Raw genomic sequence first — 235928 nt, 5'->3', positions numbered from 1 at the left:
CAGGGCCTGTGTTGAAAAAAAACTAGGGGTATATTTACTAAATGTTGGTTTATCAAAACTGCTGATCATCGACAGATGTGACGGATGGTTTAAAAAAGAGAATAGGAATGAATGGTAAGCGTGCCTCAATTCCGATTGTCGCTTTTACAACTATCGTTCACAGTGGTCAGTGATCAGTAGCTATGATAAACCAATGTTGAGTAAATCTACCACTAGGGCTTATTCCACATCCATAGGGCAGTGGATGTGGAGTAATAAACCGTTCATTAAGACAAATGTTGGTGTGGTTGGAGTACTACTGGTCCCAGCAATCGTAAACTGCTTGGGTATGCTAGCACTTGTCCAGTTACTCAAGCAATCTATGCCATGCAAACTGGCGTACGTGTAGTACTCTGTCTGCCCTCGGCGTGTAGAGGGACTAATTCAGAGTTGTACGCAAATTTTATGGTTTTGCGTACAACGCCGATGTTGGAGGATCTGTACTGTGCATGTACACCGTCCCAGAAAACAGGGGGCATGTCGGCGTTATCTTGGTCACAGCTTCACTGGCTTCAGCTGCGTTAAACCACCGGCCTACTCAGATGACCGATGGTCATGCAGAGTAGTCTGATGGTTGCGTCCTCGGACTCTGCTGCGAATCGCAAGAGAGGCGTCTATTGACATAACTCTGAATCAGGCCCTGTGTCTTTTTTGTCATACAATGAGGTCAACTTGCCTTGCCTCTATCAAATAGACTTGTTTCCTAAATACTTTGGACCAGTGGTTCCCGAACTCGGTCCTCAAGGCATCCTAACTCTGTAGCGCACGCAGGGGGGGTTTCTGAGTACCCCCACAAAAAAACCTGACAGCCTTGAGTGCAGACACCATGTTATTAAGCCCCGCCCCCTCTCTTTGCAAAATTACGTGATACGTGGGTTAATAAGGAGGAGGAGACAATATGATACGATTCTATTAGAACGTCATTTGCCCCGCCCCCTCTCTATTGACCCGGGAATCGCTGAATTTAGCCGCTAGGGAGAGGAGCCTAGTGACACGGTGCCAGCCTGTCAGGTCCCATCCCCGCAGCTGCTGCAAGGCAAGTGTAATGTATGTGTGACACGTGTGTGTATGTATGTATGTATATGTGTGTGTATGTGTGTGTGTATGTATGTATATATATATATATATATATATATATATGTGTGTGTGTGGAAACTCCCCTGGAAAAATGCTGCGTTTGCCCCTGTAACTGTCTGGGTTTTAAGAATATCCATGCTTGTACACAGGTACAGTAGTATAATCACACTGAGTAATTAAGTCACCTATTAAGCTTGGATACCATTAAAACTGTTTCGGTGCTTTGAGGACCGAGTTTGGGAACCGCTGCTTTGGACTAATCTGTCGCATCAGCAGACCTCACAACCCCTGCCTCTGTGATGTCACCAGTTCCCACAGCATAAACTGTATTCCCAAAAACAGCGCTTCCTTTGTGTTCCGGCGACAGGCCCACTTTAAAGCTTTTACCAGGAAGGTTTACGCAAGGCTGTAACCTTTGTTCTTTTATGGTGCTGAAAAAGAATCAATATATTGTTATTTATTACCAGCCGGGACAGATTAGTGGCCCTTGATACTCGGCAGAGGTCGGCAATGGCAATCGAAAGGCTTCACTTATTACTTAATGAACGTTTCAAATTCATACTGAAATAATTAAGATTTATAGCCTGATGCAAAATGACTTCTGGCATCTCAGCCTAAAGCCAACTGATTTTCTACACATAATCCCAAGCCATAAACTATAATGTCATTTACTAAGTGTCTGAGATTGCATTATGTTTTCTTATCAATAATAAGATATCAATTAATGTAAAAGCCAGCACTAATTTAATTGCTATAAATATATAGGCAATAGGGCAGAGGGCTAATTTCGGGCATTGGCAAATCAGTTTAGAAATAAATTAAAAGTATATTGGCGAATAAAGCCTTAGTGTTAGTATAACAGTAGGATGTGCCAGCACAGTGCCAATAGTTCTGCTTTTTTTCGGAAAGTGTAAAAGACAAGAAAAAGGGATAATATAGATAGATTAGATATATAATAATGTCCTAAGGTCTGTCCTGTCTCAGCGTGTCTGCAGTGGAAGCTAAAGAGCGCGCTGCGCCTCCAACAGCTCCTACATGTGACGGGGATGGGACAGGCTTAGTGCCGCAGGACAGGGATGGGACAAGTATATAGCGGGGGGGGCATGCAGAATGTGTGGGGAACAGTAAGCAGACATATGGGGGGGGGATTGGTGGAAGGTGAGCGAAATAGGGCAGGGGGATGGGCGGGGGAGCAGGTTGGGGTTATGGGATCAGCAGCAGTCAGGGCTGGGGGCAGACTGAGGTGTCCCTTTACTAGGATGGATGGATAGATAGAGTACTGTAGTGTATCGTATAGATATACTATATATCATATAGATGGTGTGCCTTAATGACTGCATCCCCTAGAGAAGAGGCAGATCTAAGAAGTAAAATAAATAATAAGAAATATTTTAACCCTGGGGCATGGCATGGCTGTCCAATGGAGAGATGCGATCTTTGCACTCAGGAGCCTACAACCTCCCATTGGGCTTATTTTGACCTTGAAGCACTTCACAACAAAACTATTTGTCTTGCCAACAGCTTGTGGGCCTCTTTCCCGGCTTCAACACCCTCTGGGAATGGAGGCAGAGTTGAGGTCCTTCACCATCCTGAGCCTTTGGGGACTACGTACAGATATTATATTCGTCACCCGGTGCTCAAATGTTAGATTCTCTACAGATTTCCTCCCCCCCCCCCCCTCCGTCTTACACATGCCATAGCCTAGCAGCCAGTGCTGGACAGCCAGAGTGTGCAATGTCAGGCCTGTATCAATGACATTCCAACCTATATCTGCCTACCCTCCAACATGACCCATTCCATTAGGTACAAAATGCTCTGCCCCTGGACTTCCCACCTAATGTATGATTGTAGTCACCTGTGTTGAACTAGGTAATTGATGAGACAGGTGTTTCAAAACAGGTGGCTGCAATCATAAATTAAGAGGGAAGTCCAGGAGCAGAGTGTTTTGTACCTAATGGAATGGGTCATGTTGGAGGGTCTGTATCTGTGCTTCCAGGCAGTTCATCTCCTGAAGGGGAGTGCTCTCACAAACGCAGCTGTCAACGGCAGTCTAAAGCTGGCCACACACTAGACCAACTTACATCCAACCAGCCAACTTGTTGATTGGTTGGAATGAAAATCTGGTAACGTATGGGACTAAATGATGATCAGCAATTTGCTCCTAAATGCCAGAAAACAGATGAAAATGGTCGTTCAGACAAGTTTGTTAAATGTTTGATCTAAACTATTTGTTCAAACAACAGTTTTGGTCCATTTTCCAGCGTTTGGGAGCAAATTGCTGATTGTATGCCTTACCAGATTTTCATTCCAACCAATCAACTAGTTGGCTGGTTGGACAGATAATCTTTACATGTGTGGCCAGCTTTAGATGTCCAGCTGTCACTCGCACCTTCTGAAAGTGACCGATGTGTCACCCTTCCTCTGTAAGTTGGACTTTGATCTGCCAGGACATTGTGGGGTCTTTCCTTGTCCCATGTATCCAAAATGGGACTTGGGTTAGCAAGTCCAAGTCCCTGTCTTTTTTATTTTTTGGACCTCCATCTGGATCCTGTGGTGTTCACTCAACACAGCCTATTCCCTATGTTAAGGACTGACCTAATGTCTTCAATCAGCCCATATGACTGTTGGGTACAGGTTGCTCCAGCAAGCTTCCACTATGCCTATATTTATATACTCTTCAATCCAGTGGCCCAGACTCAGCTTGTGCTTGGGTAAAGATCAGCTCTTTGTAAATGTAGCTACCAATTTTATGACATAGCTGCACCACCTCGTGGCTGTTGGAACTTCTTACCTATCACTTTTCAATGTGTAACGCATAAACGTAATCAACTCTGCCACCGAGAACTTTAATTTATGGTAGAGCGGCGCCATCTGGTGGCTTGGTTGTAGATTTCTGAGATAGGTGCAGAGCTGTAACTGTTTGGGTTCTTTTTCTGCTGCCTTCTCAAACTAAAAATCTACAAATACTTTTAAATACTTGTTGCCTATTTGCTACTCTTTCTGTCCACCTGGAGCTTCTTTTTGTTATACAGCCGCAAAGCTGGATTAAGGGGAGGACGCGTACGCCATCTCGCATGGAGGGTCCCGGAACAGGCGCTACCATTCTCATTGGTAGAATGAGACCTTTCCCAGCCACAGTAGAAGAGGTGGAGTCCCCGCACTAGACAGGACCACGTGATGTGGCGACTCTTAAGCTGGGTACACACTAGACAATATGTTGTCCATTCCCACGGATCGGCATTTTGGTTACATTGTATAGTGTGTACCCATGATACGTGCACTCCCGCGGATTGCTAGCGACATTGCCCCGATGCCATGCTGCAGAATGCAGCATGACACATAACCCCACCTTTCCCTCATCGGCCTTGGCATGAGCTTGCCGCATGCTGGGCCCCGTCGATGTGGTGCTGGGTATACATTGTGTAGTGTGTACCCAGCATTAGTCACTGATAGGCACTTACATTTGGAAACTACATGTTTCAATATCATCTTTACCTATAAGGCCCATATTCAATTGGTTTCGCACCCGCGATAATTTTTCGCATACCGGACTTTTCGCCTACATCGCGTATTTTAGCTGCGAAAACTTAACGTGCACCCCCCCGCTATTCGCCGTATTCAATTCCAAAACACGCAAAAACGCAACCCGGAGAATGCAAACCTGGCGAAAAGTGCTGTCAGAATTGGGGAAATCAGCCTGACACCCCCTAAAAGATGCACTAACATTGGGGATCAATGTACATGCCCCCGAATAGCCTTAATATAGCTATTTGGGGTACTTAAAGTGTATCCATTTTTTCTAATTAGCGTATTTGCACTAGTGGTGAAGAATTGCATTAAGCTGGGTTTTTTTGGATAAAATAAGTAGTCCTGTCAAATTTGGGGTACTTGAAAATGGGTGCAAGCAAGTCTCTAAAATAAAGTTTAAAGAAACTTAAAAAAACGCACCTGCAAACCAAAAAACACCTCACCCATACTTGCAGAACCCCCAAAAGTCTATTTCGCTAGTTATTAAGTTTGTACCCCCACTTTGCACTTTTTCGCCCCCATTTTCTAAGTCATTTTTTGGGGTGTTCCTCTAATTTTTATAGTTTTTTTTTTTTTTAACACGGTTACCCTATGGGGGGCTGTCCCAAGGGTGCAGAGTGTTTTTTCCACCTTTCATCTCACACACATTGGCGTAGCGTGTAGCCATGGCGCCTGGAGCATGTGGGTGCTATTGCGCCCCCCCCCCTCAGTGTGTCAGGTATCCAGCATGTAGGGGCAAATTAAAGGGAAATAAAAATAAACATTAGTGCCCCTTCTTGGCATGTGGCACCAGAGCAGTCAGGCGTGACCTCACCAAACTCGCCACTCAGGCTCCACCCAGTCACAGGTGCCGCGACCCAGGGTCTCAGCAGCAGCCCCCGGCTCAGGCTTTCCCACAGCAGCATGGACACAGTTGCCATGTTCTCTCCTACGTGCGAACCAGGCAGGCTGACTTAAGGGCCAGGGTGGTAGGTGGGACCCACTACAAAAGTGGAAAAGAGGAGAAGCTGAAGGTGATGATGGGAGGGGACCGCCACCTCCTCCTCCCTCTTTATTATTGCCCATGGCTCCACCCCTCCTCCCTTCTACTCAATCCCAGAGCCAGATTAAGACCCCACAGAGTCCTACACAAAATACTGCCTTGTGGTTCCATATTAATGTATATATAAATACATATTACATACATTTCTCACATAGCTCTCCCTCCCCACACAGCTTTCCCACTCACACACATCCCCCCACACACACAATGCTCCCCCTCACTCAGACTACCCAACACACACAGTGTTCCCCTTCACTGAGATCTCCCCCCCACACATACTCTAGCTCTCCCTCCTCACTCAGATCTCCCCCCTCACATACACAATGCTCCCCCTCACTCAGACTACCCCACACACACAGCTTTCACCCTCACTCAAATCTCCCCCCCCACACACACACACACACACACACACACACACACACACACACACACAATGCTCCCCCTCACTCAGACTACACCACACACACAGCTTTCCCCCTCACTCAAATCTCCCCCCTCACACACATCCCCCCCACACACACCACACAATGCTCCCCCTCACTCAGACTACACCACACACACAATGCTCCCCCATCGCTCATCTACTCCTCACTGGGAACCTACCCTCACACAGCTCTTCCCCCTCACACATACATAGCTTCCCCCACTAACTCAGGGATCCCCTCACACACCGCTTTCCCCATTCACTGAGATCCCCACCACTCTTCACACACACATCTCACCCTCCTCACACAGACCAACACACACTAATACACACACAGCTCTTCCCCCTAATATAGCTCCCCTCCCTTCACATGCACAGATATCCCACCTTACCTCTCTCTTCCCCCCTCTTGACTGTTGCAGGGCGCCTGAGATCAGCCACCCGATCGGGTAGGGGGAAGGGAGGGGGCAGATCATCTGCTGCCGAGCTTAGCCTGAAACACATAAATAGATTAGTGCCTCTATACAGGGGGCATGGTGTGGGTGGAGCCACAAACACCGCTCCACCCACACCATACCCCCTTGTCTGGAGGCACTGATCTCTTTATGTGCTTTAGGGCGGCTCAGCTCAGCAGTAGGTGATCCACACCCCAGTTGGGTGGCTGCTCTCCAGCACCCTGGCCAGAGCAGGCGCCTGGAGCAGAAGCTCCACTGGAACCACCCTCACTACACCCCTGCTCACACATAAATAACCTTTCAGTGCATTTATCTTTGGACTCTATTTCCTGGACTTGGATTCTTTGGTAAATTACTCCAGGCTATCCCAGCCTAACAACGTAACACAATGGGTTTCCAAACTTTTTGCCGTGGCAGCCACTTGCAGGGGTGCCACGGTTGGTGGTCCATGACCGGCATTCGGTAAGTACTGTCCTTAGAGGATAGTACTGTGTCCGTTGGGTTCCGCGTTTCTGATTTTTTACTTTTTAAATACCATCGATGCCTACAAAGAACGAAGAGCACCTGAACCAAGGGGTGGGTGAGTATGTTTTTTGTTGAGTCTACTGGGCAAGGTAACAGACTAGCACAAGGGACAAGGTATGTAGGGTGAGTGTGAATGAGTGTATGTTCAATAAATATATACAACCTACAGTGTTTGTGTCTTGTCATTATTTTAATATTTCTTTTGCAGGGGAACTAGAGGTACCAGCGGGCCCTTAATGCCCCGCATGCTGGTACTTGTGGTTCTCCAAGTACCCACATGCGGGGAGGCTTACTGGGACCTCTAGTCCTCCAGTAAAAGATAATATTCGTTTATTTCTATATTTTTACACAATCAACCACGCATCCACTGGCCGGGGATATGGGAGATAGCCCCGGGCTTCAGCCCTGTCCTGGGCTACCCTGGAGAGAGGGGACCCCTTTATTTGGGCTGGGCTGACTAGTGTGGGGTGCTGAAAACTTTGGCCGGGGAACCCCTTAAAGTATGTCCCCTGGCTGCGGCATTACACCCCTGAAAGTTAGAACCCGGTGCTGGTTGTGGATAATAGGGGGGACCCTTACTCATTTTGTCCCCCATATTTCCACAACCAAGACCAGCTCACAGAGCCCGGTGTTAGTTGATGACATCTACATCTCCCCCCCCCCCCCCCAATCCCAATGTAATTTCACAACCAGGATCGGCTCACACAGCCCAGTGCTAGTTGTGCTTTTGGGGGGGGGGGGGGACTTCACGTAATATTTACGTTTATTATTGTAACACTTTAATTCCTTTTTACACACAGAAGTCTTCATGGATCTCACTGATCGGTGTACGCTGCTGCTCAGGGTACTCGCTAGCTGAAACAGGTCTATTATTTTGAATTTTACATGTTTTGTGTAAGTTTACAACGCGCACCCTATTACACTGTGTGAGTTGCATGTTTTAAATGGGAAAACATCTGGATGCGAGTTTGGGCCATGCGAGTGGTGGAAATGCGAGTTACATGCGAGTTTGCATGTTCTCGCAGCCTATTACATGTGTGAGTTTGCAGATTTTGTGAGTTTATCGCTAAACCCCCATCTTTCAGAACTCGCACCCTATTAAATTTCGCCCAAAATATCCTCCATCCGGGCTGGAATGAATGCCAAGGTTCCAAACCTGCGAATGAAAGCCACCTGTCTTTGTGGACCAACTTTGACCCAATGGAAATACTGTAGAACACATTGCTGAAATTACCCGAAGGTTGCATCCCACCACCTGTGACCTCGACCCTGCCTCAACCAAGTTTCTAATGGTGTATATGGACATACTGCAATTGGCCCTGTATTTGCAAAAATAGTACAATGCTCTTTGCAGACAGAAATTGTTTTTGCAACCACAAAGGAAGCAATTGTTAGACCTCTTCTTAAAAAAAACTTATTTAGATCCGGCTACATACAGTAGCTAATTATATACAGGTATCAAACCTTCCTTTTCTAGGAAAGGTTAGCGAGAAAGTGGCTGGAAGCCCATCTGTCAACACATGATATTTAAGATCCATTCAAGTCAGGGTATACTTAGCACTGAACCAACCCTATGGGGTCTGTTTACTAAGCAGTGTTAGGAGGCCGAGTGAAAAGTGATAAGAAAGTGATAAGGTGCCAGCCAATCAGCTCCCAACTGTTTTCAAACACAGCCTGCGAGATGGCATTTAGGAGCTGATTGGCTTGCACCTTATCACTTTTCACTCTGTCTCCTAACACTTCTTCTTAGTAAATAGACCCCTATGTGTGCTCAGTGAACAAGAGACAGAGTGAAAAGTGATGAGAGTGATAAGGTGCCAGCCAATCATCTCCCAACTGTCATCTAACAGGCTGTGTTTGAAAAATGACAGTTGGGAGATGATTGGCTGGCACCTTATCACTTTCTTATCACTTTTCACTCTGTCTCCTAACACTGCTTAGTAAATAGACCCCTTAATCAGTGACAGATTTTACCTAGGGACTGCAGCCCCCCCAGTGAAAATCTGCCAATGCTTGTCACCCCAGTGATCGCCGGTTCCAGTCCCGCTCCCCTCATATCCCTGCCCCGGTGTGCAATCCTGACCGAGTACTTATTAGAGGCGCAGGGTAGGCACAGCAGGGAGATGAGACAGGCACAGACCCTGTGTAGATCTGCCCTGCATATGAGGGGGGAGCTGGCTGTGCAGTGGCTTCCTATTGTAAATTTTGCCTGCTAATCTCACACAGCAATCTCAGGGGGAGGAAACTGCCAGTCCGGAGTGTGATCAGCACTAAGGCTGGGTACACACTGGAGCGACGGGCGGTCATTTCGACATCGGAACGAATGCCTGTGAACAGTGATTGTGCGTCCAAACTGGACGACTTTAATGAACGACAGAACGATCACCATTACGTCATTCATTAACAATGCACTGGCCACTAGCGACATCGCTAGGTTTGATGTGCAGCACATCAAACCTTGTAACCGCCACTAGCGACCGCGGGAGCGCGCAAATGTCGATACATACTGAGCAATGTAGGGGATATGTTGTTCCAGTGTGTACCTAGCTTAAGCAGGAAGCCCCACACTGTGTTAATTGCTAAGTACAGATGTGTTCACAACATACAACTTAATGCTACAAGCCGCATTAAACATAACGTGTAGCGCCGGGCGTATTATCGTGCATCCTTTTACCGTCCAGTACATCTTATTCGCAAAGTGATATGAATAGGACGTACAAGCAGCCTCTGCTGATTAAAATGATAAGCTGCATGCCTATATTCTGTGTGCCACTGCAGCTGTATCTGCATGCGTAGTGCTACGTCACAGTGTCAGCAGCATATAAGCGCAGTGTCACACAGAATATAGGAATGTAACATATTAGGTTAGGTGCTATTGAGTCACGCTACGGCATGGCGCGACTAGAAGGGCTGTTTGACGCGCAAGTAAGATGTACTGTATGTGGACACATCTGTAGGCTATCAGTATGTGCTGTACTAGCAGTAGCTAGGCAATTGCAGCCCCCTTAAGTCTAAAGGGGATCCAGTTAAGATGCCGGTGGTCAGGATACCAAGGCCAGAATCCTGGCGTCCGTCAGAATGAGATCAAGATATTGATGTCGGCATCCCGAAGTTAAGTATGCGGGTTAGCCCGTGGATGGGGGGGTTAGGCACCACCGGGGGGAGATTAGGGTTAATCTACTTACCGGCCCATCGGTCTTCTGACCACCGGCATCCCGTCCATCGGTCATTCATAGATACCGTCTACCGCCACTGGTTTTAATCATTTTGGATCTCTCTGCAGCATTTGATACAGTGGACCATGGGATTCTAAATGACCACCTGAAAACTGTCCATGAACTGGACGCCACACTCCTTAGCTGGTTTACATTGTTTCTCAGCAGCATGTCACAGAGACCTTCTTCTGGAGTATATTCATTGTCACCATTGCCAATGCCTGCAGTGTTCCACAAGGTGCTATCCTATCTCTTAATGGTTTTTGCTGTATACCTGCTACTACTGGGTGAAATACATTAGACATCATGGCCTGGTCTACCACAGCTGTACCTGTCTATTGCTCCGGGTACTGAGAACCAGATACCAATCCTTTATGACTGTCTAGCTGATCTCCATGAGTGGATGATGCCACTTGGCTGCAACTGAATCCAGATAAAACAGAGGTCCTTATGATAGGAGGACAAGAATGGACAAGAATACAGCATAGCCAACCAACAGAACTTAAGGCCCCCATACATCAGCAATTGATTGCAGCAATCGTGCAATTTGCAATCGATTGAAAAAGGGAAAGAATTTTATGCACAATCGATTGCAAATTGCACGATTGCTGCAATCAATTGCTGATTTATGGGAGCCTTTACATTCGGGGGGTTCAGAATTGCAAAAGATTGAACACGTGTGGAATCTTGGAGGTGTTCTGGATTGCGGCTTAACACTTTATTCCCTCACAGGTTCTGCCTACAGTCATACATGTATTTTTATCATCACGTTTTGACTACTGCAGTGGTTTTCAAACTCTGTCTTCAAGACCCCAAAGAGGTCACCAAGCAGGTGCACAGGTGTATTCATTACTTACTAAAACATCTATAAAGATCCACAGGTGGAGCTAATTATTTTACTTGTGATTCTGTGAGGAGACCTTTAAACAATGCACTGTTTGGTGTCCTTAGGACTGTGGGCCTGATTCAGACCCGCTCGCAAGCGGGTCGATGATGCCCTAGTGCGCATGGCGGAGGGAGCTCCGTCGTGCGCATGCGCGAGACCCGGAGAGCGACGGGGAAGCCGTCACTCCAGGTCTCGTACCAAAGGGGGTGTGCTGTTGATGTTGATTGACAGCAAGCCCTCTTTGGTGGGTGTGCCGGGGGCGTGGCTGCCAGACGGAGGCGTTCCCATGGGAACGCCTACTGTCTGGGTCCGGCCCCACTGACATCACTAGTGATGTCAGTGGGAGTGATTTTGATTTTGGCTCTGATAGAGCCAAAATCACTCCAGGGCTTGCGGTCACCGAGACCCTACCGCAGGATCTCGTCACACGCCCGATGGTCGCGATGGTCTTGACCATCGCGACCATCATCATGGACGCTCGCATAAGCTGTGGGTGGTAACCCACAGCTATGTGAGTGTCCAAGAGGCCGCTCCAAGTTTAGGTAGGAGGGCCCTGATTCAGAGCGAGCGCTCTGGTCAGAGCGTCCGGCTCTGAATCAGGCCCTGAGTTTGAGAACCTGTGCACTACTGCAATGCCCTACACTCATGTATGCATTTGCCTTTGTGTGCTGGGCTGGGAATACTGACAGGTAACAGGGAGGGGGCTGGGCGGTGGACACGGGTCCCCCCCCTGGCCCTCTCCAATAAGACCAGGCCCGGGTGATTAGTACCTGCAACCCTCCAATCCTCTCAACACCCTTTTGTGTAGATCTCCTTCCTAACAGTCCAAAAACATACTGGTAGGGTTAATGGCTTCAGATAAAATTGTCCCCAGTGTGAGTGTTTTTGTGCGGTAGAAAATTTATAGAGCTAGATATATTAAAGGGCAAAAAGCCTTAAAAGGAGTGTCTTCTCTAGTGATTGGCCCATACTTGCCTACTTTTTTTTTCTCCCAGGGAGAAGCAGGTGGGTTGCGACGGGAGCGGGGCCTGACGGTACACTTCAAAAGCCCCGCCTCCTTTGCGGTAAATTTACGTGATTGGCTCAAATTTAAATAGGGGGTGGGGCTAAATGAGACGATTCTAGAAGAATTGCGTCAATATGCCCTGCCCCCTACACAGGGACCAGCGATCGCCGCGGAATTCTCCCCACTTCACTAGGAAGTGGGCAGAATGCGGGAGAAATGCCTACTCTACCGGGGTGTGGGTGGTTACCCGAAAAATCGGGAGCCTCCTGCGACTTCCTGGAGTAGGCATTTATGGGTTGGCCTCCCCTCTATTCATCAAGTCGTCACCACAGGACTGCTACCACATTTGTCAATTGTTTATTCTACATACTTACTGTTTATTCTCTATACTGTATTATATGTATGTATATATATTAAATCCATGCTTGCCGACATTGTGGCTGCCCCCTCCGGGAGCGAGCAGCCAAGTCGGCACAGCGGGGGAGCGTGGTGTGCCATAGCAGGGGTTTGTGTAGTAGTTGTGGGGAGGTCCAGGAGACTTGCCTCCTTTTCCGTAGGGCCGGGAGTAGCACCTATTTTTCGGGTGGCTCCCGGCTGGATTGGGAGAGTAGGCAAGTATGATTAAATCTCAGTCTTCTGAGGTTTGTTCCGTATCCGACATGCATGCCCAGTGGGAGCTGAGGCGCACGCAGCCTCTCCAACAGCTCGCAGTGCTGTGAGTGATGGGATAGATCTTAACTGGAGGACCCGTCTGCTCTGGACGGTGTAAGAATATACAGCAGGCAAAGGGTGGTGAACCGAGGTGTCCCTTTACTACTATACATCCATCTACTTCAGGGGCGTATGTATAATGGCTGCAGGGTGTGCGGTGCACACGGGAACCTGGGTCCAGGGCTCCTGACTGCCGAGGTGGGCCTGTGAAAGGGGGCGGGGCCTAATCACGGGAGGCGTGGCAACGCCCCCTTAGGACATTTTTTTCTTAATTGATCTTTTGTGGCGCTGCGCGTTGGGGAGGGGGGGCACTGTGAGCCCCACAGCCCGGCGCAAAGCCAGGAGGGGGCGTGGTCAGTGTGATCACTCCCCCCTACAGGCATAGACAGAAAAGACAAAATTAATTTCCAGCACCAGTTTAACCACATATTTTCTATTATTGATCCAAGTGATATTTCAGGGGTATTAATCCCTTTTATTTGTAAATAGCTCTATACTCGGATATTTACCATTAAACATATCCTGTCATGGACAGGAGTGCTACTGATGCCCCTTATGATAGACTAATTAGAAGGAAAAAAGAAAAAGAAGGGGTTTCTTCCTCAGTGCACTTACCCCTGAACAAACACACAGGGGTAAATTTACTAAAGTGAGAGTTTTTAGAAGTGAGCTTTAAAAGTGATGTTGCCCATAGCAACCAATCAGATTCTACTTAAAATTTAACTAGCACCTTCTAGAAGATAATAGCTACAATCTGATTGGTTGCTATGGGCAACATCACTTTTAAAACTCACTTCTAAGAACTCTCACTTTAGTAAATTTACCCGACAATATTTTATTCTATAGGTTGATTAATCAATTTAAAACATAACTTTTATTGTTTGTTATTCCTAAAATATATAGAAATGATAGCAGCGAAAAATTTGTATTAAAATAATTAGTAGTGTATAGAAAGTTAGAAAAGGTGATTAAAATCTTTTCACTTAAAAAGAATGTCTTTCGGTACTCAGTTTTATACTTTAGCTCCTATGAATGTTGGTTAGTATACTAATATTAAAGCTGCATACACACACAACGATTTTGTTACCAACGATTTTATGAACGATTTTCGGTCAGATTATCTGTCAGATTTTTTAAAGTGTAATGAACGATTTTTTTGAACTACAAACGATTTTTGCATATTCCCTTAATGAAAATCGTTGAGTTGACAAGTCTGACTGAACTACAAACTACAGACTACAAACGTGAACGTGCATGAACGATAATCATTCATCGTTTGACTCAGAAAGTGAACAATTTTTGCAAACGATTATCGTTAAACAATATCGTTTAACGTTAATCGTTCAAAAAATCGTTGTATGTGTATGCAGCTTTAGTGTTAGTTTGTTGTACAGCTAATTTATTTTCCCCTTAGTGTATTAATGTTTAATGAGGGATCTGTTATTCATCCCTAATCTGAGATGTGTTATTTGTTATATGTATTACTATATCAGTCAGATCCGAATGGGGATCTTTTATCAGTTTGTGTCCAGAAAGTGCTAATCTTACCTTACATTAATATTATGTTTTATATTTCAGTTATCGATGGTATATAGTAATGATGTGGCTTATATTGTATTTATTCTGCGTATTAGGTAGGAAGTTAACATTCCATTTATCCTATATTATTCAAAAATTGTTAATCATGGCATTATCCACATCAATTAACCGTTGTTGTTACATATTTAATCATATGCTGCTCAGAGAATTATTCAGTTACTAAGTGCATCTCATTTGCTTTGCTCTCTGTGTGTTTATATACACTACTAATTATTTTAATACAAATATTTTGCTGCTATCATTTCTATATATTTTAGGAATAACAAACAATAAAAGTTATGTTTTAAATGGAATAATCACCCCATAGAATATAATATTGTGTGTAATGCTGGCCACACCAGGGCCGCAACTAGGTGGGGCTGGAGGTGCACGTGCACCGGGTTAGCCGATGTACCCGGTGCCAGTGACGTCCAGCCCGGCGCTGCAGAGAGGCTCCAAGGCGCCTGGCTCCTTCTCTGCAGCGATGCAGTGTAGCCGGAGGCTGGAATACTGTCCCGAACTCCAGCTTCCGGCTCTCCCCACGGGCACTATGGGGGAGACGTCATGACGTCTCCCCCATAGTTCCGAGGAGCAGCCGGTGGACCGGACGCGACTCTGGATGCATGAGCAGGGTTCAAGGTAAGTATTTTTTTTTAATAAGCTGCACTACAGGGGCATTATGGGGGCATGGGCATTATCACATGGGCATTACTATTGGGGCATGGGCATTACCACAGGGGCATTACTATGGGGGCATGGGCATTACCACAGGGGCATTACTATGGGGGCATGGGCATTACTACAGGGGCATTACTATGGGGGCATGGGCATTACCACAGGGCCATTATTATGGGGGCATGGGCAATAAGGGGCATTACTAATGGGGCATGAGCACTACAGGGGCATTATTATAGGGGCATGGAAATTACCACAGGGGCATTACTATGGGGGCATGGGCATTACCACAGGGGAATTACTATGGGGGCATGGGCACTACATGGGCATGAGCACTACAGGAGTATTACTATTGAGGCATGAGCACTACAGGGGCATTACTACTGGGGCATGGGTACTACAGAGGCATTACCACAGGGGCATTATTATGGGGGCATGGGCATTACCACAAGGGCATTAATATGGGAGCATGGGCTCTACAGGGGCATTACTATGGGGGTATTAACATATGGGCATTACTATGGAGGCATTACAATATGGGCACTACTACAGGGGCATTGCTATGGGGACTACTACAGGGGCATTACCTCAGGGGACATTACTATAGGGGCACTGCTGCAGGGGGAATTACCAGGGGGGGCGCCAAATTACTGTCTTGCCCCTTGTGACAAAAATCCTAGTTTCAACCCTGGCCACACACATAGCGATATTTTAAAAACAAAATGAAAAAACAAATTAACCCCTAGTATTCTGACAATCTAGGAGGCGATGCACTGTGACAGTCTGACTGAAGGAGACATCGTTTGAAGATTGGACACCAAATTGTGTGCAGATCATTTGCAGAGCTGCCGGGGAGAGTTTCAAGGGAAATCGTACACATATCGTACACATCGGCTGATCGTGTGCAGATTGCGTTGTGTGTAGGCACCTTTAGTTCAGGGGTATGTGCACTGAAGAAGAAACCTTTTCTTTTTTCCTTCCAATTAGGGATAGGTAGAAGACCGCAGCAGCCGCTAGCAGTCTCCCACTGCAGCCCAGCACACAATAGCATGGACCCGGGCCTCTCCAGCAAGCCTGGGTAATTAGTACCCCCCCTCTCTGCGCCCCTGCCAGGGGGCCCACACCGCACACCCTGCATGCTGAGCCAGAGCAGTAAAAATGGCGGTGGCCATTTTCCCGGAGACCCGCGCATACGCAGTAGATTCTGGCACTAAGCCAGAATCTACTGTTGCACCCACTGGCCGCCGCGCCAGTGGCACCACTAGAGAGAGATGGGGGCCCGCACTGGGTCTGTAAATGGGCCTCCTCCTCTCTTAAAACTCCCCTGATCTACATACAGTCAGGTCCATAAATATTGGGACATTGACAGAATTTTCATATTTTGGCCTCTATTCATCACCACAATGGCTTTGAAATGAAACAAACAAGATGTGCTTTAACTGCAGACTTTCAGATTTAATTTGAGGGTAATTACATTCAAATCAGGTGAACGGTGTAGGAATTACAACAGTTTCTATATGTGCCTCCCACTTTTTAAGGGGACAAAAGTAATGGGACTATCAACTCAAAAGCTATTTCATGGACAGGTGTGGGCTATTCCCTCGTTATTTCATTATCAATTAAGCAGGTAAAAGGTCTGGAGTTGATTCTAGGTGTGACATTTGCATTTGGAATCAGTTGCTGTCGACTCTCAATATGAGATCCAAAGAGCTGTCACTATCAGTGAAGCAAGCCATCATTAGGCTGAAAAATCAAAACAAACCCATCAGAGAGATAGCAAAAACATTAGGTGTGGCCAAATCAACTGTTTGGAACATTCTTAAAAAGAAAGAACGCACCGGAGAGCTCAGCAACACCAAAAGACCCGGAAGACAACTGTGGTGGATGACAGAAGAATTATTTCCCTGGTGAAGAAAAACCCCTTCACAACAGTTGGCCAAATCAAGAACACTCTCCAGGAGGTAGGTGTATATGTGTCAAAGTCAACAATCAAGAGAAGACTTCACAAGAGTGAATATAGAGGGTTCACCACAAGATGTAAACCATTGGTGAGCCACAAAAACAGGAAGACCAGATTAGAGTTTGCCAAACAACATCTAAAAAAGCCATTACAGTTCTGGAACAACATCCTATGGACAGATGAGACAAAGATCAACTTGTACCAGAGTGATGGGAAGAGAAGAGTATGGAGAAGGAAAGGAACTGCTCATGATCAAAAACATACCACCTCTTCAGTGAAGCATGGTGGTGGTAGTGTCATGGCGTGGGCATTTATGGCTGCCAATGGAACTGGTTCCCTTGTATTTACTGATGATGTGACTGCTGGCAAAAGCAGCAGAATGAATTCTGAAGTGTTTCGGGAAATATTATATGCTCATATTCAGTCAAATGCTTCAGAACTCATTGGACGGCGCTTCACAGTGCAGATGGACAATGACCCCAAGCACACTGCAAAAGTAACCAAAGAGTTTTTTAAGGCTAAAAAGTGGAATGTTATGCAATGGCCAAGTCAAACCCCTGACCTGAATCCGATTGAGCATACATTTCACTTAATGAAGACAAAACTGAAGGGAAAATTCCCCAAGAACAAGCCGGAACTGAAGACATTTGCAGTAGAGGCCTGGCAGAGCATCACCAGGGATGAAACCCAGCCTCTGGTGATGTCTATGCGTTCCAGACTTCAGGCTGTAATTGCCTGCAAAGGTTTTGCAACAAAGTATTAAAAAGTGAAAGTTAGATTTAGGATTGTTTAGTTTGTCCCATTACTGTTGGCCCCTTAAAAAGTGGGAGGCACTTACAGAAACGTTGTAATTCCTACACCGTTCACCTGATTTGGATGTAATTACCCTCAAATTAAATCTGAAAGTCTGCAGTTAAAGCACATCTTGTTTGTTTAATTTCAAAGCCATTGTGGTGGTGAATAAAGGCCAAAATCTGAAAATTCTGTCAATGTCCCAATATTTATGGACCTGACTGTATATACCGAGAGTCTTATTAAGTAATGTCAACATAGAGCATTAGGGCATGATAGATCTGAATGGTTAGAATATAAGGTGAAGGATAAAACGCAGTAAAGAAATATAGTTTCATTTATTACGAATTATATTATAAAAAATAAAGAAATAGAGAGTATCCTAGAAAAGCATTGGAGCATTTCGAGCTTAGACCCCTTGTTAAGAGATTTAGGACCTTATTCAGAGGCGGCCGTACGGTCTACGACCGCACGGCCGGACGGATGTTTGGCCAGTGCGCATGCGCACGAGGGAGCCGGCTCCCTCGTGCGCATGCGTGAGACCCGCTACGACCGACAGCGCTGGTCGTAGCGGGTCTCTTTCCAAAGGGGGCGAGCTGTCGATGTTGATTGACAGCTCGCCCCATTTGGAAGGCGGGCCGGGGGGGTGGCAGCCCAAACGGAGGCGTTCCCATCACCCGAGCGGTCGTTAGAGCTGTGGGTGTAAACCCACAGCCTAACAACCGCAACAGAGGCGGGCGGTCAGGATGCAAGTGGCCGCCCAGTTTCTGAGTGACCGCTTGCATCCTCCGACCGCCTCTGAATGAGGTCCTTAATTCCATCTAAACCCAGAGTAGTATATAGAAAATTGTGTAATCTAAAAAACAAATTAACCCCTAGTAACCTAAAAATGATAAAGGAAGAAAATTGGCTGAATAAAATTGAAGGCTTTTTCCCTTGTAACAAATGTAAACTATGTCAGTATGCAATTAGGGATAATAAGAGACTTTGGAATTCAACAAATGATAAATCGTGGAAGATTAAAGGGAAAATGAATTGTTTGAGTACCGATGTTTTCTGGGCTGCACAGAGCCCTGTCCTCATTGACATATTATTATCCTGAGGACAGCCCAGAAACATCTATGTACATGATATAAACTTTTCTGCAAAACGCTGGAGTGACTGGTTGGTTTGTACTTCGGTGCATTACCTTTAAGGATCATATAAAAAAAAATATATATAGATATATATATACACACACACACACACACACACATATTTTGAGTCTCTTTTTTTATTTTACTTCTAAGTGTAGGGCTGTGACTAGGTTTGTACAGGAAGGACAGCCGCCTGCTGTGCAGAGCTGAAGGGAAGAGCTTGGGATAATATTCTAGGTTAATTTGTTTATACTTGAGGTCTAGGAGGCATCAAATGTATTTCTAGCTGCAGACGCCAAGATTTCAAGTTACGGCTGTGACTAATGGGATACATTCACCTGCGATTGTTTGCCCCAATTCCAGATTCTGCCGACGCCGGGGAATCATAGAAATCCAACATGTTGGAAATCTTCAATTCGCCGATCTCGATCAAAAAATGTTCAGAATTGGAGAGTTGGGGACTGTCAACATTTGTTTTTCCCTGACCGGCCCATGGTCAGCGATTGAGATCGGCAGAATGGGAAATCTTGCCGTAGATGTAAGTCCTGCATACAGCAAGTATAACTGAAAGCCCTGGCCACGCACACTCAGATTTACTGTCCTGGCAAAGCGTTAAGGCCAGCATCTCTCAGCTGACTCTGATTTTAAAGACATATTGTGACGATTGTTGATTTTTTTTTTACATCTTATATAAAACCAACCCCAAGATCATTGGCATATCTATAACGGGTGTACATCCATATAGTTATACTTACCTTTCCGGAGTCCCGCTGCATCGGCCGACAGAAATCACGGTGAAAAATTGCGCGGCTGTCATTTTCCCGGATATTTGCACATGCGCAGTAGAGAAGTCTTTGGGAACATAACACAGACACCAAGTCCCCGGAGTCCTGCGTATGCACAGTACACTCTGGCACAAAGACCTCCTCAAACCGCACCTGCCAAAGATAGTAAGCTACACTGGCAGAAGGGACTGATATGAATGTCTAAAAGATTTGGGGGTCTATTTACTAAGCCTTTGATGGAGATAAATTACCAGCCAACGAGCTTCTGTCATTTTTCAAACACAGCCTGTGACATGACAGTTAGGAGCTGATTGGCTGGTACTTTATCTCCATCCACAGCTTAGTAAATAGATCCCTCTATGCGTAAAGTGCTACGTCCCACGATGGCACTATGGGCCCGATTCAGCTTGGGTCGCCACTGCAAATACGCACGCAATCAGCCGTGCGTGAGCCGACCACTGCGATCGGAACTGCGATCGCAATGACCACGCAGACCCATCGTAGAGTGATTGACAGGAAGTGCCATTTATGGGTGGTGAGTGACAGGGGCTTGGTCGGCTACGTTTGAACGCCGTTGCAGGGGCATGCATAAATTATCCACTACAATGCCCTACGCAGCCTGATAGCGTGCACTGAAGTTAACAATTTCTGAGTAAGGTCAGAGCTTGTGCAAGTGTGCGTGAGGCTGCGATGGTACTCGATTGTACCGATGGTTACGCAGTCTTGCTAAACATTACGGATGTGTGTAAGATAAAGTGGGCGTCCTTATGTTATACTGTCAGCGGTATAGCGATTGCAATGAATCATACTATCGCAGTGAGACTGCGTGCGTAATCGCTATTGCAATCGCAGTTGCAAGCCTTACTGAATCAGGCCCTATGTATATAAATGATAAATAAAAAATGCTGGATTACACTTCCCTAAATGTCACCTCAATTGTCAATTGCAGCAGGTCTGTTTGAGGTGACAGCAACACATGTATATCTATCTATATATATACATACACACACATATAGATCTACCTCTCACTCTATAGAATGCATGATATGCATAAATGTAATAACATCCGGAATGACTATGCAGCAGGGGATGGATGATTGTGTGTGAGGGATATTTTGGAGTGAGAAGAACACTCCCAGCCACTGTTACCATACCAACCCCCTTCCCATGGCAACCGGGCCTAAACAGGGCCTAGTACTGGGGCCTCGCATGATGAAAAACCCGGTCGGCAACACACAGTGACCGGCCTACCTTCTTCACACCATCATGGACGACAGCTTCGTAGAAGCCGCCGCCTCCTCTGTGTTGAGAGAGTTCCTCAGCAGGAAGGTACGTACGGGTCATACATGACACATGCGTGTGTGCATCAGATACGGATCTTACGTGACCCATGGGTGCATTGTATGTGCGGGTGCTGGTGGGCAGTGTGGGATAGGCTGACACTATGGATTGTCAGCTCTTGTGCTCGTTACATTCCCTACAATGCTATTAATAACGCTCCAGAACGCACAGGACATAGCCCAGGGCAGCCTCTGGCTCTCCTGCTGCTCTGATACTAGAACTCACAGTTTGGCAGGGCACGATGGGACTTGTAGTCCCACAGCACCTTGGTCAACACCTGTTCTAAATGGCATTTATTTCTTCTCATAATGTATCTAATACAGGCTCTGGAAAAGACAGTAGCAAAAAGCATATATAATAATAATACATTGTTATTAACAACAACTCATGTATGCAATGTACTTTTTTACTTGAACTATTAAAAGTTTATATTTTATTTAAATGTTTTTTTTTTTCCCTGTGGAACCAGTAACAGAACAGGACATAGATGCTATTAGCAGGATTGTCCTATATGTGCAATACAGGATAAAAGACAGAGCAGCTACACAGCTGTATAATGCAGTGTAAATGGGATCCATCATTTATGTTTGGGTTGATGAAACGTGCAAACGGGCAGAAGTATGGGAGACAATGGAGGCGCCTGTTGCCGGGCGCCAGCACTGAAGGGGAACCTCCTCCATTGTCCACAATATATTCACTCCACTTATGGCTGTAAATATATACCCGGAGTGTACTGTCACAGCCGCCCAATACATGGCACTTCTTCCCTAGATAGATAGATATGCAACATATTTATTTTCCTTTTTTGGGGGGGGGCAAAAATTATAACTTGCCTTCGGGCACCTGGCATGAACTTACGCCACTGCGTGGAAAACTGTCATGCAATAACATACTCATAATAATTAAATACTGCATATGTTGTGCGCAGGATCCCAGTGCTTATGTCTTCCTTCTGTCTGTAAATGTTTCCGTCACGCAGACTGTTCGTTATACAGGACGACTTTGTAAATTAATATGATGACCAAAAATTGGCTAATTTTAACATGTCATTTTAAAATAAAGTTGTCAATCCTGTAAACCAAGAAATATTTATCACCATCATCATCTACGTACTGTAAATGCTGCTTTGGTTCCTGCGGCTGATGGGGCACAGTACAGATCAAACAGTCAGGGCCCCGGGCTTCCCACCCGCTGGATGCAGAGGTGTATAATGGAGCACTGGCAACCACAGCAGGCACACGCCATGACACCCCCCACAGTACTGACATACTGGAGCAAGGTTATAGATAACCTTTTAAAGGGAGAAAAAGTCAGAATAATTTATTAAAGAAAAAATTGCCCTTGTCTGTCATTTATAGGTTTATGTGGCGATGAACGTGGTCTGGCCTCCGTTCGTCTGCGCTGCTTCTGATTGCAGCCAGTAGCCATGGGAGGGGGAAAAGACACATTTGGGAATAAGGTGATAGCAGGGTCGGAAAAGGGGCGAGGGAGCAGAGGCAAACTTGGGGAAGGGAGCAGGGGCACACTTGGGGAGGCATGGGGTCATGCCATACTTGCCTACTTTTGAAAAAGCATTTCAGGGAGATTGTGAAAGCAACACCTATGAGCGCACGGTAAGTGGGCGTGTGCTGCTACATGTGAGAGGCATGTCATACATGTGATAGGCGTGTACTGCTACATCTGAGAGGCGTGTCATATAATTGACTCACATCCAAATGTAAATGAGCCCCAAAGCAGTCAGTAAGATCTGTTTGTTGATGAAAATACACTAAGGGGTATATTTACCAAAGTGATAGTTTTTAGAAGTGGAGATGTTGCCCATAGCAACCAGATCTAGCTATTATGGTGCATACACACGGGACGATCGACAACGATAACGATAATGCTGAACGATCTCCCTGCACCTTCCCAGTGTGCTGGATGATCGATATCAATCATCCATCACACCCCCAACCCAAAGACAGCCAGTTGATCTCGGGTCCCTATAGTAACCTGGTCGATATCTATACCAGGTTGGCCCGCATGCACGGTCGATGGATGATAACGAAACCGAAAAAGGCACGATATGAACGATAACGATATGATCGATATCGTTATCTTTCATATCGTGCATTTCTATCGTACCGTGTGTACGCACCATTATCTTTTAGAAGGTGCTAGTTGGGGCAAGGGCACACTTAAGGAGGGGATAGAGCATAGGGATGCCAGATCATTAGGATCATTTTTTGAAAAAAAGTTTTTATTATAGAACTGCATAGAGTACATTAACAGTGAATATACAGATAATATCCAGAAGATATATGATTTTATGTAAAAATTTTAAATAACAGGGTGTTCTCTAAAGTGCAAACACATTATTCGGGAACGAGAGGACCACACATAAATCCACAAGAACATGGAAGGCAAATTTGAGGGTATCAAAATAAAATAATATTGTTTTCCCTAATGAGTGTAACCACATGCTATTACATAATAATCTTACAGTGGAGGTTTTCCTAATGTTAAGGACTCTAGATTGTACCATGAGGTTAACTGAACTGCTGAGCAAAGAGAGTTTTTCACAGAAGAGTAAATGGTATGTATATATGGGATCCAAATGTTAAATAATGTTCCCACTCTATTGTCTTTATGAATGGACATTTCTAGGCAATCCATATGGAACAGATGTTCTATTCTAGGCAGTGACAGTGCCAGAGTATATCCACTATGATCACACAGGCATCTTTGCAACTGCGATCCTTGCTATTATGCTTTATTTGCCGTCCCAGCACTGTAACACAGGGCCTGATTCAGACCCGGTCGCAAGCGCTGAGCGCTCACAACCGGGTCGTTGGTGGCCAAGAGAGCATGCGCACGATTGGGCGCGAGACCATCTTGACCATCGCGACCATCATCCTGGCTGCTCGCATTAGCTGTGGGTGGCAACTCGCAGCAATGCGAGCGGCCAGGAGGCCGCTCCATGAAAATAAAAAGGCGCCCTGATTCTGAGTGAGCGCTCTGTCAGAGCATCCGGCTCTGAATCAGGGCCACAGTTCCTGGGCTAGCCACTCCCGGAAAGCGAGATGGACACTCCCCTGTTTCCAGGAACACCAGCCTCTCCTGCACCGTCCCTTAAATGCCTCTGCCTGTCAATCAGGCAGAGGCTTTGAAGGGTCTGCGTGCGACTACGCAGGACCCATTCTGCACACTTGCAAAATGGGTCCTGCGCACACTTATATTCCCAATAATGTGGAATCTGTGATCTTGCGTGCACTGCTGAATCAGGCCCTAAGCTGCAGGTGAGACAGAGGGGGCAGGAGAGTGATAGGGAAGACAGCAGGACAAGAGGGAGAGGGGGTATTTAGGGACAGAGTAAAGCAGGGATGGCTCGAGGGCTGTTCAGGCGGAGGGGCTGCACATGGGCGTCACTCCTTCCACTGCCTGTACCGATGAGGGCACTGTTTATAAAAGTAGATAACCCTAATGCCAACAAGGGATCTCTGGCAGTAAGCCCCTGTGGCTCAGACAGGAGGGGGGGTCGCAACAACCCACATGCCTATCCAGCATTGTCTCTGCCACTCTGCATCCGATTGCATCCCCGGCCCTCATTACAGGGGAACCCAACAACTGACAGCACCAGGGATAGCCAGGCAAACATGACTAGACCCTGTCCTGGCTCCCTATAGCTCACGGCGGGCACGTACACATAGGAGTCCAGCTGCAGTACTGCTGCTCCAGCAGCCCCTCCATGAACCCATCCCGCCTGGGGGAATCTAGCGCCGCCTCACTGCACTGAACTGGCGAGTCGCCTATCTCGGGTGCAGTGGCGGCGTGCTGAGCACACTTACTGCCCACAGGGCACAACCACAATATATACACAGGTGGTTCCCCTAACAGGCCCCCCTACCTTCCCACCACCACCACACACTGCTTCTCATACTTATTTTCCCAATGCAGAAATCAGGATTAAAGGGCTAATGTTATAAATGTCTGTAACTTTGTTCCTTGAAGAAGGATCCCACCTAACTATAAATCCATAATAGGGTGGAGTTTACCTAATCTGCCCCTGCCCCATTTATAATATGCCCATCCCACCCATTTATAATAAACCCCCTTTATAATCTGCCCCCACCCCTGAGTAAGGAAATCTCAATTTACTCTTCCTAAGAAATCTTTAGGGAAAAGTGAATTTGTGATGGGTACACATTGGCCGATATATCATTCATACACCTGACAATTATATATAACATCTCAGCCGTCCCGTCGTCCAGCTTGTTCTACAGTATCTGTGAATGACACCGCTCACATATATATCATGTTGACCGTTCAGCGCGGCAGATGTGATGTATCTTTCAGATATATCGTGTTCAGATGATGACAGACCCACTATGCTGGCCACGGGAACCGCCGTCAATTACTTCACTACCATTTCATATGGCCACACATGTTGGTCGGTCGGTAAGTGTGTATGCACACCTGCATACACACCAAATATTTCTGCCCGATGGCTGATTCGTCGGCCAAGTGTGTACCTGGCAGTAGATTTCCTGTTGGAAGATGACGGAGTGACAGAGAAATAGTAAGTAAAATAACCCAGCTCAGGACCCATCTACCCTAGGATTCTAATAGCTTTTAGAATACACAATCTTGCCACATGAACACTTTTGCCCCTGTGGGGACCCATGTGTGTTTTTTGTTACTATGGGGGGCAATGAGTGTGTTATTTGTTACTATGGGGGGCAATGTGTGTGTATTTGTTTCTATGGGGGCAATGTGTGTGTTATTTGTTACTATGGGGGGCAATGTGTGTGTTATTTGTTACTATGGGGGCAATGTGTGTGTTTTTTGTTACTATGGGGGGCAATGTGTGTGTATTTGTTTCTATGGGGGCAATGTGTGTGTTATTTGTTACTATGGGGGGCAATGTGTGTGTTTTTTGTTACTACGGGGGGCAGTGTGTGTGTTATTTGTTACTATGGGGGGTAATGTGTGTGTTATTTGTTACTATGGGGGGCAATGTGTGTGTTATTTGTTACTATGGAGGGCAATGTGTGTGTTTTTGTTACTATGGGGGACAATGTGTGTGTTTTATTACTATGGGGGCAAAGGGTGTGTTTTTTGTCACTATGGGGGGTAATGTGTGTGTTATTTGTTACTATGGGGGTAATGTGTGTGTGTTATTTGTTACTATGGGGGGCAATGAGTGTGTTATTTGTTACTACGGGGGGTAATGTGTGTGTTATTTGTTACTATGGGGGCAATGTGTGTGTTTTTTGGTACTATGGTGTCTGCACTCAAGGCTATCAAGTTTTTTGTGAGAGGTACTCAGACCCCCCCTGCGTGCGCTACAGAGTTAGGATGCCTTGAGGACCGAGTTCGGGAACTACTGGTCCAAAGTATTTAGGAAATAAGTCTATTTGAAAGAGGCAAAGCAAGTTGACCTTATTATATGACAAAAAAGACACAGGGTCTGATTCAGACTTCAGATGTCAATAGATGCTTCCTGTGATTGGCAGCTGAGTCCGAGGCTATGTGTGTATTATTTGTTACTATGGGGGGCAATGTGTGTATTATTTGTTACTATGGGAGGCAATGTGTGTATTATTTGTTACTATGGGGGGCAATGTGTGTATTATTTGTTACTATGGGGGGCAATGTGTGTATTATTTGTTACTATGGGGGGCAATGTGTGTATTATTTGTTACTATGGGGGGGCATTGTGTGTATTATTTGTTACTATGGGAGGCAATGTGTGTATTATTTGTTACTATGGGGGGCAATGTGTGTAGTTTTTGTTACTATGGATGGCAATGTTTTTTTTTTCTTTTTCCCGTGTTACTGTGTGGGCCAATGCATGTCAGTGGGGGAGGGGAGGCTCCAAAAATTCTAATACAGGGTACTAGTAGACCTGGGGCTGGCCCTGAAATAAAGGGACAGAAATAAAGAAGGGGATGGAAAAAGGGGGAACAGTGGGCCTGATTCAGACCTGGACGCTATTTGCGGCCGCTCGCTCTCAAAAAGGGGCCAGAAATTTAAATTGAGCGCTCGCTCTTTGCGGTGTGAGGACGCCTCTATGTCTGTGCGAGCGTCCACTAAATGCGCTCGCTATTTTTTCAAGACGCCCCTTTGCCGTTCGCAAATCATGTCATCTCCTGTTTTTATTAGATTAATCGGGAACATCGAACGGCATCTGAACTGCTCGCAGCGCTTGAGGTAGGAATTATTTCCGTAATCACTGCGAGCAGTTCAGGCTAAAAGACAACCAAGTGACGTGATCGATGACGCTCCTTAACTAATTATGCACTCCCATTAAACGCCGTTTTGACTGTTGGGCACGCCTGCGTTCGCACAACCACTCCCCCGTTTTCAAGCACCTTCCCCTGTTACCACCCACAAACGGTACATTCTGTCAATCACATTAGCAGCCCCTCTGTGTTTTACGAGCACAAGATTTCCGACCGCAATGACTGGTTTGCGCACGCACATTGCGAACCATACGCATGCGCAGTTGTGCGACCATCACTCAGAGCGAGCATGCGGACGCTTACGAGCGGGTCTGAATCAGGCCCAGTGTCCGAGGAACAAAAATAAACAGACAAAAGGGGTAAAAGAAAGCAAAGGGAGATAGAGGAAGGGGGGGGGGGGGGTGGAGAGATACAGGATGGAATAGAGAGGAATGAAATACCCAGGCAATGCTGGCCAAAAATCTTGTTGAAGTTTTCCAGCGGTCACAATTTATTGTCCGAAGTGTTAATACCAGAATCCTGTCTATTTAACTACACTATACACTATTTTCTGCTGTATCACCATTTTATATCATCCTCTTCCTAAGGGATTGAAAAAGACAAGTCTAATTCTGGAAGAGGAATATCCTCGCCCCCCGCAAAGCATCAATAACAGGAACGAATTGAGGAACATTTTACATTTGGACTCTTTATATAAAGAAAACAAGGTAGATACATTTTCTTTGAATTGTCTTGAACACTGAATATTTATACCTCATGTCTCCCGGCATTCCTCCTTCTTACAGTCTATAGTTCAGGACATGGGGGTAGATGTACTAAGCCGTAGGGAGAGATAAAGTACTAACCAATCAGCTCCTGTCATTTCTCAAATGCAGCCTGTAACATGACAGAAGTTAATTGGTTGGTACTTTATCTCTTTCCACTTTATCTCTCTCTAAGGTTTAATACATCTCCCCAATGGAGCTCTATGCATTTTGTTTAGTCTGTTTATGTTCTTCGTCTTCCGTTCTGTGCCCAGGACTGCGGAATATGTTGTCACTTTTGGAATGTGTTGTTTGTGTGAAATCTTACGACCTTTAATTTATTCACTGTGTATATAAAGTACAGTTCTACCTGTGATCTATATTTGGTCAACAACTCTTCATTAGTAGAACTGCTGGTATTCATACGCAGGAGATTCAAATACCTCTAATGGTCACTTAATGCAGATAGTCAGCTCCAGAGAAGAGACCGTGCCTTTGTCACATGCAGGCCTGTCCTCACTAACACATTACTCATCTCCTGATATTCTGTGTGCTGCTGGGGACCATGCTCCTCCCACTTCATTACACCTCTGCATACCTGTCGCACATCATTTACACCTCCACATACCTGTACCACATTATTTACTCCTCCACATACCTGTCCCACATAATTTACACCTCCACATACCTGTCCCACATAATTTACACCTCCACATACCTGTCCCACATCATTTACACCTCCACATACCTGTCCCACGTTATTTACTCCTCCACATACCTGTCCCACATCATTTACACCTTCACATACCTGTCCCACATTATTTACTCCTCCACATACCTGTCCCACATTATTTACATCTCTACATACCTGTCCCACATCATTTACAACTCTACATACCTGCCCCACATCATTTGCACCTCTACATAGCTGTCCCACATTATTTATACCTTCACTTACCTGTCCCACATCATTTACACCTCTACATACCTGTCCCATCAATATACCTCTACATACCTGTCCCACATCATTTGCACCTCCACATACCTGTCCCACATCATTTGCACCTACACATACCTGTCCCACATCATTTACACCCCCACATACCTGTCCCACATCATTTACACCCCCACATACCTGTCCCACATCATTTACACCCCCACATACCTGTCCCACATCATTTACACCTCCACATACCTGTCCCACATCATTTACGCCTCCACATACCTGTCCCACATCATTTACTCCTCCACATACCTGTCCCACATCATTTACGCCTCCACATACCTGTCCCACATCATTTACTCCTCCACATACCTGTCCCACATCATTTACGCCTCCACATACCTGTCCCACATCATTTACGCCTCCACATACCTGTCCCACATCATTTACGCCTCCACATACCTGTCCCACATCATTTACGCCTCCACTTACCTGTCCCACATCATTTACACCTCCACATACCTGTCCCACATCACTTACACCTCCACATACCTGTCCCACATCACTTACACCTCCACATACCTGTCCCACATCACTTACACCTCCACATACCTGTCCCACATCATTTACACCTCCACATACCTGTCCCATATCATTACACTTCTACCCATTATTGAGCTTTTTAGAAAAATTCACCTGAAAACTGACACATTTGGCCAAATTTAGCTATTTAAACCCCTCCAAGTGTACAATTATTCATTGGGAGGGGTGTACCAGAGGTCCTGCACTGTCCCCCAACATTTTTATCTTAAAATAAAGATTTCCCCTCCTTGTCTCCTGCTCAGGGGGGGTGCGCACACAATAACACAAATATCCTTAGTAAAATAAATGCCAGTGTGGAATTGGATTGCAAATGTAATTGTCAGTGAGAGTCCCCTGTGGGAAGGGGTCGCTGGACCCAACTTGCACCTAGCTGGAATGGCTCCATACACTGCATAGGACAGACTATGATGATTCCCCCACTCAGCAGGTGTTTTTTTTTGTGTTTTTTCTCGTATTTTAATAGTTGGCAGAAAAACCATTAAAAACTCTTCTGGAGCTCATGACAAAGTACTTTCTGGAGAGTTTTGGGAAAAACAAAAAGTTAAAAATGACCGGAGACCAGGATGCAGATGTTTCGAAGATAATCAGCCGAGGACATCAGAGAAATGAACCAAGGACCTCATTTCTGGACGTTTATGACATCTCTGATAGTGAAGCCGGGGAGAGCACGGCTGTGTCTGAGACCAGCAGAATCCAAATCCACAGGTATCATCTTCATGGCATGTAGCGCCACCTAGAGGCTCTTTCATACATTACTTTTTTGATTATGTTTGAATATGAACTTGCAGTAGAAAAGTCTAATCTGTGGTAAGATTTTTACTTCCTACTCAGGGGCAGAACTATGGGAGACAATGGAGGCATCTGCCGCCGGGCTTCAGCACTGAAGGGGCACCTCCTCCATTGTCCACAATATTTTAAATATTCATGTAAACATGTACAGGAGGTCTACGCCTGATAACACGATACGTTATGAGTGAGTGTAGAACGAGGTGAAATAAAGCCAACAAATATAATAGTAACGAAATCCCTTTTATTTGAGTCACAATGCTCAGGGAATATAGATTACGCACATGCTTGAATTAATCTATTTGATCTGCTTGTGTGGTTGAATGAAATAGTACGGGGACACGGGGCGGGGAGGGTCTTTATAGAAAGGTGATTAAGAATAAAGTGATAATATTCAAATAAATGGCTACTGCAGGGTTTGCAATGGCCAACTGAAATATGAGGTGTCTGTATGGAGATCGGGGGATGGTGAGACGTCCCTCACCCCTACCGCAGAGCGTCACTGCGGTATCTCAAGTCCGTAGCCTGGCCGACATGTACAGTCTCTGTTGAGGCCTCACCTGTCCGATGTCTTCTTGCTTCTCTGCGATCGTCCGGGCCGTATTCCATTGTGCGTGCTTCAGTTGCGCACCGGCGTGGTCCCCGCAGTGTCCTCCGGAGCAGCGTCCATCGGCCAGTACAGTGCTGTCGGGTGAATATATTCACCCCACTTAGGGCTGTAACTATATACCCAGAGTGTACCGTTACGGCCGCCCAATACATGAGACCTCTTCCTGGCACCTGAGAAGCCACCATACGCTAGTGGAGAGCTCTGTGTCAGACCATCAGCTGCCGCCTCTGTCTATCTATAGTCTGTCCCTACTCATTGGTTGTTCTTTTGTCAGTGTGACAGGTCCGGCGACCCCCTCACCCACAACTCCCTGTCTCACTCCTCCGTGGCATGCCTATATTCTGTGTGCAACTGTAGGTGTATCTGCTTGTGAAATGCTACATTACAGTGTCAGCAACTGTTACAGGGGGGGCACCAAATTATAACTTGCCTCCGGGCGTCTGGGATGAACTTTCGCTACTGTTCCTACTACATGCAGTTCCCTAACGTGCACCTGTCCCGGATATCTCATTTTGTGGACAATGCAGCCTATAAAGTAACTAATGGCCAGTGGCCTAATTGAGACAGTGATGTTTATTCACTAAGCGTAGGATTAAAAAACCCGTCCCATCGTATTTGAAATTGAAAAGGGCAATGATTTTACTTGCAAGACATGGCTAGTAAAAACATTGGCCTTTTATATTTCTGGCATAAACACGATTGGAAGCGCCGGGTTTTACAACCTGACACTTAGTGCATAAGCCCCAGTGTCTCAGACACCACCGATGATTATCGCTAATATCATTAATATCGGTTCAGGCCCACGCAATGTCTGCCTCTGTTTTTTGTGTGGATACCGGTGAAGTGATGCTTAATATGAATTGCTTTTACACGAGCACGTATCATATATAATGGTATTTTTATTTACAAAGTGCTGAAGGCGCTTTACAGAAATAATGACCTTAGGGCCTGATTCAGGTTGGATTGCAATGTTGCGTTTGCACGCAGCCGGACGATGAACCAGACTCAACGATCGCGAATGCGATCGCAGGCAGTACGCAGAACCATCACTAAGTGATTGACAGGAAGTGCCGTTTGTGGGTGGTGACGGTGGGGTGGTCATGGGAACGTAGACGTGTCAGTGCGTCCGAACGCCGCTGCAGGGGCGTGCATAAATTATTCTCAGCGAACCCATACGCAGCCTGAGTACACGCTCCGTGCAGGAAGTTTAGCAACTTCTGCGGCAGGATAATGTCAACCACAAGTGTGCGTGCAGCCCCGATGTTACTCGATGTTACAGATGATTTTGCATACTTGCACATTAGTACTGATGTGAGAACCCTTTAGCCACTTATATACCTGGTGGTTCGTATAGTCATAATTAACAATACTTCCTTTTTTCCGTTGAAGGTGATAAGGTCCTGTTGGAAAACATTAATCTGTTCACTTATTTTGTCACACCAATTATTGGATTTATCAACAGAAAGTAATGGTAATGAACTCTCAAACACGGCAATTTCCTAGGGTTTCCAAGGGGTCTTAATGAGTCCAATCCATACAACATTTTTCTGAAATAGTTTATTTTTTTGAACAATTATTATTCTCTTTTTTGGAATGACCTGCAACAATATTTTTTCTACTTTATTATATTTATTTTTTTCACTTTTTTATTAGAATTTTTTGTTTTGGTTTATTTATTTATTTTTTTGTGTTTGAGTATGTATGTAATTGTTTACTTTGTTGATTATTCACTAATTGGGTGATTTATGTGATGCTGACTTATTACCCACAATTGATGCTGTATATCCCAATATGGATAGCATTATGGGGGTCATTCAGACCCGGCCGTTAGCGCCGATGCGCTCTGACCGGGTCAATGGCCCCCCCACAGAGCATGCGCACGACGGCGCCGGCGTGCGCATGCGTGAGACCCGCTACGACCGACAGCGCCGGTCGTAGCGGGTGTCGATCCAAAGGGGGCGAGCTGTCGATGTTGATTGACAGCTCGTCCCGTTTGGAAGGCGGGCCGGGGGGGTGGCAGCCCAAACGGAGGCGTTCCCATGGGAACGCCTACCGTTTGGGGGAGGCCCCACTGACATCACTAGTGATGTCAGTGGAGTGCTTCCGGCTCAGACAGAGCCAGAAGCTCTCTGGGGCTTACGACAAGTGAGACCCTACCCATGGGTCTCGTCGTAAGCCCCGATGGTCGCGATGGTCTCTGACCATCGCGACCATCACCGGAGCGGTCGTTAGAGCTGTGGGTGTTAACCCACAGCCTAACGACCGCAACAGAGGCGGGCGGTCAGGATGCAAGCGGCCGCCCAGTTTCTGAGCGACCGCTTGCATCCTCCGACCGCCTCTGAATGAGGCCCAATATCTTTTTTTTTTTTATATTTCTTAGTCATACTGCTACAGCACTATTTATCTTGGTTGCGTTCGCACGCAGCCGGACGATGAACCAGACTCAACGATCGTGAATGCGATCTCAGGCAGTACGCAGAACCATCACTAAGTGATTGACAGGCAGTGCCGTTTGTGGGTGGTGACAGTGGCGTGGTCATGCGAACGCAGGCGTGTCAGTGCGTCCGAACGCCGTTGCAGGGGCGTGCATAAATTCTCAGCGAACCCATACGCAGCCTGAGTACACGCTGCATGCAGGAAGTTTAGCAACTTCTGCGGCATGGTCATGTCAACCACAAGTGTGCGTGCAGGTCCGATGTTACCGATGATTTTGCATACTTGCACATTAGTACTGATGTGAGAAGAGGGTAAGGGGCGGCATTATGTAGTGCTGGGCGTCTACATCTTGTGCTGTGATGGCAGTATGAATGCATTCATTAGCATATTTTCGCAGCTAGTGGGTTCGCGCAAACACAGCCGTGTGATCCGTACTGAATCAGGCCCTTAATACAGAGGTTTAGATATGCAGAAAATATAGCCACGAGCCACCATATACACAATACAGAAGCGCGGCAGCCATTTGGGGTCATCAGTTCCAAGGAGTTTTCCTCCTACCCACAAAGGCATCAGACGAGGCAGCCATCTTGGGTGCACTATTTTGTTTTACACTGGGCAGACCATGGAATGTCTGGAAGAGATGATACATAATGAGGGGGAAGCCTAAAACTAAAACGAGATACAAAATCTTACATCGGAACCATGCATTGTTCATCCTTCCTACAAGAATACCAGACGAGGCAGCCATCTTGGGTGCACTATTTTGTTTTACACTGGGCAGACCATGGAATGTCTGGAAGAGATGATACATAATGAGGGGGAAGCCTAACACTAAAACGAGATACAAAATCTTACATCGGAACCATGCATTGTTCATCCTTCCTACAAGAATACCAGGCGAGGCAGCCATCTTGGGTGCACTTCATAGATTACAAAGTGTGAGATACAGTAAGCGGCACATGGAAATAGACGTACAAGAGTAAAAGTGTACATTGACCAACAAGATTCCCACTGAATAAATTATTCCAAACGCTGTTCATCCTGCTCATAGAACTACCAGGTGTGGCAGACATCTTGGGCACACTACATACGTTACAGTGGGGGGGATGTACAAATCGTAGAAATTTAATGCACAGTGGGGAATTTCAGAACAAATTATATTTCTAACAATTAGCACAGTGTTTACAACAAAAGTACAGTGAATTCAAAAACTTTTTTGTAAAAAGGCCACAAAATCCAAACAAATATGTATGTGCATAGGAAAATCCAAGTAGAGGACAGCCAAGCTCCTTGTCTGGATGCACACCACCTCCTCCAATCTGAAATACAATAAATGACAAAGGCGCCTCCTAGTGCAATATGTTACAAGTGTGAGCTGAGTAAATTTTAGAAGTGAACCTGTACCTTTATGGATAAAGTAAATAGGCTTATCTCAAGGTTCCACATAAAGTCATCCTCAGTATGGTTTTTCATACTTTTAATAGAACTCCAAAAACACATTCAAGATAAAAACAAACACACATAGTGCAAGATGGTGTTTCAAAATGAGAGAACAATTGTGTACATAAATTCCCGTACAATAGATAGAGAGAAAAAAACTGCTTATCTGAAGAAACGCGTTTCGTCTGGATGGAACTATGGACCTGATTCAGACCTGCTCGCTAAGCTGCGGCCGCTCGCACTGACCGATAGTCACCCGTCTACGCATGCGCATAATTCACAATGCGCGTGCGCAAGCCAGTCTTAGCGATGGGGAATCGTGTGTTCGTAGTACATAGACTGGACGCTACTTTGAGTGACTGACAGTGCCGTTTGTGGGTGGTAACAGGGGCAGGTGCTTGTGAACGGGGGAGTGGATGTTTGAACGCAGGCGTGTCTGGCCGTCAGAACGGAGTTTAATGGGTGTGCATAATTAGTAAAGTAGCTTCACTGAACATGTCACTTGGTTGTTTTTTAGCCTGAACTGCTCGCAGTGCTTACGGGAGGATAGAGTCAGCCACAAGCGCCTCTTCCGATGGTCCTCGATGTACCAATGTTTTAAGACACTTCCTGGAGATGACGTGCGCTAATGGGCGTCTACATTGACAAAGTGGTCGCTCACCAAGACATAGTGGGCGTGCTTATGCTTTGCTGAGCGAGCGGCTGCCTTGACGTCACTTTGCAAAATTTAAATACGCTGGGAGCGAGCGGCCGCAATTAGCGAACTGGTCTGAATGAGCTCCAATGTCTCATCTCCTAGATTTCCTCAGGGGTAATGGTTGCTGGTTGCTCTGCCTAAAAAAGAACCACTATGTTGCCTAGGGTCACTGGAAACCCTAAGACTAGAGTCTGTGTTTTCACTCTCAGAGAGGGATTAGGATGAAGAGGAATAAATATGTCGGGGTGCACGAGGGTAAGACCTTTGTGAACATCTAAATTTGTTGGGACCTAAATCACACTTTAGCCACTTATATACCTGGTGGTTCGTATAGTCATAATTAACAGTATTTCGTGTTTTCCGTTTGAAGGTGATAAGGTCCTGTTGGGAAACATTAATCTGTTCACTTATTTTGTCACACCAATTATTGGATTTATCAACAGAAAGTAATGGTAATGAACTCTCATTAAACACTGCAATTTCCTATGGTTTCTGAGGGGTCTTAATGAGTCCAATCCATACAACATTTTTCTGAAATAGTTTATTTTTTTGAACAATTATTATTCTCTTTTTTTGGAATGACCTGCAACAATATTTTTCTACTTTATTTTATTTATTTTTTTATTATTTTTGTTTTGGTTTATTTATTTTTTTTGCGTGTTTTGAGTATATAATTGTTTACTTTGTTGATTATTCACTAATTAGGTGATTTTATGTGATGCTGACTTATTACCCATAATTGATGCTGTATATCCCAATATGGATAGCATTATAGCTTTTTTTTATATTTCTTAGTCATATTGCTACAGCACTATTTATCTTGTTTGCATCCCATGGTTGTGGAGCACACCAGGTCCTATTGATTTATATGCCCTATGGTTTGAGAACCTATTACTTTTGACTGCTATGGGCTTCAGTTATTTGTGCAGCATACTGTAGTGCTTCCGGTTTGCCACATGCATTCCACAGTGGTGCAGCGCATGCTACTTCCGGGTTCAGCGCCGTGGTTGCCAATAAGATGGTTTGTCATTGTTTATTCAGTTTATGCCTAACGGTTTTATTTTCCAGCGGCCATGTAGTATCTTATGCTTATGCTGTTGTGTTTTAGTAGTGGTATTTGACATGTGTCTGCCGCTATGGTTCTTGATGGTCTTGACGCCCCAGAAGGCTTTGTGGCCAGGGGGCGGACTTGGGGATAATCAGTGTGGGTATTTATGTCGGCGACTGGTGATGGTGTTCACTCGTCATTTGGTTGCCTACCTGTTTCCATTTGCTGCTGTGCCCTGAGGAACGTCCTTTTAGGACCGAAACGTCGATTTCATGCACTTTATCTTTGCCAATGAGTGGTAATTAAACTTTTTAAAATTTTGTAAAAAACCTGGCGAGTGCCGATCTTACTTTTGATATTTTATGGGCTATATATATATATATATATATATATATATATATATTATATATACAATCAGGTCCATAAATATTGGGACATTGACAGCATTTTCAGATTTTGGCCTCTATTCACCACCACAATGGTTTTGAAATGAAACAAACAAGATGTGCTTTAACTGCAGACTTTCAGATTTAATTTGACGGTAATTACATCCAAATCAGGTGAACGGTGTAGGAATTACAACAGTTTCAATATATGCCTCCCACTTTTTAAGGGGCCAAAAGTAATGGGACTATCAACTCAAAAGCTATTTCATGGACAGGTGTGGGCTATTCCCTCATTATTTCATTATCAATTAAGCAGGTAAAAGGTCTGTAGTTGATTCTAGGTGTGACATTTGTCAACTCTCAATATGAGATCCAAAGAGCTGTCACTATCAGTGAAGCAAGCCATCATTAGGATCAAACAAAACCATCGGAGAGATAGCAATAACATTAGGTGTGGCCAAATCAACTGTTTGGAACATTCTTAAAAAGAAAGAACGCACCGGAGAGCTCAGCAACACCAAAAGACCCGGAAGACCACGGAAAACAATTGTGGTGGATGACAAAAGAATTATTTCCCTGGTGAAGAAAAACCCCTTCACAACAGTTGGCCAAATCAAGAACACTCTCCAGGAGGTAGATGTATATGTGTCAAAGTCAACAATCAAGAGAAGACTTCACAAGAGTGAATATAGAGGGTTCACCACAAGATGTAAACCATTGGTAAGCCACAAAAACAGGAAGACCAGATTAGAGTTTGCCAAACAACATCTAAAAAAGCCATTACAGTTCTGGAACAACATCCTATGGACAGATGAGACAAAGATCAACTTGTACCAGAGTGATGGGAAGAGAAGAGAAGGAAAGGAACTGCTCATGATCCAAAACATACCACCTCATCAGTGAAGCATGGTGGTGGTAGTGTCATTGCGTGGGCATGTATGGCTGCCAATGGAACTGGTTCCCTTGTATTTATTGATGATGTGACTGCTGACAAAAGCAGCAGAATGAATTCTGAAGTGTTTCACACAATATTATATGCTCATATTTAGTCAAATGCTTCAGAACTCATTGGACGGCGCTTCACAGTGCAGATGGACAATGACCCGAAGCATACTGCAAAAGCAACCAAAGAGTTTTTTAAGGCTAAAAAGTGGAATGTTATGCAATGACCAAGTCAAGCCCCTGACCTGAATCCGATTGAGCATGCATTTCACTTGATGAAGACAAAACTAAAGGGAAAATGCCCCAAGAACAAGCAGGAACTGAAGACATTTGCAGTAGAGGCCTGGCAGAGCATCACCAGGGATGAAACCCAGCGTCTGGTGATGTCTATGAGTTCCAGACTTCAGGCTGTAATTTGCTGCAAAGGATTTGCAACAAAGTATTAAAAAGTGAAAGTTAGATTTAGGATTGTTTAGTTTGTCCCATTACTTTTGGCCCCTTAAAAAGTGGGAGGCACATATAGAAACCGTTGTAATTCCTACACCGTTCACCTGATTTGGATGTAATTACCCTCAAATTAAATCTGAAAGTCTGCAGTTAAATCACATATTATTTGTTTCATTTCAAAATCATTGTGGTGGTGAATAGAGGCCAAAATATGAAAATTCTGTCAATGTCCCAATATTTATGGACCTGACTGTATATATATATATATATATATATATATATATATATATATATTATATATAGGAAATATTAAAGCCCAAAAAGGGGGCCCCACATGGTGCATCAAATATAGACAAAAGTTTTATTACATAAAAAACAAAGACTCCAGGTTAGCGTGCGTACCAAAGTAGGCGGTCTAAAACCACCGCAAGCATAAACAGTGAAATAACAATAAGGCTGGTGTTTCACCCGAACGTCTCCAGGATCTATTCCAGCCAGTCAAGCAGTAACAGAGGGTCACGCCAGGCCAATTGTTATTTCACTGTTTATGCTTGCGGTGGTTTTAGACCGCCTACTTTGGTACGCACGCTGACCTGGAGCCTTTGGTTTTTATGTAATAAAACTTTTGTCTATATTTGATGCACGATGTGGCGCCCCCTTTTTGTGCTCTAATATTTCAGATTTCTACCCATTGGGATCTGGGTCTGTGTGAGGGGAAGACGCCGGCTGATTGCTGCGGCTGCCGGCCTGTGCACTATTAAGATTTCAATTGAAACCAAAAAGACACAGTCCAGTGTGTCTCTGTGAAATCACTTCAGGACTGTGGTATCCTGTCCTATTTCATTGACTATTTTGTACTAGCGCACTGACTTTTTTTGTTGTTTTTTTTATATATATATATATATATATATATATGACATATACCTGAAGGAACGTGTTTGTGCTGTGAAGATAGAAGATCGTTATCATCTGCAACAACATATTGTTGATGCTTGTGCTCAGATTCAGCCAGACATGTTGGTGAAGGTTCATCAGAAATGGGAAAAGAGATTCGAGCACTTCGAACGTATCCTATAATCTTTATGTTAAAACTGGAAAATGAATAAAGACACGTCAAAGCACAGAACACCATTGTTTTTCGTATGAAATTCTGCATCTGTTTGATATGTCACATGACTACCTTCCCAATTTAAAAGTTAGAGTTGCATCCAAGATGGCCGACTTCAAGATGGCCGCCATACTGCTGACTTACCCTAAAAAGTTTCCCCCACTCCCATATCATATTTGTAGACACTGAATTAATATTTCCTTACTCATTTCCTTTTTATAAGGGTGTTACCACATTTATGGTCCAGCCTATATAGTGTGTGTGTGTGTGTGTGTAATATTTCTTTACCATATATGTTTTCATGCTGTAGAGGCCAAGATAAAAGAAAAAAAGTAGGTTAAAGTGGGAAAGGATATTAGACAAGTGGGGTTGGAAAGATGAGTGGTAGGGACCATGATGGGGTAGTACGGGGAGAAATGGAAAGCAGCTAGTGTATTGCAGGTAGAAGTACATGGTAAAACGATTGAGACATATTGCAAAATAAGTGAGGATAAATTGATAAATTGCAGTAATACATGTTAATATATAAATGTTGCTCTTATTACAGTTTTATCATTGCTTCCTTAAATGTAAATTAAGTATGTGATGTATATTTACTTTAGTCACAAAGTGATTATCTCTAGTATACATGGCCAATCTCAATAATGACCCAAAACTCAAACTATTTAGCATTTTTTATGATTACAACAGACATGTATTTTACATATTCTAACAAGATCTAATTGTTTATAGAAATATAATAAGACTGGTTATAAAGCTGAGACTGCAGTCAGTTAAGCTGCTGAAACATCTGTCTGACATTTGCTGTTTACTGGCTCAGATAGAGAAGCACCTCCACATGGCAAGTAATGAGAGAGAGGTAAACAAAAACAATTAGGACATCTTTAATGAAGTATATATACTTTAACCATTGTAGGCATATTTTTTTAGCTCAGTAATTCACATCTGGGTCCAGAACAGTCATATAGAAAACAGCTACACTTTTTGTTGAATGACAAACTTTGGTTAAGTAGCATTCAGTGATTAAATAACACTTCTGGAACTCTACCAACAAATGATTTTTCAGCTCTTTGGTGGAATCTTGTTCACTCTGGCTGTATACAATTTTTATTTTATCATTTTTATTTGTTTCTTTGTTTTATTGTCACCTTTACTCAATTGGACAGTGGGGCAGTTGTTTTATTATCATATTTATTTTAGTATTATTATTGTTTCTTTATTGTATTCCTAGTTTTATCCATATTGTCGCTTCTATTTATTATTTGTTATTTTATATATTGTATTGCTGTTAGTTTTATGCATATTGCCACTTCTCTTTATTATTTATTTATACTACTCAATGGCCATCTTGCCATGTCCATCCCTAGGCGTAGCCACGCCACGTTCAACGTAGGCGCAGTAAAAGCCTGAATGGGGCTTGGCGGTACAGATGCCAGACCAGTGCATGCTCTGAAGAGGCCTCCAGTATAGATGCATTGGGGGAGCGAGGGCATTGGCGGAGCAGGGGCGCCAAGAGGGGGGAAGCGGGTACTAAGTACCAGGGCCTGGGCTTGTTGGCAGGACCCGGGTCCGACGCCGCACCCCCCTCCATCTTACATGTCAGCAGCCCTAGGGATAGACAGCAGATAGCACTAAAAGGCTGACAACAGATAGCAGTAGCTTGTACTAAGCTGCACAGACATTGTGACTACAATGCCCATATCTAGTACATTTTTGCATATACTGTATATTTGTGAATGTTATGAGAGACTCTTTTTCCATAAAAGCAATCCTACTGTATGTTTTAGATTTACATATAAATGGTGCAGTAATACAGAGGTCCACCTGGCAATGTACAGAACCATCTGGCAAAACTAGTTATTGCCAGAACATCATTTGTGTGGCACGTGCCATGTGTTTTACCTGCGATTGTCCTACAGGTCTGAAACCAGCACGACAAGAGCCCCAGGCGGGAAGTGTAAGAACACAGAAAATGGCCCAAGAAGCAGCAGCTCTTCCACTGAAACTAAAGTGAGCAACACAAAGGAGGATACAATGGGAATACCAACGATACCAGAGTCTCCAGCAGAGGCCAAAAGTGTCACATCTGAGGCCCAGAGGCCTAAGTCCAGTAGGATTGTACGAGGGATGATGTCTGGTCCTATTGCCAGCTCTCAGGAGGTGTGTTCCTATTGCTTCCTCAGTTAGATTGATTAGCCAGTACTGATTGGAGAACGCCTTCCTTTTTGAATCATCCGTCTTGTATGAGGCCATTTCTTGTTATTTTTATTTGATTGCTTCGGCTGATCTACTGCAACATCCAATGACCTCTAGCTTGATGGGTGTCATTTCTTTTCAGAGTGTTATAGCCACCATAGGTTATGTGGTCTTCATTTCTGTAACATATCCTAACAGTGTAATATATATAGAAGATACGTCTAGCTCTACATATGGGCGAATGTAAATTTATTCCCGTGGACACAGGGCCTGATTCAGAGCCGGACGCTCATTAAGAGCACTCGCTCTGAATCAGGGCGTTTTTTTGTTGTTGTTGCGGAGCAGGAAACTCTCCACTGACATCACTGGTGATGTCAGAGGTGCCTCCCACAAACGGCAGGCGTTTTGTGTAGCCACCCGCCGTCCCCGCCTACAAAACGGGGTGAGCTGTCGATCAACATCGATAGCCGCCCCTTTTGTAGTGAGTCCCCGAGCGAGAGAATTTCTCTCTTGCTCCGGGGCTTGCACATGCGCGCGGCGTGCGCACTACCCCACCATCGACCCGCTTGCAATAGCTATACGCTCGCGAGCGGGTCTGAATCAGGCCACAGTACGGGAGCACATACAGACGATTTCCATTCAACTCTGAACCAGGCCCTAAATTTATAGCGGTGGATAAGAGGCGCTCTGATGGTAAAGCTGGGTAATATTGAGTACACTGTCAGCCATGCCGGTGGTAGGGGTTGCTCACTGGAGGACGTTTTCATGCTTACCGCCCCTGCACTGTGCTCAGGGCCTGATTCAGATTGGTTCGCAAGGCTGCGTTCGCACGCAGCCAGATAATGTTTCCATTCTGCGCATGCGTATAAGACGCAGTGCGCGTGTGCGAACCGGCCACATCGATCGGGAAGGGATCACAGTGAGCACGCAGAATCTTCACACAGTGGTTGACAGGAAGTGACCGTTTGAGGGTGGTGATGGGGGGTGGTCAGAGAAACGCTGGCGTGCCTGTGCGTTTGAACGCCGTTACAGGGGCGTGCATAATTAAGCCTCTGCAATATCATACGCTGGCAGAAGTGTAGATGGTGACAGGAAGTTTAGCAGTTTGTGCGGTAGGGTCAGGTCATCCACAACTGTGCGGATGGTTCCGATGTTACTCGACGGTACCGATGTTTTTGCTGACTTGTGAATGCATGTCATGGGAAGTGGCCAGGCTTTATACAGCGGTTGGCGTCTTCGTATAGTGCTGCGGTCGCCGTGCGATTGCATTCATTATCATATTTTCGCAGCGAGCGGGGTTCGTGCGATCGCTTCCAGGCCCTCAGTTCTACATGTATAATAGAAAACCCAATTCCAACACTTCTCATATATTTCCCGATCGCTTTTGCCAGTTGTGATTTACCCATGAAGAATCCCCATCTATAGGATAAGGCCACCTTCTTTGTGGACTCTCTTCCTCTTCCAATGTGCACAGTTAAAGTAAAGGGGTCTCTTTTGTAAATAGGATGCCAGGATGATTTTTAATCGTTGCTTAGAGGCACTCTGTAGCAGGTATATGTTGTTATGCCAGATCTCTGTTGGGCAGCGTGCAGTCCCCTGTGTACACTCTAGTCCCCCATCCTCATCGTCAGCCTGATGTCAGCAGGTTTGAGTTCCATCAGTGTGATTAGCTGCTGGAGAGTGCATCTAACTAATGATCACATGTAGATGAGGCATTCTGTTCATTCCACAACATTTCAACTATAACCAGATCTTAGTATTGCATACATACTGTGCAGTAATTACTAAAAGAGCAACAAGCCAAAGCCATAGTTCTATCAGAGAATACGTGTGACTTTAACAACTGCTGATCATTCGGAATGCTCTTTCTCCTTCAGGACTCACTGAAAAAGCGAGGGCAGAGGCGTTCTTCTGCAGTTTACCAGCCCATTCAACCTAAAGATGAATCCCAGACTAATGGCCACCTGGGAAACGCAGGAGAGCTCCAGAGCGAGTCTCCAAACCCTGCACTGCAACTCGGCAAAGAGTTCTCTGCTAAATTACTGAGTGGCTCGCCCCCCAATGCATCACTCAGGAGCCCATCTCGGGTTTCCGTCACCAAGCAGGAGAAGCAGCCTCACCCCACAGCAGAGAAGGAGAGCAGTACAGACGCCTACAACAATTTTAAAATGAAATTCTTCTTAGGAGCTGAACAGGAAAAGCACCAAAGATCATCCAAAAAGAATGAAAATTCCTCCGGTTCAAAAAGGTCAGTATACATGGAGCAAACTATAGGTATAATAAATGCAAAATACTGTTTAAACATGGCGCAAACTAAAGGTTCAGTATACATAAAATAAACATGTATGTGGCACAGATACACAGGTGAACAATCTCAAAATGGTCTGGAAAGGTCAATTTAGATTTGGACAAAGTGAAGGTTAGAATAGAATCTTTACCACTAGATGCATGCATGCATACATACATACTGTCCATACATACATACATACTGTGCCGTACAGCTGTGTGCATATGAAATGCTTCAATTCTGCACCAAGGTGCATGTTTACGTCTTGCAATGCACTCACATGCACATCTAGATTGTGGGCCTGATTCAGAGCGAGCGAGTGTCTTTAGAGTAGACGTCAGTCATTAATGTGGACTTTGCAAATGAACACCAGATGGCAGCACTTGCTCACAAATAAGATTACTAGGCTTTAGCTGATATTGGTGACAAAACTGCAAATTACAGATGAACACCAGAACACCACAGTTTTGGGAGATATTTTTTTTTTATACAGTATTTACACACTATTTATTGAAGGTCTGTAGTGCTTTTTACTGTTTAGATTTAGTGTAAGATTGCTAAAGTTTGTAAATTTCAATCAGTGATGAGAGAAAAAGGTTTGTTTTGTTAGACTGTATTTAGAAATAGCTTTTGTGTTCCTCCGACTTCTGTTTTTAAGATATTTTAATTGCAAAGTTTGCAGTTTCAGGATTCACTAAATAATTGAATGCAAATAGATGGCTTTGTAATTCCTTGTTTTAAATCTGCTTTCAAGCTCATGAAATATCTCTATTTTCTTACTAAATAACACTGCTATCATTGAGAATACAGCCTGGCCTCTCACTATAAACCAGTGACATTACTGCAACTACAGTCATCCATTCCCTATAAACCAGTGACATCACTGCAACTGCAGCCATCCATTCCCTATAGACTAGTGACATCACTGCAACTACTGCCATCCATTCCCTATAGACTAGTGACATCACTGCAACTACAGCCATCCATTCCCTATAGACTAGTGACATCACTGCAACTACAGCCATCCATTCCCTATAAACCAGTGACATCACTGCAACTACAGCCATCCATTCCCTATAAACCAGTGACATCACTGCAACTGCAGCCATCCATTCCCTATAAACCAGTGACATCACTAAGAATATAGCCAATGAGTGCACTAGATTGTTAGGGCTGTTTCTGAGTTAGATGCAACGCAGCTGTGTTTGCATGATGGTGCAGAAGCTTGATGTACTACCTTATGCTGATGTTAGTTTCCGCAGGACTAATGCGAGGATCCATTTGGCTTCAAGTAGGAATTCGCTCCACTCGCTGTTTTTCCGTCCATAGCGCAACCGTCCTCATTAGTATCTGCATGTACACCAGCCCCATGCTGTGTCCAAGAGGTCTGTCTGAAACAGGCTTCCCTTTTCTGTACACACGGCTCAGAATCGCATGGAGCTTTAGCTAAACGCCTATGACTTTCCCATGACGCCCAGTTTCAGCCAATTTCACGCAAAGCGAGATGCGGCAGAGAATCACATTGAAATCCAGCTACACACCCAGGACACTCCCATGATATGCCCAAAGAACAGTCATGTGCGATCGCATTGTCACTGCCCAGTTCCCGCCCTGTAACACCCATTTCACACAGACCGATCTGGGCAAGATCTGTCCGACTCTGAATCGGACAGAAATATGCAAAAATGCGTAAATTCGTTTCTGCTATGCGCTATATACTAAAACTCGCTATTTGCATCCATGCAAAGAGATCCATTCATCTCAGTATGAGCCCCTCAGTGACATCACTGGGACTACAGGCTATCCATTAATTCAACATCAGTGACATCACTGGGACTACAGGCTTTCCATTCAACATCAGTGACATCACTGGGACTACAGGCTTTCCATTCAACATCAGTGACAACGTTGCGAATGTACAGATGTGTCCACATACAGTACATCTAGCCTCCTTGCGCGTTAAACAGCCTTTCTAGTCGTGCCATGCAGCAGCGCGACTCGGTAGCGCAGAGCATTTTTTTGTGCAACCTTCACCATTAAAATGAGTCTTATTCGCAAAGCGGCTCCTGCTGATTAAAATGATATGCGGCATGCTTATATTCTGTGTGTGACTGCGGGTGTATGTTGACACATCTGTAGCTTATCCATTCAGTAAAATTCAGTGATGTCCCTGGGAATGTAGATTATTCATACTTGACTACGATTGGGCAATTGGTATTTAGGGCCTGATTCAGAGCCGCTCGTAAGCGGCCGCTCGTTCGCTCCGAGCGATGTTTGCCCAACTGCGCATGCGTACGGATCGTTATACGCATGCGCGAACCAGTCAGTGCGGTCGAAATTCATGTGCTCGCAAAATAGCGAATGCCTGACAATTTGAGTGACAGAAAGAGGCGTATGTGGGTGGTAACAGGGGAAGGTGCTTGAAAACGGGGAGTGGAAATCCGATCGCAGGCGTGCTTAAAGGTCAAAACGGGCGTTTTATGCGTGTGCATAATTAAAACAGCAGCGTCATTGACCACGTCACTGGGTTATTTTATAGCCCGAACTGCTTGCAAAATTGTGGTAGCAAAAACCAACCACAAGAATAGCGAGCAGTTCATACGCTGGTCGATGTACTCGATTAATCTAATAAATAGCAGACATGATGTAGGATGCGAGCGGCCAGGGGGCGTAGTTTCCCAAAAAACGACCGCAAGTTTTGTTCGCTCGTTCAGACCTAGAGGCGTGAACAGAACGCAAAGAGCGAACGGTTCATTTGAATAGCCACCCCTATTTTCTGGACGAGCGAGCGCTAATTGCGTCCGGCTCTGAATCAGGCCCTTAGTCACTAGTCCATAGTAGAAGTGAAGAAACCATCTCCCACGCTAAATAGTAGAAATGAAAGATGAATAGCAGCCCAAATACTTAAAGAATGTCCAGTCTGGAATATTGTACTGTAGCTATAGGGAAAAAGGATTTGTACTGAAAACAAAAAGTGTATAAATGTCTAGGGTGTTGGTTAATATAAATAGTGATACATAGGGGATATAGATATAGCAATGTGTGAAGAAAGGGTTCTAGTGTGACTTGTACTTAAAGTCAATGCAGCTATAAATATATATAGTGTTAGGTTCAGTACAGCAGGTGGTACCAAAGCAGAATGCGGTAAGACCATTACAAGGAGCAGTTGCCGGGGAGAACACTCTCATATTTGTCTGGCAGTAAGATCAAAGGTAGGAAGGTTCATGTAAGGCTCTGTACACTCAGCTCACTCAGGTTAGAGTTCCAGTGATAAATAAATAAAATACATAAAATTAAATAAATGGATAATGAGGATAAAAGTCAGGGCTGTAACCATAGGTGTGCGACCGATGCCGCTGCGCAGGATTCTGTGGTCGGCACCATCGCTGCACCGTGGCCCCTGCTTCTGGCTAGTAGGGAACGGCACCCTGCAGCCAGTCAGTATGGAAGTACAAGTGCAGAGTAGTTTGTACAGCCATGGCCAAAAGTTTTGAGAATGACACAAGTATTGGTTTGCACAAAGTTTGCTGCTTCAGTGTTTTTAGACCTATTTGTCAGATATTACTATGGTATACTGAAGTAAAATTACAAGCATTTCATAAGTGTCAAAGGCTTTTATTGACAATTACATTAAGTTTATGCAAAGAGTCAATATTTGCAGCGTTGACCCTTCTTTTTCAAGACCTCTGCAATTTTCCCTGGCATGCTGTCAATCATCTTCTGGGCCACATACTGACTGATGGCCGCCCATTGTTACCTAATCAATGCTTGGAGTTTGTCAGAATTTGTGGGGGTTTTGTTTGTCCACCCGCCTCTTGAGTACTGACCACAAGTTCTCAATGGGATTAAGGTAGTGGTTCCAAACTGTGTGCCGTGGCACCCTGGGGTGCCTCGGGACACTTACAGGGGTGCCTCAGGTTCGTGGTCCAGCACCAAATCAAATTATTTATGGTCAATGTAATGTAAATATGTGGACAAACAGAAGCATAAACCTGTCACCCACTACATGGCTGAACCTAAGGATGAAAGGTAAGCACAATTTACTTCCTTTACTACATTATTTTTCAGAATTTCTCAATATCAAACTTTTGGCTTAGGGGTGTCGTGCAAACAATGCTGATACTCTAGGGCGCCGTGATTCAAAAAAGTTTTGGAACCACTGGATTAAATCTGGGGAGTTTCCTGGCCATGGACCCAAAATTTTGATGTTTTATTCCCCAAGCCACTTATCACTTTTGCCTTATGGCAAGGTGCTACATCATGCTGGGCATTGTTCGTCACCAAACTATTCTTGGATGGTTGGGAGAAGTTGCTCTTGGAGAATGTTTTGGTACCATTCTTTATTCATGGCTGTGTTCACAGGTAAAATTGTGAGTGAGCCCACTCCCTTGGCTGAGAAGCAACCCCACACATGAATGGTCTATGGATGCTTTACTGTTGGCATGACACAGGACTGATGGTAGCGCTCACCTTTCCTTCTCCGGGCAAGCGTTTTCCAGATGACCCAAACAATCTGAAAGGGGATTCATCAGAGAAAATAACTTTACCCTAGTCCTCAGCAGTCCAATACTTTTTGAAGAAAATCAGTCTGTCCCTGATGTTTTTCCTGGAGAGAATTGGCTTCTTTGTTACCCTTCTTGACACCAGGCCTTCCTCCAAAAGTCTTCGTCCTGTGTCATGCCAACAGTAAAGCATCACATTATACACACATTATAATATATTACCTTATCCTATAGTGTGTATAACACACTAAATGCATGCTTACATCACTTTGTAATACTGTTTAAAGCCTGGAAGTAGACACTTGCAGAGGTGGTGGAACCCATCTTGTGGGCTGAACCATTGTTCATCCAAGTAGTGGCATCCTGTTACATCACTGAGGCATAAAGTACGAGTAATGATGTCACTAGGTCCTATTGATTTGGTAGGCTGCCTCTGTTATGTGTGGACGATGGGAGCTCTTTAACTGCTGCCCTACAGGACAAGCCCTATGAATTGGTGACCGTGTCTACAGTATATAGGACAGGCTCCTTCCTTGCATTTGTGGTTCCTTATACCAGCTTTTACTCGTCCCTATCATGGCTATGTTCTCATCCTTTTTCAAAATTTGTCTGAAGCCACTTTTTCCTGTGGCTTGAAAGGTCCTCCTAAATACACTTACCCATACAATAGTCTCCTTACTGGTCCTCCCCCAAACAGGCTTTCACTCCTACAATCTATTTTGCATGCAGTCAGGCTGATCTTCCTCGCACAATGGCCCTGATTCAGACCCACTCACAAGCGGCTGTCCGCTCGCAAGTGGGTCGATGGTCTGCACTGAGCATGCGCACGACAGAGGGAGCTCCGTCGTGCGCATGCGCCAGACGCGACGAGCGAAGGAAAGTCCTTCGCTCGTTGTGTCTGATCAAAGGGGGCGTGCTGTCGATGTTGATTGACAGCACGCCCCCTTTGGTGGGCGTGCCGGGGGCGTGCCTCCCTGACGGGGGCGTTCCCAAGGGAACGCCTACCGTCAGAAGCCGGCCCACTGACATCACTAGTGATGTCAGTGGGAGTGATTTTGGCTCTGATAGAGCCAAAATCACTCCGGGCCTTGTGGTTGAAAACCTCAACCGCAGGCTCCGGCTCGCAGTTTCGATGGTCGCGATGGTCACGACCATCGCGGCCATCAAACTGCACGCTCGTATAGGCTGTGGGTGGTGACCCACAGCTATACGAGCGTCCAGGGGGACGCTCCATAGTTATGGAGGACGGCCCTCATTCAGAGCGTGCGCTCTGCTCAGAGCGTACGGCTCTGAATGAGGGCCAATGTTCATCCCCTGATCCTCCGCTCTGTCAGTGCCTACGTTGGTTACCTGGATTCTACCAAAGTCAATATAAAATACTTCTACTTATAGATTAAATTCACACGTAGTCCACTTGACTGATCCCGACCAAGGGCCGTATTCAATTAGAGTCGAAAACAAAGTTTCGCCTATTGCCGCTTTTCTCCTGGTCGGAACTTATCTCCAAATTCAATTCCAGGTAGTTTACGCGGAAACTCAATGCAATGTAATAGGCGAAAAAGATTTGCCTATGAATAGCAGGTGAAAAGAAGTGCAAAATCTTTATTTAGGGGTGCAAACGTTGGGAAATGACCCAGAACCCTTGGGACACTCCCCCAAAGGACAAAAGTAGCAAAAAAAAAAAAACCCAGAGGAACACCCCAAAAATGTAGTTTCATTTTTGTGGTGAAAAAGTAAAAAGTGGGGTAACAAGCATAAAAACTAGCGAAATAGACTTTTTGGGGGTCTGCAAGGATGGGTCAGGTGTTTTTGGGATTGCAGATGCATGCCACAGGTGCGTTTTTGAAGTTTTTTAAAAGGTCACTTTAGAAACATAAAAAATTCAAGTACCCCAAATTTGACTGGACTACTTAATTTCACCCAAAAATACTGCTTTATGCCATTCTTCACCAGTTTTGCAAAGACGCTAATAACAAGCAATTTAAACAACTTAAGTACCCCAAACACTTTTATTAGGGCTATTAGTACACATCTACCGTACATTGATTCCCTATGTTAGTGCATCTTTTTTTAGCCTTGTGTATTACATTAATAAGCTTAAAATGCCAGCTTTGCTGCTGTCACTAGATGCAGAGAAGGCCTTTGACCGCCTATCTTTTATGTTTCAGACTTTGCAGTTCTATGGCTTTAAAGGTGGCTTCTTGTCGGCAATATAGACATTATATCATGGTGCCACAACCTCAATCTCTACTAATGGACTTTTCTCACCGACTTTCGGCCTGGGCAATGGAACCCGACAGGGGTGCCCTCTTTCACACCTGCTTTACGCCTTATGCCAGTGGTTCCCAAACTGTGCCATTCCACCCTGGGGTGCCTCGGGACACTTGCAGGGGTGCCTCAGCTTGGTGGACCAGCATCAAATCAAATTATTTATGGTCAATGTAATGTAAATATGTGGCTAAAACAGAAGCTCAAACCTGTCCACCACCACATAACTGTACCTAAGGATGACAGGTAAGCACAATTTACTTCACTTTTGGCTTAGGGGTGCCTTGAAAACAAATATGATACTCTTTTTTGAATCGTGATTCAAAAAAGTTTGGGAACCACTGCCTTATGCATTGAACCATTGGCGTCTAAAATTAGGTCATACCCTGACATTAAAGGTGTCTCAGTCCAGGGGACGATGTGTTATTGAAACTAACATCTCCATTGACCTTGCTTCCTAGTTTGCAGGCTTAATTATCCGCTTATGGTGAGCTTTCACTAAACAAGGTTAACAGTACTAAATCGGAAGCCCTGGTACTACATCTCCCTCGCTCTACATCGACACTTTTGGAACTTCGGGTCTCATTCAGACCCGGTCGCAAGCACCGATGTGCTCGGAACCCTGGTTGATAGTTAGCCCTGCGTGCGCAAGCCCCGGAGCGACAGAGAAACTCTCTCACTCCGGAGCTCTCTACAAAAGGGGCGGCTGTCGATACTGATCAACAGCTCGCCCCGTTTTGTAGGCGGTCCGGGGGGGTGGTTTCCAAAGCGGAGGCGTTTTGTGGGCGGCCGCACTGACATCATCAGTGATGTCAGTGGGGAGTTTCCTGCTCTTTCAGAGCAGGAAGCTCCCTGGGTCTTGCGGCTGTCAAGACAAAACCTTATGGTCTCGTCGCAAGCCCCGATGGTCACGATGGTGTTCACCATCGCGACCATCAACCTGGTCGGTCGTTAAGCTGTGGGTGGTAACCCACAGCTTACCTAACGACCAGGAGGCCACACTTCGAAAATGAAGCGGCCGCCCTCGTTCAGAATGAGCGCTCGCTTCTTGCGAGCGCCTCTGAATGAGGGCCTTAATTTTGATTTCATTTGGCCTCCACAATCCTTCAGATACCTGGGAATTCAAATCACGAAACCGTACGATCAATTATATACAGCTAATTTCACTCCTATACTACGGTGTATAAAGGAGGATTTGGCACGATGGGCTCCCCTCTATATATCCTGGACTGGTAGAATTTAATTCAGTCAAAATGAATATACTGCCAAACAGTTACTATAGTTGTTCCAGTCTCCTTCTTTTGCACGGTTCAGTCTGTGTGGTGTATTCATTTGGTCAAATAAAAAGCGTAGAGTTAGATTAGCTGAATCGACTGTTAATGGGGGACTGGGCCTTTCTACTTTTGAGCGTTATTTTATTGCCACTCAACTAAGCCACATATTATCCTGGCACATGGCTGTAGGATGTAAAAAATGGGTGTCCTTCGAGAACGACTGTCACAATCCTGGCTAGTTTTTACCTTTTGTGACTTACCTCTGCCAGCTGCTCCATGGATCTGTGTTTGTAGTTCCCCTGGGAGATCTGCTCTTGCTGAATCATGCTGGCTGTGACAACCCTGTGTGTGCAGACTGCTCTCCTCCCCACACTGATTAATCACCTGGACTCTGCCCTGTCTGTGAGCATTGCTAGTCTTAATTGGAATCACAGGTGTGTTCCTGATTCTCAAGGGCTGCTGAGATGATTATTCCCTCTGCATGTTGTGCCTTGCTCCACTCTGAATACCACTGCCAGACCACCTGTCTGTATCCACCAATCGCTGCCAGACTCTAGGTATATAGATCCTCCTCTAATAGCACTCAGTGCTTGAACATCTCGTTACGTCCCGTGCTATAGCTGTACCTCTGAGTACCAGTATGTCCCAGGCTCCTGCTGGTTCCTAGACCAGTACTATCCGTAAGCCTACTGCGTTCAGCTATCCATGCTACCAGCTTCTCCACACGGTTCCAAGGCCGCACCAAGTAGCTTCCACGCTACCATCTCTCACCTACGGCTCCCAGGCCGCACCAAGTAGCTTCCACGCTACCATCTCTCACCTACGGCTCCCAGGCCGCTCAACGTAGCTTCCACTCTACCATCTCTCACCCACGGCTCCCAGGCCGCACCAAGTAGCTTCCACGCTACCATCTCTCACCAACGGCTCCCAAGCCGCTCCAAGTAGCCACCCAGCTACCAGCGTCTACCCACGGCTATCCAGCCGCTCCACGTAGCTACCCAGCTACCAGCGTCTACCCTCGGTATCCAGCTGCTCCACGTAGCCACCCAGCTACCAGCATCTACCCACGGCTATCCGGCCGCTCCACGTAGCCACCCAGCTACCAGCGTCTACCCACTGATATCCAGCCGCTCCACGTAGCTATCCAGCTACCAGCGTCTACGCATGGCTATCCAGCCGCTCCACGTAGCTACCCAGCTACCATCGTCTACCCACGGCTATCCAGCCGCTCCACGTAGCTACCCAGCTACCAGCGTCTACCCACGGCTATCCAGCCGCTCCACATAGCCACCCAGCTACCAGCGTCCACCCACGGCTATCCAGCCGCTCCACGTAGCTATCCAGCTAGCAGCGTCTACCCACGGCTATCCAGCCGTTCCACGTAGCCACCTAGCTACCAACGTCTACCCACGGCTTCCCAAGCCACAACAAGTAGCTTTCACGCTACCGTCCATCTGCAAGCTCATCTGCTGGTACCCCGACCAGCTCAGTCAGCCTACCTGCCGGTCCCAGTCCAGTCCCTCCAAGTTCCTTCTGGTCTCATTCCAACGTCTCAAGTTTCCAGTTCCAGTCAGTCATCACCAAAGGCAGTTCTCACTGCTACCCACTTCTTACATTAAAAGAGCTATTCATGTTACCCATGGTTCCAGTCCAGCCAACCTCCAGTGATTCCAGTTCATCACCTGATACAGGTAACTCACTAGCACCAACTGTGACAACGACCTAGTCGACACTCAGTCAGTGAGATTCCTCCTGTGGCTTCTTCAGCATATGAGACCAGCCTCGGTATGAGAAGTTCCCTGTGTTAGTTCTGTCCTAATGATTTGGGACAGAGTTAACAAAAAACTAGATATAGCACTCTACCCCTCCCCATTGAATCCTCTCTGGAGGTACTGTCATTTCTCATTGGGATGTATGGCTTCTTACATTCTCGATTGGGCCGCGGTTGGTATAACCAGGTTTTTACACATTTCTGGTGACATTTCTCCCCCCCGACTTTGAGGCACTGTGTGAAAAATTTGCTTCTTAGTACCATCAAATCACCAACTTTATACAGATGTGTCCACATATATCTTTCCTCCGTGCGCTACAAGTTGCCCCACACATAACTCTGTGTGGCTCAGTAGCGCCGAGTGTTTTTTCGTGCAACTTTTTACCTTCAAATGCGTCTTATTTGCACAGTGTCACAATTATTTAGCACTAGCAGCTTCTGCAGATTAAAATGATATGCAGCATGCCTATATTCGGTGTGCAACTGCAAGGGTATCTGCATGCAAAATGCTACGTTAGTGCTACAGCCGCTAACGCTGTAATGTAGCAGTTACACCCGCAGTCGCTCACAGAATATAGGCATATCATTTTAATCAGCAGAAGCTTTTGCTAACTATTCGCATCGCTATGCACATTTGAAGGTAAAAAGTCACATGAAAAGACACTTGGCGCTACCGAGTCACACCACGGCATGGCGCGACTAGAAGGGCTGTTTAGCGCGCAAGGAGGCTAGGTGTATGTGGACTCATCTATACAGTAAGAGAGCAAGATGAGTAAACTAAAGGTGGGTATCCACTAGATGATATGCTCCATGAGCGATATCGTCTAGTGTTTCCCTGGAATTGATGTGCTCAATGTTATTAACGACATTGAGCACCCACACTGTGACATCACCCTTCCTCATCCCATTACTTGCAGAACCTGATGATATCAGGTTGCCCTGCAAGTACGGGCGATGAAGGATGCACGCATTTATGCATCTACGATCCGGGTCGCAGGGGTACCATTTCGATTTTATACTCCCTCTTAGACACCCCACCTAGCAACTTTAAAGAACCTTTTGAACAGGTCTGGGAACAAGATTTGGGGATTACTCTAGAAGAATCAGGATGGTTAAATATTAGGCAATGGGGTATCTAAAGCTTCAATCAATACAGGTTGAGTCTCCCATATCCAAAATGCTTGGGACCAGGGGTATTTTGGAATATTTGCATACCATAATGAGATATCTTGAGAATGGGACCTAAATCTAAACACAGAATTCATTTATGTGTTATATGCACCTTATACACGCAGGGCTTGATTCAGAGCCGGACGCTCTGACAGAGCGCTCGCTCTGAATCAGGGCCGGCCTTCTTGTTTTTTAGAGCGGCCTCCTGGCCGCTCGCATAGCTGTGGGTGACCACCCACAGCTATAGCGAGCGGCCAGGAAGATGGTCGCGATGGTCAAGACCATCGCGACCATCGGGCATGCGACGAGACCCTTGTGGTAGGGTCTCGTTGCTGCAAGCCCCAGAGAGCTTTCGGCCCGCCCCCGTCCCGCCCAAAAAAGGGGGCGTGCTGTCACTCAACACCGACAGCACGCCCACTTTGGTACGAGACCCGGAGCGAAGGAATGCCCGTCGCTATCCGGGTCTCGCGCATGCGCATGACGGAGCCGGCTCCGTCGTGCGCATGCGCACTGGCCTACCATCGATCCGGTTGCGAGTGGACAGCGCTTGCCACTGGGTCTGAATCAGGCCCACAGCCTGCAGGTCATTTTATACAATATTTTTTATAATTTTGTGCATAAAAATAAAAAAGTTTGTGTACATACATGAAATTCATTTGTTTCATATACACCTTATACACAGAGCCTGAAGGTTATTTTATACTGTATTTTAATAATGTTGTGCTTTTACCAAAGTTTGTGTACATTGAACCATCAGAAAGCAAAGGTTTCACTATCTCAGTCATGCTAAAAATATTCCGTATTTCGTGAATATTTGGATATGGGAGACTCAACCTGTATCAACATTAAGGACAATTCCTATAAAATTTACACACAATGGTATTTGGTCCCTGAATAATGGCACCATATACTGTATACCCTATGTCCCCAGATCTTTGTTGGAGGCAATGCGGTCCTAATGGGATTGTCCCTTGATATCGGCATACTAGAATGGAGAGCTCTCCTTTATCAACAGGGTGACTGCTTACTCTCCCTGTAGAGACCCATTACACATTCTCTGGTGTAAAGCTTTAAAAGGGGCCTCCAAACCTACGAATAATCTCAGTATATATATACATACAAGGTCTGCGCTAGTCTTGTTTTATTTATGTTTTGCGATTGGTGAATATGTGCGCCTTCTATGAAATCGTGGGATGGTATTAGTTGTACTAATGGTAGGACCCCTTTCAATGAATAATCAGTGCTGGCAACAACATTTCCAATGTGATGTTTGGTTTATTTAGACATAAAAAATCTGTACTTGGAGTCTCAAAAGGCTCCTATATGTGGCCGTGTGCTGAGTGCACTTAAAAGTACAGAAATACACTTCTTGGGTTGAATGAAAACTTTTCACTCCAGTGATTAATTGTTTACATGGATATATTTCTTAATTGAACTTTAGTCTCACAGTATATGTATGTGAATAATGTTGGGGGGAGTGTCCTGGTGGGGCAGCGTCCCGTACCCCCAGTTGCACAACTTACCCTTCTTTTTCTGACGTGCTTACCTCCAGGTAAGCGGTACACCGCTGTCCCGTTATCCCGCTGCTGCCTGCTCCTCTATGCTGTCAGTGTGTGAAGATCGTCACACTGACGGGAAGCAGTGTTCTGACCAGCACTCTGTTCCCTAGCGAAGCGCAGGTTCCCATCCCCCTTTTAAGTTCACGGAATAATCTCAGTAGCCATATTTTTAATGCTGCCAAACTTTATAATTGCTGCTCATTGGAAGCTTCCTGCAGCCCCTTCAACACAGACTCTGATTAATAAAATATGGTGCATCGCCTCGATGGAATATATCTCCCTTCTACATGACAAAGTGGATATATGTCACCATACTTGGGAGCCTTGGTATTCTTATTTTCATAGACAGATCCCTGGTATTATTTATGATAGCTTCTACTAATATCGGAAAACACAAGCTTTGTTCAGCCTACCTAGTTCTGGGATGAAGTCAGGAAGCCGACGGTCGAAATGCCGACAGCTGGCTTCCCGATTGTGCAATCCCGACGGGACTAATGATAGGCGTCAAAATCCCAACGCCTATCATTATCCCTACGCCGGGTGCCCGACGCCTGGCATACAGAACGAAGGTAAGCCGGGCGGCGGGTGCGGACAGCCAAGGGGGGAGGCTTAGGTTTGGGGCTCCCGGGAGGGACTTAGGGTTAGGCCCCCCTGGGATGGTTAGGGTTAGGCTAGGGGAAGGGGGGGTTAGGGTTAAACATCCCCGGGGGGAAGGTTAGGGTTAGGCACCCCCCCACGGAGGGTTAGGTTTAGGCCGCGGGGACGGAGGGGTTAGGTTTAGGCACTTACGGGGGGGGAGTTAGGCACTAGGGGGGAGGTTAGGGTTAGGCGCCCCTAAGGCAGTGTTAGGTAGGGGAGAGAGTTACTTATACTTACCTTAATTACCTGAGGATGTTTACTTCCGGTGTTACTTCCGGTCTTCCGGTGTCGGGATTTGGGATTATCAGGATGTTCACTGCTGCCGGTCTTCCGGCGTCGGGGTCATTCATACCGATCCCCTAATTCTATGAGTAATAGTTCTTTTTGTAGTAGATGCCTTTATCCCCCCCTTTTCTTTTTCTTCTTCCTCTGTTTTTTCCTTTCTTCACCCCCCCTCGGACCTATAGTTACCAAGTATGGTTTGATAGTCTCATATTGTATTTTTACAATGTATGGTATGTTGGATCTTTTGCTCCTTAAGGTATGTTCAGTTTGTTATTGAAATTGTAGTATGTATGTTTCCACATTCATAAATAAAGAGATATAAACAAAAAAATACTTCTACTTACACATTAAGCTATCAACCTAACTACACCAACATACATCACTTCGCTTATCTCAGCATATCTCCCAGCTCGACCCTCACGCTTTACGTCTCTCATCCACACTCATCACCCGCTACCAGTCACAGTTCCAGGAATTTTCTGCACCCACTCTGTGGAATGCCTTCCCACGCACAGCAAGTCTTTCCTATAGTCTCCAAACCTTCAAGTGTTCCCTGAAAAGTCACCTCTTCAGGCAGCTTATCACATTCCAGAACCACCCACATAACCTCCATAAGCTACTCTGCCTAATTACTTCGACTCTACACCAAACTTACATAAGTTATTTTTCAACACTCCTACATCCCGCTGACCCCAGGCTGACATTGCTGTGTCACTGTATAAAATACAGATGCGTTCTCATATACCTGTCCCATTTACACATATGGAGCGATTCCCGTGCTGCCTACTTTCGCCTCAATTTTGCTACTTTTCCATTTATTGTGTTTTTTCCTCAAGTTTGTATTTGATTCAGCAGAGGACGGAATAACAAAGCCACACACAAGCAGCTTTGCAATTCTATCCATGCTATAATACAAATGTTGCAGGAGGTGTCTGACACTGGCCCTGATTCAGAGCCAGACGCTCTGACAGAGCGCTCACTCTGAATCAGGGCCGTCCCTCCTCCTTTTTGGAGTGGCCTCCTGGCCGCTCGCATAACTGTGGGTGACCACCCACAGCTATAGCGAGTGGCCAAAATGATGGTCGCGATGGTCAAGACCATCGCGACCATCGGGCTTGCGACGAGACCCTTGCGGTAGGGTCTCGCTGCCGCAAGCCCTGGAGTGCTTTTGGCTCTATCAGAGCCAAAAGCACTCCCACTGACATCACTAGTGATGTCAGTGGGGCCGGCCCCAGACGGTAAGCGTTCCCATGGGAGCGCCTCCGTCTGGGCAACCACGCCCCCGGCACGCCTACCAAAGGGGGCGTGCTGTCAACCACCATCGACAGCACGCCCCCTTTGTTTTGAGACCCATAACGACGGCTTGGCCGTCGTTATTCGGGTCTCGCGCATGCGCACGTCGGAGCCGCCTCCGTCGTGCGCATGCGTACTTGGGCAACATCGACCTGCTTGCGAGCGCTCAGCGCTCACGAGCGGGTCTGATTTAGGCCCACTGTCTGCTACATCGGCGATCCCAGCCCAGCCTGGGATCACCATCAAGACCATCGGGCGGCGCAGCCAGCTGAGTAAGCCTCAGCTTACGCAGGCCATCCGGCATGCGAGGCTAGGTACATGCGTTCATGGCCGCAGATTCTGGCCTTGCCACTCCCGGAAAATGAGGGCGACGAGCCTCCGTTTCTGGAAACGCAGGCCGTCCCCGCCCCTGTGCCGCCCTGTGAACACCTCTGCCTGCCAATCAGGCAGAGACATACGGGTGCCTGCATATGCCTCTGCCTGATCACGCAAAACCCGATCACGCAAAACCCGTTCTGCACATGCACAGAATAGGTCCTGTGCATGCGCAGACTCACGATAATCAGGAATTTGCGTTCAGCGGTGTACTTGCGTATCACATTAGCGAACATATGTTAATGTCTTGTACAACTTGCCCGGGCATAGGGCATCAGCGTAAACATCGGGATCATGGACGTAGATCGGGCAGCCAGGCAATTTCTGAGTTAGGTCTGTCCGGTCTCAAACACTGCATCTCTCCTGACACGTTGAGAGCTCTCATGCTACAAAGAAGATGGCAAAGGCTAATTTATGCACGCCCATGAAACGGAGTGTAAATGGTCCGAAGCGCCTGCGTTTGCATAGCCAGCCCGCATCACCTTCCCCAAACACTGACTACCTGTCACTCACTTTGCAAATGAGTTCTCTGGGCCTGATTCAGACCTGGTCGCAACCGCTGAGCGCTCGCAACCGGGTCGATGGTGGCCCTGAGCGCATGCGCACGACGTAGCCGGCTCCGGCATGCGCGATACCCGGATAGCGACGGGCAATCCGTCGCTCCGAGTCTCGCACCAAAGGGGGCGTGCTGTCGATGTTGAGTGACAGCACGTCCCCTTTGGTGGGCGGGCTGGGGGGGTGACTGCCCAGACGGAGGCGTTCCCATGAGAACGCCTACCGTCTGGGGGCGGCCCCACTGACGTCACAAGGATCTCGTCGCAAGCCCGATGGTCGCGATGGTCTTGACCATCGCGACCATCATCCTGGCCGCTCGCATTAGCTGTGGGTGGTAACCCACAGCAATGCGAGCGGCCGGTAGGCCGCTCCATAAAAAAAACCAGACGCCCTGATTCAGAGCGAGCGCTCTGTCTAAGCGTCCGGCTCTGAATCAGAGCCTCTGTGTGAGCGTAATCGCAAACCAATCGCTGCGCGTGCACAGTGCGGTTTTCACGCATATGCATTGGCTAACAGTTGCTCAATCTGCGTAAATATCGGCATTGCGTACATCTCTGAATGTCAAATATAAAGATAGCGTGCCGCGCTTGAAATTTGTATGCAACAGATCAGTGATTAACATTAAATTGAAAACGCCACAGCCTTCCAGCTATGGACTGAGCGCTAAACACACACACGCACGCTGTCCGTCTATCCCCAGCTTTTTTTTTTTTTTTAAATAGTCATTTTATTTTCAAAAACTTCCCCAAAATGGTAATTTTTTTTATCATCACATTATGTAATTAATAGCTATTTAAACTTGATTTAACATTTTTGTTAAAAAAAATTATATTGAATCAGGTTGAAATAGCTTTTATTTACATAATTTGAAATAATAATAATAATTAAAAAAAAAATATTGGGAATGTTTTTTGAAAAAATATTAGCCAGTTAAGTTAGAGAGTGACGTGTATCTAATATTAGTATGTAAGCAACAATATATGCTGATTAGGTGATTCATTAAAAACATTATATCCTTAAGGTTTAACCTATTCAAGTATTTTTTTAATTTTTTATGTAGAGCTAACCTTCACATTTGCTACTGTATACAAAATGGTGGACATTATTGCACATTTTGGAACCATACCCATAGTTTTAGAAGCCAATGAAATAGTTTTTCCATGTAGTTCTGTACATCAGACCTTAAAGAAGGACATTTTATTTTAAAGGAAATATGGACTCTAAGTACGGAACTATTGGTATGTATTCCAAAACGGGTCTCTTCCTTGCAGAATGAGCCCAGGCGGACGTCTTCCATCCTCCATAAACCTTCCCAGTCTTCCTCTTACAAGATGTGCGGTTGAGGAACAAGCGGTGAGGGCCGATGGCGGACAGATGGCTGCCGCAGTTTATATGACACATGGAGGATGTTTTGCAGCAAAGGATGTGTGAGTGACATTGAGACGAAGGAGGAAATAGTTTTATGGCGGAGATAGGGAAGAATAAGAGGAGGAAGCGACTTGAGGAGAAGTTAGTTTTATGGTAACGTGGAGGCAGGTTATTTATTTACATCACAGATGGGAGATGTTTGTGGCCCGTAGTACAGTACAATTTATCTTAATAGCTGTCGGCTTGGTAACCTCCTTTTAGTTTCATGTTGAGGAGTTTAGACTTGCTCTACATGGAGAGACGTGTGTACTGCAGTTAATTATTTTCATGTATACAAAATTGCATTGCCATTGAATCAATGGCGGTACTCCAATGCCCCTGGTGCCCTCTGATATAAGTAAAAAAAAAATCTGCATACATTTTAGTTAAACCCCCATAAGACCCTAGTGGGCAAAGTGAAACGTTTCTGAATTGATTATTAGTTTGATCCACAAACCAAATATCCAGGGAACCATGATAAATAATGACCTGTCGCTGCAGACTCCACACTAAAATCATGATGGTCCTGTACAGATATATAGTGTTCCCTCTAACTCCGGCGGCAGGCAGGGCGCCGGAGCTAGAGAGGGCAATCTTGTGCGCGCGCTGAAGGCGCGTGCGAAAAGGGGGCGTGGCTATGGAAAGGGAAGGGGGCGTGTCTATATGACGCGTCCCCTTTTCGTCATACTTGGGGGCGTGCCCGGCACTTACGGACATGCCGGGCAGCCCCCAAGCGCTGCAGAAAGGGAGAATAGATGCCGGGCGCATGCGCCCGGCGTCTATTCTCCGGCGGTGACCGGGTCACCGCATGTTTGTCCACCCGCGGGACACTGCGTCCCGCGGGTAAGAATGGCTCCCGCAGGCTGTTATGGCAGGGTGCTTTTTGCCCTCCAGAAGGAGGGCAGGGCGCCGTGCCCCGCTAAAACAGCCTAGCGGGAACGCTAGATATATCCTCATACATCCAGCCTCAATACGCCCTGCTGCACGACTTGCCTGACGTGAGTGAGCCGCAAGGTCCCATGCTGTTCTGCTAACGTCGGGCGTCTTTTCTGTCTTATATGCGTCTAAGGGCCGTATTCAATTAGAGGCGAAAAGGGCCGTTTGGCGAAAAGTTTTTGCGGATTTGGACTTTCCGCCTGTTTTCAAAATATCTCCATGTTGAATTCCAGGACGATTTCGCCTAAGCGGAAACTCAATGCATTGTAGTAGGCGGAAAAGTAGAAATAAAGTGCAAAATTGTTACTTTGGGGTGCAAACGTGGGGAAACAACTCAGAATTCTTGGGACAGTCCCCCAAAGGACAAATCAACCAAAACATGTTTAAAAAATGACTTTCATTTTGGGAGCAAAAAAGTAAAAAGTGGGGGGACAAGCATAAAAACAGGTGATTTAGGGATTGCAGGTGCGTTTTTGACGTTTTATAAAAGTTCACTTTAGAGACATAAAAATATACTAGCACCCATTTTCAAGTACCCCAAATCTGACTTGACTACTTATTTCCACAAAAAAATACAGCTTTATGCCATTCTTCACCACTTTTACAAAGACGCTTATAAGAAGCAATTTAAGTACCCCAAACACTTTTATTAGGGCTATTAGTACACATCTACATTGATTCCTTATGTTAGTGCATCCTTTTTTGGGGTACAGACTGATTCCCCACTTCTGACAGTACTTTCCGCCTGTTGCGCATTCGCCGGTTTGCGTTTTCGCCTGTTTTGGACTTGAATAGGACGAAAAGTGGGGACGTCCGGGTAAAGTTTCCGGCTCTGAAAACAGGCGAAGGAGGTGGAAAGTCGGACAGGCGAAACTTTTCGCCTCTAATTGAATACGGGCCTAAGTCGACTAGGACGCACCAGCAGACTGTGCTGATTAATGTGACATGCGACACTTGTATATCTATATGCATTTGCACCTGAGTCTGTATATGAGCACAATGGAACTTGGAATGAAAAAAGCTGCGGCTGCTACATGTTATCACATTGTATACAGATTCCGAGACTCAAGCTGGGTACACACCTTACAGATATATCTGCAGATCGAGTGATCTGTAGATATATACGCTATGTAGACAAAAATTATTGGACAACCCCAATGCAAGCGAAATGCATACCATGCCTACCATGCATACCATTGCACACGAGTTCCACTAATGTGCTGGTTTTGACAAGAACACTTGGTAGGGAGGCCCATGCACTTGCAGTTCTGCGCAAACAATGAACGTTTTTATCAGGACGACAATGCCACCTGTCATGTTTCCAGTCGACGCCGGACTGGTCTACAGAAAATTCGGTAATCGGGATGGACTGGCTAGCTCAGGGTCCAGGGGGTAAATGTGCACCTCACTCCGCGGCCTCCGCAGCAAGTGTACGGGCGATCGGCTGACCGCCCGTACACCCAGCACAATGCCCCAGTATATCTGCAGATATATTGGGCATCGGCTGTGCAGCACAGCTGACGCGATATGTCTAAAAACAACGTTGTTCACAGGCATATCGCTGGTACACACTGGCCGATGCACAGTGTATCTGCCAGTGTGTAGCCAGCATCAGTCGCACACAAATATAGTGTCGCATATGAAATTAATCAGCACAGTCTGCTGGTGCGTCCTAGTCTCCCCCCATTGCGACTTATACCAGCAATGCGGTGCGACTAGGAGGGGCTTTTTAGCGCGACTGCAGCAAAGATGTATAAGGAGTAATTACACATCTGTATGTACTTGTAAGGTCTATACGATTAAACTAGGTGCCCTGTTTCCTAATCCTGTGTCCTAATTCGGGCCTGACCCAGAGTTGTACGCTAATACCGCCGCCGCAGCTGCAAATTTGTACGCAGCGGCTGTGCGAAAAATGCAAATGTCTCAGCCGTCTGGATTTGTATTGAAACGCCTATTGCAAACCCAAGTAACTGCGTACACAGATGCAGCATCGATCGCAGATCACTCTATTATCGGACCCTATGGTAGCGCCAGAGTTATTTTTACTGCATACTGGATCGCAGTCGCAGGCTTAGACACTTACTGAAAAAGGTCACAACACGTTTTTGTTGCCACCCCCAATTCCCCCGTTGCTGCCCAAAAACAGCCCCTGTCTGTCAGTCAATTTGCAAACAGATCCTCACTGCAAGAGACAACGAAAGGGAAACTTGACTTATGCACAATGCAACTCACACGCAGATTGCCGATAATCGCTCAACTGAGCAAACATCGGTATTGAGTCCATCTCTAAATCAGGCCCTTAATCTGAGAGGACCAAGCAAGCTTTGCTAGCTATTGTTATGTATTAATATGCAGAAAACTATTCATCATGTAGTGACGCAGCCCCTCTCTCCTGTACTCATCATGTAGTGACGCAGCCCCTCTCTCCTGTACTCATCATGTAGTGACCCAGCCCCTCTCTCCTGTACTTATCATGTAGTGACCCAGCCCCTCTCTTCTGTACTCATCATGTAGTGACGCAGCCCCTCTCTCCTGTACTTATCATGTAGTGACGCAGCCCCTCTCTCCTGTACTCATCATGTAGTAACGCAGCCCCCTCTCTCCTGTACTCATCATGTAGTGACGCAGCCCCCTCTCTCCTGTACTCATCATGTAGTGACGCAGCCCCCTCTCTCCTGTACTCATCATGTAGTGACGCAGCCCCTCTCTCCTGTACTCATCATGTAGTGACGCAGCCCCTCTCTCCTGTACTCATCATGTAGTGACGCAGCCCCCTCTCTCCTGTACTCATCATGTAGTGACCCAGCCCCTCTCTCCTGTACTCATCATGTAGTGACGCAGCCCCTCTCTCCTGTACTTATCATGTAGTGACGCAGCCCCTCTCTTCTGTACTCATCATGTAGTGACGCAGCCCCTCTCTCCTGTACTCATCATGTAGTGACCCAGCCCCTCTCTCCTGTACTTATCATGTAGTGACGCAGCCCCCTCTCTCCTGTACTCATCATGTAGTGACGCAGCCCCCTCTCTCCTGTACTCATCATGTAGTGACGCAGCCCCCTCTCTCCTGTACTCATCATGTAGTGACGCAGCCCCTCTCTCCTGTACTCATCATGTAGTGACGCAGCCCCTCTCTCCTGTACTCATCATGTAGTGACGCAGCCCCCTCTCTCCTGTACTCATCATGTAGTGACGCAGCCCCTCTCTCCTGTACTCATCATGTAGTGACGCAGCCCCTCACTACTGCAGAAATACAGCATACAATAATTGGAAGGGCCTGGGAACGAATCCTTAAATAACCCAGGAATACCATACATTGGAAATAATGAAGAATCTGCTCCTTTACTACTTCCCTGTCTTCTTCCTACCAATGTGCCAGCGTTACATCCTCTAAGCCTTGTATCCCTAATAAAGCAGAGCATGTGTTTCCAGCCTGCACTGACGCCAATACCCCAGTGTGTTGGCAGACAGGAAGCCCTGTAAGAATAGTGCAGCCAGCTCTCTGCTCCAGAGCCTAAACACATCACCTCTGCAGCATGCTCAGCCTCGAGCCTGGGAATTCTCTGCTGATTGACAGGCAGAGGCATTTAAGGGACGGTGCGGGGGCTGCCGTTGTTCCTGGAAACTGGGCATGTCCGCCCCTTTTTCAGGGAGTGGCCTGCCTAGGGACTGCGTGGACGTAAGCAGTCTGCTGGGCTCGCAAGCTGGCCAGCCTGAGTAAGCTGAGGCGAAGCCCACCATTGCGACCAACGACCACGGATGGTCGCAATGGTAATCCCAGCTTGCAACCTCCGTCACAGTGCAGGGATCGCAAATGCAGCAGAGGGTGTCATGCACCTCCTGCTGCATTTGCATTATTGCAAGGATCACAATTGCAAAGCTGCCTGCATGCATACATCATATCTATAGCCTGCGTGCATACATCATATCTATAGCCTGCGTGCATACATCATATCTATAGCCTGCATGCATACATCATATCTATAGCCTGCGTGCGTACATCATATCTATAGCCTGCATGCAGCTTTGCAATTTTGGTCCTTGCTGAATCAGGCCCTATGACCATTAAAAGATGTACTCAATTTAATGCACAGATGAGGTATTTTATTTATTACCAGTTTATATAGCGCACACATATTCTACAGTGCTTTACAGAGAATAAGTTGCTCATTCACATCAGTCCCTGCCCCAGTGGAGCTTACAATATATGGGCCTGATTCAGACCCGCTCGCAAGCGGGTCGATGGTGGCCCAGTGCGCATGCGCGAGACCCGGATAGTGACGGGCAAACCGTCGCTACGGATCTCGTACAAAAGGGGGCGTGCTGTCGATGTTGATTGACAGCACGCCCCTTTTGGTGGGCGGGCCGGGGGTGTTTCTGCCCAAACGGAGGTGTTCCCATGTGAGAGCCGAAATCTCTCTGGGGCTTGCGGCAACGAGACCCTACCACAAGGGTCTCGTCGCAAGCCCGATGGTCGCGATGGTCTTGACCATCGCGACCATCTTCCTGGCCGCTCGCTATAGCTGTGGGTGGTCACCCACAGCTATGCGAGCGGACAGGAGGCCGCTCTAAAAAACAAGAAGGCCGGCCCTGATTCAGAGCGAGCTCTGAATCAGGGCCTATGTTCCCTACCACATGTACACACACATATACACTAGGGTTATTTTTTTTTGTCAGATTCCAAATACCCTACCAGTATGTTTTTGGAGTGTGGGAGGAAACCTACGCAAACATGGAGAGAACATGCAAACTCCACACCGCTTGGGTCTTGATGGGAAGACCTCAGTGCTGTGAGGCAGTAATGCTAAGCATTGCATCAACCATGCTACCCATGATGGTGAAACAAAACTTTTTTTGAGGAACATACAGGAACAGAGCCCCGGTATTGGCAGGTTGTGTCCAAACACCATTGGGGGTCCTATGTAGAAGTCCTTGAGGGGATGTGGTAATGCCATCTTACCTTGTGAGGCCCAAATACTTTGTACTGCCACTCTCCTCTCAGCACCCCTGCCGGGAATTCACATAATGAAATTGTTTAATCAAAACCCAATCTTGGAGTAAACTACTCCTTACATTAACTGGTAGACCCAACCTGGTTAAGATGGAGTCCCCTATATATCTTCTAATATCATTATTCCGCAAAGTGGAGGGCTTGGTTTCTTCTCTGGTCTGGGTGGATAAACGAGCTCGAATTAGTTACAATACTCTTATTAGAGCCAAATCCGATGTAGGTCTGGCATTGCCGCATTTTCAGTTTTACTACTTTCAGCTCAACTTTCACACTTGAGGCTTTGGCTGCAAGATACCTCAGTAAATGCCCTTCACACTTTGCTGGTAGCTCAGGCAACACCGAGACATACATCCTTGCAGGCCCTTATTGGCAAATAAGGAATATACAATTGGCCCCCAGCTACTTTTACAAGCTGTTAAAAAATGGGTACTGGCTAATAAACTCCTGGGTTTCACAGCATTGCCAGAACTACTGTCATCCTTAGAGGCGGAAGCAGTATGGGGTAGCGGAGGAATACCTGTGTTGAGACTAGGGGTGAGCGGGTTCGGATTTCTGAAATCCGAACCCCCCCGAGCCCCCCCGATCCGAGTCCGATCCGAATCAGGCTCGACTTTTCCCGCCTGACTCGGATCTGAAATCGAGGCAAAACGTCATCATCCCGCCTTCCGAGTCTCGCGGGTTTTGGATCCTATATAAGGTACCCGCGTCGGCGCCATTTTCTCACTCGGCTGTGGACAGTGAAGAGGGAGGGTGGGAGTTAGGGCTGTGTAGTGTAGTGTAGTGTAGTGTAGTGCTGCTGTTGTCCACTACTTCAAAGTCCATAGGGGCTGGCTGTGTTGTGCTGTGCTGCTGTTGTTAATAGGGGCTGTGTCCACTACTTCAAAGTCCATAGGGGCTGGCTGGACTGTGTTGTGCAGTCAGTTCTCCATAGGGGCTGTGTCCACTCCAAAGTCCTGTGCAGTGTCCCAGTCCTAAAGGAGTGCTGTAGTGTTGTCCAGGGGGTGCTCTGTCCATCAGGGGTGCTCCCCCCAAGTGCTAAAAAAATAATATATTTTCTGTGTTTGTGAATTGTGTGCGCAGTAGCCGCACGTGCATCAACAAAGTAGTGCCAAGCGTGCGCCTGTGTCATAAGTAAAGGGCCGGCTGGCTTGACCGTTAAAGGGTGCTGTAACCCCCGAAAGTACACTCCAGTCCAAACCAAAAAAAAATTATTTTCTGTGTTTGTGAATTGTGTGCGCAGTAGCCGCACGTGCATCAACAAAGTAGTGCCAAGCGTGCGCCTGTGTCATAAGTAAAGGGCCGGCTGGCTTGACCGTTAAGGGTGCTGTAACCCCCGAAAGTACACTCCAGTCCAATTGTGTGCACTGTGGCTGCACGTGCATCAACAAAGGAGCAGCGCCAAGCGTGCGCCTGTGTCCCATAAGTAAAGAGCCGGCTGGCTCATTTCTTAAAGGGTGGTGTAACCCACAAAGTGCACTACTCTCCAGCAAAAATAAAATAATATTTTCTGTGTTTGTGTGCGCTTTAGCCACACGTATATATATCAATATAACATAAATGGAGGACCAAACTTTCTCCGATAAAAATAAAATAGGGAAAGATCAAGAACCTCTTCCTCCTAGTGCTGTTGCTGCTGCTGGGAGTTGTTCATCATCCCAGAGAGGAAGTAGGAACATCACTACTTTTACTAAACAATTGACCCTCCAACAGTCCCTAGCGATGAGGATGAAGTACGACAGCAGTCATCCTGAAGCAAAACGTATAACTGAGGCCTTGACTGCTATGTTGGTGTTAGACGTGCGTCCGGTATCCGACATTAGTGCAGTGGGATTTAGACAATTGATGGAGGTAGTGTGTCCTCGGTTCCAAATCCCGTCTAGATTCCACCTGCATCCTCAAAGCAGCAGCGACAAGCGTGCGTCTGTCTGTTAAAGGGTGGTGACACCCTCAAAGTGTGCTACACAAACAATTAAAATATTGTTCTTTTTTTTTTGGTCTTTGTGAAATGTGTGGGCTGTAGCCACACCTGCATCCTTAAAGCAGCAGCGACAAGCGTGCGTCTGTCTGTTAAAGGGTGGTGACACCCTCAAAGTGTGCTACACAAACAATTAAAATATTGTTCTTTTTTCTGTCTTTGTGAATTGTGTGGGCTGTAGCCGCACCTGCATCCTTAAAGCAGCAGCGACAAGCGTGCGTCTGTCTGTTAAAGGGTGGTGACACCCTCAAAGTGTGCTACACAAACAATTAAAATATTGTTCTTTTTTTTTTGGTCTTTGTGAAATGTGTGGGCTGTAGCCGCACCTGCATCCTTAAAGCAGCAGCGACAAGCGTGCGTCTGTCTGTTAAAGGGTGGTGACACCCTCAAAGTGTTCTACACAAACAATTAAAATATTGTTCTTTTTTTCGGTCTTTGTGAAATGTGTGGGCTGTAGCCGCACCTGCATCCTTAAAGCAGCAGCGACAAGCGTGCGTCTGTCTGTTAAAGGGTGGTGTAACTCTCAAAGTGTTCCAAAAAATAAAAAACTATTTTTTTAATGTGTTTGTGACTTGTGTGCGATGTAGCCACACTTGCATCCTCAAAGCAGCAGCGACAAGCGTGCGTCTGTCTGTTAAAGGGTGGTGACACCCTCAAAGTGTGCTACAGAAACAATTAAAATATTGTTCTTTTTTTTCGGTCTTTGTGAAATGTGTGGGCTGTAGCCGCACCTGCATCCTTAAAGCAGCAGCGACAAGCGTGCGTCTGTCTGTTAAAGGGTGGTGACACCTCAAAGTGTTCTACACAAACAATTAAAATATTCTTCTTCTTTTTTCTGTCTTTGTGAATTGTGTGGGCTGTAGCCGCACTTGCATCCTCAAAGCAGCAGCGACAAGCGTGCGTCTGTCTGTTAAAGGGTGGTGTAACCCTCAAAGTGTGCTCCACAAACAATAAAAATATTATTTTTTTTTTTCTGTCTTTGTGAATTGTGTGGGCTGTAGCCGCACTTGAATCCTCAAAGCAGCAGCGACAAGCGTGCGTCTGTCTGTTAAAGGATTACATCGGTGACAGCATCCAAGTAGGCATGTCAGACAGTCCGTACCTGTACTGGCAGGAAAAAGAAGCAATTTGGAGGTCCCTGTACAAACTGGCTCTATTTTACCTGAGTTGCCCCCCCTCCAGTGTGTACTCCGAAAGAGTGTTTAGTGCAGCCGGGAACCTTGTCAGCGAAAGGCGTAGGAGGTTGCTTCCACAAAATGTGGAGAAGATGATGTTCATAAAATGAATTATCAACTCTTCCAGGGAGACCAGCCTCCAGAACGTACAGAGGGACCTGTGGTTCCAGCAGGGACGAATTAATACTCTGTGAGGATGAGGATGTACACACTGAAGAGGGTGAGGAATCGGTGGATGAGGAGGATGAGGATGACATCTTGCCTCCGTAGAGCCAGTTTGTGCAGGGACACATTAATTGCCAGCTTGTTTTGTGGGGGCCCAAACGAACCAATCATTTCAGCCACAGTTGTGTGGCAGACCCTGGCGCTGAAATGATTGATTTGTTAAAGTGTGCATGTCCTGTTTATACAACATAAGGGTGGGTGGGAGGGCCCAAGGACAATTCCATCTTGCACTTCTTTTTTTTCTTTGCATTATGTACAGTTTGGGGCCTAGTTTTTCTAACTGCCATCCTGTCTGCCACTGCAGTGTCACTCCTAGATGGGTCACGTGTTTGTGCCGCCCACTCGTGTCGCTTAGCATAGTCATCCAGCTACCTCGGTGCAACCTTTTGGACATGAAAACACTATTGTGAGGTGTGAGGTGTTCAGAATAGACTGGAAATGAGTGGAAATTAAGGTTATTGAGGTTAATAATAGCATAGGAGCAGAGAAACCAACAAATTCTGTGATTTTAGCTGTTTTTATGCTTTTTTAAAAAAAAATACAGATCCAAAACACAAAACCCAGAACCCAAAACACGGAAGGGTGGTTTTGGCAAAACCAATCCAGCTCCAAAACACGAAGAAAGATCCAGATCCAAAACCAAAACACAAAACACGAAAAGTGGCCGGTGCACACCCCTAGTTGAGACAGGTCTATGACGATAAAGTTCTAAAACCATTTACCCAATTATGTAGTGAATTCAATCTTCCCCATACACTATTCTTCAGATATTTACAGCTTAGACTGGGTACACACGTAAAGGTTTTCTATCCAACCATCCAACTAGTTGATTGGTTGGAATGACAATCTGGTAAGGTATGAAAGCAAATGACAATCAGCAATTTGCTCCCAAATGCCGGTAAAGTGAAAAAAACTGTTGTTTGAACAAATTGTTTAGATCAAACATTTAACAAACTTGTCTGACGACCATTTTCATCTGTTTTCTGGCATTTAGGAGCAAATTGCTGATCATCAGTTACTCCCATTCATTACCAGATTTTCATTCCAACCAATCAACAAGTTGGATGGAAGGACAGAAAATCTTCACGTGTGTACCCAGCTTTAGACCCGCTTTAGATGCACAATTTGCGGTGCACCTCTGATGTTACAGGATTCTGGACCTCATTCAGAGTCGGTCGAAGTGGTCGCACGGTCGTACGGGAAAAGGGGCCGGATATGCAAATTACTCCCTCACAAGTTGCGTCCCTAAGTTCGGATCGGTAGCTGGCCGACCAAGGGGAGGAAGCGGCCGGAAGACAAAAAATACACCCCCTTCTTGTACGCATTACACGTCATCTCCGGGCATATAAGGATTAATCGAGACCATCGGAACTGGTCGTAGAGCTTAAGGTTGACCATACCCTCTCTTAAGCTCTACGATCATGTCAGTGTAAACACCTCCCATGTCACGTGTGCCATGACACTACTTTGTTAATTATGCACTCCCATAAAACGCCGTTCGCATAATTAGGCACGCCTGCGTTCGGATCTCCACTCCCCCGTTTTCAAGCACCTTCCCCTGTTACCTCCCACAAACGCCTCAATCTGTCACTCAAACTACCGACCTGGCTGTGTCATAGCGGCTAGTTTGCGCATTGCAAACTTTACGCATGCGCAGTTAAGCGAACATCAGTGGCGTACGACCGTGCGGCCGCTTCGACCGACTCTGAATGAGGCTCTGTGCTCAAGTTGTTCCTATTGTCCCTAAACGCTCGTAGAGCTCTCTCATGTCTTCACTCCTTTTATTATGAATGCTCACCATTCATCTAACCTTCCAAGTCTTAAACAAAAGTGGGAGGTGGAGGTTGACCCAATGTGTAATGAATACTGGTCTCTGGCCCTTGGAAGTCCAAGAGAATCCACGACGGGTATTAGATTCCCGCAAATTAAATTATTTACACTACACAGGACTTACCTCACCCCTGTACCTCTCCTTCAATTTGGGGGCGTGCTGATGATATTTGTCTTAAATGTAGGTGTTCCCAAGAGACCTTTTGACATCTCCTTTGGTCCTGCCCAAAGGTGCACAGTTTCTGGGGCCAGGGATTGCATCATCAAATATACCCCAATCTGCTTTTACTCCGGCAGTTTGTACTCTTGGTACTTGGCTGAGGATGTTTTTGATAGGTACACTAGACAATACATTCTTCATTTATGTAACTTGGGCAAAATATGTATAGCAAGAGCATGGATGGCTACTACTGAGTTTCAAACGTGGGTAGCTCTAGTTAATACCACAATATCTCATGAGCAGTATTTATATACTACCAGTAAAGCTGAATCTAAGTTTGACCGAATTTGGTAAAGATGGTTACAATCTACACATGCTAAGTTGCTGCCGGATCAGCATACTTTACCTAGACTCTAAATATTATGTTATGTTTATTGATCGGGAGTCAGACTATGGTTGGATCTTGCTCAATGCTGTTTATATATGATTATCTAATGCATATTGGGAATGGAGGTTTCTACATTATGTGCCCTAGCATTTAAGCGTTAATGCTCTAGCGTGATATATATTCTATATTCTGTACTAGATGTTTTTGATACTATTCTGCACTGAGGGCCTGATTCAGCAAGGATCGCTGGTGCGATGGCGGCAGCAAGCTAGTACGCAGTTCTGCTGCACAATTATGCAAATGACTGCAATTGCAATGCCGCCACAGCCCACTTCCCGATACTCACATCCGTAATACCTTGCAAGTCTGCGAAAACATCGGTACCATCGGAGCCTCACGCACAATTAAGGCAGGTCAGACCTCACTCACAAACTGCTAAACTTCCTGACGGTATCTAGATTTCAGGCTGCGTATGACGTTGCAGGGGCTTAATTATACACGCCCCTGTAACAGCGTTGAGACGCACTGACACACCTGCGTTCGGTCAACCACCCCCCCCCTCACCACCCACAAACGGTACTTCCTGTCATTCACTCTACAACAGTGCCAGATTAAGGGCCACGTGGGCCTGGAGCTGAAATTTGCGAAGGGCCTATTTTATGCCACTGCAGGAGATGTGACTAAAGCTGAGGCAGTGGAGCGATTAAAAAAAAAAAATGTTTTTTTTATGTGAAAGTGTGTGTACTGTATAGTCTGCCTTTCCTTGAGTGTAAAAAAAATTAAAATTGTTCACTGATTATTGCCATATTTCTTTAAGTGTTCATCCCAGATACCCGGGTTGGGTACGGGATGCCAGGCGCTCGTGTTCCCGGCAGTCAGAATCCCAACGCCGGCATCCTGACAGGGTTAGGAAACCGACACCTGTCGGCCAGTATCCTAACCCTCCCCCACTCCCTCCCCCCGGAACCATAAACCTATCCCTCCCCCATTTAGCTTAAACCAAATCCTCCCTCCCCCCACAGCCTGAAACTAATCCTACCTCACCACAGCCTAAACCTAACCCACCCTGCAGCCTAACCCTCCCCCAAACCCCAATATCAGAGTAGTGGGTAGAGAGAAAGTGGGACAGAGCAGAGAGTGGGATGGGTGGACGGTGGGAAGAGGTGCCAGGATCCTTTATTCGTGCGGATGTATGTATGCACATACCTACATTAACACACACATGCATGCTTACCTGCTTTCTTCAACTCCTTTAATTTGCAGCTGCTGGCCACTGTGGGGGTGGGCAATTTTTGCAACTAAGCAATCGCAATTGCCGGTATTTTGCCCCCCATCCTGCCCACTTCACTAGAAAGTGGGCGGGATGCGGGAGATCCGCTCAGTCTTCTGGGGTACTACCTAAAAAAAAAAGGAGCCTCCCAGACTATACAGATAGAGTGGGTAAATATGTCTGTGTGTGTTTATATATGTGTTTATATATATATATATATATATATATATATATATATATATATATATGTAGAAATAACAGCGGCACTCACAGGGCTTGGATAAATAAGACTCACGACTCAGGTAGGTCAAAGTTCAACGTTGCAGTCTGGCGAGTTTTATCAAGAACTGGAGACAGAATATACAGTGCATACCTTTATACCAAGTGACATCCCATAGTGACCACGTGCAGCGCTCACCATGCCGTCGATGACGTCATCAGGGTGGGACAGAGCGCATACACGGTGATGTAGCCGCACCAAACGTGGTTGCCATGGTGAGTAACCAGGGCAACCCGATGATAATAAACAGACATATCTCTATAGCTGAAGCCTGCTAAACTCCCTGCCGCTAACGGCACTCACTGGGGAGAAAGCTTGCCTCAGATGTTAAACGGCAGCAACAGTGTTGAACTGCTCAATGAAACTAGACAACATAATGCACCAAATTGCGGCATACATCTAATAATAAAAAAACGGGTGAATGAAAGGGTGACAAAGTGGTACATGTGGGTAACTGTAACAAACAGCCGGACGCTATTTGCGGTCGTTCGTCCTGAAAATAGGGGTGGCTATTCAAATGAACCGTTCGCTCTTTGCGGTCTGTTCACGCCTCTAGGTCTGAACGAGCGAACAAAACTTGCGGTTGTTTTTTTAAAAAATACGCCCCCTGGCCGCTCGCATCCTACGTCATGTCCGCTATTTATTAGATTAATCGAGTACATCGACCAGCGTATGAACTGCTCGCTATTCTTGTGGTTGGTTTTTGCTACCACAATCTTGCGAGCAGTTCTGGCTATAAAATAACCAAGTGACGTGGTCAATGACGCTGCTGTATTAATTATGCACACCCTTAAAACGCCCGTTTTGACCTTTAAGCACGCCTGCGTTCGGATCTCCACTCCCCGTTTTCAAGCACCTTCCCCTGTTACCACCCACATACGCCTCATTCTGTCACTAAAAATAGCAGGCATTCGCTATTTAGCGGACAAACGATTTTCGGCCGCACTGACTGGTTCGCGCATGCGTATTACGATCCGTACGCATGCGCAGTTGGGCAGACATCGCTCCGAGCGAACGAGCGGTCGCTTACGAGCGGCTCTGAATCAGGCCCTTAATCAATAAAATGACTTACTGAGGTAAACTAACCTCTGCTTGACCACACTGGTCATAGAGAACCATAATGCATAGTAATGCATGGTTCTAACTGTATCAAAGAACGGTAGGTCATATGAAAAAGGAGTATAAACAGAACTGGGCCACTAAAAAGTGGCAATTCCATCATGCAATATAACCTAGTCGTAATGTGAGATGAAAATATTCAACAAACTCCACATAGTAATAAGCTGAACGAGTGGATTGAACTAATGAAATCCATCCACTGTGTGAAAAAATAAAGAAAAAGAAAATGGATAAAATGCAACCGCACCTGCGAGTGGAACTGCATCAGAAAGGATAACTCCATGTTACAGCACCAGGTATTCCTAGGTGGTCTCCCATACAAGTACTAACCTGGCCTACACTGCTTAGCTTCAAAGATCAGACGGTATAAGGCGTATCCAGTGTAGTGTGGCTGTAGCAGAAGAATAATAAATCCAAACATGATAGTACTGCGTGTGCCGCTGACCGAGACCCCAATGTAACAACACACAGTGGATGGATAATGGACAATAAAGATAACAAACAACATATCCATGAAAACAACCAATTATGAATAATGCAAGAATGCAAAATAACCAAAAACACTGATTAAGGCAGAAAAATGGGTAACCGATACCCCGTAAGTGTAAGTGTAAATAACAGGAAAAGGAAAGTTGTTCATTAAGACCAAATGGTGATATAGTATTCATTTTGTGTATCCAAAACGTTTCAAGTTGTAACAATTTCTTGTCCCTGTCACCTCCTCGTTTGTTCATAGGGACATGATCAATTAATTTGTACACCAAGGTGGATAACGAATGTCGAAAATTTTTGAAATGGCGAGCTACCGGTTGGTCTATTTCCTTTCCCTCTAAAGCTTGACGAATTGCCGTGCGATGTTGTGCCATTGTAATTCTGGCAGTGCAGGTGGTCTTCCCGATGTAGGCCAGTCCACAGAGACATCGAATCATATACACCACACATTTGGATGTACATGTTAATGTGTGTCTGATTGGGAAACGCCTCCCCGAATGTGGATGTACAATGTCTGGGCCAGTTTCCATGAAGCTGCATGTCGTGCAACCGGTTTCTTGGACAAAAAATGTTGTTCAATATTAGTAGGACCAAAGTTGATGTCGTTGTGTACCAGCCAATCCTTCAGATTTTTCCCACGTTTGTAGTCAAGCATAATCCTTGAATTTTGTAACGACTTGATGGAATTATCCGTGTTAATTATCGGCCAAAGGCGTTTGGCAGTGGAGTTGATAAATTTGCTGGCAATATTATGTTAATTAACAAATAACATTGTATCTATTTTGGTAGTTATTATATTGTTGGCTTGGTTTGTCTGTCCATGTGTTGATATTGCCCTAGTTTTGGCCGCAATTAAATCCTTGCGTCTATATTCACGTTGAGCGAATTTGGTTATCATACAATCAATTTCTTGCTCAGCTCGAAAGGGATCACTGGTAATCCTCAGTGCACGTAAAAATTGGGAATATGGAAGACTCCTTTTGAGCGATGTGGGATGATGGCTCTGTGCATGCGATCTCAGAAAGGCTCTTTTCTGCAGCCCCTCATTTCACTTGAGCCCACATTTTTGAAAGATTCCAATACTCTTTTGGATAAATTACACAGTTTAAATAATCTTCCACATGATCTACTCTGTGCACCATAGATGTCAACTCACTTTATACTAGCATACCACAACAGGAAGGTTGTGAATTCTTGGGAGCCTTTCTGAGATCACACTCTGAATATAAGGGCCCTAACATAGATTTTTTCCTGTGTCTATTGAAACAGACTTTGAATAACAATTATTTTCTTTTTGACAATAAGTTTTTCTCCAGAAGAAAGGCTGTGCCATGGGGTCTCATGTAGCACCTTCTTTTGCCAACATATACATGTTTTTTGTTGAAAAAGAACTCTTTCTCAACAATCTTGATTTCAACAAGTCTCTAATTTTTTTTTGTTCGATATATCGATGATATATTGGTACTGTGGTCCGGCTATGAAGAGGAGTTCATCAAGGTTATGTCCAAGATTAATACCATGCATCAATACATTACTTTTACTTATGAACAAAGTTACAGTAATGTACATTTTTTGGATCTAAACATTCATTGGTCTGGCACGGAATTTGATACCTCCATTTACCACAAACCAACAGACAGCAACACTCTACTGCATGCATTACTAAGCATTATTATTACTATTAAAAGAAAGAACGCACCGGAGAGCTCACCAACACCAAAAGACCCAGAAGACCACGGAAAACAATTGTGGTGGATGACAAAAGAATTATTTCCCTGGTGAAGAAAACCCCTTCACAACAGTTGGCCAAATCAAGAACACTCTCCAGGAGGTAGATGTATATGTGTCAAAGTCAACAATCAAGAGAAGACTTCACAAGAGTGAATATAGAGGGTTCACCACAAGATGCAAACCATTGGTGAGCCACAAAAACAGGAAGACCAGATTAGAGTTTGCCAAACAACATCTAAAAAAGCCATTACAGTTCTGGAACAACATCCTATGGACAGATGAGACAAAGATCAACTTGTACCAGAGTGATGGGAAGAGAAGAGAAGGAAAGGAACTGCTCATGATCCAAAACATGCCACCTCATCAGTGAAGCATGGTGGTGGTCGTGTCATGGCGTGGGCATGTATGGCTGCCAATGGAACTGGTTCCCTTGTATTTATTGATGATGTGACTGCTGACAAAAGCAGCAGAATGAATTCTGAAGTGTTTCGGGCAATATTATATGCTCATATCCAGTCAAATAATTCTGAACTCATTGGACGGCGCTTCACAGTGCAGATGGACAATGACCCGAAGCATACTGCATAAGCAACCAAGGAGTTTTTTAAGGCTAAAAAGTGGAATGTTATGCAATGACCAAGTCAATCCCCTGACCTGAATCCGATTGAGCATGCATTTCACTTGATGAAGACAAAACTAAAGGGAAAATGCCCCAAGAACAAGCAGGAACTAAAGACATTTGCAGTAGAGGCCTGGCAGAGCATCACCAGGGATGAAACCCAGCGTCTGGTGATGTCTATGTGTTCCAGACTTCAGGCTGTAATTGCCTGCAAAGGATTTGCAACAAAGTATTAAAAAGTGAAAGTTAGATTTAGGATTGTTTAGTTTGTCCCATTACTTTTGGTCCCTTAAAAAGTGGGAGGCACATATTGAAACTGTTGTAATTCCTACACCGTTCACCTGATTTGGATGTAATTACCCTCAAATTAAATCTGAAAGTCTGCAGTTAAAGCACATCTTGTTTGTTTCATTTCAAAGCCATTGTGGTGGTGAATAGAGGCCAAAATCTGAAAATTCTGTCAATGTCCCAATATTTATGGACCTGACTGTATTTCAAAAACATGTGGTCACAGAGAGGATTTATTTGCAAAGTGAGTGACAGGTAGTCAGCGTTTTGGGGAGGTAACAAGGGGTGGTTAGAAAAATGCTGGCGTTTCGGGAGAGTTTTCTGGGCGTGCCTCTGCAAAGTCATACAGAGCTGGAGAGGCCTTGGCGCCTTAGGTCAGGCACTCATTCTAAACCGGCATAGGCCTACTCAGAGGTTCGATGTGCGGCCGATGTCTCCGATGTTCCCACTTATGTACATGAGTGCTGGATGTCAGGTGCCGGAGAGGGGCGTCTCTGTGCACAAGTTGACGGCTGAGTCCTTAGCATATTTTCGCAAGTAGAAATTTTGCGTCAATCTCTGAATCGGAATCGGTATGTAATGCCGCCGGATAAAATACCGACGTGGGAAGCCCAGTGAAGATCCCGACCAGGGCTGGCAAGTACCCTAACCCTCCCTCTTCCCCCCTCTAACCCTGCCTTAGTGGTGCCTAACCCTAACCGACCCCCTTCACCCTCCCTAAACCTAACCTTTCCGGGTGGGGGGGGGGTCTGACCTTAACCTCCCCCCTAACCCCCCTTCCCCCAGTCTAACAATCCCCGGGGGGTGCATAACCCTAAGCCCCCGTGGGGTGCCTAAACTTTACCCTTTACCCCCGCGGCTAACAGACTTACCTTTGTTAGGGATGCCGGGCGTCGGGATTTTGGCGTGGGGCTAAAGATAGGCGTCGGGATTTCTTGGTGCTTCTAAATATATGCGTCAGGATTTTGGTGTGGGGCTAAAGATAGGTGTCGGGATTTCGGCATGGGGCTAAAGATAGGCGTTGGGATTTAGGTGCCTGTCTTTAGTCCCTGGTCGTGCTTCCAGCATCGGGATTCCGACAGGCGGCGCTATGTTAACTGCTTCCCCTCTGAATCATATCCTGTGAATATAAATGCTCTCAATAACTAAATGAAACAAAATTCAGTCATGCTGTGTTTGTGCCCATAGTCCAAAAAGCTTTTTTTTTTTATATACTGTTTTTTAATTAAGCTCAATAAACGACATAAGATTGTGTGCCGGCAACATTAGTCTTCAATTTCTGCCACTCAAGTTGTTTCCTCACTCGCAGCCTGACCTATTATTTTCTGTACTCTCTTTGCTAACAGAACACCCCTGTGTACAGGCCTTTTGGTCGCTGGCCTGTTACCACCCATACAAATCATATATTTAGTGTTTGTTTTCCATATATGAACGCCTACACAGGTCAGGGTGGGAGAGTGTAGAGTGTAGAGCGTATGCTCTGTGTGAAATATATAGAAATATAAAGCAATCTGTCTTACGGGGGATCACGTTCTAGGTGTAGGACTTACTGTGTGGTGTTGCTGAACACACCCTAAGAAGCGAATCTGTGTATTTCAGGGCTCATTTAGTATTCCTCTCCTAAAATAAGTACCTGACAGCATATTATCTCTAGAGAACCGTGTGTAGAGGCTATACAATAGGACAGCGTTTTATAGATACCATGGTACATTCTGTTCTCTTCTAGTTTCCTTTCGCAAAGCTAGTACAGGAAACACTGATGGGACATGTGGGGAAGGGGAGAGCCAAAAGCGGGGGATCTCTGTATCGCAGGAACAATTCATTTGTATAGATTGAATTTATAACTTCCTGAGACTTTTTTCTGTAACAATACTTTTCCTGAATGTAAACAGTCAGATTTACAGATACATATACAGTATGAACCCGAGGATTCATGTGGGCATTATATAAAGGTGCAGCAGTATATAGTGCGGGAAATTTGATGAGTTATGATTAGGGATGTGCGGAAAAGGTAGACAGGGGAGGCAGTGCCTCACCTGCCATACACTTTTTACTCCAGAGTTTTGACCATAAACATTATTAGAATAATACAAAGAAGATATGTATAATATTTTCTAGAATTTTTTCTTATAATTTCAATAGTCAGAACTTTGGAGCAGAGCGGTAACTAGACTTTTTGGTGCCCGATGCCAGAGAGAGCATTGGCGCACCCCCCAATTTTTAAATAGGGACATAAGATAGTGCACCTGTAAAAGGGCCATGGCCTCATGGGGAAGGGCCAGGGAAGAGACAGGGGAGGCCAGGAGATGCTGGGGATAAAAGAAGAGGAAGCTACAAGTGAGAATGATGATAATAAACAAAAACAATTGACAGGCCCAAACAGCGCCCCCTGCCCTGCGGTGCCCTGTGCCATGGCACTGGTCGCACTACCCTAGTTACGGCCCTGCTTTGGAGCAGGTTGAGTCTCCCATATCCAAAATGCTTGGGACCAGGGGTATTTTGGATATCGGAATATTCCGTATTTTGGAATATTTGCATACCATAATGAGATCTTGAGAATGGGACCCAAATCTAAACACAGAATGCATTTATGTGTTATATACACCTTATACACACAGCCTGCAGGTAATTTTATACAATATTTCTAATAATTTTGTGCATAACAAAAAGTTGTGTACATACATGAAATTAGTTTATGTTTCATATACACCTTATACACAGAGCCTGAAGGTTATTTTATACTGTATTTTAATAATGTTGTGCTTTAAACAAAGTTTGTGTACATTGAACCATCAGAAAGCAAATGTTTCACTTTCTCACTCATGGTAAAAAAAAATCCGTATTTCGGAATATTTGGATATGGGAGACTCAACTTGTGTACCTAAGTATGACAGGAAAGGCTCTGCTTCACCTGCCTCACCTGACCGCACATCACTGGACAAGATAGACCAAAAACAATTTGTGAACGTCCCTGTTAGGCTCATTTAAAAATGTGGAACATAAATGCAGCTTTGTTTTTACCATAGAAGAGTAGGGGCACCTCTAATGTACAATAGAAGAGCATGGGTTATCGGGCCAAGGTGGCACAGCCTGCGAGGTGGGCAAAATTGCGTCACCGTCCAATGGGCGGAGCTGAGACGTTTAATTTTTCTTCCGTACTTATAAACATAGTAGAGATTTATATTTTGAGATTAGTTTATTCAAATCTTAGATGAGTGGATTGGGAAATCGTGCCTATCTGTGTGGCGAAGGAGGCATATCTGCGTCACACAATACCTATTTGCAGCATTCCCATAGCAACCAATCAGAAATTAGTACTGATTAATTAGGTGCAAATCAGCGTAATTAAAGCTCATACCTGATTGGCTTTTATGTGTTGCAAAATGTATTGTAATATTTAAGCCGTATAGCTAAATAAACCTTTACACTGTACATTCACTTGACCCGTTGGCACTTTTGGTCCACCTAACAATACAGCTTTACAGTGCACACTTACCTCTGCCCTATCTGCTACCTGGCCTTATGTAATAAAACCATTTTGCTTTTAGATTGTAAGCTTGTGCAGACAAGTTCCTCTTTATCTTTGCATCTGCTTGTTTAGGTAGTGTTATTATAACGCAGTGCAAGTTTTGCCAATATCTGTGCTGATGATGATTTTCAGCCATGCATTTATAGGTCAGCATATTTTTTATTGCCATATACTGTATGTGTATACGGCAAACATAATATTAGCATTTCTCGAAGCGCCTCAGTCTGTTCTAGGACTGACCAGCACCTGTGTGTGTTTCTATGTGGGAAGGCACCAGGGCACTTTATGCTTTTTCTTGGACCTGTGAATGTGTTGTGTGTGTGTGTGTGTGTGTGTGTGTGTGTGTGTGTGTGTGTGTACCCAGTCTAGGTTGGGTTAGATCACACCCCCTGACGAAGTCCTTGGTTGACGAAACTAGTTGGGCGTGGTTTGGTGTCTGATGTTGGACGTGGTGTCGTCACAAGCTGAGTCCCAAGCTGTTTGCTGGACGAGACTGCCGCTTTGTATAGCGTGGGTATCCATCACCCCGGGTGTGTTCCGGAGGGTTGAGTGTGGGCAGGCCGCTGTTTAATTTGATGTATGTGAGCTTATTACACTTAGTAAAAGTGATAGTTATTTTTTAGTCACGTGGATGCGCCTTATCTTCTTCTCATTATATATATATATATATATATATATATATATATATATTTACTACAGCTCCACTATGCTCTCAGCAGGGATTCATTGTATTCTAAGATGAAAAGCACCCAAGGAAACTAAAGTATTAAGCATATTAGTAAACGACTCAATAAGAGGACATGTACTGTAGATGCCACTAAAGTCAATGAAAGGGGAATATTAATGAAAACAGGGTGTATGCACCTTCTGGACCAGCGCTGGCAGACAATATGGCGGCATGGGTGATAAGTCACTGTGTATACCATGTGGGGCGTAGATTGAGTCCTTTTTATATTCAAAAATGTAGAATTGTAGGCTCATAGTAGAAGCAGAAACACACAGTGACAAGACCAGATATCACCACAGTTATTATGTACAACAAAGTGACCCTTGTATGATAATAGATCATTAAAGTAAGTGGTTTTCCTCAATGCAATTAGATTTGTTAAACAATAAACAGAACCTGAGGAGAGGATGTCGCAGACAATAGGAAGCGTGAAATGAATGTCAACAATTATGTCTACAAAGTGAACTTGCCTTTGGGGTTGTATCCTGAACAGCATCTATCTTTGTCTTATCACGGAGTCAGTGACAATCTGTAACTTCTTATGAGTATGAGGGATCAGAGGGTACGTTACTATTTACCTCCAGATATGAGCATAGCAGGGATGGAAACAGGAGACATTCCAAAACGTTTACATTAAGTATCAGTTATAGGTTACATTCATTTATGGGTCAGGTTCAGAAAGTCAGTGTAATCATCACTTGATGCAATAGGAAATATAAAGTTGACTATTCAGTGTAATAATAATAATACAGGTGGAGTCTCCCATATCCAAATATTCCGAAATACGGATTTTTTTTTTAGCATGACTGAGATAGTGAAACCTTTGCTTTTTGATGGTTCAATGTACATAAACCTCGTTTAAAGCACAAATTATTGAAAATATTGTATAAAATTACCTGCAGGCTGTGTGTATAAGGTGTATATAACACATAAATGTATCCTGTGCTTAGATTTGGATCTCTTTCCCAAGATATTTCATTATATTATGCAAATATTCCAAAATACGGAATATTCCGATATCCAAAATACCCCTGGTCGCAAGCATTTTGGATTTGGGAGACTCAACCTGTAGTAATCTAGGGATGATCTATAGTAGGGATGTAGCTCAACCAAAGTGGGTGTCCATAAATGTTTACTTTGCCCCCAGCATGCCTTAAAATGTGTATACACACTTGTACAGAGATGCAGTCAGGAAGCCGATGGCCGAAATGCCGACCGCCAGCTTCCCGACTGTCAAATCCTGTCAAGGTACTAAAATCCCGATGCCTGTCATTAGACCTACGCTGGGAGCCCGGCATACCGAACGAAGGTAAGCGGGCGCGGACAGCCGCGCGCGGGGGGGGGTGTTAGGTTTTAGGGCTCCCGGGGGGCTTAGGGTCAGGCACCCCCCGGGAGGGTTGGGTTCAGGCTAGGGGAAGGGGGGTTAGGGTTAGCGTTAATCACCCCCCCCCCTGGGAGGAGGTTAGCGTTAATCACCCCCCCCCCGGGTGACTTAGGTTTACGCTGTGGGGAAGGGGGGGTTAGGTTTAGGCACTTAGAGGGGGGGTTATTGTTAGGCACTAGGGAGGGAGGCTAGGGTTAGGTGGGGCGTAGGGTTGGCAAATACTTACCTTTGGAGCTGTCAGGATCTTCACTGCTGCCGGACATAGGTCTTTCATACTGATCCCCTTGTACAGATGTGTCCTCTCCCATCTAGCCTCAGTTTGCCATGCAGCGTGATATGCCTGGCATGAGTGAGCTGCCAGGTCCCGTTTAGCTCTGCTAGCGTCTGGCGTCTTCTTTTTTGCTGAAAATGCGTCTAAGTCGCAAATGCAACTAGGATGAGACTGTGCTGATTAATATGATATGTGATACTTGTATATCTGCGTGCCACTGTGACTAAAAACGGAACTTGCTGTGGAAAAAAAGCTGCGGCCGCTGTATCATAGCACTTCACATTCTGAGTGAGAGACTCAGTCGCACAATTACTCAGCACAGTCTCCTGGTTTGGCCTAATTGCATTACGACTTAATTGTCCGGCGCTAGCAGAGTCTCACGGGACCAGGTGCACCAAGAGGGGCTGTTTGGCACGACTGCAGCAAAAAAACAGTGAGGACACATCTGTATGTCTGACAGCAAAGCAGCTATACCTAGCAATGTGCTTAACTCAACGTTAGGATTCGCTTCCAGGTTGGACTGACAGGATTCTGTACAGCCAGATCCAGATTAGGGATGGACACCGACGATGAGGTCATGGATACCTGATGGCTTCTGCTTTACCATTAATGGTTGGGGCAGTGCAGAGGGCAGGATCCACGTGTGCGCAAAGCGGAGAGAACAGGAACTTCCGCCATTGGAGCTTCACCATCGAATACTGAAACCTTCGCCTTGGGATGTAAACTATCAATAGTCGATGTCCTTCCCTAATTCAAATCATAATTTCCTAATCCACTGGAATCTGGACTGTCCTACCAATATCGGAACAGCTGGAGAGTGTGCATTGCATATGCAAATTAGGAATTAGATTCCCTTAATTATTTAGCTGACTCTTGTAAATGTTTTGGGTATTTTCCAAATTCCAATATTGTTCAGCAGGTATTTCAGAAATAATTTATATGCAGTGTGATAGGATCATTGGTAAAGTGGTCTGTGGTAGGTACATTTGTCCCAGATTCCTGTCTTATGTGTTTTAAACCCCCAGGAGAAAGTCTGCAGTGTAGCAGGCTTGAGTTTCGGCTTTTTGAAAAGCCGGTTTGGGACCTGGGGGTTGTGGGTGAGAGGAGAGGGAGGGCTCCACCCACGGCCACTCCAGGTTTTGGTTCTCGCAGCCTGGTAACAGGCTTGTTAGGGTTTCCACCTGAGAGTGGCCAATATAAGCCTAGTGTGTTGAGGGCTGATTGTCTCACCTGGGAGAGCAGACAGGGAGTTTGCTCAGAGACACTTGGAAAACCTATCTGTGAGTGTTGTGCTGTGCCTTTGTTGCTGGCGAGGGCATTAGGCTCTGCCAGGTTCTGGTAGTGAGGGAACTACCTGTGAAGTTAGTGCCCCGACAGGGCTAGGATTTATGTTTATGTTGTCTTTATGTTATTTCTGACATTGTACAATAAAGACTGGCGCCGACCAGCTTGTACTTGCATCCAGACTGGTGTGCTGCTTCCCTGCTGCTGTGTGTGTGTGTAAGGAAGGAGTCCTCTACCCAGGAGAGGGACCCCCTAACCTAACTGTGTCACAATATGGTGGAGAATGCGGGCACCCACACACACTGAAGTTGCAGCAAGAGGAAAACTTTCCATTTAAAAATTAAAGGGACAGACACCCAAGTTGTGAGTGTGGAAATAACACTGTGTCCTTGGAGTCCCATAGAGGAGGCGTCAGCCAATGCTCAGAGAGGCAAGGTTCAGCTTCCAACCTACACCCCAGGACAAAATGGAGGAAGTTATTAAGGCCTTGCTCCAAGCTACAGCAGCTCAGCAGGAGACTAACAAACTTCAACAGGTCTCCATCGAGGAAAACAGACAGGCCATAAAAGAGGTGTTACAGCACCTGGTCGCCCGACCCAGAGATGTTAATACTGGTCCTCCCACCACCACTCACTCCGTACGAGCCAGTCACTTCCTCCAAAAGATGACTTCGGGCGATGATGTGGAGGCCTATCTCGCCGCAATTGAAAGAACGGCCGAAAGGGAGAGTTGGCCCAAGGAGCAGTGGGCAAGTCTGGTGGCACCTTTTTGTCTGGGGAGCCACAAAAAGCATATTTCGACTTATTGCCTGGCTGATGCCAAGGCCATAAAAAACTAAAACAGGAGATCCTAACTCGCTTGGGAGTCACCACCTTTGTTCGTGCCCAACGGGTCCACCGCTGGGAGTTTCATATGGATAAGCCTCCACGTTCACAGATGCATGACCTCGTCCATCTGTCCTCAAAATGGCTACAGCCCGAGACGCTGACTGGACCACAGATCGTGGAAAGGGTCGTGATGGACCGGTACCTGCGATCGTTACCTGCGACTGTGCGCAAGTGGGTGAGCCATGCAGACCCTAAGTCCGCGGACCAGTTGGTCGAGCTGGTGGAGAGGTACGTGGCGGCTGAGGAGCTGATGAGTATGCCCCACCGAGCCCCGATGGCGCACCGGCGAACTCCCACAGACACTAGTAAGACTGTTCCAGGGGAGAAGGGTGCTGGGCGGTGGAATGTACCTAAGACTGAGGGTGTAGAACCTGGAGACAGGCCTGCCAGGCCAGGAAGGTTCTTGCCCCGTAAACGACTAGACATTAATATGATTCAGTGTTTCCGGTGTGGTGACTTCGGCCATATTTCCGCTAATTGTTCACTTACAACTGAACCTATGCAATGTGATACTGCTCATGTCTACCGCAGGGCGTCTTTCTTTGCACAGACAGCCTGTACGGCTGACCGGCAGGCTGAGACTGATAAGCACATGTGTGTACTCACTGTAGGTGGCAACCGAGTAGAGGCACTGTTAGACTCTGGTAGCTTGGTGACACTTATAAAAGCTGAGCTGGTGAACCCCTTGAGGCATACAGGGAAAACTGTTGGTGTGACCTGCATACATGGGGATAATCGATATTATGTTACTGCCGAGGTGAACATCGAGACACCATGTGGCTCTGCTATAGTTTCTGTGGGTTTGGTGCCTGATCTGATGTACGATGCAATATTGGGGAGAGACTTTGCTCACTTCTGGAAATTGTGGGAAAGCCGTTTTGTTCCAGAAGTGAACAACCCCGGTCCACTTGAGAAGGTTGTCGATATAGTGGAGGAGGGAGTTTCTTCTGAGTCAGAGTTATTCCCTTTTCCTACTATGGTTGGCGAACTAGAGAATGCGGAGCGTGACGGTGGCCCGCCAACTGATGTGCCTCCCATTGAGGTGGGAAGTGTTGTTGGGCCAGTTGATCGTCTGCCTGATTTAGAGGTCAGAAGAGAGGTCTTTGCCGTGGAGCAGTTGAATGACCCTACTTTGGTAAAAGCCAGGGAGAATGTAAAAGTAGTTGATGGTAAACCCATAGACCCTGATAGTCCTTTGTCCTATCCCCACATGGTAATGTGTCAGGATTTGTTATATCAGGTGACTAAGAAAGGGGAAGATGTTGTGGAACAACTAATAGTTCCATTGCCTATTATAGAGGTGCCGATAGTGAGAGAGCACCTGAAACAGGCTCAACAGGCACAGCAGAGTGTATACAACCGTAATACTCGGTTACGCAGCTTTGCTCCTGGGGACAGAGTGTTAGTGTTGGTTCCCACTGTGGAAAATAAACTTTTGGCTAAATGGCAAGGCCCCTTTGAAATTTTAGAAAGAGTGGGACAGGTCAATTACAAAGTTTACCAGCCGGGGAAAAGAAAGCCGGAACAGATATACCATATAAATCTGTTAAAGCCCTGGAAAGATAGAACGGTACTGTTGGCAATTCAACAACAAGAGGTCAAGGAGTTTCTGGTCAGAAATAGGGTGCTGTTCTCTGACGTACCTGGGAAAACCTCGGTCGTTAAACATGACATCATCACTGACCCAGGGGTTAAAGTTAATCTAAAGCCCTATAGGTTACCAGAAGCACCAAGAGCATCGGTGTCGAAAGAAATTAAAAATATGCTAGAGTTAGGGGTTATTGAAGTATCACATAGTGAATGGTCAAGTCCCATTGTGTTGATTCCAAAGCCCGACGGGAGTGTGCGTTTCTGCAATGACTTCCGAAAGTTGAACAGTGTTTCAAAATTCGATGCCTACCCGGTGCCACAGTGGAGAAGGAGGCGTTGGCCATAAAGTGGGCATTAGAGGCTCTCAGGTACTACTTGGTTGGAAGAAAGTTCAAATTGATCACTGACCATGCCCCTTTGAAGTGGATGTCCGAAAATAAGGACAGTAATGCGAGAATTACGAGATGGTTCTTGGCGTTACAAACTTTAAAATTTTCAGTGGAACACAGGCCAGGAAGCCAGCTGGCCAATGCTGACGCGTTGTCACGCGTTCATTGTTTGGGGGCTTCAGTTGTTCCGCCCCACAGGTCGAAACAAAGGGGGTGGATATGTGATAGGTTCATTGGTAAAGTGGTCTGTGGCAGGTACATTTGTCCCAGATTCCTGTCTTATGTGTTTTAAAGCCCCAGGAGAAAGTCTGCAGTGTAGCAGGCTTGAGTTTCGGCTTTTTGAAAAGCCGGTTTGGGACCTGGGGGTTGTGGGTGAGAGGAAAGGGAGGGCTCCACCCACGGCCACTCTAGGTTTTGGTTCTCGCAGCCTTGTAACAGGCTTGTTAGGGTTTCCACCTGAGAGTGGCCAATATAAGCCTAGTGTGTTGAGGGCTGATTGTCTCACCTGGGAGAGCAGACAGGGAGTTTGCTCAGAGACACTTGGAAAACCTATCTGTGAGTGTTGTGCTGTGCCTTTGTTGCTGGCAAGGGCATTAGGCTCTGCCAGGTTCTGGTAGTGAGGGAACTACCTGTGAAGTTAGTGCCCCGACAGGGCTAGGATTTATGTTTATGTTGTCTTTGTTATTTCTGACATTGTACAATAAAGACTGGCGCCGACCAGCTTGTACTTGCATCCAGACTGGTGTGCTGCTTCCCTGCTGCTGTGTGTGTGTGTAAGGAAGGAGTCCTCTACCCAGGAGAGGGACCCCCTAACCTAACTGTGTCACAGCAGATTTTACCTGCAATGCTCTGGGCCTCACTGCTCCTCCTATATCTCCAGCTCATGTCCTCATATACGCCCTCCTGCCCTCTTTGCTATGCTACTGGTTGCTGCCTCTCCTCCTCCCTGATCACCACCTCCCACTTTCATAGTCAGGATTTCTCATAGGCTGCTCCTGACCTCTGGAACGACCCTCCCTCGCTCCATCAGACTTTCATCCAGCCTTATAGAGGGCCCTTAACACTATTTTTTTTTCGTTCTATCTTACCATGCTTCCTCCTAACTTTACAGTCTGTGCTCATATCTCCTATAGATTGTTAGTGCATATAATCTGGGTCCTCAATTAGCGCGTATAATCGGGGTCCTCAAACCTTTACATTCTCTACATAATTCTGCTAATTGTACACTATAATTATACATCTATGTGAATTTATACACTGATTAATCTGTTCTTCTGCATTGTATTATCAGTGTTATCCATTTGTAGGTACTACAGGGGTTGGGTATGCGATGCTGGTGCCCGGGAACCCGTCTGTCAAAATAATGACACCGGCATCCCGACAGGGTTAGGATACTGACACCTGTCGGTAGGTATCCTAACCTTTCTCCTTCCCATAACCCTCCCTCCCTGGTGCCTAAACCTAACCCCCCACCCCCCACCCAGTGCCTAAACCTAACCTCCCCTCCCCACACCCTATACCTAACCCTCCCCCCCCCAGTACCTGATCCTAACCCTCCCCCTAGCCCCTAACCCTCCCCCTCTCCCTAATTACCTTTGGGATGCCGGGATTCTGAGAGGTATCAGGATTCCAGCGCCGGTATTCTAAGCTCCGGCATCCCCTTTGCCGGGATATTGACCGCATCCCTGCAACAGAATCCTTATAGCACCTTGTAAATAATTTGTTAGAATATTAGAAGACGCAAAGGAAAGGAACATGTAAGCATAAAAATATCCTTATAATGTAGAGAGAGTATGTTATTCATTATAATACACACATAGTTCTCATCTATACTAAACGGAAGACATGCTACACGGATATATATACGAGTTTATACTTGTAGTGTTCACTCTAGCTCCGGCGGCAGGCAGGGCGCCGGAGCTAGAGAGGGCACTTCCGTGCGAGCGGCGAAGGCGCGCCCGAAAAAGGGCCTTGGCCATTGAAAAGGGGGCATGTCTATAAGACTCGTCCCCTTTTCGTCACTTATGGGGGCGTACCCGGCACTTACAGACAGGCCGGGCAGCCCCCAAGCGCTGCCGACAGGGAGAATAGATGCCGGGCGCATGCGCCCGCCATCTATTCTCCAGCGGTGACCGGGTCACCGCACATTTCCCCACCCGCGGGACACTGCGACCCGCGGGTGAAGACGGCACCCGCAGGCTGTGAGGGCAGGGCGCTTTTTGCCCTCCAGAAGTAGGGCAGGGCGCCGCGCCCCGCTAAAACAGCCTAGCGGGAACGCTATACTTGTACATATATATATTTTCTCAATTTATGCACTGATACTGTACTTGGAGAAATGTCAAACTATATTATCAGGCTCCCATATTGCCAGATATTGTACTATCACCAAGTGTGGTGAGATAAGGGATTATACTGCTTGATAGGGGAGGTCCACAAAATAGAAGACAGCATCTGAATGGACGCTAGCTGCTACAGTCCGATTAGGTGTTGCCTTTCATTCATAATGTGCATTGGACTCTCAGGTGATTGTTGCTTGGAGAGGAAGTGGTAGCTGTATAGTGTTAACGGTCTACTAGAGCTGTAGACATTAAGGGCCTGATTCAGACTCACTCGCAAGCGGCTGTCCGCTCGCAAGTGGGTCGATGTTGTGCTCTGCGCATGACGGCGGGAGCTCCGTCGTGTGCATGCGCCAGACGCGACGAGCGAAGGACTTTCCTTCGCTCGTTGTGTCTGGTCAAAGGGGGCGTGCTGTCGATGTTGATTGACAGCACGCCCCCTTTGGTGGGCGTGCCGGGGGCGTGCCTCCCTGACGGGGGCGTTCCCACGGGAACGCCTACCGTCAGAAGCCGGCCCACTGACATCACTAGTGATGTCTAGTGACATCACTAGTGATGTCAGTGGGAGTGATTTTAGCTCTGATAGAGCCAAAATCACTCCGGGGCTTGCGGTTGAAAACCTCAACCGCAGGCTCCAGCTCGCAGTTTCGATGGTCACGATGGTCACGACCATCGCGGCCATCAAACTGCACGCTCATATAGGCTGTGGGTGGTGACCCACAGCTATACGAGCGTCCAGGAGGACGCTCCATAATTATGGAGGGTGGCCCTCATTCAGAGCGTGCGCTCTGCTCAGAGCGTATGGCTCTGAATGAGGGCCTAAGGCCCTCATTCAGAGCCGTTCGCTATTTGCGGTCGTTCGTTCAAAAACAAGGGGTGGCTATTCAAATGATCCGTTCGCACATTACAGTCTGTTCACACCTCTAAGTCTGAACGAGCGAGCAAAACATACGCTCGTCTATTTGTTAAAAACGCCCCCTGGCCGCTCGCACCATACGTCATGTCTGCTATTTATTAGATTAATCGAGTACATCGTACAGCGTATGAACTGCTCGCTATTCTTGTGGTTGGTTTTTTCAACCGCTATTTTGCGAGCACTTCTGAGTAAAAAAAAAACAAGTGACGTGGTCAATGACGCTGCTATATTAATTATACACTCCCTTAAAAGCCCGTTTTGACCTTTAAGCACGCCTGCGTTCGGATCTCCACTCCCCGTTTTCAAGCACCTTCCCCTGTTACCACCCACATACGCCTCATTCTGTCACTCAAAATAGCAGGCACTCGCTATATTGCGTACAAACGATTTTCGGCCGCATGACTGGTTCGCGCATGCGTACTAAAAACGGTACGCATGCGCAGATGTGCGAACATCGCTCGGAACGAGCGTACTGCCGCTAGCGAGTGGCTCTGAATGAGGGCCTAAGTTCAGAGTCAACGACACAGGCGTATAATGCTGTGATGGCATATGTGCCAATATATTGGCCCAAGGAATGTAAAAAAAAGTCTACCTATGTTTCATCAGGTCTAAAGTAACGAAATGTTTTTAAATAAGGGAAAACACGGGTGAATAAGAGGTAGGGCTGGTGGAGCTAGAACAATAAGAACATTAGAACGCTAAAAAGTAGCACAAAGTATTTCTGCTCAGTCAACTCCTACATATCCCTGTGCAAGTACGTTTGGAGAGGGAGGGTCTAGTCCAGCATGCAGCCAATCAGAGCCTGTAAGACCAGCACAGAATGTTTAACCATTGATGGTGGCATCAGTGTTTTAATTTGATGGCAAGAAATCATGATCGACGGGAACCATTGATGGTTTGCACCATCGCCGAACATACCTACGTGTGCTACACAGCAGGTGGCGGGTCAGTCAAAGAAGGTGTAGCTATGCAGGCCACATGGGGGGTATCGGGCTTATGTGTTGAGCAACCTGTGCCAACTAAAAAAAGAAAACCATCACCATGCTCCAAGGATGGCCATCAATGACCATCCTGAATATGAGCCTCTATTCAAATCAGTGCTGAAACATTTCAATGTGAAATGCGTCTTAATGAGACCTATTTCCCTGCTGTGGCTGCTGTGTTACTCTCAGACGGCTGCAGCGAGGAAGTTGGAATATATACACTAATTAGAACTGTCCGATATTATAGAGTTATGTAAGTCTGCAATGGAAAGTGTGCATCAATCATGTTGTTCTCACAATATACTTAGTTACAGGGTGTTGGTGGGAAAGTCACCTCATAAATATTGTCTGAATGGCTGTACAAACAGCACTTTAATCACAATAGGTGACCTTGAGGCTGCAGACGCGGCTTTTCCCGTAGAGGCAGCGTGAAGTGACACAGGTTGGAGTATTGCTGTTATACTGGCTTTTGTTTGGTGATTGTTTACTGGTGGAATGTTATTTCTGTGTGATATATGACCTGTGTGTGTTTGTGTTTCTTTTAGGAAGACAGTGAGGTCTATTGCGCACGAAGAGGCTAATCGTAAAGAAGACATAAGGCTAGGTAAATGCTGTGCTGTTCTCTCTGTATTGAAGTAACGGCTTACTATAGGAAATGCTGTAAATAGACATTAATAGGGGAGATTTATGTACATCCACTATATGGAGGAGCTTCATCTTCTTTCATCAATATTCATCTCACTTTCGTTCCCATCATCCCACATTTACTCACTTATGTCAGGTATCCCTACCCTCATTTCACTTTAACTTCTTCTCAAAGTGTGTACCCAATACACACTCTCACTTTTATTCACATTCATCTCATGCCCCCCGTCACTGTTACTCTCAACACTAAGGGTAATATCGGCCCGATTACGGCAAATCGGAATGATAAATTGGGCCCGATTGCGCGCTCCCGCGAGTTGCATTCGGTATCGTGTGATTGGCTGTGCTGCACGGCCAATCACACGATATCGTATGCGAGGCTGTTCAGTGGAATGGAGGACGGAACGAGGGTGTATCATTCCACCATTCATTACATTGGGTAATGTGTACTGGTAATCTTGCTTGGTCCGGGTGAAGGTAAAACACCTCGACCATCGGCAAGATTAGTGATCGTACAAGTGTGTACCCACCCTAAGGTTCCCTCCTACACTCATGTTGCTTCCACGTATTGAATGCGGCCCCCCACACTCATCTCAAGTTTACATCGACTTTCTCCACTCCTCTCACTTTTAATGTGACCGGTTAGCACACATTTGCCAAATTGTGTAAGAGTATACAATATCCCTTAGGATATCAGTACAGTATATATGATTTCCATAGTATATCATATTCCATAGGACAGTGTTTCTCAAACTCTGGGCCTAATTCAGACCCGCTCGTGAGCGCTCGCAAGCGGGTCGATGTTGGCCAAGTGCGCATGCGCACGACGGAGGCGGCTCCGTCGTTCGCATGCGCGAGATCCGAATAACGACGGCCAAGCCGTCGCTATGGGTCTCGCACCAAAGGGGGCGTGCTGTCGATGTTGAGTGAAAGCACGCCCCCTTTGGTGGGCGTGCTGGGGGCGTGACTGCCCAGACGGAGGCGTTCCCATGGCAACGCCTACCGTCTGGGGCCGGCCCCACTGACATCACATGTGATGTCAGTGGGAGTGCTTTTGGCTCTGATAGAGCCAAAAGCACTCCAGGGCTTGCGGCCACGATACCCTACCGCAAGAGACTTGTCGCAAGCCCGATGGTCTTGACCATCGCGACCATCTTTTTGGCCACTCGCTATAGCTGTGGGTGGGCACCCACAGCTATGCGAGCGGCCAGGAGGCCGCTCTAAAAACTAAGAGGGACGGCACTGATTCAGAGCGAGCGCTCTGTCAGAGCGTCCGGCTCTAAATCAGGGCCTCTGTCCTTATGGAACAGTGCGTGTGTGAAGGTATCCTCAGGAATAATTATTACCACCGGTTGTGTTAGTCAATGAACACATTTGTGCTCCAGCTAGATGATCTGGAAAACATGCACTGTTAGGATTCCATGAGGATCATCTTTGAGAAATTCTGCCATGGGATTGTCTGGTCTCGCTCTGTCTTCCCATTGCCCAGAATACAACATTATTGCCTTGCAACTGGAACCCCTCTGCAGAGGCGTCACCGGGTGTGTTGACACTTTACCGGCCTCTTGTACGTGCCGAAGGTAGCGTGGTCACATACCTGCGAGGCCAGGCCCCTGATGTGTACAGTCGTGTCACGCTGGGGGCTTGCCTAGAGCTCTGGGAGCTGCAGGGAAGCCACCAGCCTCTCCTAGCACAGTGTCATCCATCACCACTGCAGGGATGTTTAGTGACACTGTCCTAGGCGGTGACACGAAAATAGCAGAGCAGCTCTGCTATTTTGATTTCACCCCATCAAATGGTGTCACCCAATGCAGCCCACACCACCCCTAGTGACGCCACTGCCACCCTGCCACCCCAATCGGTGGTTCAGTAGCATTATACCAGGCAGCTAATGTCCATTAACTAAAATATCACAGCTAGTGCCCAAGAAGAATTCCACCAAAAAACTTCAGATTTTGTTTTTGGGTGGCGATCATAAAGTCATGCAGCAATACAGATTTGTGCTTAATAATTATTCCCCCGTAACTGGTGGGTTTTGGAGGTCGTGGACAGTCCGAAGGTGCTCTTCTCTCCTGCGTGTTGTGGGCAAGCAGTGTCATCAGTGTCCTTTCTTTTAAAACTTCCTATGCATAGGAATCGAGGGTCACAGGGAACCTCTATGTGTGTTTTGAAAGGAGGACGGAGGAGTTCAGAGGATCGCTGGGACTGTCTAAGCATCCATGCGGCACAGAAATGCAGTTGTTTTAATCAGCATACACGCCTTTAAATGAAATGTATTAATTGTACATTGCATTTGCCATTTTGAGAGTGAGACTAATACCCCTTCCAGACATAAACCCTAGCTGTAATCCGGCTCGGAACGCTGAACACTGGTTGAAGCTGGGGTTTCAGTACTTACCTCCTTTCACACCTGGGTGATTGTCCCAGGTTATTCCTGGCTCATCAACCTTCACACTGTACCCAGTTTACCAGTGACCCGGGTCTTCCGTTCAATAGTCAACGCTTGGGGACGATGTCATCTTCAAGTGCTACTGTGCCGGCCAATCAAGTCTTTTAAGGAATGATCCCGGTCATCAAGATGCCGGGGCACTGACCCTGGTTGCAAGATCCGTGAAAAACCTTGGTCGAATGCAGGGTCATGGATCCGGGACTCCAACCGGGTAGTTTCTGTGCTCATTTAGCCAAGACCTGGGTCGATGAGCGTGCACAGGAAAAAACCCAGGGATTAATGTGGGATTATTTAGGCAATTTGGGCGGAACGCCAGGTGCAGGACTGTATGTGGACCTACACGTTTCTCATTAAAATTGATTGAACTTGACAAGAGATAATGGGGTGAATTCATTTGTCGGCGTAGGGTGCAAATTGCTGTTGCCACGGCGTTTACATGCCGGCAATGGCAGCCCGTCTCTCACCCTTCGCCCAGCCGTCCGAATGCGTGATTCACACAAAACTGCTTGCTACCTTATGGGGGGGTAGCTAACACTTTTGTGCAAGATCCCGCTGCCGTATTGCGTGGCAGCTGCTGCGTACACACGGCTGTGTGAACGGATATGCCCTTAATTGAATTCCCCCCCCAATGTGGCTGATGCAGGATTGAACGCAAGTTACCCGTAATTGCTTCTGCATTGCGTGCACAGAACTAAATACCATCATCATTATCAGTGTACCGTTAAACCACTACCTCTATCCTTGGTGCAAAAGATCCATCTGAAAACATGCGTAATTAAGCATACGCACAACTCCGCCTAGCTCACAACCCTCTCAACACGTCCTCACTAAACTTGCAAGTGCAGATGTAAATAACTTGCCTACTAATTGGCATCGCCCATGGTTGCGACAAAGCTTCGCTACAGAGCATACGCAGTGCAAAATCATGCGAAGCTGACCTGCATTCAACTCTGTTTCAGGCCCAAAGTGAGCTTTGGGTGAAGCGAATGCTGGATCGTATGTAGCTTTAGTGTTTATTATAGATCATTACAGAACGAGACTTGCTCTGTACATTGTAAGTAATCCAGGATGGATATGAGAGAATTAGGAGCTTTAGCGGCAGATCAGACACACATAGATATGTGGCGGGGGCTGAAAGCTCAAGCACCACCCAGGGCCCTTTGAAGTTTTCCATGTGCCTCTGGGTGTACCCCTGTGAGACAGTTACGCTGTGAGAGACAGGAACCAAAGAGCAATCATTTGATCCATACCAGGAAATTCCAGAGATGTACAGGGGCTGAGGAAGCTCTGTTGGGTTTTCTAATCAAAGTAAAAATGAAGCAGAAAAATAATTTAATATCGCTGTGGACGCGATATACACAAAAACACCATCATTAGGCTGAGACATTGCAATGCTGAAAAGGTCAAATCGGCTTCTGCAGCGTCGTCTCCCTGATGTACCGGTAAAATTAAGAGCAAGTGACAAATCAGTAGCCCTCGCTACTGATAACTGGTACCTGATAAATATTTCTTGGAGGGGGCAACCCAGCTCTGCCGTGCCCTGTTGCGGCTGCATCCCCTATAGTTATGCCACTGGGGCCCAGTCTATAGGTTTTGGATTGTAAATCGTCACACTTGTGAATAATTTGCACATAATGGATGCACCTATACAATATACTGGTAAAATGGCCTTGGCACCTTTTTTTTTTGTAGATGTCCGCATTTGCAATAGAGAAATCACTGGTAAGAGGGCATTGGTGCCATTTATCCTGAGATATGCGCAGTGCCCTCTTGCACAATGCCAGAGGCTACACTGCTCATGCTCTGGCGCGAGGGTGACCTTTTCAGTGACTACACATGGGACCCCCTCCTCTCATAATATGCCCCTGTAGATTTAATTGGTTGAACACATCTAATGTAAATAATGAGGACATGTTTGTGTATTTTTTTTTTTTTTCAAATACAAATCTTTATTTAAAACCTCATACCTTAAGGTTTCAATTCAATTACGAGCAACTTACTTGCATCCGCAAGTGTGGCTATATGCCTCACTTACAGTACCGCCGGGCTGGTGGATTTTTCTCGCAGCCTTACGGGGCTGCTTACAAAAATCCAGAAGTCCGGATTAAGATCGAAACTCGCGGAGCCATTGGCGGAGTTTACATGCAACTTAATTATAACTCGTCCCCTCGCGTCTAATTGAATTGACCCCTAAGAATGATGTAAAATTCAGTTGAACTGAGGTACTGTATACATTTTAAAGTTTCTCTGTATGGAAATAAAGCCTGTGTACAGCCGTGTAAATTGGGCTGGTCAAGCTTTAGAGAAATTTTGCCCAGAACTTTGACACTCAAACAGTGAAAGTCGTTTTTCACCCTCAGATGACTCTACTGTAAGTTATTTGCAGAAAGAGTTTTTTTATTTTTTTTGATTTTCGGATCTCAGAGCAGCTGAAAGAAACAATTCTGGAAAGATATAGAAATGACTACATTATTATTGGCACGCTGTGTTTAGGGCTGGACTGATCTACTTTTCACTATTTACACACATCTTGTTTGTAGATGACGTTGAAGATGACTTACTTACAGATGATATTGGCCAAATCCCAGCTCTCCTCCCCAGGAGTAAGGTGCAGGTTGAAGGGAAACCTATTGATTTGCAGCAAGCAGTGGTAAGTGGCAGACACATGGACAGACTGTTGAGACATGCACGCACAAACCGATGGCGCACAACAGTCAATTAGATTCTTTTTAATGCAGTTGAAAAAATTAAAGCAAATCTGTGGTTGGTTGGATCAGACGACCCCCTTTGCATATAACCAGTTCTTGAAATTGTTCTGTTACTATAATGAGTATAATAATCAGTTGTGATACACATAGGGCCTGTTACAGAGATGGACGCTAAAGCATATGCGGCTGTGATTTATTTCAGATTCACACTTCCAAGGACCACCCTTGGCTTTCCACCACCAGCTCAAATGGGAGCAATTCTGTACACAGCAGTGTTCTCTGCATGCACATAATAGTACGCATGTGCCCTAGGGGTCTCCAGGACTTTTCTTTCATGCACAGTAGCAAATAATCGCTCAACTGTGCAAACATCGTCTGAATCCAACTCTGTATCAGGCCCATAATTACAGAGCCCATCTTCTGTAATATGGCTGAAGTCTGCTTAGCAAATGCTTTTAAAGTGCACCTTTCACCTGTAGCTAACATTTTTTAATAGTTTCCATGGACAGTTTGTTACTAACTTGGTGAACCTAAGCACAGTGCACTATAAGCATTGGAGCACTAAACTATAAGCATTGGAGCACTGTAGTGTAAGCATTGGGTCACTATTCTGTAAGCATTGGTGAACTATAATGTATGCATTGGGTCACTATACTGTATGCATTGGGTCACTATACTGTAAGCATTTTAGCGCAATACTGTATGCATTGGAGCGCTATACTGTAAGCATTGGAGCACTGTAGTGTAAGCATTGGCGCATTATAGTGTATGCATTGGGTCACTATACTGTAAGCATTGGCGAACTATACTGTAAGCATTTTAGCGCAATACTGTATGCATTGGAGCGCTATACTGTAAGCATTGGAGCACTGTAGTGTATGCATTCGGTCACTATACTATAAGCATTGGAGCGCTATACTGTATGCATTGGAGCACTGTACTGTATGCATTGGAGCGCTATACTGTAAGCATTGGATCACTATGAGGAAAATTTTGGAGAACTATAGTGTAAGCATTGGAGCACTATACTCTCAACATTGGAACACTATAGTGTAAGCATTTGAGCACTATACTGTGAGCATTGGAGCACTATAGTGTAAGCATTGGAGTACTATACTGTGTGCATTGGAGCACTACAGTGTAAGCATTGGATCTCTATAGTGTAAATATTGGAGTACTATACTGTGTGCATTGGAGCACTATAGTGTAAGCATTGGAGCACTCTACCGTGTGCATTGGAGCACTCTACCGTGTGCATTGGAGCACTATACTGTGCGCATTGGAGCACTATACTGTGCGCATTGGAACACTATAGTGTGTAAGCATTGGAGCACTAAAGTGTAAGCATTGAAGCACTATACTGTAAGCATTGGAACACTATACTGTGAGCATTGGATCTCTATACATTAAACATTAGAGCACTATAGTGTAAGCATTGGAGCATTATAGTGTAAACATTAGAGCACTATACTGTGTGCATTGGATCACTATACTGTAAACATTGGAGCACTATAATGGAAGCATTGGAGCACTATACTGTAAGCATTGGAGCACTATGTTGTAAGCTTTGGAGCACTATAAGCATTGGAGCACTATACTGTAAGCATTGGAACATTATAGTGTGTCAGCATTGGAGCACTATACTCTGTACATTGGAGCACTATACTGTGTGCATTGGAGCACTATACTGTAAGCATTGGAGCACTATACTGTGAGCATTGGAACACTATAGTGTGTAAGCATTGGAGCACTAAAGTGTAAGCATTGGAGCACTATACTGTAAGCATTGGAACACTATACTGTGAGCATTGGAGCACTATACTATAAGCATTGGAGCACTATACTGTAAACATTGGAGCACTATCCTGTAAGCATCGGAACATTATAGTGTGTAAGCATTGGAACACTATAGTGTAAGCATTGGAGCACTATAGTGTAAGCATTGGAGCACTATACTGTAAACATTGGAGCACTATACTGTAAGCATCGGAACACTATAGTGTGTACATTGGAGCACTATACTGTGTACATTGGAGCACTATACTGTAAGCATCGGAACACTATAGTGTGTACATTGGAGCACTATACTCTGTGCATTGGAGCACTATATTGTGAGCATTGGAGCACTATATTGTGAGCATTGGAACACTATACTGTGTGCATTGGAGCACTATACTGTGTGCATTGGAGCACTATACTGTGTACATTGCAGCACTATACTGTGAGCATTGGAGCACTATACTGTGAGTATTGGAGCACTATACTGTGAGCTTTGGAGCACTGTACTGTAAGCATTGGAGCACTATACTGTGTATATTGGAGCACTATACTGTGTGCATTGGAGCACTATACTGTGTGCATTAGAGCACTATACTGTGAGCATTGGAGCACTATACTGTATACATTGGAGCACTATACTGTGAGCATTGGAGCACTATACTGTGAGCATTGGAGCACTTTACTGTGAGCTTTGGAGCACTGTACTGTAAGCATTGGAGCACTATACTGTGTATATTGGAGCACTATACTGTAAGCATTGGAGCACTATACTGTGTGCATTAGAGCACTGTACTGTGAGCATTGGAACACTATACTGTGTGCATTGGAGCACTATACTGTGTGCATTGGAGCACTATACTGTGTACATTGCAGCACTATACTGTGAGCATTGGAGCACTATACTGTGAGCATTGGAGCACTATACTGTGAGCTTTGGAGCACTGTACTGTAAGCATTGGAGCACTATACTGTGTATATTGGAGCACTATGCTGTAAGCATTGGAGCACTATACTGTGTGCATTAGAGCACTATACTGTGAGCATTGGAGCACTATACTGTATACATTGGAGCACTATACTGTATACATTGGAGCACTATACTGTGAGCATTGGAGCACTATACTGTGAGCATTGGAGCACTTTACTGTGAGCTTTGGAGCACTGTACTGTAAGCATTGGAGCACTATACTGTGTATATTGGAGCACTATACTGTAAGCATTGGAGCACTATACTGTGTGCATTAGAGCACTGTACTGTGAGCATTGGAGCACTATACTGTATACATTGGAGCACTATACTGTATACATTGGAGCACTATACTGTGTTCATTAGAGCACTACACTGTGAGCATTGGAGCACTATACTGCGTACATTGGAGCACTATACTGTAAGCATTGGAGCACTATACTGTGTGCATTGGAGCACTATACTGTGTGCATTAGAACACTATACTGTGAGCATTGGAGCACTATACTGTGTACATTGGAGCACTATACTGTGAGCATTGGAGCACTATACTGTGTACATTGGAGCACTATACTGTGTACATTGGAGCACTATACTGTGTGCATTAGAGCACTATACTGTGAGCATTGGAGCACTATACTGTGAGCATTGGAGCACTATACTGTGTACATTGGAGCACTATACTGTAAGCATTGGAGCACTATACTGTGAGCATTGGAGCACTATACTCTGTACATTGGAGCACTATACTCTGTACATTGGAGCACTATACTGTAAGCATTGGAGCACTATACTCTGTGCATTGGAGCACTATATTGTGTGCATTGGAGCACTATACTGTGAGCATTGGAGCACTATACTGTAAGCATTGGAGCTCTATACTGTGTACATTGGAGCACTATACTGTGAGCATTGGAGCACTATACTGTGTACATTGGAGCACTATACTGTGTGCATTAGAGCACTATACTGTGAGCATTGGAGCACTATACTGTGTACATTGGAGCACTATACTGTGAGCATTGGAGCACTATACTGTGTACATTGGAGCACTATACTGTAAGCATTGGAGCACTATACTGTGAGCATTGGAGCACTATACTGTGTACATTGGAGCACTATACTGTAAGCATTGGAGCACTATACTGTGTGCATTGGAGCACTATACTGTGAGCATTGGAGCACTATACTGTGAGCATTGGAGCACTATACTGTGAGCATTGGAGCACTACACTGTGAGCTTTGGAGCACTGTACTGTAAGCATTGGAGCACTATACTGTGTATATTGGAGCACTATACTGTAAGCATTGGAGCACTATACTGTGTGCATTGGAGCACTATACTGTGAGCATTGGAGCACTATACTGTATACATTGGAGCACTATACTGTAAGCATTGGAGCACTATACTCTGTGCATTGGAGCACTATACTGTGTTCATTAGAGCACTATACTGTGAGCATTGGAGCACTATACTGTAAGCATTGGAGCACTATACTGTAAGCATTGGAGCACTATACTCTGTGCATTGGAGCACTATACTGTGTGCATTGGAGCACTATACTGTGAGCATTGGAGCACTATACTGTAAGCATTGGAGCACTATACTGTGAGCATTGGAGCTCTATACTGTGTACATTGGAGCACTATACTGTGAGCATTGGAGCACTATACTGTGTACATTGGAGCACTATACTGTGTGCATTAGAGCACTATACTGTGAGCATTGGAGCACTATACTGTGTACATTGGAGCACTATACTGTGAGCATTGGAGCACTATACTGTGTACATTGGAGCACTATACTGTGTACATTGGAGCACTATACTGTGAGCATTGGAGCACTATACTGTAAGCATTGGAGCACTATACTGTAAGCATTGGAGCACTATACTGTAAGCATTGGAGCACTATACTGTGTGCATTGGAGCACTATACTGTGAGCATTGGAGCACTATACTGTGTGCATTGGAGCACTATACTGTGAGCATTGGAGCACTATACTGTGAGCATTGGAGCACTCTACTGTGAGCATTGGAGCACTCTACTGTGAGCATTGGAGCACTATACTGTGTGCATTGGAGCAGTATACTGTGAGCATTGGAGCAGTATACTGTGAGCATTGGAGCACTGTACTGTGAGCATTGGAGCACTATACTGTGAGCATTGGAGCACTATACTGTAAGCTTTGGAGCACTGTACTGTAAGCATTGGAACACTATACTGTAAGCTTTAGAGCACTATACTGTGAGCATTGGAGCACTATACTGTGAGCATTGGAGCACTGTACTGTGAGCATTGGAGCACTATACTGTATACATTGGAGCACTATACTGTAAGCATTGGAGCACTATACTCTGTGCATTGGAGCACTATACTGTGTTCATTAGAGCACTATACTGTGAGCATTGGAGCACTATACTGTAAGCATTGGAGCACTATACTGTGAGCATTGGAGCTCTATACTGTGTACATTGGAGCACTATACTGTGAGCATTGGAGCACTATACTGTGTACATTGGAGCACTATACTGTAAGCATTGGAGCACTATACTCTGTGCATTGGAGCACTATACTCTGTGCATTGGAGCACTATACTGTGAGCATTGGAGCACTATACTGTAAGCATTGGAGCACTATACTGTGAGCATTGGAGCTCTATACTGTGTACATTGGAGCACTATACTGTGAGCATTGGAACACTATACTGTGAGCATTGGATCTCTATACATTAAACATTAGAGCACTATAGTGTAAGCATTGGAGCATTATAGTGTAAACATTAGAGCACTATACTGTGTGCATTGGATCACTATACTGTAAACATTGGAGCACTATAATGGAAGCATTGGAGCACTATACTGTAAGCATTGGAGCACTATGTTGTAAGCTTTGGAGCACTATAAGCATTGGAGCACTATACTGTAAGCATTGGAACATTATAGTGTGTCAGCATTGGAGCACTATACTCTGTACATTGGAGCACTATACTGTGTGCATTGGAGCACTATACTGTAAGCATTGGAGCACTATACTGTGAGCATTGGAACACTATAGTGTGTAAGCATTGGAGCACTAAAGTGTAAGCATTGGAGCACTATACTGTAAGCATTGGAACACTATACTGTGAGCATTGGAGCACTATACTATAAGCATTGGAGCACTATACTGTAAACATTGGAGCACTATCCTGTAAGCATCGGAACATTATAGTGTGTAAGCATTGGAACACTATAGTGTAAGCATTGGAGCACTATAGTGTAAGCATTGGAGCACTATACTGTAAACATTGGAGCACTATACTGTAAGCATCGGAACACTATAGTGTGTACATTGGAGCACTATACTGTGTACATTGGAGCACTATACTGTAAGCATCGGAACACTATAGTGTGTACATTGGAGCACTATACTCTGTGCATTGGAGCACTATATTGTGAGCATTGGAGCACTATATTGTGAGCATTGGAACACTATACTGTGTGCATTGGAGCACTATACTGTGTGCATTGGAGCACTATACTGTGTACATTGCAGCACTATACTGTGAGCATTGGAGCACTATACTGTGAGCATTGGAGCACTATACTGTGAGCTTTGGAGCACTGTACTGTAAGCATTGGAGCACTATACTGTGTATATTGGAGCACTATACTGTAAGCATTGGAGCACTATACTGTGTGCATTAGAGCACTATACTGTGAGCATTGGAGCACTATACTGTATACATTGGAGCACTATACTGTGAGCATTGGAGCACTATACTGTGAGCATTGGAGCACTTTACTGTGAGCTTTGGAGCACTGTACTGTAAGCATTGGAGCACTATACTGTGTATATTGGAGCACTATACTGTAAGCATTGGAGCACTATACTGTGTGCATTAGAGCACTGTACTGTGAGCATTGGAACACTATACTGTGTGCATTGGAGCACTATACTGTGTGCATTGGAGCACTATACTGTGTACATTGCAGCACTATACTGTGAGCATTGGAGCACTATACTGTGAGCATTGGAGCACTATACTGTGAGCTTTGGAGCACTGTACTGTAAGCATTGGAGCACTATACTGTGTATATTGGAGCACTATGCTGTAAGCATTGGAGCACTATACTGTGTGCATTAGAGCACTATACTGTGAGCATTGGAGCACTATACTGTATACATTGGAGCACTATACTGTATACATTGGAGCACTATACTGTGAGCATTGGAGCACTATACTGTGAGCATTGGAGCACTTTACTGTGAGCTTTGGAGCACTGTACTGTAAGCATTGGAGCACTATACTGTGTATATTGGAGCACTATACTGTAAGCATTGGAGCACTATACTGTGTGCATTAGAGCACTGTACTGTGAGCATTGGAGCACTATACTGTATACATTGGAGCACTATACTGTATACATTGGAGCACTATACTCTGTGCATTGGAGCACTATACTGTGTTCATTAGAGCACTACACTGTGAGCATTGGAGCACTATACTGCGTACATTGGAGCACTATACTGTAAGCATTGGAGCACTATACTGTGTGCATTGGAGCACTATACTGTGTGCATTAGAACACTATACTGTGAGCATTGGAGCACTATACTGTGTACATTGGAGCACTATACTGTGAGCATTGGAGCACTATACTGTGTACATTGGAGCACTATACTGTGTACATTGGAGCACTATACTGTGTGCATTAGAGCACTATACTGTGAGCATTGGAGCACTATACTGTGAGCATTGGAGCACTATACTGTGAGCATTGGAGCACTATACTGTGTACATTGGAGCACTATACTGTAAGCATTGGAGCACTATACTGTGAGCATTGGAGCACTATACTCTGTACATTGGAGCACTATACTCTGTACATTGGAGCACTATACTGTAAGCATTGGAGCACTATACTCTGTGCATTGGAGCACTATATTGTGTGCATTGGAGCACTATACTGTGAGCATTGGAGCACTATACTGTAAGCATTGGAGCTCTATACTGTGTACATTGGAGCACTATACTGTGAGCATTGGAGCACTATACTGTGTACATTGGAGCACTATACTGTGTGCATTAGAGCACTATACTGTGAGCATTGGAGCACTATACTGTGTACATTGGAGCACTATACTGTGAGCATTGGAGCACTATACTGTGTACATTGGAGCACTATACTGTAAGCATTGGAGCACTATACTGTGAGCATTGGAGCACTATACTGTGTACATTGGAGCACTATACTGTAAGCATTGGAGCACTATACTGTGTGCATTGGAGCACTATACTGTGAGCATTGGAGCACTATACTGTGAGCATTGGAGCACTATACTGTGAGCATTGGAGCACTACACTGTGAGCTTTGGAGCACTGTACTGTAAGCATTGGAGCACTATACTGTGTATATTGGAGCACTATACTGTAAGCATTGGAGCACTATACTGTGTGCATTGGAGCACTATACTGTGAGCATTGGAGCACTATACTGTATACATTGGAGCACTATACTGTAAGCATTGGAGCACTATACTCTGTGCATTGGAGCACTATACTGTGTTCATTAGAGCACTATACTGTGAGCATTGGAGCACTATACTGTAAGCATTGGAGCACTATACTGTAAGCATTGGAGCACTATACTCTGTGCATTGGAGCACTATACTGTGTGCATTGGAGCACTATACTGTGAGCATTGGAGCACTATACTGTAAGCATTGGAGCACTATACTGTGAGCATTGGAGCTCTATACTGTGTACATTGGAGCACTATACTGTGAGCATTGGAGCACTATACTGTGTACATTGGAGCACTATACTGTGTGCATTAGAGCACTATACTGTGAGCATTGGAGCACTATACTGTGTACATTGGAGCACTATACTGTGAGCATTGGAGCACTATACTGTGTACATTGGAGCACTATACTGTGTACATTGGAGCACTATACTGTGAGCATTGGAGCACTATACTGTAAGCATTGGAGCACTATACTGTAAGCATTGGAGCACTATACTGTAAGCATTGGAGCACTATACTGTGTGCATTGGAGCACTATACTGTGAGCATTGGAGCACTATACTGTGTGCATTGGAGCACTATACTGTGAGCATTGGAGCACTATACTGTGAGCATTGGAGCACTCTACTGTGAGCATTGGAGCACTCTACTGTGAGCATTGGAGCACTATACTGTGTGCATTGGAGCAGTATACTGTGAGCATTGGAGCAGTATACTGTGAGCATTGGAGCACTGTACTGTGAGCATTGGAGCACTATACTGTGAGCATTGGAGCACTATACTGTAAGCTTTGGAGCACTGTACTGTAAGCATTGGAACACTATACTGTAAGCTTTAGAGCACTATACTGTGAGCATTGGAGCACTATACTGTGAGCATTGGAGCACTGTACTGTGAGCATTGGAGCACTATACTGTATACATTGGAGCACTATACTGTAAGCATTGGAGCACTATACTCTGTGCATTGGAGCACTATACTGTGTTCATTAGAGCACTATACTGTGAGCATTGGAGCACTATACTGTAAGCATTGGAGCACTATACTGTGAGCATTGGAGCTCTATACTGTGTACATTGGAGCACTATACTGTGAGCATTGGAGCACTATACTGTGTACATTGGAGCACTATACTGTAAGCATTGGAGCACTATACTCTGTGCATTGGAGCACTATACTCTGTGCATTGGAGCACTATACTGTGAGCATTGGAGCACTATACTGTAAGCATTGGAGCACTATACTGTGAGCATTGGAGCTCTATACTGTGTACATTGGAGCACTATACTGTGAGCATTGGAGCACTATACTGTGTACATTGGAGCACTATACTGTGTGCATTAGAGCACTATACTGTGTACATTGGAGCACTATACTGTGAGCATTGGAGCACTATACTGTGTACATTGGAGCACTATACTGTAAGCATTGGAGCACTATACTGTGAGCATTGGAGCACTATACTGTAAGCATTGGAGCACTATACTGTAAGCATTGGAGCACTATACTCTGCATTGGAGCACTATACTGTGTGCATTGGAGCACTATACTGTGAGCATTGGAGCACTATACTGTGTGCATTGGAGCACTATACTGTGAGCATTGGAGCACTATACTGTGAGCATTGGAGCACTCTACTGTGAGCATTGGAGCACTATACTGTGTGCATTGGAGCAGTATACTGTGAGCATTGGAGCACTGTACTGTGAGCATTGGAGCACTATACTGTGAGCATTGGAGCACTATACTGTGAGCATTGGAACACTATACTGTAAGCTTTGGAGCACTGTACTGTAAGCATTGGAACACTATACTGTAAGCTTTAGAGCACTATTCTGTGAGCATTGGAGCACTATACTGTGAGCATTGGAGCACTGTATTGTGAGCATTGGAGCACTATACTGTGAGCATTGGAACACTATACTGTAAGCTTTAGAGCACTATACTGTGAGCATTGGAGCACTATACTGTGAGCATTGGAGCACTGTACTGTAAGCTTTGGAGCACTGTACTGTAAGCATTGGAACACTATACTGTAAGCTTTAGAGCACTATACTGTGAGCATTGGAGCACTATACTGTGAGCATTGGAGCACTGTTTTGTGAGCATTGGAGCACTATACTGTGAGCATTGGAACACTATACTGTAAGCTTTAGAGCACTATACTGTGAGCATTGGAGCACTATACTGTGAGCTTTGGCGCACTGTACTGTGAGCTTTGGCGCACTGTACTGTAAGCATTGGAGCACTGTACTGTAAGCTTTGGAGCACTGTACTGTAAGCATTGGAACACTACAGTCCACTTCATGACAAGTTTACCAGATGTGATTATATGTTTATATTTTGGTTTATGATTACTCTACTTCAGTAAATAAATAATAAAGCCCAAAAGTGAGTATAGCTGTGTGAGGGGATTGTCAGATAAACAGAGGTTATAGAAATTGAGGTGAGAGGTGAGTGGTTGCATCCTGGGTAAGAAAAATCTGTTCTAGTAATAATATGCTTATTGCACCTGATGGGCCAGACGCTGGCCAGTCTATAAGCACACCAGGAGCACATTAGCAGGTGGTAACTATTAGCATTTACACTGGTATAAAAGTACATCAAAGTACAGTATAATACCATCTCCTGACATGGACATTCTCTGCTGCAGGAACTGAAGGAGCTGCTCTTTGGTTCGCCGCTCTCGTGTTTCAGCGAGGAATGGAAGATTCAGAGCTTCACCTTCAGTAATACCAGCTCTCTGAAATATGGCTTTGTGCAAAAAAAGGTGACTATACCATCATCACAGTGTATATGCTAAAACCTCTATATGTACAATTATTACAAAATATAGTCTCAGTAACCCCATTGCTGTGCAGTTAGGACTCGTACACACTGTCATTTTGATTTTCTCTGTTTAAAAATGCTGTAGTGTTTTCCTAGCATTCGGGACTCATGGTATATTTTACCTAATTGTTTACCCATGGTAAATGCAAATTATAGAACAAGATGATTTCTGAAAGTGTAACGCAAATGGAACGTGTATCTCCAGAAAAATCTTTTGTATCTCCCATATTAATCTACAAATAATATTTATTTATTAATAGTTATCTATATAATATATTGTTATCTTGTCAGAATCCAAGTATGCTACCAGTATGTTTTTGGGGTGTGGATAAACCAGAGCACCTAGTGGAGACCCACAAAACCACAGAGAGAACATACAAACTCTGCACAGATATGATTTTTGGTCAGGATTTTAAATCATGACCCCAATGCTTTGAGGCAGTATTACTAACCACTATGCCACAAAATGCCCCCACATACCCCTCAGACCTGCTTGTGCCACACAATGTCCCCACATGCCCCTCAGACCTCTTCTTGCCACAAATGCCCCTCATAACTCTTCTTACCACAAATGCCCCTCAGACCTGCTTGTGACAGAAATGTCCCCACATACTCCTCAGACCTGCTCTTGCCATAAATGCCCCTCAGACCTGTTCTTGTCACAAAATGTCCCGACATGCCCCTTAGATCTCTTCTTGCCACAAATGCCCCTCATACCTGTTCTTACGACAGATACCCCTCAGACCTGTTTGTGACAAAAATGTCCCCACATACTGCTCAGACCTGCTCTTGCCATAAATGCCTCTCAGACCTGTTCTTTTCACAAAATGTCCCCACATGCCCCTCAGACCTCTTCTTGCCATAAATGCCCCTCAGACCTACTCCTGACAAAAATGCCCCCACATACTCCTCAGACCTGCTCTTGCCACAAATGCCCCTAAGACCTGTTCTTGCCACAAAATGCCACCACATACCCCTCCGACATGCTCTTGCCACAAAATGCCCCTCACACCTGCTCTTGCCACAAAATGCCACCACATACCCCTCAGACTTGCTCTTGCCATGAAATGCCCCTCAGACCTGCTCTCGCCACAAATGCCCCTCAGTCCTGCTCTTGCCACAAAATGCCCCCACATGACACTCAAACCTTCTCCTATGTACCAGATACACACACATACTATACCAAGTGTACAGTACTTCAAAACTCCCTTCTGATTTCTCTGCATTTAAACCCATCAGAATAATAATCGCCAGGCGCTGTTCTCACCATCCGGACTCTTCTCTCAGCCTCTTCTGGCCAGTGCTATACAGAAGCCACTCTTCCTTTTGACGGTTCCCCCTCCCCTCCTGTTCCCGTAGCCTCTCTCTGCACCCCTTGCAGCACCTATTGTAGCACCTATTTGTAACGCCCCTGTCTCTGGTCGTTTAAAGTGTTCAGGAAAAAAAAGGGTTGACGTAATACCTAAACCCCCATCAGTGTATAGGCATCATGTCCATGTGCGTAAATGAGCTGATTGCCATGGCGGGAAGGGAAAGGTCTGGTCTCTGACAGACTCATTATCCCTCTGTCACTGAGCACCTGTCACTTAGCTTCACAGAAATTGTTTCTTTTATTAACTTCCATTATTACTTGCCATGTTTTAGCCGACAGAAACATTGTTTGCAATTAATGTGTAGTCACACTTACAATGTGCTAATAATCTGTTTTACGTGACACTTCCATCTTTGAAAGGAAAAAAAAAGTTGTTTATCTTATTACCGTACTGTTTCCTGTCATTATTTTCTCTCACCTACACGAGTTTTGTGCCGTATCCATCCTCTACACCAGTGATTTTCAACCTTTTTTAACTCTCGGCACACTACACAAGATTTTAAAATTAAAATTGCCAAGGCACACTATCCGACGATGCGGTGTGCGCGGACTATGAAAAAACACACTACATTAGTTCCCACAAGAACAAAACACACTACATTGGCCCTCACAAGAATAAAAAACACACTACATTGGCCCCCACAAGAATAAAACAATCCCATTGGCTGGCCTAACAGAAAAAAAACCCACATTGCTCCCCACAAAAAAAACAACCATACCACATTGCGCCCCACAGAATTGCTCCCCACAGAAAAAGAAACCTATGCAGAGCCTGCCTGGACAGAGCGCGGGCTGGCTGATTGGCGCAGGGCGTTGGCTGGCAGAGCGGGCTGGAGGGCAGTGGACAACGCGGCGTGCGTGACCTGTGATGTCACGCCGCCGCATCTTTGCAGGTCACTACCCGGTCGCACCTGAGTCTCCCAGAGGAGCTCAGCGGCCCGGGATGCTGAAGTACAGTAAAATGTGCCCGGTGGCTCTGACAGCCCCGCGGCACACTTCACAACCGGCCACGGCACACTAGTGTGCCGCGGCACACCGGTTGAAAACCGCTGCTCTACACTATAGAGGCAGTCTTTTGTTGGGGTGATCTAATAATAGTCACAAGAACAATATATGAATTCAGTAGGCACCGCAGCCACCCCACAGCCTCTGCTTCTGGCTGGAGGGTGCCTGGAACGGCACCCTGCAGCCAGCACCGCTGTGGCAGTGCTGTCTGTAGTGCCCATTGCACTTAATTACAGCTGCTCAGATCATCTTGAAGACGCTCCGAGCACTGCTGCAGCTTCAAGTGCCGACGGCCCCGCCCCCTTATATGCGTCGTCATGATGTCACACTGAAAAGGGGCAGGCCGGCACTCAGCCCTAGTTACGGCTCTGGTAATGAGCTAATCAGGTTTTTTGGCCGATGTGTGTACCCAGCGATGGGACGACGCAATGGAACGATACATTGCACGCCGTACGTACACACTGCACAATGCGGTGGAGGGCAGCGCGATGTGTCATTCCATGCTGCATGGCGCCGTTCATTACATGGTCTCATCTGAACAAAGTGCGATCGGGGGTACACACTATGCGATCAGCACGATATATCATTCTGATCCGTGTTGGAACAGTATATCGTGCAATGGATTGCAATATGTCTACCCAGCTTAAGTGTTACACATGCCTCATTCACGTTTTTATAGTGGTCCAATCAGGTAAATTCGTCAAATAAACAGTAATTGTGCAACAAACTGTGAGAAATGTATTGTACCGTGCAGAGGTTTGTGTAAGAGCTTCAGTGAAGAATGCGACGTGACCAGGGCTTACATATGAGACAAACACGTATGTATCTATGTATTATGTGTATGCTATGCATATATAATATATGAGATATGTGCCTTAAAGACCCCCCTATTGTGGAATTATATTATCATAAAAACCGGGTGTGATATGATATGTCGGCAGTCACAATGTCGACACTGATATTTTAGCCTAAAACTAACCCTATAGCTGCAGCCTAACCCTAATTGCAGGTGTCAACATTGTGACCCTCAACACTCACATTGTGTCAGTGTTGGCATTGTGAAAGTCAACATGTTAACTGTCATCCTGACATCCGGATTGTCGACATCCTGACTGGAACCCATCAAAAACATTCAATGATGCCTATGAGTTTGTTTGTTTGTCTAACACGCCAAGTACATTCTATAGTCACATCGTTTTCCACTGTCCTGAACATGGGCATAAAAGAAAGACCCTATGGCATATTAAAATATAGATATAATATATATTCATCTATTTGGACTAGGGATGTGCAGGCTCGGCATGGACAAAAGCCCATGAAAGATGATGTTTGTCCATGAAAGATGACATTTTGCCTCTTTCTGAGACCCGATTTTTGGCGGGAAAAAAATAATCGAATTTGGCGGGAAAATCCATAGTAATCCGAGTCTGCATATCCCTAATTTCGACCCATGTAGGTTTCCTGTGAGACCCCAAGTGAATTTTGCATCACACATACTGTACCTGTCTATTTTAGGGAGGTCCCTGTGGGGTCCTGGCTGCGGTGCAAGCTTGTGTGCTGAAACATCTTCTGTTTGGGAAAGACTCTGATATCAGGTGAGAAAAACCATTTTATAAAGCAAAAAAACAGAAAATTCGGACTTCACAGCATGATGTCAGTTTAAGATTTTGTAATGAGAGCCCGCCCTTGTGTAGTCCCTCTCTAATATTTATATGACCTCCAGGTATCATCGTACACAGCGGGTGGATGCACAGTGCCCACGTACTGACTGTGCCCAAAGGCCTATTCCTGTGACCCATATACACTACAGGGAGTATCCATTGGTGGCTAGATAGACCCCCAACATTTCTTGTGGTTAGGCAGACCCCAAAATCTTACATGACAGGTATTCTACCATCCCTCTGTGATTTCTTCCCTGTAGTAGCCGCCAAATAGTGATCATAAGCACTAAACTAGTTCTTACTCTCCTTGGTGAGATGTCTCTGACAGCTGAAGCAGGCTGGTGTCTGTGATCAGTGCCCGGCACAGGAAATGTCCCTCTCTGGAGACAGAGAGGGACATTTCCTGTACCCCTCTGTTATACCCCTCTACCAGCCGGCGATGCAGCACTGGGTTTAGGAAGGAAGGGCCGACCTGAGGCTGGGGCGTACTGGAAGATACTCAAGGACTAAAATATGTTATAAAAGCATTGACGTTAACTTTAGCAATGAATGGAGAACAAAATGTACCAGTTGCTATACAAAAGTAATGTATGCTCGATACCTAATTAGGAAACATGTAATTGATACATAGGTATGTAGCTGGTTAAACAAAGATGCGCGGTTGTGGTTAAGGTTCCAAAGGAGGACGGAGTATTATTTTTTTTTTAGTCCACTGATTGCTAGAGGTTGAATACATTATAATGGGAAATTCCTCTTTTGCGTCATAGGACGCTGGCAACTTGGGTGCCAGTTGCAAAAGTCCTGAGGCACTGCTGCTCTATACATATTTATTTGTGTCCTGGTAGGAACATAGTCATTGAGTTACTAAGAATCTCTCTGTGACGTCAAATTGTAGGAAGTCTGAAAGGCTCTTGATTGGCTCTGACTGATCATATGATATTAGGATACAGGTTAAGGGCAGTGGTCAGTCAGGTCTGATAACCAGACCATTGCAGCCAATGGGTACAACATTTATCACATGTGCAACCTGTGGTGAGTCACGTCTAAGAATACTGCTGAGCAGTATATCTGTGTTGCATGCGAGAGGATTCAGGATCTACCCAGCACGCAGGGACATTTGCAGTGGAACATAATCTGCTTGGCTGGCAATTCAGCACTTTGGCAAAATGGGAACCCCAGGGTCCTTAAAGTGCACAGATATCCTGCACAGAGGAGGCAGCCATTTTGTTTGCTGAGTCAATGTTTCTGATAATGCATACAAACTGTCCCCTGTTGTTTGGTCAGTCCCCATTTGGACCTTGAGAGGAGCAGTACTTATGTGAAAATGGCTGGGGGTTCACTCCAAAGTGGGTGTTTTCAGCAGGGTCTGGGTGGAATGGAGGTAGGGCTTAAATTGTCCCCATTCTGTATGTCTCAATGTTAGGTACATTAATGTCTCAGTTATATCATTAGTGTTAATTACTAGGCTGTATTAACATCATGATTGGTTTGGCCCATAACACGGCTGCCTCCACTGCCTTTCATCTAAGTGTTCCGAGATTAAGTCATGTCTACTAAAACTGCTTGTCCAAATTGCTTACTGATGTGTACACACACATCGTACTTCCTTGCCATGGCGTGACTTGGTAGCGCAGAGCGTCTGTTCATGCATCTTTTCACCTTCAAATGCATCTTATTACACCTACGGCTGTATCCGCACGGGAAACGCTACATTACAGTGTCATAGCCGCTGTCGCACGCAGGATATAGGTATGCCGCCATATCATTTTAATCAGCAGAATCAGTTTGTGCATCCTATTCGCATTGCTTTGCATTTGAAAGTCGCACGAACAGACGCTCAGTGCTACTGAATCACACGGCGCTCGCGTGTTATGTTTAGCGCGACTCGTAGCGCATGGAGGTAAGATGTACAGTATGTGGACACATCTGTACATACTGATTGGACTCACATACAGTACTGTACACTAGGGGCCTCATCAGGGTAGTGTACAACACTTGAGTTCTAATTAACATGTTAGTCATAATCATCATAAGAATACATTTCTGGACAAGCAAAATGAGTCCTGGTTTATTTATTTTCGAGCCACTGTTATGATCTGCCGCAGTGCAGCCCATTGTAAGGTCCCAGGGGTTTCAGAGGAGCCAGAACCAAGGAATTGCCCCAAATTTGAGGAAAAAATGTAAATCCCTCAAATATTATGAATATGGCGTCCTATCCAGGGCTGGGGCCTGCACCAGTAGCTATCAGTGCTGCAGCTCTTTACATTAATACTTGTAAAGGGATCCAGCATATGCACTGTTCCACTATGCCCCCTCTCTGTCCCACCCCACCCCATTCCCCCTCTCTGCCTGCTGCTTTGTCCTGCCCCACCCCCTCTCTGTCCCATCCTGCCCCCCTTCTGCTTGATGCTCTGACTTCCCCACCCCCTCTCTGCCTGATGTTCTGCCCTACCCTGCTTCCTCTTTGTCCCACCCCCCCTCTCCGCCTGCTGCTCTGTTCTGCCCCACGCTCTCTGTCCCATCCCACCACCCTCTCTGCTTGCTGACCTGTTCTGCCCCACCCCCTCTCTGTCCCACCCCCATCTCTACCTGCTGCTTTGTCCTGCCCCGCCCCCTCTCTGTCTGCTGCACTGACCTGCCCCTCTCTGCTTTGCTCCTCCCCCACCCCTGTTCTGCCCTGCCCCATACTTATGGTGCATACACACGGTCAGATTTTGTGTCAGATCTGAACGATAACGATTTTAAAAATAGTTCATTCGTTCATATCTGATGTCAGATAACGATATCTGACCTCTGATGTGTTTGCAGTCAGATTTGGACGATTTCATTCATTTTAATACTATCGGAAATCGTTAAAATCGTTGGTAAAAATCGTTCATTTGACGGATCTGACCGTGTGTATGCATTACCCTAAGCCTGGTGCCCCTGTAGGTCCTCCTCCTCCCTGGCTAGGCTAGGGTCTGTCCCCATCTGCCTAACAGTGGGAGTGCATTTTGGAGATGGGACAGAAGTTAGCAGATTATTATACAGATATCCAATTTTATCTGTTAGAAGACAGTAAAATATGGAAAAAAATGTTGATTTCGGGTTAGAACCCCTTTAAAATAAATAGAAAAAACTAAGGACAAAGAGTAGTACGAGCCAGAAAGATGGAAATGCAGTACTATGGTGGTAGAAGAATAAGAATAGAGTGTAGGGTTAATTCATTAATCTAATTCCTAGATATAACCAACACATTTATAAGGGGTTTTCACACAATTCTTTATAGTACAGTCATTTCCTTTTATTTGTAATTTACAATGATAAGGTACAGTAGCAACCTGTAATACATGTACAGGAAACTAGATTCATAAATGCACAATGAATTATGTCATGTAATACTAGAAGGTCCTTGTTTATTGCAGTAATTACCAATAGTTGTAAAGATTCAAACCCGATTTGCTTGCGTCCTGTTGGAAATGGGTTGGGTACGGGATGCAGGCAGTCAAAATCCTGATGCCGGCAACCCGACAGGGTTAGGATACCAACACATGACGTTAGGTATCCTAACCTTTCTCCTGACCCTAGCCTTCCCTCCCCAGAGTCTAAACCTAACCTCCTCCCCTAGTGCCTAAACCTAACCGCCTCCCCAAGTGCTTAAACCTAACCTCCCCACCTAGTGCCTAAACCTAACCTCCTCCCCTAGTGCCTAAACCTAACCCTCCCCCACCAGTGCCTAAACCTAACCCTCCCCCCCTAGTGCCTAAACCTAACCTCCTCCCCTAGTGCGTAAACCTAACCTCCCCACCCAGTGCCTAAACCTATCCTTCCCCCCTGGTGCCTAAACCTAACCTCCTCCCCTAGTGCCTAAACCTAACCTCCCCACCCAGTGCCTAAACCTAACCTCCTCCCCTAGTGCCTAAACCTAACCACCTCCCCTAGTGCCTAAACCTAACCTCCTCCCCTACTGCCTAAACCTATCCTTCCCCCCTAGTGCCTAAACCTAACCTCCCCACCCAGTGCCTAAACCTATCCTTCCCCCAGTGCCTAAACCTATCCTTCCCCCAGTGCCTAAACTATTCTTCCCCATCCACACAACATAAACCTAACCCTCCCCCTAGTGCCTATCCCTCCCCCTAACTCCGCTACTAACCTTCGGGATGCCGGTGCCGGGATTCTAACAGGGGTGGGTATTCCGGCGCCGGTATGCTAAGCGCCTTCATCCTCTTTGTCGGGATATTGACCGCATTCCGTTGGAAATAACTGTTATTGCAAAAAGGAAACCAAAAAAACTTCATTATCATGGTTTATGTCATGAATAAAATAAATTGCACACTAATGTAACCAAGCACTGCTAAATATACCAAGATGTTTCAGCCATTGTTGGTATATTCTTATGGAGATCATACATCAGCAATCAATCGGGGGAATTCCCCGTTTTGCAGATGATGGTGTAGAAAGATCTGCAATCTATGGGGTTTACCTGTTTTCGATTCCGACCAAAAAAAAAATGGAAGGTTGTCCAACATTTTGGGTGCCACAGATCAATCGGGGCTATAGATTGCTAGTATATGTATATAGCTATAGATTGCTAGTATATGGTAACTATCAGCCGATGTGCTGACCATTGATAGTAAAATGATGAGGTTTTCACGATCTGTTATTTGATCTGAAAATTACTGAACGATCTGTAACGTAATGGGTGCGGATTGGTAGATTGGAGAATTTAGAAAATTCGTGAGATGTAATTTTTCCATTTAGCTTATGTACCTGATACAAAACTACTTAAGGTTTCATTGATGATTATACACCCCCTACACATTTTATAGACCATTTAATGATTATTTCTTACAGGAGCGTACACTGGCCCTGAATCAGGGCGTTTTTTTTTTTTTGGAGCGGCCTCCTGGCCGCTCGCATAGCTGTGTGTGACCACCCACAGCTATTGCGAGCGGCCAGGATGATGGTCACGATGGTCAAGACCATCGCGAACATCGGGCGTGCGACAAGACCCTTGTGTTAGGGTCTTGTGGCCGCAAGCCCCAGAGAGCTTCTGGCTCTAATAGAGCCGGGTGCTCTCTCACTGACATCACTGGTGATGTCAGTGGGGCCGCCCACAAACGGCAGGCATTCGGATGGGAACGCCTCCGTTTGTGAAGCCATCCCCACGCCACGCCTCCAAAACGGTGCGAGCTGTCGATCAAAATCGACAGCCGCCCCTTTTGGTGCGAGACCCGGAGCACGGATTGCCCGTTGCTAGCCGGGTCTCGTGCATGCGCACGACGGAGCCGGGTCCGTCGTGCGCATGCGCTGTGGGCCACCATCGATCCAGTTGCGAGCGATCAGCGCTTGCGACCGGGTCTGAATCAGGCCCACTGTTCACATCCTAATGTCTCTTGTGTATAACAGCTGTTATTGATACATTGATCCTTTTGTGTATTTTATGTATAATGTGCCCTGCTTTTCCCTATTTAGCCGAGCTTTACAGCCTTCAGACACTCTTAGGACAAGTTGCCTGTATAAAGCCATCGCTGAAATCTTATGGCGTGCTGGAGAAAGCCAGGAAGCCGTTGTCACACTGTGAGTAAAAATAAGCTAATGTAATGGTCACACATTTTATCTCTTTATGTATCAGACCAGACTAGGATCTTCACAATTACAGAGTGAAACAGTGGAAAATTCCCAGGAGCAAAAAAATTGGGAGCTGATCCCATTGCAAGATGGATTGTGCCCGCTCCTTTAGCTACTGGAACACAAATAAAAATTGGAATGGGATTTGATGACACTGAGACTTTCAAGCCCCCCCTCCCTTATAATCAGCCTATTACACTATGTGTAAATGGTTAAGTTCTTATACAGCACAGTCCCATTTGCAGTGTCTGCAGGACTGTGCAATAAACAGGCTAAACAGCAGGTGAAAAGTGATGGACACTCAGGGCCTGATTCAGAGCCGGACGCTCTGACCAGAGCGCTCACTCTGAATCAGGGCCTTCCTACCTGTTTTTGGAGCGTCCTCATGGACGCTCGCATAGCTGTGGGTTACCACCCACAGCTTATGCGAGCGTCCATGATGGTCGCGATGGTCAAGACCATCGCGACCATCGGGCTTGCGACGAGACCCTGCGGTAGGGTCTCGCTGCCGCAAGCCCTGGAGTGATTTGGGCTCTATCAGTGATGTCAGTGGGGCCGGAACCATACGGTAGGCGTTCCCATGGGAACGCCTCCGTCTGGGCAGCCACGCCCCAGCACGCCCACCAAAGGGGGCGTGCTGTCACTCACTATCGACAGCACACCCCCTTTGGTGCGAGACCCCGAGCGACGGCTTCCCCGTCGCTCGCCGGGTCTCGCGCATGCGCACAACGGAGCAGCCTCCGTCGTGCGCATTTGGGTACCATCGACCCGCTTGCGAGCTGAATGAGACCCTCTATTAACTTAAAATGTTGCAGGTACACTGTTATTTTACGTCCTCAACAAACAGGCTGAGCCTGAAAGAACAGATATCCCTGTCTGGCAGCTGGAGATCTTCTGTCTAAAGCTGGGTTTACACCTGAATGACGTTGTGACGTGGCAGTGTGATGTAACGATATATTACATCGCCGTACACACTACAAAGTCCGCCGTACATCGATGCAATATATCGTTACATGCATTGTGTAACAATACCGCATCGTCCATGCAGAACATCCAATGGGATGATGCAACGAACGATGGTTGGAGGTACGCACAATACGATGGTCATGCAGATTGGTCGAAAGTACCAAGATCTCGTGATATATCGTATAGTGTGTACACAGCTTGACAGTTTACAACAGAAATGAGTTCACCACAACCTCTCCCCTTCTCTCTTACACAGACCTTCCTGTGTCCACAGTTCCAGAGAGGAGCAGTGCTGAGAGTGAGAGCCTCCTGTAAATTCCTCTTAGCAAGTGCAGTGCTTTTTATGGCTACAGAATACACTTTCCAGTTACTGTAATTGAAATAAGGGATGGTTGCTAAGAATACTGTCATATTTTGGCATTTGTGTTTATATATCCTTGTGTTATGTTGTGTTGTGTTGTGTTGTAGGTCATCGGGAAGGCAGCAGTTTAGCCCAGCTGGAAGGTATAAAGCCGACGGAATCCTTGAAAGTGTAAGGTTTACTTTGGCAAAGATTTTTAATGAAGACTTTAATGAATATACCTTGTAATACAGTTACTGCATATATGTATCACACAGTCACTCAGACATGCTGCTCTAACCAGAAACCCTATACAAGGTTCCTGCTTTTCTTTGTTGAGGCAGGGGCCATGTAGTATCAATGTGCGTTGATCTGGTGGTGATGTGCCATCAGTATGAAATACCGCCGGACCTATGTCCGGGGATTGAAATCCCAATGCCGCAAGCCCGGCACCAGTGAAGATCCCGACTGCTGAAAAAGGTAAGTACTAGCTAACCCACTGACCCAACCCTCCTTTAGGGGTGCCGAACCCCAACCTCCCTCCCTAGTGCCTAACCCTAATCCCCCTCTAAGTGCCTAAACCTAACCCCCCCCCCTTCCCCGCTGCCTAAACTTAACCCTCCCGGGGTGGTGCCTACCCCTAACCTCCCCCCGGGGGTGCCTAACCCTAAACCCCCCCTTCCCCTTGCCTGACCCTCCCAGGGGGGTGCCTAACCCTAAATCCCCCCCGGGAGCCCCTAGCCTAACCCCCCAACCCCCCTGCGCGGCTCTCCGCGCCCGGCTTACCTTTGATCAGTATGCCGGACGTCGGGGCTTCCGGCGTAGATAAAATGACAGGCGTCAGGTTCTCGACGCCTATCATTAGACCCCTGCCGGGATTAGACAGTCGGGAAGCCGTCGGTCGGCATTTCTACCGTCGGCTTCCTGACTGCATCCCGCCATGGGTAGGGGTTAGAATTCACATGGACATGATGCATAGGCTTCCTAACAGCATTGGTGATGAGACTGCAAAAGGAGGTCAGCCTGCAGACTTTGTATATGTGCATCTGTATTTAAATCCTCAATTAGTCATGCGTTCCAGCTAGACATTGCACTTGTTATTAACCTCCACTACCAATTTTCCAGGTGCTTGCAAATATTAGCTTCAACTGGTTTAAAGGGATTCACCATCATTGTTTGTAATGTGAGTGCTGAAGTGTGTAAAACAAAAAATATGTGTTACTGCCCTGGGGGCCATTACCGTCTGTCCCCACCAAGAACCCTGCTATCATAGTGCTGGTGCTGGGGTGTCTCTAGCAGCCTGGACCGTAAATTTGAGGACACCGAGGTCCTGATTCCCGGCTTCCCGACTGTCATATCCCGGCAAGGGTGAAATGCCGGGCGTCTAGATGTAGACGCCCGGCATTTCCCCGACGCCGGGAGACCGGCGCCCGGCATCCCGATCGTAGTGATGCCGGGCGCCGCGAGCGGACAGCTGCGGTGGGGGAGGGTTAGGTTTAGGGCTCCCGGGAGGGACTTAGGGTTAGGCACCCCCCCGGGAGGGTTAGGGTTAGGCCGGCGGTATTTCATACCGATTCTGTTTACAGATCTTAGAGATATTAAAAGTTGCTAATTTATTCCACAAATTCTCATAAAGGTTCCATGATTTTACGGTGACAATGGAAGGGATTTAACTGTGTTAGTGCTGTTACAGTACATTATTTGAGGTTTAGCACTGTGCAGATGTGTCCAGTGTTATCTTAAGGCCCCCATACACGGTGAGATTCAAAGTTGGTAAGATCGATTCCCTTGAAATACTTCATAAGATGTGGTCAAATGGTGTACGATTGATCATTAAGATCATAGGATAAGATGCATAGAAGTGTATCACATCGTACACGATCAGTTGAGATCTCTCTGCGATCCAACTAGACAACAGCAGGGACTCAAAATACAACTATTTGCAAACGATTATTCTGTCCAGCCTGTAGAAATTGCCAAAATCGTGTTAAAAATCGTCCCGTGTATGGCCAGCTTTAGATTATTATTTCAGTCTAAACAAGATAATTTATCTTTAACCCATATTATGCTAATAAACTGCATGCTTAGCAAAATCGTAGTATTGGCTATGACTGTAGATTATGTGACTCAAGGCAGAATAATAAATAGCCTTTTGGGATAGTGTTGGCCCCATTTCATTATTGGTTTGAAATTTGGAAACTACTCAAGGGTAAAAGACTTGTGCACTAGGGACCTCATTCAGAGGTGGTCGGTAGATGCAAGTGGTCGCACAGAATCAGGGCGGCCGCTTGCATCCTGAATGGCCGCCTCCTTGTCGATCGTTAGGCTTAACGACCGACCAGGTTGATGGTCGCGATGGTGATCACCATCGCGACCATCGGGGCTTACGACCAGACCCCAGGAAGCTTCCTGCTGTGATGACAGTGCGGCCGCCCACAAAACGGTAGGCGTTCGTAAAGGAACGCCTCTGTTTTGGAAACCACCCAACCGGCCCGCCTACCAAACGGGGGCAGCTGTCGATCAACATCTACAGCCGCCCCTTTGGTAGCGAACTCCGGAGCGACAGAGTTTCTCTGTTGCTCCGGGGCTTGCGCACGCCTAGTGCGTCCGCTGCGCGTGCGCAGGCCAAACCATCGAGTCGGTTACGAGCGCATCGGCGCTCACAGCCGACTCTGAGCTCCCAGGTCTCAGAAGATTCCTCTATATTTCTTGTCTGTAAATTCTCAATGAAGAAGATCAGTCAAACCCAATGTAGCTATTTATAACACTGATATGTTCTCTACCTGATATACATCAAAGATTTCAGGCATCCTTCGGTTTTCTTCAACTATAGACCCATCTAAATGCACAATACAGTGTAAGAGGTGACGTCCCAAGCTATGTTTGCTTTAAGTGAGTTATTGACCTTGGTTAAAAAAAAGTCTACAATTAGGATCATCTCATTTGCAATGTTATATTTTCTATTTACTTAGGGCCTGATTCAGCTTTGGAAATAGAGTGAGATTTAGCACTTAACTGATCACCTTGGTGACACCATGCTGCACTGCTAGTGGGGCAGATTGAAAATGTGCAGAGAGATTTAGATTTGGGAGGGGGTGTCCAAACTGACATCTAAAGTGCAGTGTAATAATAAAGCCAGTATTTGTGGGCTACATACAAAAAAAATGTATGTATTTACACCCCTTGCATTGCAACATGGTTTGTCCAGGTACACAGTTACGTGCTAATTCTCACTCTATTCCCAAAGCTGAATCAGGCCCTTAGTTTCCATATTGAGGTGCATTTGGTTAGGTTCTAAGTTCACTTTTGTTTCCATTTTTCATCTCCTGTTTATGTGTCCCCAGTTTTGAACTGTGAAGTGATGTAACAACCTTTAGCCAATCAGATTGTATAAATGGCCACAACTGCATGAGATGAATGAGCTGATATTGTGGGAGGCAGTTTAGGCCTATTTTACATTTACTAACAACTGCGCTAGTATGCTAATCCATTGCGATCGCTATGCCGCCGCAGCACAACATAAGGACGCCCACCTTACCTTACACACATCCGTAATGTTTAGCAAGACTGCGAAACCATTGGTACAAACGAGTACCATCGCAGCCTCACGCACACTTGCACAAGCTCTGACCTTACTCAGAAATTGCTAACTTCAGCGTACGCTATGAGACCTCAAGCTGTGTACGGAATCGCAGAGGCTAATTTGTGCACGCCCCTGCAACGGTGTTCAAACGCCCTGGCGCGCCTGCGTTTTGTCCCCCCGTCACCACCCACAAACGCCACTTCCTGTCAATCACTATGCGATGGGTCTGCATGGTCACTGCGAACGCAGTGGATAGTTCTCGCACGCACACTGCGATGCATGCGCAGATCGCAACAATCGGCTGATTGCGTGCGTAATTGCAGTTGCGATCCGTACTGAAACAGGCCCTCAGTCCTTGACCATTTGTAAGCAACTTTGAAGTGGGCAGGGCCAAAACCAACCTGTACCCAATAAGAGCATTAAAATATACGCAGAGCCACACCATTCTGTAGCCAATCAGAGGATTCAAATATTCACTGCTAGACCAACCTGTAGCCTATCAGACAGAGCATAAGAATATTCACAGAGCTAGACCCACCTGTAGCCAATCAGAGCATTATAATATTCACAGCTAGAACAACCTGTAGCTAATCAGTGCATTACAATATTTGCTGATAGAACAGCCTGCAGCCTATCAGAGCATTACAGTAGTTACATGGCTAGACCAACCAGTGCATTATTATGTGTGCAACGTGGGCATTTTAACAAAGCAAACTGCACTATAAGTGTTCACATGAATTATTATTTCCTGTTCCAGCTAATCCTTTACAGCTTTACAAAATATGAAGATCTTGTGACCTTTCTGCAACAAAATGTTAATCAGGTAAATAAAAATATTTATTTCAGCCTATTCTATTTGAATTGATGAAAACATTGCAGATTGCAAGGTTTAAACCTGCGCTTAATTAGTGTAGTTTGTCAATTTCTGCCAGACCATAATATAGAAAAAGCAAGCCTTAAGGCCCCCATACATCAGCAATTGATTGCAGCAATCGTGCAATCTGCAATCGATTGTGTAGAAAAATCATTCTCTTTTTCAATCGATTGCAGATTGCAGAATTGCCACAATCGATTGAAAAAGGGAAAGATTTTTATACACAATCGATTGCAAATTGCCCGATTGCTGCAATCAATTGCTGATGTATGGGGGCCTTTAGGTCACATTAGAAACTGGGATGCGTGTGATTGGGTTCCACATTTAGAACAGACTTGAGCCTCTACCGCAGGAGTTCCCAACCACGGTCCTCAAGACACACTAACAGTCCAGGTTTTAGGGATAGCCATACTTGAGCACAAGTGACTTAATTAGTACCTCAGTTATTTTGATTTAACCATCTGTGCACAATCATGGATATCACTAAAACCAGGACTGTTAGAGGGGTATTCAATATGAAAGGTTAACTTCCCTGGCGAAGTTAACGTTTCATATCGGAGTTTTTTTCTGCGTAAAGGTATGGTGCGCGCTCCCGCTTATCCCCGTATTCAATATCAAATTAATGAAAACGGGAAACTCCGAAGTTGGATTTGCGTAAAGTTACAAATTTTTCCTTAAAATAATTGTAAGATCCCCCTAAAGTTGTAAAAACATGGGGGATCACTATGGGTACCCCCGTTTTAGCCTTTAATTGAAAGTCGGGGCTTTAAATAGCCCAGCAGGTGTTTTTTTCCCGACATTGAAGAAGTGATGCAGAAGAGCACTTAGGTTATTTTTTTCGTTTTTTTAAGTGGTCCCATCAAATTTGGGGTACATGAAAATGGGTACTAGCATATTTTGATGTCCCTAAAGTAAGTTTTTAAAAATTCTGCATTTATGCACCTGCCGCTATAATTCTATTCTAGAAAACACCTGCCGCATACTTGCAGAATAGCCCTGAACCTATTTCCCTATTGTTTAACAATTTTTTCCCCATTTTTTTTTTTGCACCCCAATTTTTAAATTAATTTTTTGGGGTGTCCCTATTTTTTTTTTAACTTTTTTTGACACAGTTCTTTTTTAAATGTCAATCTCAGGGGTGCAGGTTATTTTTTTTAAGCCTGCACCCCTAAACCCCAATTCTGCTCTTTTTTTCGACACCTATTCAATGGTGAAAAGTTATCACCGTTTTTTATCAAAGACTTTTCAAAACTGCGATAAGTCTTTGAAATTGAATACGGTGTAAAACTAAAACAAGTGATATTAACGCAAAAACGTTAAAAAGTGCGATATTAAAGCAAAAAACGATGTTATCGCACCCATATTGAATACCCCTATATGTGTGCCTTGAGGACCGAGGTTGGGAATCACTGCTCTACAGTCAATAGACTTCTTTTCTTGTCATTTGATATGTTTAGTGTTGGAGACCGATCAGGCCGCAGCCAGTTTCAGGTCCTCCATCACCTAAATAATTCACTTAAATTGGTTAAAACACACAGATATACAAATACCTTGGCTGGTATTCGCCTTAAGATAACAAAATATGCTTCTAATATGGATTTTTTTAGTATGGTTAGAATGAAAGCAAATGTCTGGCTAGTTCCAGCACCTTGTTGCATTGCACCAGTTTCCATAAATGTCTCTGCTTGTTTTAAAATCAACATTTTTGTTGGTGAAGTGCTAGATAGGAAAGTTGAATAATCTGTACTGTAATGTCTACATGAGAGTTACCGTCTTACCGATTGCTTTTGTTACACTTTTTAGTTTGAATTTGGACCATTTGGGTGCATCCTGCTCACTCTCTCCACCATCTTGTCAAGATCCGTTGAACTGTAAGTAAATGTATAGTGTCCGAGGACAAGTTTGTATGTAGTAAGAACTTTCAGTGCACGTTTGGTGCTAATCCCAGGGCAAGCGAACTGCCTCTCACATGTCTACTGGGGCAAGATTAGGGTAAGGGTTCCGTCTCCTGGGGTAAAGAGTTTCAGCAGCCACTGGGGCGTATTTATAATGGGTGCAGGGTGTGCGGGGCACACGGGAGCCCTGGGTCCATGGGGGGCCTGCACCCCACACCCTGCGCCCATATTATACTTACCTCTCCGGAGTCCCACGTCGGCGCCAGTGTCTGCGCTGTAAAAAACGTCTGGAAAATGAGTGCCGCGGCCATTTTCCAGTCGCACATGAGCTATAGACTCTGGGCACACTCTAGTGCCCAGAGTCTATAAGTGCGGCACTGGCCGTGCACCGCTCAGTGCACTCCCGGACGGAGAGGAGGAGACCCGTGACGGAGACTGCACACGGGTACCCTCCTCTCTAGAAACGCCCCTGAGGAGCTAAGTAGTAGTACACCAGTCCAGGGCTTTGGTACATGGATCCTCAGCTAGTTTTATTAGCAGCACCGAAAAAGTAAACAAAACATAAAAGTAAATCCCGCCTGTCCGTCTCTAACTAAATAGAATTATTCCCTTCCTAACTTCCCTCTCACAAAACAGTCTTTAGCACAGCACTTACTATACATTCAGTAATCACAGTGTCTTTCAACAGGCCTCTGAGAGGATGACTACAGAGACTGGCACACCCTTTATCAGCCTCTCACAGGTGGTCTGGCAATCAAGCCTCCCAATTAGTTTCTGTCTACCAGACAGAAGCTAAAAACCTGGGGCATATATGTCTCCCCTTGACAACTGTTCCAGGTTTTTTGTCACACTACTTATCAGTCACTTGTCACAGTGTTCCACATGTCTGTGTTATTAAATAACTGCTGTAATTGTATGCTTTTCTGTAATCACTGATTTAAACTCAAATATTTCCTATCTAAGATCCAATATAAGACTGAACAAAGGAATTAAAGTCAGCCACAGATATTATGTATGAATGAGATGATACCACTAATTCATAAACCGTGAGACCGACAATTTTTGTACAAGTACAGAGAATTGAGAGCTGATAAACAGCCCATTCAGAGTGCAATACTGATTAATCTGTTGACTTTCATTGGTAATAAAAGAGATGGAAGAGTTATGGTCCATGTACTTGAATTTAATTTTTTTAGGACAAGAAAGGATTTTTTTTCTATTATTTTGTGGTCAGTATATAGGAAAAAATTTAATAAAAGTTTGCACCTCGCCCTAGGAATTCGGGTGAAGCTCTGGTAGCTGTCTCCTAGCAGAGACTTTCTAAGTAAAACCCAGAATGAATAATTACCTTATTCATTTAGCCTATATTATTTTACTGGGATGCGGTTAAGATCCCGACAACCGGGATGCCGTCTGCCGGAACCCCTGCATCGGAATGCTGATCGCTGAGACAACACCGGCGCCGAAATCCCGACATGACTAGGGATGCCGACACTGGGATCCCGGCAGACGGCATCCTGATCGTAAGGACATCGGGGAAAGGTAAATATCAGCAGCGGTGGGGGGGGGGGGGAGAGTTAGGTTTAGGTAGCTGGGGGTCTAAGGGTTAGGCTGTGGGAGGGGGAAGGTTAGGATTAGGCTCCGGGCAAGGTTAGGTTCAGGCACCACCTGAGTGTTTTTCATTTGCAACACTTATATCCCTGCGAGTGTGGATCTGTATACGATGCACAACTGAACTCGGCGTGGAAAAAATCCGCACCCGCTACATATTAGTGCTTTGTACACAAATTTAGACTCCGTTGCAGACAGATATGTAAGTGTTGCGTATATTAAATTAATCATTGCAGCCTTGTGTAGTGGTTTTGTCTCATCACATAGCGAATAAGATGGATTTTGGGGTGAAAATGATGTTTGGCGCAAGCCGAGTCGCACAGGACCTGGCGCACCAAGAAGGATTGTTTGGAGCAACTGCAGCAATGGTGTATGAGCACACATCTGTACCGCAGCTAGTGTATGAGCACACATATATACCGCAGCTAGTGTATGAGCACACATTTGTACCGCAGCTAGTGTATGAGCACACATCTGTACCGCAGCTAGTGTATGAGCACACATATATACCGCAGCTAGTGTATGAGAACACATCTATACCGCAGCTAGTGTATGAGCACACATATATACCGCAGCTAGTGTATGAGCACACATCTATACCGCAGCTAGTGTATGAGCACACATCTATACCGCAGCTAGTGTATGAGCACACATATATACCGCAGCTAGTGTATGAGCACACATCTATACCGCAGCTAGTGTATGAGCACACATCTGTACCGCAGCTAGTGTATGAGCACACATCTATACCGCAGCTAGTGTATGAGAACACATCTGTACCGCAGCTAGTGTAACCTGACTGGAGTGTTACTCTTGGCCTCTGTGGTATTTGTGTCCACGTAGTGCAGAAGATACTGTCATTCTATGTCTAAGTGTTTCATCTGTGGAGAACTATGTACCCGGACTTGCTGGTACGGCTATTGTGCACTAGAACGTGTTTACATAACTAAAATATTTCTGGCATATAATGAAGAGTCAGGGAAGGACATTTGGATTTTGCAGGGATTTATCATTTTTTTTCCACTTGTCAGGGAGGTCTCGGCTGTGTATTACAGGGCCTGCCAGCTAGTAATCGGATGAATTAGTCTTTGACATTTGAAAGTTAAAATTGCTCTACAAACCTGTTGGTGATAAAGAGAGAATAATTCATGGGTAATGCAAAGTTTGATCATAAAAAGTATTTTACTGATTAGCGTTAGCCAGTAAACCCACTGCAAACCTTCTGGAAAAGGGAGAGCAAACAGTGCAAGAGATTGGTTATGTCTATAAATATGAAAACACTTATTTATACATAAATAAATAAAATGTATTTATGCACCAATTTGAACTTTGGATTGTTCGGTATGTATCCATGGGCTGTGGGGGGGGAGGTGATGGAGCAGGGGTGTGGCAGGTAAGAACCGCATGGAGGGCCAAAGGGTGGCACGGCTAAGCGCAGGGATGGGGTGGGGGGCAGAGACTGAGGTGATCACAGGTCCGTTTTGCTGTCAGTTTTGTGATACGCCGCACACCACGTGACCCCACGCAGACAGGCATCACCAGGGAGACTGTACATATAAACAGTGCTAAAAGGAAGCGTAGTACATACAGTCAGGTGCATAAATATTGGGACATTGACAGAATTTTCATATTTTGGCCTCTATTCACCACCACGATGGCTTTGAAATGAAACAAACAAGATGTGCTTTAACTGCAGACTTTCAGATTTAATTTGAGGGTAATTACATCCAAATCAGGTGAACGGTGTAGGAATTACAACGGTTTCTATATATGTCTCCCACTTTTAAAGGGGCCAAAAGTAATGGAGCAAACTAAACAATCCTAAATCTAACTTTCACTTTTTAATACTTTGTTGCAAATCCTTTGCAGGCAATTACACCCTGAAGTCTGGAACGCATAGACATCACCAGACGCTGGGTTTCATCCCTGGTGATGCTCTGCCAGGTCTCTACTGCAAATGTCTTCAGTTCCTGCTTGTTCTTGGGGCATTTTCCCTTCAGTTTTGTCTTCATCAAGTGAAATGCATGCTCAATCCGATTCAGGTCAGGGGACTGACTTGGCCATTGCATAACATTCCACTTTTTAGCCTTAAAAAAACTCTTTGGTTGCTTTTGCAGTATGCTTTGGGTCATTGTCCATCTGCACTGTGAAGCGCCGTCCAATGAGTTCTGAAGCATTTGACTGAATATGAGCATATAATATTGCCCGAAACACTTCAGAATTCATTCTGCTGCTTTTGTCAGCAGTCACATCATCAATAAATACAAGGGAACCAGTTCCATTGGCAGCCATACATGCCCACGCCATGACACTACCACCACCATGCTCCACTGATGAGGTGGTATGTTTTGGATCATGAGCAGTTCCTTTCCTTCTCCATACTCTTCTCTTCCCATCACTCTGGTACAAGTTGATCTTTGTCTCATCTGTCCATAGGATGTTGTTCCAGAACTGTAATGGCTTTTTTAGATGTTGTTTGGCAAACTTTAATCTGGTCTTCCCGTTTTTGAGGCTCACAAATGGTTTACATCTTGTGGTGAACCCTCTATATTCACTCTTGTGAAGTCTTCTCTTGATTGTTGACTTTGACACATTTACACCTACCTCCAGGAGAGTGTTCTTGATTTGGCCAACTGTTGTGAAGGGGTTTTTCTTCACCAGGGAAATAATTCTTCTGTCATCCACCACAGTTGTTTTCCATGTCTTCCGGGTCTTTTGGTGTTGCTGAGCTCTCCGGTGCATTCTTTCTTTTTAAGAATGTTCCAAACAGTTGATTTGGCCACACCTAATGTTTTTGCTATCTCTCTGATGGGTTTGTTTTGACTTTTCAGCCTAATGATGGCTTGCTTCACTGATAGTGACAGCTCTTTGGATCTCATATTGAGAGTCGACAGCAACTGATTCCAAATGCAAATGTCACACCTAGAATCAACTCCAGACCGTTTACCTGCTTAATTGATAATGAAATAGCGAGTCAATAGCCCACACCTGTCCATGAAATTGCTTTTGAGTTGATAGTCCCATTACTTTTGGACCCTTAAAAGTGGGAGGCACATATAGAAACCGTAGTTCCTACACCGTTCACCTGATTTGGATGTAATTACCCTCAAATTAAATCTGAAAGTCTGCAGTTAAAGCACATCTTGTTTGTTTCATTTCAAAGCCATTGTGGTGGTGAATAGAGGCCAAAATATGAAAATTCTGTCAATGTCCCAATATTTATGCACCTGACTGTATGTCTATGAATACATCTCTTCATTTATTACACTGGGGAACAGTCAATCTGTTGCCAGGGATTTAAGAGTTGTTTTCGATTAATTTTGTGCTCCTGTTCATGAATATGCCATGCTTATTTTTCAATTGGCACTAGTTTTTGAGATATGCATATGTCTTTAATATTTATGAAAAATTAAATTAAACAATGTTAAAAATAGTTAAAAAGATATTTTTTTTTATTCTGATTAAATTTGATTCGTAAAATGTTATAAAAAGACACAGGATGTTCTGTTGTATTCTTGTTACGGGCAGTCCCTCTGCAGACTCCAACAGTAATCGGCCATCATTTGATGATCCCACCTTCCTTGATATCTTTCTTCCATTACCTGAATATCCTGGTGGAACCGTTCACCCTGTTCTTCGCTTAAATCTCCTAGCTTGGACGAGAAGTAATCTAAATGGCTGTACAAAAATGTACTTTAATACCCATGTTGGCACCTACTTTCTCAAAATATTTTAGCATGTTGTGGACTAATTCATGATAGTTGTCTGCGTTGTGATTGCCTAAAAATTTTGAATGACAGACATAACTCAGCCATGCTCCAGATTCGGTTTCAGGCACAGATGTGGTCAAATTTGGATCCTTCACCAGTTTCCGTATCTGTGGGCCGTCAAAAATTCCTGCCTTTAATTTAAGAGATGGAAATGTTCGACAAATATATATGAAACAAACGCCTGACTTGTCCAATGTTTTTACAGATTGTTTCATTAAACCCAGTTTGCTATGGAGAGGCAGCAGTATGATTTTTTTTCCTGTCAATTAAGGGCTCATGAATGATGTTGGCTTCTCCTACAGTTCTAACTTCTCTTGGAGGCCATATGGGTTGCTGCCAGTGTTTTTGTTTTGCATGACTATCCCATAAGCATATGTGACAAGGATACTTGGTATATCCACTTTGCTGTCCAAGAAGAAAGTTTACCATTTTTAAATCAATACAAACAGACCACTGATGCTGAGAATAAGCAATTTTTCTTAAGACTAACTTGATATTTTCATACTGTTCTTTAAGTTTTGTTGAATGACCAATACGATTCGATGCAAATGTATTCCCATTGTGCACTAATACGCATTCTAAGCTCCTTTTAGAACTATTCAAAAAGAGCCGCCAGTCTTCTGCTCGATATTCTGGTAAGCCCATCATCTGGAGAAGTGCCGGAATATTGTTGCAATACACGAGATTGTTATCTTGGCTAAGGAACGGCAGTATGGCTTGCTCTCTATTGCTCTCTATTTCGATACGACGTTATAGTGACATCCGGCTCAAGTCAGTGCTTTTCTTGAAGTCTGGATGCTAAAAGCTCAGCTCCTTTTTTCGATAAATTCAAGTCACAAATTAAATCGGTTAGTTCGTTTTGAGAAAATTTGTTTGGAGTAGAGAAACTTTCTTCAAACTCACTTTCACCTGTGTTGTCACTTGCACTGGATGAAATTAACATTTCCACATCATCACATTCAACTTTACTAGGGGTGTGCACCGGCCACTTTTCGTGTTTTGTGTTTTGGTTTTGGATCTGGATCTTTCTTCGTGTTTTGGATCTGGATTGGTTTTGCCAAAACCACCCTTCCGTGTTTTGGGTTCTGGGTTTTGTGTTTTGGATCTGTATTTTTTTTTAAAAAAGCATAAAAACAGCTAAAATCACAGAATTTGTAGGTTTTTCTGCTCCTATGCTATTATTAACCTCAATAACCTTAATTTCCACTCATTTCCAGTCTATTCTGAACACCTCACACCTCACAATAGTGTTTTTATGTCCAAAAGGTTGCACCGAGGTAGCTGGATGACTATGCTAAGCGACACGAGTGGGCGGCACAAACACGTGACCCATCTAGGCGTGAAACTGCAGTGGCAGACAGGATGGCAGTTTGAAAAACTAGGCCCCAAACTGTACATAATGCAAAGAAAAAAAAGAGGTGCAAGATGGAATTGTCCTTGGGCCCTCCCACCCACCCTTATGTTGTATAAACAGGACATGCACACTTTAACAAACCAATCATTTCAGCGCCAGGGTCTGCCACACAACTGTGGCTGAAATGATTGGTTCGTTTGGGCCCCCACAAAACAAGCTGGCAATTAATGTGTCCCTGCACAAACTGGCTCTACGGAGGCAAGATGTCATCCTCATCCTCTTCATCCACCGATTCCTCACCCTCTTCAGTGTGTACATCCTCATCCTCACAAAGTATTAACTCGTCCCCACTTGAATCCACCCCCACAGGTCCCTCTGTACCTTCTGGAGGCTGGTCTCCCTGGAAGAGCTGATAATTCATTTTGATGAACATCATCTTCTCCACATTCTGTGGAAGCAACCTCCTACGCCTTTCGCTGACAAGGTTCCCGGCTGCACTAAACACTCTTTCGGAGTACACACTGGAGGGGGGGCAACTCAGGTAAAATAGAGCCAGTTTGTACAGGGGCCTCCAAATTGCCTCTTTTTCCTGCCAGTACAGGTATGGACTGTCTGACATGCCTACTTGGATGCTGTCACCGATGTAATCCTCCACCATTCTGTCAATGGTGACAGTATCATATGCAGTGACAGTAGACATGTCAGAAATTGTTGCCAGGTCCTTCAGTCCGGACCAGATGTCCAAACTTGGTCCTGCCTGCCCTGCATCACCGCCAGCGGGTTGCTTAGGATACCTACGTTTTTTCCTGGCAGCCCCAGTTGCGGGAGAAAATGAAGAAGGAGCCGTTGACGTGTCACGTTCCGCTTCAGCTGACAGTGTGTTCACCAGCAGGTCTTTGCACCTCTGCAGGCTTGTGTCGGCCGGAAAGAGAGACACCACATAGGCTTTAAACCTAGGATCGAGCACGGTGGCCAAAATGTAGTGGTCTGATTTCAACAGATTGACCACCCTGGAATCCTGGCAAAGCGAATGAAGGGCTTCATCCACAAGTCCCACATCCCGAGCGGAATCGCTCCGTCTTAGCTCCTCCTTCACTTTCTCCAGCTGCTTCTGCAAAAGCCTGATGAGGGGAATGACCTGACTCAAGCTGGCAGTGTCTGAACTGACTTCACGTGTGGCAAGTTCGAAGGGCTGGAGAACCTTGCACAACACGGAAATCATTCTCCACTGCGCTTGAGTCAGGTGCATACCCCCTCCATTGCCTATGTCATAGGTGGATGTATAGGCTTGTATGGCCTTTTGCTGCTCCTCCATCCTCTGAAGCATATAGAGGGTTGAGTTCCACCGCGTCACAACCTCTTGCTTCAGGTGATGGCGGGGCAGGTTCAAGAGTGTTTGCTGGCGCTCCAGTCTTCGGCACGCAGTCGCTGAATGGCGAAAGTGGCCAGAAATTTTTCGGGCCACCCAAAGCGTCTCCTGCACGCCCCTGTCGCTTTTCAGAAAATTCTGCACCACCAAGTTTATTGTGTGAGCAAAACATGGGACGTGCTGGAATTTGCCCAGATGTAATGCCCGCACAATATTGGTGGCGTTGTCAGATATCACAAATCCCCAGGAGAGTCTAAGTGGGGTAAGCCACTGGGCGATGATTTCCCTCAGTTTCTCTAAGAGGTTGTCGGCGGTGTGCCTCTTACTGAAACCGGTGATACACAGCGTAGCCTGCCTTGTAACGAGCTGGCGTTTCTGAGATGCTGCTACTGGTGACGCTGCTGCTGTTGCTGCGTAAGGTGATACATCTACCCAGTGGGCTGTCACAGTCATATAGTCCTTAGTCTGCCCTGTTCCACTTGTCCACATGTCCGTGGTTAAGTGGACATTGTGTACAACGGCATTTTTCAGGACACTGAGGACACTTTTTCTGACGTTTCTGTACAATCTCGGTATCGCCTGCCTAGTGAAGTGGAATCTAGACGGGATTTGGAACCGGGGACACACTACCTCCATCAATTGTCTAAATCCCACTGCACTAATGGCGGATACCGGACGCACGTCTAACACCAACATAGCAGTCAAGGCCTCAGTTATACGTTTTGCTTCAGGATGACTGCTGTCGTACTTCATCCTCCTCGCTAAGGACTGTTGGAGCGTCAATTGTTTAGTAAAAGTAGTGGTGTTCCTACTTCCTCTCTGGGATGATGAACGACTCCCAGCAGCAGCAACAGCAGCAGCGGCAGCAGTAAGCGTAGCAATGCAGGATCCTCCGGAGGAATCCCGGATAGGAGAGTCAGTCATGCCAGTGACATGGCCTGCAGGACTACTTCCGATCCTGACTAAGGAGGAAATTGACGAGGAGGGAGTTGACGGTGTGGTTTGCAGGCGCTTGGATACAACAGGACAACGGGATTTAGGTGTCCCTGGACTGCTTACGGTCTTAGCCAAAGTTTCTGAACTTGACAGTAACTTTTTATGAACGCGCTGCAGGTGCCGTATAAGGGAGGATGTTCCTAGGTGGTTGACGTCCCTAACCCTACTTATTTCACCTTTACATATGGTACATATGGCAAGACAGTTGTTGTCCGGATTTGGATAGAAATATTGCCAGACCAAAGAGGTGGAATGTTTGGTCTTCTGCCCAGGCATGACCGTGATGGGCTTTTTCATCCCACGGACAACAACTGTCTCCCCCGGAGCCTGATTTAAACAAACCACATCACCATCAGAATCCTCCTCGCCAACTTCCTCCTCAGCGCCAGCTACACCAGTATCCTCATCCTGTTGTACTTCAACAGTGACATCTTCAATTTGCATATCAGCAAGTGGACTGTGGGTGCTCCTTTCAGCACTTGCAGGGGGCGTGCAAATGGTGGAAAGAGCCACCTCTTCCCGTCCAGTGCTGGGAAGGTCAGGCATCGCAACCACCACCACACTTGGACTCTCCTTGGGGATTTGTGATATCTTCTTAGAAAGCACAGTTCTTCGCTGTGCTTTTGCCAGCTTAACTCTTTTGATTTTTTTAGTGGGAGGAGGGCTTCCATCGTCATGTGAAGCTGAACCACTAGTCATGAACATACTAGGGATCGACCTTAGCCGTTCCTTGCCACTCCGTGTCGTAAATGGCATATTGGCAAGTTTACGTTTCTCTTCAGATGATTTAAATGTTTTTTTCAAGGTCATTTTCCTGAACTTTGTCATTTGGGATTGTATGTGCCCTCTACTATGACATTGGGCATCGGCCTTGGCAGACGACGTTGATGGCATGTTATCGTCTATGTCATGACAAGTGGCAGCAGCTTCAGCACTAGGAGGAAGTGGTTCTTGATCTTTCTCTATTTTATTTTTATCGGAGAAAGTTTGGTCCTCCATTTATGTTATATCGATTTGATATATACGTGCGGCTAAACACAGAAAATATTTTTTTATTTTTGCTGGAGAGTAGTGCACTTTGTGGGTTACACCAGTCTTTAAGAAATGAGCCAGCCGGCTCTTTACTTATGGGACACAGGCGCACGCTTGGCGCTGCTCCTTTGTTGATGCACGTGCGGCTACTGCGCACACAATTCACAAACACAGAAAATTATTTTTTTTTTGGTTTGGACTGGAGTGTACTTTCGGGGGTTACAGCACCCTTTAACGGTCAAGCCAGCCGGCCCTTTACTTATGACACAGGCGCACGCTTGGCACTACTTTGTTGATGCACGTGCGGCTACTGCGCACACAATTCACAAACACAGAAAATAATTTTTTTTTTGGTTTGGACTGGAGTGTACTTTCGGGGGTTACAGCACCCTTTAATGGTCAAGCCAGCCGGCCCTTTACTTATGACACAGGCGCACGCTTGGCACTACTTTGTTGAGGCACGTGCGGCTACTGCGCACACAATTCACAAACACAGAAAATAATTATTTTTTTGGTTTGGACTGGAGTGTACTTTCGGGGGTTACAGCACCCTTTAACGGTCAAGCCAGCCGGCCCTTTACTTATGACACAGGCGCTCGCTTGGCACTACTTTGTTGATGCACGTGCGGCTACTGCGCACACAATTCACAAACACAGAAAATTATTTTTTTTTTGGTTTGGACTGGAGTGTACTTTCGGGGGTTACAGCACCCTTTAACGGTCAAGCCAGCCGGCCCTTTAGTTATGACACAGGCGCACGCTTGGCACTACTTTGTTGATGCACGTGCGGCTACTGCGCACACAATTCACAAACACAGAAAATTATTTTTTTTTTGGTTTGGACTGGAGTGTACTTTCGGGGGTTACAGCACCCTTTAACGGTCAAGCCAGCCGGCCCTTTACTTATGACACAGGCGCACGCTTGGCACTACTTTGTTGATGCACGTGCGGCTACTGCGCACACAATTCACAAACACAGAAAATTATTTTTTTTTTGGTTTGGACTGGAGTGTACTTTCGGGGGTTACAGCACCCTTTAACGGTCAAGCCAGCCGGCCCTTTACTTATGACACAGGCGCACGCTTGGCACTACTTTGTTGATGCACGTGCGGCTACTGCGCACACAATTCACAAACACAGAAAATTATTTTTTTTTTGGTTTGGACTGGAGTGTACTTTCGGGGGTTACAGCACCCTTTAACGGTCAAGCCAGCCGGCCCTTTACTTATGACACAGGCGCACGCTTGGCACTACTTTGTTGATGCACGTGCGGCTACTGCGCACACAATTCACAAACACAGAAAATTATTTTTTTTTTGGTTTGGACTGGAGTGTACTTTCGGGGGTTACAGCACCCTTTAACGGTCAAGCCAGCCGGCCCTTTACTTTTGACACAGGCGCACGCTTGGCACTACTTTGTTGATGCACGTGCGGCTACTGCGCACACAATTCACAAACACAGAAAATTATTTTTTTTTTGGTTTGGACTGGAGTGTACTTTCGGGGGTTACAGCACCCTTTAACGGTCAAGCCAGCCGGCCCTTTACTTATGACACAGGCGCACGCTTGGCACTACTTTGTTGATGCACGTGCGGCTACTGCGCACACAATTCACAAACATAGAAAATTATTTTTTTTTTGGTTTGGACTGGAGTGTACTTTCGGGGGTTACAGCACCCTTTAACGGTCAAGCCAGCCGGCCCTTTACTTATGACACAGGCGCACGCTTGGCACTACTTTGTTGATGCACGTGCGGCTACTGCGCACACAATTCACAAACACAGAAAATATATTATTTTTTTAGCTCTTGGGGGGAGCACCCCTGATGGACAGAGCACCCCCCTGGACAACACTACAGCACCCCTTTAGGACTGGGACACTGCACAGGACTTTGGAGTGGACACAGCCCCTATGGAGCACTGACTGCACAACACAGTCCAGCCAGCCCCTATGGACTTTGAAGTAGTGGACACAGCCCCTATTAACAACAGCAGCACAGCACAACACAGCCAGCCCCTATGGACTTTGAAGTAGTGGACAACAGCAGCACTACACTACTCTACACTACACTATACAACACAGCCCTAACTCCCACCCTCCCTCTTCACTGTCCACAGCCGAGTGAGAAAATGTCGCCGACGCGGGTACCTTATATAGGATCCAAATCCCGCGAGACTCGGAAGGCGGGATGATGACGTTTTGCCTCGATTTCAGATCCGAGTCAGGCGGGAAAAGTCGAGCCTGACTCGGATCGGACTCGGATCGGGGGGGCTCGGGGGGGTTCGGATTTCAGAAATCCGAACCCGCTCACCCCTACACTTTACACAAAGAACTCAATGATGGTACAGGTAAATCTTCGCTATGTGGTATCGATTCTTTTGCAGAACTCATACTTGGGTATTCCGATTTGCGTTTCTTAAATCGATTTTTACCCTACACATTTACAGCACAAAGATAGCAGTCACTCAAGTGATCTTTTGGCTCACACCACATCATAGGTATGCCGAAATTAAGTCCTTTTCGATCACCTTTAGTCCAATTGCGGAGTGATTCCACGCAGGTTTTAAAAACTTTGTGAGGCACCCAAATATTGTCTTGCTGGCTTATGTGACGTCCAAAATAAGCCTGATAAGCTTGCTTTATGAATACAGCTCTATTTTTTTCCTTTCTTTTGCAACATTATATTTGCCACAAATATAACAGAAAACCATCAGGGTTGTTATTACACCGTCTCCGAGAAGAACTACTTTTTACGGTGAAAACGTTTTGTTTCACACATTCAGTGCTAACTCCCAACAAAAGCTGAGGACGTACTGAACAAAACAAGCCCAAACGGCGGGAAATTGGTTGTGGTGGGACAGAAAGAGGGCCGAACAAAGGAACAGAAGGTGAGCTACCTGCGTCACTCGGTCCTATGAGTATGCTGGGAGGAGGCGTGGCTGTGGCCTGAGGATGTAACAGCAGCCTCAGCAGTGCATGGCCACGCCTCCTCCCAGCGTTAGTGAGGAGATATGAATGTGTTATGTGTTGCTCCTCTCTGTATGCTGGGAGGAGGCGTGGCTGTGGCCTGAGGATGTAACAGCAGGCTCAGCAGTGCATGGCCACGCCTCCTCCCAGCGTTAGTGAGGAGATATGAATGTGTTATGTGTTGCTCCTCCCTGTATGCTGGGAGGAGGCGTGGCTGTGGTCTGATGATGTCCCAGCAGGCTCAGCAGTGCAACACCACGCCTCCTCCCAGCGTTAGTGAGGAGATATGAATGTGTTATGTGTTGCTCCTCCCTGTATGCTGGGAGGAGGCGTGGCTGTGGTCTGATGATGTCCCAGCAGGCTCAGCAGTGCAACACCACGCCTCCTCCCAGCATTAGTGAGGAGATATGAATGTGTTATGTGTTGCTCCTCCCTGTATGCTGGGAGGAGGCGTGGCTGTGGCCTGAGGATGTCCCAGCAGCCTCAGCAGTGCATGGCCACGCCTCCTCCCAGCGTTAGTGAGGAGATATGAATGTGTTATGTGTTGCTCCTCTCTGTATGCTGGGAGGAGGCGTGGCTGTGGCCTGAGGATGTCCCAGCAGCCTCAACAGTGCATGGCCACGCCTCCTCCCATCGTTAGTGAAGAGATATGAATGTGTTATGTGTTGCTCCTCTCTGTATGCTGGGAGGAGGCGTGGCTGTGGCCTGAGGATGTCCCAGCAGGCTCAGCAGTGCATGGCCACGCCTCCTCCCAGCGTTCTTGAGGAGATATGAATGTGTTATGTGTTGTTCCTCTCTGTATGCTGGGAGGAGGCGTGGCTGTGGTCTGAGGATGTCCCAGCAGGCTCAGCAGTGCATGGCCACGCCTCCTCCCAGCGTTAGTGAGGAGATATGAATGTGTTATGTGTTGCTCCTCTCTGTATGCTGGGAGGAGGCGTGGCTGTGGCCTGAGGATGTCCCAGCAGCCTCAGCAGTGCATGGCCACGCCTCCTCCCAGCGTTAGTGAGGAGATATGAATGTGTTATGTGTTGCTCCTCTCTGTATGCTGGGAGGAGGCGTGGCTGTGGCCTGAGGATGTCCCAGCAGGCTCAGCAGTGCATGGCCACGCCTCCTCCCAGCGTTCTTGAGGAGATATGAATGTGTTATGTGTTGCTCCTCTCTGTATGCTGGGAGGAGGCGTGGCTGTGGTCTGAGGATGTCCCAGCAGGCTCAGCAGTGCACCACCACGCCTCCTCCCAGCGTTAGTGAGGAGATATGAATGTGTTATGTGTTGCTCCTCTCTGTATGCTGGGAGGAGGCGTGGCTGTGGTCTGAGGATGTCCCAGCAGGCTCAGCAGTGCATGGCCACGCCTCCTCCCAGCGTTAGTGAGGAGATATGAATGTGTTATGTGTTGCTCCTCCCTGTATGCTGGGAGGAGGCGTGGCTGTGGTCTGATGATGTCCCAGCAGGCTCAGCAGTGCAACACCACGCCTCCTCCCAGCGTTAGTGAGGAGATATGAATGTGTTATGTGTTGCTCCTCCCTGTATGCTGGGAGGAGGCGTGGCTGTGGTCTGATGATGTCCCAGCAGGCTCAGCAGTGCAACACCACGCCTCCTCCCAGCATTAGTGAGGAGATATGAATGTGTTATGTGTTGCTCCTCCCTGTATGCTGGGAGGAGGCGTGGCTGTGGCCTGAGGATGTCCCAGCAGCCTCAGCAGTGCATGGCCACGCCTCCTCCCAGCGTTAGTGAGGAGATATGAATGTGTTATGTGTTGCTCCTCTCTGTATGCTGGGAGGAGGCGTGGCTGTGGCCTGAGGATGTCCCAGCAGCCTCAACAGTGCATGGCCACGCCTCCTCCCATCGTTAGTGAAGAGATATGAATGTGTTATGTGTTGCTCCTCTCTGTATGCTGGGAGGAGGCGTGGCTGTGGCCTGAGGATGTCCCAGCAGGCTCAGCAGTGCATGGCCACGCCTCCTCCCAGCGTTCTTGAGGAGATATGAATGTGTTATGTGTTGTTCCTCTCTGTATGCTGGGAGGAGGCGTGGCTGTGGTCTGAGGATGTCCCAGCAGGCTCAGCAGTGCATGGCCACGCCTCCTCCCAGCGTTAGTGAGGAGATATGAATGTGTTATGTGTTGCTCCTCTCTGTATGCTGGGAGGAGGCGTGGCTGTGGCCTGAGGATGTCCCAGCAGCCTCAGCAGTGCATGGCCACGCCTCCTCCCAGCGTTAGTGAGGAGATATGAATGTGTTATGTGTTGCTCCTCTCTGTATGCTGGGAGGAGGCGTGGCTGTGGCCTGAGGATGTCCCAGCAGGCTCAGCAGTGCATGGCCACGCCTCCTCCCAGCGTTCTTGAGGAGATATGAATGTGTTATGTGTTGCTCCTCTCTGTATGCTGGGAGGAGGCGTGGCTGTGGTCTGAGGATGTCCCAGCAGGCTCAGCAGTGCACCACCACGCCTCCTCCCAGCGTTAGTGAGGAGATATGAATGTGTTATGTGTTGCTCCTCTCTGTATGCTGGGAGGAGGCGTGGCTGTGGTCTGAGGATGTCCCAGCAGGCTCAGCAGTGCATGGCCACGCCTCCTCCCAGCATTAGTGAGGAGATATGAATGTGTTATGTGTTGCCTCTCTCTGTATGCTGGGAGGAGGCGTGGCTGTGGTCTGAGAATGTCCCAGCAGCCTCAGCAGTGCACCACCACGCCTCCTCCCAGCGTTCGTGAGGAGATATGAATGTGTTATGTGTCTCGAACGTGACTACCAGCTACATTATCACAAATAAAATAAATTCTTGTTATTGTTGAAAGAGGGTAGTTGTTAAAAAAGCAAAACAAAGTTGATTCTGTTAAGTAAAGTGGCCTAGACTAGTAAGGTACAAATGGAGAAAATAATTAAATTTTATAATTTTTCATTAATTTGAAAACTGGAGCCAATTCAGCTATAGCGAAGATCTAATGCGAAAATAGGACCTGCGAGTACTCTCAAACCGATCTTAAATCCTTGGCAAGAAAAAAAATATATATTTTTTTTGTTCCCCATTGTTATCATAAGATTTATAACCAACAGGTCCAATCTAAAAATCTGACATCTAATCGCTGTAATAATAGACTAACTTTTATGAATTAAGAAAACCTAATCCATAAAACATTGTATCACCCTAATGGTGTACGTCCAGTACCAAAACAAGCAAAATGATACATTACCCCGTAACCAATATCACACACTAATGGGCACTGGCGCGCCGCACACAACTCGGTCGCATTTACAGTTCCGACTGAAAGGGCGTAACTGGGTGGTTGCGGCGAGTTCACACATAAGCTAAGTTTAGTGAGTGCGGATTGATGGTGTACTGACGCAGCTGCAGACTACACATAGTTGTGCGTTCACAAAGACATGCTTGTTTATTAGGTGGATATCTACCCCAAGATATAGTGCAAGTGCGTAGTGATAATTATGAAGGCTAGGAAACTAAGGGCCTGATTCAGACCCGCTCGCTAGCAAGCGAACGGGATGCGCTCGCTCGCCCTGCAAAGACAGCCCAGTGGAATGAGTGACAGGAGAGGCCGTTTGTGGGTGGTAACAGGGACAGGGCAGTAGTAACGGGGGAGTGGAGTTGCGGACGCAGGCGTGCCTGAGTGTTTCAATGGCCGGATGGACTTTGCTGCTGGGAACCCACAGGTGACTGCCCTCCAAATTAGCACAGGGTGAGACCGACAGGATGAAATGGATAGAACACACTCTATGGCTAATTGGGATGGTGAAGCACGAGGCACCGAATAGGAGGCACAGCGGACTGAAGCTGACTCGGAGGCACCGTGAACTCTGGGTGTGGAACTGGAACAACACGAGGATACCCACAGGCTAAAGGGACTGAAAGGGCAGAGGCAGGAACAGCGAGGTGTGAGGCATGAAGCAGGAATCGGTATGAAATACCACCGGCCCCATGGCCGGCGGTTCGATTCCCGGCAGTGACAGCCCGACAAATGCAGAGATCCTGGCAGCAGAAGCCCGACAGCGCTGGAAATCCTGATCGTGGATAGGTAAGTACTAACTAGCCTAACCTAACCCCCTAACCCTCCTCAGGGGTGCCTAACCCTAACCTCCCCCCAAGTGCCTAACCCTCCCTCCCCCTAGCCTAACCCTAACCCTCCCGGGGGGGTGCCTAACCCTAAGTCCCCCCCAGGTGCCCTAAACCTAACCCTACCCCCCCCCCCCCCCCGCAGCTGTCTGCTCGCGGTGCCCGGCATCCCTTCGATCGGGATGCCAGGCGCAGGTCTCCCGGCGGCGGGGAAATGTCTACATCTAGACACCCAGCATTTCATCCTTCGCCGGGATATGACAGTCGGGAAGCCGGCTGCCGGTATTAAGACAGCCGGCTTCCCGATTGTGTACCATGAAGCATCATGGAGAAGAATGGAGCTGGAGACACTGGAACACCAGAAATATGGAGACTCAAGTGCCCCATGAGCCAGAGGAAAATTCCCTGAAGAATAGAGGAATTCTTAGTAATGATTGCCAATATCTTAGGGGTTTAAATAGGTCGCCCAAAGCCAGGAAGCGCTGCGATTGCCCAGAGCCGGTTACATGGCGGGAGTGCATAAAGAAAGTGAGCAGTGTGACTGGGCTGACATCACAGACAAGATGGCCGCCCCCTTGCACAGAGATGCAGAGTGCTGGCAAGAAGAATATTGAGAGGACCCAGCATCCGATTCCACCAGAGGAAGACAGCACCTTGCGTCCAAAGGGAATATTTACTAAAGCTTCTAAAATAGACAAGTGGTGATGTTGCCCATAGCAACCAATCAGGTTTTGTGTATTATTTTCTAGTATGCAATTGAGAAATAGCTAGAATCTTATTGGTTGCTATGGGCAATATCACCACTTGTCTATTTTAGAAGCTTTAGTAAATCTACCCCCAGGTGACCTTAAAGGTAGTCGGCAATAGCAAACATCCAGTGGGATGGGCTGACTGAGGAGATAATTAAGTCACCTGTGCTTAAGCATGGATATCCTTAAAACCTTGGCTGTAATGGCGGAGTTTAGGAATCTCTGCACTAGAGTAGGCAATGTGCTGAAGCACAAAGGTTGGTAACGATCCTTCCTAAACTGTTATTAGCTGTTTCGGTAACCTATACACAACAGATACAGGGGTCTATTTACTAAGCAGTGTAAGGAGACAGAGTGAAAAGTGATAAGGTGCCAGCCAATCAGCTCCCAACTGCCATCTCACAGGCTGTGTTTTAAAAATGACAGTTAGGAGCTGATTGGCTGGCACCTTATCACGTTTCGCTCTGTCTCCTAACACTGCTTAGTAAATAGACCCCACAGCATTTTGTGGGCTGAAGTAATACGCCTGACTATACCACCTCATAAATCACCAGTGACGATGTTCATGCCACGTCCTACTTAATTCCAGTATAATATGATGTTCCCAATTTAAGACAGCTGCCTCCCCACGTGTTTACAGCACAGTACTTGTGTCCATCAATCTCTTATCTGCACTTGTCAGATTGCAGATTACAATGTCTTTTGAACTTGCCCTAAAGTACTAATATCTTCCTATTAGACATACAAACTAATAAACATCGAGCTCCTTCTAGTTACTATCCGTGCCATTGTGCCAAGACGTAATCTGAACATTATTAATTCCTGAGAGGAGGAAGCCCATATCTTCATGTCAGGAACACAAGGTGAAGAAGACTCACAGTTTATAAGAGGTAAAATGAAACGTTTTTGTTATTATCATCATTTTCTTACAAAGATGTTTTTTCAATCATATCAGTCCCTGACGCCATTGGAGTTTACAGTCTACATTTCCCAACAGACACATACACACATCCACACACACACTAGTGTTAATTTAGGGGCTGATGTAGAGGTGGACGCTTGGGTGATATCGGGCGCAAGTGGGCGATGTTTCTCATCTGCACAAGCGCAAGAGCCGCCCTGCAGATCCGGTCCTTCATCTACAGATGTTGGGTGAGTGACTTTCGGCCCCGACCCAACGGTTACTCAGAATGTCCGTGGGCCACCAATGGTTGCGATGGTGATCTGATCTTGCGTCTTCGGGCGCAGGCAGCGGATTTGAGATGCCACCTGCTACATTAGCCTATGTACTCAGATCCTTCTGCTCCACGGGAGGTTTCTGTCCACACAGTGCCCACTTCTGAATCAGCCGCTTAGTCAGATCCCAGTTAATCTACCAGTGTCACGGCCAGGGTATTTCAGCATGACGCTAGGCGGGTGTTACCTGTGAGGTCATTGTGGCGCGGGCTGTCTGGTGGCGGAGCTGGTGTCTGGCGGGGGACTTTGGCTGCGCGCGTTGTTGTGCGGCCCTGTTGTCACTCTGTGCTGGTGAGGCCTGGCAGCGTCTCCATTCCGTTTGGCATGGGCGCCGCCATCTTGCCTTCTGGCCATTTGATGCGGCTGGCCAATCCTGGTGAGTCACATGTTCCCTCCGGCCAGTAACAGCACGGCATGGGGTATTTAGGAAGGGTCAGTGCCTTCCTTCTTTGCCAGTGCAACGTGTATCTCAGCCTAGCTGAGAGGGAGTTCTCTGTGCTTACCCTGTTCCTGTGAATTGCCTGTCTGCCAGTCTGCCTGTCAGCTCCTAGCTTCCGCTGGACTACCCCGCTTCCTCCATCACCCTTGCCCATACCTGAGTGCCTGAGCCTGCTGACATCCTGCTCATTGCCTTAGTTCACTACCTGCATACCTGGCTATTATTTTCCTGCTTCACTACCTGCATACCTAGCTGATTATTTTCAGTCTCACTACCTGCACACCTGGACAGCTCTAATTGTTTCTACTTGGACATTAACCCATTACTCCCACCACAGAACTCTTGTGCACATTTATATATTCCTGGACTTTTATTTACTGCTATAGTTTATGTCTACTCAAGCACTTATTAAAAAACCTAGTTTTTTATTCAAACGCACTTCTGTGTTCGCTCCTGCTACCACCCCGGGTCCACAAACAACCCAGAACATAACAGCCAGTATGTTTTCTTGGCGTTTGGGAGGAAACCGAGGGAACCCACCAAACATGGGGAAAACAAACAAACTCCATGCTGATAAGCCATATGACCTGGAATTGAGCTCAAGACATCAGTGCTTCAAGACCGTAACTAAGACCACTACGCTATTGTGATGCCCATGGTGGCATGATGGTTAGCACAATGCATTAGATGATGTCACACTGGTAATCATGGTTGGCAGTTTCATTAGTCTTAATTATCCTATAGCCCCCACTTCTTCTCCCACACCCACTATGGGAATCTCTTATTTTGAAATGTATCATTTATGCTGTATTAATGATAGGGTTGTAAATGCCAACCATATCAGAAATTCCACTCTTGGATGCCTTTCCCAGCTATTTAACTTGGCAAACAAAAAAAAATGTCTAATGCCTAGAAAGGACCTGGAAACCCCCACATTACAAGCCACGAGTCACTGATAATCGTTATATGATGGATCACGCGCCACATTCTAAAAGCAAGAAGATTTCAAATGTTTGGGCATCAAATAATAACATAGAAAAAATAACGGTGACTGAAACCTATGTACATTGTACTTTTAAATTATAATATTAAATTTTTCTTTTTTTTTTCTTTAAAAACAAAATAACCATGCCTCATTTATTTAGTAAATCAGATTGATTTCCCCAAATACAATTACCACCTTAAACGTCAAGAAAGGTCATGTAATGGTAGTAAAATATGAAGGTGCACAGCATCGAAATTCACCATCTGGATCATACACTGGTGTACGCTCACGTTTCCTTCCCGGGAAGTGCCTCTCTGGGTACGCCATGCATTTGCTGGGTGGTCTACCTAGATGGGAATATGCATGGCATCAAATACAGCACTCAGAGTCCTGCCTACCATCAGTTTTGGGGTAGCCCCTTTATTACTTACAAGTTGTTTGCGTTCTCCTAAAGTAATTCTGCTTGCAGCCTCTTTTATATGTAAATTAATCATGAGAGTAAGGGAACATTGGGACTGTCTTTATTTCCAGTATCACTGCTGCATTTTCTAATGGTTTTATTGCGTTGTTAGGTTCCTACTTTTCAATATAAATAGTTTGAGCCAATGGTGTCTTGCTAAAGTATAGGAAGGTGCCCAATCCCTATAACTTTTAGGGATATGTAAATATTATACCCGGTATCAACTGGGAAAACCCTGCACCACCCATCTCAGTGTGCGCAACTTTGCACCCGCACAGTAACCGCCATCTAGCCTCCCGGGTCCCACAGTGATCTGTGTCATGGAGGCCCCTCCCCCAACTGCTCATTGGCACAAATGCAGCATTGAGTAACAGTTGGCGGGGCTGTGATTGGCAGAGCCAGCTAGAGAGCATACTGAAGGCGGTCTTTTAACGAAGCACGGAGCGGTGTACAGATTCTCCGCACTGTATGTAGCAGTGCAGAAACCAGATTGGACCTTGTAGTGCATAATTGTTGTGATGCAGGAAAAGGGGTCGTGATTCCGTTTCCATTACGCAAAAAACCTTGAATTTTGTAGTAGTGCTAGTGTTCAGCCCCCACTGTGTACATCTGATAGGACTAATTGTGTGCCTCTGTGTTGTATTTTGGCAGAGGAGACTAGGGACCTCATTCAGACCCGCTTGCAAGCGCTATGCGCTCGCAAGGGGGTCGATGGTGGGGCACTACGCACGCAAGCCCCATAGAGAAATTCAATCACTCCGGGGCTCGCTACAGACGGGGCGGCTGTCGGTGTTGATCGACAGGTCACCCCGTTTTGTAGGCGGGGAGAGGGGGGGTGGCTGGTGAAATGGAAGCGTTCCTGAGGGAACGCATTCCGTTTGTGGGCGGCCCTACTGACATCACTCGTGATGTCAGTAGTGGGCTTCCTGCTCTATTTGAGCTGGAAGCTCACTGGGGCTTGCGGCAGACGAGACCCTACCACAAGGTTAGCGAGCAGCCAGGAGGCCCTGATTCAGAGCGAGCGCTCGCTTTTTGCGAGCGCCTCTGAATGAGGTCCTATATACAAAGGGGCAAACGCAGGATTTGCAAGAAAGGAGGGAGGGGCAGTTTCCATATATGGGGGTTTCACACACAAACATTTACACACACTCACACACACACATTTATAATTCTGCTTAATGAAAAATGAATATTTACTTATCTAAAGATCTTTTTTGCAGATTTTAACGACAATATTGACTATTTTCCAGAGTATAATAACTAAACTCTGATATTTGTGTATTGCCTTATCCAAAAGTGACTCAATTATAAGCAAGAAATTATTCTACTATAATGCTCTATAGTATGTATGGGCCACTACACAATGCAGCAAAGTTCTTCCTAACGCTGCTATTATTCAGTAACACAGACCAAGGACTTGCAGCTCTAGCAGAAATGCCATGTGGCTCCTGGTTGGATGGCAATAACACTTGTCCAATCAGAAGAAGGCTTCCGAGTCCTCTATCCTGTGGCTCTTATGAATAGGTTCCGCAACTGTCCAGCAATGGTAACAGTGAGTACCAAGACCCTGCCTTTTGACAAGGGTCATTCAATTGCTACAGTACCTTACTCCATCTTCTCCCCCCCAATTTTTTTTTTGTAAAACCCTTATAATAGAGTGCTTAGGACCTCATTCAGAGCCGGACGCTATTTGCGCTCGCTCGTTCAGTAAAAAGGGGTGGCTATTCAAATGAACCGTTCGCTCTTTGTGGTCTGTTCACGCCTCTAGGTCTGAACGAGCGAACCAAACATGCGGTCGTTTTTTGGAACACTGCGCCCCCTGGCCGCTCGCATCCTATGTCATGTCCGCTATTTATTAGATTAATCGAGTACATCGACCAGTGTATGAACTGCTCGCTATTCTTGTGGTTGGTTTTTCCTACTGCAATCTTGCGAGCAGTTCTGACTATAAAATAACCCAGTGACGTGATCAATGACGCTGCTGTATTAATTATGCACACCCATAAAACGCCCGTTTTGACCTTTAAGCACGCCTGCGTTCGGATCTCCACTCCCCGTTTTCAAGCACCTTCCCCTGTTACCACCCACATACGCCTCCTCCAGTCACTCAAATGAGCAGGCATTCGCTATTTAGCGGACAAACGATTTTCGGCCGCACTGACTGGTTCGTGCATGCATATTACGATCCATACGCATGCGCAGTTGTGCGAACATCGCTCGGAAAGAACGAGCAGCCGCTTACGAGCGCCTCTGAATCAGGCCCTTAGTGTAGGAGCACTTGTAGTAAGTCAGAGAGGAGAATAAACAATACGTATAAGTTGGCTATAACTTCCCTTTTTGTTATTGTGCTGGGAACTGCTGAGATTACTGCCCATCTTAGCCAGGGAAAGATCCATAATTACAGCAGAACAGTGGGGTTTGAGGCTCTGTTTTGTCTGCGTAAACTTGTGAACTCTCCTGATTGCAGCTTCCTCTATTAGCAGATGATCTAATATGCAGATGCATGCCTCAAATACCTGATGCTCCATTCCCACGTTGTTTACAGCTAAACATGCAATTAGAACATCCTTCTTTTGTCACAAGCGCCCGATCTGTCAAGCAGATATTAATCTTTGTGACATGTTTACTTTATTACGGGCTGTCATTGCTTTATAGGAAACAATGCCACAGTATTAGGTAAGGCTTATGCCTCCATTGATAATGAGTTCATTTAAATATAAACCAGCCTGGAATGTGCAGAAAACTTGTACTGAGTGATTGGCGCTAGCTTCGCACCTGCTACAACCCCCTGTCCGAAACAAGGTGGTCTCCAGTTGGCTGCGCCTAACAGCGGCTTCTTCCAATTTGTTGCTCATGAAGCCACACAACCCAGCACATGGAAAGTGCTATTCCGTCTAGGGGGCATATTCAATTCCAAGCGAAAAGTGACGTACTTTTCACCTGCAGGTCTTTTCGGCGGCTTTTGTTGGTTTTCAATTCGGAAAGGTATCGCGCACGTGACCGCTTTGCCCTGTATTTAATTAGAAATCGGCGAAAACGGGAGCTGGCGAAAGTGAAACATGCGAAAAGTGCTGTCAGATTTGGGGAAATTTGCCTGACACCCCCTAAAAGATGCACTGATATTGGGGATCACTCTAGATACCCCCAAATAGCCCTGCTGAAGGTATTTGGGGTACTTAAATGTTCTCAAAAGCTGTTATTTAGCATCTTTGCAGAAGTGGTGAAGAATAGTATTTAGCAGTATTTAAAAGTAGAAGATAAGTAGTCCCAGCAAATTTGGGGAACCTGATAATGGGTGCAACATATTTTTAAATTGCTAAAGTGAACTTTTAAAAATCCACCTGCCGCAAGCACCTGCAAACGTAAAATCACCTGGGGCATACTTGGGGACCCCCCTGGAGTCTATTTAGCTACTTTTTAAGTTTGTCCCCCAACTTTGAACTTTTTCACCTGCAAAATAAAAGTACTTTTTTGGGGTGATCTAAAGACTTTCTTACACTTTTTTTTTACTCAGTTTACCTTTGGGGGACTGTCCCAAGGGTGCAGGGGGGTTCCCGCAGCTTTGCACCCCAAAACCCCAATTCGGCACTTTTTTTCAACACCTATTCATTTTTTCCGCAGGACCCATTGCATTGAGTTTCCGCACCAGCAAAAAGTATTTGGAATTGAATACGGAAAAAACGTTTCGCATGGCGAAATTACGTCACTCACGATACTTTCCGCAGAAACTGACTTTTCGAGGCTAATTGAATACGGCCCTAGGTGGGAGCAAAGACCACCATTTACAACTGTGCAAAATGAATTTCTTCTTAACCTATAGTGTTTGCAGTGATCTGAGGAAGGCTGTGTCTGATCAGAGCGGGCAGATTTTTGTGTGTGCCAGTACAGTATACTGGGGTAACTGGGAAGGATATCTGTCAGTCTTTTGGGATAATGACCAGAGAGAAAATTGCAAACCAACCTAATCCAATGTAAATTAAATGAGAAAAAGCCATTTTTTAATTGACTTTACAAAAGCTTTTGCTGTGTTCAGTGTTAATCTTAAACCATGATGTAGCAATTAAATATGTTTAATTAGCAAAGGAGTGAATACTTTTTATCGCCACTGGACAGTATATAAAAAATGCTCTTAGTATAAACAGAAATCTAAAACTATAGCCAGGTACACACTAGATGATATATCGTCCGATCCTGCGGATCGGGGCAACATATCGGGCACATCGTCTAGTGTGTACCCGCTATGTTGCTGACTATGCGCGTTCCAGCGCGTCTTCAGTGACATCCTCCGTCGGCCCTGTGTGCATGCAGCATGGCCCCCGTCGTCGCTCTGTCGCTGCCGGCATCGGCAAGTGCCTATGCAGTTGTCGATGCCGGCACCCCCGTCGGGTCCTGTTGCTGGCAAGGTCGGTCACACTAGACATCGTCTAGTATGTACCGGCCTTAAGTCTGCCCTCTCTTGCACTGCTTAGCTTCAGCTGGATATTTATCTTCAAAATCAGGAGCATTGACAAATGTGGTATGTCTTGCTGCGGTTGTTGGTACCTCTGAGTTTGTGTCAATATCAACAAGGATGCCGTATTAGAGCTTTAACCACTTAAATGGCGTGGTCGCATAGGATGCGATTGCAGCCTGCTCGGTGTTAGCTGACATGGATGGATTTCCTCGGTCTCGCCAACCCTCCAGGCATTGATTTATCGGTCAGTGACCACCGATATCACTGCCAGAATTGCTCCCAAGAATGTTGTGCGTGTGCCAGGAACAATAGTGCGAGGAGGGGAACTTCGGTTCCTCTGTACACTATTTGGCTGAACCCTGCAGGTGCAGAGATCAGCTACAGCGGTAGGCAATCGGGAAGCCGACTGCCTAAATACCGGCAGCCGGCTTCCCGACTGTCATATCCCAGCAAGGGTGAAATGCCGGGCGTCTAGATGTAGACGCCCGCATTTCCCCGACGCCGGGAGACCGGCACCCGGCATCCCGATCGTAGTGATGCCGGGCGCCGCGAGCGGACAGCCGCCGGGGGGGAGGGTTAGGTTTAGGGCTCCCGGGGGGGATTTAGGGTAAGGCACCCCCCCGGGAGGGTTAGGGTTAGGCTAGGGCGAGAGAGGGTTAGGGTTAGGCACCCCCGGGGGGGACTTAGGTTTAGGCAGCGGGGAAGGGGGTGGTTAGGGTTAGGCACTTAGAGGGGGGATTAGGGTTAGGCACTTGGGGGGGAAGTTAGGGTTAGGCACCCCTAAGGAGGGTTAGGGGGGTTAGGTTAGTAGATACTCACCTATCCACGATCGTGATTTCCAGCGCTGTAGGGCTTCCGCTGCTTCGAACACTGCTCATGTCGGGCTGCCGCTGACGGGAATCGGACCGCCGACCATGCGGCCGGCGGTATTTCATACCCATTCCGCTACAGCTGGGGGGGGGACTTATCGTCAGTCTCTACTGACCTATGCTCTGCATGTGGGGGGAGGAAGAGGTGTAATGCCTCATGGGGGTATGGGCGGGGGCACTACTTGCACTTTGGGTGGAGTATAGGCAGTAGTGTCACATTCAAGTCAATTGACACTGGGGGGGGGGTTAGATAGTAAAAACAGTTACACCGGTCATGGAAGGTGCAAAAGGAAGGGACATATTACACCAGGAGTGGGGGGATTATGCAACCGGGTATCTTTCACAATAGGGGCCTATGGACACGGGGTGCATATATTGTTTTTCAGTAAAGTACAGTATATTCATTTTAATTCATTTTTAAAAATATGTTGTTAACTTAATATAAAAAAAACCTGTTGATTTTCCAGTAACATTTCGTAAAAAAGAGAAATGGTCACTTAGGTGGTTAACGCCTGAGTTTCAGGTGCTGGTGATATAGGAGGATGGAGTTGTTCTTCATTGTTTTAATGCAGCCAATGCGTAAGTCAGCTTGTTCCGCAGAACTTGCGTTGCTCATTCCAAATTTGGGATGATCTCTTGCGCTAAGGATTGGGCCAGTGCAAATGTGCGCTGATGGTGATGATATCTACAGGAGTATGTTTGGTAGCAGTGCCGCGGTATAGATGCAACCACCTCTGAGTGCAGGCGAAGGTCCTCATCTATTTGCAAATGCACAGTGCGGTCGCAGATGCAGCGACTCTCACACAGTGATCGCACTGTGTGTGTTATTGGCTCCAGCCAGTGGGCCACAAAAAATAACTATCAGTATTAGTAGTATATAATACGCCGACATGCATCAGGTCAGCATGATAATGTTGACATTCATATCTACAGGAATGTCATGTTGATATGATAGATTGTCAACTTAACCTTCCTGGTAGCTCAGTGGTTTCTTGGTCCCGGCGGCTGCAGCGTCCTTTTCCATGTCCTGGCGGTCATGTGATCAGCAGCTCCAGCGTTGACGTGTGACTCGCCAATGTTCTGGGGAGGACAGTATTTCCCTCTGTCCCTAATCCTACCTCTAGTACCTACTCCCACCCCCCCCTTCCCCTTCTAGTGTTGATATGTTTACTGTTGACCTGACCATCTGACCAGATACCGTATAATTAATTGACCAAACACATACATATTATTTATTTTGAATTAGTGTATTTCCAGTAGTGTTCATGATTAGGTATTGCTCTCATTTCAGCACCATCTGATTGTTAGACTACAAGGGAGAGACACATGCATACAATGTATTTATTACTTTCTGAGATGTTGGTGGGGGATGTAGCTATTCTACTGCTGCACCGGATGCCGGCGGTCGAAATCCCGGCGCCGGAATCCCGACCCACAGCCAGGGCACTGGCATCGGAATCCCAACATCAGTTGAGATTCCGACGTCGGAAATCCCAACAGCCAACATCCCAAGCATGAGTATAGCGGGTTAGCTTGCAGCCCCACGGGTGGAGGGTTAGATTTAAGCACCCCGGGGGGTTAGGGTTAGGTTGCGGGAGGAGAGAGGTTAGGGTTAGGCTGCGGGCAGGGGGGGTTAGGTTTAGGCACCACCAGGGGGGGAGGGGGGTTAGGTTTAGGCACCACCAGGGGGGGGAGGGTTAGGTTTACGCACTAACAGGGAGGGTTAGGTTTAGGCACTAACAGGGAGGGTTATGGTGTGGGGGTGGATGGTTAGGATTCTGGAAAGGAGGGTTAGGGGGATTGGGTTAGTATACTTACTAAGCCCCTGTCGGGATTCTCAGCATCAAGATGCTGCTGTCGGTCTTTTGACAGCCGGCATCCCATACCCAACCCGTTGGTAGGACCATAAAGAGATCCCAAGTAGGATCATTCTAATTGTAACGTCAGCAAAGTGCTGAAGAAAGGCTTTTAAAAATTTTTATTTGTTAACAATGTAGCTTTGAGGGAGAAATGAACACGATAGGTTTAAAGAAGGATTGCTGTTCTGCACACTGACAATGGTGCGCGGAGAACGCACACTGCACTATGCTTCGTGTTGCTGCCCAATTATAATTCCTGGCACCGAGATCACAGAACACATCCGTCTTCTTGTTCTTTCATATCCATGTTAACCGAATCTAACAGAAAAAAATAAAGATACATATTTGTATTACAGTTGTATCATAACTACATATCTATACTTACTGAGTAATAAAATTGTAATGGTTGTGTCGGCACACAGAATTTTTTTTTGAGAAATGTACTCCTTGGGGCTCTGTATGAAATATGGAGACAAATGTTTTATTTTTCAGAATTTTTGTTTGTTTATCTGTCTGTTCGGCGTCACGCAAAAACTACAGGATGCATTTGGATTGGATTTTCAAATTTGTGTAGCTTAGTCACTTAGAAAGAAACTGAGGCATGTAATTATCTCAATATGACATCAGGGAGAAAAGCAATAAAGGAAAAACCAGACGCTTGACACTCGGCGCGTGAAGTGTGAAGGCTCCTCAAGCCAAAAATGATTAAATGGATATAAATATATGTTTTTTGGGGGACAAATTTACTTTTAGTGACTGTTTATGGACTATGGAGACAAAAGAAAAATGTTATCGGAATTTGCACAGGCTCCTCAAGTCCAAAATTACTCTATGTATGTATGTATATATATATAATATATATATATATATATATAAATATACATATATTGCACACCCCGAACGCAAACAGTTATATATGTACAGTATGTATGCATATAGAAATACATAGATATATATATATCTCAAGATCTATTTGCAGGAAAATCCAACTATACATTAAGCACTTATCTGGGAGCTTATCTTGACTCATGAAGTTGCAGTTTACATGTCAATCCAGTAGATGGCACACCAAGACAATACTACATATGAAAGGTCGCTGCTCATGTTACTTGCAACCTTTCAGTGGCACTGTAAGGGATCTACACGATAAGATTTGTTTGGCTAAAGTGAACTTACTGGACTGTGAGATTGACTGTCTCTTGAATTTTGGATTTTGTGGTTTGAATAAAAAAATTAGAAAACTGTGGATTCTTATTGGTTACAAAGACATTTTGTGATCAATGTCTACAATATAAAATATACATCACAATATTAGACGCCACTACTGTCTTTGTAAAATTAGTTCAGCTGAACAATAACAGACATCCACACGAGCGGAGCTGCGGGCAAATGCTAGTTTGAAATAAACTACTCATGTTTGCATGCCTGTTAGCACTATGCTCTGTTGTGTAAAAGGTACATAAATAACCTAATGTTATAAAACAAAAAGTGTATCTTTCCCTAATTTGGACAATATTCCCTGTATGGCGTAATTAAAATGTTTATAACACTATTTATTGATTTTTAATTTTTTTAAATATGTTACAAAAGAAAAGCTATCTCTCTCCCTTGAAACAACATTATAAACTTGACATTGGTGAACAAAAAGAAATAGTTCTTCCTGATGAAGCCCAAACCAGTAACTCACAGCGGTAAATTAGATTCTGTCATTTCTGTTAGCAGCAAGCACCTGATAAGTTGCTATGAGTTACTAGACACTTGTACTCATAGTATGATGTTATTACAGTAAATACTGTAAGTGTTTAGATGTTGTATATTATCTGATTGATGCTATAACATTGGTTCCGTGACTAAAGTCACTAAAGGCTAAAGTCACTCTGCCTTTGAGTTGTCTCAGACAATTTGTAATTAGCCGCAAGGAAAACCGCTCCCTACAAATAGCTCTTAATATCCGGATAACTTCTAATTTTCACCTATTCTTAACTGCTTTTATTTATAACAACAATGTGTATCCTATACCTAACACTTGTTTATTCACTGAGGTATTTATATGGAATTAATTTACCATCTGTTTGCAGAGTTCAGAAGGATTTTGATGTTCCCACAAACTGCTTAATTGGTGCTCATGCATACTGTACACAAGTAAGTAATTAAGAGGCATCCGTGTAATTAAATACACAACAGAGACTTGTTTTATTTCTAAAATAGAGTCAAACAATTTGAGCACAGTGCAAAAACTAGACAAAATGTTATATTCAAATCTAATAATAAATTAGAATAAACTCTGCTTCCCGTCGCACTCCCGCTATGCATTCGCCAGTTGCCGACGGAATAGTCCCCTCTGTCCCGTCAACATCATTGCGGTGAGGACAGATCACTGTTAACTATCATATAAAATAGATATTCAGTAAAACAAAATAGCAGATTCACTTCTGAAGCGCAATAAAAGCAGCCAATATCAACAAAAACTTCTAGTGTCCACCCAACACCAAATGCATATATAGTACCAAAAAAAAGTGAAGTTCTCAGATATAGGCGCTCTAAAAAATACAATAAGAGTTATAATAAAAATAATTAAAAATAAAAATAAAAGCCACGTCAGTTCTGGGTTTTAGCCTCCGAATATGTCCCAATCCTGCGTTTTCTCTTTGTCCCTCGATATTTCCGAGATGTACATAAAAAGAGAAGAGAAGGGAATCAATTGGTCGATCTTTCTTTTACTCAAATAATGGAATTTCTAAATATCAGCAGACGGGGAAGGAATGTTCCTATTACGCACCCCACTCACATATATATATGAGAGGTTAGACGCATACAGGGTATCTTTGATCTTCCAACTTTAACCACCGTCTGACCATACTTATGTTTAGTAATTAAGTGTTGGTGAGCATACCATACTCACGTGGAATTCCAGGTACTCTTTCCCATAGAAGTATCTTTAATCAATCATATAGCTAGATCCGAGGTAAGTAAAATCTTTTAATTCCCAAAACAGGGTAAGTATATGACTAAACAGCCTCACAATAGGTCCTATATAGTCAAACAAGTAAAACAATAAAATCCGCCAACGCGTTTCAACCCGCAGGTCTTTTTCAAGGCATCACACATACATAACTCTGATCTAGCTTAAATACCCTCTCCTCCATCTCCATTGGATGGGGCAAGGTCCCAATCAATTATGATAAAAAAACACTTTTTGCTGCTCGATACAATAGAAAACAACATTCCAATCAATATGGATCTCACCTCTAACATCACATAAATCTATTTTTATTACATCACTGTACATGATCTCCCATAAATAATGAAAAATAATAAATGAATAAATACCATTGACACGCTGCGTTCCACAGCTTGGAACGCATCCTTTTCCGCCGGAAGTATGGGGACCCTTCTTATCGCTAGAGGCAAAATTTCTTTCCTCTAGTGTCTGATGTTACAGACGGGTCCACTCGTCAGGAGTCTTCACCTCGTCTACTTCCGTATTCCCCTAAGGGAGCATTAGAGGTGCAGGCTCTCACTAGAGGGAAAAATACAACCCTCTAGTGCCGGGACAGGGGGAACGAACCTATCCGGTCGCTACCCTCCTCCCATCTACTTCCGCATTATTCCCTTGACATGGACGCTCTGGACGCGCACCACGTGGTCGCTCTGACGTGCCTCAAACAGTAAGGGGGTTAGTTTTAATTTCCGCGTTCCACTCCTGGAGCGCAGATAACTGTAATAAAAATTCCTAAAGTGCATTGTGCTTATTTATTTTAAAACTTTTAAATGGGATGTATAATATCTCTTATTATTTATTAATAGTACTTATGTGGAAACTATGAATTAATAAATATGGGTTAATTAATTCCATCCTCTTATTCAAGTCAGGAACCATTTAAGTTCAAAGTCCGAGTTGAGCCCCTTGAGCACAAGGGTTCCCAGCTCAAAAATTGCACGCATTTCCGCCCTAGCTAACCTCTCCTCCTCATCACTCTTCCTCCACATAATAGGTACCTGTATAATACCACAAGCCATGGTTAAATGAGCTAGGTTCCGGCCATGTACGTTATCAAAATGTGCTGACACACTATGTGTCGCCAAACCTTTTTTGATATTACGTACATGTTCCGCTAGACGTTCCTTCAACTTCCGTGTGGTTCTTCCCACATATTGTATGTTGCAGGAACATTGTAATAAATAAACTACATTTTTACTGTTACATGAAATAAATCTATTTTACGTTTTGATTTATTAGAACTGGATATATAATCAGTGATTTTTGTATGTTCCATTTTACAGTGCTTACACATAGAGCATTCTCCACACCTATAGAAACCTTTTGAGGTCACAAGGCTTCTCGTCAGTCTGGGTTGAGGTATTAGGGCACTCTTAACTATTTTCTGTTGAATGTTATCTGCTCTCCGATAAACAAACTTTGGTCTTTCTGTAATTAATTTATTAATCTCCTTATCTCTGCTTAGAATATTCCAGTATTTATTGATTATCTTTTCTAAACTTTTATGTTGTCCATTAAATTTAGTAATAAATGGAATTATTTGGTGGTCCTTCCGTTCTTCTCTACCTTCTTTGTTTAGTAGGGAAGATCTATCTACACTTGCATATTTATTGAAGGATTTCTCCACCTGGTCCTTTTTATATCCCCTTTTGATAAATTTATTTTTCATATTTAACCTGTTTCGTACAGTTCCTATGAACACGATGGTACTGACTATTGGGTATAGCTGATAACCAATTAATATGATGGTTACTTGTAAAATCAATAAAGGAATTACTGTCAGTGGGTTTCGAAAAGACTTTTGTACAAATATTTCCATCTTCAATAAACACAGATAGATCCAAAAAATTAACTGATTCTTTACTTCTATTATAAGTAAGTCTAATATTCCTAGTATTAGAATTCAGATACTCACAAAAACTATCTAAAGTCTCGCCATCACCTCTCCATATGAATAAGACATCATCTATATACCGCATCCAGGACACCAGGCTCGCACCGTATTCATGGCCCACATGAACGGAAGTTTTCTCCCAGAAGGCCATGAATAAGTTAGCATAACTCGGTGCAAACCTGGTGCCCATCGCAGTTCCTTTGATCTGTAAATAGAAATTATCCTGGAACCAGAAAAAATTATTTGTTAATATGAACTCAGTACTATCCAAAACAAAATCCCTCTGGTCAGATTCCAAATTTTCCTGTTCTAAAAAATGTCTAACAGCTTCTATGCCGTGAACATGTTCAATAATGGTGTATAGCGAGGTGACATCTGCTGTCACCAAAAACATATCTTTATCCCATTTAATTCCTTCCAATTTTTTAATAACTTGAAGGGAATCTTTCAAGTAGGAAGGAGTCTTAGCCACTAAAGGTTGTAATTTATGGTCAATAAATTGGGACAAATTTGAGGAGATAGAGTCCACACCCGCCACAATAGGTCTACCCGGGGGATGTTTTTGATCTTTGTGGATTTTTGGCAATGTATATAGCACTGGGATAGATGGATGCGTCACTTTAATAAACTTACATTCTTTATCTGTTAGTACTATTTTTTATTTATATTTCAATAGCAAATTATCTAGTATCTTATTAATATTGGCTGAAGGGTTACCTCTCAATTATTTATAGGTGTTTATATTCGATAACTGATTCTCAATTTCATGAAGATAATCATTGGTGTTTTGTATTACAACTCCTCCTCCCTTATCGGCCGGTTTGACCACTATTTTTTCATTCGATTTTACATTTTCCAGTGCTTCTCTTTCTAACTTGCTGATATTTCCTTTAATGGACTTAAAATTTGTATTCTCAATCTCTTCCCTTACCAACTTCTCAAATGTTTTGATGTAGCAGCCCTTTTTAAAGTCTGGGAAAAAAACAGATCTAGGTTTAAAAATTGAAATACTATTCATCCCTTCGTTATTGTCTTTGTCATTAAAGAATTTTTTGAAAGTAAGTTTACGTATAAACCGTTGAAGATCTATATAGGCTTGAAATTTGTCCATTTTACTCGATGGTGCAAACTTCAAACCTTTTTGCAGGACTGTTCTTTCAGGGTCTGTTAATACGTGATCACTTAAGTTGTAGATCTTTGTTAGTTCCTCTTCCTGGACAGCACCTTTGGTAAATTCACTATTAGTTGTCTTACTATATATCCTTTTATGTTTACGTTTGCCCCCCTTTTTCCCCTATGTGTATATATATGGTGGATTACTTCCACCTCTGATCTAAAAATTCTTTTTCATTGATATTGTCCAATGTTGCAAACCGGTTCGAGAGTAAACTCTGGGACATTGGGGAAAGTACCGATGGGGAGTCCGAAAAACGTGTCTGTACGTCTAGGTTGAATCTGGCTCATAGTCTTATAGCGGGATCTGTCTGGTCTGGTGCTCGTCTCTGTATGCCTTGGTCTCTCCTTTCTATAATGGGGGGTAGCGATTCTTTGGCGTTCCCTCTCGTACTCCCTATTAGGGCCATACTTGGGACGGCGATCCATCACATTTTGGTTAAATTTAATAGGCTTAGAGTTATTTCTGCTAAAGAAATTTTCTCTTTTCTCGTAATCAAATGTTGGTTACCTTCTTTGTAATCTATTTGATCACTCTTATATTTTTTACGTTTTTTTATCATTAGATCGTTTTCAATTCTTTGTATTTTACTTGATATAGCAGATTCTAATTCTCTATACTCTGATGAAGTCGAAATAGGCTCGACTAAACTTTTAAGTATATCAATTTCCTTCTCTAATTCCTTAAGTTCTCGTGTTCTTTCTTTTATGATCAAACGCATCAATGACATGGAACATGAATCTAAGATCCTACACCACTCTTTTTCAAAACTAGCAGAGTTACTAAAAGAGGGGATTTTATCCAATCTTAACCCTCTAGGGATTATCTCGTCTGCTACATACTTTTCCAGTGAAACCAACTCCCACCAGATTTTACTCTCTTTGATGAGGGCTAGTTCCAGCTTTTTCATAATACTCTCCACATCATCATCTGCTAAACTCACTGATTCATCATCATTAGAGAATAGTTCTTCAAATTTCTCTCTTCTAGTTTCCCTATGTCGAAACATTCCTAATGCAGCTGAGTAGAGGATCTAGGTGTGAAAACAGATATTCAGTAAAACAAAATAGCAGATCCACTTCTCAAGCGCAATAAAAGCAGCCAATATCAACAAAAACTTCTAGTGTCCACCCAACACCAAATGCATATATAGTACCAAAAAAAGTGAAGTTCTCAGATATAGGCGCTCTAAAAAATACAATAAGAGTTATAATAAAAATAATTAAAAATAAAAACCACGTCAGTTCTGGGTTTTAGCCTCCGAATATGTCCCAATCCTGCATTTTCTCCTTGTCCCTCGATATTTCCGAGATGTACATAAAAAGAGAAGAGAAGGGAAGCAATCGGTCGATCTTTCTTTTACTCAAATAATGGAATTTCTAAATATCAGCAGACGGGGAAGGAATATTCCTATTACGCACCCCACTCACATATATATATGAGAGGTTAGACGCATACAGGGTATCTTTGATCTTCCAACTTTAACCACCGTCTGACCATACTTATAACGTTTAGTAATTAAGTGTTGGTGAGCATACCATACTCACGTGGAATTCCAGGTGCTCTTTCCCATAGAAGTATCTTTAGTCAATCATATAGCTAGATCTGAGGTAAGTAAAAATCTTTTAATTCCCAAAACAGGGTAAGTATATGACTAAACAGCCTCACAATAGGTCCTATATAGTCAAACAAGTAAAACAATAAAATCCGCCAACGTGTTTCAACCCGCAGGTCTTTTTCAAGGCATCACACATACATAACTCTGATCTAGCTTAAATACCCAATACAAATTTCAAGCCTATATAGATCTTCAACGGTTTATACGTAAACTTACTTTAAAAAAATTCTTTAATGACAAAGACAATAACGAAGGGATGAATAGTATTTCAATTTTTAAACCTAGATCTGTTTTTTTCCCAGACTTTAAAAAGGGCTGCTACATCAAAACATTTGAGAAGTTGGTAAGGGAAGAGATTGAGAATACAAATTTTAAGTCCATTAAAGGAAATATCAGCAAGTTAGAAAGAGAAGCACTGGAAAATGTAAAATCGAATGAAAAAATAGTGGTCAAACCGGCCGATAAGGGAGGAGGAGTTGTAATACAAAACACCAATGATTATCTTCATGAAATTGAGAATCAGTTATCGAATATAAACACCTATAAAAGATTGAGAGGTAACCCTTCAGCCAATATTAATAAGATACTAGATAATTAGCTATTGAAATATAAAGAAAAAATAGTACTAACAGATAAAGAATGTAAGTTTATTAAAGTGACGCATCCATCTATCCCAGTGCTATATACATTGCCAAAAATCCACAAAGATCAAAACCATCCCCCGGGTAGACCTATCGTGGCGGGTGTGGACTCTATCTCCTCAAATTTGTCCCAATTTATTGACCATAAATTATAACCTTTAGTGGCTAAGACTCCTTCCTACTTGAAAGATTCCCTTCAAGTTATTAAAAAATTGGAAGGAATTAAATGGGATAAAGATATGTTTTTGGTGACAGCAGATGTCACCTCGCTATACACCATTATTGAACATGTTCACGGCATAGAAGCTGTTAGACATTTTTTAGAACAGGAAAATTTGGAATCTGACCAGAGGGATTTTGTTTTGGATAGTATTGAGTTCATATTAACAAATAATTTTTTCTGGTTCCAGGATAATTTCTATTTACAGATCAGAGGAACTGCGATGGGCACCAGGTTTGCACCGAGTTATGCTAACTTATTCATGGCCTTCTGGGAGAAAACTTCCGTTCATGTGGGCCATGAATACGGTGCGAGCCTGGTGTCCTGGATGCGGTATATAGATGATGTCTTATTCATATGGAGAGGTGATGGCGAGACTTTAGATAGTTTTTGTGAGTATCTGAATTCTAATACTAGGAATATTAGACTTACTTATAATAGAAGTAAAGAATCAGTTAATTTTTTGGATCTATCTGTGTTTATTGAAGATGGAAATATTTGTACAAAAGTCTTTTCGAAACCCACTGACAGTAATTCCTTTATTGATTTTACAAGTAACCATCATATTAATTGGTTATCAGCTATACCCAATAGTCAGTTCCATCGTGTTCGTAGGAACTGTACGAAACAGGAAGATTATGAAACCCAGGGGTTAAATATGAAAAATAAATTTATCAAAAGGGGATATAAAAAGGACCAGGTGGAGAAATCCTTCAATAAATATGCAAGTGTAGATAGATCTTCCATACTAAACAAAGAAGGTAGAGAAGAACGAAAGGACCACCAAATAATTCCATTTATTACTAAATTTAATGGACAACATAAAAGTTTAGAAAAGATAATCAATAAATACTGGAATATTCTAAGCAGAGATAAGGAGATTAATAAATTAATTACAGAAAGACCAAAGTTTGTTTATCGGAGAGCAGATAACATTCAACAGAAAATAGTTAAGAGTGCCCTAATACCTCAACCCAGACTGACGAGAAGCCTTGTGACCTCAAAAGGTTTCTATAGGTGTGGAGAATGCTCTATGTGTAAGCACTGTAAAATGGAACATACAAAAATCACTGATTATATATCCAGTTCTAATAAATCAAAACGTAAAATTAATAGATTTATTTCCTGTAACAGTAAAAATGTAGTTTATTTATTACAATGTTCCTGCAACATACAATATGTGGGAAGAACCACACGGAAGTTGAAGGAACGTCTAGCGGAACATGTACGTAATATCAAAAAAGGTTTGGCGACACATAGTGTGTCAGCACATTTTGATAACGTACATGGCCGGAACCTAGCCCATTTAACCATGGCTTGTGGTATTATACAGGTACCTATTATGTGGAGGAAGAGTGATGAGGAGGAGAGGTTAGCTAGGGCGGAAATGCGTGCAATTTTTGAGCTGGGAACCCTTGTGCCCAAGGGGCTCAACTCGGACTTTGAACTTAAATGGTTCCTGACTTGAATAAGAGGATGGAATTAATTAACCCATATTTATTAATTCATAGTTTCCACATAAGTACTATTAATAAATAATAAGAGATATTATACATCCCATTTAAAAGTTTTAAAATAAATAAGCACAATGCACTTTAGGAATTTTTATTACAGTTATCTGCGCTCCAGGAGTGGAACGTGGAAATGAAAACTAACCCCATTACTGTTTGAGGCACGTCAGAGCGACCACGTGGTGCGTGTCCAGAGCGTGCGTGTCAAGGGAATAATGCGGAAGTAGATGGGAGGAGGGTAGCGACCGGATAGGTTTGTTCCCCCCGTCCCGGCACTAGAGGGTTGTATTTTTCCCTCTAGTGAGAGCCTGCACCTCTAATGCTCCCTTAGGGGAATACGGAAGTAGACGAGGTGAAGACTCCTGCCGAGTGGACCCGTCTGTAACATCAGACACTAGAGGAAAGAAATTTAGCCTCTAGCGATAAGAAGGGTCCCCATACTTCCGGCGGAAAAGGATGCGTTCCAAGCTGTGGAACGCAGCGTGTCAATGGTATTTATTCATTTATTATTTTTCATTATTTATGGGAGATCATGTACAGTGATGTAATAAAAATAGATTTATGTGATGTTAGAGGTGAGATCCATATTGATTGGAATGTTGTTTTCTATTGTATCGAGCAGCAAAAAGTGTTTTTTTATCATAATTGATTGGGACCTTGCCCCATCCAATGGAGATGGAGGAGAGGGTATTTAAGCTAGATCAGAGTTATGTATGTGTGATGCCTTGAAAAAGACCTGCGGGTTGAAACGCGTTGGTGGATTTTATTGTTTTACTTGTTTGACTATATAGGACCTATTGTGAGGCTGTTTAGTCATATACTTACCCTGTTTTGGGAATTAAAAGATTTTTACTTACCTCGCATATAGCTATATGATTGATTAAAGATACTTCTATGGGAAAGAGCACCTGGAATTCCACGTGAGTATGGTATGCTCACCAACACTTAATTACTAAACGTTATAAGTATGGTCAGACGGTGGTTAAAGTTGGAATATCAAAGATACCCTGTATGCGTCTAACCTCTCATATATATATGTGAGTGGGGTGCGTAATAGGAACATTTAGAAATTCCATTTCCATTCCATTATTTGAGTAAAAGAAAGATCGACCGATTGCTTCTCTTCTCTTTTTATGTACATCTCGGAAATATCGAGGGACAAAGAGAAAACGCAGGATTGGGACATATTCGGAGGCTAAAACCCAGAACTGACGTGGTTTTTATTTTTATTTTTATTATAACTCTTATTGTATTTTTTAGAGCGCTTATATCTGAGAACTTCACTTTTTTTGGTACTATCATATAAAATAGTGCATGTCACCGCTGTTCTGTGAGCTGAACTCTCTGGCCGCCAGAAGGGGGCCAGAATGTCAGCAAGTATGAATTGGGACAGTTTGGAGGTATGATTAAGCTATTTCTTATTTCTTACCTCCGGAATCAGTATGTTATACCGCCGGCCACATGGATCCCAAAGCTAAAGAAGGTAACCCCTAACCCTCCTTTAGGGGTGCCTAACCCTAACCTCCCCCCAAGTGCCTAACCCTAAGTGCCTAAACCTAACCCCCCCCTTCCCCGCAGCCTAAGATAAGTCTTCCGTGGGGGTGTCTAACCCTAACCTCCCCCCGGGGGTGCCTAACCCCCCCTTCACCTAGCCTAACTCTCCTGGGGGGCTGCCTAACCCTAAGTGTCCCCCCGGGAGCCCTTAGCCTAACCCTCCCCACCCTCCCCGCGGCTGTCCGCGCCCGGCTTACCTTCGATCGGTATGCCTGGTGTCGGGCCCCCGCCGTAGGTCTAATGACAGGTGTTGGGATTTCCACGCCTGTCATTTGTACTTTGCCGAGATTTGACAGTCGGGTAGCCGGCGGTCGGCATTGTGACCGTCGGCTTCCTAACTACATCCCCTTACCTCCTTGTGCTACAAGTCACTTTAAACATAATTTGTGAGCGCCGTGCGACTCGGTAGCGCGCAGCGTCTTCTTGTGCAGCGTTTCACCTTCAAATGCTTCTTATTCGCACAAGCAGCTTCTGCTGATTAAAATGATATGCGGCATGTCAGCGGCTGTGATACTGTAACGTAGCAGTCACACGCAGAATATAGGCCGCATATCATTTTAATCAGCAGGAGCTGCTTGTGCGTCCTGTTCGCAACGCTGTGTGATTAAGACACATTTGAAGGTAAAAAGTCGCATGAAAAGACGCTCAGCGCTACCGAGTCACATGACTAGAAGGGCTGTTTAATGTGCAAGGAAGTGAGATGTACAGTATCTGGACTCCTCTGTACAACCTGCAACATTTCTTTCATACATTACTGAGCCTCATTTGTGCTCAATTAAAAGCGGATTTAGTTATTTTGAGTCTGCGACGTGATTTGGCAAAGAGTAAATAAACATACACATGTAATTTAAATTATCATTGGACAATTGTATAATGCCAAAAGTCCACCCAGCCCGAACAAAGGAATATGTACATTTTGGCAGAGGTGCATTTCCCTATGCTGGCCTGCTGCGGGATGTATGAGAAATTAAACCCTTGAACCCTTTATACGCAGGAAAGTTTTATGAAATCACATGAAGCGTACGTCTCTAAACCTGCATTTGATTGGCCACACAATCACATCCTCAGTTAAACTATTTCTCTCTGTACTTGTCAATAGCTCATTGTTCCAGGCGTAGCGACCCGCCGTCCGCATTGTGTTGTATAAGAAAATGTTGCCTTGATGTGTAATTCTGTTTAGTAAGTGTTTTCATTGACCCCATGTCCCAGAAGGCAGAGAGAAGTAGGCTGTTCATGTTGTACTAAGCTAGATTACTCATATCAGTCTGACTCTGATAAGGTAGATGGAGAACAAGGGGCCCATTCTAATACGCCGTGCCAGCACGCACGAGTTTGCAGTATCATGCCCTACCTCCATTTGATGATTTATAGCTGGTTTTGGAACAGTGTAACAATTCAATAAATAATAAGATGTTCCTGCACACATAAAGCTGATCATAAGACTGTCATGGTGCAAGATCCCATTGAATACCTGCTAATACATAACGAACTAACAATATTCAATGGGATCTAGCGATTCATCTAGTGCTGCATGCAGCAAGCAGTGTGTGTGCAGGACTTTAAAACAGAAAGGATGGAAGTGTAATCGGAGTGATCCCTGTGATAATGGGATTTAAACATTTAGGACCACAATTAGAGTTAGGTGGATTAGCTACTGTATTAATGCTAAAGGGCATATTCATTACCACTAACAGCCCTGTTAGACATGCCGAAACACTGCATTCATTTTTGGGGGCCCGATGGGCAGGGCTGTAACTAGGGGTGCATGAGCGGTGCCCCACGGCCCTTGCTTCTTGCTAGCAGGGTCCCTAGAACGGCACCCTGCAGCCAGGATCGCTGCTGCAGTACCGCCTGGCGCGTCTTTTGGACCATGCAGTCTGTACAGCTACTCGAAGCATCCTCAGGACTCCCGGGTTAAGGGCTGCACTTCCCTGTGTTGTCGGCCCCGCCCACTCTGCAAGTCCTGACATTCGCTCAAGGGGTGGGGGTGGCACAGAGCGCACTGCAGTCCTGTTACTCCGCTGCCAATGAGGCTGACAAATATTATGCAAACTATGAAAACTGAAAAAGTTTCTGAGTTTGCCTGAGGGAACCAATGCCAGCTTTAGATGGTGTGGATTTCTGGAGCCCTGCTCCTTCCTAAGGGTAGGAGATTTGGGTTGTGAAGAGGGATCCAATCAGATCCCTCCGTACCCTCTGGTTAAGCATCTCCTGTGGCCGTGCGCATTGATGAACTCAGGTCACACATGCACACTGGGCAGAATTGGCAGTGGTAAGTATCACTACTACTTCGGTAGTGGTGTTAGGGATCGTGGTGACAGCTGATTTTCGGATCAGATGTCCCCACACTAGAGCAATGCTTATTTACCCCTGTAGTTAGTTGTGTCCCCAGCATCGTCTTCTGGGTTCTAGCGGCCATGTGACCAGCACATCTGGCGGAGACTTATGACGTTGCGGTGTTCTGGTAAGTATTGTACTCATAACCTTCCGTTTATGCCCAACCCCGCAACCTAACCCTCCTGGCGACGCCTGGCCCTAACCGTCACATGGTAACATTTCAGATTCGACCATGTGACCGGATTCCCTCATACAGATGGGTCCACATACATCTAACCTCCTTGCGCGTTAAACAGCCCTTCTAGTCACGCCGTGGCATGACTCGGTAGCGCTGAGCGGCTTTTTGTGCATATTTTTCCATTCAAATGCGTCTTATTTCGCCATCTATGCATCTAGATAGCACAGGCAACTTCTGCTGATTAAAATGATATACAGCATGCCTATGTTCTGTGAGCGAGTGCGGGTGTATCTGCATGCGAAATGCTACGTTACAGTGTCAGTGGCTGTAATACTGTAACGTAGTGTTTCACATACAGATACACCCACAGTCAGACACAGTACATAGGCATGCCACATAGCACAAGCAGCTTCTGCTGATTAAAATTATATCTAGTTGCATCATTGTGTGAATAAGACGCATTTGAAGGTAAATAGACGCTTGGCGCTACCGATTCACACTGAGCTCCCGCGTTATGTGTGGCGCGACTTGTAGCGCACGGAGGATAGATGTATGTGGGCACATCTGTAGTTAATACCTTGGTCAGTCAGTGGATAACAGCACCTGCCCCCCACAGGGGTTTTTTCTTAAACTGCTTAAATTCTAATCAATGGAATTTCTTCTAAATTTGCTTGGTGCTGGTGTAAAAATCAGGGGCTTGTGCGGAGTGGTAATAACCAAGTGCCTCTCCCAACAGCGAGATTCGCGCCCTCTCCACCCTTTTCTCTCATTACAGTAATCTCGTTGTTACACTGCTCCGCAGACATAATCACTCCCGTGCGCCCGATCCGTACTTGCAAGAAACGTCCTTCCCCTGCCTAATCCCTGCCACTCAGCCAGTTCAAATGTCACCACCACCGAAAATGCCGCAGTCTCACTCCATAAACCAATGCACTGGGTGTAAATCAGGGCTGGACTGTGTGACCAGAGCAGGTTCTGCACTGTGTCGCCGTCATTTTGCACTTTGTACAGTAAATAGGCCTAGAATGTATACTGTATCTCTACCGCTACAGGTAATAAACTGCCACAATAGACAATAGATATTAAAAGTATACTGAGCTAAGGGCCAGATTCAGAGATGGAGGTAGTGCCGATGTTTGCGCAGTTGAGCGATTATCGGTGATCTGCGCAAGCGTCTGAGTCGCACTGCGCATGCGTCAATTTCCAATACTGTTGTCGCTTGCAGTGAGGATCTATTTGCAAATGATTGACAGGCAGGGCCCATTTGTGGGTGGCAACAGAGGGGTGGTGACGAAAACACAGGCGTGTCGCCACCTTTTGTGGAGCGTGTCTCAGACTGCGATCCCATTTGCAGTAAAAATGGCTCCGGCGTCTGGTTCCGACATGGTTACTCAGAAGTCCAATAATGGACCAAGTTGCGTCTTTGTAAGCGGTCGCTTGGATGTGCAAAGACGCCGGTGGGCGTCTCAATATAAATCCCGTCGGCTGCAACATTTGCATATTTTCGCACAGCCGCTGCGTAAAAAATGTGCAGCTGCGATTGGCGGCATTGGCTCCCATCTCTGAAGCAGGCCCTGTGTTTTACTATCAAAATGCCCAGATCTCATTGGCTACATTTTGGGTTGCATATAAGTATTTTGTTGGAGTTCTGTCTTTAATTATCTCAATTTTAATCTACTACGTTTATTTTATCATAAAAACAGGAGCTTGTAAACCTTATAGTGGGCGGCAGAGCCGTGTCAAACGTGTTCAATGACGTGGTGGAGCTGGACTCCGGGAACGGGAATATCACTATCCTGAAGGGGATCACTAGCCGCGGAGAGATCGGATTCCTGTCTCTCTTTGAACACTACAGCGTGTGCCAGGTAATCGTGTCGCAGTCACTGGGGGGCTCTTTGTAGACAGTGCAGGTAATCGTGTTGCAGTTGTAAGAGGTGTGGGGGGGGGGAATCCCCTGGGACTGAGATGGTGGTCTGGCTGCGGTGCCGGTGTACTCGGACACTTAACCTCCTGACTCCCAGCCTCTCACCTTCAGGCCTCCGAGGGTGCTCCCGTCGACGGTCCTGGAACACGTCGGACGCGGATAGTCACGAATGGGGTTTCCACTCCTGGCCCTGGAAAAGAACGAGGTGCTGAGGTGGGGTGACCTCCACTGGGATCAGTGGATGGTCATCATTGGCACGTTAGGCCTCAGACTGGCTACACCTACATGCCAAGCACAAGGGTGCACCCCGCACTAAAACGTCCGACAGGGAAAAGGGAAGTTGGGTGACACATGACACAAACAGCACACAAAACACAGTTTACGCTCACCGAAAATAATCTTGTCCCTTTGCTGGACGAGTCCTGATCTCAGCACCTGTAGACGAACACAGCAGCAAGAGCCCAGCCCGATACAATAACAGATGCCTTACCACTGCCTACCTTTGATAGGGGCCTGACTGTGGGAGATACAGCGACTTACCAACAGCCTACCTTTAATGGGGGCCTGACTGAGGGGGAGAACGTCCTGGTCCCAGCCCGGTCTACCTTTGATGGGGGCCTGACCGCCTGGCCAATTTCCACAATGCGTCTAGGGCCTTCTGCCCTTGCGTACCTGCGGCCTAGCCTGACTGTCCCTTGTCCAAGGCCTAGCGCCGAACTTCAATGATCACAGCCTAGCGCCGACAGCAACAACTGTTACGGCCTAGCCTGACTTGCCCTTAGTCCAAGGCCTAGCGCCGAGCTACAAAGATCACGGCCTAACACCGACAGCAACAACTCCTACGGCCTAGCACCGACTTACCATGACCACGGCCTAGCGCCGAATGAACATGACCCACGCCCTAGCGCCGAATTGCAATGACCTACGGCCTAGTGCCGAACTACAATGACCCACGGCCTAGCGCCGAACTACAACGACCCACGGCCTAGTGCCGAACTTCAATGACCCACGGCCTAGCACCGAACCCTGGTGGTCTAGGGAGGAATGAGGGACTTACCAGTCCTGGGGCCTTTGGCTGAGCCGAGCCTGGCCCAGCCTCCTCGTGGTCTTCGCCGGGGGTGGAACAACTTCCGCCACCTCCGGGCTTCCTGCAGTCTTCACCAGGGCAGCAGTGGCCGGGGCTAGCTCTTTTACGTCGCACACTGCTGCCCCAGGGCCTCCGGTGCCTTCTCCGTCCTCACTCCTGGTGGGCGCCGGTCTACAGCTCTTTGCCCGGCGGGTGGCGGCCTGGGTGAGCTCTTTATCAATGGCCGCCGCCCTGCGGGACTTCCATCGTCTTCGTTCTTCTATCTTAGGGAGCTCTTCACCGCCCCGTCCCGGCCGTTGCACTCCCCGTGCCCTCCTCACGCCAGCTAATTCAAGCCGACGCCAGGGGGCGTGGTGATGATGCGGCGAGCTGCGATTGGCTTGCCGCGTCCATCCCCTGCAGGCTGCCGATCTGTGAGCCCTGATTGGTTCACAATCGGCGCCAAATTCAATGGGGCACGTGCTGATTGGCTGAGTCTGAATCCACCAGGATTCAGACTTGCCATCACGCACGTGGAGTAGCGGCAGCAATCCGCCACTACCTCCACGCCCGCTGCGCCGGATGGGGGGCGGGATCACGACCGATCCCGGCCCGGCTTGCCGCTGGGCCCCGCCACACACTCCAACGGGGCTGGGATCCCTCTGGATCCCACCCCACTCTGATGCTCGGGGCTCCCGCCGCCCCAAGGCACCCCCACCATCCAGGCGTGGAGGGTGAGGATGCCTAGTAGCAGGGCTAGTGACCGCACCGGTACACTCGGCCCTGCTACACTGTCACTGGAGGGCTCTTTGTAGACAGCGTGTGCCAGGTAATCGTTTCACAGTCACTGGGCGGCTCTTTGTAGACAGCCTGTGCCAGGAAAGCGTGTCGCAGTCACTGGAGGGCTCTTTGTAGATAGCATGTGCCAGGTAATCGTGTCGCAGTCACTGGGGGGCACTTCGTAGACAGCCTGTGCCAGGTAATCGTGTCGCAGTCACTGGGGGGGCTCTTTGTAGACAGTGGGTACCAATTTCTCAGGCAGCGACGTCTTATTGAAATGGGATCACTAAGGAACATTATGAGACTAGCGTAAATACAGATTTGGACGTATCCCGCGGATATTTGCAAAGTGCCCATGCTCTATAGAAAGCTATTGAAAAACGCGCGCGCTGGACCACACGTACGCACACGGCCTTGAGTTTGAAAGTGCAGACAGATCACTCTCTCTGATCTGTCCTACGGGAGTGTTGTAGGTGTGTAGCCCGATTCTCATGATTCTTTTATGGTGTATGGGCGGAGATGGGACGCCTATTTCTGATGGATCCAGCATGGGATGGGTGTAAAGCTGGCCACACACTAGACCAACTTTCATCCAACCATCTAGTTGATTGGTTGGAATGAAAAACTGGTAACGTATGGGAGTAACTGATGATCAGCAATTTGCTCCTAAATGCCAGAAAACAGATGAAAATGGTCGTCAGACAAGTTTGTTAAATGTTTGATCTAAACAATTTGTTCAAACAACAGTTTTTGGACATTTTCCGATGTTTGGGAGCAAATTGCTGATTGTCATTTACTTTCATACTTTACCAGATGCATGCATCCCGCCCTCTAAGGTTTTATTAGTAACAAGCTATGCATGGCTATAAACGGTATGCAGTCGGGATGCCGACGGTCTAATCCCGGCAAGGGTCTAATGACAGGCGTCGAAATCCTGACGCCTGTCATTTTACCTATGCCGGGACCCCGATGCCCAGCACCCCGATCGAAGGTAAGCCGGGCGCGGACAGCCGCGGGGGAGGAGGCTTAGGTTAGGGGCTCCTGGGGGGGGGACTTAGGGCTAGGCACCCCCCCGGAAGGGTTAGGCTAGGAATAGGGGGAGTTAGGGTTAGGCACCCCCTGGGAAGGTTAGGGTTAAGCACCCCTCGGGAGGGTTGGGTTTAGGCAGCGGGCAAGGGGGGGTTAGGTTTAGGCACATAGAGGGGGGTTAGGGTTAGGCACTAGGAGGGAGGTTAGGGTTAGGCACCCCTAAAGGAGGGTTAGGGGTGGGGGGTTAGGTTAGTTAGTACTTACCTTTAGCGCAGTCGGGATCTTCACTGGTGCCGGTCTTCCGGCGTCGGGATTTGAACCGCCGGACATGCGTCATACCGATCCCCTATAAACCCTATAGCCAACCTAGCAACATTTAGATGTGTTTGTGTCTAAAGTGTAGCTACTGTAATATAGGAAAAGCAATGCAAGTCAATAAGCTTTCTGACACCTCTTGTTGTTCCTCGGTGTATTAATCTGCCAATCTGAAGTCTCTATGTTTCTGTTACATAGACTAGTAAGCAAATGATGCAAGCTTCAGCTCTTCACAGACTGATGAGAGACTAAAGAGCACTACTTTCCTAAGCACTTCTGCCATCTATAAAAGACATAACAGACATATTAAGTTACGTGTAACTATATCAGAATGTTATGGTACTGTACATTATTTAGTTCAATAATCCACATAATCATATATATGAACCACAAAAACTGGGAACTTGCAGTGATTTGCTACATATGCAAGTGGGTGATGTGAAACTGCTGTGTTCGAATAGAGCAGTTGCACAACGGACATCTTGGATTCAAAACAAGACTGCCTCATCCAGGGGAGCTGTCTAGGATTCAGGCAGGAGACAAAATCATTGACTCCGCCCCGATAAGTAGTAGTGGTGGGAGGCTGAGTAGTGGGGGGGCATAGTTTGGCAAGTAGCCTACGTCCTGGTGGGATATGTGTGGTTAGGGCAGTGGTTTGCAAACTGGGTGCCGTGTCACCCTGGGGGTGCATCAGGGCACGTGCAGGGATGCCTCGGTTGGTGGTCCAGTACCAAATAAAATAATTTATTGTCAGTGTGATAGGCAAAACCAGTGCTAATGGCTGCCACTCATAATATATGTCGACAGAAAGAAGCGCAGCCCTGTCAGCCACCACATGACTGAATCTATGGGTGACATACTGTATAAGTGCAATTTGCTTGATTTAAATGTTGCAGAATTTCTCAATAAGAAACTTTTGGCCCAGGGGTGCTGTGTAAAATATGCTGATACGTTAGGGCGCCATGATTCTAAAAAGTTTTGAAACCACTAGGTTAGGGCAAGCAACCTATGTCCCATCAATTTGAAGGGGGGCGGTGCTGTCACACACGCCTTGCACTAAGCCCGGGCACACCTAAGCATTTACTTGTTCTCCAAGCAGATCATGCAGGCACAGTTCCCGGTATTCTGGAAACACCAACTGAAACCAAATTGCAGATGCATCGTATGATACACACGTTAAATATATTGTCCACCTTTATACCACTTTTTGCCCACCCAAAAGGGTAGAGCTCAATAGTCTGTCTGTAACATCATTTATTTTTTCCGTTTCATTTGTCAAGATGGGTATTGAGGGATTCGGAGGGTCACTGGATTACTTAATTAAGCCCGACAAAACAGACCAGAGCCCCACATGTAATAGGCTCTGATTTGCTGGACCAAGCACGATTCCAGCCATACAGCTGCTACTGTAGATTTAAAGTGGCAATCAGTTTAATGTTAAAATCTAATTGGTGCTTTAAATCCAGTGCCTATATCGCCACAATCACGCCGAGAGCCAGAAATCCGAACCTTTTACATTTGGTGCAGTCTGATATGGCCTAAATGAGACTATTGGTGAAGTCATCTAAACCTGTTAAATCTAACTATAAAATTAGTAAAGGTCATTTATAAGCCGCCAAGATGCGGGTCCACATCTCAGTTGTTGTTAATTGATAGTTTGCACCTATGTACAGCTCTTTATACTGGGAGACTCAGATTGGGAGGGCCAAAGGTTGCAGCGACTTTTAGGGTGCAAAGCTGTACATCTTCTCATGTACCTGGATCCCGGCGTTCCTCCCTGAATTCATGGCACTTTCTTATTGCTGATTGCAGTTCGGATTTATGCACCTGTTTTATACCATACTTGCCAACTTCTTCTGCGCCTCCTCCAGGGGATGTCCAAGGGTGTGGTGATGATGTTTGCATTATTGGGGCCCCACCCACAAACAGTGCTGCTATTCGTGACTTTGGAGGCCACGAACATTGAATTGCATCATCAGACCACTCATTTCATGGGGAATTAGAGGGGACCCATGAGGCTGGGTCCCTTCCCGGACTTTCCCTAGAGTCCGGGAGAACTTCCAGCAATTGGGGAATCTCCCGCAATCCAGGCAATATGTTCTACAACGTCACAGGTTGCTGGGAATGAACGGGAGGAAGATGATGAGCATTAAACCTTGAAAGCTGTCTAATTGCACATCTCTTTTGTTAACGATTTGGGACTATACTGTAACAAGGATAATATTTGGGGAATTTTATTCATTTAAAATTAGGGATTGTTGTGTAGTGAATTTTTATGTTTTTGGCTACTTTCTAGCTTGCAGAAAGTAATTAAATACGAACTTAGAGCTTGGCATAAATCCCTGTATTTGTCTAAGTCATACTTTTCTATGCCCTTTGACAAGGATCATAGGGAAAATAAAACAAGATGAATGTGCAAATATTCTTGATTGGTGAACACACAGAGCAGGTTACTGACAGAGGTACAAAAACACACGGGCCGTCTGAGCGAGTCACATAATTACACATCCAAGATGTTTTTGTAGCATAAAACAAATGTCACATTAAAAAAACCAAAATGTAATTGTATATTAGAGCAGTGGTTCTCATACTTACCCCGATGTGATATACTGACGAGTGACATCTACATACTGTACATGACACGGAAACAGATTCAGGGACTGAGGAGTCTATTTATTAAGCCATGTTAGGAGACAGAGTGAAAAGTGATAAGGTGCCAGCCAATCAGCTACTAACTGCCATGACAGGCTGTGTTTGAAAAATGACAGTTGGGAGCGGATTGGCTGGCACCTTATCACTTATCACTCTGTCTCCTAACACTGCTTAGTAAAAAGACCCCTAAGTCACACACAGATATACAAGTGTTGCATATCAAATTAATCAGTACAGTCTACTGCTGCGTCCTAGCCCCATCACTTTAAGTCTTAGGGGTATATTTACTAAAGTGCGGGTTTTTAGAAGTAGAGTTGTTGCCCACAGCAACCAATCAGATTCTAGCTACTATCGTCTAGAAAGTCCTAGATAAGTAGAATCTGATAGGACTAATTTTCGGCAAAAAAAGACGCCCGGCGGTAGTAGAGTGTCACAGAACCAGGCACGTCGAGAGGGGCATTTTGGCGCGACTGCAGCAAAGATGTGTAAGGACACATCTGTATTTCTGTTTCTTGTTACAGAAAAACCTCTAACAAAAGGAAAAATTACTTCTGGATAAATTCATTTGGATGGCATTACCCCGAAGCCATTACGCCTGTTGGTGAGGTTATTTGTTAGATTTACCTATCACCTGAATGTCTGTCTGAGTCAGCCAATCAGAGAGGGCTCTCATGGTACAAAGTCAGTTTCTGAATCACATCTCTACTCTCTACTCAGTGTGGCTTGTGATTGTGGGACTCTCATCTCGTTTAAAGCATTTTCCCCATACTTGTTGGCTGGGCCCGAAGCATCAGAGCACAGTATAACATTTATCAATGGGCCTGATTCAGCAAGGATCGCAATTGCAAAGCTGTACACAGGCTATAGATATGATGTATGCACGCAGGCTATAGATATGATGTATGCACGCAGACTATAGATATGATGTATGCATGCAGGCTATAGATATGATGTATGCATGCAGGCTATAGATATGATGTATGCACGCAGGCTATAGATATGATGTATGCATGCAGGCTACAGATATGATGTATGCACGCAGGCTATAGATATGATGCATGCACGCAGGCTATAGATATATGATGTATGCACGCAGGCTATAGATATGATGTATGCTCGCAGGCTATAGATATGATGTATGCACACAGGCTATAGATATGATGTATGCACGCAGGCTATAGATATGATGTATGCACGCAGGCTATAGATATATGATGTATGCATGGAGGCTATAGATATGATGTTTGCACGCAGGCTATAGATATGATGTATGCATGCAGGCAGCTTTGCAATGCGATCCTTGCAATCATGCAAATGCAGCAGGAGGTGTATGACATCCCCTGCTGCTTTCGCGATGGTGGATGAATGTGCAGAGCGGCCGGCCAGCTCAGTAATCCTCAGCTTACTCAGGCTGGCCGACTTGCGAGCCCAGCAGACTGCGTACGTCCACGCAGTCTCTGGGCTGGCCACTCCTGGAAAACAGGGTAGACATACCCGTTTCCAGGACGGACGGCCGTCCCCTCCCTTTTACTGTGAGTCTAAGCCCATGTAGATGTATTTATTTCCTTGTAAAGTAGTTTGCTATTCATCCTACGTATGTTCGTACAACCCGTCCATATTGTTTGGTTAACCTTATGACGACCGGTCATGTAAGAAAAATGTCCTTGGTCAGAACTGGTAAACTAAAATTGACTTCTTTGAGCCCCGGGGTCAGGGAGCTGATGCTTAAAACCTTCGAAGAGGAAATTCCCCTGAATAAGAGGCTTTGGCGAATGCAGGAATGTACGCCCAGAACAAAAGTAATATGCTTAAAACATCTGCTTTTGCTATCAAAGCATACACAAGCTTAGATGAAAAGAAAAGGGATTTACAGTACTTCATACCAATATAAGTTTATTTTTTAATACATTTTGGGGCATTTTCAGAGGAGTATCGCGGAGGAAGCGTCTCGTGTCTCCTGAGAGTTTCCCACAGTACACCCAGTAAAAAAAATAGCGATTCGTCCTTTTCTGATACTTACAATCATAGAAACGTTCACTTTTTGCAAAACAATAGTAACCTCTGTTTTTATCACCTGTATAACAGCCACAGAGCTAAGTCACTGTCGTGCTTTAAAATTAAAAAATTCCTGGAAATATTTGGAGGACATAAAATGAATGAATCCACTCCAACGACAAGGCTTTAAATGGGCACAAAGAAGCATTTTGTTATCCATGAAAAATTATATATGGACGGTGGGCAGTGGCTGTGGTACCGCCGTTTGCAGTGGGTGCTGCTTCTACTTAGTCTCGAGTTGAGGGAGACCCATAGCATCTGCACACCGTGCAATGGCAGTCGTTATTACTAGACGGTGCACACATTAATATTGGGTGCAGACAGCTTTGCCATCACCTGCACCTACTATTATATCCCAACATGTGTAGTGAAGCCCAAACGAGTTTTAACGTGGGGGTAGCACTGTGTTGTTTCATGCTCTGATAGTGTTTCCAGCCTTGCCTACTGCAGCAGGTCCCAGTGGCCAATGACATGGCCTCCTTTACACAGGGTAGAGTTGGGGGGGAGTCGCATGACATATCTATCCCTCACATGGTGTCCCTCCTGCACGAGAGTGGAGCCACGGTGTGGCCAGCAGAGACACTCCTCAGCTTCTGTATGATTGTACTCACAGGGTAGGTGGTCACTAATATTAATTACCAGCCGTTACCAGATAACGTCTTATAACTGTTATTTACGGTAAAACAATTGACTACATAAAAGTGTCTTCTGTGAGCCTATTGCAGCAAGGTTTTTTTGGAACCTAGGAATCCTGTATTTGCCCCTGGTTGGATATCAGCTTTTAAGCCTTTGCACCATCAGAACAAGTTCTGACCGCACACTTGGAGCCTGTAACCAGTTACAGCAAACAAGCCGAGCTGTAAAGATGTGTATATATATTTTTAGTGTAATTTAAACCTTTCACACTTGTAGCCTCTATAATGTTTACAAAACCCGAGAAAATGACAGAATCATGGAAAAAATACTTTTCACTGTGTTTGTCTAATTTAGCTCTTGTATATATTTTTTCAAATGCTATTTATTTGAAAATGCTGCAAAAGAATCTATTTAGTATCCGGGATTACATGATTTTTCCTCCCCTAGTCAGCAGCAGAAAAGTAATAACAATAGAATCCACGTCATCCTATTACCAAGCAGGCAGAGCAATTCAAAGTCTGAGTTCCCTAAACTTCAGTTATTGCTTTTCAGGTTGGTTCTTACCTGAAGACCCCCAAGTACCCGATCTGGGTGGTCTGCAGTGAGTGTCACTTTAGTGTCCTGTTTTGCTTGAAGAAAGAGTTGATGAGCGACTGGAAAGCTGAGCGAAGGTTTGACCTCTACTACTACGATGGGCTGGCCAATCAGCAGGAGGAGATTCGCCTCACTGTGGGTAGGTGTCACTTGTGAATGAGGACCTTTCTGTTACCTTTTTATGTGTCACTGATAATTAAGTATTCCTAGCGATTGATTACCCTACTGTATGTTACTGTGACCATTGGGTGTCGCCCTTAGGGTCTCCTCTTTTAGGATGCATCCTGCTATGGAACCCTACATACCCCCCAACACACTACAGCAGTGTTGGCTAACCTTGACGCTCCAGCTGTTATGGAACTACATAACCCAGCATGCACTGCTACAGTTTTGCTATTAGGGCATGCTAAAACTGTGGCAGGGCATGCTGGGATATATAGTTCCACAACAGCTGGAGTGTCAAGGTTAGCCAACACTGCACTACAGTGAAACAAAAAAACAGATGTGTTTTTATAAATCGTTGCAACAGTTGCGCTAAAAAGTCCACTTTGGCGCGCCAGGTCCTGTGAGACTGCTAGCGCCAAGCAGCTTCTTTTTGCTGAAAATGCATCTAATACCCCTTTTACACCAGAGCAAAAACCTGGGTTTTTGCTGGGTCTACCCGGGTCGCAGCTCAGTGTAAAAGGGTCCCTGAAAAATAACCCAGGTCAAGTGACCCAGCAATCCAACCCAGGTAGCTACCAGGGTTGGACCCAGGATGGACCCGGGTAATGGTGCAGTGTAACGGTGCAACCCAGGTTCTCTGACCTGGGTCATGCCTAAAATGAGCTGATTGGTGGTTGTGGGGCATTCACCTCCCACTTTTTATGATCTCACAGGTTTAGCAGGGCAGACCTGAGTTCAGTGTGAACAGGGTTGACCTGGGAGTAATCCAGATCGAAGGTGCAGTGTAAATGGGTCTGACCTGGGCCTGACCAGAGTTGGAACTATGTCCAAAAACCCAGGTGGGACCTGCATTTTTGGTGGAAAAGAGGTATAAGTCACAGTGTGATGTGACTAGGACGCACCAGCAGACTGCGCTGATTAATATGATATGCGACACTTGTATATCTGTGTGCGACTGAGACTCCGTATAGCTGTATAAGAAGTGCTACAATGTAGCGGACGCAGCTTTTTTAGTTCCAAGTGCCATGGTGCTTTATATACAGACTCAGGTGCAGGGCCGGATTAAGGTCTGCGGGGGCCCCTGGGCAACAAACATGTGGGGGCCCCTATTAAATGTGATAGACTGGGGGTATGTGCAATGGGGACCTTATGCAGAGCCCCCAGTAGTGTCAGGGCCCACAGTGGTAGTGCCCCGTATGCAGTGTACCCAGTAGTAGTGCCCCTTATGCAGAGCCCCCTATGCAATACTCCCGTTAGTAGTGCCCCCTGTAGTAATGCCCTCTGTATAAATGCCCCCAGTAGGGCCCTGTAGTTGTGCCCCAAATAGTAATGCCCCCCAGTAGTAATTGGGCATGTGCCCAATAGTAATGCCCTAGTAGTAATTAATCCCTGTATAAATCCCCCAGTAGAAATAGCCATGCAGTTGTGCCCCCAATAGTAATACCCCCAGTAGTCATTCCCCCTTTACTGGAGCCCTCTGTAGAAATACCCCCAGTAGTAATGCCCCTCTATTAGTGCCCCCAATACTAATGCTCCCTCTCTAGTAGAGCCCCCAATAGAAATGCCCCCTGATTAATGCCCCCAGCAGTAATGCTTCCCCCCCGAGTAATGTTCCCAGTAGTAATTTCCCCCCCCAGTAATGCCCCCAGTAGTAATGCCTCCCCCCCCGAGTAATGCCCCAGTAGTAATGCCTCCCCCTCCCCGAGTAATGCCCCAGTAGTAATGCTCCCCCCTGAATAATGCCCCCCACCAGTAATGCCCCCAGTAGTAATGCCTCCTCCCTCCCCGAGTAATGCCCCAGGTGTAATGTGTAATACTCCCCCCCGAGTAATGTCCCCTTTAGTAATGCCCCCCGCCAGTAATGCCCCCAGTAGGCCGCTTGCACTAAAAAAAAAAAAATAAAGCTCACACTTACCTTAACCTTAGCCCCGCGTCCGCTGCAGTCCACTCGGCTGCTCCTCCACACTATGGCAGAGACATCATGACGTCTCTGCCATAGTGCTCTGCGTGAGCCGGAAGCTGGAGCTCATGTGAGCTCAAGCCTCCGACTCCGGCTGCCGCTGCAGGGAGGGAGCCGGGCGCCCGCTGTTTACAGCGGGCGCCTGGTAATAGGAGCCTTCCTGCGGCGCCGGGGTTAGGTTGGCCGGAGGAGGCGGAACTGGTTCCGCCTCCTCCGGTCCACTTTAACCCCGATGGGTGTGGGGCCCTTAACGTGTGGGGGCCCAGGGATGATCGCCCCTGTCGCCCCCCCGTTAATCCGGCTCTGCTCAGGTGCACACAGACATACAAGTGTCACATATCAAATTACTCAGCACAGTCTGCTGGTGCATCCTAGTCACATCGCATTGCATATTAGACACATTTTCAACCAAAAAAACGCGCCCAATGCTAGTAGAATAGCACAGGATGTGGCGGCTCACTCACGCCAGGCAAGTCGTGCTGTGTGGCGTATTGAGGCTAGATTTACGAGGACGCAACTGTATTTTGTATTTACGATACCTATTGATAAAATTGGTGAACAAATGGAGGGACATACAGTTGGCTAAAGCAGAAATGAGGAAATATGTAGGGTAAGAACACACACAGATTTCACATCTGAGGCCTTACATGTGGGCAGCACAGACGTAAAGCAGTTCTGATGCAGAACAACACCCATATATGGTTAGGAGGAGCCACAAGGAAATGCCTGGTGGGCACACCACTGTTATAATTGGTCCTTCAAGTTGGAGCTTTCGTTAGATGAATCTATTAACACTTTCATTTCCACATCTCACGGCTTACAGGGAACACTAGATGTAAGGGTATTGACAATTGAATATTGATTTCAAAGCGTGGTGTCTAATTATTATCAGTTACTTATATAGCGCACACATATTCCGCAGCACTTTGCAGAGAATATTTGACCATTCACATTAGTCCCTGACTGTATGTGACATTACTACTGTAACTTTGTCCCTCTGCTGTGCTTTTGTCACAATATACTGTATTTATGTTCTAAAATTGCTGATAAACTGGCTCTAATATCACTTGACTAAGCTCCTGTCATAGGCTTGAGTAATAGAAGTAATGTTGGTGGTAGGCATGTCTCCAAAAATAGAAGGTATTTTTTTTAACTGTTTTAGCTTTAAATGGTTTCATTTTTTTTTAATTCTTATCTTATCTGTTCTGTGTTTACACCATATGTCAGCTGTGTGGGGTAGCTGTACTAAGGATTTTTATCCATGTGAGACTCAGATTACAGTGTGATATTCATTAATACTCAGACAGATCAGGCTACATTTTCAAATAATTTACACCTTTGACTTTAGCAAACCTGCAATATTTCATTCAGCCCCATCTGACCAATACAGAGATAAAAAACCAAGCTTTGGGCCTCATTCCGAGATTTACACAATGCTGATATTTACGCAGATGGAGCAATTGCTGGCCATTGCGTATCTGCGAATCCCACATTACGCACGCGCAGCGATTGTACTGAGATTACGCTGGCATAGAGGATTCATTTGCAAAGTGAGTGACAGGTTGTCAGAGTTTGGGGAAGGTGACGGGGGCTGGCTATGCAAACGCAATCGTGTTGGGACCGTTTAAACTCTGTTTTACGGGCGTGCATAAATCAGCCATCGCTTCTTGCGACCGCCTCTGAATGAGGGCCATAGACCGTACAGCTGGGGCGTAATCATACCTACCAACAGTCCAATTTTCTGGCAGTAAAACAAACAAGGCCCATTGGAAAGAGGCTGCAGCATCATCCATGCCTCACTAGAAATGGGCATGGTCCAGGGATATCAGGTTATAGCATGTGCCAGTCACCTAGTTTGTCCTGACTTTCTCATCAGACATGTAGGGGACATATAATAATAACTAAAGGTTTTTCGTTTATGACCTATCAAATTTAAAACCTGTCTCACATGACACACGCTTGCTGTATGGCTGCATTGAAATATCTTCAGATGAATGGCTGAAAATGTCACTGTGCTGTGGGTATCTGCCCGAATGGATGTGGGTAACCTGGAAATCAATAGCAGCTCTATGTCGCCCATGCCAGCTGAGGTTTAGAGTTAGAATGATTCAGAGTCGCATGCAAAGTAGCTGTAATTGCGGGCAGCCGCGGAAGCTTGATTTGCTACCTTATGTTAATGTGAGTATCTGTTCAACTAATGCGGGAGATCATGAGTGGGCAAGCGGAAACCCATGCCGCCCATGGATTTATCGCCAGCTGCCGCAATCGTCACCGTTAGTATCGGCGCTTGCACCGGCCCCGTGCTAAGTGCAGGAGATCTGTCAGCACCAGGATTCTATTTCCCGTATACACGGAGCTGTTGATACACGCCCACAATTCTCCCATGACACTCTCACATGTCATAGTGGTTCCGTTCAATCGTATTGTCACTGTGCAGTTCATGCCCCCAAAACTCTTTCACAGAAGCACAGATATGGCCAAATTGGACATTAAATCTATTGCATGGTGCTTACGGCGAGCAGCCGGAACGTTTGGTGTATGACCAGCTGTATACGGGCGCGGATATGAGCACTGTGATCATGCCTTTACGTGTTAAACATTTCAACACTATATTAGCCCTTAGATATACAAATTAGTGTATTTATTATGGCTATTTGGGACTGGTACACCTGCTAAGACCTGTTGATCCATACAGAGCTCATAAAAGTTTCAGCGCAGACTTCTTATGGTCGATTTACTACGCTGGCATACAGAGAGTATAATGAGGCAACGAATAAAATATGCCAAGATTAATACCATGCTCAGAACTGTTTATCTTCGGTTTCTGGCTATCGGATGTTAAGGTGCCCCAGCTGCCATTAATCCTCCCCGTCCCAGCAATGTGAAATATGTAAACATTAGTGTTGCATTTAGGAGATTTACTCCTTTCCTCTCACCCAAAATCCCCACAGCTTAGAGCAACTACAGAATTCAGTTATTTCCCTATTGCTTGAGCAGCTCTGTGCCGTGTGTAATGACTTGCAGGAAAGTTATGATGCTTTAATGTACGCCTTCGGGCATTGGGTTCTCTTTCCAGACACATCGAGGGCCAGCACAGAGGACAGAGAGAACGATCTCATTTCTCCACTGGAATATTGTATCAGAACCAAGTAAGTACAGCTATTATTTGCCAAAGAGAAATTCTGCTTGTGACACTCTCTAATATATATATTTTATATCTGTTGGGCTGTGGAGGTTAGGGGGCTCTGGGCCTGATTCAGACCAGCGGGTCGATGGTGGGGTACTGCACACGTTTGCCGCGCGCATGTGCAAGCCCCGGAGCGAGAGAGAAATTATCTCGCTCCGGGACTCACTACAAAAGGGGCGGCTAACTATGTTGATCGACAGCTCGCCCCGTTTTGTAGGCGGGGAGGGGGGGTGGCTACACAACCGGAGGCGTTCCCGAAGGAACGCCTGCCATTTGTGGGAAGCACCACTGACATCACCAGTGATGTCAGTGGAGAGCTTCCTGCTCTGTTAGAGCAGGAAGCTCTCTGGGGCTTGCGACCACAAGAGTCTCGTCGCAAGCCCTGATGGTCTCGACCATCACCTGGCCGCTCGCAAAAGCTGTCTCTGTTCCCAACCTACATGATACATCTCCCATGCATTGGCATGCACTACACTACTCATTAGAGTTTTAACCCAGGAAAACCTAGAAAGGGATACACTGCTCCCAGGGGCATGTCTAGCACTATTTTCTTGACCTTAATCTCCCCTCTCATCCTCTCTCCTTATATCATCATATCCCCCATCAGTCCCCCCCAACTCCGCCACCTCACTTACCTATGACCAGGGACGGACTGGGGGGCAATATTGGGACTCTGAATTTTCATTGCGTGTATGAGCATGGGAAGTGGGTGTGACCACGCCTCACAGGGCATGCCGAGAGTGACGGGGCGTGGCCTCGTGGCACTCCCCTGTCTCAGCATGCGGGTCGAGCAGAGCGCCAGGATGTGGAGCTACTCGACCTGGCCTTCAGGCAGCCGGACTGGCCCATCAAGCCATCGGCCCGTTCCGGCATTTGCCAGAAGTGCCAGATGGCCAGTCCGCCGCTGCCTATGACCAGTACAGGATGGTGTATTTTATATTGTACATTGCATTACTTCATCCTCAGATCCTCCAGGGGTGGAGATAATTAGGGCACAAAATGAAGGGGAGGGCACTGCTGTGCTACTACATTTTGTAGGTCGCTAACTCACTCACTGACATCTCACTGCAATATCGCTGGCACCAGTAATTTTGCTGACAAGCACGGAGAAGGCGCCCGACCTTATGGTGTGCCGCTGCGTGCCCAAGCCTATGCTCCCATGTGACAGGTTTGGGACATATATACAGAGTTAAATGTAAATATGTTTTCTCACATGGAAGCTGTCACTTAAGGCATAGGATAGAAACTATGCCCTTTATACTGCACCTTGGCTGCTGAGTTCCTAGCACCACACAGATTCTTATCCCCAGAGCTGGCAATCTACAAGCCGTAAGACAGAGGTCGTCAGTAGCAGCAGCATCAAACCAGGTGTCTATTCTACATGACCCTTCCCTAATCATCACCCCTAATCAGGGGTGTTTTTAGAGAGGAGGGGGCCCGTGTGCAGCCTCCGTTTGGGCCCCCTACTCTCTGTCGGCGACTTAGCGCGGCACAGCGCTGTAGATTCTGGCTTCATGCAAGAATCTACAGTGCATGTGCAGGTCTCCGGGAAAATGGGGCCAGCACCTCATTTCCCGGGGGGGATCTTTTCTGCGCATGCGCCGATCACTGGGAAAATGGCCTCCGCCATTTTCCCAGTGAGTGAGTGCTGCTCTACAGGGCCGGTACGGCGCCACGGAGCAGCACTTCGGGAATCGGCGGAGAGGTAAGTATAATTACCTATGGGTGCAGGGTGTGCGGTGTGGGCCCCCCGTGGACCCGGGGGCTCATGTGCCCCGCACACCCTGCACCCATTATAGATAAGCCCCCTCTGCCCCTAATTGTTTGCTAGTAACAACTCCACGCTTTTAATATTATTAATGATGTCACTGTAAAGCAGGGGTGTGTAATAAGCAGCCCTCTCATGTATGATATAGCACATATTTAATCCACAGTAGCAGCTAACATCTGCTGTCTGTGACTGCTTTGGTGTATGGTAATATGTTAGTAACAGGAAGAGCGTGGAGAGTGGCCAGTTGGTTGTGGTGGATGGCTGCAGACAAACCCTTGTAATGGAGAATTCTACTTTCCCCATGTTAACCGTCTATTGCATATTTGGCCTCCATGTGACGCATAGAGGGAAAGAAGCTCAACATATCACTGAGAGCATCCAGATGTTCATCCAAAGCCAAAGCCAGCACATTACTGTGTCTGCGGGGTATGCAATCGGGGAGCCGACTGCCTAAATACCGGCAGCCGGCTCCCCGACATTCATATCCCGGAAAGGGTGAAATGCCGGGCGTCTAGATGTAGAGACCGGGCCCGGCATCCCGATCGTAGTGATGCCGGGCGCCGCCAGCGGACAGCCGCGGGGGGGGGGGGTTAGGTTTAGGGCTCCCGTGGGGGACTTAGGGTTAGGCACCCCCCCGAGAGGGTTAGGGTTAGGCTAGTGGGAGGGAGGGTTAGGGTTAGGCTAGGGGGAGGGTTAGGGTTAGGCACCCCCGGGGGGGACTTAGGGTTAGGCAGTGGGGAAGGAGGTGGTTAGGGTTAGGCACTTAGAGGGGGGATTAGGGTTAGGCACTTGGGGGGGAAGTTAGGGTTAGGCACCCCTAAGGAGGGTTAGGGGGGTTAGGTTAGTAGATATTCACCTATCCACGATCGGGATTTCCAGAGCTGTTGGGCTTCCGCTGCTTCGAACTCTGCTCATGTCGGGCTGCCCATTCCTGCTGTGGTTTTGCATGGGGAACATAATAGGGAGCTCAGCTGATACACCCACCTTCATTCTTCACCATTCGTGTAAGTCATCTTCAGACACACGTAACCTTTGGCTCCTCATGTCTTTATAGTGTGAGTTTTAGTTCAACAACAGCCGTGCTGAAAGATGATTAAGGGGTTTCTGTGCCAAGCAGTGAAAAGCGTGGAGAAGTGGACCCGTGGAGAAGTTGCCCATAGCAACCAATCAGCTCCTACCTATTATTTTATAGAATGCACTTGATAAATGCTGCTTCAAAGCTGATTGGTTGCTTTTTGGTGATGGTGAGAACCCAGACTTTCCCCATGGCATCCGTTTGGCCAGTGAGATGGGGTCATTGGCAGAGTAGCAGGGATTCTCCCTGGGCTGAGTGAAGGTCGGTCTTTGCTGAGTACTGAGGATGCATCACAGCGATACGTATATACTGTAGTAGTATTGGGGAGTAGGGCAAAAATTTAGCAATTAATTATTCAAATGACATTTATCATATTTCTGTGCACAGGGGATCTGCAGAGGAGGATCAGCTTCCTGTACTTTCAATGGGATTTACTTTTCACCTTCCATTTGCACTTGTTTGACACGACAGCACATGACCAGGCACACAATGCCTAATGTAATATATAACTTCCAACACAGGGAAAGAAAACACTTCTGAATGTGTAGTTAATCCAAACATTTACAGGGTTCTGTGTAATCCTCACTGCATCCATTGCCGCAGCATTCTGGGTGCCGAGAGCAGCAGCTCGCACACTGGTGTCATCTCCCACTGTTCTCTGTGTTCTACCTGACATCTTCACTCCAAAACCTTCTACCCACTTCTCTTCAGCTCTTGCCTTTACCACCATTCAAGATTCTAGTCCCTAGAGTAGTGTTATTACAGGTATGACAGAACCTCATGTCTCTACATATTTCTAATTCTTTTCATGTGTAGTTATTGTCACATTGCAGTAGTAGCAGGTGTGTGATGTCATTGTACATCGACCACAGAAGAGTGCCCCCTCTGGTCAGGGTAGAGAAAATGGTGCAATACTTGTTTGTGTTTAATAATCAGCAAAAGCTATTTCTGAAAGTGCCAAATTATGGGCCTGTAGAACGAAGGTCATTTTGTGATATCACCTGCCTATATTTGCAGACATCCGGCTTCTCCCAAAGGATGACCACAGATTAGCGCATTGAGATTGGAGCATGTGGGATGCAAAACTATGCATCCTCTGATGGGGTTTTATTACTGCATCTAGGCTAGGCACTCTCACTGATTTTATTCTGTACTGCAATAACAAGGTTTATTTTGTTCTGGGATGAGATATTCAAATGTGCGGAGAGCGTGTATTTATGGTGCTCCCATGATAGAAACACAGGTACCATATACGGGTGCTCTGAAGGTGCCAGTAATGATTGGGAAAGTGCTTACACCTTACTTTTTTCATGCTTGTAATTCCAAGCATATTGCTTCAACAGATCACTGGACGCAATTGAGATATAAAACAGTCTATTGCTTGTTTAACATGAAGATGGAGCACATGATTAAACAAATGCATGACTTTTGGTGCATTGCAGCCAGACAATGTACACTAATTAGCACTGCACCATTCAGTCCTAATGTTCTCCATTGTATTTTTTAAAAATCAGAAGTGATAACATACCTCCGAAGATTACTAGTCTTGCAGACAAAAATATGGACGCCAGCTGGCCAACACTACTGAAGGCAACACTCCCCTTCATCCAAGTGACCAATTGCATTGTTATGGATGTACCTCTGGGCATGGTGACTGAGTGCCACACACACCAGCCATAATGAGTGGAACTTACATCCAAACAAAGGTCCTTACTGAGTTGGGACGGTGGGAAAGTCCCCTCAAACCAGGACTGGCTCACCTCAATCAGGACAGTTGGGAGATATGCGATGATGGCCTTTGTATGTAACTCTAATTATCTGGTTTAAAATGCTGTTTTATTTTCTTCTAGATGGAAAGGTGCATTAGTAGATTGGAATGGTACAGAACCCATCCTTTAACCATCACAATTCGGAGCTTCTGAGGAACGCTATCCCAGATGTCATTGCGGAAAAGAAACATTCACATGACGATTGCTTCAGGAGCCTCTGACGTGCTTTATTATTGACTCTCATGTAAAAGATCTTTTTGCAAGTGTAGCCTTAAAGCTGTAATGCAGAATCATCTGTAAAATAGTGAAGTGCGTCGGGTTCTGTGGTTTCGGAGCATTTGAGTGGATGATAACATCTGAGGTCACTGCATAACAAAAGACTGTAAATGTTACTGTACCAACATTGGAAAGAAGACTTGAATAAGTGTTTATCAAATTTGATTATCTTCAAGTAAATTAAGCATGTAGGGCATTAACCTCTACACAGATTCCTCGGTAAAATTATGGTGAACGTTTTCAAAGCCAAGTAAAATAAGTGTTTAACATATTCAATAAATACAGTAATAATAACTGACCATTACAAAAATCCATATTTGCATCCCAACTTTCTGGTTTGGAACATTTTAGGGCATGTTCTCAATCTGCCCAGGTTACAAGCTGTTGGTCCTAATTGTGAGGTCACAGCCTTATGTGACCACAAAAAATGATTATGATCCCTGAAAGAAACATGGAAATAGTATGTAATTAGGCATGACGCATCGTAAATCTTCGTATTCTATAATGACGTTATTTGTCTTGTAATTGTTTGTTTGAAAAGTGTATTTAAACTTTATTTTTATTACTTTTTTACATACATGTGTTATCTCTCAGTTTAGATGCTTTGGCCAAAAATGTTTGTTATTGTTTTTGTTTCTTTTTGTTTGTTTTTTTCCAAATGATTTTCATAAAATTTCTGTGCACAATAATGGGGTCCTACAGAATAAATGTAACAAAATAAGAGTGAATACCTCAGCCTATCATTGGATTAGTAGTGAGATTGTTATATGCAACGGTGTATTTTTATAGTGATAATGGAGCATTGGGCTGATAGTTATAATTGAAGAGAGTTGTGAGAAGCCATGTGTGCATCACATATCTCACAGCAACAGGAGAGTCAGATAGAAAAATAATTTCTGGAAATAATTGGCGTTCTTTCACACTTAACTCTAATAGTAATTATAATAGGTCGCACTTACAGTTGACAAGTACATTTTGGGGTGTAGCTGTATCTTGCACGTGGTGCTGCCAGTCAGGGCCCTTCACGTTCAAGCACATATAGATGTATATTTACTAAAGGTCAATTTAAAATCCGTGAAAATCAATCAGAATTGATCAACATTGATGTTGTGTTCCTAAGGCTAAATCACCCATTTACTAGCAAACTATTTTTTGATTTTGTCTTTTAAAATATTAGTTAACGTGAGCTTCAGCCCCAGAAACACAACATCAATTTTCATCGACTTTAAATCGATTAAAATCCACCTTTAATAAATATACCCCTTAGAGCATGGTTGTGTGCACCCCGGTTGATAACAATGAATGCCATATCTTTCATTGTAAAATTATATTTATATGTATATATATATATATATATATATATATATATATATATATATAAACAACGCAATGGTGTGGCACTCAAGGCAGCAAACAAATAATGCAGACACAGGCTCCAACAAGTGGCTTCAACGTTTCAGTTATAATCAACTGTCGTCAGGAAAAACATTTTTTTTTCCCTGACAACAGTTGATTATAACTGAAACGTTGAAGCCACTTGTTGGAGCCTGTGTCTGCATTATTTGTTTGCTGCCTTGAGTGTCCCACCATTGCGTTGTTTGTATTCCCTTCAGAGAGGGCACCGGCACGAGTTTGTTTATTTATCGGGAGTGCCTTGCCTAAAGTTGTTTATATATATATATATATATATATATATATATATATATATACTGTGTCTATATGTGTGTATATATATATATGTATATATATAATCCATACAGACCCGCACTCAATTTGGGTTCACATATATATAGAAAATAAATTTTGGAGGGCACTCACCACTGCAGCAATAAAAAGATTCTTTAATAGTTACATACCATAGAAAGTTCGACGTTTCGGTTTTATTTCAGACCTTTGTCATGGCACACAGTTTGTCCAGAAGCCACTGCCATCAGAAATAGCCATCCGAAATAGACTATTTCTGATGGCTGTGGCCTCTGGACAAACTGTGTGCCTTGACCTTTAAAGGTTTGAAATCAGACCAAAACGTCGGACTCTCTATGGTATGTACTGTAACTATTAAAGAATCTTTTTATTGCTGCAATGGTGAGTGCCTTCCAAAATTAATTTATATATATATATATATATATATATATATAGCGTGCCCCCCTCTGCGTTTCCAACACCAGTGCTTGACACAAAGACAAGAACTCACACAGCACTAGCTGACCAATAAAATAGTTAAGAATCAAATATATAAAATGTTGACAAATTAATGTTAGTAGTAAATGTAAAAAAAAAAAAATCAAAATGCATCATAAATTACCGTATTTAAACACATTAATATTCATTAGAGGCACATAAATAGGTTTAATAATGGAACTATATATATATATATATATATATATACTGTTATTATGAAAGTGATATAAGGTGTACATTTAAGCTGAGCGTACATGCCTGATTGCTCCGTGCTGCACCCGCAGTAGAATTGGATTGTGAGTGAGCTTGTATCATCCTTTGTCCAACTTACCCTGGTCTTCAGATACCTATGGGTTATTTACATATAGTACTGATCTTATGGCCTCGTCCTCTTTTGTATATCGCTTGGGTTGATAAATAGATTTAATTAATTTATTATAAATGATGTATATTTATTTACTTTACACTCTTATATTTTTTTTATACTATTGGAAAATATTTAGCAGATAATTGCAGTCTTTAAGCATGTGCACCATTGGTGACAATGAGAACTTATAAATACAGTGTATATAACAATATAATTTAATGGTCTTTGGTTGTTACATTTAATATAATAATGGAATTGTGTACAGTATATGTATGATTATATTGTGTAGTAGTGATCCCATTTTGTTAGTTTATTATATTACTAGTAAAAGGTACCTCGGTAGACCCGCTGCTCTGCCCCGTCCCACCTCCTCCTTCCCACACTTATTTACCCCATTCCCAACTTCCAGAAATGATTTTTACCACTTCATTACAAAAATAAAATAGTCAGGATAGTCAACCACTTATCTAAGTCTGTCTCTTATGTCTATAGATGTAGTCATTTGGTGGGCCAATCAGCTGACTGGGGCATTGGCTGACAGTATCTTATATATTTTACCTTATGCTCTAAACCACAAGTGCATTCCATGGCTGGAACACAAAACCCGAAGTGTGCCAAGCAACCCCCTTAAGGATGAATACTTAATGGATACTAATTGGATATTAATGGAGGCCGCAATGAAGCTGACTAAGCCGTGTGCGCTCCAGAGCTGCAATGCAATACAGGAAGTGCGTTGACACGACTTCTGGAAGTAACAGGAAGTCCACGGCATATGGAGGAACTGAGCATTCCACAAGTGGAACACAATTGGGTCCCTTTTTTATATATATATATATATATATATATATATATATATGGTGTGGTTTATTCAATAGAGATATTAAGATTGTCTATGGATTGATATTGTACACTGTGTATGTTATTTTTATTATAAGAAGGAGATCTCGCCACCTAGGATACACACCTTGTTAATGATTCTGTAGGAGTTGAAACGTGTCAGTACAGGAGAGCAGGACACCGGGTATTGGTACATCTGAGTGGAATGCATCTAGAGCTCGGTTTTCCAAGTCCCAATTGCCGGGAGGCACTTGGAGGATTTTTGTTCTGTTCTGATGTGACTTGGTGTGCATTATACACCGCCCAATCCGGTATGCTGCTCTGTTATATTGGTCTTAGATTTAGCAGGAAAATATTGTTGTATGTCTTTCCACTGTACTAATAAAAGCAGTATTACACTATTTTGGAATTATTTCTCTCCCATCTATGCTCTTACTATGGAAAATATCCGTTGGTAGATTTTCTTTAGGATAATACTGCAGAGGTTCCCAAACACGGTCCTCAAGGCTCCCCAAGAGTTCAGGTTTTAGAGATATCCATTGTTGAGCACAGGTGACTTAATTAGGAAATTTGGTTAATAAGACGCATTCCCTTAAGTAGTACATCCACGACTATATTAGTTGAAGTCAGTGACTGTGGACATATATAGTTTGAACTATTTATTTGAACAATACACATTTACATCCTAGGACAAGGGTGGCCAACCTGTTCCTCAAGAGCCCCTTTTCATTACACTGAGGTTCTGAATTTGTTGTGGACCCGGGGTGGTGATAGGAGCAGACACAAAAGCAGACTTAAATGAAAAAGTGGAGTTTTTAATAAGTGACTTAGAAGACATGGGAATGACAAAATAAAAAGTCCAGGTGTAGCACTAAAGTGCACTTGATAACTGTAGTGGGGGTTAATGAGAAAATGTCCATATAGTGACAGGCAGGAACAGTCCAGTATACAAGTATGGTGAGCTGAAACAGAATGCAGGTATGATGAGCTGTAACTGAATGCAGGTTTGGTGAGCTGTAACTGATGCTGGCAGAGGTAGTGAAGTCCAGCTGGGAGTGAAATGAGGCAAGGTGCAGGGAAACAGCAGGTTCAGGTACTCAGGCAGGTGGGAAGGTATATGGAGGGTGCAGGGTAAGTCCAGCAGGTTGGAGCAGGCAAGGTTCAGGCTAGTAGCATAACAGACAGGCAGGTAAGGCACAGGTACTCTCTCTCAGCCACAGCTGAGAAACACGTTGCACTGGCAAAGGAAGGAAGGCTCTGGACCTTTAGTAAATACTCAGTGCCACGCTGTGACTGGCTGGAATGAGCACATGACCTACCAGGATTGGACAGCCGGAATCACATGGCCGCAGGCAAGATGGTGGCGCCCATGCCAATGGAACGGAAACAACGCCAGACCTCACCAGGCCTAGTGACAATGTGCCCACACAGAACCACGCGCAGCCAATGCCCCTCGCCAAACACCAGCACCGCTGCCAGAGACCTCCCGCCATAAGACCTCACAGGTAATACCCAGTGACTACTGTGCCGAGAAACCCGGCCCGTGACATACACGTTTTACAGACCACCTAGCTGGTGCACAGGTGTAGTCATTACTAATTGTCACATTTTAAAACGTGCTGCATTCATTTCTAACTAACACATTCTACAGATTCACAGGAGGTGGCCTGGAAAATATGAACTGTTAGTAGTCCTTGAGGACTGGGTTTGGCAACCCCTGCCCTAAGAGGTTGTGCCAGTACCCAAAAATGTTTTTGTAATATATACTGCCTAGCCTGTTCAAAGAAGCGTACGCTCATTAGGGTCTACCATCCAACTTAGTGTGTAAGTTCCCGTTGTGGCCAGCTTCAGACCAGTCTTATAAGAACTGCTGGACCAGTCCGAACAGCAAGTATCTATTCCATAGACATTGCATTCCTCGTCAGGTTTCCAGGAATGAAGAGATTTGCGCTCATACATAAATTCTTCTCCTCTGAATCACTCATGGGTAAGAGTAACATTGAACAACAGAATGTGCTGAGTGTACTGGATGCCCCCGTTATCATTAGCTTATCCAACAGAGTTGTTCACATCAGCATTCCATAACTAAAGGTAAACGTTTGTAGAAGCATAGAATCTAATTCAGATTTTACCATAGTAGCCAACTAAGAGCATGAGCAATGCAGCACAGAGGCCTGAGCAACGTTTTATTTATAGGAAAAATATGCAAAGATTTTATTAGATTTTTATTTTATTTTTCCTATATATAATTTTACAAAGTTACAGTAGTTCTCTTAAGTATATAGATAATTAGAAAAGGACCCAGCATATACTGAGTCACCTCAGTCCACCCACTGCTCTAATCCATGCCCTCCACTGTGCCACTGCTCCGCCCTGCCACCTGCTCTTTCCTGCCTCCTCCCCGCTCTATATACTTACCCCTTCCCAGCTAAGGTCTGTCCCATTTCACAGCAGTGGGAGCCTTTGGAGGGGTGGCGTTCGCCTGCTGCGTGTGCCTTGTCTCTCACCGTGGACGCATATTTGAGACAGGACAGACGATACTGGATTATTATACAGATAAATACCAAGGTCCTGATTCAGAGATGCACAGAGCTCTCAATGCAGATGGACTGAGCAAAATATATTGCATTCTGTGCATGTGTATGCTGCCTGCTTACTGCGCATCTTGTGCATGCATGGGCGATCCACATGGATCCTGTCCGTTGCCCTCTGTACATGAAATGGACGTTTCTGGGTGGAGCTCTGTGTGTCATCTGGGTTGGGTGTATCACCAGAGTTATTATCCTTTATTTACATGGTGCCAAAAGGTTTCCGCAGCGCCTCACAAAGTACATTAACAAATGAGCAAACTCATAAAACAGCGACTTACAGTACAATAGAGAATAAGGACATGGTTTATAAACATTTCTGCAGCGATCATAACACTCAAAAAAGCAGTAGGGCATCAGCTACCAAGTGTTAAAAGTGCCCTTGTTGAGAGTTTTGAGTAGATGATCGTATGAGTGAGAGAAGGAAAAGCACATAAGGGACGAGGGCCCTGTTCATGAGAGTCTACATTCTATAGGGGGGGGGCAGACAGGGGTGACACAGATAGGGTAGACAGTGAGGAAGAAGCATGTGAGCAGCAGGTTAGGATGAGAGCTGGAAGGCTTTGAAGTAGAGTCTTGAGAGCCTGTTTGAAGATTTGTAGAGAGGTGGAGAGTCGGAGAGGGAGAGAGTACCAGTTACTCATCATTCTAATGGAGCATACACATGGTCAGATTTGTCAGATGAACAATTTGAACGATCTGAACGATTGGACCAACGATTTGAACGACTGAACAATTTTTGACTGCATTAAAATGAATGGAATCGTTCAAGTCTCACTGCAAACACATCAGATGTCAGATATCGTTATCTGACCATCGGGAACGCGCATCGTTCATCGTTCAGGCGTGTCAGATATGTCAGATTTTCCTTCAGAGATGAACGATTGAATAATTTTTTTAAATCGTTATCGTTCAGATCTGAAGAAAAATCTGACCGTGTGTATGCACCATAAGTGGTGCATATGCTTTGTGTATGCCGAATATCCTGCACGCAACAAGAGTAGGTGGTGTAAATGGCGATTAGAGTGTTGACTGCTGAAATTGCTGGAACGTTACATACAATTGCTGACCTTTTGGCTGCCTCCTCCGGGAGTGGGCAGCCAGGTCGACACTGCGGGGGGCAGAGGTGGGCGGGTCTGGGGGTGTGCCAAAGACATCGTGCCATCATAGCCCCCAACCCCAGCTATGCAATACCATGATTACTGGCATTGTGAATTGGGGATGGAGCCACAATGACTTGATGCTATGCAAATTACGCTATTTGACTCCTGTGCTGCTCACTTTACTGGGGAAGTGAGTGTCTGCGGCCGGGTGGCCCCAGTTCCGGGAGGCTTGTCCACCTTTTTGGGGGTCTGGGAGTACCACCCGATTTTCGTGAGCCTCCCGGTGGTTCCAGGAGGGTAGGCAAGTATGAGATGATTACGGCTCAGAATACTACCGTAGAAGTGCATTTGTGTCCTGACCATAATTTGCAACATTTGTGTGCTTCACGTGCAACACCAGGCCCAAATATGTACGTTTTATGTAACTGATATGCCAGTTCTACTTACATCACGGTGCAGCTCTAAGAAGCAAGTTCTCATGGAAGAAGGGACTGAAAAGAGAGGTCCCCTCTGCACCCCCAGGAATTAGGTGAGCAATAAATTGGTAAATGAAGGATGTGTTTGGCAATGTTTCATTTCTAATGCAAAGTTTTTGTGTGGGTTTCTTCAGCATTTTTTCCAAGAAGGCCCTAGATGCCTGGCATGCTGGCGTTTGTAGTACTACAAGTGACAGCATACACAAAGTGGCCAGGAGATCAGGGGCATCTTTAGAGAGGAGGGGGCCCGTGTGCATCCCCCTGTCACGGGCTCCCTCCTCTCACTCCGGTGGCCGGCCACCGCAGAATCAATAGACTCTGGGCACTAGAGTGTGCCCGGAGTCTATTGCGCATGCGTAGATCGCTGGGGAAATGGTGCGGCCGCCATTTTCCCGGCGATTTCCTCACAGCGCATTCACAAAACGCCAGAAAAATGGCCATGGTGGCCATTTTCCGTCGTTTGAGCAGCGCTGGGAGATGCCACGCAGGACCTCAGAGATGTACGTTTTACATAATATGGGTGCAGGGTGTGCGGTGTGGATCGCATACCCTGCACCCATTATAGATACTCCCCTGCAGGCGATACTGCGAACAGTACATCAACACAGAAACATGCTACTACAGTATATAACTATATTTTTTCAAATATAACCACACCCATCACACCAGGGTGTCCTTTCTTTAATTAAGCTGCAGTTTAAAAAAAAAACACAGAAATAAGCATGAGAAAATAAAAGGTGGTTGTGACAGGTGAGTACCAGGAAAATAAAGCCAGTATTGCGCCTTGTCTTTAATATGAACAGTGTGCCCATAATTATAAATATAACCATTAGCAACTGCTTTATTAGATATTCTGTACTTTTGTTGTTACAGAAATAAAGTAAAAAAAAAGCAGTCTACTTAATAGATGGTCAACCAATCAGAAGTAGTCTGCTTAATAAATGCTCAACCGATCAGAAGCAGTCTCTCATCCATTAGAGGCTGGAGACTGGTTCTGATTGGCTGACCATTTATTAAAGCATGCCCTACTTTCCAACTCTATTAGGGGTATTCAATATGGGAGCGAAAACTCAGTTTTTGCGTTAATATTGCACCTATGACGTCAATATTGCAGGTTTTAGTTTTACACCGTATTCAATTTCAAAGACTTTTCGCAGGTTCTTTGATAAAAAACGGGGATAACTTTTCACCATTGAATAGGTGTCGAAAAAAAGTGCAGAATTGGGGTTTAGGGTGTCAAAAAAAGTTTTAAAAAAAAATAGGGACACCCCAAAAAATTAATTAGAAAATTGGGGTGAAAAAAAAAAAATGGGAAAAAATTGTTTAACAATACGGAAATAGGTTCAGGGCTATTCTGCAAGTATGTGGCAGGTGTTTTCTGGAATAGATTTATAGCGGCAGGTGAACAAATGCAGAATTTTTAAAAACTTACTTTAGGGACATCAACATATGCTAGTACCCATTTTCATGTACCCCAAATTTGATGGGACCACTTAAAAAAATGAAAAAAATAACCTAAGTGCTTTTCTGCATCACTTCTTCAATGTCGGGAAAAAAACACCTGCTGCGGCTATTTAAATCCCCGACTTTCAATTAAAGGCTAAAACGGGGGTACCCATAGTGATCCCCCATGTTTTTACAACTTTAGGGGGTCCTACAATTTTTTTAAGGAAAATTTCATAACTTTACGCAAATCCCACTTCGCAGGCTCCCGTTTTCATTAGTTTCATATTGAATACGAGGATAAGCGGGCGCGCCCGATACTTTATCCCAGGTAAAAGCTCCGATATGAAACGTAAACTTCGACAGCGAAGTTTACGTTTCATATTGAATTCCCCTGTATATCTGCACATGCATTTTACACTTGTCACCCAACCTGCTCTATCATTTTGTGTGTCTGGAGACCTGGCCGCACCCCCAGCAAGGCTAGCATTGGCGTAACTACAGTATGATGGGTGCAGGGTGTGCCCCCTGGGTGCATGGTCATTTTCCCACAGATTTGCATATACACTGAAGCAAGGGCGTTTCTAGAGAGGAGGTGTCCCATGTGCAGTCTCCGACACGGACCCCCTCCTCTCCGCCCGGCGGCCAGCAATGCACTGAGCTGTGCGCGGCCAGCGCCGGAGTTAAAGACTCTGGGCACTAGAGTGTGCCCAGAGTCTATAATGAATCCACAGGTCACCGGGAAAATGGCCACAGCGGCCATTTTCCCTGTACTGCGTGTAACCCCCCCTTTTTCCACTAAGGGGACACCAGGTTACTAACTCCCATGTTGTATAATGTACCCACCCTTAACCTCTCTTTAAGTAGTGTACTTTTTCTCTATCAGTTCAGTGCCTCCACCCAAGTATCAATAGTAGTCCGGGCCTACTTGGGAAAACCCAAATTGGGGATTAGTTTATATACTTGTGTTATTCTTATTCTCCTAATTACAGAAGGTTAGGCTTACCGACATTTTAGCGCCATAATAATGTCACCACAACATATGGTTCAGTTGTAAATCCTTAAGTTTATGAAGTTGTAGGATAAGTATTAAGTACATTCCTTACCATGCACATAACATTACATCACCTGCTATATTTATAGAAAATACATAGGTTCATATAACATAGTACATAACATAGTACATAACATAACATTACATGTCATTACATAAGACAACATACCAGTATAAATAACTACTTCACCTATCTCTGGAAAATCTGTTATTCAAAGACATTGTGGGCACATTCCTGTTAAATGTATTTCATATGTATGCCGTAAATTACATATATATTTCTATATGTTAGCTTAATGGTAACTCCTATACCTATTAATACCGCTCTAGTCTCATACTGTACGCAGTCTACCTTATGTGTATACTTGTATGTATCTTCATACACATCCTTTCAACTGGCATCACATTAAATGTTATTGAATACTGAAAATACAATGACTAAATTAGATATAAATATATATATATCATTAGTCCTGGCTGGATTTATCAATCTGGTGCTGCAAAAACCACGTATAGTTCAGTCTGCAGAATCCTGGCTGTAGCTAGTAGCTACATCCTTTTATTTAATAAGTGATATACTGAGAAAACTAAATAAATGTTGGTTACAGATGGTTTCACCACATGCACTAGTTATTGTCCTTTCTCAGTGCTAACTATTGGCTTCCAGCTTCAATGTGTTAGACTTCTATATTCCCAATTTGTAGGATGACATTAAATGGAAAGATTCCCAAAGGACAAATGTTGCACATAAATCAGTGTAAATAGTAGTGCTGTATATGCAGTGTTTTAACCCTTAGTTATCCTGCTGTGGCAGAAAGCAGTGCAAGTTGACCACTGGTAGGGAGCTGCTGCCACTACCAACGTGTCACAACACAGGTGCACCCTAAGCAACTACTGTACTCTCTTGAGAAATTCTGGCTTCCCCTATGACCACTACGGCTCTCCTCTTTGTGCTGGCCAATGAGCAGTCCTGCTGTAATACTTGTGGGCTACCTGCTGCTCCTGAACTGTAACCAGCTGACACTGCCACTCCCCAGCTGTGACTGATTTCTGCTTGTATGCAGTGGCTATGGTACTTACAGCTGCTATCACTTCCGAATTGTAGTCTTTAACCAGGCAGCCACTGCAGGGATTAGCCCATATAACAGTTTGTATGCTTATGGCATGTTGCCAAGCCCCTCCTCTGCTGCTACATACGGCTCCACTGATGCTGCACTGCCCCTCCTCTGCTGCTACATACGGCTCCACTGATGCTGCACTGCCCCTCTGCTGCTACATACGGCTCCACTGATGCTGCACTGCCCCTCTGCTGCTACATACGGCTCCACTGATGCTGCACTGCCCCTCTGCTGCTACATACGGCTCCACTGATGCTGCACTGCCCCTCTGCTGCTACATACGGCTCCACTGATGCTGCACTGCCCCTCTGCTGCTACATACGGCTCCACTGATGCTGCACTGCCCCTCTGCTGCTACATACGGCTCCACTGATGCTGCACTGCCCCTCTGCTGCTCCCTGAGAGTCCACTGGAGCTTACCACGAACCCCCAGTGGACTCTCCCTCTCTCCTGCTCTCTGTCTGCTCACATAGCCCGGCGTATCCCCTCTCCACCAACCCAGCTCCATAGCTGTTCTGAGGCGGCAGCTGACCTCTTGATGCCATCTATGCTTGCAGACATGCCCCTCTTTGGGACCACAGCCTCTCAACAGTAGGGGTGTGTCGCAACTCTGCCCCGCTTACAGCCTCCGGCTGCCATCAGTCCCTCTTCGCAGCTCTGCTGATGGGACCACCCTGCAGCTCCACTGCCAGGACCTTCACCCTCCTGTCAGCGGTAAGCTTGACCGCCGCTGCTGATGCCTCCTCTCCGGCTCCACCCCCCTGCGCCCGGCAGCCTACTACGGCTCCGCTGGCCAGGCCACAGGGAGGTGGGCACCCAAGGAGAACTCCAGACTGTCAGCTGCTGCTAACAGCTGTTTTATCACCTCTCCCCGGACCCTCTTTTCCTGACAGGAACCAATTCACTCCTACATGTATCACTCCGCTTATGTTAAACAGGGGCCACCTGACAGCAGCTTCTGCCTGCCAGTTCTGGCACTTTCTTGTACAGTGCACACTACTTAACCATACACATAAACATGTACAGTAGGAATTTAATGTACATTGATATCTCCACACATACAGTATATACTTTAATTATTTAAGCAATTATAGACTTAAATTACCTCAGAATGCTATGAAATGTATATGTCAAAAGTATACATTTAAATGGTTTTTCTTTAACCCTAAACCAGGGTTACATGCGCATGCGCAAACGACGGGAAAATGGCCGCCGCGGCCATTTTCCAGTCATCTTACAGCGCCGGACCCCCGCACCGACGTGGGACTTCGGAGAGGTAAGTAATATTATGGGTGCAGGGTGTACCCATTATAGATATGCCTATGCACAGTAGAGGTGTCTCCGGGACCATGGCACGGACGCCATGTTACAAGCGCAGTAGAATCTGACACAAAGCCAGTGTCTACTGCACTCTCGGAGACGAGGGGGCCACACAGTAGTCTGCACACGAACGCTCTCCTCTCTTAAACCATACCTCCCAACATTTTAACACACCAAGGAGGGACAGCGCGCGTGTCCAAAAAGGAGGCATGGCGTGTGCAAAAAGGGGTGGAGTCTACGGAAACCGGGTTGGAGCCTCGCTACACCCGTTTTCGTCTCTTTGGGGGCGTGCCCAGCACTCTCCGAGATGCTGGGCAGCCCCAGGCAATCCGTACACAAGAGAACAGATGCTGTGCGCATGCGCACGGCATCTGTTCTCCTCCTGCACAGCAGAGCAGCGGTTTGTGCTCTCCCCAACTTCCCCCCCACCGCTGACCACTGTGGCCGTTGGTGGGACAGTGGGACAGTGCCAGAAAAACGGGAGTCTCGCTGGATGCGGGACAGTTGGAAGGTATGCTTAAACCCAGAGGCATCACAAAGGGGATGCGGCCCGCACCCGGGTGTCACCCGCCGAGTGATGACACCAAGGTGCAGACTCCTCCTCAGTGACAGAAGCCGGGTGCTGCACTGTAGTATTAAGTGCAGCACTCGGATCCTGACACTGTGAGGGAGCCGGCACTGCACACAGGGCAGTCAGCACCACCCCCCTCAGACCCCCGATAAAAAGCACGGGACAACAGGGATTGGGCCCTGAGGCCACGCCTCCTTTTTGGCGGAGCACAGCATTCCTCCATGCACCAGGTGAAAATGTGGGGAGGGACGCCACTGCTTAAACTGTCCCTAGATTTTAGTCAATGCTCCCAAAACTGCCATTACTATAGACTTATAAGATTGGCAGGAGTGCTTTGGGAGAAGTTAAGAAATGTACTAATAAGAAATTTACTTTTGCAACCCCTTCACTTCTTACACACCTCAGGGACAAGTTCCTTTTCGGAGCCCCTGTCCATGTAGGTGTATGTAATACATTCGGGAAAAATCTCAATTTCTTATAACTGCTAATAGCGGCCCGTGAGAAATTACAGATGATTTTGCTCATCTGTCATTTCGCGAGGTGTAAGTATATGTAACAGCATATACTTACACATGTTCGGCGTGGTTCGGGTAAGTCGGTTTGTTGTTTTAACAAGACCCTGGATGCTACGGAGAGCAGCGCCAGGATGGAGGTGAGTGTAGGATGTTTTTTGCAGGTCATTCCACACGGATTTCTACATTGGAGAAGAGGACAGACCGGCTGGTACAGGTAAGTATGTGTGATTGAGGTATGTGTGTAATAAACTTGTACTATGGCCCTGATTCAGAGCCGGACGCTCTGACAGAGCGCTCGCTTTGAATCAGGGCCGGCCTTCTTGTTTTTTAGAGCAGCCTCCTGGCCGCTCGCATAGCTGTGGGCGACCACCCACAGCTATAGCGGGCGGCCAGGAAGATGGCCGCGAGGGTCAAGACCATCGCGACCATCGGGCTTGCGACGAGACCCTTGTGGTAGGATCTCGTTGCCGCAAGCCCCAGAGAGACTTCGGCTCTCGCAGAGAGCACATGGGAACGCCTCCGTTTGGGCAGCCACTCCCCCGACCCGCCCACCAAAGGGGGCGTGCTGTCACTCAACATCGACAGCATGCCCCCTTTAGTACGAGACCCGGAGCGACGGTTTGCCCGTCACTATCCGGGTCTCGCGCATGCGCATGATGGAGCCGGCTCCGTCGTGCGCATGCGCACTGGGCCACCATCGACCAGCTTGCGAGCGCATAGCACTCGCGAGCGGGTCTGAATCAGGCTCTATATACGGTATATGTCTTGTGTCTTTATTTAACTATTTATTTTACAGTGGAGGTATGGGTGCCGGCCGCCTCCTGGCACCTGTAGTTCCACTGTAAAATACAATAGTTTACTTCGATTTTACACTTTATTCCCCCCGTACCCACAGCCCAAGTGTGCGGGGAAGAGCCCCGGGCTTCAGACCAAGCCTAGGGTTTCGGGAGAGGGGGGATCCCTAGTTTTGAGGGTCCCCACCTCCCCTGAGATCCCCGGCTTGGCCTGACTGACTTGGGGTGGGAATGCTTTGGCCCTGGAAACCTGGTAATAGGGTCTCTTGCCTGTGGCATTACACCCCAGTCGGCTTGGGTCCGGTGCTGGTTTTAAATATAGGGGGACCCCTATGCATTTTTTTCCCCCTATATTTAAAACCACAACTGGTCCTGCAGCCTGGTGCTGGTTCCTAAATTACGGTGGAACTCTATTAGTTTTGTTCCCTGTCATTTTCGGAACCAGGACTGGCTGACAAGTCCGGGGCTGGTTATGCTTTTGAAGGGGAGCCTACGTAATTTGTTTTTTAAATGAACCCTTTTTTAACTATATACATCCAGAAACAAACAAATCTCAATGATTTGTGTATGTTTCTGCCAAACTCGCAGCTCAGGAGGTGGAGAGTTTGAAAAGTGAGTTTGCCAGAGAGATTGCTGTTATCTCACCCGAGCTTGTCATCCCGATTCTTGGTAAATTTGAGCGATGTATCTTTTAGGTGAAAAGTACTTACGAGTTGTCCCGATGGTGAGTTGATTCAAGTTTGCCATCTCACCCGAGTTTTACGAGTGAGAAGAGAGAAATCTTTCTCTGACTCACCCGACTTTGCCTTTAGTAAATTTGCAAGATGAAAATCAGTCCTAAACTCACCCGAGATTGGCATCTCGACCAATCTCGAATCTTAGTAAATTTACCCCTAAATGTCTCTTGATTACATTAGTAAAATGAGAACAATTTAAAAAAAAAAGTTTAACATTTATTTTTTAATGTATTTCCTGCGATATGGCAAAATGCCCAGGAGTTATGGTGTGGGATTCTGGACGAAGCTGAATTACTGACATTTTGTTTACATTAAAGAGTGGGCAGAAGGATGTCCCAAGTGTATTCAGGCCTGTAGTAAAAGATAACCTTAATTGACTTATTCCAAAACTCCATTGTCAAGTAGGCTCTGTAAGCAGCAGCAGCCTCTCACAGCGGGAGCTCTGTAAGAAAACTTCCTATGTATGAACAATCTGAAAATATTAGTTTTTATTGGCTAAACAATGATGAATCCAACTGTGAGCTATTCTGTAAAGTGAGGAAGTTGTTTTTTTATTGCACAGTCAGAGATCAGTTTGAGGCACACTTATATAATTATAGTATGTTTCATTGTTACAGGATACCTAAAAAACTTTCTCTGAGATGTTTCCCTATACAAGATTGTCTGGATATGATTTAAATGGTGGAGATGAGAGAAACATAGTAATTCAGAATTATCTGCATCCCTGTATTCACTTTACCTAAACTGTTGTGATCTGACCTTCAAGTGCTGGTCTCAGACACAGAGATGAGGGCGTGTAATTTGGATTTTGCCCAGACTAGAGTGACATATCTTCGTGTGAGCCAGGAGACCAGTGTTCTGCCAGCGGATTTGCCTGTTTTCTGTTTTTTATGAGAGGGTAAAGTCAGGCAACTTTGTTTTTCATTTTCCTGCCTACGCATCAGACAAGTATTCCTTTGTTGGCCAATACTGACATTTCTTTTATCTATGAAATTTAAATAGTAAGAAAAACACGGTATATCTGTCTGCAGATTGGTGCAATTTCAACATTTCCTGAGCGGTAGCAGGTGCCCCGGACCACGCTGTACGACTCCCACTCCCTGTATATAGAAATATGGTGCAGATACAGATGGTGCAATTAGTAATTTCAGTTTAATGACAGTACAAATTAGTTATAATATTATTACTTACTAGTTCTTGTCCCTGGCGCTGTTTTGGTTTTTCTCTCGCTCTTTGTCTCTCTGTAATGAATCCCAGAGAGATTCTCTTCAGAAGGATAGTGCAGTTGTAACCCAGGACCGTAGATGCTAGATAAAGGTGGAGATCTGGTGGTCACATAGCAGCTTTGAGGGCTAGAGGTTGCTCGGCAAGATGGTGACCTGATGGTCACGGAACAGCCTTGAGGGTTTGGAGATACTTGGCAAGATAGTGACCTGATAGTCACGGAGCAGCCTTGAGGGCTGGAGGAGCTTGGCAAGATGGTGACCTGATGGTCACGGAGCAGCCTTGAGTGCTGGAGGTGCTTAGCAAGATGGTGACCTGATGATTACGGAGCAGCCTTGAGGGCCAGAGATATCCCGAGAGGCAGAGCAGTGGAGATAACCTTGGTATACAATATAATCCATTCAGATGCTGCACTGTGGTTAATGCTGCCGGGATGGTGCAGCAATTGTGATGACTGAAGATGCTGCACTGCGGTTAATGCCACCGGGATGGTGCGGCAGTTGGGAGATGAGATGTACACACACTGTGGAGGTGGTTGTGGTGTAAGGCTGGAGACACAGAAGTGCGCACTGTGCCACCGGAATATGACACGGCACTTGGAAGGCTGGAAGCACTCTGCAGTGGAGATAGCCGCGATATTATGCTGGAACCTCAGATGCTGCAGTGCGGTTAATACTGCTGGGAAGTGATGTGGCAACTGAGAGGTGATGTGTACACCCGCTGCAGAGGTTGTTGTGGTGTTAGGCTGTAGACCCTCGTATGTAGCAGTCAGGGCTGCCATCAGAAATATTGGGGCCCGGGGCTGACTAAAATAGGCAGGGCCCCTGGGCCCCCCTCCCCCTGCTACATCTCATTAATCATGACTTACCTTATCGCCTTGAAGAATGCTCCTTTCTTCTGGCTTCTTCTCCTCCAGGTCTGGCTGGCTCTGCTCCTCACACACCGCGGCTCCTCTGACCTCTTCCTTCCAGCGGCATCATGACGTCATGAAGTCACTCGAAAGGCAAAAAAAAATTATTGAATTATTGAAGAGCAGATGCAAACTATGGATTTTCTGGGGGGGGGGGGGTTTGAAATATACAGTATATACACACACACATATATATAATATATACAGTATATAGCAAACATGTATATATTATATATAACACACATATATACACATTAAAGGTTGGGTATAAAATCCCAGCTGTCAGGATGCCACTGGTCATAAGACCGACAGTGGCACCCCGACAGCCTGAATATTGACACCCATAGGATGCTATGGTAAGTAGTTTTCTAACCCCTACCCTAAACCTAACCCACCCTCTGCAGTGCCTAACTCCCCCCCCTGTAGTGCCTAAACTTAACCTACCCCCTAGTGCCTAAACCTAACCTTCCCATCCCCTCCCCACAGCAGCCTAATCCTAACCCTCCCTCCCCGGTGCCTAACCCTCCTACTAGTGCCTAACCCCACTAGCTAACGCTACCCTCCCCCTGCACCCCAATACTTACCTTCGGAATGTCGATGGTAAGGATACTTGTGCTGGGATCCCGACCTGTCGGGATTTTGGCGCCGGTATTAAGACCATCGGCATCCCGCACGCCGGGATGCCGACTTCATCCCCACATTAACACATACATACAGACTAACACATATACAGTGTACACACACTAACACATAAACAGTATACACACACTAACACATATATACACATTACCATACATACACATTTATACACACTAGCACATACATACACATATATGCACACTAGCAGATACATACTGTACACAATACCACATGCATACACATATACACTAACATTTATACACACTACCATACATACACATATACACAAACTACTAGCACATACACACTAACACATACATACACACCAACACTTACAGTATATACACACTACCACATACAGACATACATACACTCTAACACATACAGACACATACATACACACTAACACATACAGACACATACCTACACATTAACACATACAGACACATACACTACATACTTATAACTTACACTTCTGATTCTGAAGAAACAGCACCCTTGTAATGGTGGCAGCCGGCAGGCACCTTGCATCCCTAGGCCCCGCCCCCTCCTTGATGACGTGATTCACGGGTGTACGGGGGCGAGGCTTGCTGCATTGGCTCCACCCCCATTGCAATACTGAAGAGGGGAATTGAATTTGTCCGTCGGAAGGGGGAACGGGCTCTCAGGTTGGAGCAGGTATGGGCTGGCAGGCGGTAGTAGCACCCCACCTACTTTTAAATCCTGGAGGTAGTGTGTATAGTTTTTCGGAGCGGGCGGTACTGGGTAGGACCCGGCGCTGGCCCCCTCCCATTCTGAGAGTGTCCGGGCCGGGGACTCCAGTCTCGGCAGTCCCCCCTGATGGCGGCCCTAGCAGCAGTGCACACTGTGATGCCGGAATATGACATGGCACTTGGAAGGCTGGAAGCACTTTGCAGCGGAGATAGACGCAATGTTATGCTGGGACCTCAGACGCCGCAGTGCTGTTAATGCCGCTGAGATGTTATACAACAGGAGACACGATAGACTCAGGACTGGAGATGCTGACAATCACAATGAGAGATACCAACTCTATGGAACCGGAAACACGTGTAAGATGCTATCACCGGCACCCGAGCAACACATCAGCAGGAAAGAAAAAGGCAGAAGAACCAATCCAGTCCCAGCAGAGATGATGTACAGCTGAATGGGAGGACTTCATGAGTTGACAGCGTGGCGTCTCCGTCTCCCAGCAACAGCCCTAAGAAAATCGCCAGGAGCACCGTTGTCCAACAAGATACGGCCGTGGCTTGTGACACTCTCTCTCCCAACCTCTCCCTTTCCTCATCTCTCTCTTCAACACCCCACCCTCTTTTTCTCCTCCATCTCCCTCTCTCCCCTAATCTATATATTTTTCCTTTAAGCACTTGATTATAAATGTACTTTCTGGGACGCTGTCAACTTTTCTTCTCTACGGAGTGTTTTTTTCTTTATGTATGTGCTCTGTGTAGCTCTGTGTGCCTTTTTCATAAAAAATATTGTGACACAGTAAGTGGTAGGGCAGTGTGACACTGTAGGTCATTAATACCGCAGTGTAATGTTTAAAATTGGTACAAATTGATGTGTGTGCTGTACCCCACTTCGTTCGTGTTTGTTGATATAGAGAACGATCAGTTGAGAGGAGAGCAGGAACCACAAACTAGTGCTGGAGCTGCTGCCAGTGCCACCAGTCATGACAATACTAGTCCATCTACATCATCTACTAAAGCCGATGCCCAAGGGCATAGAGGGCTTAAGTCAAGGCATCTAAAATCAAAGAACCAATCTTTTACATTGGTAAAGAAAAAAACATCAAAGTGAAAGTTATCTGCAGAGAGACATAAAATTGGCAATATGCCTTCCACCACACGAAGTGACAAGGAAAGGCTAAGGCCTTGGCCTTTATTTATGACTGGTGGTTCTGTCTCTTACAGTTGTTGCCCATGATAAGGAAAAGCCCATTGTCATGCCTGGGCATAAAACAAAAAAATCCACTTCTTTTGCATGGAATAATTTCTACCCAAATCCAGACAACAATTGTCAAGCCATCTGTACACATTGTCATGCCAGAGTAAGTAGAGGTATGGACCTTAACCATCTAGGAACCTCCTCCTTGTTACGTCATCTACAGCGCATCCATCCGTGTTTGCAAAATTCAAGAACTTTGGCTAAAAAAAGTAACAACAAGCAGTCCAGCATCAGCTAGCTCCCTTCTCTTTGCTAGATCCACGCACCTGGCATCTTCACCACCAACACCTTCATCAACAATATCCTCAATCATGATCGGAACTAGTTCTGCATCCAATTTGATAAGGTTAACTCAGTCCTTCTCTATCCTGGAATCTTCAGAAGAATCCTTGAGCGCTATGCCTGCTTCTGCTGGGAGTGGATCTTCATCCCAGAAGGGGACCAGTAGTAGTAGTTAAAAAAAAATTGACTGTTAAACAGTCCTTTGCAAGGGGGACCAAGTATGACAGCAGTCACCCAGTTGCACAGCGAATCATTGGTGTCATAACATCTATGCTGGTATTAGATGTGCGTCCGATATCCACCATTAGTGCAGTGGGTTTTAGACAGTTAATTGAGGTCCTGTGCCCAGATACCAAATCCCATCAAGATTCCACTACACTAGAAAATTTAAATCCCAACCTGTACAGGTACATTAAAAAAAACTTAATTAGTGGCCTCCAAAATGCTGTTGTACCCACTGTCCACTTAACCATAGATATGTGGACAAGTTGAACAGAGCAAACGCAAGATTTAAGATATAAGGTTTAAGTCATATGTTGTGTCTTTCTTCCCAACAGACACAGATCTGAAGAGATGCAAAGAGCTGTTGGTAAGCAAATTGTCAGCTCAAGTGGCATGTGATGCAGCGATGGCTTCTCCTTCAGTTTCTCCAGCAAGTGCATCTGCCGAGAAAAAACTAAACTAAAAAATGTATGGACATTTTTGCCATTCAGCAGGCGCATGTAGAAGATTGCAGCACCTGCAAGAAATGTTGAATTTGCCCTTTCACCAGCTGAAGCAAGAGGTAGGTACAAGGTGGAACTCCACCCTTTATATGCTTCAGCGGATGGAGGAACAGCAAAAAGCCATGCAAAGCTACACAACTAACTATGACATAGGAAGAGAAGGGGGAATGTACCTTACTCAAGCTCAGTGGAAAATACTGAAACCCTTCAAAGTAGTCACCTGTGAAGTGAGTTCAGACACTGCCAACTTGAGTCAGGTAATTTCCCTAATTAGACTGTTGGAAATGCAGCTCAAGAAACTGAAGGAGGAGCTGAAACAAAGCGATTCTGCTAAGCATGTCGGACTTGTAGATCAAATCTTTATTTGTTTTGCCAGGATCCAAGGGTTGTCAGGATCTTACAATCGGATCAATACATTTTGGCGACCGTGCTGGATCCTATGTTTAAGTCATACGTCGTGTCTTTCTTCCCAGCAGACACAGATCTGTAGATATGCAAAGAGCTGTTGGTAAGGAAATTGTCAGCTCAAGCGGCACGTGGTGCAGTGATGACTTCAGTTTCTCCAGCAAGTGCGTCTGCCAGGAAAAAAACTAAACTTTCCCCCCAAAAAAGACCCACTGGTGATGCAAATGAGTCAACACAACCAAGTTTTGACATCTGGTCTAAAAGAATTGACTACAATTAATGAGACCTCTACCATGACTCAATCTGCTACAGTCACCATTCAAAGAATGGTTGAGGACTATTTTAATGATAGCATCCAAATAGGCATGTCAGACAGTCTGTTTCACTACTGGTAGGAAAAAAAGGCAATTTGGAGGCCCTTGCACAAACTGGCTTTGCTTTACTTGAGCTGCCCACCCTCCAGTGTGTACTCAGAAAGAGTTTTCAGCACAGCCGTTAACCTTGTCAGTGATCGGCGTAGGAGGCTACTTCCTCAAAATGTGGAAAAGATGATTTTCATCAAAATGAGCTAGAAATTTCACGAGGAAGACCTTTACAAAATTACAGAGGCACCTGAGGCTGTAATGGTGGATTCCAGTGGGGACGAATTAATATTGTATGAAGATGATGTTCACACTGATGAGGGTGAGGAATCAGATGATGATGGAGACAACATCTTGCCTCTGAAAAGCCAGTTTGTGCACGGAGAGATCATTGCCAGCAATGTCAGCTGCCCGTTGGTAGCTTGTTTTGTGGGGACCCAAACAAACCAACCAATAAGCATGGGTGGAAGGGACCAAGGACAATTCCATCCTGCACCTCTTTTTCTTTGCATTATGTGCTGTTTGGGGCATTGCTGCCTGACATTTTTAATTTTATAGTTTATTAAACTGCCATCCTGTCTGCCACTGTAGTGCCACTCTGAGCCATGTTGGAAGCTGAACGGCCACATGTTAGTGCCGCCCACTGCAGTCACTTAGCTTATTCAGCCAGCTAGCTTGATGCAACCTTTTGGCCCCTACTGGACCAGCAGTGATCGGGATAAATTGGAGGTCGAGCTGTGGGTGCAGATATTGGGAGGCAGCAGAGGCACATATATAGGAAAGGGGCAGAGGAAAGATGGTAAAAAGCACAGCAACATATAGGCACATATATGGGAAGGTGGCAGAGGAAAGATGGTAAAGAGCACAGCAACATATAGGAAGGGGGCAGAGGCACATATATGGGGAAGGTGGCAGAGGAAAGATGGTAAAGAGCACAGTAACATATAGTAAGGGGTAGAGGCACATATATGGGGAGGGGGCAGAGGCAGGAATGGTAAAGTGGATGGTGGGACAGACTGTACAGGAGGAAGGACTGAGGCACCTGTATAGGGCAGCGCTGTCTCACTTACATTGCTTGCAATCTTCTGTACAGTACATTCACAGTTGCACACTATGCACGCAGCCCGGCCAATGGGAGCAGGAGAGGAGAGCTGGGGGCGGGGCAGTTGTAGAGGCAGAGATATAAGAAGCTTCTTCAATGGGGGACCTGAGAAGATGAACATGCATGTGACAGGGCGGTCTAACTCTCCTTACTTGCCAATGATCCCTGTAGGGGACGTTAGCGGAGGGGCGGAAGGGGGGTGTTACGGCCCGCCAGAGGGGCCTCAGATATCAACTGACAGGCATTTTTTTTCCTGTCTACAGCTCCACCCGCCTCATTAATCCGGCCCTGAGGAGGTGTGCCCACAGGCTGCCGGGGGCGAGACACAGACAAGCAGAGGCGGAACTGCTGTGACAACTAGTCATGGGCAAAGCGATTCACCAAGCTGAGTTGAGCCACACAGCTCCGATATGTGTAGTGTCTCGGGACACGGCTCTTTTGCATTCTGCAGGCTACTCAGCAGTAGCAGGGTCGTCACGACTCGGGGTGAGTCACTGACAGCTCCGCCCCCCTCAGCTGATGTTCCTTCTGCACTGACTTTCCCGAGTCAGTGCAAAAACCCCGGGCCCTGGCGGTAGCGTCGCGACTCAGAGTGAGTAGCTCACAGCTCTGGCCCCCTGCACTGCTGATATCAGTGAATGACACACTGTAACCTATTCCTCCCGACTCCCTCTGACTGAGAGGGTCTGGAGAGGTGACTGTCTCAGCACACCACTCTCTAGCCATCTCTAGTGACAGCAGCGCTTTCTGTGCCTGACTGAAAGCTGGGAAGCAGGCAGAGGAACCTTCCCGGCTGTCAGGTATATGCATATATATATATACACTGACGGCCCTAGCACTGTAGAATTGTAGCAGCCCGGGGTGCAGATGGCACCCTGCCCCCCCGGCTCAGCCCGCTCCTGATCACGCTGTCCGTACACACTGTACGATGTAGTGGACGACTGCGCGATTTGTCATTCCATTCCAAGTGTAAGAATATTTTTGTGAACTTTTGGATTATGGCAAAAGCAGTGACGTTTAGAGTGTGTTTTAATAACAGATAATGGCATTCCTCCTTATGAATAATTCCCCTCTCCTGTGCCATATAAATATTAGCTTTTTAAAAAATGATTGAATTTCTAGGCGGTCTCTTTTTATTCTTTTCTAAGATTAAACTTATCATCACTTAATAGCCTAAAAATCTTGTTTACATAGTCTTGTTTATGGACTATCACCAGCCTACCTCCCTTATCTGCCTCTTGGATTGCAATGCAGTGATTATACTTCACACGGCATAAAGACTTCTCTTCTGATTTCTCAAATAACCCGTATTATTATGATAATTAGAAAATTCCTCAGATTTGATAAAATATTCCTAGTGCTGACCCACACATTTTATGGGGTGAAAAGTGTCTGGGTATCTAAGGTCCGTGTGAATGCCCTGACAATACCACAGGTCCTGTTTTTCTTTATTAAATAAATGTACATACCATAGGCAAACGCAGGGGGGTTTCCAGTTGCCTGGATACCCCTCTCCCCAGCCCACACAATAACCACAATAGAAATAGTAATATAATACAATATTACTAATGCTGCCTGTTCTTCAAAGTATCACAAATGAAATAATTAGCACCACCTGTGGATATTTTAAGTTTTAACATATGTCAGCCAGTAATAAATACACCTGTGCATCAACTAGGAGATCTAGAAAACATGCACTGTTAGGGGTGCACTGCTATAGACCATCAATACGGTTAATTATTAATATCGTATAATAATACACTATCCAGTGCACAATGAGACCAATATGTACATATATGTCCAGGGCAGTGCTAGGTTCTTCTGCTGCTCCCCCAGACTCCTGGACTTGCCCCCATACTCCCATGACCCGACTGCTGCATCTAATGGCTTAGTGTGATCACTGGCCCTGTATATGCTGGAATTATGACACACAATACACTTTGTATGATGCATATTAAAGCTGGATAAGTGCTAATTATGCCCTCTTCATGGACTGGCCACACTCGTAAAATCAAGCATTTGGAAACCTCCCTCTAGAAATCCTGCGTTTGCCACTGCATACAGTATGGAGATCAGTGTCATATACAAATTGCTTTAGAACGGTATGAAATATATATGCTGTAGATACTTTGCTTGGCAACACCATGTACTAAGCTCTTTAAAGTGATAAATTGGAGAGTGATATACTACCAGCCACTCAGCTCCTAACAGTCAAGTCACAGGCTGTTTGAAAAATGACAGTTAGGAGCTGAGTGGTTGGTAGTTTATCACTCTCCAATTTATCACTTTCCAGAGCTTAGTACATCTGCCCCACAGAATGTTGTATGTTAACTGTTTCCAAACTTTAGGACATCTGCCCGGCCATGACTGGTCCAGCAAAGAGTTTACCTCTTTTGGTGAAGAAACCCATACTATTTCCAGCCCTAGGACCAAATCTTATTGAAAATGTATTTTGCTTAAAATTAGGGGTGTGCATCGGCCACTTTTCGTGTTTTGGTTTTGGATCTGGATCTTTCTTCGTGTTTTGGATCTGGATTGGTTTTGCCAAAACCACCCTTCCGTGTTTTGGGTTCTGGGTTTTGTGTTTTGGATCTGTATTTTTTTTTAAAAAAGCATAAAAACAGCTAAAATCACAGAATTTGTGTGTTTTTCTGCTCCTATGCTATTATTAACCTCAATAACCTTAATTTCCACTCATTTCCAGTCTATTCTGAACACCTCACACCTCACAATAGTGTTTTTATGTCCAAAAGGTTGCACCGAGGTAGCTGGATGACTATGCTAAGCGACACGATTGGGCGGCACAAACACGTGACCCATCTAGGAGTGACACTGCAGTGGCAGACAGGATGGCAGTTAGAAAAACTAGGCCCCAAACTGTACATAATGCAAAGAAAAAAAAGAAGTGCAAGATGGAATTGTCCTTGGGCCCTCCCACCCACCCTTATGTTGTATAAACAGGATATGCACACTTTAACAAATCAATCATTTCAGCGCCAGGGTCTGCCACACAACTGTGGCTGAAATGATTGGTTCGTTTGGGCCCCCACAAAACAAGCTGGCAATTAATGTGTCCCTGCACAAACTGGCTCTACGGAGGCAAGATGTCATCCTCATCCTCCTCATCCACCGATTCCTCACCCTCTTCAGTGTGTACATCCTCATCCTCACAAAGTATTAACTCGTCCCCACTTGAATCCACCACCACAGGTCCCTCTGTACCTTCTGGAGGCTGGTCTCCCTGGAAGAGCTGATAATTCATTTTGATGAACATCATCTTCTCCACATTCTGTGGAAGCAACCTCCTACGCCTTTCGCTGACAAGGTTCCCGGCTGCACTAAACACTCTTTCGGAGTACACACTGGAGGGGGGGCAACTCAGGTAAAATAGAGCCAGTTTGTACAGGGGCCTCCAAATTGCCTCTTTTTCCTGCCAGTACAGGTATGGACTGTCTGACATGCCTACTTGGATGCTGTCACCGATGTAATCCCCACCATTCTGTCAATGGTGACAGTATCATATGCAGTGACAGTAGACATGTCAGAAATTGTTGCCAGGTCCTTCAGTCCGGACCAGATGTCCAAACTTGGTCCTGCCTGCCCTGCATCACCGCCAGCGGGTTGCTGGCAGCCCCAGTTGCGGGAGAAAATGAAGAAGGAGCCGTTGACGTGTCACGTTCCGCTTCAGCTGACAGTGTGTTCACCAGCAGGTCTTTGCACCTCTGCAGGCTTGTGTCGGCCGGAAAGAGAGACACCACATAGGCTTTAAACCTAGGATCAAGCACGGTGGCCAAAATGTAGTGGTCTGATTTAAACAGATTGACCACCCTGGAATCCTGGCAAAGCGAATGAAGGGCTTCATCCACAAGTCCCACATGCCGAGCGGAATCGCTCCGTCTTAGCTCCTCCTTCACTTTCTCCAGCTGCTTCTGCAAAAGCCTGATGAGGGGAATGACCTGACTCAAGCTGGCTGTGTCTGAACTGACTTCACGTGTGGCAAGTTCGAAGGGCTGGAGAACCTTGCACAACACGGAAATCATTCTCCACTGCGCTTGAGTCAGGTGCATACCCCCTCCTTTGCCTATGTCATAGGTGGATGTATAGGCTTGTATGGCCTTTTGCTGCTCCTCCATCCTCTGAAGCATATAGAGGGTTGAGTTCCATCGCGTCACAACCTCTTGCTTCAGGTGATGGCGGGGCAGGTTCAAGAGTGTTTGCTGGCGCTCCAGTCTTCAGCACGCAGTCGCTGAATGGCGAAAGTGGCCAGAAATTTTTCGGGCCACCCAAAGCGTCTCCTGCACGCCCCTGTCGCTTTTCAGAAAATTCTGCACCACCAAGTTTATTGTGTGAGCAAAACATGGGACGTGCTGGAATTTGCCCAGATGTAATGCCCGCACAATATTGGTGGCGTTGTCAGATATCACAAATCCCCAGGAGAGTCTAAGTGGGGTAAGCCACTGGGCGATGATTTCCCTCAGTTTCTCTAAGAGGTTGTCGGCGGTGTGCCTCTTACTGAAACCGGTGATACACAGCGTAGCCTGCCTTGGAACGAGCTGGCGTTTCTGAGATGCTGCTACTGGTGACGCTGCTGCTGTTGCTGCGTAAGGTGATACATCTACCCAGTGGGCTGTCACAGTCATATAGTCCTTAGTCTGCCCTGTTCCACTTGTCCACATGTCCGTGGTTAAGTGGACATTGTGTACAACGGCATTTTTCAGGACACTGAGGACACTTTTTCTGACGTTTCTGTACAGTCTCGGTATCGCCTGCCTAGTGAAGTGGAATCTAGACGGGATTTGGAACCGTGGACACACTACCTCCATCAATTGTCTAAATCCCACTGCACTAATGGTGGATACCGGACGCACGTCTAACACCAACATAGCAGTCAAGGCCTCAGTTATACGTTTTGCTTCAGGATGACTGCTGTCGTACTTCATCCTCCTCGCTAAGGACTGTTGGAGGGTCAATTGTTTAGTAAAAGTAGTGGTGTTCCTACTTCCTCTCTGGGATGATGAACGACTCCCAGCAGCAGCAACAGCAGCAGCGGCAGCAGTAGGCGTAGCAATGCAGGATCCTCCAGAGGAATCCCGGATAGGAGAGTCAGTCATGCCAGTGACATGGCCTGCAGGACTACTTCCGATCCTGACTAAGGAGGAAATTGACGAGGAGGGAGTTGACGGTGTGGTTTGCAGGCGCTTGGATACAACAGGACAACGGGATTTAGGTGTCCCTGGACTGCTTACGGTTTTAGCCAAAGTTTCTGAACTTGACAGTAACTTTTTATGAACGCGCTGCAGGTGCCGTATAAGGGAGGATGTTCCTAGGTGGTTGATGTCCCTACCCCTACTTATTTCACCTTTACATATGGTACATATGGCAAGACAGTTGTTGTCCGGATTTGGATAGAAATATTGCCAGACCAAAGAGGTGGAATGTTTGGTCTTCTGCCCAGGCATGACCGTGATGGGCTTTTTCATCCCACGGACAACAACTGTCTCCCCCGGAGCCTGATTTAAACAAACCACATCACCATCAGAATCCTCCTCGCCAACTTCCTCCTCAGCGCCAGCTACACCAGTATCCTCATCCTGTTGTACTTCAACAGTGACATCTTCAATTTGCATATCAGCAAGTGGACTGTGGGTGCTCCTTTCAGCACTTGCAGGGGGCGTGCAAATGGTGGAAAGAGCCACCTCTTCCCGTCCAGTGCTGGGAAGGTCAGGCATCGCAACCACCACCACACTTGGACTCTCCTTGGGGATTTGTGATATCTTCTTAGAAAGCACAGTTCTTCGCTGTGCTTTTGCCAGCTTAACTCTTTTGATTTTTTTAGTGGGAGGAGGGCTTCCATCGTCATGTGAAGCTGAACCACTAGTCATGAACATACTAGGGATCGACCTTAGCCGTTCCTTGCCACTCCGTGTCGTAAATGGCATATTGGCAAGTTTACGTTTCTCTTCAGCTGATTTAAATGTCTTTTTCAAGGTCATTTTCCTGAACTTTGCCATTTGGGATTGTATGTGCCCTCTACTATGACATTGGGCATCGGCCTTGGCAGACGACGTTGATGGCATGTTATCGTCTATGTCATGACTAGTGGCAGCAGCTTCAGCACTAGGAGGAAGTGGTTCTTGATCTTTCTCTATTTTATTTTTAGCGGAGAAAGTTTGGTCCTCCATTTATGTTATATCGATTTGATATATACGTGCGGCTAAACACAGAAAATAATTTTTTTTTTGGTTTGGACTGGAGTGTACTTTCGGGGGTTACAGCACCCTTTAACGGTCAAGCCAGCCGGCCCTTTACTTATGACACAGGTGCACGCTTGGCACTACTTTGTTGATGCACGTGCGGCTACTGCGCACACAATTCACAAACACAGAAAATAATTTTTTTTTTGGTTTGGACTGGAGTGTACTTTCGGGGGTTACAGCACCCTTTAACGGTCCAGCCAGCCGGCCCTTTACTTATGACACAGGCGCACGCTTGGCACTACTTTGTTGATGCACGTGCGGCTACTGCGCACACAATTCACAAACACAGAAATAATTTTTTTTTTGGTTTGGACTGGAGTGTACTTTCGGGGGTTACAGCACCCTTTAACGGTCAAGCCAGCCGGCCCTTTACTTATGACACAGGCGCACGCTTGGCACTACTTTGTTGATGCACGTGCGGCTACTGCGCACACAATTCACAAACACAGAAAATAATTTTTTTTTTGGTTTGGACTGGAGTGTACTTTCGGGGGTTACAGCACCCTTAACGGTCAAGCCAGCCGGTCCTTTACTTATGACACAGGCGCACGCTTGGCACTACTTTGTTGATGCACGTGTGGCTACTGCGCACACAATTCACAAACACAGAAAATAATTTTTTTTTTGGTTTGGACTGGAGTGTACTTTCGGGGGTTACAGCACCCTTAACGGTCAAGCCAGCCGGCCCTTTACTTATGACACAGGCGCACGCTTGGCACTACTTTGTTGATGCACGTGCGGCTACTGCGCACACAATTCACAAACACAGAAAATAATTTTTTTTTTGGTTTGGACTGGAGTGTACTTTGGGGGTTACAGCACCCTTTAACGGTCAAGCCAGCCGGCCCTTTACTTATGACACAGGCGCACGCTTGGCACTACTTTGTTGATGCACGTGCGGCTACTGCGCACACAATTCACAAACACAGAAAATATATTATTTTTTTAGCACTTGGGGGGAGCACCCCTGATGGACAGAGCACCCCCTGGACAACACTACAGCACCCCTTTAGGACTGGGACACTGCACAGGACTTTGGAGTGGACACAGCCCCTATGGAGAACTGACTGCACAGCACAGTCCAGCCAGCCCCTATGGACTTTGAAGTAGTGGACACAGCCCCTATTAACAACAGCAGCACAGCACAACACAGCCAGCCCCTATGGACTTTGAAGTAGTGGACAACAGCAGCACTACACTACACTACACAGCCCTAACTCCCACCCTCCCTCTTCACTGTCCACAGCCGAGTGAGAAAATGGCGCCGACGCGGGTACCTTATATAGGATCCAAAACCCGCGAGACTCGGAAGGCGGGATGATGACGTTTTGCCTCGATTTCAGATCCGAGTCAGGCGGGAAAAGTCGAGCCTGACTCGGATCGGACTCAGATCGGGGGGGCTCGGGGGGGTTCGGATTTCAGAAATCCGAACCCGCTCACCCCTACTTAAAATGTAAAAGACAATGACATATACATAAAAAGCTTACTTCAATTAATAATAGAACACCACCAATGGTATATTGGCAACACTGGCCCTCATTCAGAGCCGTTCGCTCTGAGCAGAGCGCACGCTCTGAATGAGGGCCGGCCTCCATGAAAATGGAGCGTCCTTCTGGATGCTCGTATAGCTGTGGGTCACCACCCACAGGCTATACGAGTGTGCATTTTGATGGCCGCGATGGTCGAGACCATCGAAATTGCGAGCCGGAGCCTGCGGTTGAGGTTTTCAACCGCAAGCTCCGGAGTGATTTTGGCTCTATCAGAGCCAAAATCACTCCCACTGACATCACTAATGATGTCAGTGGGCCGGCTTTTGACGGGAGGCGTTCCCGTGGGAACGCCCCCGTCAGGGAGGCACGCCCCCGGCACGCCTACCAAAGGGGGCGTGCTGTCAATCAACATTGACAGCACGCCCCCTTTGATCGAACACAACGAGCGAAGGACTTTCCTTCGCTCGTCGCGTCTGGCGCATGCGCACGACGGAGCTCCCTCCGTTGTGCGCATGCTCAGTCCAGAACATCGACCCACTTGCGAGCGGACAGCCGCTCGCGAGTGGGTCTGAATCAGGCCCACTATTCTTTTGTCTAGCCCTATTATTGAGGTAAAGGTTCTTGGTTGTTGGCAGACAATATGGCGGTTCCATATAAAATTACCCGCCATATTGGTCTGCCAACAACCAAGAACCTTTACCCCAATAATGTAATTGTTTTTTTTACATTTTAAGCAACACTAAGAGAAGAGAATGATTTCACTGCAATTTTCTCTTCTATAAATAAGGAGAAGAGATAAAATGTATCTTCTCCATCAAAAGTAATTTTTATATGTGCTAAATAGTAAATAGGGAAGTATTCCATATAGTTAGTGCAACAGTATTAGTATAACATCCAAGCGTCCCAGCCCAGGACAGTTCCGCTTTTTGGGGACTGTCCCACTGTCCTGCTCACGGACCGCAGTGTCCTGCAGGAGGTTGGGGGACAAGCTGTCTTCGCTGCTGCTCTGCTCTGCAGAGCAGCGTTGCCAGTGAAAGTGAACAGAAGCTAGACTGAAGAAGATGAAGTAGGTTGTGTACTGGTAGCAATTGCTAGGCGTTTGTCAAAATTTGTGGGTTTTGTTTGTCCACCCGCCTCTTGAGGATTGACCACAAGTTCTCAATGGGATTAATAAAAAATTTTGATATTTTGTTCCCCTAGCCACTTAGTTATCACTTTTGCCTTATGGCAAGGTGCTTCATCATGCTGGGAAAGGCATTGTTCATCACCAAACTGTTCTTGGATGGTTGGGAGAAGTTACTCTTGGAGGATGTTTTGGTACCATTCTTTATTCATGGCTGTGTTCTTAGGCAAAATTGGGAGGGAGCCCACTCCCTTGGCTGAGAAGCAACCCCACACATGAATGGTCTCAGGATGCTTTACTGTTGGGTAACAAAACATCAAAATTTTGGGTCCATGGCCAGGAAACTCCCCACAACTTAATCCCATTGAGAATTTGTGGTCAATCCTCAAGAGGCAGGTGGACAAACAAAAACCCACATATTCTGACAAACTCCAAGCATTGATTGGGCAATAATGGGCGGCCATAAGTCAATATGTGGCCCAGAAGTTGATTGACAGCATGCCTGGGCGCATTGCAGAGGTCCTGAAAAAGAAGGGTCAACACTGCAAATATTGACTTTTTGCATAAACTAAATGTAAATGTCAATAAAAGCCTTTGACACTTATGAAATGCTTGTAATTTTACTTCAGTATACCAAAGTAACATCTGACAAAAAGGTCTAAAACCACTGAAGCAGCAAACTTTGTGAAAACCAATACTTGTGTCATTCTCAAAACTTTTGGCCATGGCTGTACTTCATAAATGTTACCTTAAAGCTGATTGGTTGCAACAAGCAACTTTTTCCTCTTATCCACTTTTACACTATTTAGCAGACTTGATATATCTGCACCACAGACACTCAAAATGTTTCCCAAGGTGCCAGATCTCTGCTTGCAGCTGTCATTACAATGTTCAGCTGGGGTCCTAGTTACTAGCACATTTGGTGGATCTACGACAATGTATAGAACAGGAGGAAAAAGGCTTACACTGACCATGTGAAAATCCATGGTAATGTAATGAACATACTAAAAAATACTGCATGAGTAACACTACAACATGGAGCCGATTACAGCTACCTTTATGGAATTGCATAATTATGTACTGATCCAAGATGGCTTCCTTCTTTTGCAGAGCAAATTGAGGAACTACTAATTAACATAGGAAATACTGGCTGAGAGCTTTATATTTCCGTTAAAGGTCCACTTTGCTTTCACAACTTTCTAAAGAAGCTCTATAAAACTTTTCACTATTTTCTTAATAATTTAGGAGTTACTGTAAGACAATTTTCTCACGACCGGTGGCACTGTCTCTCCATGTCTGCTGGTATTTTTGGCTTTGCTGACTGGTTTGCATCTCATCATGGAAGTCTTCTGTACAGTGGACCGAATCTCAGGAGAAAGCAAAAGGTCCTTATTGTCTTGCCCATTTATTTAAATATTTGCTAACACCAATCTCTGTACAAAACCATTAATTTACTTCATTTGTAGGTATCCTATATTTCTTTAAAGGAAAAATGGCAACATCCCAGTGATATGAAGTGTCATCAGGCGATAATATTCAAACAAGTTAAAACATTTGTCCATTAATTTCAGGGCCTCAATACTCAATACTAAATATGGGAAAATGTATATATTTAAAAAAAAAAAAATTATGGATCTTATTTGTATATTATAAAATTTGAAGTGACAATTAAGGGAACTGTCCTCAGAATTTTTTACAAAATATTAGAAACCTAAAATAATATCAAAACAATCAACCCTAAAGCAGTTAACAGATTTCATAAACCCCCCATCTCTGACATGTACGGCTTTGACCTTGGCATTTAGAATTTGAACAGTTGTATAATTCATCCTCAGAGTGGGAACAATACTCATGGAGATTCATTTGTATAGTGGACAACGCCTCTCTGAAAATGAGTTGGACAGGACAAAGTATAACAATGTACTTCCTCCAGTTTATTACTTTCTTTCACTTCATGTGGTGCCAAGGAAGGTTGACTTAGGAAGTAGAAATAATTAACCATTGATATTTGTGACTGTGTTCCCATGAGATACGATGTTACTAGTAGCATTTATTTTGCAGGAAGTGACTTCTCGAGACCCTGTAGATAGGTCCCTTATATAAGAGCTCCTTTGCATGGGTGAAGCGAAAGGTTTTACTGAATCAGTATTCTCTCACAGGGGGGGTGAGTTTGTACCCGATAATGACAAATTGGGACTGGAGTATTTGTTGGAAATGGAAAAATAAACATGCCTTTCTCCTAGAACATTCAAAAACAATTGTCGTAAAACGCCCAGCTGTGTCTGCCAGCCTGGATTATGAAAGGTTTCAAAATAATTAATTGTTGTTCAGAAAGTTTTTCACCCATTGATTTACATACATTCTTCTTTTCTTCTTCTTGGAATACAGAAATGTAATAGTCTATCCTGGAATTTTTTTTACATTTCTATAGTAATCTTTCCAGTTTCTTGATTGTTCTTTATTTCAAACTAAAATAAAAATGAAAGTCTTTAGAGGGAAGGCTATCGTGGATAGTGGGACCGTCTTGGTCAGCTCCCCGCTTAATGCCCCCCCCCCCAGGTTTATGGTTGTCTATGGTTATCTATTAATGTGGTGACACCTGGGATAATGCCAAAAACACTTGGTGTGACAGGATGTGTGTCCACTTTGGCCAAACATGTAGGAGAAATTCAAGTATTTGGTTCCTGAGGCCGAGCAGATGGGTCACTATCAGTATGAGTAGGGCCTGTTGGTGCATTTTGAAGATGACCACACAAGAGACGATGACCAAAAATAAATCGATCTCTGTCTTTTTGGATTACTACTTGGCATTGTTTTATTTTTTGGGCCTCACAGGCTATGATATTTTGCTGGATATTTAATTATTAACAATTATTTACATAGTGCCAGTATATTCCATTACAATTGGGAAAACAACAGTGACAGAATGAGGCTGGGTGATGAAAGAGAGATAAAAAGTTAAGAGCAGGGGTGTTTCTAAAGAGGAGGGGGCCCGTGTGCAGTCTCCGACACGGGCCCACTCCTCTCTGTCCGGCGGCCAGCAGCACACTGAGCTATGCGCAGCCAGCGTCTGAGTTATAGACTCTGGGCACTAGAGTGTGCCCAGAGTCTATAGAGTATGTGCAGGTCACCGGGGAAATGGCCATGGCGTGCATTTTCCTTGTTGTGTGCATGCGCAAATGACGGGAAAATGGCCGTGGCGGACAATTTCCAGTAGTTTTTACAGCGCCGGACCCCCGCGCCGACGTGGTACTCCGTAGAGGTAAGTAAAACTATGGGTGCAGGGTGTGCGGTGAGGGACCCCCCTGGACCCAGGGGCCCATGTGCCCCGCATACCCTGCACCAATGATAGATACGCCCCTGGTTAAGAGGTTCCTGCTCACAAGCTTACACTTGGGATATAGGGAGGGATATAGGAATTTGGTACAAAAGGATAAGTGCTACATATAGTATTGCAAAAGGTGCAGCTAGATTGCAGAGGTTCTTGGTGGGGTGTATGATCCAGTCACACAGCAATGTTGGCTTGGGGTCAGTGGGTTATGTGAGCGTAGAAAGAGAACATATGTAAAGAGTATGTGTGGGCTGTATAAAGATGTATATTAGATGTGTGTAACAGGATTTGGAAACAGATTGAGGGGGATATGTATCAAGCCTAGGAGAGGGATAAAGTGGAGAGAGATTAAAAGTTCTAGCCAATCAGCTCCTGTCACTTTACAAGCTGTGTTTTAAAAATGCCAGATAAAAGTTGATTGGTTGGTACTTTATATCTCTCCACTTTATCTCTCAAAGCTTTGATACACCTCACCCTGAATGTGGGGAGCAAAGGACAACCCTGATCTTCAAGCCTAGGCAGCTGGCATGAGGAACTACAACAGTAAAAGAGATATCAGGAAGGTGCTGTAACTTCTGTTGGCTGATGGGAATATTATTACTTCCATTTTTGGAGATTAAAGGGGAGATTTACTAAAGTTTCTAAGAATAGAAAAGTGGAGTAGTTGCCCCCATAGCTCCCAATCAGATTCTAGCTACAGTATAATTTCTCTATTGCATTCTAGAAAATTATAAACAAAAGCTGATTGGTTAGTGTGGGCAACACCACCACTTTTTTTTTTTAGAAGCTTTAGTAAACCTACCCCTAGGTCTGAGATGGCAAGAGGACTTCCAAGATGAAATAGCAGAAAGACAGTGAAGCGAGCCATTACAGAGTATGACAGATCTGAAGGGGATAAGTACATTTGGGCATCATCTGCATAGAGATGATAATGAAAGCCAGAGAAGCTCATTAGTTTCAAAGAGACATGGTATAGATAAAGGTGAAGGTGCTATTTTATAAGTAGGGTGAGAACCAGGATAGATCAGTGTCCTGAAGACCTAGGGTAAGTAGCATTTGTATTAGGAGAGGATGGTCCACAATGTCAAATGCAGTGGAGAGATCCAGGAGAATTAGAAGTGAACAATGGCCTCTTGATTTAGCAGTGATCAAATAATTGACCACCTTGCTCAGTGCATTAACAGTGGAGTGTAGGGAACGAAAGCTAGACTGAAGAAGATGAAGTAGGTTGTGTACTGATAGCAATTGTGTGAGGAGGGTGTAGGTGTCTCTAAACGGCCTATTCATCATTGGAGGCCATATGGCCTCCGATGATTAAGTATTGAACTTGCTGCGAGGGATACTTAACTATCTAACTCGCAGCAGGGGATAGTTTACTACAAAAAGCAGCTGCCCCCTCCGATAGTATCAAAGCTACAGATGTAGCTGCGTTACTTACCGCCTCCTCGAGGTCGCAGCCGCTGGGGAGTCCATGAGAAGGTGGCGGAGGGATCCGCTCGGATCCCTCTTCGTATCCCCAGATCTCCTTCCCATGTACGGGCGGTTGGCTAGTTGCCCGTACACACAGCCAGATGCAGCGATATATCTGTAAGAAACATTGCCATAGGCTGTGCCGCAGAGGACAGATGCCATTCACAGGCATATTGTCTGTACACTCCAATGCACTACAGATATATTGCCCGGTCAATGGAACAGGCACAATATCTATCAGTGGAACCCAGCCTTATACTATGATGCTCGTCATCATAGTGTGTTTAATGATCTGGGATATAGCATCATGTATTTGCTTTCTCAGTAAATATTAAATTATAAAGCCCAGCGTATACAAATGGTCAGTGAGAATTGCATACAGCTCACAAAATAACAGGGACTGTACTGTATAGATGGTCCTTATGTACCCAACATTACAGATGTCCGTCCTATGTCAGATCTGCAGACTATATGGAATGGGATTGAAATGCCGGCGGCTGGTCAAATCCTGACAGCGGATGCCTGACGGGATCAAGATTCCGACGGGGGCAGGCATGCGGCCACCGGTCTCACAACTAAATCCCGATTGTACCATTCACACATTAGTGCTCATTTACTAACACTTCATTTAGATGCCAGCAACCAATCAGCAATTAGCTTTTATGGGTCCAGTGCAAGTTACAAAGTGAAACCATGTAGCTGATTGGTTGTTGTGGGTTAGTGTGAATCTTACACCGTAGGTGCGTAAAGTATGTTATGTAAACATTGTTATATAAAGCCATGTGAAGTTGCACTCAGGCTGTATTAGTTATTATCTTCCAGCTACAGTACTTTATCACATACGCATTCCATAACTTCCTGAGGCACGAGGTTCTGGCATGAATGGAACGGTAGCTGCTGTAACTACACCGTAGTACCTGACAAGGAAACCTCAGCTGTTTCCAGCTCTCTTCCTGTCTGGAACCTGGCACCTTCCAGTTATTTCCTCTGCTTATCACAACACGATATTTACCAACTGCAGCTCACTCTCCAGGTTGTTCCTGCTGTTTGCACTGTGCCCATAGGTAACATATTGAATATCCAAATAACAGATATACGTGTCTTAGGGGTATATTTACTAAACTTTGTTAGGAGATAAAGTGAACAGCGATAAGGTACCAGCCAATCAGCTCCTAACTGCCATGTCACAGGCTGTGTTTGAAAAACGGCAGATAGGAGCTGATTGGCTGGCACCTTATCTCTGTTCACGTTATCTCCTAACAAAGCTTAGTTAAATAGACCCCTTAGTATTATTAGGCAATAGAGTGATCATTTGTATTGGAACATGTTGTGTGACGAAAACTGTCATTTGTCACCTGTTTTTTTTTTTAAACATTTTTTAAACATTTAGGGGCCTATTCATCAACACTAAAATATCGATGGAGGTAATTAGGTTTAGAACTTGCATGGAGTTCTACCTAATTACCGGAGAATTCATCATTCCTTCTCTCCATAACTATCTATTCCAAAAAGCTGTCATTTTTGTGATGACAGCTTTTAGTTTTTAGGAAATAGTTTTCCCATTATGCCACACAGTAGTACCCCAGTTCACACTATGTCTTATAGTAGTCCCCAGTAGTAGTAGTCCTCCCCCAGCAATGCCCCCAGTAGTAGTGGTCCCACCAGTGCAGTGCCCCCAGTAGTGGTCACACCAGTGCAGTGCCCCCAGTAGTGGTCCCACCAGTGCCTCCAGCAGTGGTCCCACCAGTGCCTCCAGTAGTAGTCCCCCCCAGCAATGCCCCAGTAGTAGACTCCCCACCAGCAATGTCCCCAGTAGTAATTCCACCCCAGCAATGCCCCCAGTAGTAGTCCTCCCCAGCAATGTCCCCAGTAGTAGTCCCCCCCAGCAATGCCCCCAGTAGTAGTCCTCCCTCCCAGCAATGCCCCCAGTAGTAGGGCGAGCTGTCGGTCAATAGGTCTACAAATGTATTTGTTTAAATATTTTGTTTTCTGTCTTCCTCCTGTTCTCTCTTAACTAAAGGGTGTGGGAAATGAAGGACAAATGGTCCTCAGTGACAGTCGTAAAATAAAATAGATCATAAATCCCACTGTATAAAGAAGAAATTGAAAATATTTGGAGAATAATCATATACAGCATATGAGAAACAACTAAACCTAATATACTCTTAACATGCCATAAAACTTTGCAGTGTCCAACCTAATCACCATTTATCTCTCTGCCTGTGCCGCAGTAATATCTGTTCCAGAGTAGGAGACAGGAGGGGGGGGGGGGGGGGGGGAGAGAAAAGGACGATAGGGAGGAGGGAGGAGCAAGTTGTCTCAATAATTAAACCAGAATAGATTAATCTAAGTTATTTGCCGCAGCATGAACCACTCTGTATTCCAGATATTAGTTTGGGTTTGGGTGGGTAGGTGTTCGATATAGGGTTCCCACTTTCTCGCAAAGACTAGAATTCCCTTTGCTGTTGTATAAATTTTAAAGAAGTCCAAAACCCAACCTTAACCAAAACCCTTGGAATGACTATCAAAGATAATGTAGATACAGAAAGTGTTAAAATAGTGCTCCAAGAGGAAATACAGGGAAAGCTGCAACGTAGTGATGGAAGGGAATCAATATGATTTACCGCCGGAAGCAAGTCCAGCGGTTGGAATCCCGACAGCGGCTGCCCGACATGGGTGAAAATCCCGATCGTCCCTAAGGTAAGTATTGACTAACCTAATTCCCTCCCCTAACCCTCCTTAGGGGTGCCTAACCCTAACCTTCCCTCCAGTGCCTACCCCTAATCCCCCCTCTAAGTGCCTAAACCTAACCCCCTAATCATATTATGGTGTCATCTTCTAGGTACATAGGAGTCAGAATCGGGGTGGGGGGGTGAGGGGGCAAGGGGTTTGCTCATCCCTCCAAAACATTTTGAATGCAGAGAGCCATAGCATACTGTACTGTACATCTCTCTGATTTTAAGTATCGCAATCAATGACATTGCGCATATTTAAAAAAGAACTGCTGTAAGAAGAAGCTGCTTCTAGGAAGAGCTCCAGCAATAGCAGAAAAGCCAAAAATGTGGGGGCACTAATGTGTGGCACAACGTGAACTGGGGCCACTACTGTGTTGTATAATGTCAACTGGGGACATTACTGTGTGGCATATTGTGAACTGGGGACACTATTGTGTGGCATAATGTGAACTGGGGGCATTATGTGTAGCATAATGTGAATTGTGGGGACTAATATGAGATTTAATGTGAACTGGGGCCACTACTGTGTGGCATAATGTGAACTGGGGGCATATTCAGTGGTGTAACTACAGCCCCCGCAAACCCCGCAGTGGCTTGGGGCTTGTGGGGCGAGGTGGCTGCAGATTCCATGCGGACTAGCCGTCCGCATGGAATCTGCAAAAAATGGCCCTCCAAAAATGTCGGACTGCAGATAAGTGCCGTCCGCACTACACTAGTATAACAAACACACAGCCGCCAGCGCCGGCAGCTGTGTGTTTGTTTTAGCAGCCGATGAGAGTCAGACAGACTCTCATCGGCTGCTTGTCTTGCGCCCACTGCCGAAGCCGGGCTCTTTCGGCTCCCGCAGTGGGTGATGATGGGAGAGATGTGATGACGTCTCTCCCATCATGCCTAGCGGGCCTGCCCGGGAGGACGCCGGACGGAGGAGCCGATGCCGGAGCGGTGTTCAAGGTAAGTGGATTTTGTGTGTCTGTCTGATTGGCGGGGGGTGGGGGTGGTTGTTTACTACTACTGGGGGCATTGCTGGGGGGGTTGTTTACTACTACTACTACTACTGGGGGCATTGCTGGGGGGTTGTTTACTACTACTACTACTACTACTGGGGGCATTGCTGGGGGGTTGTTTACTACTACTACTACTACTGGGGGCATTGCTGGGGGGTTTGTTTACTACTACTACTTCTACTGGGTGCATTGCTGGGGGGGTTGTTTACTACTACTACTACTGGGGGCATTGCTGGGGGGTTGTTTACTACTACTACTACTGGGGGCATTGCTGGGAGGGGGGACTACTACTGGGGGCATTGCTGGGGGGGTTGTTTACTACTACTACTACTACTGGGGGCATTGCTGGGGGGTTTGTTTACTACTACTACTTCTAATGGGGCATTGCTGGGGGGGTTGTTTACTACTACTACTACTACTGGGGGCATTGCTGGGGGGTTGTTTACTACTACTACTACTGGGGGCATTGGTGGGAGGGGGGACTACTACTGGGGGCATTGCTGGGGCGGTTGTTTACTACTACTACTACTACTGGGGGCATTGCTGGGGGGGTTGTTTACTACTACTGGGGGCATTGCTGGGAAGGTTGTTTACTACTACTACTACTGGGGGCATTGCTGTGGGGATTGTTTATTATTACTACTACTACTACTACTACTACTACTGGGGGCATTGCTGGGGGGGTTGTTTACTACTACTGGGGGCATTGTTGGCAGGGAGTACTACTACTGGGGGCATTGCTGGGAGGGTTGTTTACTACTACTACTACTACTGGGGGCATTGCTGGGGGGATTGTTTACTACTACTACTACTACTGGGGGCATTGCTGGGGGGATTGTTTACTACTACTACTACTGGGGGCATTGCTGGGGGGTTGTTTACTACTACTACTACTGGGGGCATTGCTGGGAGGGTTGTTTACTACTACTACTACTACTGGGGGCATTGCTGGGGGGATTGTTTACTACTACTACTACTGGGGGCATTGCTGGGGGGATTGTTTACTACTACTGGGGGCATTGCTGGGGGGTTGTTTACTACTACTACTACTACTGCGGGCATTGCTGGGGGGGTTGTTTACTACTACTACTACTACTTCTACTGGGGGCATTGCTTGGGGGGTTGTTTACTACTACTACTACTACTGGGGGCATTGCTGGGAGGGGGGACTACTACTGGGGGCATTGCTGGGGGGGTTGTTTACTACTACTACTGGGGGCATTGCTGGGGGGGTTGTTTACTACTACTGGGGGCATTGTTGGGAGGGAGGACTACTACTGGGGGCATTGCTGGGAGAGTTGTTTACTACTACTACTACTACTGGGGGCATTGCTGGGAGGGGGGGACTACTATTGGGGGCATTGCTGGGGGGTTGTTTACTACTACTACTACTACTGGGGGCATTGCTGGGAGGAGGGACTACTACTGGGGGCATTGCTGGGGGGGTTGTTTACTACTACTGGGGGCATTGCTGGGAGGGAGGACTACTACTGGGGGTATTGCTGGGGGGGACTACTACTGGGGACATTGCTGGGGAGGACTACTACTGGGGGCACTGCACTGGTGGGACCACTACTACTGGGGGCATTGCTGGGGGGTTAGTACTGGGGTCACTATTTAAGGGGGTCTACTACTGAGGGCATTATATAAGGGGCACTGCATAGGGGGATGACTACCTGGGGCACTGCATAGGGGGACCACTTCTGGGGGTACTGTATAAGGGGCACTACTGTATACTGTAAACTGTCTAGGGGTGGTGGGAGCACATTTTTTACTTTTGCACTGGGGGCCAAATTGCATATAAATGGTCCTGTAATTATTTTACCAAAATGCCGAGGGGGGGGGCGACAGAAATTTTTTTGGCAGGGGGGAGCAAAATTTATAGTTACGCCACTGGGCATATTGTGTGGCATAATGTGAACTGTGGGGACTACTATAAGACATAGTGTGAACTGGGGTACTACTGTGTGGCATAATGGGAACTGGGGGCATTATTGTGTGGCATAATGTGAACTGTGGGGACTATTATGAGATAAAATATGAACTGGAGTGCTACTGTGTGGAAATATGTGAATGGAGGCACTACTGTGTGACATAATGTGAACTCGGGGCACAACTGTGTGGTATATTGTGAACTGGGGCACTATTGTGTTGCATAATGTGAACCCAGGGCACTGCTGTGTGGCATAATGTGAAATGGGGGTACAACTTTGCGGCATAATGTAAACTGGGGCACTACTGTGTGGCATAATGTGAAGTGAGGCACTAATGTGTGACACATTGTGAACTGCTTTGTGCTTCTTCTTGACCTAGTGGTGCCTAGAAAAATCATTGAGACACTAAGGGTGCCGTGAACCAAAAATGTCACCTGGAAATGTATCGAAATGCCCACCAGATCCAAGCAAGCGCCTATGACCATGCAGCAGTAGTTGTAGATCCTTCGATAATTGATCATCTGAGTAATCCTATGAGCGCGGATGCTGGTTCCATATTTTCTGCATGCAGGATTGCAAATGTGGGCAAATACATGCCCCAAATATGGTCATGACACGCCTGTGTTTTTGGTGCCACTCCCTGTTACTTCCCACAAAATGTTTAGTTTTTACTACTTGTCTACATATCTATAGTTAAGTAGATAGTTGGTCCAGTGGCATTTTCCAGGCCAAGAATAACTGTTTTTTTTTTTTTAACATCCCGGAACAGATGAGGAATTGCTGTTCTGATAACATAGAATGGAGATGGAATTTGTTAGCATGGACACATGACCTCAACTAATCATCTAAAACCCAGATGTACTGATGGCAGATATTGGACGTAGATCTAATGCTAACATAGTTGACATGGCTTCAATGATCCACTGTGCAACAGGGTGTCCGGCTGTCATGCTTGGTTCCTCTTGCAATGAATCATTTCACAGTCAATTGTTATTTGAAACTATGTTCTAGTCTTCTTGGTCCCCTTCTGTGATGAAGATTCACCCCCAGCAGCAGCAGACCTAGCACGTAAGGATTCATCTTTTGGTAATCATGGATTAGGGGGGGGAGGATTCAGTTTGCCATTGCAAGTTAGATGCAGGTGGACTACCTCAGATCATTAATGAGGAAGGTGCTGGTGTTGCGTGCTGCTGGCAGCTAATGGTGGACTGCTTGTTATTATTTTACATGATTTTTCAGATTTTGCTAAACAAATTGCATGAACTCACAGCAAAGGATGTAACGGGTAGGAGCTGCCTAGATGGTTAATGTCCCTATTGTACCTCTACTTTCTTTGGCAGCACAAATGGTACAGATGGCTTGACAAACGGCTGGATTTGGGTAAACATGATTCCACATGGAAGAGGTGGCTTTATTGTTCTTATGCAAATGTCCTTCTTATCACTGGCAAGAACTGCTGCCACTGGACTTACTTGCACACAACCATTGTTCCTCCTGAATTTTTATCACCTTCTTCTTGTCCAACATATTTATCATCAACATCTTCATTAGTGTCAGATACACAATTATCTCCCTCATCCTGTTGCTCTTCCAAAGTAGCATCCTCAATTTCTATGTCTAAACCACCACCATCATTACTTACTACTACTCATCCTCACATTTTCATAGTGTTCAGAAATGGAGGAAAGAGGGTTCTTTGGGAATACAGTGTCAGAAATGTGAGACTCACACATAGCACTGGTGGACACCCTTAGACTCTCTTCAGGAATCTGTGACGTTTGTGAACCTACAGTTTGTTCTTCAGCATTAGTGTTATTTTTGTGCACTGATTTGCCTCTTTTAGAGCTGACACATTTAGAAAGAGCAAGAAGGTGGATGCAAGGTTACAAGATGCCCGACTGTACACTGAAGTGGCAAAAGTCATGGGATAGATGCCTAGTATTGTGTAGGACCCCTCTAGCCCAGCAAAGAGTAGAAACTCGAATCCACAAGTGGACGGATAACCTCTGAAGAGATTTTGACTTATGCATTCTGGATAGTATCCCACAGCTCCCTGATACTTGTAGATGCAGGATCTTGGTTGCAAATGGACCTCTCCACCATGTCCCATAAATGTTTGATTGGGTTCATGTTGGGCAAACGTGGTGGCCATACCATTCATCGAAACACTCCAGAATGCTCATCAAACCAATTCTGGACAACTTGGGACCAATGACATGTTGCGTTATCCTGCTGTAATACTCCATTATTGTGGGAGTACATGAAGTCCATGAAGGGCTGCAAACAGTCATCAAGCAATGCAAAATAGCAATTACCAGTCAATGACATGTTCAGGCAGACCAGTGGACTCAACCCATGTCACATGAATACACCCCCCACCATTATGGAACCACCACCAGCCTGCATGGTGCCTTGTTGACAAATGGGGTACATTGCCTCATGGGGTCTGCGCCACACCCAAACCCTACCATCAGTCCAAAACAACTGGAACCGTGACTCATTGGATCACACCACATGTTGCCAGTCCTCCAGGGTCCAATTAGCGACATCATGAGCCCAGGTAATGCGCTGTGTCTTTGTGTCGTAGTGTTAACAAGGGCACTCTGGTGGATATTCTGCTCCCATATCCCTTGAAAGCTAAGGAATGCTGCACTAACCTGCTGGATATGCGTCTGGTACCTCCTGCATGTATGTAGATATGATTTGAGTCAGTGTTGCTTGTCTGTTACAGCAGATGTCAACCATTGAAGGTTTGGAACTATCGATGGTCGATGGCCAAACCTAGTTCGCAATTGCATCTACAGCCCACACCCTCTCCATACACTCTCCTATGAGAAATGGCTCTTGATCATGAGGGAGGGACTCTAATATGCAATCCAAAACACTTGAGATCCGAGATTTCCCGGGAAAATTACATTTTGCCTTGTATTGAGATCCGAACTTGGCGGGAAGACCCAATCCGGGAAACCCCAAGTTCAAGTGTATTCAGATTTCTATAAAACCAAACCGCTCATCTATACTAGACTCAAATCCAAAAACAACAGCAACCTGTACCCTAGTCTGTGGGTTGCACCAGCATTCTCTGTTGCATTGGCTGCAGATACAGTTGAGTATAATCTGTTA

The 235928-nt window shown here is 45.5% G+C and overlaps 1 protein-coding gene and 1 pseudogene across 2 annotated transcripts; one reads left to right on the top strand and one right to left on the bottom strand.

Annotated features, from left to right (window-relative positions):
* The first annotated feature begins 20939 nt into the window (after nt 1-20939).
* MINDY4 (MINDY lysine 48 deubiquitinase 4) lies at nt 20940-192078 on the top strand. Of its 2 annotated transcripts, XM_088442580.1 has the most exons (18): nt 20940-21163; nt 27987-28106; nt 30152-30393; nt 41508-41748; nt 43662-44032; nt 93507-93565; nt 98596-98705; nt 109676-109792; nt 113744-113823; nt 119344-119448; nt 120934-120997; nt 125146-125211; nt 127066-127133; nt 157440-157503; nt 171193-171354; nt 180499-180679; nt 185742-185814; nt 190549-192078. In XM_088442580.1, exons 1-18 carry the CDS (start codon nt 21101-21103, stop codon nt 190595-190597), a joined length of 2235 nt encoding a protein of 744 aa, XP_088298706.1. In that variant the 5' UTR covers nt 20940-21100; the 3' UTR covers nt 190598-192078. The 2 variants fall into 2 exon arrangements, with proteins under 2 accessions (XP_088298706.1, XP_088298707.1); XM_088442581.1 differs by lacking the exons at nt 41508-41748; nt 43662-44032.
* LOC148510587 (5S ribosomal RNA) lies at nt 75817-75934 on the bottom strand (annotated as a pseudogene).
* Nucleotides 192079-235928: the final 43850 nt, after the last annotated feature.

Source organism: Taudactylus pleione, unplaced genomic scaffold (genome assembly GCF_031769625.1).
Source record: "Taudactylus pleione unplaced genomic scaffold, aTauple2 ptg000314l, whole genome shotgun sequence".
NCBI classification, from domain to species: Eukaryota; Metazoa; Chordata; class Amphibia; order Anura; family Myobatrachidae; genus Taudactylus; species Taudactylus pleione.
The sequence above is the reverse complement of the archived record's forward strand: the minus strand, read 5'-3'. Positions and strand labels throughout refer to the sequence as shown.

Bases quoted from the DNA above. Each gene is read 5' to 3' on its own strand.
- MINDY4 (XM_088442580.1), top strand. From the start codon at position 21,101: ATGGACGACAGCTTCGTAGAAGCCGCCGCCTCCTCTGTGTTGAGAGAG. The intron at 98,706-109,675 runs GTAAGTGGCAGA...TCTCTGCTGCAG, and splicing joins TTGATTTGCAGCAAGCAGTG to GAACTGAAGGAGCTGCTCTT. The intron at 125,212-127,065 runs GTAAATAAAAAT...TACACTTTTTAG, and splicing joins TGCAACAAAATGTTAATCAG to TTTGAATTTGGACCATTTGG.